Here is a 225744-nt window from a genome sequence, read left to right as displayed (position 1 = left end):
CACTTCCTCACGCGAGGCGACGTCACCGGGTGACAGGCCCCGGAGCCCCGCCCCAGAGCCCGTCGTGCACTGCTGCGGCGCGCTTCCTTCCTCCCCCCGCCTCCGCGGCAGCGCGGCATGCTGGGAGCACCCTCCCCGGAAGCGGGAGGGCTGAGCGGAAGCGGAAGGGCGGGAGGCGAGCAGGAAGTGGAGCCCGCCGGGCGAGGTGGAGCGGCCGCGGCCGTTACCCCTCCGGGCGGCGGCTCCTCCGCCACGGGCTGGGCGGGGACCCGTAACAGCCCGGTTTCTTCCCCCGCCTGCGGGGCTGTAACTGCTGGTTGCACCAGCGCTGCCCGCCTTCTCGAGAGTAGTCGCGTAAGCCGGAGCTTGTATGACGAGCCGTGTGCTTTGTCACAACTTCCTGGGCACAGGCTCGAGGGAGAGAGGGGGGTACCGTCCCCGGCCTGCCCTTAGCCAGGCGGAAGGCGATTCCTGGGAGCTCTTCAGGCACTAGGGAGGCCGACGTAATGGCTGTCGGCAAGGGGTGGCGCCCAGCCTTGCCATCTCTAAGCCCTGTGCCCCCCTTCAGTCTGTCAAGCTCATAAGGCAAATTTTTTACATCGCAGTAAGTCACCTTCTTCTCGGAAAAGAGTAAAGGAAAGTGGCTGATTTTGTCTGCCTTGTCTTGACCTCTAACGTTTTCCAAAGAACACTGAGGAGCCTGCTCTAAAGAACCCAAACCTGTCGCAGTCTAAAAGCATTTTCAATGCTATGGGAAGATAGAAGAAAAAGACAAAGGAGTACCTGCAAGCATGCAAGGCAGAAAAATATTTATGTCTAGTATACTACCTAACATACACTATAAATACACTACTTAATTTGAGGAACGAAATCTCAACGCCGCTGCATCCTGGACTCAAAAGTCTCCAGCTTGTTAAAAGCGTTCACAAATGCGAAGGCTCACATAGCACCTGCAGGCAGGACTAAGAAATGACTGGAGCTCAGAGGAACATACTCCCAGGTTGGAGCGCTTTTATCACTTAATTGCTAGAAGGAAGGTGCTGTAAATGGACATAAAGCAGATACAGCTGTTCTCATCTTCAGGTTAAACTGCATCCACCTGTGGTAAGGTGAAAAGTGCAGTACCTCGAAAGAATTTTCTTTGCTTAGTATTCATTTCCTCTCTTCCTGTCTGGCCTTTGATTTGTTTCTTGGCCCATTTTATGGCAACTTAAGTCTGTTTTGTAGGTTTTTAGCTGCATTAAGTCTGCCTTTCTCTTCTTTAACAGGCCAAAACGAATTAAATCCAGGTGTATTCAAGTAGCATCAAATTTGTCTTTCTGGGATATGAGTTTATGTTTTGTAAAAATTACTGAAGTAGCTTGATTCTATGCTGTTATTAAAACTGATTATTTTATATTCTGCAAGGAAAGGTTCCAAGAGGCAGCTAAGCTTTTAATAAATAATTCTTACTGATTATAATGGCCTGGCAGTTGGAGAAGACTAGGAGGGATGCAAGGAAGAACTGGAACTGCCAGTGGTTTAGATTATAATTCTGTCCCCTCTGGTCATAAAATACTTAGTCCAGTAAGGGGGTGCTAATAAGTAACCCATGACTTCATGTAAAGAAGGGTTCTCAAAAAACCTCAAATGTTAATAATTCAGAGGGTAGTTAAATAATTTTTTGAGAAGTTTCATTAAAATGATACATCCAGTGAGCAAATTACAGAAAAGTACTAAGACTGTAAAATGTATTTTGATCATATAGTTACATGCTTTAAGTACAATTGCACAAGTTTTTCAAAAGGTACAAGTCAGGAAGGCCCTAAGTTCATTAATGATTAACAAAATACTAGCTGTTGTTCAAAATGTACATACAACATCCTTCAAAGATAAAGAGAACCACACAGACCATGATTTATGATTTTTAAAGGCAATTTATAAGTTAAGAGATGACTGCCAGCTTCTCCGGAAGATAGTTCTGGTATTTTTCCTGCTGTAATTGATGTAAGAGTTCTCTGCCTGTCTGTGGACAGATGAACAATTCATCTGCATATAAGAGGAAGCTTAAAAAAGGGAAATTTGTGAAGAGGGCATGGGCTCATGGACAAGTCACTAGCATAGGCACTAGCTACCAAGTTACAGCTTTTAGTGACAAGAATTGAAATTACCACAGGTAAAATACCTCTTTTAAGCCTGACAAGATGACAATACTCTGAATTCATTAATTTATTATTATGACGGAAACATTTGTTAGCACTTCCAAAGATGGTAACAACCCAAATGATGGCATTAATTAATTTCAGTGACTGTTATGGGATGTTTATGGTCCAGTTTATAAATTAGTAGGCATTATTCAGCATACAACAGTAGTGGCTACAAAGTTAAACTCCTATCATTGAAGAATTACAGAGTTTTAATTGAGAACTCAAACCTTACCCTAAGCAGACATTTGTAGACCTAAAGTGGACTTCATAAAAGTAAGGTAGCATAAATAACACTAAAAAACACTTTTGTAAGTGATACAAAAGAAAGTGGTGGTTTGTGGAAAACTAAAAGTAGTGCACTTTCTACTTCTGACTGTCAGAGAGATAAGTGAAGACAGGATCCAAGACCAGAGAAGCCAGATACAGTTTGATTTATGCATAGCAAAACTGGTTTATCTGCTTACTCTACTTACATTAACATAGCTACATAGCAGTTACAAGATCATAAATTGATGATTTTTATACTGGGAATTGTTTTCTTCTGACATAAATTCCAGCCTCTGCTGAGGGTATCTTGAGTGGATACAGTAAGACCCATCCTCTTGCAGTTCAGTCTTTAAAAGTTGGGTAAAGCTTGTCCATGATAAACAAACTGTTAGTGTTTTGAAGATGTTATCTTTAGCTATTTTAGGACACAAAGTGTCCTTTTTCTGTTAAAATATAAATATTACAGTGCATACATTTTTCTTTAGCATTATTTGTATCCCTGGCGAATTTACAAGTTTTCTGTAGAGGTTTGTGGTGTTTGGGGTTTTTCTGTTGTTTTCAAAGTACAGGCCTATAATGTGTTTCTTTCTTTGGGGCAGGTTCCTTGATCAGTCCCGTTCTCAGACGATCTGCTGAGGATCAGCAGTGCACACAAACACCGCTTTCCAGCCACATCAAACCAGCTCCAATGTATGGAGTTGTAGCTTCAGTGCATATCAGCTCAAGTACTCGACTTAAATCCCTAGTTTTTGTAATTATGATGCAGTGTTCTGAACTTTTGCCAAAAGAGTTTAAAAATATACTTGGGCAGATAGTGATTACAAACAGAAACCTTGAAAACAAAAATTTTTCTATTCTATTTTTCAGTTTTTACACTAGCCTTGTGATTTTTTTTTTAATGCCTACAGTTGATGTTCTACATATTGTAGAATGAATGGTAGCTGCTTCCGTATCTTTTTTTTATTTTTAATCCTAATCTTTCTGTTAGTCTTCCCATAATTTAACTTTCGAGATGATTTGTTGCTAAACTTACATATTGGCCTTACACTCAGGGAGAGTAGAGTCAAGTTCAAGCTATTTTAAAGACTAAGCAAATAAAGTATACAGATTTCTATTGCAAAAGTAAAGTTGTTCTTATTCTTTATGAACAACAAATAGTCCTGACTGGAAAAACTGTCACACTTTTGATGCTGTCTGTATTCCACAGAAAACTAGAGTGGGTTTAACCAAATAAGAACCATTGAAAATCCACATACTATGCACATATGGTACATTTTTTTATACCCTTTTCCTAATAAAATTCGTATTCTGCTACATAGACAATATAAGCCCCATGCAGAGTCCCACAAGTTAGGCACATGAGCCTATTTTGAGGATAAAATTGCAGAATTTGTGCCTAAATTGTGAAATATTTACTTACCAGTAAGGCTGAGAACAGAGGCTACGGGACAGAGAAGACTCTGTACACCTTATAAAATGATACTACTTCCCTCCTGGCTCCCTCCCAAGCTTTGCCTACATGAAAAACATTCTACCTGTCTGGTGGAATTGTCTAAAACAGGAGTTAAGCATTTTGAGATCTGAAATTGCTTCTCTAACCCTTTGAGCAGGCCAAATCCACAAGCCTAACGTGTCAGAGGTGACGTTCCCTGTGGCCCTGCATTCCATTTCTGCATGTCCCTGTCACCAGGCCCACTAATTGGAATTAGAGACCTGATATAACAGAGAGGAAGTGCATGCAGTGGGAGCCTGATTTTGCACATATATCTGCATAAATGCATTCTAAGTACAGTTTTACTAGAATGGGGGAAAAGGGATCCTGGGACACTCCTTCCTCCATCTGCTCTTCACTAACGCTGGCTGGCAGCCTCCCCTGAAGTCAATTGCTGTTTCCTATATAAGCCTTACTGACGTCCAGGTGCCGGACTGAAGTGTGGTGCTTCACGAAGGGTGAAACACTGAGGACAGAGCCAAGCAACTTGATGATTATGACCAGACTGAAGCCTAGTGCCTGAACTGGTTTGTATTCTTTCTGCTTATGGTAATCGGCCTTAAAGGCCGATCTCGTTAGCTCCTGTACGCAACCCTTAATTTATGGACGTGTCCTCCCTACATTGTATTTCAATACCAAAACACAGATGCATGCTGCCATCCAAACCTAAAGGCAGGTGCTCAAAAGTGTGTGGGAAGAGTAACTTCAGAGGGACTCTTCGATAAGGGTGGGGAAACAGAAGCAAATACAGGGAAGCAATGAAGAAAGACAAGGACATGATGAAAATGGGCCCTGAGAGAGCATGGCGATGAGAAGAGCTAGGAGGGGATGCACCTCCTCTAGGCTGAACAGAGGCTGAAGAAGAGGGGACTGGAGGTGCGAGTGGACATCCTCACTTTCCCTTGTTCTTTGGTTCCTTTTGCACTGGCAACTGTGCAGGTCACTTGTAAACAGGATTGCATCAGGGAACTCCAGCACCCATTCTTCATTTCTGGTTTACTGCTTGAGTCAATAGAAACAGCGCTGTGTTTGCTACATATTTGTGTTAGCCAACCTAAATTTTAGATCACCCTCACCTTTGTATTGAAATGGATTGATTTTATAAAACTCCACTGCAGTTTCATTAGTTTCACGCTTTGGAACCCAAATATAGCCTCAATTCCTTTGCTTTTTTTAAACCTAAAACTTAACACATTTCTAATAAAAACATGCTACCCAACAATTCTACAAGAGCAGAAGTAATGTTGTGATACAGCAATAGGTGTGAGACTACCAACGTACAAAAATCCATGTCAAGGGAGATGATTAAACACTACCATGTTTACATACATTGTATTTAGCCAAAAAGTAATAAGCTAGAGTTTAGTACAGAGAGTGAACCACATTGTAAATTGAAACTCAATTAACATCAAGATTATCTGGAATCTATAAGCCTAGCTCTTGTCAAAGCATAATCATTTTTAATTATAAGAAAAATTTGAATACTGTACACAAATAATATTTTAGTCATGAAGACATAAAGTAGGTTCATAGCTCACAGGAGTATGCTGATGCAATAAACTATATATTGCATCAGAATTTCAATACAAAGCATTTAGCCAGTGTGCCTGGACTGATATGACAAGCAGCCCATAGTCCTGATCCTGCAGATCAGCTGAGCTTCAGCAGATAATCAATGTGAAAGGTCAAGGTATTTATAAGTCTGTATTACTTCATATAAACAGAGTTTTATCTACAGACTGTGAATGTAATTTGAAAAAGAAACAAAAAATTAACACACCTGTGAATATCATATTAAGCAGTAAAACTATCACTGTTACTAGCACACATGTACGGTGGCATGGTTTGTGAAAATTGTAGAGCTATAGTAAAGTAAATCTCCACTATGTTGACTGTACTGCTTAAACTATTCTCAAAGGGTCTACGATCAACTAGCTCTATTTGAAGGCTTGAACTGGTGAATTAGCAAAGGCTGTGCAGTCTGCATTCTTGTGTGTTACAGCATTATTATTATTATTAAAAATCACCCCCATTATTTTCTTACCGCAGGTAGCTGCTGTTACTGGTGGGATACTGGTGATGGTGATAATGTTCAGGCTGGCTGTGCCAGAAAAGCATTTTGGGATGAGATGAAGCATTGTGCTCAGCTAAGAGATGGTCGCTGCAGTGATGGGAGAGAGGAAAGAGAAAACAAATACACACGTTCAGATTAAAGCTGCAGTTGGGTTCCTCTCACCTTTACATTTAGCTGCTGCCAGCAAGTTTGCCAGTGTCACTCTCTCCAGAAGAGACAGGTAGCTGAAGCCTTGGCTGGTCCCCACCTACTCTCCTGCTCCCTGAACTTACTGCGCTGTTAGCTGCTGCCCAGCTGCAAGGCTTTATTACTAGCTGATGCGACATCAAGCGCAGCTCAGACCTCACCAGCATCCCTGTTGATCTCCTCCCCTTCCTCCACACTGTCAGAGTGTCACCAAGCAAAACTGCGTGTTACAGTGGCAAGAGAAAGAGCAATTTCACAGCACTTCTGCCTCAGAGAGGCATACAGCTCCCTCTTTACACAGTCCACTCAGGGTACTTGAACACTATAACCTGCATAGGCACGACTGACTGAAGAGAAAAAGAAAAAAGGTGGAATATACAGTGACCTCTTTAAGGAAAGCAAGATGCCTTCTCAGTAGTGTTTAGACTGTATCCCTTTTGCCTGTTCATTCTGTACATGTTCAAGTGGCAGGCTACTACAGAGTACAACTTTATTGTTACCTTCTTGCCATTAAAAAAGATTTAAAAAAAACCTAATGAAGACACTGTCAAACTGCAGGAAAAATATTTACTCCAACACCCACCCACACCACCCCTCACACACACACTTTAGGGAAAAATCATACTTGGATGCAAACCAGCTGCTTGGTGCACTCATGTCTCAGTGCTATTTGCTTGCCTGGGTTTGCAGCCAGGATTGTAGTGTCTACTTTAAAACACACAAAATAGTACTAGTTGATCCTGCTAAGACCTTGACACTCAGAAATGAAAGGGGGCACACATCCAAAAACCTCATCTGAAAATAGTTACCTGCAGAGGGCACCCATACTGCTTGAAATAGGAAGGACTACTGACAAATAGTAGTAGGTTTTTTGTTTGTGGGTTTGTTTGGTTTTTTTTTTAAATACCACCCACACACAAGCACACATTGCTTGTTCCCTGCAGTTCATTCTATAGACAGATACTTTTAAAAGGTATTGCAATATTGTGACAACACACAGGCTATGAAAATCAGAATATCAAAGAGCAAGGTTCTGGAAAACTAAAAGGAATTATTTCTTATTAGAGTGATAGTAATATGCAGCAGTCAAAAAAAACTTCAAATAAACAACATTGTTGATTGGGTTTTTTCATAGCATGAGGCAGTTCTCCCTTAACTTACCATTCTTATTCAACATCAAGCAACACAAACAAAAAGCAAAGGCCAGAATAATAATAGAAGAGGAATTGTAAGTATGGGAAGAGAAGGAAACTCCCATAAGTGACACTGTCCAGAAAAGCAGACAAGAATTGGGACTGCTAGTTTAGTGATTCTAAGAGACTATTCTCTTCCAAGAGGCACCTAGGTACCTCAAGGAGGGCTGTCATAACACAGACCTGCTTGAGTACACAAATTGATCCTTTCTCCAGCAAGGATGAGAGCTAGAGGAGGCTTTTCAAGGTTAGTTTTTCTCTTACATGTCTCTCTGTAACTGCATACTCTTAATAAGCACCCTCCTAGCAGATGTAAAGGGCTGCATAAGTCCCAGTGATCACTGCTGCATTTTTTTAACAATTAAAAGTAATTTGATTTCAGTGACTGGAAAAAGCATGTGTATCCTGCTATCCAGTTTGCTCCATCTACTGGCAAGTCCAGCCCTAGATTTAGGCAAAGGCGTTAAATGTGTACAGCGCGTTGTATTTGGAAGCCCCATTTCCCTTTGCGCTGATTCTTCTCAACAAAAGGGCTACACATCCTCAAACCACTTTCACAATCTTCCCTTGGGGCTGCCATGAGCTTCCCACATAGAAGGTCGGCATCTGTTTTGTTCTGTGACTTGTATTTCTAGTAAATGGAAAGAGTAAAACCACAGATTCCCCTTAACTTGAAGAGCTTTCAGTCCCTAGCACAGAATGGCTCCCACCTCTATGTGTATCCCACAGAGCTCATGTGGATTTAAATTATCAGGCACTTCCACCCCTCCCCCCCAAAGTAGCCTGTTGCTTTTGACAGATGCTGGTTTGTCAGAATGCAGGTGGGAACACTGCAGTTTTGATCAGTCTTTTTTTTGTGAAGTCCAAGAGAGAACTTGTGAGCAAAAGCAATTGAGATTCCCAGACTAATCAGTAGCCTATTTTATTTTATATATATATATACACACACATACATCTTCATATGTATACTAAAAAACTGCACTCCTATTTTTCATCTTTAGCACAGTAGACTTTGTTACTAGCCCTTTTAGAATTAATTTTGATATTTTTGGATAACACCAACACAACATATCTGAAGTCTTAGATTTGTTCTTATGTCAAGACAGACAACTTGCTGTCATTGAAAATAACCACCCCAGGGGAGCCCAGGCAAGCAGTTGCAGATTAGGCTACTGGCCTGGGTTTACCCCATATGTTTTGAGTGTGGATAGTGAGCAAGAGCTGTTAGGCCTAGGTACTTTAGTTCTCTGATTTCAGTCCTCTCTGTCATTAACTTGCCCAGCTGTTAATAAAGCTTTGACTCTACCGACCACATGAGTAGGCCATAATAAAACACAGGAGCATCACAGCAAATGTGCCCATTCAGTCTGTTACCTTCATTTGATTTTTCAAGTATTATGCTTAGGCAGACTAAAAATAACTGAGTCATTGGTTATATCCAAAAAGCTACTGCCTCAAAGAGATCAGGTGTTCATTAGTAGAGGAGGGTGAAATGATGAAGGCTATTCTGATCTCAGTTTCTAAGTACCTGCTGCTTATAAAAGGCAGAAGTTCAAGGCCTGTGTTATGGGAACCCCTCATGGTATGCAAACTATTTCAAACCTGAGAGCGTGGCCACAAAAGCTGCCGCTACAAACCATCATATTCCACTGCGACCACTGTTCCTGATGGTGTAAGACAAGAAAGCAGAGCCAAATCTTGTGGACTTCCATGCAAAAGCACTGTGGAAGAGGAAAATTTGCCTCTTTTTTTTTTCCCTCGAAGGGTTGACAAAATGCTTGACTTATCACTCCTAGAAGCTTTGAGTTCCTTGTATGGAAAGTACTAGACAGAACATGTAGGAAAGATGTTGTTATTCAAACTGAAATTAAGCACTACCAAAAAAAAAAAAAAAAAAAAAAAATCACTGTGTCTTTTCTTTCTTCTCTTTACAGTCTTGCATTTGGACTGATCTTTGTTCCAAACAGCATATGGGTAAAACTTCAAGTACAGTATAGCTTAGTTTTTTAAATCAGGATAAACTTCCCAGGTTATATTTAATTCTGGTATTTTGCCTCATGAAGCACTATATATTCCCCACACCCACACCTGCTGCCCTTGACTAACCTCTAGACATAAAGGTATGTGGTTACCCGGTCTTGCAAGTTTGGGGACAAATAAGGTGAGTTTTTTACCTTGTACTGTTTATTGTTAAGGGGCTATTTTTGTTTCTTGCTTTATGATCTGCCCAGTAAGTACTAAAACAGATCTCAGCAAAGGAGCATTGTATACACAAACAACAAGACATTATTTATTTAAAACATCTCTTGCTCTAAGGCTTGTGTATGGCATGCAAAGTCCAACCTGAAATTTAAGGTGGGGAGGCTAATGTTTTGCTAATGGGTGGATCTGCACTGAAGTTAAGTACTTTAGCATATGGTGCCTGAAAACTTTAATTGTTGGATTTTTCCATGAGCAGCATCCAAAATTATGAGGCCTCCTAAGGCATCATTCAATTTGCTAATCTTTTTTTAGAGTGATCCGACTCCTCACTTTATTTTCTGATTGCCCTTCTGACAACTACAACAAATGACCTTAAATATTGGTATTGTAACTGGTTGCGTACACAGAATGTCATCTTTGCTCTTTGTTTTTAGCAAGTAAAAATTATTCTACAGACAACACCACAAGGAAAAACTCAATCAGGTACCATGTATGACATTGTAAATTCAGTATATATTCTGAAAAGTTTATTTAAAGGAAGTTTTTGCTGTCCAGTGATGATTTGTAGTTGTGCTTAACATACTAGGTCAGTTTAAAATCAGAAGACAGGTTTATATTTATGCAGGAGCAATCCCTACGTAGTTCAGCCCCAAAAGAGAGTACAGAAGAGAAAGTATTGTTATTTTGATGTGTCCTATTTGGTTTTTGGACTCTTTTTTGTTGTGTAACAGCTGCTGCCAAATGCAGGGTACCTTTGGAATGAAAACACCCGTCAAACCAGGCATCAGTGACCCTGTTCACCTAAATCACTACGTAACAGTGAGGTATTCAGGTCTAGATGATACTCCCTGCTTGGATGGGCTATGAATCCATCATACATATATGTGAAAGGTGCTGAAACATATTTCTAGTCCCTCTTTCTATGCACTTTTGAATACACAACCTGTCTGTCTCTCCTACATGCATTGTTAGTGGGAGTGTATTCATTGCCATGACTATAATGAACTTAAACACTGAAAGGTAACAATCACAAGCAAGAACAACTTCTGCATGTGGTCCATTGCTGCACTGACTTGCAGTTCTCCACACATCTCCTGACGCATCAAGAGTTGACCCAGCCCAGTCCTATTGCCATGTCTGGTCATCTGAAGGTGACAAGCGTATGCAATCACTGCTAACAGTCAGTCTGTCAACAGCAATGCACTGTGTCTGTTTAGTGCAGTAAAGTATAAGCAGCAATGCCTGCATATTCTCCATGTCCACCTCCCACCTTTATTCTGGATTGCTGGATGGTTTTAGACATCCTAATCTGGGCCTGCTTAATGTGAAGCACTGTAAGGACTGCTGCATTTACCAGTCCTTCCTCTGTGATACAGAAGTCGTCTTGAGAAGCAGGGCTGCCAACAAAAATAAAGGGGAAATGGGAAAAGACATAAAGAACGTTTTTGGCAGACCTCCTAAATTCCAGTAGAAATCCTAGGACACTAACAGCACAGAGACAAGGCAACACATCACGGGGTATCTGACCCGAACAGCGCTCTGCTTGATGCATAACAGTGCTGAGCACACTAAATACTTCAACAGCTCTTTCTGATCGCTTTGATGAAATACATTAGGTATGTAGCAGACCCTGTGCTTGGGCTTGCTTCAGTGTCTCCTTGATATGAGGCACTCTGAGAACTAACTTTATACATAGAGAACTATGGATTGCTTCCAACGCTCAAGTGTCAGTTTACAAACAGCATAGGTTTGGCTTTTTCTGAAGGATGCAGGGTATGCTCCTTTCCTCATGGGATCTATCCCCTAAAAAAAGTCTGAAAGTCTCCATTGCAGGGTGTTCCTGCTCTGTAGTCTATTCCTTCATAGTCACCTTCCTCACATAAGTAAGGTGCTGAGGTATGAACTGAGGAATAAATGTCCTACTGACTTAACATCTTGAGAGATGGAGGTATGGTAGGTATTACCTTTGCTTTCTTCTGTTTCTTCTGCTGCCTTTTAGGAAGACTTTAAGGCCTGCAAAGGAACCTATCATACAGAGATCATTTGTAGGCATAAAGAGATTTAGACAGCAACACTGCCCAGAGAAAATTTTGATTTAACCCATCACATCATACCCAAATCAAGACTTAAGTTAGCAGGTTTTTATGGCTGTGGCAAAGGATGGAGTCCATTTTTTTTTTGTAGAAGATTCAGAAGTCTGTAAAGGTGGACAAGTTCAAGTGTTCGTTATTGTCCTGGTTTCGGCTAGGACAGAGTTAATTTTCTTCCTAGTAGCTGGTATAGTGCTGTGTTTTGGATTTAGTAGGAAAAGACTGTTGATAACACACTGATGTTTTTAGTTGTTGCTAAGTAGTGTTTATACTAAGTCAAGGATTTTTCAGCTTCTCGTGCCCAGGCAGCAAGAAGGCTGGAGGGGCACAAGAAGCTGGGAGGGGACACCGCCAGGACAGCTGACCCAAACTGGCCAAAGAGCTATTCCATACCATATGACATCATGCCCAGTATATAAACTGGGGGAGTTAACTGGGAGGGGGGATCGCGGCTCGGGAACTAACTGGGCATCGGTCAACAAGTGGTGAGCAATTGCATTGTGCACCACTTGCTTTGTATAGTTTAATTCTTTTAGTATTGCTATTGTCATATTATTATTATCATTATCATTGTTTTTCATTCCTTTCTGTCCTATTAAACTGTCTTTATCTCAACTCACGAGGTTTTTTTTCCTGATTCTCTCCCCCATCCCAGGGGTGGGGGGGCAGTGAGCGAGCAGCTGCGTGGTGCTTAGTTGCCGGCTGGGGTTAAACCATGACAGTTATTTTGCTATTCTATGCTGGCTGTGCACCTATTTGGTAGCCTAAAAATCAGTATTTGGATTCCCAGACTGCTGCGGCAATGTAGGCGTCCTGCATGTTCTGACACAGAAAAGACAGCTCAGTTCCTTCTCATTCCTAATGGACAGAGTCCCTTTTACCTGAGGCTCTGAGGCAGCTTTGGTACCTGCCAGGTCCAACATTTTCTAGCATTGGGCTGTCTTGGCTTTGTGGACAAAATCCTCCAACATCAGTGCTTTCCTCTTAATTCCCAATGCAGAAAGCAAGACATTCTGTATTCCAAGAAAATCCCCTTCCTAAAAACATTACAAACCACATGGGATTTTTAAGGTTTTTAAGAACAAGAGCTACAACTTAACAGGGTGTTAAATTAAGTATATACACCATGTCTCTCTCCTCACATTCTGTAACAACCCTGTTGTTTTCCACTTCCTAACAGGGCAAAAATCTCCTCTCTTACATGGTTCAAGAAGCAGTGGCTCATTAACAGACTTCTGAGAAAGGGCAGCCTCCGATGACACCAGCAGTTACTTCTAAGTAAGGTTTTAAAAAGTTTCATCTGACAATTTCTGAACAATCGGGCAACATCCAATTAAGATTTCTCCTCTTAGGCAAATACAGGCTATATAAATAGTGATGCATGAAAACTCCTTAGGGAGAACAGGTAATTTTGTCTGGGTAAAATAGTTCAATTGATTAGTTGGCCAACATGGCCACAGCTGTCATCTGAAAGATCAAAAACTGTATCAAACCCCTCAGAAATTCTCTACATAAAATACAACCATCTATAATGACATTTAGTATGGTGTAAAAATGTTTTATCCACATCAGTTTAAGTTGTGCTGAAAGGACAAAAAATAACAGGCCAGAAATTACTATTTTACCAGATTAAAGGCTTTCTGGACTTGTATACCATTACAGTTACATTTCAAGTGTATTATTTCAGATTAGCAGATAGATTAATCAAGCATTTTAAAACATGCTAATCTGCAATTCTAATTGAAACAGACACATCCAGTTCCCCTACAGGCTCGCACTTCAGCTGTTTAAACCAAGCTGAAATCACAGTTTCCTTGTCTTCCCTGGTATTTTAACATGAGCTACATATGCTCAGGCTAAACAAACTGTGCTAAGAAATGTTTTTTTATCCCACCCCCTTCCCCCCCGCCCATACAGGCAGACCCTCAAAGCCCAGGACAGACGGTTGTTCACTTTTGCCAGCGTCTCTGGCAGAAGTTTCTGATCCCAGGGTACTGCTGGAGGACCAGTCCGAGATTGTTCCCCAATCTGATTTGTCTGGAATAGAGCAGGGGAGCTCCCGGGAGGTACTCTGTTGGCTCTGCCATGGGCAGAGATGAATAGAAGGTGAAGGAATATCTAGCCAGTCTAGCTGACTTTTGAGAATGTCTGTCTACTGCATAACTTAAATCTACATGTTTTTACTGGTATATACCTTCCTTGGATAGACAGGTACTACCTTTGAATCTAGCCTGACATATAGTTAACAGCACTGACTTCAGTACTGATTTTAGTACGAGTTTATAGAGGTCCAAAGATTTGTATCGGTGGACAATAGCACAATCTAGGGAAGGCAGCACACCTAAATGGAAAACCTGTAAAACTTTGATGCCCAAGATAAAGTTTGGTTACCTTTCTACCTACTGCCAGTGGTAACAAGTCTGGATATCAAACAGTTATATGCAGGTATGTTGCTTTTTCCACTGAAGAGAGGTATCTTCCATGTTTCACTATCCATCATTTTTTCCAATCTTACTCCCTCAAAATACGCTTCATTAGGATCACTTATATCTACCTAAATTTCATTGTTACAGAATTTTTATATTTTATAGAAATCATACAGTATTCAAAACTGCTTGCAAAATACCATTTCAAAGTTTCCAAGAGTTACTGTTAAACAGCAATTTACAAACATAGTTGTGATTCTGTCCCAGCAGAAATCACCTATTAGCAAACTTTCCTCAGTAGGGAACTTCTCAGTAAATCCACTTATTATCCTAAAATCCTATCAGCAAATGAAGAAACTTCTTTAACTGGGATAATCCAAGCTGCACAGCTTGGGAACCCTGAGGTCTTAAAATATACTTAAATATACAAACATATACACAATATAGAAAAACAGTAAATGAAGTTTGATTTTTTCACTTGTCAGACTAGCACAACTAGTTTCTCAAACTTCCCACATTACTGAAAATCTTTCATGTTTTAACAAAAAGAAAGAAAAATTTTAATCTGTTTAAGAGAACATTTATAATATATGAAGCATATTAAGTATGTGCTTGTAAAGATTTGGACGACTTAATTACAAAATGTAGGAGGGAAAATGTAAGAAGTTTTCTTTAGAGAATGTAATATGAATATTGACTTTCATCTTACCTGGAAGTAGACTGCAACTGCAAAACTGATCAGTTTACAGTTTCAATTGGGAGAAAACATCAGTTTTCTTTCTCCAGATAATCCTCCAGTTCCCAAACTGCCCAATTATCCTCATAATATTTATGTTTATTGTGTTCTATGTTTGTGTTTGCTAAGTCCCAACCTGACACAGTGTAAGTTACCACAACCAGCTGAACCATTCTCACTAGCCTATCATAGGGAGTAACTGTAGCGTAATTCAACAGATTTATTCCTCAAGATTATTTTCTCTTTTATGATTGCTTTCAAAGGGACAATATGTCATATTCAGAATTTGAATTCTTTTGCTGAAAATTAAACTGTGAGCAGTTTGGGCCTGAATTCTCAACAGGCATATGTTTGTGAATTTATTCAAATGTTGAAACATTGATAGAAACTACTAAGAATACGTAAGTGTTTCAGGATACAAATGTTTGTTCTTTTGGCTCTCGGACTCAGACCACAAATAATAAACACAACTCAATCTGTTCCAACCTTTATCTTCAAAAAAAACCCAAGCAACCCAACTCAGGAAAATTTACATGATCAGCTCTCCTTTCAATTCACATTTACTATCCCAATTTCCTTGCTAAGGCTTCAGCTGAACATAACGTGTTACTCAAAATTCTTAAGCAAATTAAGCAACTGACATCCAAGTCCGAGACATCCAAGATATGCATTTCCTATCCTGATTCTGCATGTAGCTCTTTCCTTCTTCCTCTTTTAAGCCCAAACCCAACCTTTACGAATTACATTTCAGTATTCAAATGATTGCAGTGACCTATCTTTACAGAGTATTAGAAACAACATAAAGAAACCATTTCTGAAAGAACAGCAACTTATAATTGTCCTCATGTTTCCCAGATCTTTCTGCTAATCCATTAGAGAAACCACCTCCAGCAGGAACATAAGGCATGACTAATCACTGCTCGAATTCAACTGAGCTAATGTCTATTTATAATATAGGAAATGAAGGCAAAAAGCAATGCAGTGAATCTGATAACTGGCTGCAGTGGAAATAATTTTGTTGCAAATTCTTACATTCTGATGGCTCCATGTAATATAAACAGATTCTATCCACTATAGCAGCCCCATCTTTGTTGGAAACAGAACTAGTTATATCATAAGTAAAATATTCATTTAAATATATTGCATTTAGGTTTTTAATACATGGGATATCCACACTTAAAACATTTAAAGATGGCTTAGAAGCAAAACTGATGGACAAACTTTGTGTAAATATCTTCCTCCTCCCCTACCTGGAGCAAAATTTTTCAGTCGTATAGGGGATAAAAACCATTTTTTTTCTCACCAACTTTTGTTTACACATAAAAAAATTAGGTTCATCCAGAATACATACTGTATGTATCAATAACTTATTTTTTCAGTATGAAATAGCATCTTCAAAAAGATGACAAACAGCAGTCATCTTGAAATGATCCTCTGAAAATAAATATTACCTGTAGAAAAAGCAGGAATAACATATGGGACTATTAAGCTTAGAATCTGTGCAATTTTTTTTTTAAGTGACCTTTTGTATAATCAAAATGTAAACTACAAGATTGTAGACTGAAAAATATTTTTGAAATATTAAAAAAATAAAATGCAAACAATGTATAATGTACAAATAAATGAAATAGTAAACAAGAAACCTGCCTAGGTGAAGGAAACTGGGTGTTCATAAAGATTCTATTCAATTTCCAAAAAACATTTTTGTCTAGCATACTATATTCACAGCATGTTCTCAAATGCCAAGTCAGATTTAGTAACAAGAGTATATAAAGAAACATCATTTGGACACACAAAACATGAAGATAAAATTTTTTTTAACCAATGTTGTATCAATCACATTTATCATTTTTCTTATGCCATGTGATCAAATAAAACAGAAAACCAGAATGTATACATTGCTAATTTTTTAAGTAATGTTATGTACATTTTATTGCCAGTATATGCACAATGGTAAGCATAGAACTATAAATACACAATGTAATTAAACAGTAGAAAACAACAAGGATGTTACACGTAACAAAGGAAAGAAAGAGGAGATACTATTTTCTTGATGTAGCTGCTAAAAAGGGCTAGCGGCGAGTTATGACAGTCTTGGTTTTAAGTCTTTACACATATTTCTACAACTTTTCCTCCAAATAAATCTCTGCAACGGCATTGCTTCTTTAACAACCACATCTTAGCTCTTTCTATTGCATTCACTTCAAACTAAAGTGAAAACAACCTTTCATGTAACTACAAGCATCTGACTTAATTTTTATTCAGTTTTGCTTTTCAGGGTTCCTAGCAAGTGTATAAGTAGTTTCTTATGATATTTGGCTGCAATGTTGAAGAATAGAGTTTTGAATACACACTAAGTGATAATTTGGGAAAAAAAAAAAAAAAAGATTTTTTTGTAGATAGTTCTTCCACCGGGTGCTATATGCAGCAGCTCAGTCAAAAATTAGTCACCCTGAAGAGGTAGAGAGAATTTTAGCCTAGCATAGATCATCATCCTTGGCACCGTTATTTTCTCTCTTATCAGGATACACTTCCTACAACTAGACAACATCACAGTCAAAGGGAAAAAACTCAGGAGAAAAAAAAAGTTCCACCATTCCTGGGAAGGACACTGTTTCATCCCAGTTCTCAGTTAACTAGCTTGCTGCTTATATCCAAAACCAAAAAAAAAAGAAAAAAGAAAAAAAGAAAAAAGAAAAAGACAACATTTAGGGACACATTTACTTGATCTTTGTTCTCTTTCCATTATCAAGTTCATAAATACAAAGAACCATTATTCACAATAAACTAACTCTTTTTCAAAAATGGAAAAACAAACCCTGGAAACATTTCCACACCTTAATCCAGATGGGTCTTGAGGATGCTATTCAAGAAAACCATGCAAATAATTTGGTGCAGCTTTCCCAACTCATCCAAAATATATATATTCTTTTTTTTTAAATTAAAAGGTGGCAAGATCCATAGCATTTGTGACTATTCCCCCTCCCCCCCCATTTAAATTCAGTGCAGAAAATCTTGGTGCTTTTAGGAAGGTAACGAATAAATAGTTTTCTGCACTGTTGTCATAAAATCCCATGTGAGTTACAATACAAGACTACTTGTTCCAGCAATTAGGTTGAGAGGAAACATTCTAGTGATAAAGATAAATACATACTGAGCATGCTTGGGCAGAGCACTCCATTCTGAAGCATCCTGCTTGAAGAACGAAAGGTGACAAGGATGGTTCACGTCCATCAAGTGACCATTAACTCTGCTGCTAAAAAGCAGACTGCCACACTATCACCAGGTCGGCAATGCTACCCTGAAAGGGCTGTCTTCCACATTAAGAGGTACTGGTTGTACCAGTCCTCTACTGCGCACACTAAAGTCTTATTTATGCAACAAACATACAACCAATGAACAATATCACTTTTACAGAACTGGATCAATCCAGCTTTTTTTTTTTTATAGGCATATTTCTCAATCTCCAGAATATCCCAAACAAGCTGTAAATAAGATGATGAACCACCACCACAGTGAACGAGTCTCACTGCAGTTCAGACTAGTTCAGCCTTGTTTCACATCACTTCTTGTTTCTAGCGAAGGACATGATACTCAAACAAAATAGCAATAAAAAAGTAATGTTATCTGCAGCTGAATAAAAGCAACAGAATTTGTATTTTAACTTCTGAAGCTCAAAGCATACCTTTTTAATTAGCATTAAAAAAAAAATCTTTTTTTTAATACAATAACACTGGCAAAAGTTAATGGGAAGACACAGAGGATTGCGAACAGGATAACTGATGGATTAGATTATTTTTAAATTTTATTCTGCTTTGATCAACTGATGTTAATACTGTTTTTCCTTGGATTTGGAATAATTCTATTGCAACAGTCACATGCAGGCTGAGGACAGCCGTTGGTTAAAGAAAAAAACCAAACCAAAACAAAAAACAAACAACAAGAGAAAGGGAAAAAAACAAGAAAAAAGTTCCAAAAGTTGTATGTAAGAATTTTCCTTTCACTGAAGAGGGCCTTGCCCTTGCTTTAGGAGACCTGGTTAACTCTTGTCAGCTTCATTAGCTTTGTCCAGACATATCTGCCGTTGTATCCCCTGGTCCAGAGCCTGTTTGTGCACGTTTGATGTAAAGGTTCAATAATTTCATCTGCAAATTTAAGCCAGAAATTCACTTTGTTTAGTATTTGCAAACTGTACGGACTACAGGAATGCTACAACAAAGGAGACATTAAACCATTTTCTCTTCCCCAAAACCCAAACTGTATTTTACACAGTTGATTCAAAGGTAACATACTTGCCAATGAAAACATCAAACAGCAAAATTTGTCACAAGGAAACTGCTCAAACTTCTTTAAGGATGTAAAGAAGAGAATTATCTAAGGTAGCTAGATTAAGATAGATGGAATATTTTCCTCAAATTACAATGCTGTTCTAAATAAGATAGGGTTTTTTTTTTTCTTTTAAGTTAATGTTGAGGTTTTAAGCCTCTAGTTAAGAGTTGTGATGCTGGTACTTACTAAAGCTTCCAATACTGTCTAGAATCACAGTCAACACAATCACTACCAGAGAGTACTTTTAAGATACAACTGTCTTATTCAAAGATACACAAAAGTAAGTGTCCTGTTTTATTCCCAAGGACAGAGAGATTCACGATTAACATACAGCTGTTTGCATGCAAAAAACTGTATGTAAGAGACATCAATAAAATATAAAATAAAATATAAAAATATCCTGAACCAAAAAGGACCACAGACCGATTACTATTATTATTATTTCAAATTGTAGTTACTGAAAGGACTGATGAAAGCAAAATTACAAGGAGGGAGAATAAATAAAACTGCTGTATGTAACATCTACATATTACATTTATTGCTTTCCAATCAGAACTTGCATGAAAAACAAGACAAGAAGTACTGATAGGAAAAGCCATGCTGAATGTAGCCATTATCACTACTACTGGGGACACAACCAGTAACTAAATCCATTAAACAGCAGTAAGAAACATACTTTAGTATTTATCTTAATGCTAAAGTTCATACACTTGCATAAAGATCTATGGATTTTCAGTTTTGAACATTTTATGATGAAGTTATATTAATTCTCAGAGGGTTTCAGTAACCCTCATATTCTCATCCAAGTATATACTTTTATGAAACTTTCTGGCAATTGCAACCAAAATGCAAATGCATACAGGCAATTATAAACCAAGATTTCTTTAAATGGTATCTTTTACTTACTTTACTGCCAGTGAGTTGACTGAGATGTGGTTTTAGTTCATCACCAATTACTGCATGAATGGCTACAAGGCAGAAAACACATGCCTTACGAACACTGCTCTCTGAATTATCATAACCCTAGAAAGCAATAAAATTAACATTAATACCTTATCAGTTAATGATTAAAAGCTTCAGAAAGCTATTTACTTATTTACTATAATAAATACATTGAAGTCTACAGTAAATTAAATCTAGTGTAGCCCAATGAAGCATTCCAACAAAAAAACAAACATGCAAATACAGAGCATGCACTTAAAAAGCAGGCTGCTTATTAATCACCATTGATAATCATTTTCCAGACTGAAATTAAAACCCACACAATCCTGTTCGTAAGTTACACTGAAAACAGAGCTGCTGTCATGCAACAGGTGAGTACGTAAGAGAAATTGTTCTAGATTATACAGATATTTACTTAAAGCAGAAGACCACTCAATTTAGAGCTTCCTTCCTCTGAAAGAAGTATTCTCTGAACAGCTAAAGATTCTTTTGTTAACTCCCATCTCGTTCCTTAATGATTTTTGTTTCTTTTGCCACTCTGCTAGTACCCCATGCCTGGCTGTCTCACTCATTCCCCCTTCTCAGACGGCCCCTTCTCTGCCTCTGCCTTCCTGCAGATGTATGATTGGATCACACCCATTAAAGACAGAAATCTGCAGAATGCAGCTTGCAAACTTTGAAAAGTCTTTATCCATCACGTGCAAATTAATGTATCCTGGCTCTTGATAAGGTGGGAAAGAATTTATTTTTAAAGACAAAGGAAGAGAAACCTCTGATATCCTTCTCGTTTTATTAAACTTTCCCCAATCAACTCTTCTTTCCTCTTGCCTCCCCCAAATCCCAAGTAATAAAACCCTACAATTATACACAAATACAACATGGACAATTTCAGACCAAATGATTACAACTTGGAAAAAGATACAAACAAGAAAAAACTGTCTTATAACTAAAAGTATCTACCAAGCGTAACTATAACCAGTACTTTATATCCTACCGAGATTTCCTTTGGGTCCTAACCACAGTTATAATTTAGCTACCTGCCAATCAAAGAGTTTGTTCCCACTGTGAGTTATTTTGGGTCAAAGCAGCCATCAGCTATCAGACAAATAAAATCCTTCATGAAAGCCAGGTGATAATATTTTTAAAAAGTCTTTGCAATTCTTATATATACAGTTTCTTTTTTTGTTTGTTTTCTCCCCCCCCCGCTTCTCTCCTTACCTGTATTAGACCTGGCACAATCTCTGGTAAAAGCTGAGTAAGGGTTTCTTTAGATACTCTTTCTATGACTTTCGTCTGCATTTTGATTGCAGCCAGATTAATGGGGTAATCTGCAGTTTGGATAATTGGACAAAGAACTTTGATGCACTGATCTGGGCTAATGGAAGTGGCCAGCATGGAAGCAGCTTCTTCAGCAGATCTCACCACCTATTGAAAGAATAAGTAAGAGACATGGAAAAAATGATTTATAAGAGACTGTTACTATGGTCTGTTATCTGGCAGTAATGGTCTTGAGCATAAAAATTTCCTACCAAGAGCTCTACAATACTGTTGAAATATGCGAATGAAGAGCCCTCTGAAAATCTGGTTACAAGATTCCAACTGTTGGACATACTTTCCTAAAAACAAGACTCTTCCCAATATTCTGTGGCTAATCTATGTCTTCGGCAATATGCGTATCAGTTTTTCAAACCTGCTTGTTGAATCGGATCTGAAATTTCTCTATTCTGCAATACCTTCCAACTACATATTGAAATATCACCACCTTTGTAAATCTGTAATTTCTTGTGTTGTCATTTGTTATTGCTTGTTAGGTCAGTGATCACTGAGAAGACATGTTTTCACACTCATCTCAAAAACATGTTTAATGACATGCCTAGATTGCTACTTCTGGAAGTCAATCTAGCTGTTCTTCCTCCCCTCTACGTTTGAAAGAAACTATGACAAGAGAGCACTTTAAGCCTGAAGAATATGCAGAACAAGCAGAACAAGAGTAATTAGGTAGGAAGTCAACTGGTAGAGAAGCTCAGGATACAACATGGGCACAACAGAGAAATATTGACATCTGACCTTCATATTAGTGCAGCTGTGGCATATGCTATCTAACAAGACAAATGGCTGTACATAATCAGCGGTTTGTACATCAATGATGTACAAAAACCTACATAATTGTTTCTCTCCATCCTCATCCCCTTACTTTCTCACTCGTATACACAAAACCAAGAGAGAGAAAAAGCACAGTAACAGAGAAGGAAAGATGGGGACAAGACACTGTAATAAATACAGTATATGAAACAAAGCAAGAGGGTGCAGGGAAAAGAGAAATGAGTATCAGATGAGTGACAAAAGTCATTGGTATGGGAGGAACTGCAGTCAAACTTCAAAACCTGGAACTCCACAGTAAGTTCCATATGGAGTAAACACCCTTGCATGGGGAGGGCAGGGAGAAGATGTACTCATTTACTAATAAACCTGGATTCTTTCCATAGCATCAGTGACACTGATGTGAACTGTTTAATATCGGGGTGGTTACTGTATTTGTGTTTCTTGTATCTACATGCATTATCCTTTATTGTGTATACGTCCATCACACATACTTCTGGGCAAGATTAGTTATCCTTCTACTTCTGAGTCTCCTCACTATTCTCGGCCACAACCAACTCTTCCCTTTGATATGCTCCTGTGCGTTCTCCCCTAACATTCAAAGCCATGCTCTCGAATGGTACAGAGCTGGCTAAAAATGGAAAGGGTTTGCAATTCCTTGCCATGTTCAGTCCCATCTCTCAACCATGAACCTTAATGAAATCCAAAAGCTTGTTATAGAGCTCCAGGACACCTATATCTGGCTTAAGGTGTCATACAAGGAAAAAAACCCCTTCAGTTGCTCCTTGAAGACCTATAATGATACATCGTTGGTTACTATGTCCTCTTGGACAGCACCCAAGGCAATTGTTACTAGGGCTGACATTAAGCATTTGAGAGCTTATAAAACTGCAGTTCTTTTTTTCTTGCATACCTGTGTTAACTAATAACAGCTGAATGCTTGATTGTTAAACAAATTGCTTCCTCAGTAAGATCTGACTAATTTCTCAAACATTTTTTGGACAGCTGTTTCATTTTGTAATAATTTGTCATAACCTCAAACAAATATAATAACTGATTACTAACCTCCTTATGAGGATCCTTATGTGCTTCTAATGTCTTCATGATTGTGAGCTCTGCGTAATTCTTAAACCTTGCTGGCTGGTTTCTTAGAATCTCTCTTAGAACTTTCAATGCCAAAGCTCGAATTGCATGCTAAAGATTTAATATTAAAATAAATGAGTTATGTATCTTTAAACAGACATACATTTTAACATCTGTTCAGCAGCTAGAAGAGTCTTTGATAATGGAAAAATATCAGAGTATGCTTTACGCATATATACAGTATGAACCTAGCCTTAACAAATAAAGCCAGGAAAAAGTCTTCAGTTTCTCACTCTTCTCGATCTCTCTTTTTGCAGATAATTCAGGTGGCATATGATAAATATTTTGCTAACCTAATTGAGTTATCTACGCTACCCACAAGTTAAGTTGCAAACAATTTTATTCTTCACAAGTGCTGATAAAACCTTTAGCATCACATCATGCAAATACATTTTTAAAAATTTTTTCCAAGTTATTATTTTTAACTATTTATCAAATATTTTTATTAAATATTTATTACAAAAAACAAGTATTAGTGTCTTTTTGATCCTCAGTAATTTCAGAAACATGGCCCTCGTAGAGAACAATTACATAGAGCTCAGTCTCTTTACAATGAGCATTACTATATGTTAGAAATACATTTTTAAATGCTTTGCCACACATGATATTTTGATATTCTAGATTCCACCAGCGGCTATTAACAGATACGCTTTGAATCCCAGTGAAAAATGTTTCATTTAATCTATCGTGTGGGAATCAACAAATAAGAATACTTGAGAAGGTAAGTATTACTGATGCCCTTTTCACCATCAGGGCATTCAGACTTCATGACACTTTTGTATTTCCATAGTTTTTTGTTTTTCAAGACTAACTGGAATTTGTGTCCTTCCTACAACCCATACAAATTTCAAAGATACTGAAAGTAAACAATGTGCTTTGTTAACGTTCTTAACTGGATTAATCTGAATTTACCTCTTTATCTCCAAGTGTTTCAAGCAGCAAAAGTAGTATTGTTTTGAAGTGCTCATCCCAAACACCGAAAGACTCTTCCTGAGTTAACTTCATGAGCTCGTACAGGGCAGCCTTTCTTTCCTCCACTCTCTCATTATGGTTTGATAACTCTTTCAGTAACTCTGCAACCAGATCAGAATGGTCCATGGGAGGCTCTGTCAAAAAGGAATACACAAACACAGTTATCGGATCTTTGCAAATAAATATTAGTGCCTGCTGTACAACTGAAGGATATTTTCTAGGATGGCCAGCTGGCTTTCTAGCATGCTTTTATTTTTTTCCTCAAATTTGTCTGCAAAAATCGCAATTTGGCTAATACATTTTCAGTGCAGCCAACGCTGCTGAACAAGCTTACAATCACCAAAAAAACTCCTACAACGACACTGCAAAAAACCCCTGCAAGCTTGTTTACTGCAAGAGTCTTTATGCTTGCAATACCCAAAGTGATAAGTACTCTGCATCCTTTCAAATCTGACCTACACACAAAGTGCTACCTTTCCCATACAACCCTTCCATCCAAGATGATAAATCTGCCTTTTCTCCGTTAGTACTACAGAATTGCTTAGACTTTGTAAGCCACGGTTCCACAGCAATAGCTAGGCTGTTAACACAAACAGGGAAAAAAAAATGCTCAAGAATGGTGCTTGGTAGAAGATAGCCGAAATAGAAGCAAACCAAGGCCGTTAGTCCCACAGAGATTCCCGATAGCGGTCATTACGAGATGGCTCTGGATTTTAGTTTTGATTAGAGAGGATTCCATGATGATGGAAAAACACATTAGTAACAGGACCCATATTTGTAAACACTGGACTGCAAATGGAGGTCTGCAAACAGTCAAGAAACTTAAAAATGGTCTTAATGAAAATTAAGCATCAAGTTGTTGCCTTTATTCCATCATCAAGGCCCATTTAGCCTTTAAGAAAGAAAAGCATATGGCTTCCATCTTTGCACTGAGACTTTTGGATAAATTAACAGAAACACGTTTTTCTGGAAGAAGGTTGAAAGTATTGGCATAAAGTGCAAATGTTTCTGCATTGCATCTTTCCTAAAATTATTCCATTTATTAACACATGAAATACATTCTCCATAACAAATTTATTAGGTCATATACTGAGAAACAGCAGCCCTTGAACATCTTATATTACTGTATGCAATATTGTAACTTATAAATGCTGTACAAAGCACCTGTACAAAGAAACAAGTAAAAGCTGAATACTACATATCAAGTATCTTAAAATCACACATCAGTTACCTTAAAAATCACACTGTTTTTGAACCCAACATTCCTATTTGCATTCTGTTTTGCATGAATAATCAGGAACATGAGCACCTGAAAGCAGAATTTTTTTTTTTCTGCAAGCACTTCTACTGCCTCTATATTAATGCACGCTTTGCAGACTCTCTAAATGGATCATTAATGTTTGCCTAAAGGACAGACTGAAATTGCATTAGGCAAGTTATTAATTAGTACAGATGAGCAGAATGGACAATCACTTCTACAGAAGCAAGATCATTACCTTTATTACCAGAACTATTACACTTGTTCTACCAAACTGAGGATTACAGCTATAGTAAACCCTATTCTGGAGAATGCATATTGTCACATAATTAGTAAAACTACCCATATCTGTTTGAATAAAGTTATTTTCACTGTGTAAGTATCAGAATGAAAGAAGTGGCAACTTGAACATATGGAGGGAAGGGGTAAAGACAGGAGAAGGCAGCAGCCATGTCCATGCAGGAATAAGGGGAGGAAAGAAACTCCGTTAGTGGAGGAAATAGCTGGAATTCCTGAAAAACCTGAAGACAACCAAGAGGGATGTGCCTTCACAGCCTGTATTTTCCATTCCTTTCTATGACTTAGCATCCAGTGTTTCATTTCCAAACATTCTCCAGATAAGAATGGAGAAGTGTAAAAGAAGTCATATTCAAAGTCTACTCTAAAAATTTCTTTTTCAGAAAGAAAATGAAACACAAATAAGAAGGAGCTGATGCAACTCCTTCATTTGAATGAATTAAAATATGCATTAGAGATAGAAATATCTGATGAAGAACAGATCTTCTCAAACCAACCAAATAATATCCTTTTGACAGGATAAACAGTGTAGGGGTTAAAAGAGAACATGTAGATATGTGCTGAATTTAGTAAAGATTTTCCTACTGTCACCCATAGCATCTTAATACAGACGCTATGCAAACATGGTGGCCAAAAAAGCCAATGAAGTGGGTGCAAAACTCGATGAATCACTTGCAGGGTAACTGGACTATAAATGGCTTTCTATTAATCTAGGAGGACACAAGTGATGTCCCTGCTCAGGTCTGTGCAGAGCCTGATTCTGTTTGATGCTTTTGTTAACGTTATCGAAGGAATATGGAGACCGCTTACAAAATCTGCAGATGAAATCAACTTAAGAGCAGTTGCAAATATTCTGGAGAACAGGATAAAAATTGAAAGTTATCATGATAAATCAGAGGAATGGTCTGAAAAAAGATGGTAACTGTAAGGCAAGACACAGAAGCAGAAATCTTAAGCCCATATACAAAGTGGCAGGTAAAAAGGAAGACGTTTGGAAAACACAATCCATGGAAGTAAGCTGAAATAAATAAGCTTCTTTGGAGAGGAACACTGTTTTTCAACCAGAGACTGTGGACTGCTTTTAAGGAGTCTGGAAGTTACTTAGAAAGCCAGGTTTCCCTATGCTTCGGATAAAGAGCATCTCCCCTGGAAAAAACAACTGCAAGAGGTTGGAAGATTTAGGCTGTTACTATGAAAACCTTTTTACTGTAAGAGAGGCAAAACACTCAAACGGCCATGTGGGGTACACTGTGGCATCTTCTCCACTGGAAATTTTCAACTGTTAGACAAACGATCTGCAGAATACACGTTCGTGCCTCAGCGCTGTTGACAGGACTATATGAGCAGCTAAGGTTTTCTCATCTAGCCCTGTATTTCCACATCTTTCTGCCAGTAACACAAGAGGATAGCTGGGAGTCCAGTAAAAACAGGACTTTGTGTCATGAACAGGCAGCAATTCTGTGGAGTTTCTGAAAATTAAAATCTAAGGTCCAATGAGCGCTTCAGGTTTATGGGAAAAGCATGCAACTCCTAACTGAGGAACTGTAGGCACAAAGTATTTTGCCGAGTGTATCTTTTTTTCATGCAGACTTTTTCAAAGTTATCTTAGATGAAATTCTAAAAGTAACACACAAATGACAGAATGCACATGGTATAACTAAATACTGATGGTGAACACAGGAATGAATGCAAGTACTTTGTTAAGATCCATTAAAGAGCAGACTTAAATAATTCATTGCACTACTCCTCCAGCCAGGACAAACTAATACTGGATGGGGATGCTTCACTCCAGCCAGTCATGAGTTTTTACAAAACCAGAACATGCTGGCACAGCACAGATTGCGTTTGGTTTAATGCAATATCCAGAAATATGTTGTCAGAAGGTATAAAGAGGCTCATCCCATGTAAAACAGGATCCCAGTAATACAGAATCTCAGTCATAAGCTGGCTCTGTATGTGGATGGCAAAGGTATTTAATTATTGATATTTACATGACATGATTTGTAAAAATTTGCTTTCCCTTCAATCTTTTTCAGCAGATAATAATTGGCCATATGCTGCTTCATTAAACAGAAGAGAAAACAAAGAGAAATGCACCTTACTTGGATTTGGTTTTAATTTAATGTAAACTTAAAGCTAACTTATAGAATAGTTGAATAGAACACCATGTCAGAAAATAGCTTTGTTTTTCAACAGTTTCTATAACACATCTTTGCTGGATGACAGAAGCAAAACAGTCAGAAGGGGGAAAATTCATTTGCCTCTCACTATTAAGAAATTTGTTTACTTAAAAGCTGATTTTGATCTGTAACTGAATATGAAATATCAACAACAATGAATACCAGATTACGAAAACCACCTACTACTTTTTAAAATAGTGATAGCAGTGATACTTTGGAACCTTCCCAACATTTAGATATAAAAAGTTACCCAAAGATATACTGAGAAATATTAAAAAGAAGCTCTAGAAGCCTACAAAACAACAGCCCAAGTTCCCAGATTTACATGGGCTAAATGAACCACCTTCCTGGTAAAAGCTGGTTTGTTTTGGGTGTTGGGTTTTTTTTTTGTTTGGTTTTTTTTGTTGTGTTTTTTTTTTTAAAGAATGTTTAGTCAATAGAAAATGCCAATGTCATGTTTCAAATACAAATACATTACTAACAAAATACTTAATCTTTCACCTAATTCCCAAACTGGTTTGATCCAGTTTTACTTCCTTGCTGTAAATATTCCGCCCCCCCCTTGGATTTCAATCATAAAGCAATCTGATAAGTAGATTTATATTGACAATACTGCTACAGGATGTGCTACCAGAATTACACAATATAGTTCAGTATTTATCTCATTTTTACCCTTAATCTCTACAAATACCAGGCAATCCAACTATGTCACTCAAAAGGATTACTAACAAATAAACTAATTTGAAATACAGTATTTGTAAAAACCTCTCAAAGAAGCGGTAATGGTGATACATATAGTGCTAATAATAAATTCAGAAACTGAACTAAAAGATGGGAAATCTCACCGTTTTTCTTCTAACACAGAATGCAATCTGAAGCTTACCATCAGGAAATTGCTCTGCATCATCATCAAACATGGCTTCTTTCAAAGCAGATTTATTAAATGAACTGATACCATCAGAATAATTGTACGGGTTATAATCTCGTGAACGTGGTGAAGAGTGGGGAGGCATTGTGTTGAGTAATGATGTTTTGTTATCAAGAGCTGTTCGGCCTGTATCGCTCAGACCACCTCCTGCTCGTAGGTCTACTATTCCAGAAGCACTGCAAATCTGCAGGAAAAGAAATATCATACGACCATATGAAATACACACTTACACATTTCAATTAACTACATTACTAATTCATCTATGTAGCAAAAACTTAAAAATTTCAAAAAGTTTACAAATTTCAAACTAGCCTTCAAGTAAGAAGTCTTAGAAACAGTTCCCTAAACTTTGCTTTCCTTCAAAAAAAAAAAAGTGTACATAGCCCCAAAAAATTCATGAACTAGAAACAACTGTCAGTGTTTTACCACAGAATTTTGATGCTAAGTAATTAAAAACATGTTTAAGCATATACATACTTGGCAAGATCAACAAATCTGAAAGCCACAGTTCCATAGAAACAGAAGTTTAAAACACTGCATGTAGCACTGAAAAACCCACAGGTTTTGTACAGAATAAAATAAAACCTTTGGAAAAACATATATTAAGGTGCAGACCTCTCAAAAACTGAACCTCAGCCGTTTTGCAAGATAATCTATTTTTAAATTGCTAACATTTTAAATAAACTAACAGCTAGTGCTACTTCGAATTAGCATTTACGTTTCCAAAATGTGGTTGAAGACTAGGAAGATATTTTTCTAAAGCTCTGAAGTAATTTAGGAGAAACGTCCCATTTCAAAAGTCATAACATATAAACCTACTGAAAAAGATGCTTTATCATCTGTAATCAGTCTTTGGCTTGGTTTGCCGATACCAAGATGCACTGAGTTTAAATACTCACCGAATCGCCATCATCTTTTTTGGAATCTCGTTTTACAGGCTCATTCATATCTTCCTGACTACGAAAACTGAAATTCTGAATGGCTTCAGTGACTCCACGAAGAGAGCTGTAAATATCTTCAGAATTCATATTTTCAGTGTCATAGTCAAATGCACTGTGGGCCATGGAGAAGGATATAGGAATTAAGATGGATTTATTTTGTGATCCCGTATTTTTAAATAACATTAGCATCAAACTACAGAGACTCAAGAAATATTAATAAAATTATTATTTTTTTTCTTGAAACACAGTAAGGAAGAAAGCTGGCTCTCCACATAACAAAATTGTATTATGGTACATCTTAGTAAGCGTACTGCCGCTGACAGAGAAAGCACTGGGAGTAGTCAGCTAAGGGAAAGGCTGCATTATGTAGCAGCATCTGCCTGAAGAAACAAAGTTCTTTTGCTCTGTTTTACTCTTATGAATATGAAACAACTGGGGTTTTTACACCATTCTCTCTTTCTGACAAAAGTGCCAAAGTAAGGAGGACTGATAAAACTCAACAGTTTTCACAGCAAGTTGATTGCTAAAAGCAAAATTACAAAGTCCACTTCGCTGGCAACATCGGTACCAAAAAATTAAAGACCAGAACATTTATGAACTACTACTTTTTTTGGTCTCCTCAATATTAAGTCTGGTTTGATGACCCAGCTGACCTATTCTAACATTTGCTAGAGATGAACACTTCCGTTCCTTCTCTTGCTAATCCATTTGCACTGCAAGGTGCACAGCCCTTCCCACCTCAGGCCAGCCCTGGCACTTGTCAGACCCTTCGGGGAGGCTAAGCACTTCACTGTACTGTCCTTCTGTGGAGGGAGGGGGATTATTTTTCAGCATCTGTTGCTTTGTGCAAAATTCGCTCCATGCTTTCACTGTTGGGGTTACAATTTTGGATAAACATGTAATGAAACCTTAGATGCTGAACTGTAGCAACACCGGCCTACATTACCTTGGTGACAAAGTGTTCTGTGATGTATTGGTTGGGGAAGTGAGAGGACTTGACCAACTTGCTGGGGAGCGTGGAGTAGGTCTTGTTAAAGGACTTCCCATTGATCCCTGGAGAAAGAGAGGTGAGAAGAGATACTCTAGTAGGACTTCAGCTTACTTTTTAACTTATTATGTATTTATTTTCTAGTGCACAGAAACATTTAAAGAGCTTCTATTTAATTTCTTGAATTGGCTAACCAATTACTAGTAACTTCAATCACGTATAACTTTGAAATGAGTAAAGGAAAAAAACTACTCTTAAAAAGCACATTCAAACTTAAGTCACTTAGAAGCAACATAGACTTAGTATCATTCTCTGGAAGAAAAAGAAAAGGCGTTCCATAAAGAGTGATATCTGCTACCAAGACAGACTTCTACATAGGATTTGGGTTGCCTCCCCTCCTCTACCAACCTTCTTGCTCTTACAAATAACTCTACCGACACAGACTTACGTTCAAATCACCAGTAACTTCAGAAAGAATAGTAAGAGAGGTGTAGATACCTGACCACTGTTGCCCGTATTCCGGAGATGATTATGGAGAAGCTTTGTGGCTCCATCCTGAAATGTTTTTGGTAAAGCACCCAATAGCATTGTAAACTCTGGAGTGTTGAGTTCAAAAAGGGAAATCAGCACTGACTGTGCAGCCTAGAAGAAGAAAATACAGATTGAAGACATTAATTTGAGTTTCTAAAGTAGTTTTATCAGCAAAAGGTGCTACAATGAGTGGTAATCACAAAACATGACTTAAGTCTTGATCAAGCTTGAATAAAGACGTTAACAGATGTGAACAAAAGCAATTCGTATTTGCCGGTAAACTGGAAGTTCAGACATCGATAAATCCAGGCACACAACAATGAGCTTACACTTTAAACGATCATTTTAACAAGCAGTCTTTCAGAAACGTGCTCCTCAACCCCCCCAACCCCAAATCCCTACTTACTAAAAAAAAGGAATACTGAAGGAATTTGCAAAATGGCTTTTAAAGGGTTTGTCAAGTTGAATAAATTTAAAGAGAGGTATGGAACACACCAGGCAGGAACAAGCCTGCAATTCCTTCTCCTGAGTTCTGCAAGTGATAATTACAGATGATGAATAATCAACACAGTAGCTTGAAAAGGAACAGTTATTGCTTTAGAAATTAAAAAAACCCCAACAAACAGATACCCTAATTTGGAATGAGACAGTCTTGATTTTGAGTTGTGATCACAGCACTTGATGTTCTTTATAACTCATCCTACAGCCAAACTAGTTAGTTAACCTTCCCACCCCTTCCCACCCTGCTTCCTTTATCTTTTTAAAAGATAGGCAAACATCATGAGGAATAATTTAGCTGACTACACATTCTAAAGATGAAAACTGTTAAGTATTGGATTTTGTAGTCTACTGGATGTCATCTCCCACACCCTCAATTTTAATAGCTCATCTTTAACATCATCCTCATTCTACAGCATGTTTTACTATATATATTTTTTTTATCTGAATCAAAAATCAGAGCTCTTTACTGACAAAGCAACACAGTAAGTTACACAATGGTTGGGTTCCCTCTAGTAAAGGAATGTTGACTGCATGACTTAGTAATGTTTGTACAGTTTGATGAATATTCACTGGATAGGCTAACAAACCTGTCAACATAGCAACTAAACTAACACATGCAATGAAGGGCCAGAGATTAAGCTCTCCAGAATTGTTTAATAGTTTCTTTGTAGTACAAAACTCTGATTCTAAGATTAACCAACTATGTCTAGTTTATACAGCTCACCATCAAGGTCTGCCATGCACTGGAGAGAACCAGTGCCTCATGCTAGACTGAATGATAGGCGGCTTGCTTAAGCAGCAATATACTTCAAGCAAGTAGTTTAGAAAATTCTTTTAGACATTTATTTCCCTCCTTTTGCTTCCAGAGCAATGAACTGTAGCATTTTTTAATTAAAAGTGGAAAGCCAAGGTATGAGCACACATACCAGCACACATCTCAGTATTAAGTTTAATGACAAAAATACTAGCATGTTAGATTGCCACAAATTATCTTTGCACACTCGTGACTGGCTGTTTTCTTTAACTTTTATTCCCTTCTCCCTCTGACAGCCTTCCCTTCAAGTGAACACCCTGAATGCCCTCTACAATCTGTCTTTAATGTTTCTCTTTTCCTTGTTATTTCTTATGGTCAGTCTTTTATATAAAGCAAAACCAAAACAAATCCAGCAACCGAGCAAATGCTTGGGAATTACCACTTTCCTTTTTCTGTCCTGCTACCCAAGTCTCCACTCCATAACACTGTGTCTACTTAAGCTGCCAATAAAATAACACAATAGACAGTCCAGGGTCATATTAGGAAAGAAAACGATACCATCAAGTCTGCCCAAAATGAAGCTCAAGCTAAAGTATCAAGATTGATATTGACTCACAGATGGTTTTCAACTATGCAATTATCCATTTTCTCTCTCTCTTCTTTGGGGGGGGGGGGGGGGAAGGCATTTTAGAGTATTTAGAGGTTTTTCTTCTCCTTAGCATAAGCTCTCTCTTGAGATTTAAGTCCAGTCATACAGATAACATCTTTAAAAGTCTACAATAAGGATTAGAAATTTTTTTTTTTGTTTTGGTCTTAGAAGAACTCTAAGAAGATTCTAATTCTTTCCAGAAGAGTTCTAATCTTAGAATTTTACCTTCCAGAAAGAAGTCCCAAGTCACTGAACTGTACTAGGAGTGCCCAATTTCAGACTAATAAAATAAAAAGGATTTTTCATAATACTTAGTACTAGAGATGTTTTTACTGAAAAAAAACCCCAAACCCAAACCCATCAATTACACAGAAATGCACTTGGCAAAAGCTTTTAAAGAAATCATACCAAATGCTATAAGCTTATTAAAATAAATAAAATGAAAAAGTCTGTGATAGCAGGCTGTGAAGCCTGTTAAGAGAACGAACCACTTTATACAATCAGAATAACTCTTTTGACTACTTATTGGTGAAATTTTATTTTCAAGAGTTATTAAAGGCTTTTCGCAGTTAGTTGCCTCTAACAGCTGTGTTATGGAAAGAAAAAATAAAATGAGAAAACTTCATATAATTAAGGTGTTCCAGATGATTAAACTCACTGGCAATTCTTTCCATGATTCAGTTACTTATTGACATAAAAATGCTTATTAGAGATATGAACCATCAGATAAGACAGCTTGCCACGTGTCTTAGTACTAAAACTTTACTGATTTAGAAGATAGTGCTGCTTCAATTCTCCTCCTGTTTTATGGTCTTACATATGTCACTAGAACATGGTACTAGGCAAGAAAAGTCCATAGGATATAATCTATTACTGCTTTCTCATACTCATGAAATTATGTAAGAAGTGACAGAAACATTATCTCCAATATAAACTCTCTTATGGTTTTTTATTACATATTACAAACATTCCAGATACCAAGCAGTTGTCAAAGTTATTTTTATTTTTGTTCTCTTCACATTACACACTTTGTGAGACAGCTCCCCCTATTTTGTCTCAATTCTCTCCCATGAAACATCCCTCCTAAAGAAAGGAAGTTTTGGTACTGTTGCCAGAAATGATGAAGTTGCCAAAACTCAAACTTAATTGACAATAGCAATGGAAACCTAAACAAATGAATTGTTGCAACTCTTCAAACTGCAGAAATAAACAGAAAAAAAGAAACAGAAGAGTTAGTTCTCTGTGTCAAAGATACTTGCACTTATGAGCCATAAAGTAAATATGTTTATTTACCATTCCAAAAGTGTTACCATGCTGATAATTGCAGCTAAGACTGAACGGCTGGTGACAATCAGAACAACAAAACTCCATTCCATCAAACTGCAAACAAAACTCAAAGATTTTTGCTTTCTATAATTGGAAGGACTATTTATAAACTCTTTCCAAAGACTGCATTAGTACATTTCTCATGGTTATTCCATAACCCTGGTGTATCTACGTAGCTCACAAATATTCATTTTCACTTCACAACAGTTATGTGGAAAATGGAGTTTTGCACTGGAACTGCAGCATTACAAGAACAAACTTTGATACTAACTTATTAAAGCACAAACTTTCTTTTGTCAAAGGGTCAACAGTTATTTACCTATCTTTTGTTAAATACAAAGGATTCGAGAAAATCCAACAGAGATTGAATGAAGTTTGCTACCAAACTTACCATTCCTGTTATGGGTGCACTATTAGTATCACAGAGGGTGGTCTCTGAAGTAATATTAAAACTGTATAGAAAATGCCCACTGAAGAGATTTTAATACCAGATAGTGCTTGAACCAAAGTTATTCCTTGTATTGTGAAAGAGAATCTCAACATATTAACATACATGAAAATACAACCCTAACGGAGAGTTTCAAGATGTGTTAATTTTAAATTTTTACTTCAATATTCTTAAACATATAATTTTTGGCAAAGTTTTACTTCATCCCTTCTGATACTTTATACAGAAAAAATAGGTGTGTGTGCTGAGAAGGGTATAAAAGTATCTTTTCTCTATGAAAGAGTAAATTTGTTTTTAAAGAACAATAATTTTTTTTTGTTATGCAAGAAATATTAGCTTCTCTAATTTGCCAAGATACTTGGAATGTACTGCAATTCTAAGCACACATTAACAAACATACCTTCCTAACATCTGAGCTTTTAGGTTCTGTGGTCCAGGTGATGATTCGAGACACTGCTAACCTAGTTTCACTTGAATTTACAAAGTCTCCTGGATCCATCTGTTGCGCAAGAGTCTCTATGTATTTAAGGATTGCAACTTTGACCTGCAAAGAGAAACAGAGTCAGGTGGACAATAAAAATGGTGTGCTGCCAGAACAAGTGTGCTCACAGAGTAGAATGTTCATTCCCTAAAATAAAGGTTTTTTTCCCAACTAAACATCTTTTCAGCACTGATATAAAACTCTATACAATAAATCAATTTACAAATGGATATAACATTTCAAGAAGGGAGTTATTCCACAGAAATCCAAATATTAATAGAAATCTTAGATTTCACTGGTAGTAAAAGATACACAAATCATTGCATAGACAGAAGCTTATATTTAACAAAAAGAAAACCAAAGTACTCAGAATATTTAAGAATAATCAGGATTTTAAAGAATTATTCAGAATTATTAGGAACTTTTTTCAAGTACTAAAATGAAAAATGAACATCATCTGAGGAACCAATAATCAGTTCCTATTAGTTCCTACTATGTAGTTAACACTCAGCATTCTTTTACAAAACAGCAGAGTTGACCAGTCACTATCTTTGGGGATAAGCCACATGAATCTTCCCATTAAATACTAAAAAGGTATGGAATAGAATTTCTACAAAAGACTTAGAAGGGGTCACGTGCACACTTTTCCTTTGAAGATATTTAGAAGACAGAGACATGGATTTACCAGGAGGATATAAAAGCTGCTTTATTCCTTCATTTATCTGAGCATCGTTCTCCTACTCCACTAACTCCCTCTACTCCCTATGCAGAATATCTGTTTTATACACCCCAGACTGCAGCCTCTCTCTAGTTTCTCCAAAATCGCACCCCTGCACAGCTTTGGGCAAAGGGCTATTATGCCTGTATCTCCCTTAAATATTTATCTCCTCAACTCCTGCTGCCCCAGAGATGTGTCACACAACCTGTCAACAAAAGTGGTGAATATTTATTTAGGCCACCTATTTGACTTAGCTGCTTTTATTTCCACTAATAATCATAGTGAATCAGAAACACCTACCAGGAAGGAGACACCTATGTCCATCATAACCATAAAGAGTTCTGGGTGTATTTTTAATTGTTCATGGCTTGTAGTACAACTGTTCTGAGCAAAGCTATTTAGAAATTTCCCTTGGTCATGAAAACTTGCAAGCTATTAAAAACTCAAGATACAGTAAGTGACACACACATTAGCGATAGCTGATACATGTAGATTAATAATGAATACTTCACTTTCACAGCAGCTATTAAAGCTCAACTTCTCTGAAGTTATACAACAAGCAACAGCTGGAGGCTTTCATCTTATGCAGATCAATATCAACAAATGCAGTAAAACCCACACTATTTGCTAGATTCTTTCCAAGGAAAAAAACCCCACAAACATCTCCGCAGCAAAAAACCTTAGGCTACATAGTTTTCCAAATACGAAGTAATAGTTAGAACTTCTAGATTACCAAGTGAAACCATTATGACAGCACTATGTTTCACTGTTCACGATTTAAATATATATAATATCACACCTTAAAAAAAATTACTGTTAAGAACTGTAACACTTGGAACATCCAGAGGCATTTCTCCCAATGAAAAAATTCTGGAGTACTGTATCTGAGAGAGCAGTATTATTTAGTGTTTAAACTACTCCCACAGAGTAAAGTGCACAGAATTCTGGAAAGATGGAGGCTCTCAGGAGACAGAAGAGCACTGAACAGAAGATGAATGGAGAGAGTTCTCACTAATAAAGCTTTTCACAGTGAGACAGATACCCAAAGCTAAGTTTGACAGCTATTTTGAAAGACAGTGTTTTTCACTAATTGCTTTTGAGAGAAGAAATTCTGGAAGGAGTACCTTTCTATGCTTAAATATAATGAGACAGTATTATTATGGATTAAAAAACCCCACCCTGAAGTAAACTCTGTAATAGCAGCAAATCTACTTATGATGTATTTTTGTCACTATTTCCAGTAAGTATGCACACAGTTGAGATTTAGAAATAAAAGGTCTAAACATAGCCCTCTTCAACAGTCCAGTTAATCTCTCTGAGAGAGGTTATAAACAATTTTTGACTGCAATGAAAGCAGCTCCAGGAATTCTTAGAATGAATATTGCCGTTAATCTGAAACCACTGTGTATGAAGTTGTTTAATACTGTCTTGACTTTCTTTGTACTCTTCTAGGTTGAATTTATTGTACTTTTGCTGGACTATATACACTGAGACATTTTTCCTGTACAGCATAAAACACAGACATTTTGTTTAAGAATAGCACTGCTGTAGTAAGTGAGCTGAAATATATATCAAGCCACAATTAGCACTATTACAAGAAAAAGATTAGACATAAATGGAACTAAAGTGCTTCATAAACATCTTTCACAGATAATGAAATGACAAATTCTGGCACAACAATATGTGCAACTACCTCCAGAGATTCAGGAAATACTGTAAGGATGCTACACAGTCAGTGCCAGAAGGCAAATTGTTTTCCTGACCTGTGAAAAATTTGAGGTTTACAGAGTTTCATTTGCTGCATCAGGGTAAGATAAAAGAAACATTTCATGTAACAGGAAAAAAGAAAAAAGGAGAGAGGAATGTAGAGAAACTGCTTTACTTAAACCAGAAAAAGTCCATCTCTTACAGTGCTTTCCTGGGATGCAAGAGACTCTACTCTACCTTACTCAGACTGAATACAAGCATTCACACAAAGTGACTTTCAGATTGCCACATCCCAGGTGTCTGTCCCTAAGTTACTGGATACTTAGGAGTGACTGCCTCTGCCATTATTTTAACCAAATGACTAAAATATACACTAAAGATGAACTTTCAACGGCGCTCTCATCTCTGTGAAAGTGTCATTGGTTGCCTGGGCTTTTTTAAATCCAGAAATTTTAATATGGACTTAGGGAAAAAGAATACAAATCTCTGATCAACTGTGGCAAAAACCTTTGTCAACAAATCAGTATTTTCAAAGGAAAGAAGGGTTCAGAAACTTGTAATGAACTTTGGTCACAATGCTTAAATCAATTCCTCACTGCATGTAAGCCATTTGATATTCAACCTGAAAAAAATGAAAGTGATGATTTGAAGTGTTTTTCAGGACAACACCCATCCTTTGGAAAGCATATGTTCTGCATCCGTGAAAATAAGCTTAACAGATTATATCCCATCTAGAAATTTGACTCCTATGCCCATCCATATATTTGACCAAAATAAATACATGTATCTGGCACCTCTGAACTGTGTTTCAGCAGTTCACCACACCTACATGTAAAATTACAGGAGAAGAAAGTAAGATAGATACAGCACAATACACTGTGCTGCATCCTCCATGGATTAGGTCAGTAGAATTATATCTTCTCTATGTTTGGTCCTCTTACTGGCTAGCTATCCAAATCCACCTCTGTGGCCACTCTAAAAGCTTGACTTTTATTGTCCAAGACTTAGCTGTGTTTCTAAGTGTAAGAATGACAATGACAGTTTACTCTAAAGGACCACGATTATTTACTCCTACCACATGAAAACCAGACGGAAAAGTCATTTGTAGAAGGGAATCCTTCCACAGAGCAAAATTCTGATCTATCATCCCTTCTTATATCTGACGATCTTAAAGGATGCTGAAAATCCTTTCTCTGATTTTTCCTGTCACAGTGAATGCTGTTTTTCAGTATATCTAGTGCAAAAGCACACTCTGCAACACAATAATAATTTCTCAGATTAAGAACAAAAGCTGAAGACTTCAAGAAATGGAGTAGTGTCCTAAGATTATCAATTAATCTGTTAGACATCTGGGTGCACTGAGGATGGGATTTAGACAAAATATTCAGGAACGTGGATATTAAATAGATACTTCTGCAGTTTATGTTCAATAACTTTACTGTCTGGATCCTGAAGTCGTAGTAACCTCATAACGATGGAAGTAGGGGGTAGATACCACTTTCTTCTGAAAAAAGCTTACCTTCTCTTAAACAGTTACATACTTTACTGTCCCAAAAATTCATTTTAAATACTCTTGATTTTATTTCAAACTAACAGGTGTTCTTCTACGGAGGTAGTTTTTAATCGACATCTTAATTTCAGATGTGTCTCTCAAATACTGGAAGCTATTTTCAGAACATCTTCCCATTAACTGTTTCAGACTTCTTAATTCCTTCTAGGTCGCATAGTGAATATTCTTGAACTTAGCCCCAAATCAGCCTAGTAGGAGTCCATGTCTCATTCCAAATCTACTCTCAATTTTGAAACATGATCAATATGTATTTACCAGCTATACTACTGTATGGAAAAAAAGAACATCTCAACCATCAAATTCACCTTCCTGGGGAGGAAAACCAAGTAAAACAAAACCAAGTCCAATTTGTTCCAAGGATTTATTTAAACAACAAACTGATTTTTACTACCTCATTTGCTGTCTTCAATAAATGACAGCAGTCCCTTTTTAACACAGCTCTACGAAGCAACAGTGGTCAACGTATCAACTGTCCTCAAAATCTTAAAAATGTAAGTTTTACTGTATTGTAGACAAAAAAGGCATATTCATGTAACTTTAGGTTCAACATAACTTGGGAAAAGTCATAGTCTTGTGCAGTATCAAACTATGTAAAAATATTTCGTGCAGGATAGAGCAGAAAATGCCAGTTATCATATGCTTGTTATTTCCCCATTTACATCACTTGTAAATCTTCCAAGGACTTGATGCATTTATCCTAAAACCAACTCTTTGGAACTGTAAATGTACTACAGAATACTTTTTTACTTTTCAGTTTTACTGGCAGGTCTACCGACTACAGATTCTTATGTAAAAATGTGTGCAATTATAAAGCTACACACTGCTTTCAGAGAAGTAAGTATACCACAAAGGGAGCTGATTTTTAATATAGTAACTCGAGTTCATATTAATATTAAAATAGTTTAAATTCATTTAAGACCTATCAGGCTGAACACAGGAAAAAAATATGTATGAACTAGGAAAACACGACTGGGAAATCACAAACATAAAATTAGAAAAGACTTGATAGAGTGAGTTTGCATAACCAGCTTGATGTTAGGCGGCCACATTTTTGTTGCTCATTTTTACTGTACTGTGGTTTTATTAGATCTCTCTTGCAGCAAACATTTTCATACTAGTGAAATGTTTAAAATTTAACATCTGCATGCTTAAAGTTTCTTGCAAAGGTTAGTAGCAGCATACGAATGCATTCAAATAAAAATTATTGGAAACACTGTAAGAGTTTGACATAGGGTTAAGATTAAAGACAATAATTCAGACAAAAACCTTTGAGCTCCAAAAAGAGCGAAGCTGGTCCTGTAGTGCTGGCTTGACTGTCTGAAAGTTTACAAAAACAAAATCCACTAATTGAAAACCTTTTTCTTTTTTTTTTAAAAACAAAACAAAAATAACAATCCAAATTCAAATATTAAGACAAGCAAATGTCTATCAATGAAGATTTTTGTTTGCAATGCAAGCCTGAGAATTCTTACCTTCAGGCTAGGTGTTTGGGTCTGGTCAACAGTAAATCTCATTAAAATACTGAACTGGAGGTCATTTGGAAAAGATTCTCTGTAAAACAAACAAATCAAATCGTGTTATGTGAAATTTTCTTTTAATACCTGTTGAGAGGCACTAAATAAGCCCTCACTCTTTTCAGTAAAGAAAAGCTTTAGTACTTCTAAAAGAAAAAAATTTCTACCAGTTTTGTTGATATTGTATGTGACTTGCAGAAACATTCACCTAACACGTAAAGGACAAAATTTTAAAAATTCCTGCTTTGAAGCAATTATAGCTAGAATAGATAATGCAAGTAACAAGGAATGATATAATAGTGATAAGGTAGAATTCTGATTCTAAATCTATGCAATCCTCAAATTAATATGCAGTAGTATTGCTAAAGGTATATACCACATCCCTCCTGCACACTTCTCTGAACCATACTGTTCCACTCTGGGCTGCCTCCGCTCTCCCATGTTGCACACTCCGGGTATGACCCTCAAAGGCTCTGCTTGCAGCAGCAAAAAAGAGGTGTAGCAGATCATACTCCCTTTCCCCCCGCAACATACACCATACCCTTCCCCAGATTTCACAGCAGATCTGCCACATGAATAGCTTCAGCAGAGGCCTAGACTGCTTAGACTATCTCGTACTTCAGAGAACGGACAATGAGAAGTAGGTCCCAGAACCCCTCCAACGCTACTTAAAAATTTAGCCTTCATTTGGAAATAAAACTGGCCAGGGATGGGCAGCTCTGATGGCCCCCAAAATCATAGAAGATCATTTTGGAATCAGGCTGTTAGTGAAGTTTGGGGAGAGCGGAGGGAAGACAGAAAGCAAATCCTTTATTGCCATAACTCCTTAAAAGCCTGCTGACACTGAGAGATGAATATTGCAACAATATTTTTATATCAAAATACAGAAGTTCAAACACAAGCACTGCATCACTGAACACAAGGCAAGACAACAAACATACGTGGCTTAGATGCATATTTTAGAATCAGATAAGTAGTATCATATTAATTGTTCATCATTAAGGTCTCAAACCCTTTCAACTAAGAGTCATTTAGGAAACCAAAACGCTTAAGCAGCAAGGTTTACTGAAGTTTCACGATCTGTTACTAGCTCTGCATTTTTCCAAGAATCTCACACTAAAAAAAACCCAAAAACTTGGAAGTAGCATGAGGGTTTGGATTTTTTTTAGTGTTGTTTTTTTAATTTTTTTTTTTTAAGAACTCATTACCTTGTAACATCAAGTGCCTTCTGAACTTTTGCTTGTACAGACCCAAGCAAATCAGCACCCATTTTTTTCAACAGCTGTGTCAGCAGTACAAACAGCCAGTCCTGCAGATCTTCTTTATGGACCTGGATGAAGTCCACCAGTGTCTCCAAAAACATACTGAACACCTAAAAGGCAGAAGAAGATGGAAAGAGGGTAGGATGGGGCAAAAGAGGAAACGACACTGACATATGCTGAACTTACAAAGAAAGAAGAAAGCAGTAAGGGAATCGGAGGCAGAGAAAGGCAGTGTTTTGCAGCCAAGCAGGAAAAAAAAAAAGAAAAAAGAAATCTTTCTTGCTTTTTCATTGGATTTTGATACAAGAGTACATTGGAAATGTTAGCTGACTTCTGTAGAAGTTTGACAATTAGGTATTCCATGCAGTTTCGTCAAGAAAAGAAATGGTTACTGTGATGGCTGGCGCAACCTCAATTTTTTCAGTAAAACTTAATTTGTTACCCTTTCAAGCTTTGTCATTAAGTTGATTTGACATATTCCTTGAAGACTACAAAACCACTTTCTCTCTAAAACCAAAAAAGCTGCTATAACTCTTTAGCAAAATATTCATTGTAAATATCTGCATTACTAAATACTGCAAAATCATGAAAGCTGGCCAATTCCTTTACATAAAATATTTGTGGAACAGAACAAGACTCTCCTGCTATTGCAGGTATCCAAACACAAAATTATTCACCAGAGTATGGAAAAAAGCCACGATACATTTCAGATTGGCATGTGTTTAAAACACAGAAGTACTTTTGTCTTTTCAAAAAGATGTTACCCATTGTGTTCTTTTCAACAAATAATGCTGAATACAATAAATACAAATAATGTTGAAAAGACTGCATTCAGTAAAAAAAAAAAGACGTATATTATTGTATTTATAGTAACCTCAGCAATCAGACCAGGAAAAAGGGCTTTTTGGAGGGAAGGGGTAAAGCAAGGCATGACAAATAGGTAACTTCGTTTAAACAGCCTTTTTAGTATCTCACTGATTTTATGTTTTTTCAAGACTTAAGGTGAAATCAGGATGTATATGCCCTATACCAGTGTGGCCCATGGGTTTCCCATTTCTCTGATAAGAAAAAAAACGGGTGTTTGGGCTGAAAGTGCTACCTTCACAACTGATACGTACTCCAGCTCCAGCACGTAGCTGGGCACAGAAGCAGAAGTATTGCTATGACGTAAAGAGGGCTGGACAGATATTGCCTCCTGAGTATTTATGACATGGGTACAAGGTTGGAAATAGCTGCTGCAGAGGAAGGGCTGGAACTCCACATCCTCCTGCGGCTGACCTGGCTTGTCATAAGGCCAAATTCTGCTGCTGTCTGTGAGAGTGGATGATCCCAAACTGTGATCATACCTCACACGGCTGCAGAAACCAGCCCACGGAAGTGCGCTTTCTTCCACAGCACTGATCAAGTACGGAGGAGCTGGTGCACGCTGCTGCATGCCTTCATCGCTGAGGAAATTAGATCTCTTTTCATGTTGATAATCAAGCCAGGGTAAGCAAATTCACACCATAAAGTGAAAAAATCCATACATGTATCTTTAAAAGAAGTGCCTCAAAATTTACATTAGAAATGAAAAATAAATTCAGATTCTTTTTGCCAAGAAAGGTTGGACCAGATGATCCTGGAGGTCCCTTCCAACCTGGGATTCTACGATTCTTTCAGGATCTAATAAAGATCAGGGAGAATCTTTTAATAGACATCTTAAATACTGAAAAGCTGTGTTAGAAACAAAACAATACAAATCCTACTCAACATAAAGCCCATCAGGATGAGCTACTTTAATTAACTTCCCTTTTGCGGCAAACCGCATTGAAAACTGTAAAAAAAAAAATAAAAAATTGCTAATTCCTCTGCTATCTGTCTAGATTTGTATTCAAGTCTGAGGTTTAAAAATTACCCTCCCAGTAGTGGGAAGACATTTCTATGCTCGGAATTGGAAATGTCTTCTGTATTCAGCTGAACTGAAATAACATACCACTTTGTGGACGCACAAGCAGTGGGCATGATTATAAGACCTGGGCAAAACCAAACCAAAAAGTACTTTCTGTATTATAATATGACAGTCTTTGGATTTCACAGCCCTAAAATTAGGGAAAAATATATTGGACTTAGGCAAGCAACAAAAAAATTCCGGTGCTATAAAGATTACACTGGGGGTCTTACAATTGTATTTAAAACCCTTCAAATTAAACTATACAGGTCAGCAGAATTTAAAAACTGTACCCGTTTCTTCGAGTTTGCAGACACTGACACACGTCTCTTTCATTAAAATGTGCAAGCTGAACAAACTGGTTACAACCTCTTATTTGATGGAGTCATGTGGACTTCTTATGGCACTTTAAACATGTAAAGTGGTTTAAATTGAAATAATTATGAAGTGAATTATGAATCACTATGGTGAAAGTACTCTAAAGATCCTGTGCCAATGTTTTAGCTGTTAAAAATACACATAACTGAGGACTCAATTTTGTTTTCAAGCTTTGTTTGAATTTAGGTTTACCACAGTGAATGTCTGGAAAAAACTCAAACGAGTCATTTTGTTGTATTTAAAAAAATTATGAATCATACCATTTTGTCTTAGGCCAAAGCATGAAGAATTTAAGGCAGCTGTAAGAGCATTTAAGGTAAAGGATGAGTTTGGAATGGAAAATGGAACTCAACCACCTGTGTGTTGAACAATGTATGTGGGTACTGTGATTTCTGCAGTTTCCGTTTTTATGATGTAAATTAAAATTCTGAAATCAAGCATCTAAAGTTGAAGTTTTTAATAATTTGATAGTGGAAAAAATAAACAGATATGAAAATAATTATAAGTGATCTACATTTAAAGTGAATTATTTCAGATGTGCCAACCACCACAATATAAAGCAGGAATGCATAACCAAACAATGTCAGTTAATTAGTAGATAAAGCACATCTCGAAACTTTACCACACAGTTTACATAATTGTATATAGCATTTTATGATTGCAAAAGGCTTGACACTGCATGAACTCTTTGGGGAAGAAAAATAGAGAAAAAGGGTTAATTGCACATTCATGCAAGTAAGGTTAGGTTTCCAACAAATATTGAACCAACTTACTCTCTAAAGAGAGTTCCAACACAGGGGACAGCATGCAAAACAAAACAAAAACAAAAACAAAACAAAAAAACAACAAAAAAGGGAAAAAGATAAAAACACACAAATTAGTGGCCATCAATACGAAGTTCCTGTACGGAATATAAAACAAAACAAAACAAAAAAGGTATTTGAAAACTTTTATGATAAACTTAGTAATTTTATTGGGATATCCAATGTATTTTAAAAGTAAGCACTTGGCATGTCCTTCAAATCATTCTCCCATTTTCTCCTCCAAATATTACTCTCTTTTTCTAAGCAATTCCCTACATCCAGCTATCATGTTAAAGTAAACCTTTAAAAAAAAACCCCAAAAAAGTGATGACAGAATAATTCCTACAGACACTTGAAAAGAGTCTAAGATGAGATTTGTGTAGCCATATGTGTGTGACAACAAATTCACAGCTCATGAACTCTTAATACTTAAAGGATCCTCCTGATAATATATTGGTAACTATTAATAGTTTTGCAACACCAAAACCAGGCAAGGTTTCAGTGACTGGAACGGGTGTACCACACGTGCTATAACACAGGCCAAATTTTCAAAATCAAAGCAACGTTATTTTATGTCAGAATGCCCAGTAAACAACAATCAACTAGAACAATGCAATGTAACATTCCTAAAGGCTTAATGAAAAGATAAAATGCTCTTCTGACACATACAACTAAGTCTTGGAACATTTTCATTATCCTTCCCTGGCTCCCCCGCTACAAAAAAAATCTCCAGGGTAGTTCTGATACATGCATAACTGCAATATTAATTAACAAAAGAACAAGCAAAATTAAACCAAGCTGCTATTCACAATTTTGTCATTACTTCATTTAAAAACCAGTAATACTTCAACATTTAATTTTCTTTCCTCTCCTCTGACTTAACTGTTCTTTTTATGGAATGTTTTCTTCAGTTTCTCTTTAACTGCTTGGCTTTAGTCTTTTCTTCTGGATTTCTGCAGTATGTGAGCAACTTTAACATCACGTTGCTGTGTGCAATGCCAGTTTCTTCCAAAATACATGGTGTCACAGATAGCAGCTAAGTCACTTTTTCCAGCAGGAAAAATGAGGAGGATAGATGAACACTAAGTTAACCTGTCAAGACTTCGCATCACTCTGAATTTAATTTTCTATTGCAGCAATAAGGAAGACCTAAAAATATGTTAAATGTATTGTGTAATCAAAGTCGTTTTTCAGAATTCTGTTGGGAAAAGCCAATACTTCTGAAATAACTACTTTGCTCTGAGTTTTTCTGGGTTATGTGATACTCAATATAAAAGAGAAAGGTTTCTTCCAAACAAGCCTATAATTCAACAAAATATGAAGTTAAATGTTTTTTACATGATACTATTAGAACTTTATTAAGCTCCTTACTTACCTGCAGTCCTTTTGCTATGGGAAATTACTGCATATATGAAGTTGTACTAGTAACCCACCTCCCACAAAAATTGTAAAAATACTATCAAGCGAAGTAACTCAGTTAAAAAGATTTTAATGGTCTTAGAAAACAGAAGCGTTATTCTCCTTGTTATATCATCCATACTGGGTCTTTACCTCAGTAAAAGTGAATAAAACATCCCATTTTCTTTTATACCGAAGTATAGTCTCCACCTTACTTATTGAATACTAACAATGATGTAAAAATTATTCAACAGTCTCAACTGCCAGCCCTATCTATGAAATTCGAGGAAGACATCATAAGCTATGATAATACAAAATACGCTGGAAAATAAATAAGTACACATTCATCAGACTCATCATGTACGATTTAGTCAGACCACTTTCTTTATGATTTAAATTACTGCACCAGAGCCTTTTGTTTCTAATTGAGAGAAAACCATCACTCATGTTGACGTGGCCTCTGTAAACAACATGACTTCTTAAAAATACTTTAAAATATTTTGAGCACAAACTGAACTACTTCAGTGCATTTTAGATGAAACTAACCTTATTTCAATTATCCTGCAAAAAAGGCGGAAAATTAGCTTGTTCAAAATTGCAAATTAAATGGATTGAAATCTGATACCATTAAGTGCTTATAGAGCACAGTTTGTCAAATTTTTACATGTGCAAATATCGCTTACATATTTTACCGCAACTGGTTTTCTATTAATGTATGTTTTCAAACATTTACTGAAAGTAAGAAAAACCTAAACATACCTTACTGTGAGGATCAGCAAACATTCTTGTGAAGATTTCACACAACCTTTTCAACTCAACACGACTGTCAAAGTGACAACAATACATTAGTCAACTCCCCTGCTAGTACTACCAAAACACTAATGCATAGCAATCTAGTAAACGAAGTAGAGAAAAGCATTTTAAGACATGGATAAAAATGTAATAGATTTTGTCTATAATGAAACTTTCAACCTAAAAATATCTCTTTAAACTAATTCATATATTACACCATTCCCGACTATTTTAACAGAGCAGATCATGAAAAAGGTATTCTTAATAGCTAGTAGTAAACAGTTTCTTCTGAATAAATACCCAATAAATAAATAATAAAAAATAAATTATAAGATAAATAAATAAAAATAAAGGCCTTCCATCAATACTAAATGCAAGCACTTTGGGAATCTTTTGTATTGCAAGAATTCTCTTGATTTTAAATCCCATTTCTTAAACGGAGCTTTTTAAACAGATGCTATACACTAGTGGCCAGAAGTGACAATAGCTTCTTCATTCCTTCCCCCATCTCTCACAGACACACACCCCCTGCTTTCCCTCTCCCCAACTTTCTGTATTCTTCAGAACATTAGCCTCCTTTCCTACTTCCCTTGCCTCCCTTCAACTCTGAAATAAAATGTTTTTCTATTAACATGTCTTCTTACCTTAAAGTTCTCTGGTTCTTTAATAAGTTTTGCAGGCCTAGAAGGCCTTCTTTTCTCTCTGACCAGTTGGAGCTGGCACAGCGATTTAGGACTTCAGCCACATCTTCTGTCTGTCTCATATATGTTGGTATGCTTCCATTCCTAGAGCTATAGGACCTTTCTGAACAGGCACTTGATGCATCACTGTTGGCATCATCATCTGAGTACATCCCATAGGACTCGTATCTTCTTCGTACAGGCTTCTTCTATGGTACAGAAACACCCCACATTAGTACTGATTTTCAAAGAGATAGTATACATACCCATAACCAGTAGAAAGACCAACAGTTCAAATAATTGGTGACACCCCTATTCCCTGCAGTGACAAATGGCTCCAACTTTTCAGCGGGTCAAACCAAGTTAATAAAAATATTTTAAAGAAGTATGGCTTGCGTAGTATTCCAAAATAAAAACAAAGCAAATGCAGAGAAGACATACGTTTGATGAAACGTTCAACTTAAAGTTTACTTGCAAAAATCCATAAAATTGCATGATAGGGTGACACAAAGACTGTGTTGAAAGTTAGTTATTTCACTTAATAGCTTTATATATGTTACAGAATATAAGAATCAGGTCTAAACCCACGTATTCTGTAATTTTAACTTACTTTGTATCAAGCATGTTAATAGCAAAATATTAAACTACTGAAGAAGGAAAATAGTTTCTATACCTTAGTCCGTATGTCTCCTAAGAGCTGTTAGCAGTAAATTATTGAAAAGAAACAGAAATTGAGAACAGGAAGGTAAGGCATAGCAGCATTGTGACTATTAAACTACCTGCCACTGGAAAACACATAGTCTTATTGCAAATTTTATTCCTAGCTCTCTGTATCTGATTAGCATATCATGCATTGCCAAGAAGTAGTTTGCTAAGCTTCCATTTCCAGGGAAATATTACATATCATCTGCTGGTTGGTCACAAAGACTTCTCTGTCAAAATCTTTGTGTCTTGTGCAGTGATATTTGAGCATGAAGACTTAACACATGCAGTCAATTGCTATCTAAGTATGAAACCTTCATTTAAACTTTATTTTCCCAACAACTTCTCCATCTCTGTTTAACTTCATTTCAATATCTAAATTTTGTCATTGCAACAACTACTACAGCAGTCAATGTCCTATTAAAAAAAAAAATTAATTACATAATGCAAAATCCCAAATCCCCTAAAAACAAAAGCAAGCCAACAAAACACAACATGCCAAAGGCCAGAGGAAAAAAAAGAAAAAAAAAAAAGGCTATTTATCCTAAAAGGAAAAACACACACCTCTGCAAAATAACTCTGCCATTCAAATTCTGGAGTTGAAGCTAGTAGTTAAAAATTCGGTTTCATTACATACTCAAAGAAGCAGTAGTATAAAGTGATTGTTTTCCCCTCAATTACCATTGCCATTTGCACAGGGTTCTCATTTTTTTGACTACGGAATAACTTAAAGGATATCACAATACAAACTAGTCAATATATCATGTAACAAGCAAGCTTACTGTCAACAGAACAAGCATACACACATGTGTAAGAGAACAAAGGAAGGGAAAAATCACAAAGGCATTAGTATTTTTGAAAAGGGTCTCCATAAGTAAAAAAAATTTTTTTTTAAAGATATAGAATCTGAAATGCCAAGGACTGTGCTAAAGTAAAAGGTATAAAAATATGTAAAGATCACCATATAGCTGCATTTCATGCATCTTATATTCAAACCAGATCTTAGCCAGAAGACTGATACCCCTTTGGCTTGAGCAGTATTATAACCGGCCAAGTATTTTTCATACCATAAAACTAGTAATACAATCCAGAATATTTTTGATTTTTATATTACATCTGTCAGGACTCTACATTCTACCTTTTAAAAACACTGTTCTGAGGCAGGGCTTCAGTCTATGGTAAAACAAGAAGGGTGTTCATAACTCGTGTTAAAAAAAGCCATTTGTACAGGACAACCTGTATATTTAGAGCATGGCAGGCAACTGGGCATGGAAATACTACAATAATAAAATGTTACTGTTCTTGATCCTTCTTTGTAATGACAGATTCTAGCTAAAATATACCAACTAATTTTCCTCTAACATTTCTAGAAGCATCATGCTATATTTTGGATCCAGGTAATACAAACCAGTTTCTATGAACAAACTTTATTGCTTCAACAAAGCAGGACACATTCGAGCCTCAAGAGCAGTCATTGGAAGCATGAGTTTCTCCTCAATTTATATTCTTACTACATACTTTGCCCAGCTGAATCTGAATAAGCTATGAAGCTGCTAAAAGTAGTAAAGATACTCTTCACGTAGCACCAGCATGGATAAATCTATAGCACAGGCTTTCAAAATTACAGCCAGAAACTTTTCATGTTCCATGGACTATTTTTCTATTGTTTCCTATTCCAAAATCCAGACTGACTTCCAGTTTACTAGTACTCCCCATCAACGCTGAAAACTTTTTGCAAGTATACAATATGAGAAAGGGGAAAAACCACTCAATCTCACCATGACCTCTTAGGTAAGATTTTACAGATATCCTGATCTCTATGCCAGTGAAGGCACACAAATTTTAAACTAATGTACCAAGATGAAAGTATTAACCAAGGAATCAATAATTGCCAGACTAAGAACATGACAGAGTTCTTCAGATTTTTTCCTTTGAAATTTTGTTTCTCTCTATCCAGTCATATCTGGCTATAATTAAATTTTTTAGAGTCTAATTTGTAGTTTTTTACTAATGTTCCAAATAATCTTTTTGTTAAAACAGAGTAATAACAAATTCCTTAAAGCATTCTGGTAACTAGATAACAGGTACTTACAAATATTTAATGATATGCAAATAGTATACAATACCTGATAAAAATGTATCTGATTCATAGCATCAGTATTTTAAATTAATTGAAGATTTCAGCTTGCTGATGTAAATGTCAGAATAGCAAAATACATGATGCATTCAGTTTGGCTAACTGGGGCAGGGAGGTAGAGGAGCCAAACCCACCCCTTTTAAAGAACAGGAAAGGTTAAGCAAGTGAATTGCATAACCAGTTTTAAATTCAGCATAACATTTTGAAAACAAAAGAAAACAAAACCTAAACTTATGAAACGCTGCCTGTGAAGCCATCAGTTTATCTCTTCAGCATCTCACATGTTGTGAGACAGAACAACTTTAAATGGAACCCAGGCTTATGATAAGCAGAGTGCTTTAGCTGTCATCGTTCCCAGCTCTGACAAGCCTTCAACCTATCCAGAAGTTTGTCTGGCTGTTGTGGGAAACTCCTGGTTAGTGCTACCTGCTCAAGTGGCTCCTTGGGCCATTCCAACAGAACAGTTCGATACTATTTTCTGTCTGCCATGGAAAAATGCACATTTCTCAAAAGTTAAGACTTCTGTAGGGAACAAAAATTCCAATACTTTGTAGCTCTAGCAATTCAGTTTTTCTTTTTTCCCCACCTAGAAGCCAATAAAATAATGAATGACAAGTTCTTTTGCATACTTTGATGTATAGGTACCAAACATTTAAGAGTCTGTATCTGACACAAGATAAGTGCGAGATTCTTACCAAAGCATCTGCTACTGCCTCTTCCACGTCAGAACCTGTGTTCAGAACTCGCATAGCACTAACTGATGACGACAATCTACTCGACTGACTAATTCCAAAGCCAGTACCTGTTATAACAACAACAAAAATGAATATAAAGAAATCAGTCAGAATAGCAACATGGGACATTAATACCACACTCACTTAAAAAAACCCAAGCAGAAGAAAAGCATTTGCTTAACATTTCTAATAAATTATGTAGTGGCTAAAACATTGGTTATTTTCATTCTGAAGTCTTTAGTGGTACAGCAAAAAGTAAGAAATGAAGTAAAAAATCAGAGTCATATACAAACATTCTATTCCAATATCACAGGAAAAAAAAAAACCACAAAACAATGGTTTTAACTGAATGAATCTTTCATTTTTTTTAAATTAATGTCTTCTTCATTTTGGGTTTTTGTTTTCATTTAAAAAGAAAGTAAATACAATAGGAAGGCTATTGAGAGTGCTGATTAGAAAACTACATGCATAAAGAATGCTCTACAAATACTGAAAAATGGAAAACTAAAAAAAGTTCTTCTGCAAGTAAAAATAAAATGATTGTTAAGGAAGAAAAGGATTAACATTGGAGGGTTGGGGTGGAGACGAAATCTAGCAACACACACATCTATCTGGATTATTATAACCACAAAACTCAAATTAATATAAATAATGCTTTTTAAAACTGAACTATGAGAATAACCAAGTGGGTGGGAAAAAAAAAAATCCAGGATGACTGCACAGATGACAGCAAAGTGTACTCATCCTTCACCTGTAGCCCCATAAACATCAGGAGTGTAGAGGGCACCAGTGGATCTGGAGTGATGCCTGGAAGCTGCAATAACAGGATCATATAAACCCTACCTATTACCATGGAATCAAAGTGCTGCAATAGTTGCTTAGGTGAACAAGAGAACATTTATCAAAAAGATTCAGCTATAGCACAAGAAACTGAGTATTACACAGAAGGAAAAAGCTTCAGAGAAGTTCTTTGATTATATAGAATATGTTTATATAAAATTATATAGGTTTATGTACCCTGGACATTTCATGCACAATTTTTCTTAATTTAAAAGATTAAGAGCAGATTAAAAGCAAGTATATTTAAGTTCAAAGAAGAAAAAATGCGTAGACACACATGCGCACACACGCACACAGAATCCTCAGAAATATCTAAAAAGTTCCACTGACACTGGTCTTCCATTGTAGACTTAACTCAATTCTATGTGCTCAAGTCAGAGCGAGAGCTCACGTACCAAACATTATTTGCAAAAAGTGACTACTGCACAAACTTACTGTGTTAGCAGCTGACAATTTGTATAAGCTTGAGTTCTTGACTACGTGCAGATAAGTCAACCTCAGTTAAAACTCACCACTATGTAGATGAAAGTTAAAATTATTCAATTTTAATTAGAAGTTTAAAATAATTTAATGCAATTAATATTTCACATTGGTATTGTTTTCTTTAAATAAATAAAATGTGAAATTGAAACATTTATGTTAGTTACTGTAGCTCGTTAAGGTTCTTTAAAGTTATGGGAAGTGGGAACCAAAGATCCTTAAGGACTTCTGAATAAAACTGAGTACCCTCCTCCTCCTGGCACTTGTATAAAACTGGTCTTTTAGAGATTCTAAAAAAGTTGACTCACCATTGCTAATATTTTCATTCTTAAACCAAGTAATTTTAAATTCAACGTGTTTTTAAACAATTCATCTTCTTTCTTCAGTTCACTTAAGTTAGAATTTTACAGTCATATAAATGAAACTGGTTTTGACAATTTTAACTTGAATTCAAATGTCTACCCACAGTGACATAAAACCCAGATATAATCTTATGATTTAATAAATAACTGTAAATACAAATATTTTACACTTTTTGGATACATAAAGTAGTATAAATAGAAATCAGGAACCAAATGAATCATCCTTTACTCTGATTAACATAGACAATTTAAAAGTCTCATTTCAATCAAATAACCCTGACACAGACCAAATCACATTTGGGGAAGCACACCTCTTTTAACCTGAGTGAACTCCAAAATGATCCTAAGTCCTGTAAAGGTCCCAGAAACAACATTATGTTTTTTCCATGTAAAGTTCTCTACTCCTTACATAAGGTACAGCAATGTATTTTATTTCAAACTAAACCTGCATGAAGTTGTTTAGCTAGGGAATTTTATTTTGCAACTAATGCTTTGTGGAATACTTGGTTCTTTAGAAAGTATGTCTCAGCACGGAAAAGGAGACAGAACAGAGGATGTCAAAACATAGGCATGAAGGCTGATAGAGCTTTAAATACAGGCAATAACAGGATAAACTTTTCTATTGCTTTCCATCAGCAAGCCCTGAAAATTAAAGGTACAATTAAAAATTCAAACTCTAGGTATATAATTGAAGACGATCCTGCCCCCATATACATTTGAAATATGCTGGACAAGTTTTTAAGACAGTGGAAGGAAGCACTATATTGGATCAAATTACCTCATTCCAAAGCATATTTTCCAAGAATATTCTTTGTACCCCTCAAATTGCAGAAATTGTGCAAGTATTTACTTTTGTTGTTTCATTTTTAAAAAGATGAATCAAAATAAGATTTTAAATGGACTCAAAATAACAATTTCTTAGCTAAAATATGGAAGTTATACTAGTCTGATATTTAATATTAACTATACGTAATACAGAAATAGGCACTTCCATATAAATTACAAATCACTTGCTTCTCAGAGTGGCTGTTATCTCCCAGTTTACAATCTTATACTGAAATGTGAGATTACACAAACACTTTATACCAATGTATACAGAGAAGCAATTATGTAGTATTTGGGTCATTTTATGCCCCCAAAGGCTCAGCATTTGTAAACAAAAATTTCTGTGCTGAGAATCAGACACTATACAAATTACGTTCCCCACTCCAACCCCATGTAGAACTGTCTCTAGCTACAAACACAGAGCTGAATTTGCCTTAGTTCATCTTCCACTTCTACCCTTGAAAAACACTAAATTTAATATTTTTGATAGAAGTTAATAGCATCCCGTAAGACAAAACTGGTCCAACAAAACACTGAATGACGTTCAAAATCATTCAAATAAGTCATACCAGAAGGAATCCTAGGAATCCTCATTTATGCCAGGTATAGCTGCCTTTTTTTTTTTTTTTAAACACCACTGGATTCCTATACATGCTACTTTGCATTCTCTGTGCTATCAGACAATTCAACCTATTGTATTTGTATAGGTACTTGTTTTGATATCTGAATACAAAAAATGAAACTCCATCAATAAAAATAAAACCTCAAGTAGCATCCGTGCCCATGACCCATCTTATGGTATTAGTTGAACACAGATTTCTTAAGATAACAAGCATTTGACCAAATATAAAGTGTAAATCAGTTCTTGCATGCATGCAATTGAAGTCAAGCTGTAAGGTAGCAAAAGAAGCACAAAAAAAAATCTGGAAAATATTCTCATTTTTAAAAGAAAAGAAGATATGTGTGTACTACACCACAGTCTGCCAGCTGAGTTTTAGTAAAAGATACAAGTTTACTAATGGAACCTGCATAATGTCTACTTTTAATTTAATTTCCCAATTAAACAGCATCTGGGCAAATTCGCATTAGTTATTGAAACAGCTTTCATCCAATTAATCTGTACTTTCCCAATAAAACTATGGCTGACAGGAACCATACTGCCTTAACAGACCACAATACACTTCCAATGCTAATTAGGAGCACAGGCGGGTGCCTCACTTTGAGATAGAAACCAGAGATTTACTATTTTCAGAGTATGTTTAACAGCTAGTATTACAAAGTCCTTAACTGTAAGCTACACTTGAACGAACAAAAGAAGAGGGATACATACTGAAGCCTAACTCAGACAAAGACAACACCAAAAAAGATCAGTTTCAGATACAATCTTATAGAGACAGTTTTGTATTACCGATCAAAAAAAAAAAAAAAAGCCAACAAAAACCCCCCCAAAACTAAAAAAAAACCCCACCCAACCCAATATGTAAAAAGACTTTCATCAAAATTTACTACCAACTTCATAGTAACCTTGACAAGGACACACGGAGACGAGAAGCTTCCCTAATCCTTAACCAACAACATGTTAAAATAACTATAAGCTAATGTTCCTATGCCTTATTGACATTTCAGAAACAGACAACAGCTTGACATTCTTGCAAAATCTTTTAAGTGTCAGGCCAATAAACTGAAATACTAAGTGAAAACTAAACTTTTGCTTATAGCAGCTCTAGAAATGAGGACTGAACGTAGCTATGCATGTGTGAATGTTAGAAGTTATCAATTCCTCTTCTTCCCTATGTAACAACAGCTGCTACTTCAATCTTTTATCACTTGTTCTACACAGATTAAAAGTAAACTTCAGAACTGTACTTTGTTCATCTACCTGTATAAGGACTTTGCTACTTGCCCTGTTCATTTTCAGAAAATGGAAAACAGCCTCAGAATATAGTTCTGCTTCAGCAGATTGGTCCCTTATCTGCACCATCATATTTACTTGCTTTAATAGCAAAAAGGTGAATTTTTTTTCACATAATACAGTGATGAAAATATAGCTAAGGAGACATAAAATGAAGCGTATTTTTTTCTTATACACCAAAATGATTCATTGACTAGGGAGCAATTTTGAGTAATAGCAGACCCTAGCTGTTGATGCAGGGAAAGGCGGACAATGACAGCCATACTATATTCTTTGCTCTAGCTGGTCAGTGAGAAATGGATTATCTAACTGCACCCAAGCAATGAGTGCTACAATAAAAAGAGAAACACATAATTTCAAAAAACTTTCCAAAAGCAGAATTGCCCTTTCAAAAAAAGTATCTAGATGCTGCGTTTCACACACCTTTCCAGACTTGGTATTTAAGATAAGACTAACACTAGCAAAGCGTTTATTTTTCAAGTGTGCAACCCATTCACACATTGGTCAATTCTCCATTGAAGTAAGTGGTGAGTGAGCCAAAGGAAGGGAAAATAATGGTGGCCGGCTACAAGCTAAATGAAGGAGGCATGGATTCGTTAGGTGCAAATAATGAAGGGCAAAGACAGCCATGCACAACAAGGGGCTCTGAGTACTTACCAAGGGGTGGAAAAGAGCGGACAGGGCTTGTGTCCCTGCTACTTTCACGGCTGGCCTCCCGACTGCAGCCCTGACTCACACTAGGCCGAGGAATGCGGCTGCCTCGTGCTAGTATGATTCAGGGTACAGACAAACAGCAGCACAGAAGGGAGAAGACATAAGAAAAGTTGCAGTTTTAATGCAATTCTGTTTTGCAGTAAGATCAAAGACGTATTTCTAAGAAAAGACACTGACGATTATGTTGTATTGTAAGTCATAACTGTTTCCACACACTTTCTTGATTGTGCTGGATTACACTAAGTGTAGCCAGTTCAATGAAATTATTTCTTTGCACAGCTAAAAATGGGGATTTACCAACTCTTTACAGAATGGTTGAAAAACCTCTTGAAAAGGACGGAAACAAGCAACGAAAAATATGAAGAGAGTATTGATTCAGAATTTGTGCTCAAGATCAAGTTAATCGACAGTAACGCAAATGAAAAAAACCACAGCTTTCTAAAGAAGGAAAAAAAAAAAAGTTACTCCAGCTAAGGTAAAAATCAAAATACAAAACAAAGAACAGCAGCAATGCCATTAAAATCAACTGATATTTTTCAATAATATTGTTTGTAATAAAGTGTCATCGGGTTATACCATGAGGTTTAAGAAGTATGACATTCATTTTTGTATCACACAAGTATACACATGCACGCATACATATGCAGAAGACACACAAAAGTAATGAAGAAAATAATCTTTTCAAAATGGTATCACACTTTCATTCAATGGATGTGGGTATTTTGGGGGTGGGGATAAGTAGTGAAGTGAAAGAGAAGGAAGACAGGGAGGTGAAGAAAGGAACAACTGCATTCTGACAGAAAAAGAACTAAAGTTTCAGCTTCAATTTAAAACTGTCTTGTATATCAAAGACTAGCCTCAGAAAACAGGTACATTTTAGATTTTTATCAATATGTATTCTAATTTTATCATCCACCTATAACTAAACACAAGCTGTAGATACCCAGCACTTAAAGTAAGAAGGGCTATAAAGAAACCAAAAGTTATTCAGTGATTCTTACCTACTGACAATCTAGAAGGACTAGCTTCTCTACTACATCCCTGACTTCGTGGGATTTTGCTTCGTTTTTGTGCAGTTGCAGGATTCACTAACACTCTCTGAACTCCTGTGTTCATAGTGGAAAGTGTGGTTGTTGTCAAAACTCTTCCAGGAGACCCAGATCTACTGCCAGCTGAAGGCGAAATGAATAAATATAAGTAACAGCATAGAAAATAAACCACCGTGGTTAAAAAGAAAAAAAAAGCTTAAAGTTAGTAGGAAAGTGGTGGTAGATTGAAATGATCTGGAAAACTTACAAGGTAAAAATGTGAAATAGAAAACCCTGGTTCAAGTTCTTATAGCACTACATACAAAGTAGATAAAATTATCAATGCAAGGAAGCATTGGCATGATATTTAGCACTGTATACACTCAAGAAACCATAAATAACATTTCCAGTCTTCATCAACAGTTCCAATGTCCCTAACATGAACATTGGTGTGTTCATTTTTTTTAAGCCACATGGTCTCACTGATCACATTTTCTATTAAAAAAAGAAAAAAAAAAGAAAAGAACTGCTGGAAAGCTAAAGGGAGCAACTTTAAACTAGTGATTTCATAGTTATCCCAACTCTTCAATACAACCAATGTTATAATAAAATAACGTTATTTTCCTAACATTTAATCTCTTCTCCCTTGCTTTTAAAAGCATGGGGTCTTCAAGCACTACTCTCTGAGAAGTTAAATAAAATGTCACTGAAGACAATTAAAATACTCCTGTTCATTTCTGTGGAGGTTACCCCACAAATTCAAAGAAAATCTTCAGTGAGTTTTAAACAAGCTAAAAAATTGATCAAGACATATTTAAGAGTCTTATATTTTTATTAATCAAAACTGTACATTACAAAGTGCTATAAATGTTCATTTCAACACACTGTACTCACTACCAGAAACTGGTCACTGATCCCTAATTTTGATATTTCAGTTACAGAAAATTAAGTTCTAAGCCCTAACAAAGAATCTATTCTTCTCTAGTTATAACCAATTTATACCACCAGTTGACATAAATACGTTGTTTCCAGTTGCAGAATTCAAGAAGTCTGATCAAATAAAAAGCAAAACATAATTTTAACCAAAGGTTAATTACATATAGATACAAACCTTTCATTAATCTTTCAAAAATAATCAGGTAACTGTATGACCACAGCTACGCTATCAGATCTATAGATTTAACATGCAACATCTCAAGTGAGTTTCATGGGTTACTTTTTATGAGGCACATTTTAAAAAGATACAAGTTGATTAAAGCTGGACTATATGGGAAAAGAAACAAAATCTGAAACAAAATAGAACATATGCTGAGTGGAAGGGAGAAAACTGAAACAATGTACCATGCATATACTTTCAGATTCATTGTTTGAATTCAAACTTGAAATGATTATTTAGCAAAATCCCTTTTCCAAACTATGGACCTATTCAGCAGAAATGATAAATAAAATATTACACAACCTGGAAAAAACAAGCATAACTTCTATAGCAAAAAAAGAATAAGCAAATCTATAAAATTGCTGTGGTCTGCAAAAATTAAGGGTTTGGCAGTTTCTTCATGTCAGGGCATTTCAGCTTAGACCTGATACTACTACGCCTTCTTCCTAGACTCCAATATTTTATATCTCTTTAAAACAATGAAAATATTGTAAAAGTTTTCACTGTGCCGGAGACTTTTAGAAGATTTTCTTCAACAGGTCATAAACCTGAGAAACTTACTCTTCTCAGAATATACAGAAGAAATGCAACCTCTCATTCTAATAGTTTATTTATCTTTCTATTGTCTGATCTGCAAAGTGTACCCCTATAGAGTAAATAAACCAAATGAAGCTTAATATCCTGAAAATACTATGCTAATAACAGCATTGGCATACTGTTGTCAGTACTACCACCAGTAGCAGATCTAAGTGAACTGAACGATGAAAGAAGGATTATTAAAACAGTATTCCAAAATGACAAAAACCTCCCATCTCTACTGCCTTCTAAATAAAGATTACATCCAATTAGGTAGTGCAGCATATGGAAAAAAGTGAGCCAGAATTTCTGCTGAATAGGGTCCATAAATGAGATATGTCAAACAGGTGATCAAACAATGATGTATACACAAATTCTGTAGACTCTTACCACCAATGGGGTTAGCAGACTGTGATCCTGAACAAGTGTAAAGGCAGGATTAGGGTAGGGGTTTATAATCCATGAAGAGGGAGGGAGCAGAGCAGATTAAAAAATGGATGGCAAATGGAAATAAGAAAGCTTTAGTCATTTCACACAGGAAAAAAAGCCACAAGGGGGTTATGCTAAAGCAGTGCTTTTAAGTAGCTTCCACAGTTGAAGAACTAAACTCAGATGCTATATATGTACAAAGCAGATGAAGCAAAGCTGCACAAGCAAATTACAATTCTTCAGCTTTCTAATCAACAACTGGACAATACTGAAGAATTAAATTTCAATTAAACATGAAACTGTAGCCTTCATATTACTTTAAAAGAACATCACATTGCCAAAAAGGTCCAAGAAGTTCAACAGCTGAACAAAAATTACACGCAAGGCCAAAACTTTTTTTTTTTTTTTGAGACAGACAGTAAAGGAACTGAGCTGCAGGTGCAGTGGATGACAAAAAAACAAACAAACAAAAAAATCACAATGGCACAACTGAAAAGACTTGCATAGAATTTCAGGTTTTCCTCTTTAAAATTAATCTGAAGTATAAAAGTAAGAATTTGTTTCCATTCAGAAATTTAATTCTTTTTCTCTGAATGAAGATTGTAATGTAATTTTAGCACATCTTGCTGAATTACCTGACAACGAAACAGGAAGGGAGAGAAAAGAAATAGAGCAATTTTTTTCCATAGATAAGAATAAAATAATGACCTATAGATTGTATATGCATTTATTTTATGTTACAATTTAAAAATAGAAGAGGAACAGTAAAGGGCTTCTAAAACCCTAAAAAAGGATCTTTTGTAAAAGCATTCAAATTTGCAAGTCTTTCATAAAATGATTTTGAACAGAAGTGTTAAATAGTTGTAATCCTAAATTTACAAAAGCATCTGTGTTACAGTGGCTTTTAAAACATAAAAGCTTAACTCTAATATGAAGCCATTTTCCCACTATAAGCTGGGGAACTAAAACAATCTCCTGCATGGAAACATCAAGCATCTTGCTCCCCACAATGCTGTGAAAATTTTCAGTCACATAAAGAAGCATCACCCAAATAGCTGGCATACAGTGCCTGACAATTTCTCCTTCGCTTGTCCATTTGTATTTGCCCTGTTTATCTTCCTCAAAACATCTCAGAATTCTTGTTCTCCCCCACTGACATGTTATAATGAGCTATCTGAAGCCATCAGTTCTGAACAGAAGTAGTAATAAAAGGCTGTAAAGATGCATTCATGCATTTCATTTTCACACATCACCACATGTAGACAAATCTAGTTATTTCAATATCAATTCAACTTATTTCTTTAGACATTAATACTGTGCAAAAATGAATTCTCTTGGAAAAAAACTGTCACTATTAGTAAAAAGAAACTGAAAAAGCTTCAGTTTGTTTCCCTGAATATAGTCAGTTTAATTAATAGTGTATGACAACGATCATCACAAAAGTCTTACATCACTACCTAAATTTAACCCCTCCCCCAAACAGTTTATCAAACACCTTAACTTTTTAAGAATTTACCAAATCTCTTCAAAGTACAAAGGTATTTTCAAAAAGCTTATTTCAGAACTTTCCTAATACTAATGACGAGTGTTATAGATACTGCTTACACCTTTTCATAAAGGGCAAATGTGATTTGACGGGACTGTTACCTCCCCCTTAAATTATTAATCCAAATATTCATTGTTTATGATACAGTGTAGTTATCTTGACACTGAAAAATGTAAACCAAGTTGTGCACAACTTTTGTCACAGCCAAGAACTAGACTTTATTTTCAAGCTCTTATCCCACAAACACTTGGGATTAGAGCACTGTCAAAGCAAAAAATTACTTAAGAGAATTTCTGTTATTGGATTTTATTATTTATCAGTTCAGATTTTTTGAAAGTTTTATTTCACAAAACCTGCAAGCATTGGATCAGGTTTGATCCAACTGTATTTGTTGGAAAATGAAGTAAAGCAAAACTGGATGGGAAGTACTCTAACAGGAAAAAAACCTCCAAAACTCTTTTACCTGCTTTTTTAACCTCTAAAGTCATTCTATTTATGATAAACGCAGTCATTGCTATGAAGACAAGTGTTTCTGCCATTAAACACAGAATTAAGGGCTTTTATTAAAAGAAAGTGGATATGGTTACTGATAGCAAAATAATTGTACCGGAAAATTCAAAACCTGTATAATTTACTGGGTTTATAACACTAGACCTGACAAACTATAGGACTGGTCAGTTTATTTTAATTTTATTGTTAATTTGTCTTCCTTTATTAATTTCATTGCATTTCACTTAATTAGACAAAGATGAGAATCTGAGAACACTACTGAGCTTAGTCAGAAGATGTCTGTTGGAGACATCAGATGTGTGAACAAATTGCTGTAGGTCAGCCAGTGCCAAAGAATGTGAGGTAATCAGGTCTTTTTAGCTAATGACAGAGTGCTCGGCTAGATCGGAAATTTTGCATTTGCTTTGGTTTCTAAACACACATAGAAAATTACTGTGGATAAGCTGACATACAGTAAATTGCTTGTTTTAGCTTATATTGAATCAAAGGGTTAAGTAACTGATTATAAAGTTAGGGTTTAGTATTTTTACTCCAAAGAAGAGTTAAGTAAAGGTAACAGCTGTAATACAAAAAAAGGAGTATATATCCAAGAGCTAGAGTAGTGTCTAGCTTAAAAGGAAAACAGGTATTTCTGGCTGAAAAATAAGACTTTTTGAACAATGAAAAATTAGGTTTTGCAGGTAACACTGAGGACACCATTCAGCCTACCCATTCTTCTCTATTACTCATCCATGTGTCATATGTAACTGACAGAAGTTTACTGGTGTTTCACGTTGGGGAAGTCAGAAAGGGGGGGAAAAGAATGTTGAGAAGTTATAATTGAAGACAGAATTTAAGGGTAGATTTCATTTTCTGTTACATTACCTAATTTAATTGGCAAACTAAGACCTAACCTAGTATTTCGTCCAGAGAAAAACAACATGAATTAGAAAAGCATGCAAATACCACTGACCCAAAACACTGAAAAAAATACCTTCATTTTTGTCTGGCGATGATGAACCTAAGGCACAGAACAACAACTCAGTATGTAGCTTTTTTTTTAAATTAACTTTGACTGTAGCCATTGGTCAATGAATATATGCTTAAGCATTTGGCCTCTTTATCAGGTATAACTGACAAACAGAAAATACATACGCTGAGACTGTGACACCACTTTGGTTCTACTCCGTCCTCTGGAATCTGTTTTAGAATTTCCAATACCAACAGAAGGCGTTGAAAGCTTTGTTCGTACACGACCTATAAAAGAAAAATGGCATTAAATCAGTTTTTCACAGTAATGTAGAAGGTAAACCATCAGTAGCATTTACTAATATTTTGTTAAGTTTCTGTAGATAAAGAAGCATAACGTAACTCAACTGGTGAAAATTTGCTTGGGATAATTAGTAGAAATTTGAACACCTTGAAGGACTTAATAGTTGAGGAATCAAAATACTCTCTGATGCTACATGTTTCAGTAAACAATTTACACATTATCATTTAAACACCTTGAACTAGCTAGCTAGTTCTTGCTTCCTACATAAATAGGCTGATTATATTAAAAAAAGAGAAGTTTATTAAATATAACAGGCAATGCATACGCTAATGTTGCTGTATCAGGTACAGTCTTCTCATGATTACTTGCGGTTGTAATTTTACTTTTGCTGTTGTAAAACTACAAAAATTACATTGACTTTTTTGAATAGGGTTCTGAGGTTGCTTCCTAACTTCACTCCTCTTTTTAGAAATCTAAATACTAGCTTTCTTATTATTGAAGATTCTACTGTTTTCCTGGCCACAGTCATATAGACTTCTACAGGATTTCCCAAGCCTTTTACAGCATTTTGCAAAGACTATGTACACTTAAGTACTTCTCAGTGACCACATGATACAAGGAAATACTACTCTCCTCAACAGATAGAAGAACTGAGTAAGAGACAGATTAAACTGAGTATCTACAACTAAAACAATAGATTCACTTCTCTCTAGAATGCCAAACCAAACCTTTCTGCATTATTAGCCATGTTCCTTATAACATCCAAAGTATACGATGAAATTACAAAAGAAAGGAAGACCCCAGTTGGATGAATTATAGGTAACTGAAAGATTATTCATAAAAGAAAATAGTAGAGTTATGTACTACATTTCCTAAGCCAACCTCTCAAACAACAGAAAAATGAAACAAAAACCAAAACCATGCCAACCATAATTCTTGTAAGTTGCAAGAACAAAACCCAAAAAGCTTGTATAGTGTGGATCTAGCTCAACAAGTAATCCACTTTTAAAAACAGCATAATTAAAATATTTTATAGACATGTAGAGTCAGTATTTGACCCAGAAGAATTAGGTACACAGACTGTTATTTAGTTCTAGCCTCTTTAGGCTTTCCACAGCAGAATTTGGAGACCAACCAAGTTAATATTATTCATCCAAGTAGAGGGAATAGCCATAGATGAGAGTCTATAGGAAGAGAACCAGGATAAAGGAGGTTATTCACTAAACTATTAGAAAACAATATGCTAGCAAGAACGGTTAGATTAACTGGTCCAAACTCTACTAGTTATCCCCGTGCAATGGCAATGTTTTCCCACTGAGTGCTGTGAGACTGCAAGACATGTAACTGCGTTCAGAATTTGGCCCAAAAACTTAGGAATACAGAGTGCCACTATTTCGATACTACGTTAAATTATCACTTGGAACCTGGTTCAATTTTATCAAAGTAAAAAAACCAGTTTGTATTTGTGAGGCAAATGAACTGTTAACTCACTTGGAATCTCTACATCCATTCACTAATGACAGGTTTAAATGTTAATAGCGTATTGAAAATGAATTCCCAAGTCTCAAGAGAGATGAGTAATAGTAGCACCTGCTTCCCAGAGCATGAACACATCTGATGAAATATTCTGTGACAAGATTCGCTTTAAAAAAGATGCAAAATTATAAAGCTCCTATATTTTCACACTAAAAATGTTAAGCAATGACACTTCTACTGCAGATGAGTACTTGAGAATTAAAATAAAAGCAAAAGAATTTTAAAAGTACTACATGACAACCAAGTATTAGATGCATAAGCTATCTTGAGTTATGAACCTCCACAAAGCCCCAGAAAGACCACATTCGACTTTTAAAGCTTAATTTGTATCAATGAAAATATGAAGCTGAAAATATTAGCTATTCTAACAAAATATTTTCTTACCATCTTCAGAAGCTGTTCCTAAACAGAAAAAATAATAAAATACATGATATTCCAAACAATACTGTGTCTCTCCAATTCCTTTTTGAGATTAATCTTATGAATCTTGACAAATTTTATCAAGAGGTCTAAAGCTTTTGTGTTGCAACTCCATTATTGAACTGAAGCAAAATTATCAAGAAACATCCACACTATACTGTTAGTGATTTACAAGAACACAATATATACCACTGCCTTCCAAACTCGTTACAAAACCACAAAAAAGAAAAAAATACATCTATAAGTCAACAAAATGACATGTACAGATCAAAACAGACATTAAAAATATTTTAGTGCAAGCTCTTCTGAAAATATAAAACATACTACTATAAATTATCTCAGAGAAAAACGCAAGGACAGTGTTTCCCACACTGGACAGCGATAATTTGATAGGAACTGCCAGCAAGGAGGATTTCTCTGAATTTAATCCATGATTACTCTGAAGATCTACATGCACAAGATCAAGTTTTGCTCAGAGAAGTGGAAGTAATATGAGCTTGCTGAAACCAGACCACACTTGAACAAGTATGCCAAGCTTAACAAGGCTTGATTATGACAAAATGAGTAGGAAATCTTTTGACTGACATCAGTACCTAGGAATTGATGGGAAGCTATCTAAACAGCAGTCCCTCCTCTCTAAGTTTCTTTGAAACAAATCTGCTTATAGAATAAAATACATATTAGTAGTGTTAAAAATGTTAAATGCCTAAAAAAAAAAAAATCAAAGGGTATTTCCATTTTTGTTTTCACTCTCTGCCATTTCTGCCTTGTAAGAGAACTACAATGATTAAAATGTCTGTTAGTGCCTTTGGCTAGCCTGAACTTAACTTTCTCAGCAAATCTAGCTATGGCTTTCTCATATTATACTATCTTCAAGGCACTATTTTTAAAAACTCCCTCTAAGAAATTAATTCAGTGTAAATTTCAATGCTTCTTCACAAAAATCAGTTACAGTAATATGTATGTAGGAGTGCCTCAAAGTTTTCCAGAACCAATTTGCCAGTCTGTATAAAAAAACCCAAACCCTAAGCCACCCCCCCAAAATCCAACGTTCTTCCAGAGCTGAATCTGGGAAGGCAGGTTCTATGCAACACCTAGTCAGGCTAACAGCTAGCTGCTCCTAAAAGGGGTGGTTCTGCTTCTCCTTCCTCTCCACCCTTGTGCTACCATCCAGTTTGGATGGCTAAAGGCTCACTGTCAGCTCCAAAAGCTAAATAACAGAGTACTATTCACTTTTGTATTATGAAATCAGTTTTCTGGAGTTTTTTCACCTACTGTGATTGATAATGGAGTATTACAAGGCACTAGTGAAAGAAGTGGTAAAAACATGTGGCCAAGATTAGTGGGAAAAGGAAAAACAATTAGTTCCTCCTGGTGGCGGTTAGATCAGAGCAGCTATATCATACAACTACAGCTGGGGAGCTAAGCTGTGTTCATCCTGTCTCACACATCGTCCCTACAGATATCCTCTACAAAAAAACAATGTTACTCTGATTAATTGTGTAGCACTTCCTCTACTATTTTTAAACAGATGTGTGGGACACCATTAGTTGTGACTACTGGTCTAAACAAAAGAAAAAGCCTGTACACATGGCCCTGAGAACCTTTATTGCTGGTGACAATGTGCAAAAGCTCAAGATTAAGTGTTCAGCACAGACAGTTATAAATAAATCCTATTATATGCAACATAAGGAAATTTGATATGGAAATAAGCCAGACAGACACTACTACTCTGTACAAACCCCCCTCATTTTATTAAAGTAGGCTTGCCATCTACAATACTCAAAAATGGCTCAAATTCTTCCAAAAAGTATCTCTCATGAAACTGATTATCTGTGCTTTAAAATGATTCAGGATTCTAGGTTTTAGAGATCTACCTTCTTACTGTTTTCATTTCTATGAAAAATATTGCCTGCTTTGCTTCCAGTAACCTACTCATTCTTCGAAACATGTACTGTTAATAAACACATGCGACAAGAATTATTAAGTAAGTAGCAAACATAACTGACTTGTTAAGTGTTCCCCAGCAATAAATTAGAACTAGAATTATCAGGCATCAAGCTGGGACTCTGTCACTTTATTATAGGGGAAGCATTACTTACACCTGAAACAGACAACCACTATGAGAAGTCTGATTCTCAACTGCTTTGCAGTTAGGATAAAAGTACATGACAACTCCCTTCATGTGTTTAATACAGTCAATTAAGAAAAAGTAAGTGCTAAAACTTAGCTGGAATACTTGGTAAGCTATTTTACCAGGTAGGTCTTCTTAACAAACAATTCTTTAATAGAATTACATTGTATTACAGGATTTACAGGCACTTAAAGTTATGTAGCTAGACTAGATTTTGATAGAGTACTTTTGAAAGAGAAGATTTTAGTGTTTTGTTTTGTTTTTTTTTTTTAAATCCTTAATAATGCGGTCAAGCATCTTCTGGTCTCCTATTGCTGTTCTGCCAAGAAGTAAAAAAATTTGACTTTATAGGTAAAACTATGAAACACGATGGAACTAGAGCTAGTTAAAAAAAACATGTATTGATTACAGAATTGCTCTGTAATAAATAGAGCTTTTTTAAAAAAACAGGAGTAACTTCCAATTTCTGATAAAGTTTCTGTTGCTGATACAGACCAATCATCAAAATCATTGACAAATACAGCAATAACATAACACATATATTAAGACATCAAGATTACATAGGGGTTAATGAAAACGGCATAGTATTTTGTTAACGAACAAATATATTAAACATCAATAATTTTACATAAAAGACACTTCATTAAATATTTAATAGAATTAGAGGACAGACTAAACAATTTCTTACCATCCATCTTGTCAGAAGTATCCTCTTTGTTGAAAAAGCAGGCAAAGAAACATGGAAAACTTAGTGTGTTAGAATAAAGGTGTTCACAGCAGAGTCATAAAACATTAATTAAGGAAAATACATTAATATTAAATACAGCAGACATGTTTATCTACTTCATGCATGTATAAGCTACCTTAAGTAAAGTTGGTTTCTCTCAGTCCAAGGTACAAAATTACAGAACAGGGTACAAGTACCCTGCACAGGGATGTTGACTCTCTCCATATTACCCAGATTTGAGCAAACTCTTACAGTAAAATATTTATAAACTGTTTCATGCTTGGTGTTAACAGTTACTGCAGCATTGGTACATATTTGTATTATTACTGAACCACAGTATTTCTATTTCTTACAAAATTTGCTAATGAGCATGAAGCCCCACCTGGGGTAAGGGACAGGAGGGAAAAAGACATCACAATAAAGACAGACAATAAATGGGAGAAAGTTCCACTCTGGATTAAAAAGCATTAAAGATTTACCAGTTCAGCTGGAAGGTAGTGCACACATATTCTGACAGTAACAATCAAAATTAAAATATGTAGCATGAGACATATATAATTACAGCTCAAGTCTCCTCAAAAAGGACATTAATACTTAAGGATGTCGAAAACAGTCAACATTTAGAATAACTAAAGTAGAGAACATCCTCATGCTTTTAGAACAGTCTTTAAAAAAAACAAACATACATAAATAAGCAAGCAAAAGTTCTTCTATTAATAATAAAAAGGGAACAGACAGGTGGAGACAATTATAGATTACTATGCTCATGAACTTGGGGTCCTCCGAGGCTCTAAATTTGGCAGCTGTTTAAGCAAAAGGTGGATGTTTCTCTGTAAGTAAGGGTGAAAATGAAAATAAATTCAAGCTCCAGAGGAGACAATGTTGTTATTTTGGTATTGACCGCAACACCTGAGAAGATGTGGAAAGCATTATGGAAATACAGTAACATTTTCTAAGTATTTTAGTACCATGGTCAGCATTATCTTGACCAATTCTGTCATTTAAGTTGCCATATTTGGATTTAGTATAAACAACCCCCTTAAAATGAACAGAGGGGAGAAATTTACAAATTAGCCCATTTTCTGAAACATGGTACTTGCTTGGATTCATACTCCATTCATTTTAAGGTTACCTTTTGAAAACTAAGAGCAAACAATATTTTGAGGTGGGTTCCATGGTTAATCCATAGCCAAACACACAACAGTCACACTCTCTACACAGGTAAGAGGGGACAGGTATGTGTCATTTAAATTACTTTATCACTATTAAAAAACTGTTAGGAGAATGAGCCAAGATCATTCAAGCAGTACTGCTTTTGTGTGGCTGTAAACAAACCCTGGTCTCCTTGACTATCACTGCCCTGATACCATCTGTAATGAGATTTGACTTTACTATACATTGCTAGTATCACATTATTTTGCCATTTCAAACCACCATTGTATTCTTCTCCACAAGTGATTGCATCTGCTAGCAAGGCAAGCTTTCCAGCTACTCAAGTCCTTCAAAAGAATATGACCTGGACTTACTGCCTATTTATTCCTCTCCCCCATCCCCACTCACCAAATCTATAAACTACAAAAGAGAATAAGCTATTTCTTTATTTCTGTTATTTTCCTGCATAAAACCACCACTATTTACTTCTCTGAAAACCTGTGTGCCCTTCTCAACCCTTGCTTACAAAATTCTGGGCATTAATCACATATTGCTTAAAATGTTCTGAAAGCAAACCAATACTCCAATCGAGCTAATTTTCTGTGAAACTTGTAAGACCAAAGTAGTCCCTTCATTTCAGCAGCATGAAGACGACAGATTAAGAGAGAGATTTCTCTCTTTGTTTTCCGTTTGACATTTTTTTCCTTCTACCACCATGCTCTGTGTCACTTTTACTTCTCACAACAGCTGAACTCCAGCTTTGTCTGAGATTCAGAGTAAGTCCTGTTGCACACCAAAACACACCAGGCAATACTCTGATCTTGGAGAATAGTGATCCCACCTATTTCAGGCTTTTAGGCATTAAGTTAGGAGGAACTGAAAATTCCTCAAGCAATAACCACAAGCGTATCTCCTCAACCAAGCAAACTAAGCAGCTTAACTTTGGTGTCCACCTGCTACCCAGCAGGTTCTCTGATTCCCCCACTGTGGGCACTAGAGGGAGCCCACACCTGAAATCACTATTTCAAGTAGGAAATATTCCTTTCAGTCAGCATTGCTCACACTCATAAACCTATTCCCAAAATCAATGGTGTTCAAACCATTTCAAGTAGGCCCTGATGACAAAGGAATCAACTAATTTAAAATAGTTTTTAACTTAAATTTTAATTTAAAAAAGCAGAACCAAAAACTTTCAAAACCATAGCCTAAGTATATCCTAACTTCTCCCCAAACACAAAGTAAATCAGAAGAACTATATAGTTTCTCTGCCTCTCTTGTGATCATCTTCAGCAATACTGACATGAAGACGTGCCTCCTTGGTGATCTAGCTGGCATATAAGCTGAGAAGAAAAAACTAACAGTTCTGTGAACACTAAACCTCACTTCCCTCATTGCTACCCCTACAGTATGGATAACCTAAAAAGAACAAAAACATGTCCATATTCCTTTACCCTCCCTACTTAGTGGAGGTTCTAGCATCTACCACCACCACCACTATCAAATACTCTTCCGCACTCTTATCATTTGTAGCACTTTCTATGTCTAACAGCAAGTATTCCTATCAGTGAAGACTGTCACCTAGATAAAAACATACCCATAGTTCCATCAACATACTTAGGAAGAAATCTGTGAAATCAATGTTGTGTATTATTGTGTAAAACACTGTTGTATTACATGAAGAAGCCACCACCTACTGCCAGGATGTGTCTCTAGCACTGTTGTAAAATAGTCAGCTAAAGAGCTGAGAAAAACGGAAAATCAAGAGTCCTAACTCTCATTTCGCTATTACTTCTAGAAACAAAAAAGCCATGATCACCATCTGCTCTTAAGTGAAGGTACTGCTCCTTCCAATACTTAATATTAATTCGAGATTAACATGTTTGAAGAGCATAGTATGGATACATTCTTTGCATTGGCATTCTTCCAGCACAAGAAAAATAAAACATCTAGCAAAGTTGGTAACTTACTTCAGAACACCCGCTCTTTTGCAATACTCCAATACTACTAAAAATGACGACAATTTTTCAAATGTAGAAGTATTTTCCCGTAACTTTTTGATCAAAAGCCTCAAAAAATATTTCACAGTATTGTAAAGATGTTTCCCTTACCTAGTGAAGCGTAAGATCCCGGAGGTAGACCAGCTGCTGACAAGCGCCCAGCTCCAGCTGTCTGTCCAGCAGCATGGCGGGCCTTTGCACCTGCAGCAGCATTAACATCAATGTCGCTGCGAGACCTTTGCAGAGTTCCTGGACTTGGAACGCTCTTGCTGCTGCCTGAAACTAAGGGGGGGTGGAAATCAAGTTAGGAAATTAGTTGATAATGAATAAAATTAACTATATTTAAAAGGTTAACATTTTCTACTACTGCAGCATACCTGCAAAAAGTACAGAAAGTGATATAAAAAAGTGTAAGTCAAGTTAATATTAAACAAAGTATTATTGAGGTTAAGAAGCAAACTAGACCTGCTGTTGCCACGAAATTCAGATAAAGAACAGTTTATTTTACAGTAGTATTTATCTTCATTCAGCATAAAATTTTAGCATTACTTAATACAAACTATGTGCTCCCACCCTAGTACAGATTACATAATTCTGAACATTTATGTGATTTATTACATTATTGAATGCTTCGCAAACATAAGGATATTCGCAGTATTCCTTGTCATACTGAGGGAAGATAATATTCCCACACTTCAGCTAAGACAAAGCCACAGGCAAGCTGAATGCATACCTTGAATTGCTTTAGAGTCTAATCTTCTGTAAAGTATTTTTATATTCACCTCCTATTATTTACTGAATATTAACCATTCACTCAGTTAATTTTAACCATCAATTTATGTCTTCAAAACTTGACTCCCCCTTAACAGTTTCAGTATCCAGAAAACAAGCACTCTCAATTACTGGCCATTTGTAAAAAGGGGTTCAATGATTTACGTTGCAAGAGTTACAAAAATATTATGTGAAAAGAGAATGAAACACTCAATTCTGAAAACTCAAGACAAAATTAAACTCTTTGAATTACAAATCTGTGGTTTTGTTTTTTGTTTTTTTTATGAAGAGCAGCAGCTACATGGGAATAGATGAAAGGTACCATGAGTCCTTCATTTCCAATTGCCATAAGCCTAATAATCATGAATAGACCATAGAATAATGTTTTGTTTCTTTGAGAGTGATTGTTCCATGACAAAACTCCAAGACAGATGATCAATTAATAGTACCAATACATAGCAAATAATGTCTTATACTTGCAACAACTGAAAATACATAAAATGTGAAGTGACTATGCGGCAATCTTAGCTCCAGGTGCAGTTTGTAGTGACACATACTATTATTCAACTTGGAAACAGGGTAAATGCTTAAGACAGTAAAATTTTAAGCTGCATTTAAAACTTTTAAATTCAAAGAACATAAAGAACAATTACTATATTTCAACCACCCTACCTCTGCCTGCAAGGCTTGCTGGGCTGGCTGCAGACCACTTAGAAGACAGAGGCCGACTGGAAGAAAAAAAAAAAGTCAATAAACCTAGTAAATCGCATGTATCAGCTCCAAAAGGCAACAATACAAGAGAGAAAAATAGTCTTCTGTTCTTTTCTTCCCTTCAACCTTCTCAGCATATTTTAGATAAACACATTAAATACAGAATGATAAGGAAAATACAATCATCTTATCTTTTGTGTTTTATAAAATTACATCTTCATCACACAGCGTTAATCCTTTGGTTACCAATAGGCACACTTTGCTAACACAAAGTTCATGCATTCCAGACTTGGTCACCGAAACATTTAAGGTGGTCAGTACAAGGTTTTAACCACAGGGCTGATCTTATAAATCAGCTGTCAAACAAAAATAGCGGGAGCTACACAAAAAGCTTGATTTATGAAAGAAATTATGTGGTGTCTGCAGTAACAAGGTAAACAAGTGTACAATTCATAAGCCTCCTCCAGTCCTGTATCTCCCAAGAATCAAGTTACAAATTAAAAAGGAAAATGCTGGAACTTCCAATCAGCCAGACTGAATTTCCCCTGTTTGAATGTTAGAGGCTCCCACAATTTATAAAATGAGAAAAATCCCATGTCTTTTCCTCTATGTTTTCTCTCCATTTCCCTTTACTCTTACTGCAAGAATGAGTAGTTTGCTGAAGCAAAATCTTTCTGTCTACTCAAGTTTAACTGTGAGCCCTTCCTTCTGCCTGGTTCAGAAGGGCAAAATGCAGTCAGAGGGAGCAGGGAAAAGCACAAGACTAGCAGAAGAAAGCATGATACTTTATTTATTGATTCTTATCTAGCCATGTGAATATTTATCTGACTGGGAAGGTTTGTATTTGCTGAAATAATTGACTATTTCATCAATAGTCAAATTACAACCTGAGCCTAGAGTCTCAGCTTTAGTAAAAATAATCCCCCTCTAATTTTACCAAAAAGCAGAGAGAAAAGAGATGCTTCATACTGTGTATTTATCTGAGATATTAGCTCAGGTGCTCAATGATAATATAGAGGTCAGCACTGTTACCTAACTTCTCACAAAAGATCATGTATTTGCAGCTTATTATGAATAATACCTGCTTTTCTGACATTAATAACTACTGTTTTGGAGGTATTTTGGTGCAAGTAAGTTGAGGAGGCAGAGGAAGAGCTCCTCTGTGCATCCTGACCTTACAAGTTGCTCCAAAACAGAAGGCCCAGACAACTGTCACAATCTATTGCAAATGACATTTCATTTAAGCAGTTTCATATAGGTAGGCACAAGCCACCACATTTCTCTCATTCCACCATCTTCTTTAAAACCATTTTTGATCAATGACCTGTAAAAGCTGTAAGTTCAGAGGGTTGAAAGTCATGGAGGATCAGACTCTTAGGAAAATCATACCCATATTTCCTAAGTTAATCTATACAGGGAGAACTCAACACCTATATTAGAAGCCAGAAATACAATTTTGGGTAACACAGGGAAAATAACATGCATCTAAATGCAAAATTAGTGAAAAATCAACTAAAATTTAATTAATTTCCAGTATCATGATCTCTTCTGTTCATCTCTTTACTCCTCCCTTTCTGTACTGTAGTACTTACGTATCTTGCGATACAGAAAGTAACACTTGAGGATTTAAGAGTATTTTAAGATTCTAATTTCTCTGTAATTTAGTTTTTTAACATTTTATTACTAGTAACTCATTAACAGCACTTTGATTTTCAGACAGGGAATGTAGATTAATTTAAACAAGAGTAATTAATCTTTGAATAAACATTTGTCTGTGCAAAATGAAGTGTTAGCAATAGCCTACATTACAGACAATTATTTTTAAAATGTTTTTTATAATTACAAGTATCATAGGACAGATAAGATAAGCCTCTGGTATTTAAGGCAGCAGCCAAAAAACAGAGAAAAAAATTAACTTCCAATATGCTGGAAGCAGTCTTTGCTTTCAAGTCAAAAGTGAGCAGACAAGTTCTCTGGCTTTGGAAATGAAGCATCTGAATTGAAATCTTAACAGGTTTAAATACTTTGAGGAAGCTTTCTAGAATTTAAAGGAAAAAATCACCACATACTACTACCGCTATTTTACATTTCTACTAAAAAGCCAGTAGATTTCTTTTGCTACTGGTACCTAAGCAAACTTTAATCTATTCAGCTCAAGATTGTCTATACCTTTTAATACACCACCGACTGTCTATACCTTTTAATACACCACCAACTGCAGCACAGACCCACCCTCTAGTAATTAGCATAGCTGCAAAATACTGCTAATACATATTCAAAACTGTGAAGACAGGAAAAAAGATCTCCAATCTGAATGAATCTCGCTGTCAATGTCTCTTTCTCACACTTCCCAGTGAAAAGGGATAAAAAAAAGGAGTAACACCATTATTTCTTTCCTAGACTTATTCATTGCACCAGAATGCTGGACATCAATACGTGAACCTTGAAGATATTTTGGTGTAACAGAGACTGTTAAGGAATAAATATATGAATAAGGACAGCCTGCTAAAATCCATTAATGACTGCCCTTACTTTTCACCTTGCTGGGGTAATATTGTCATACAGCAAAACACAATAAAAGATTTTTTTACTAAAAAAAATTAAAAGTGACGAAATACAATTGCAGCTTTTCTGTACACCACAGAAGTCTGGCTCATTTGCTTTTGAGAAGCAGTTTTTGTTTGTTTATAGGCTCAGAAACAGTTAAGTGACCCTTACTTGAGGCTCTCCTGTGAGCTGGAGGATGACCTATCTGACTGAGGGAGAGATGCTATACTGCCAGAATTCTTCAAGTAGGTCTGGAGGCTTCTTTGATAGGGCGGCTCAAGAGAATTGTACAGAGTCTCGGCTTCACTAGGAAAGTGATTTCTAAGACCCAGATAAGCCCTGCAAAATAAGAGAATAACCGCATGTAATCGCTCTGTATTTTCTTCAAAGTGTGGAGTCAGGAAGTAAAGATTACAGAATGAACCAGGGATGGGAGGGAAAAGAACTCAGACTGAAAATATGTAATGCATACAATATACAATGCATATGCTCATCAAATCATAAAAGAAAACAGCTACATTGACTGAATTAATCTTTTCAAAATAACTTAAGTCTATCCTCTGAAATTCTCACATTTACTTACCAATTCTGTGGGGAAGCAAGAGAAATTTCTTTCTGGCCCACTCACTAGTCAAAGTGCTGCAGTTGTTTAATGACTTAATTAAGGGTGGGGGAGAGGGAGAATGATTATGCAGCACTATCAACCTTTATGACTCCTGTTTCAGTAGAATCCTCAAATGCTGCACGACGGTATTAATTGCCTCAACTTTCAGAACATCTTTTGCAAAAGAAACTAGATATTAATTCAGGACTCCAAGAACAGAAACATCAATTTTCAACTTAACTTGTGTCCGTAGTTAGCCGCTCACCTCCGATTAGAACCTTCTATTACTCATATAAAACATACAATTTTTCAGAGCAAAATGTAGTCAAAACTCACTTTCTTGCCTCCACTCTTGCTTCTGCATCAGCATCATGAATGCCCTTCTTGATTGTTTCAACCAAGACAGCTGCGTGCCTAGAAGAAAGACATTCTTCATGCTATTTTGCTACTCCAAATTCTATTTTAAGTAGTGAAGTTTTACACTTTAATTAACATTTCTCTAAGTAAAAAACAGCTGAGATAGTAGTTCTTTCTAAGATATGAAGTAAGCAAATGCTTAAGAACACTGATAACATAATTGTACCTTCTGTGAAGGTTTAGGTAAGCTTCCTCCTTCAATCTAAAAGAATTATAATCTACTTTTCAGACATACATCTACCTATCACACTTAAAAAGTTATTTAAAAATACCTTTTTTAGACACCTACTTTCCTGAAATGGAAAAACTATTTCCCCTACTATATTAATAGTAAGAAAAAGGAAAAAGTGAAGATTAGTAAGCTTGCTTTCCTGGAAATTCACCTCTGAAAGCTTTCGGTGTGCGAGTTCTAAACCTCAACACATGCTCAAAGAACAGCAAAGCGCCCATCAGAACAACCCAAAATTGTGATGATAAACAGATTTTAATTCAAGACATGTTTGGAGTTTCGGGTTTGTGGTGTTCGGGGTTTTTTTGGGGGGGGCGGGGGGGCGTGTTTTGGTTTTGTTTTTTGTTTTTTTTTTTAAAATACACACATACACACTCTGACATAAATCAAGTGATCTCCCCATGCTCCCTTTCTCAGGAGCACCTTGAGGGGTTGAAAGGTGACTATGGAGTTGGATGAGCTCCTCAGAGCCTTCTCTGGAGGCCCTGTAGTCCCTTTGCTCTTACTCTGTGCTTACAGTATACATTCTGCAGAGCTGATGCATGTACTATTTTCCTATCTACCCGGAGAAGCTACAGTGTGCTCTTAATCATTACCAGAAAAAGTCCTCCAGTCTAATCCCACTTGCCCTCTTTTATGGCAAACACACAGATTTCCTCCTTTCAGGAGAAAAGACGGATGCTTACCTGTGCATCTCTGCTGCACAGGATACATGATATAAATGAAACTCTGAGAAAGCATGGTATGCATTGCTCACATGTGGTATAGGAGAAGAGGCAGAGGGTAAGGAGAGGAGGCAACAAAAAGTCAAGGTGGGAGCATACAGCTCTCCTTCTCCCTGGCACTTGAATGAGCCACATGACCTGCTGTGCCAGAAAGATTGTCTATGCTAGGAAGGTTGGCCAACACTGAACAACATAATCCAATTAAAGGATTCAATGAAAAGATTTCTGTCTGAAAATTCGTTAGCAGTTTATTCTTGGGGGAAAAGTATACTGGCCCATACCTTTCCAACGAATGTGTTTGCCACTCTTGTAACAACAGGTCTAAAAATTCAAAGGAGCGCCTAAAAAGACAACAAAAAGTTATAATTAATACTCATTTCTCTAATGTGCCTGCAGAATAAACAGTAACTTTACTGTTTCCCCCGAGGGAAACAAATACATAAAATAAAAGTACGTTTATCTGTCAAATAAGGACATTGGTCGCCTTATTGTAAAGTTAAAATATTCTGTATAGAAAGCAAACATGCAGGCTAACTAATCCTAAACTTCAAAAAAATAGATGTGGTTCAATTAACCATCTGTTGCTCAAGTCATGTTACTACACATGCTACATTAGTTTTATTAACCCCAAAATAACAGACAATAGAGTTTAAAAATTGTACACACTGTAAAATCTTCAAATTAAAAAAAAATCAATACTTTAAAAATTCAGCTATTAAGTCACAAGATAATATTTCTATGGCAGTGTACTTGTGCCCCAAACACTACTCCCATCCTTTCATCTGTCATTACTGAATATGTAGCACAAAGGAAAACATGAGACCATTAGTACAGGGCTCTGCATATAGAAAGCACTCCTCAAGATTTGCTGGCACTGTACAAACTAAGTTATGTAACTGTATTCATTATTAATTCGGAATTCTTGACAATTTAGCAGACAGCCATTAGCAAAAGGCATGCTTTAAAATATGTCTGAAGCTAGATCCTGGTCAACAAATCAAACCGACACAGATTAGGAAGGTGTAGATAACAAGTCTTCAAAAAGGTAGTGGACTCTATTGCCTGGTACTATTACTTTTTCTAGTTACGTTGCATCTTTGACCTGTTCTGGAGAGGTAGATTTCATTTTTATTCTGCCCAAATCCTTTGGACACCTACAAGGCATGGCAAGAAACCCTGAAAGGCTTTTCATTATTATAACCGATCTAGTTTTTCTTTGTCTTTCCAAAGGAATGAAGTCAGTATGAAAACAATGCAATTTTGGCCACCTTCACTGATGCTCACTGGATTGTGAGCTGCAGTACCAAAGCCACCTACAGCCTAAATGTTCCTCAGCAGAGCCGTGGTAAGTGGAGGCACTGAAGCCCTGTGGATTGTTTTGCAGTCAAACCAGACGTTAGGACAGGTCAGTATAATCTGCGTTGAGATAATACTTGCTTTGGATGCAGAGACAGCTTAAACTCAGAGCAAATAGTTTAGATGCTCAAGCTATTTCTTGCATACACATAGCTGTATCACTTTCAGGGCTAGGTGGGTCCAGAAACAGCATTAATTGCTTTAGAGAGCTTCTGTGCAGAAAATGACGCTCTGTCAGAAACCAATTAATTTTGTCAAGAGCCAATCCAAGTGTTCAGGTGTCATGTTCTTGGAAAAAGCAACATGCTGAAGATGCACCTCAGCTGTTAAACATGAAAACACATTGACCTACCACGTCCTATCTAAGGTAGCAACCACTGTCTCAACGCCACGATCCTCAGCATGGTAGGTTTATTATTTTGGGCACAGTATCAGACAGCCTAGCCTCATGCATTCAAACCGCACTGCACAAAAGTTACAAAGCCCTCGTGGCATCAAGAGAGCAAGGTGCTGGTACACACTGCATGCAGTACACTGTAGTGCTTCGACAAGAGCTAACCTCACTAGGCCTGTCAGGTCTGGCCCTAGCAGTAACTAATAGGCTCAGGCTGGTTCTTCGCAAAGACATGCATATCTGTTTCACGCTCTCCCAATGCCTCTCAATACCTATGTTGCTTATTCTCATTAGACTGAGCAACACAGATTTAACTACAGCTGTTTTTTTTTTTCCTTCTGGTTTTAAATCAGAAGGTACTTTTTCCAACAAGTGTTAGGAACATTTTAAATTAGAATAAATTCTGCAGAAGGATACAGCGTACATCCCCCAATATGGCAGAAAGTACAATTCCTCAACACGATTCGACGTAACTTTGCTGAAATTCATTTTTGTAGTTTACTGGATAACACAGTTTCATGTATTCAGAGTTAATGGCCATAAATCTTCAAATCTGTTTATTTTCGACATATGGCCATCACATTTAAAAAAGCAACAGCTTTAATAATTTGCTATTTATAATGTACTCACCTTCTAACTGCAACTGATTTTGAGGTACAGTTGCTTGTTATTAAAGGTATGAGTCGTGGCACATGAGTATGCTAAAAGAAAAAAAAAGGACAAAGTAATTAATGACAAAAGCATGCCTGAGTTTGTACTGTACTAATTAAGTCAAACAGAATTAGCAACATAATAAAAATTGCAATCATTTAAGATAGCAATCATTTAAGAGACTGCTGCTAGCATGTCAATTGATTAAACCTATTTTTTTCCAAGAGGTCAAGCAAAAAGCACTTCCAATGCCATCAACAATCACATCATGATATGCAATATTTAGCTGTCAGAAGTCATATATGAAGGCTCAAATGTAAATGTCTCCTCAAAGGAGTTGTAAGCTGATGTGATTTTAGTTTTGCCACAGAAAAAAAAAAAGCAATAGACGTAGCAGTCTCAAAAATCAGAGTTAAGGAGCAGAAAGTAAATCAATCAATCTGGAACTATGGGCTTTCTTTTAGGGATCAATATGATTAGTGCTACAAAGACTGAATTCCTTTTAATGCAAAATATCTCAATAAAATAATAAAAGCATTGACATGTAATATAAGCAAGCTTATGTATATAATCTATATGGAAACACCTAACATCCTCATGGGAAAAGGAAACTCTTGAACTACCATTTAAAGTGGCTAAGATAAACTACATTAAATCCAAATGCAATACTTTAATTCAGAATTAAAGCAGCCTTACTTCAGCTTATCTTAACTAACTGTAGACACAAAATATTACCATTTTAATTCCAAGTAAGAGTAACATGGTTCAACAAATCCATTTTCAGTTCCCTTCTTTATTCCTTTCTTGATTAAATACATAAGATAACTTCTAAAACAGTCCCCAATACAGTCTGAAACTGTAGGCTATAAAAAACTGCTTAAAAAGTACAGTACTGAACAATTCTTAGTATCTCATGTATCATACTTTCTCCTTAGGTTATTGCTGCAGGATATAAACACACAGATCACCAAAAAAGCAGAGAGATAATTATCAGCTCTCAGAGTACTGCCAACTTCAGAATTAGGAGGAAATTAATCCAAAAATCTGGAAGAGACTAACAGTTGCATTTGTTCATATTGATACACTTTTAAACAGGGTTTTAGGGGTTTTGTTTGTGTTTTGCAGTTTTCAAATTGAAAAGTGGCATATGACTGCCAGAAAGGGAACAATAAGCAATATCAAGGGAAAAAATAAAACGTTTTTACAGATGGAGAAACCTGTATGTTCCAAGTCTTTGGAGCTATTGACATTGTAATTTCTAGAAAATGTTTTGCAAAGGAATCAAGGCCTCAGGCTTGCTTTCATTTGGCTTTAAGACTGCACATTTCATCTGTTACCCCTTTGAAGCCGTAATGATACATGCTTCCTCCCAACCCACCTTGCAGCTCAATTGCCCAACCTGAATCCCACCTCCCTCTGGAAAAGATTTTCTGCCACCATGCCATCTCATTATGACAACCCCCCACCCCCACTCTTTTTTTTTTAAATTGGTTTCCTGATTTCCTAAAAGTCAAGAAAGAGGAATCAGACTACAGTATAAGAACTATCTAGAGAAGAAATATGAAATCCAATAAAGGCGCAAAGATGAGATGGAGCTCTTCAGGATCACTGGTATAATACAGTCTTCCCTCTTTTTACGTAGACTCATTCTCACAGCAATTAAGATACTAAAGCACCAGGATCTGAACTGGCTGCCAGTGGATTCTGGTAGGAGTTTTTGAGCAAAAGGCTGACTCCAAAAGATGTAATGGCTTGGGCTCTAAATATTCAACTGATCACACACTCCCAGACCAACTCTCATTTAGTCCAAAGGACAGATGTCCAAAGGAGCGTGTGCACTTCGTTGACTGGTATTTATTTCACTCTTTTTCCACTGAAACCTGAATTTTCTCTCAGAACAGCTTGCATAGGTCATTTATTGGTTGCGTATTTGAACACTATGGATAGGATTTTCTTGCTTCTATGCCTCCAATCTAGTATGTTAAATTACAACTAGGAATAACAGAAGTTTAAACAAAATCAGGGCAGCTATAGCCAATGTGTAGGCTTGTCTCCAACTGAACTGAACCAATAAAGCCAATTTAATATAATTGGTGAGTTTTTATTTCATGCTGCTTTTCTGATGCTTGATTTGGCTCCTGTAAACAACAAGACAGGGTTAGTTTCTTACATGCCTCAGCTCGTCTAATACTACTGCAAATGGTATTCTTCTCTTACAACTTTAATCATCCTGTGTAAGGTGTATTCCTTCACACTTAACTCTGTGCCATTAGCCATCTCGCAGTACATTGTAAGAGTCTGGGGAAAAAATGCCAATGGATCTTAGCCCAAGTGCTGATGCAAAGGTAATGCAGAAGTCTCAGAGCATATTCTCAGAGGCATGGGTAGGCAGAATAAGTACAGATTCCAAAACATACTGAGGATGGCAATAAAAGGTGTGAGTGATTAAACCACTTAGGTTTCCCACAACTTACAAAATTAAAACCACGGATGAGATCATAGTGAATAGCCGTAAGTGCCTAGCATTAAGAACACCACAGCTTTTAATGTAGAAACTACAGGCAACCTCCCACTTTTATTTGAAACACAAAAATATCAGTACAAGTCCCAAAAATCTAGCTAAATATCTTGCCTCAGACACCAGTCAGTAGCAGACGCTTAAGGAACAGACAATAAAAAAACCAGCTAGTGTACAGCATTCCCCTCTTCTATATGCTATAGCTTTAAGGACTCAGCTTATAAAGTTCTTAGAAAGAGCCACTACCTGAATATTCCCAGCAAGCAAAGTGAGAGAGGAACACCTACCCGAATAATGAATCTAATGGCTGCGCACCCAGAAGTTGCCATCACTTTGGCGCTGTTGGGAACCAGATTAAAAAGAGTAGGCACAATAGCTTCAGCGCCATGATCAAACTTGTTTCCCAGAACAGTTGAAAGATGACTATTTAGGAAAAAGAAGTAAAACTTGTTAACAAAAATTAATTTCTTAGTCTTAAAATAACAAACTTCACAGTATGTTCTAAAGATTCATCTTTCCAAACAACCGAATTTCTTAATTTCATGATTTCCAAGTCCTTGTATCATTAGAAATGCAGGGTTTGTGGAATACTGTTGTTACTTAGCAGACACATTAAGAGGCTGAACACTAATAACTTTATTTTGTAATGAAAAACAAATACCACAATTTGAAAGGCTAGAATTCTCATGTCCACATAAAATATCATAGTATTTCTGCTTTTTAATACACTTTGAGAGTATATAAATCTAAAATCTTATGGAAATGATGGAGATTTTTTTTTCCTTTTGAATGCAGGCAAAACTACTGAATTTATCATAATTAGCCAACCAAAAAATTTTACTCCCTTGTTTATTAAAGGTTATGGTTTCAATTTTAACAAATATACAAACACATAAAACACACAGTAATTTAACTGTCCAATGGTGAGAACACATCTTCCATGCAGAGAGACTATATAAAAAAAATTTGCAGTCAGCAGCAAATGACACATCAAATATACCTAAGTTTTAGAGATCAAGAAAAATTCCAGGCTTTTAGGCCTGGATGAGGACATTTACACAGTACTTTTACACTACTCCCGACTTCATGTTAGGAAAGGTTAGCATTATTTTCTCAAAGCCTCAATTTCCCTGGCAAGGACACCTGTATGCTCCAACAGGTCCTCATGGCCTGTTCAATCAGGAGACCAGAATAGCAAGGGTGAACTCTGGGGCATATCTGTTCCAGATGACCACTGAAAATCAGTGGTTACATTAATGCCTTTCCAGAGGAAAATAAGCCATGGAAAACATGGAAGTGGGAAAGACTGCTCTGGTGTAAAAATAAGGCTTGAATTTAATGAGAGTCCCCAAGATGGTAAGGGTGAAGATCTTATTTCTGTTTAGCCATGGCTTCTAAAACTATCATGGACATGAAAGATATTACCTCAGCAGAATGTACAATGTTCAAACCACTATAGGGCAGCTCACTTTGTTATTACAAGTAGTCACAGTAAAGTCCTGTGCCAATCACCCAAGCATAAGTGCTCCTAAGACTAGCCCCCAATATTACAGTAGTACTTACAGTAGTTTGTATTAACTTGCACTCAGTACTCAGTGTAATGATGGTAACTTGCTCTTCACATACAATCTGTTACAGGATTATCAACAATGTGTATCACCTAACCAAATCCCTTTAAAAGTTTCTTTTTCTCTACAGCTTCAGATGCTGACTTGACTCTTTATCAGTCATAGTGTGCAGCAGTCCAGCAAGATAATCTTTCCTGCAACACTGATAAAGCATCTTTAAGTCAAATTCATACTAAAATCTAGCAATGTACACAAATGCACATAAACAATACTTACGCTACAGTAATGCATGCTTCTCTAACCACCTGCGATCTGAGATCCTTGGCCGACAGCTTGAAAGCACCATCCAACAACCGTAAATGCTGGAAAAATCCATCATACTGCGCAGCTCCAGCAACAAGCAATGACCGAACTTTCTTCAGCTAAAAAATTTAAGGCATTTAGTTTAGGACACTACCAATATGCATTTCAAAATAAAAAAGTAACAACTTCATTGCAAAAATGTACGTAGGCATGTCTTTAAAGCAAAGCATCATTTTGAAATAAATGGAAGTAATTTAGAACACTGTAAAAAAAGTCTATTACTTAAATTCTAGAGCTAAAAAGTCTCACGTCCCAGTCTACAAATATACAAATACATAATTCTGTTCACATACCTGTTTCCATACACTAAGATGCCAAAAACCTGACAAAAAAATATAAATGCTACATAGACACAAACACTTTAATCCTGCAAGTGAAACTTATCATAGCCACACATAAGAGGTACTAATGCTAGCAGTTTACCTGGAGAATATATAATTTTGCATAAATGCCAGCTGAAGCATACCTGATGGCTTTTAGAAAAGCTTCCACTTAAATGTCAGCAAAAATGTATTTCAGCCTTTTTAAAATACTTGCTCAAACTTATTTGGTATACAGAAATTCAAGGTTTAAAAATTAAAATGAAAATTTCTTCAATTATCTGGAGCGTAATTACTTTAAGAAAAAACATTTTCAAATATCTGGCTGCCTGTGTGTATTGGGTTTGCGTGGCAAGGTTTTGGTAGCGGGGGGGGCTACAGGGGTGGCTTCTGTGAGAAGCTGCTAGAAGCTTCCCCTGTGTCCGATAAAGTCAATGCCAGTCGGCTCCAAGACGGACCCGCCGATGGCGAAGGCCCAGCCCATCAGCAACAGTGGTAGGGCCTCTGGGATAACATATTTAAGAAAGGGAAAAAAGTTACTGTGCAGCAACAATTGCAGCTGGAGAGAGGAGTGAGAGTGTGTGACAAACAACGCTGCAGACACCAAGGTCAGTGAAGAAGGAGGGGGAGGAGGTGCTCCAGGCACCGGAGCAGAGATTCCCCTGCAGCCCGTGGTGAAGACCATGGTGAGGCAGGCTGTCCCCCTGCAGCCCATGGAGGTTAATGGCGGAGCAGATATCCACCTGCAGCCCATGGAGAACCCCATGCCGGAGCAGGTGGATGCCCGAAGAACGCCATGACCCCGTGGGAAGCCCGCGCTGGAGCAGGCTCCTGGCAGGACCTGTGGACCCATGGAGAGAGGAGCCCACGCTGAAGCAGGTTTGCTGGCAGGACTTGTGACCCCGCAGGGGACTCACGCTGGAGCAGTCTGTTCCTGAAGGACTGCACCCCGTGGATGGGACCCATGCTGGAGCAGTCTGCTCCTGAAGGACTGCACTCCATGGGAGGGACCCCACGCTGGAGCAGTTGGTGAAGGACTGTCTCCCGTGGGAGGGACCCCACGCTGGAGCAGGGGAAGAGTGTGAGTCCTCCTCCCCCTGAGGAGGAAGGAGCGGCAGAAACGACGTGTGATGAACTGACCCAAACCCCCATTCCCCGTCCCCCTGTGCCGCTCAGGGGCGGAGGAGGTAGAGAATTTGGGAGTAAAGTTAAGCCTGGGAAGAAGGGAGGGGTGGGGGGGAAGGTGTTTTTAAGATTTGGTTTTATTTCTCATTATCCTACTCTGATTTGACTGGTAATAAATTAATTTTTTTTCCTCAAGTCGAGTCTGTGTTGCCTGTGACAGTAATTGCTGAGTGATCTCCCTCTCCTTATCTCGACCCCTGAGCCTTTCGTTCTATTTTCTCTCTCCTGTCCAGCTGAGGAGGGGGAGTGATAGAGCAGCTTTGGTGGGCACCTGGTGTCCAGCCAGGGTCAACCCACCACACTGTGCTTTATGAAATACACCCACCCAAACCTGAAACCAGATAAAAAGTTTACCGCATTAGTTCGTTGATCCCAATCATGTTTGTCATCTGAGAGAATTTCCCTGATTTTGTTCAACGTTTCTTCAAGTTCTCGACTAGAATAGATCTGAAGTATTAAAAAAAAATCAGAAAATTTATATTGTTAATATCCCACGTAACCTGATGAAGGAAAATAGCTTGAGAAGACTGAAAATACAGTTATAATTCTGAAAATCTTGCCCCAAAAGTTCCAGAGAACTGTATAAGAGGTATAAATGGGCATTTAAGGCAAATCTTTGAGAATATGACCAAGTAGTGAATATTCATTAAAAGAAAAGCTGAACAATCAACATTTTCCTCAAAATTTCACCTTTCACCTTTGTGATGAGCTAATCATATCCAGAATTTCATTGACTCAATTTAAAAAAAAAAAAAAAAAAATTCACTATGAGCAGAGGTTTTAGATAATCTGCTGCAATATTATTGCAATTCAATTTCATTTTCATACTCACTATTATAATGAAACTCAACCAACAGATTTTAACGCGACGTAACTCTTTTGGGGCAGGGACTCTCTTCCGCATTACAAGAGTGCATGGCTCTGTGAGGACCTAACTGGGCTGCTAGTCAACACTAAAATAAAAATTTGTCTGAAAAAATACATTAAAAGCTTTAATAGCTTCTACATGTATTATTCCTCCAAGCCTATCATTTATTAACTTATGTAGCCAGTAAATAAATGCAAGGAGTAGCCTCCAGTCAGAGTTCTTGCTACACAGTAACTCCAGCAAAACTGAAGCCTGACCAATCTAATCAAGCATCAGTCGCTATTTAGTAATACATGAATTGATAACTGGACACATACAACAGTGGATTTCTAAAGAAGAAAAAAAAACCCAACTAGTCATGAAAATATATTATTTATGTCAGAAAAAAAACGACTTCCCTTCTGTTCTCCTGGACATAAGCCACAGGATGCTCTTTTCTGCCTCCACTGCATATGCAAAATTTAAAGGTTTTATTTTCCCCAGATTGAGAACAAGTTGAAGAGGATATGAAGCAAATTACTAACCAGAAACTTGATCTGGCCAGAGTTTTTTCAAAAACATATTTTCAGCTAAAGATTTCCAATTTTTTGGATCAAAAGTTGTTTACATAAAAACATCGGGCAAAACTCAGTTGCCCATACACAGGCATCTGGTGCCATCTGAGACACATCCAAGACATCCACATGGGGCTGGCAGATATGATTCAGGACTTTAAGGAAACTCATACCCCTCTAGAGTGAAAGCTGGAGGCCAGCATGATAACTTACATAGCACCTAAATAGTGGTGCCTGATGCTCCCTCATTATTTATTTAGGACATAATTTTTGTATGTGCAAGAGCACAGAGCATGCAGAGGAAACAAGGACCAGTGGTTACGACACCTTGCTTTGCAAGAATTGCTAAAGAGCTTTGACACTGGTCTCTTGAACACACTGTTCTGCGTGTATATATGCATCTTTTATTTTATTGTAAAAACATTTAGGAACGTCTTTCTTCTGTTCTACAGTTAAACTAAACATGTATTTTCTACAAAGTATCTTATTTTCCTGGGTAATGTGAAATTACTACAAGAGTTATTCCAAATACAGTCTAGTTTTCCAATTTCCTGAGCATATCAAATGAATTCAACTTACAGTAGATATGGGACCTTGACTCTGTTGACATCTACTTTTGTTCCAATGCTTTAACAGAACATGGTTATGGAGGCCTCTATATTTCATGCTGGAATACTGAGGAGGTGGAAAATATCCACGCTCTAAAATACCTGCATATCGGGTTTGTAGGATAAACAGGGTAGTAATCACTTCAGAAACAGATGAATTAGTACACCCAGGCCAGCTTCACTATCATGCGGAAAGTAGTTTCTGAATATGCTTTACCAACAAAATTTAAATTTTTATTACCACACAGTTGTGTAGGCTTTTCCAGGGTACACTGTGGAAGCAGCTTTACAGTTTTATACAGCGACACGACTGCATCCATAAAAAATAAAAAGCTATTCCTCATGATTACTGTTTTCTTCTTCATTAGAAGTCAATAAACATCTGATACATAATTTAAAAAGAGTAAATGATTTAATGAAAACAGCGGGTCCAAATGTAACAGACTTTGTACTCCACTGCCCACAAAATTGAACATGAGTTTTGTATCACCATTTAATACACTTGTATATACTTGCAGCGTATACTTGTTACGCAACACTAATTTACTCTAACACTAATTCTACAGGTACCGTACTATTAAGAATAAATATTACATGTGTCTCGGTAAGCATTTTTATCAAATTAAATTTCCATTATCAAAGAAAATTCTTATTTTCCTTTTAAAAGTGGAAGGGAGTAGTCACTGGTTAATGAAAGATGCAATTTCATATTATGGTGACCCTAATGCCATCAGAATTCATGACATGATTCAATCTCCTCAGGCTCCCCCTTTACCATCACCCACATTGCCCTGTCTCCTTCCCAATTCAGGGCTTTAACATACAAAAAGCTAATTCTACCAGAGGAAAGGCAAAAATTTCGCTGCCAACTCAGCAGCCTGTGCCAACTTATCACAAAGAAGTGAACTGCAACAAGGGAAGCAGGATCATGCCTTTTGGTGGCAGCTAACTGAGATCTGTTTAGTGCACATTCGAAACAGGCTGAGGTTCTGGTCAAGGTACAAATACTTTTTGTAAGCTGTCTCATTAAGTAGATCCTGAAAAATAGGACACTTTTTGTTGTCAGCCTACGTGTTACCAGACACCATTTGCTGTAGTTACTGCCACAGGATTAAAACATGCTAGGCAATAGAGAAACACAGAAGCAACATGTACAATGGGTTTATGTCCGCCCTACTTGCATGCCTAGGCAAAGAATTTAATTTTTTCTTTAATTACCTGGCACAAACAGAGTTGGATCTATGCAATTTCTGCTATTCAAATTGGCATTGTAATGAGGAATTTAGTAAATGGCATAATTTTATCTTGTCATGAAATTAAATCTGTAATTCCACTGAAAAATCCCAAATTGTCAAGGTTGTCCAAACCTACATTAGTTTCAGAAGAATAAAAGGTAATATTTTAATAATTTCTTTTCTCCCTGCCCTTGATTAATTATACTTTTAGAACGCCAAGATGAAATTCTGTGTTCAGTCAATGACATAATACGTTTTTTTGTTCATAAGTACCCACATCAGACTTTTATAAAAACAACTAAATTTGTTTTGAAACAAATTTTAGCTATTAATGGGAGTTACTCCTAATAACCTGAACACAGAATTTTCTTCAATTTAAGCAAAGGCAAATAAACAAAGTTGTAAAAACATTATGGTTGTAATCTTAAATATGAAGGCACAATCCTCTCACCACAGTACTTCTTTTTGGCATACAGATCCATCAGACTATATCTCAAAATCACCCACCTTCTTCATAAACTGCTGTTATCCATTAGAGGGCAACACACACACACGCATCATTAAAGGTAAGTGCAACATCAAAGACAGAAAAATTAAAAGCTCAAACACAAATAAGAGGAGTAACTATACAGATGGAAGGTATTTCCAACATGGGGATTACAAACCAGGCATGAGTAAACAATATGATATTCTTAAAAAAATTAATGATGAGCAGTCATTGGAACAGGTTACTGGAAAGGCAGATCTACCATTGGAGGCTTTTAAGAATGAGTTAAACATATAGACACCGTAAGTAACCTCAATTTACTAGACTAATCCAGATGCACTTAATCTTGATTGAGAATTGGATCCGTTTTTCTGTAATATAGTTCCCTTCCTTACTTTCAATGAAGCCAGTACTGAAACCCACAAATGTAATGAAAACAGAAAGACACAGGAATGGGCCCAATAATGTACAAACAACTCCCTCTCCCCATTCTGTCTAACAAGTTTCCTTTGCTTTTAGAATAACTTGGCAAATTACAGGTCATAAACATTCTTTCTTCACAGGGTCTAGTACAGAAACTTCTCTGTTCCTTAGTAATTAACATAGTCTCAGAACACGGGATCTGCCTTTTTTTGGAGAGACCAGACGTTGTACACAACCAGAAGCATAAACTTGGACAGCAGAAAGTCATTATTCCTAAGTATACTAAAAAAATTCCACTTTTTTTTTTTCCCCCCGCCTGGTCAGCAGATCTTTCTTACATCCTCATCCATGAAACAAACAGGCTACTTTGGGGTCAGTTACACATTTCTCCCCTACCTCCTCACCTCAACTTGGGTGAGATTAGTAAAGGTAAGTGTGTCTTTCTGCTCCACCTCTTGCAGTTTAGGAATGACCTACCTTCCCAGGTCATCCAGCAGTCAGACAGAAAATCACATGTGCTGGTCACTGACATACAGTTACCCTACTTTTGTTCTTGCAGTTATTAACCAACTTAAGCAATTAGAGAACTCTGCTTGGGACTGCAAAATACTAAGGCACTGAACTACAAGCAGCACATTTTCTGTGCTGTGGAATATGGCTCTGTTCAACGTAATGGGGATAAATAGTATTAAGAGCTCCATGTTTTTGCCCTCCAAAGAATTCTTAACACAGTTTGGAGAGGCAAAGAAACATAAAGCTCTTACAGTGCAAGACAAAGATTTCCTTGATGTGACAGGGATCATGGAGTGTTCCTTCATAAAAGCAGACAGTATTTCTGCCTACAGAAGGAGATCTAACAAATAACTACACTATCATCTTGGGAAATAAAAATAGAACAAAAGTATGTATCAAGAAAAGGGAGTCATACAAAACTCTTCTTGTGTTTGGGAACTATGGCTTACTGAGTTTTTGGTTGCCTTCCACACCTCAGCTGCTCAAGGAAAACTTATTCAAAATAGGTCTAGGAAGATATAAGCATGTTAAATGACTCAACTGTGTGAAAATACCAAATACATACAATTCCCACACTTAAAGAATACAAATTAAAAGCTGATCTTTCAACTAAGAACTCAGAATCCAACAGGTTCATTAGTATTCAAATAAGGCACTAGATTTCTTTTTTTGAAGTATTGCTAGAGATGAGGACATGTATGCCAGACACACATCATTACAATTCAGGCACATTTGAAAACACATTCTTGCTTTTTTAATTATTTGCCTGTACTATTATTACTTGATTATCCCTTGAAATTGCAGTCCTAGATTTTCCAAACATTATTAAGAAATCTTTTTCTTATTAAAATTAAAATATACCATTATTTTCAGTAGCTCCCTGGAAAAGATTAAGAAAAGCAATAATGGATTTTAGCTGAAACACAATGTGATAATAATTTAGCAGGACAGTAAAGAAAAGGTGGGGTTTTTGGTAACTAGAAAAAGTAAAGAGCTTTCCATGGAGACTGTAAATTCAGAAAGAAGGAAAAGTAATGACACTTGCTTAGAAGACTGTAAAATTACAGAAGTTTTAAAAGTAGGCTAACACACACTATCGCAAATAGCGTATTTCTGAAAACAAACTTGAGTATACACAGCATCTTACCTGTACAGTAGGAACATCTGTAAATGCCTTAATAAAATCATCCTCATCCACAGCTCCAGCTCCTCCTTCTTTAGAGGAACCTAAATAAATGTAAAATACTGTTAAACAGTATGCAATGTACGTCAAGGCTTTCAAACTGACATAAGCATCTTTCACAATACCTATCTTCAAACATTTAATATAACTTATAAAAATCCTGAACATTCATCCTGTGTAAAATTCCAAGACCTTGAACTCTGATTTCACCATAACAAAAAAGTTAAACAATTTTTTTCAAAAATGAACAATTCTGAGCAGTTTCCAATTTGACAAAGTTAATGATTTTATTATTTTTAGTTTTGTGTTTAATTGGAAATATGTTCAGTATAACAATCTTCTAGTAGCTGTTTGCATAGAATTCTGAGACCTGCACCCTGATAATACAAATGTTCCCAAACAAAGCATAGAATTTCAAATTATTTACCAAAACAAGAGTTATTTGTCATTAAATGGAATTCCTCAGGATGAATTTTCACCTTAACACATGTACCACAAGCAATCAGCCCTAGAAGTTTGGGGGTTGGGGTTTTGGGGGGGTTGTTTTGGGGTTTTTTTTAATCTTACATAGTAGTCCTACATGATTCATTTACCTTGTGCTTCCCAGTATTCTCATGAGGAGCTAAGAAGTGTGAGGTGCATTTCTCAGCCTCAAAGCTCCAAGAACTTCAACAAAGAAAGCAAGGACATGGTGAAGGGAATTTGCGTTGGAGAAAAATCTGAACTCACTGATTGGCGGCCTCCTTCTCAGAGCGCTCACCCCCATGGGTGTTCCACTGTGGGGCTCCACGATTGTATCACCTAGAGGAAGCTCCCAAGAACCTTCCAGACACATTACTAAAAAACTGTCATATCAAAAATGTTTTCTCTCCAAAATCTTCCATGACAGCCATGCAAGTAGTAAGGCAGTTACTTCTGTGCAAGGTAAATGATGGAACTATTCTCACATAACAGGCAAAGATGTCCTAAATCCCAAGCAAAAGGATCAGGGAAGAATACTAATAGGTAACTTGCTGGTTTCACACTGGCATATGGTTGCCAAATTTCATGAAAATCTTGGGTAGAAACTAAGGCAACTCTAAAAAGGAAAATAAATTGAAAACTGTCTGGATTTCACTTTCTTGCAAACACTAGGGTTACCAAGAAAGCCCTTTTAAAGGATTGAACTCAAGTTTTCTATCAAATCAAAGAAAAAGGTCATCAGGTCCAGGCTGCGCTACAAGCCTAAAACTCCTAAGATGAAGCTTGGCAGAATCCTTAAGTATCCTCAATAATCGAATCAGGCAGATAATACGTCAAGACAGGTTAACTGCATGGAGCTAATCAGTCCAGTAGAACACCTCTTGAGAGAAAAAAAAAAAAAAATCTCTTACAGCAAATGAACACTCAGGAACAAGGGTCTTGTCTCAACTCTTTCAGAGTGAGGCCAACAGGACAGATGACAGAATGTCCTCCCTAACTTGCAGAGCACAGCTGAAACAGAGGCATCAGGCAGAGAAGACATGTATTTTACTAACTACAGAACAAATAAAAATCATAAGGAAAAAGCAGTTAAGGCTGAGTGGTCAACTAAATCAAAAAGCTATAACTTCTTGACAAATCAAAGTCTTGGTGGCTGTACTCCTAGAAAATGTTTCATGGTTTACAGTCCCTGATCTCCTATTTATAGTGCAGGGAATTATGTCTGCTGTGTTTGTATACTTGTGCAGTCTGGAAACATGAGGGTCCACTACTACTACAAATTTGATGGCAAACTTATTACATCTCAACGCCTCTATGCAGAACAAGATCTCTTGCATGCCTTTGTGGCTGCTTAATGTAAAAACACCAAAGTGGTATATAGCAAAATTTGGACATGGTGCCTGCAGTATGATATAGGAACATCTAACAGATTTTGACAGCCTTAGCTCAAGGATGTTGTAAAGAGATGCTGTACATAACACTTCTACATGTGTATCTCCAACACCATCTGTCATAATTGCCAATGGCAGCCAGCAGGGAAAGAAGAAAGTATAACTGCTGATTATTCTTCTCCCTCCAGACAACAGAGGGAACAAGTCCTTCCACAAAGTGAATGAGTACCTGACCGGCTAAGAAAAGGAAGAGGGAAAGATCCCGTTTACACCCAGAACACACCCTTTGCCACACAAACTTGTACAGCTCCTAAAAGGGAGTATGCCCTGGTCAGAGCAGAATTTTGTGGAGAGAAACCTTGCAAAGAAATAATTTGGCATAGGGGCACCATGCTAAACTAGGTGGTACAAACAGTCGTCTGGATGCTCAATTCATAACCTCATTTGTCCCTCCAAAAACACTCCAACATTTAAGAAAGTCTCATAGTACCAAAATAATCACAGTCAATAGGCAGTACATACTCAGGAAAAGTAAATGGGAAAGAAAGTTTAAGTAGCCAAAAAGTTACCAGAAAACCTAATTTTCAAAAGGTTAAAACATAGTTTTCATATAGTCAAAGAACTTATTTAAAATGTTTAAAATTATATAAACAACAGTTCATAAAAGGTTTGTTATCAAAATTGGTTCAGTCAAACCTAACCCATCGTGTTAGTCACAACACAGTAAACCTCTACAAAGCTCATACATGTTTCTTTTCAACCTGATAAAATATGAAGACTACAATGATCCTGTGACACTAGAGGCAAAAAAACCCTCTGCAATTAACAGTTTATACAAGTCCTGTATTATTTTTCAGTTACATAAATACTCAAACACCACTGTTAAAGTAGGGGAAAAAAGTACTTTGCATTCCCATCGATTACTTACCAATTTTCTGCCAATTTTATTACCAAGGGAATAAACAGAGAAATCAAATATTAAAAACTGACACATACAGGCCATGAACATAAAAACATAGAAAATGTCTGGATTTCAAGTATTCTTAGGGCACTCCTGTACACTATAAAGTAGAGATTAAAAGGGGATGAAGTTGCCTTTGCTAAATAAGTAATGTTATTGTCTTTAGTCTGCCTTAAAATATCACACTTAAAATCAGAAAATTGCATGGACTACATTACAAATTTTCTAGCACCTTAACATCATTCAATAAGAGAACAGCCTTTACCTAAGGAATAACAACTTCTGACTTTAAAGAGAGAAAGAGGAGGGACTGATTACTATTTAAAAACCATTTGACATAGCCCAGGGACACGGCATTTCCCACCTTCTCTAGTCTCAACAACTAGTTCACTACTGCTTTTAAAATTAATATTCCCAGGAAACTGTTTGATTGCCTCTTTGCCTGGTAATAGAAAAGGTTACGTGTTTTTTGGCAGGTGACAGTTCAAAAAAGTTATCTCTAAAAGCACATTCACTAATATTTCACTAATCTTTCTCCTCCTCTACTGCATGATCACATATGCATACCAAAATAAAGTGCGAAGTAACCGTCTTCTCTTTATATTGTATACAAGTCAAAGTCTATACTGCAAGAAGAGGAAAAATATTGTTCAACCTTTCCCTTCTTTTCCCGATCTCTTGGTATGTTTACCGATTCACTCAGTCACTGTTTCTGTAGACACTAAGCAAAAAATGACAGAACTCAACCCACTGTTCCCTAATTCAGGAGAAAGTCTTCGACTATGCTAATAAGATACATAATAGTCACATACATGTAGATGCCTTCAAAGAACTTCTCACGCTTTTGTAAGGCTTGACTTTCCTCCACAAAAGCAAGAGCAGAGCTTTACAAAATTCTCATTTCAGACAGTATTGCCTTCAGACTCAAAATTGACATAACTGACAGAGCATGCATATTTTGATAAACTGTTTTGTTGTTGTTGCTTACCTTCTCAGACCAAGATGCGATTATAAATTTCTTAGAAGTATCCCTCTCAAGTGTTAATGCCTTCCACTGAATAATGCATGTTCTTAACTTTATCCACAGAACACATGATCCTTTAAGTGCCCAGCAGATAACTAAAATCCAGAGCCTCATCAACCGGCTTTTTCTTAAATGAGTGCAATTTACATTACTTTTGGACTCAGTCCACTGAATCCAACTGGGCCTCCCTCAGCTGAGACCCAGAAGACAAATGCAGCTGAAGAAGAGGGAGAAATGTTTTTTGTGTGGATTGTTATCTACATTATTTGTTATTTTTCATTCATAACCCTTACATATTCTTATTCTTCAAGCACCCTGGTTAGACAGACTCACAGAGAGACTTGGAAGCCTAAGTTGCACTTCAGGAAGCTGGTGAGAATCTACTGAACGTAACAAATAAACTTGCTATAGAAATAAATTACAGCAGCTTAAGCACCTCGAAGTTTTACAGGGTCTTTGTTTTTTTAACTTAAGTTTGATGTGTCTGGGGATGGAGAAAAAGGAAACAAATCCCTCACTTCCTGCAGACTACTAAGAGAGATGACATCTTCATAAGTTAAATTTAAGGATTTCAAACATTTTGAGGCCCTAGGTCTTTTTTTGAAGAAAGTTTTTTCCAGTCCCAAGGCTTTGAGTTCAGCATTGTGAACAGCTCAACACCAGGAAGTGTACTGGATGCAAGTGAAGAAATTACCCAGTCTTTTGCAGCATCAGTCTTCTCACCCAGGAATTAATTCCTGCGGTTGAGTTCTTCCCCTATTCCAACTGAAACATTTGAAATCTTTCCATCATATCATGATGACTTTGGACTGCTCACTTGCTCTACCACCTTGATGCTCTCCCCATGAGTATCTACAAAGCTATACATCATGGGATGACAAAACAACAGGACAACACTATATGGGAGAAGAAAGAAGTCGTGAGAGTGATACTGGACTGGTATTTTTGTTTTGAAACAAAGAACTGTTTAATCCAAGCATACAAGCACTGGTCTAGAAATGTGTTTTGTAGCATGTCTTTACTAGTCTGATTCAGTTTCTTCTACTTCTGTGGGTCTTTTGACAAAAATTTCAGAACAAAAATTTCCCTGTGAAAAAAGGGAATTTCAAAACTAGTACAGAAACTTAGGAGTAACACAAAATCTAAAACTTTGTTTCACTTTTTGTTCTTAAATGCTTTTCTCAAAACACTTCCCTAAAAAATTCATAACTGTTTTCTAATACAACATGCATCACAAATTAAACGTTAGTAAACTTTGAAAAGGGTACTGTTATACAAACATCTATCCCTCAGAAATCTCTAATTGCATACAATAACAGTATCTTACTGAGCAACACATCTAAAGAAAGATGATGTGGATTACAATTTTTTTCTGAAAGAAACAAAAAACACCCAAAACCGTAAAGCTACACCTACATCTTAACTAATTCAAAAGCTTCAATTCTTATCTATCAGAGACTGAAGCAGAAGATGCAGATCATTCTGGATTTAAAAAAAAAAAAAAAAAAAGAAAAAGAGAAAAAAAGTACTGTTACCCTTTTGGTTTTGTAGGATAATAAACAATCAGCTGCAAATTAGGAACTGACAGCAGCTCAGTGTAGGATAAGTGGACAGGATAAGCTCAAGTACTTACTCAGCTTTTCGTATAATAGGTTAACCAGCAACTCCCACTCACTCCTACTGACCTCCCTCCTTCTAGCACTAGTACAGCTGAATAGTAAATCACAATGGGGAGTGGCTAAGCTGAGAATAAAATAAACTGGCCAAGAAGAATAGTTTCAATGAGCAAGTTCCCTGGTGTGCTTCACTGCAGAGCCATATAAACACCATGCTAGCACAATCCAATGGATGACTCAGGATACAAATGAGTTAGTGGAGTCAGGGAAGGAAACTACTCCGGGCAGCTTAACCAGTACAGCTGCTGAAAGCCTAAGTGTAGGCTGAAGGGAGTAGAGCAATACTCAAACAAAATGAACTCAAGTAAGGACAAGTGCAAAGGCAACCTAGTGGAATAGGCAGCCTATCTCACTAAACACAAAGGTGGAAAAAAAAAATCTAAAGCAAGTGCTGATACAAAAAAAAAAAAGGCATCCACACAAGCTACAAATAAATTAACAGATTACAGCAATCAATTTTTGGAACCCCTATCAACGACAAAGACACAAAACCTAATTGTGAACAGAATTCTTTAGCACAGTACTTGCAATGGACAGACAGTGCTCAATAACCAAATTCTGTTTCCAGCCCTAGTGGACAGATGTTGCAAAGGTCATATTTAATTCTTTCTTTGAATACACGTGCTGCTGTTTGTTAGTCTCTGAAACTGGCATTTTTCCTGAATCTTCTGTAGCTCTCAGTCTTCGCAAAAATCTACTTGTTTATCCTTGGTCAGCCCTTATTACTATTTGATAAAACTGACAGCTTACTTTTAAAATGGTATCTGTTGGGGGGTGGGGGAGGACGTTACCAGTGCTTCATGATCTAAATTACCACCTCTGAGATGGCAAGGGTGAATTTTAAGACGATGATTCTGATAAAGCCCTCTGTATAGCCTGAATCTTTTTATCTTTCCAGGTATCGTAAGATTACTGCTATAGTTAATAGAACAGTCCAGAATAACGTCTTTTCGTATGCACTCTTCACAATTTTGCTTCTGTAAAACATGAACCAAATGTTTGGAAGAGCAGCTGAAGATTGAGAATCTCTGAAAATTCCCTTCACGTTTTAAATTACTGGGTCATCTAAAGCAATTTGATATACTGTATATGCATACCTTGACAAATTAACAGAATACAGGAAACATTGGTGATCTTACCTTAATTCTATCAATGTTCTAAATGCTCTTATTTCCACGTTTGAAAGACTGATCTTTGGATTTTAATTGAAAAACTTGAATAAAAACCTCCCATAAGACAAGTAAAGAACTATTCTTCAGTCTCAAATATCTGGATAAAGCACAAAGGTGTTCTTTCATCAGGTGACTAAGAGTCACTTGGTATAGATGCCTTCAGATTGCCTGCTTAAGTTAGGAAAACATTTGAGAGCAACAAAGCAGCAGCACTTGCTCCAGTAAAAAACACTTTGATCCACATTAGACAAGGTGGTTTTTTGTAAACAAGGTAGATTTATTTTTAGATAGTTACACTGGTAAATCCTCTAAGATGGATATAATTACACTAATTTAAATAAAATTATGTTAGTGTAATAACTTGTACCAAGTTCTACTCACAGCATAAATTGTACCAGCCAATGCATAATTGTTCTGGTGTAACTGTTAGCATCGCTTACTGGCTTTGCTATACAAGTTAAGAAACAGATCACGCTGCTAACTGCCACAGTTCTGCCAATAAAACTTGGGGGAAGACCAAACCATGAAAAGCTGTAGTGATCTTAGTTTAGACAAAAATTTTCATCAACAGAATTCCAGCTGCCTTGTGTCCATTTTCTGAGAAAAAAACCTGCATCTGGAAAAAAATAACTCCTCATCCTCAAAAACCTCTCTATTATTACAACCTTGTCTATATTCCTAGTGCTTTTTCAAGCACATGCCTTGCCTACCAGAGAAACCTCACAAATAAAACTTAGGAAACCACTGGGAGATTACCTTATTGGGTTTCTCGACACATCTGTCTGATGATAGTTATTACCTGTATATAGGAGATAGAGGAGGGGGGAGAAGAACAGCAGAAGGAACATGTACCAGTCTCTTAAGCCATTGCAGTTCATCATTTATTAACTTAAGCTAAAACGCCTTTGACTTAAGCTGAACTGCCTTTGACAAAGACACTGGGAAGACAATTAGGATCAGTAAACCTACTCAGTTGTTCCAACACAAGGCACCAGAGTTTTCTGAAATAAGTTTCAGAAATAAAATATATTTTTAAATCAGATATAACACTAAAAGCAAATAAGCCATATTTTTTTTGGCAGAACCTTAACTGACAAAGCCTTCATGTTGTTTTAAACCAGCTTAAAAGACAATTCAAGTTATAACCAAGTGACTTAGCAGAGTAGAAACACCTTCACTAGGAAGTCCACTTTAAGGAAACTGACAGATGAATTCTGTCATGTTCAGCCCCAGTGACTGACATGCATTCTAAACTGACCTGTCCACCTCAGCTCCTCCAATGCCAAACATCACTGTCCCTGAGGCACCCAGAAAGTCATTCAAGCTGAAAGAGCTGCACAAACTGAACAAAATAGCAAAATATCTTCAAATACCTTCATAAAACCTTCTATTCCTTAATCTTCCTACATTAGAAACTTGGCGGGCATGGTTAGAGAGCTTCTCCAGAGATCCCACCTGTATCACGACTGCTTCATTAAAACATTCTTCCTACATGCCAGAGACATTGCACATGAACAGAAGTTTCCACCCAGCAAGTGAGTCTGCTATCTCTGAGGACCGAGATGCTAAGCAGATCTCTCCATACAATTACTCACCCCAGGAAAGAACATGAGCAGGAGAGACAAGAAGAAATTAGGAGTGAGCTATGCTTACAAGGAAGAAGGTGGTGCAAGGTGTTCCAACTATTAGGATAGCACATCTCAATCCTTGAGGTGTGCCACATTAGTCAGGAGCAAATACAGGACTCGTGTACTAAGAGGAAACACAAAATAATTCTTATGTGGACTGAAGAGACTGAACATCACTGCACCAGCATGCATACCTTAAAATCTGGAGATGCTCTTGAGAATGAAAATTCCTTTGGAATTGTGTATTGAACATTACATTCTCTGAGAAATTTAGTCAGTAGTATTTGAAGCTGATTCCTAATACTGAATGCACAGTTTCAACAACTTTAGTCTCAATTCCTATGTAGCACAGTTTCACAAGTATAAAAGATTAATAATACTACCTCTTATTTTCACAGGCATGCTATGGCGATCAGTTCAATTCACAAGCATTTGTGAAGCACACAGAAAATATGACAACTATACAACAAAGAAATTAACAGTGTTTTACTTAGTATGAGGTTTGGACAGCATACATTAGATAAGACCAAACCCTGGGTGTGCAGAAAAACAAGCAGTTCCATGAGCAGCAAAAATACAGATACCTGATTTCTTTTAGGCTTATCTCACTGTTGATTAATGTCTGTTTCTACTCAACTGGGAGCTCATACAGTCATCTTTCAACTCATGCACAATGTTTGTGCTCACACAGTAATCTTTCAAAGCACTCATGTATTTCTTTTCTCTACTGGCACTCATTTTTCACAAATACTTAAAAGAACATACCTTTGAGACCCTGGCTCATTCGTCTAGTTTCAACACGTGAGTTTTAAAGTTATGCTAATTTTATGAGCATGACAGCATTAGTCTTATTTTCAGTTTTTAATACAGCTTTCTAATAATCTAATATTTACATTTTAATTTGTTCCTCGTTTTATACCTGAATAAGGAAAATTGCACTAATTATTTTACATTACAGAAATTACTAAGAAAAACCAGGAAAACAAACAGTTCATTTGTATCATCTATAATTTGTGTTGCAAAACAGACTGGTTCGGGATACTGTGATTTTTTGGAGTTGTTGTGGTGTAACAGTTTCAGAAAAATAGTGTTTTCATTACTGTTGTCACTTCTCTTCAACTGTGCATTCTTTTCTGAAATAATTTAAACAGATACTGTATTAAGAACAATTAGAACTAATATCGCCTGTCATCGCAAACTACACAATTACAGTTTTTACATGTTTTAGACAACACATTTTTATCTTTTACTTCTAAAAGTCCACTAGTGCAAGACAGAAGGTCAAAGTGATTTGATTTTAATGTATTGTTTTTCTCTCATATTTTTAAGGACATTTCATTTATTTGTTGCAAGTAATATTTGCACCTTTGGTGAACATTCTCTACTCAAATTATAAAAATAATTTGCATCTTATGCTTCTACATTCCCTGCCTCTCTATTTGAAAGCATATACAATTATACAAAGAAATGAAACAGTTTTTTTAAAGACAATTCTCCCCCCTGCCCTACCAAGAGGAATCACACCTGCTACTTTGCAAAGCAGCAATGCAGAAATGTTTTGGAATGGTTGTCTTTGCTTGCTCTGTAACACAGCCACAGTCCATATGGACTCAAAGCGGCAGAGTCAGCTGATTTCAGCCCAGCTTCCTCCCCTCTCCTTCCTCTTCTTCCTTCTGGATTCACCCATACGAAAATATACACAAATTGCTTCCCCTTCTTACTGCTTGAATAAAATCAGTATTCAATGTTAGCAAACTAAACAAGGGGTGGGTTGTGTTCCTTAATTCTCATCACTGCCTGGTACTACCATGATTGCTAGTAAGTTGTTTGGGACTAGAACACACGGTAGAGATGTCAAAAGAAGGTTACACAGTTTGGTGAGCTCTTATCTCCAGACCTCTTAATTTCTGCTCCAGTGTTACTCTTTTCCTATTTTATCCATTTATAAGCTGACTTCTAGGCTACAAGCCTTTTGAGAGAAGACTATCAGATACAGTATCATGCTTATACCAATGTAATAAATCCTACAATCTAACTGAAGCTTCTAGAAATTAGTGCAAAATAAACTAAAGTAGTATGAATTATCTGCCAACTGTCCTTGGGTGACGCACAGAAAACAGAGAGACTAACGAACAGTAATTATGAATACATATATATGTTCTCTGAAGGTATATGTGTATGTGTGTGTACACATATATATCTATAATTTATCATGTTTATTTATTTTCATTCAGATTCCTCATTAAAATTGATTTTCCAATCCAACTGCTGAGGCTAGCTGCAAAGGAAATATCTGCTAGAGGAATGGAAACCTCAGTGACTAAACAAGAATTTGTAATGGCCAAGGAGAACAGACCACTGATCATGTGCAAGGAAACCCTCTCGGGAACTGCTGCTCAGTGGAGTAAACAACAACAACAACAACAAAATCCAACAACTCTCCAAGAACCTGGAAAGTTGGAAGTCCTCCTACTTCTCTGAACTCTGGGTTAGGTTAAAATAGCAGCAGTTCACTACTGCAGGATTGTAACCCAGCGATTCCATGGGTAAGGATCTCTCAGGATGCAAGTTAACTGACATTCACTGTGGGGACAAGGAAGCAAACAGGCATTCTGTAACAAATCCTCTGATTCAGATTCTGATACCCAAGGCTGACCTCAAAGGCTGCTCAGAAAGACGAAAAGGCTGATTTCAGCTGGGATCTTGCAGAAAAATCCTTGAATTTCACAACAACCTGGAAACCAAAAAGGGAAGCAAGTGCCACAACTGTCAGTGATGCTTTGCTGACCAAGATTATCACAGAGCAGTTTTATGTCATACAAAGGGCCAATACAGAACAATGAAGAAAAAAAATAAATCCTAGTTTATTTTACATGACAAATACAGCACTTTGGAAATCACCTAATGAGGGCTGAACAAATAATAGAGGAAAGACTCCTAACTTATTGTCTGCAGAACTCAAAAGTTAAAAAAAACCCCTTGGGCATTGATTACTATGAAGCTTTTTTTTGTGCAAGTAAACACAGAACAAGATGTCTTCATGAGTCTGAAGACAACCGATACAGCAAGCATGAGTTAACCCTGTTTCAAGTCCATTCACTAACAATTTGTATTTACAGTCCCATAATTATCGAAGCCTTTTTAACAAAAACGTTTTTTAACTACAGTATATAGTTCTAATGAGGTTAACTTCACCTGGCAAAGATTTCAGAAGGCAAGTATCTATTTTTCAGTACCATATTTGTTTTATGCAGAGCCTTTCCATTTAAACTGTTTCCTACTAAAGCCTCTAAACTTAAAAATGCCTTCTGCTAGGAAATGGAGCCAAAAAAAGCAAATCAGTACCATTTTAATACTTCTCAAAGAGCTGTACTGCTATTATTGAGAAGGAAAAAAAAGCACTACAATGCTGATAGAACACACTGTAGACAAATACACAAACTAAACTTAAATTTCCTAAAGTTGAGAATAGCTTCCTGCAGTTAAGAAAAACACGTACAGTGTTATTATAGTTCTCTCAGCCTTCTTTTGCCAGAACTGTTCACCTGGTTCACCCAAGTTTTCCTGTTACTTGCTTTCTACCTAATAGGAGATATTTTTAATGTCTTTTCAGCAATCATCAAACTTTAGGGGGCTTTTTTTTTTTAACTTTAAGAATTAAGACCGTTCTAAAACTGAGGGTTATTTCAAGTAATGCCAGCATCAAATCCCAAACTGGTACAGTTGCAGTCTTCATTGAGGACCAGATCCTTTGAACAGTTTAAGAAAAGGAGGCAACATCACAACTTCTATGTTGGAAAAAAAATGCTTTTTGCATGCACACAATTTTTTAATAGGAAAAAAAAAACCCTGTATGTCTTTGGGGTTTCACTTCATATTCTTCGCAATTGGCATCAACAACATTCTTACTCCAAAATATCTTTTTAAACAGCTGTTACAATCATTCTGACATTTAAATGAATGACATCCCCTTTGCTGGTTTGTTACTGGATGATTCATCCTAAAGCAACATAGGTTGTTTCAAAAAGTGTAACAACATTATTAAACAGTAAGCAATGTATAATAACGCTAGCAGGCCAGCACAGTATACATTTAAAAAAGCCAACGAACCATAGGTAAAAATACATGATACAGTATCTTCCTGCTGAAAACAACTACAAAAAGTAGAAAGTCCACCTTGTTTCAAATTACAACACAATACAATAATGTTCCAGCCCTACAGAGGTTCTCATAAAACATACAACAGAAAGTTAATACAAACTTTCATCATGATTGGGTTTCATCAGCAAGTTTTTCTTCCAAATGCCACATGGCTCTATTGAAGTATCACCATTCCTACATTTAATCCATTTTAAAGACTACTGACTTAAATTGACATTTTGGGAAAAGAAAGGAGGCCACTCTTCTTGCTGAAGTACAGACTGAAGTTTCCTACTAACATCTAGATTACATAAAGCTTCTGAATAGTATACAAGTGAACAATTCCCTAGAAGACTTGGAACAGAGATCTCACATTTGCAAGAGAACTTGCCAAAGACCTGTAAGAGATCTTGAACAGCACAGGGACAAGAATATAGCTCACCTGGCAAACATACTCAAGTCTTTTACTACTGTAAATTATGGTGACCCTTACAATCAAAAAGCTGCTTGCCATACTGCCAAGAAAGAGCCCGTGAGTATCCATTTCTGGAAGGGCAGAACACACACGGTGCACATTCTCAGTAAGAAGGCCTTAGTGCAGAGGGGTATTTCCAGAGGCTCTGCCACTTGAATGAAGAGCTGAAAGCAAGTGTGTCAGAAGTAAGCAGATCAGCTGTGTGTTTCCTGGCAAAGGACTAACTCAGGGAAGTGCACTGACCATGGAATAAGAAATATGCCAAACAAAGCACTGTCCCATTAAGTTGAAGACCTACCACTTCTCATTCATCGCAAGCAAGAAGGTCAGTGTCTGAACACCTCCAAGCAGTGAAGTCAGATTAGAAACAGCCTGCTGGATTTCTTACTCTCAGGGCTGAGAGTACACCACTGAGGCTGCCTGCTCTGATACTTTTCTGGCAAGCTGTCTTCTACAGGCTTAATCACACCTGTCAGCAAATGCACAAGTTCTACAGGCTGTCCCATCCCTACCGCTGACAGGAAAAGATCTTGCACAGTCATTCTCAGCACAAGGAGAGAGAATTCCAGCCCAATTAGGACATTGCTAATGCTAATGTACATACCGGTTTCACCTGCCTTCCTGGACAATGACTTTGCATTTCCAGTGCCACCAAAGTGCATTTCCTACATTAAATGGAAAGTGCCCAACACAGTGAAAAAAAATCTCTTCTTGCATATTGGATGGGTCCTTTCATTTGAACTGAGTATCTGGTCAGTGGTGGAATTACCCATTTCTTTAATAAGAAACATCTCCATGGAGTATATAATGAAAAGCCAAGCACACATACATCTGAGGTATAATTCAGCAGATATCAGCATAAAAGAAAGCAAGCAGCATGGCTAAGAGGTTTAATTTTCTTAGCCTCAAGACAGGATAGCCTCCACTCTCTTTCGGAACCAGGAAAAAGCTGTACTTTCTTTATTGTCATCTACAGCTGATAGGAAAAGACATCTTTCTAAAGCAATATCCTAGGAAAAGGATCTCTGGAATGTAAAAGGCAGTTTAAATGAATGGAACTTGCAGTAATCTCAGCCTACGCTCAACCAAATTTCTACCTGCACTAGCAATTCTGCCTGGTCACAGAAGCCTGAAGAGAAGAAACTGCAGCGAAGGACTGCTTCAGCTGCAGGTCACTGACATGACTTTGGAAATTTTTGTGAAAAGGAAAGAAAAAGCAACACAGTTCATGGAGCTGCTGCTACTTCTTCCTCCAAGGCTGAACTGCAACTTCTTAGTATGTATACACGTATATATGAGAGTCAGAGAAAACTTAGGCAAGCAGGACCAACAGGTGGCAGAACCATGAGGTGAGCAGTTATGAGCGTGAAATACCTGTAGCCAGTGCTTATTAGGGAAAGGTGAGAAATGACATGCCCACTGATTGCAGGCTTGGAATGCAGTGGTCAGCAGAAGGATTTGGGACTGCAGGATATAGCAGAGCCTTAATAAATCAGCAAGAGCAGACAACTTCCAGAACCACAGATTTGCTCCAGAAAGATGGCAATTTTGAGACCGGAGAAAAATCCCAGGTGTCCTTTAGGCACCTGCAAAGCAGACCCTACAGAAAGCAGATGCGAAAGAGCATCAAGGTTTGTTTGCAGCCATAGAGATCCATGAAGTCTCAAGATAAGCAGAATAGGATGCCCTAACTGGACTCTTCAAAGACCATGGTCCTCTGTGGAATAAAGCTCTCTAAACCCAGCATTTTGTCCTGTAATGACAGTGTGCTTCTAGACACTTGCCCTGTTCATGTACACTTCTCTGGTAGTCATTCCTGACTACTGTCAGATGGGACAGTGGACTATATAGACCTCTTGTCTGACCTGGTATTATTGCTTGTATGAATAATGTTATGGGAAACTCCTCACTTCTGGGAGAGACTATGACTTGATTGACTTGTTTAAGAAATACATTTGGCATCTACACTAATGTTCTTTATTAGGCTAGGAGATGCAGGATTTGTAAATACTATGCAGAAGGGTGAGGCACTCTTAGATAGCACAGACATTTAACATTGCTATCTGCTAGCAAGCTTGTTACTAGACAGAACTAGTTTAAACACTGGTAACCTCAAAAGAAAGTATGGAAATGGAGAAAAACATTGAAAGATATAAATAATGGGCAGCAGGAGTAAAATGAAGACAAATACTAGCTGCTAAAAACTAAAACAGCGATAATAGCCTTGCTGATCAATGGTGACATATGGAAAATGCGAAAAAGAAAAGATTGAGGGTCAGCTCAAGGAAAACTTGAAGGGAAAAAAAAAAAAACATCAAGGAAGAATTAAACTAGGAAGCGTGCAGTTATATGTAATGAAAGAAATCCGTGCACAAGCAGATTAATAGACCTGTAAAAGTTTCTCCCTGGTAGACAGCAAGAGAAAAAAAGTAGAGGTAGTCGAGAACAACTGAAGACTGGAAGACAAATTTCCACCTTCTAGCCATTTGGTAAAGAACACAAGGCATAACATCTTTCCTACAAAATACTGAGGCAAAAGTTCTCCATGGTCAAGCACCTGAGCAGTCTGCACAACCATGCCATAGATGCACATACAGACAAGCATTCAAAGAACAGTTTTATAAGTATTAGAAAGGCCAGCCAAACGTTTAATCCTAAATTTTCAAAATTCTGACTACAGACATACTGCCAGAATAAAAAAAGAGAGGAAACAGATGCACATGTGAACACGCCTCAGTATTTTCCAGAGTTGAAAGGACACAGTATAAAGCAAGGAATGACCAAAGTCCTCTGTTTTTGGCATGCTTAAATTTTGTCCTTATTCCATGTGTTTTTTCATTTTAATTTTTTGAAGTTTGGCAATATAGGAAAAGGAGGGAAAAGAATGTAATAACTTTTGGTTTTTTAATCTCCTTTACTATTGAATTTTTAGATAAACTGAAAAATCAGTCAAGTGGTTATTCTGTTCTTATTTCCCTTCCCTTCCTCTCTTATATCCATGTTTTTACTGCACAGCATGTAAAGTGAAAGTCTAGGTGTAAAAACAATTTTACATTAAAAACATCTATATTTAATAAATTATTATTAAAAGAAGCACATACTGAAAGAAACAGGAATCCTGAGCATTCAGTTCTGGTACTATGTCTTGCATGCAAAAACCACCACGCTTCAGGTTAAAGGAGATGATATTATTATTACTTATTTGTGTAATAATAATAAATACTGAGTCAATTTCAAGAGATAACTTCCTTTAGGAAGTCTTTTAGGTGGTACTTTCTGATTCATACTGCTATCAATTTTGAGTTATACTATGGCAGTGTTGATCCCGCCCTATGGGAATCTTTTCAATTTATTAGGAATTCTGAAGATCACATTAGAAAAACAATAAATTGTCAAAACATTAGCTATATCTTAGTAACGTGAAAATACTTAAGGCAGCTTATTTGGCATGTGTATCTTCTTTCAAATTTTATCTTTGCTTTGCAGTTCACGTAAGGGAATGTTACATGAATAGGAACATCAAAAAATTACTTCCTCTTACAAAAAATCCCTTACTGAAAGAATCACTTATTCATAAAAAAGCCATACCTGAAGCATGGCATATTTCCACTTAATTATGTATTTTTCTGAATGTGTACATGAACCGTCAAAAAAATCTGTCACTTCTTTAGCAGTAAACAGCTGCTTTTGTTAGATTACCCCCGCCCTGAAAAAATGCGGATTTCCTTGTTCAAAGATTATAATTAGTAAGCATCATCATTATACTGCTTTGATGTCTACCATGCAAAAAAATCCTGGCAAGGCTTTTGGCCCTCATTTTTTATCTTTCACAACCAATTTCACAATACTCTGACAGTTTAAGGAACAATAATAAAAGTCATTCAGGTGTAATATACACCTCTGTTGAGGTATATGGTTGATGGCTAGGCCCTTCTAGCCATGTGAAACACTGCAGACCTACAGTAAAAATTTCATCTACACAGACCTACTACAGAATTTCACAGTATATTTATATATACAGTAAGTGAGGTGTGGATTCTATCAGACACCCCCATATATTCCTTTCACCAACACAACTGCTATCTCCAGATGTTAATTTTATTTATAACGAGAGGCCTTTATAAGCTAAATGCACATTCACAAAAACAGACAGACATGCACACACCTTTACATGTGAATAATTACGTAAAACAGGGTCCCTTACTGTTCTCAGCTCTGCAAAAATACTGCAGTCATGAATTAAACATCACCTTCCAAAGTTCTCTGTTTTGTGCCTGCTCTGGCAAGGTTTCTGGGAACACTGATTAGAATCTGAATAGCTTTACATTACCTCCAACCTTAGGCCCACCAGCTGATCCTGGCTTTCTTGCACTGTTTGAAGGATTTCCTGGCTTTTTAGGTGCCGGAACCTTGAAGGCTGAAGCAGCTGATGATGGCCTATTTCCATCCACTGACTCTTCATCATCAAAGCTTTTGTCTAGAAAAGGATACATTAAATAAAAATACAACTATTAGAATGGATGTATATTTATTTCCTAATCAACTGTTTTGCTTCACATTTCACAGAAATTCACAAAATGCATAAATAAAAACAAATATTTATGACTTTGTCCTCTGTCTCTGACCTAGGAATAAAATGACAATGAGAAATAAACAGCGTTTTCTACACCTTAAGTTCTTATAAAATATTATTTTGCCTTCATAATTAACCACTGTAAAACTGAGCATAAAAATGAATCCTACACATTCATTCCCACAAAGGGAAAATATCTTTGCACACATTGAATATTTTTTCCCATTTCTGAATATTTTCCCTAAAAGAAAGCCCTTAATACAATTTTTATCATTCCAGTCTACCAAAGACAAATGCTTCTCCCTTTTCTTCTTTTACTCATGCATGCATTTTCTGCTACACATCCTCCCACAATGTGTCTAACCAGCACTCCCTGTCTCTTTCCTTCCACCCAGATTTTTCAACTTACAATCACAGATCCTCTTGCAGATCAGCCGCCTCATTCCTCTGATAGCTCTTCAATCCCCTCACCCTAGGACGGACCCAGCACCTCACATGGCCACACGCAGTAAATTCTCAATACTAATCAAAGATTCTATCAAAAACTGCTCGCAAACACCCTAGATCCACCACTGAGATTTGTGCCGGCATCTTTCTCTCCCTTCCCCGCACTAGGTGCCGCACAACCAATGAGCTGCAAGGTGACATCATCTTCTGGGAGCCACCGCCAGAGGAAAAGGTGAAAATTCTCCATGCAAATAAATTCATTTCCACACACAGTATTTGCCACTATTCCAATCCTTCATTAAAAAAAATCAGACAGGCAGACAATACTCCGGGGTTTGCGCTCCTCTTTCCTATAATTTCAGGTTTGTGTATTTCAAGAAAGAAATGCATCTCTAGTGACTAAATAAAATAGTCTCAATACAAAATATTTAGCCTTCAAAAAAAAAAACCCCAAACCCCAACATATTCCAACAGTAGAACGTAACAGTTTCTCAATCCACTCAGAGAAGAAGGATTTATCTATAAGTTTGAGCACAGAAAACGTATCAGCCTATGGTTCCTATAATAAATAAAATGGGCGAGGCCAAGACACAGCTGCACTACAGTAATGGAAGACCAATTTAGCATATTACCTGCTCTAAAACCTGCCATTTCTAAAAAAAAATAAAATTAATTGCAAAGCCTTATCATCTCTGGAATGGTGACTATTTACCCTTTGCTTATTCAGAACTTGCTCCCAGTGAAATGTCAACTATATTTAATAATACAGCCTCCCAAAGGAAGGCAGCTTTCATTAAAAGGGTAAAGCAAGGTTTTGTCCAACAGCATTTGCAGCACCATCAAATGTTAGAACACCCTGCATTTAACATGTCCGAGATCACTGCTGCTATAGTTAGTACATTTTTCTAGCATTAGCGAAAAGCTGTGTGTTGCACTAACAAATCTTCATGATTAAAGAAGAAACAAACCACCACAAGAAATACCTGGATGTATATTGACAATTTTCACTAACATTATTTCCCTCTCTCCTACAAACACTGATTTTTAAGGGAATCTTGCTAAGAATAATTGTGTTTGGATATGTAAACTCTCAGAATCAGGGAAAAGGCATCAGCCTTCCCCCCCACTAGCCTGTGTGTTGCCATGGAAACAGCACTCCCGCTCAGCATACGGGCTCAGGCAGAATACATTTTGATTCCTGCTGCTTTTACTCTTAGTATCTTAAATAGAACCAGACATCAAGATTTTTGAACAGGGAAAACCACTAATCCAAATGCCAGATTAAGTGCAATGAACTAAACACTATAACAGAAGTGTAAATAGTAATGGTTAATATCTAGGATACCTGCAACATTACAGGTAATTTTAAAATAGCATTAAGAAATATCTTGTAGATTTTTAAACAGCATGAACAGATCAACATTGACACATGAATATGCTATCATAAAAACTGATTAAAAGTGAAAACATGCTTTTCAAATAAAAATGGTTTTGTTGCTGTGTTTTTAAATTTGATAACAAAACAGGCTAGACTTTCATGTTACTATCCAGCAGCACTACAATGCAGCATTGATACGCAAATATTGCACAAGAAGCCTTTGAAAAAATAAAGTTATGTGCAGTACAATCTTAAAAATAGTAAGTGAGCATTTGCTCATTTATGCAAAACCTCCTAATCAAGAAAAACCTAAACAACCCCAAACAACAGCGTACTTTGGGAACCAAAGGCTCAGATAAATTTATTTTATTGTTACCAAGCTATTCATTATAAAGGAGCATTGAAGATGGAGAATTTTAGAAGTTACTGCTCAACCCCAAAATGCACAAATAGCATTTCAGAAAAATGCAAATGCAAACATTTCCAGCTACTGACATGTTGTGTAAATTATAGTACGATATATTAAACAATGGTCTTGGTAATACTGTCAAATTACTTTGCCTAGTTAAACTATTTTTTTCATACAATTAAAACATTGTTAACACTGGATTAAAAGCCTACACTATGAAATAGCTTCATACAGTTTCTTTGTCCACATAAAAGGTAGCTTTTAAAATAAATACTTTTTTTTTTTTAAACGCATAAGTGGTTTTGAGAGACATAGAACTGATCTTAACCACTGATACATGGGTGTTCTTAACTGGACTTTGCAGGATTTATGTTAAAATAAATTAAAAATTACAGTACAGTCACTAAAAGTGTTGCAAAATTATAGCACAGTACCATAAATGTATAAAATTAATGGGTGAAAAGGGTCTGTTTTAATTCTATTAAGGCTAAAGTGATAATGCAGCTGAGTTTCTTTTGTTGTGGGGTGGTTTGTTTGTTTGTTTTTAAATAAACATGAGCAGGAAAAATTTGCACTGTCTTTTGCAGAAACCAGAGATCTTCCCCACCCTTTTGGGCCTTAACACTTTTATTTCCCTAGGCTTTAACAACAACATAAACCCAAGCAATCTTTAGGGACATTCCATTTTCAGAAAGATGCTTAATAGTGTTTCTGAAGATCTGAAATCTGAAGTCTGTATTTATAGCAGTTAATGAAACAAAAGCATTATATGCGCTTCCCGTATGATGTGCTTTCCATGTGCTCTCACTCACATGCAATGATACACTTGTTTGTAGCTCTTATAAAAGCATTTCCATATACTTCAGCATACAGAACCCCAGCTCAAGGCTTAACTGACTCCACACAGTATAATCAAGGTGCAGTTCTGCTGAAGCCAGCTGAGCCAAACTTCTTTACTATGTGCCTTTGGTTAGCCAATGGACCAGGGCTGCAGCTACTGACTGCCAACATGCACAGCATGATGACGGTTGTACTGTCAGTATCCAACTGTAACTGTAATGCTAGTTTCATGTAGTCTGCAAACAAAATTAATTTCTACAACAGAAGTCATAAAAGCCTGAATATAACTGATATTTCAAAATAAAACTATCTGAAAACACTTTTTCATTCTAGAATGGCTAGATAATTTTCATTCTAGTTAATTTTAAAGGCCAAACACTTTCAGTGTATCAAATTTTACATGTGCAAATACACCTGACAGCTGAGAAAGCACTATCCAAACAGCATTTTACAACAAAGCTCTAAGCTACTAAAAAACATGAATAAAAGGCTGTATGAATTGCTAGGCACGTACAGAACATCTTAAATGAAAAACACAACTAATGAAAGACACTGAACCTCAGTGAAATCTCACAAGACTGTTCTTGTACTCAGTATCTGCATTTTAAATCACAATGGGTAAGAAGAGTTTTGGAGGTAAGCACACCCCACAGAGAAAAGCTTGCAATCTAGTATTGCCAAAAGCTCCTGAAGAAACCTGATGAGAAGCAAATGTTCTCACTCTGGTACAAGTTCTCTTCCAGATGAAGAGCTTCAAAGCAGAAAAAAAAAAAAAGAAAATTCAAGAAAAGGTTGTTCTTATATTCAGAAAGCTAGAAACACACGATCCAACTTCCAAGCATTAGAATTTTTCTCTTCTAATAGAGGAAAGAGATCTGTACTGCAGAGGAGTGTTCTGTAGGTACTATGCAGCAAGTGAATTGGTATCAGTGAACTGCTGTGCATTTCTACAAAACGTTTCAGAGGAGTCAAAGGAATGTTTCTAGTAAAACACCCACCAAACCAACCTGCGTGACACATCAGACCCTAGAGTTTACCACACTTTCAAAACTTGGGGTTTACCAAAGTAATTCTAAGATTAAATCCAGACACGTTTGTTCTATTAGAAACACGGACCAAAACTCTGACCCATTGCAAAGGTTTAAATACTAAAATTCTGAAGAAACAAACTATGCAAATTGAACTAAAAATAACTAAAAGATATGTGATATGTTTGCGCCTTGTAGCATTACACTTGGGGGCCAGATTACAAATATGTAGTATCTATTTTTTTAAGTATTCATAGATATCAAAGGATAAGCATTCACAATCAAACTTGATACTCAAAGAACATTCTAGTACTCCCAATGCTAAAAAACTTCTAAACAACCTATTTACTGTGATTTCGCTATAGAGCAATAAGGGTAATTACAGATGTATCCAGAGAATCTAAAACTTTTCATATCTAGAGAGAAAAGTATTTTATTTTTAAAGAAAATTAAATTAAAGTATATTTATTGTTACTGCAACTCAAGCCTTTACCTTAGCTGGTCTTAAGATTCATAGAATTAATGTGATACTTAATATGTAACATTTTGTAAGTCACAGTCAATAATAGAAGAAAGAAATATAGTATCATTTCACGGCTGTAGAAATAGAAGATCTATGTTCCACTTGTGCTACTCAGAAGCAGCCAAGCAGAAGTTAACTGATCTTAAAGCAGATCCTCAAGTAACACCAGAGAGGGAAAAAAACCTGGATCCCCTGCAGTAACACTGAACTAAAGCTGGCCATAAAGGCCAATCTCGATACTGTATATCAATATCGACATCTTGCATATCTAACACTACTAGGGTTGTAAATACCAACTTGCAGTATTTTACAGTAGATTGACAGTAGTCAAACCAAAGAAGATAGTATCTTTAATAAAACTGCTTTCAAACTTTGACTTTTGTTAAAAATGTGCCCTTCCTATATCCATTTTCCTTTCAAGTATTGCAAACAGATACTAAATGTTTTTGAACTACTGCTAACAGTTCCTCTTCCACACCACAAACTGTTTATAACGACATGATTGCAAAATCTTGCTGGAGCAAAACAATGGCAAGTAGATGAACTCCTTACATTTCCTAAGTCACTCCCACATCCTGTGCCTACCAAGACACCAACTGCCAGTCTCCCTTCAGTGATTTACAAACATAGACTGCATCAATTACTTGGAACATCTGGGACTGGATCATTAGCTCAATTCCAGATGAACGGGTACAGCCTACAACAATTTCTGTCAAGCATGAAAATGAAGCCGCAAGCACTACAGATGCATCAGGTTAGTTGATTCTTCTAATCCATACTTCAAGCCAATGCCCCACATCATTTAGTGAGCACTTTATCCCTTACACATCAGGCATTCCACACAGCCCGAGAATCTGTTTGTCCTGACACAAAGGACAGGATTCACTTGCCTAAGCACAGTCATCTAAAACCAGTTTAGGCAGTCCTGGGTATCCTCTCTGGCCGCCAGCTGACATTCCAGAAGGGCAGAGATCTCTTGCGGGTCTCGTGTCAGGCTTGTTAGCTCTGTGTGGCTAGTGTGGATACAGCAAGGCACCTCAAGTGGCACTAGACGCCTATGTCTGGGCAGCTGAATCGCACCTAAGATGCCTTAGATCTACCGTAAAGGCGTAATTCCTGGGCACTCTCCCTGTGCCACAGGAGGTAGAGGGATCTTGAACCACTAGGACACAAATTCTCAAAAACAAAAATCTGCTTCCCACAAGGATGGAGCATGGCTCTTCAGAAGGTGAGAGAGTGTAGTGACACAAGTAACAAGAGGCCACTTACTGATTCATTTAACTTTACTTCATGGTACCTCCTCTGTTTCTCTTTGCATTCCTGAAGGAGGCAACTGTACCTATGATTCAGTGCTGGCAAACGGTTCTCGTGTTCTGTGCAACATATTCTGATGCTCAACAGCAAAATCTCAAACTCTTAACAAAAGAGACTCCTATTTTCAATGGTTCACCTTTAAAATATTCTGTAACTCAACAGGTAGCCTTTGCTCAGTAGGCCTGGTTTCATTACTGTCTTCATTACCTAGGCTCCTGAAGTTATTTCATTTCTTTCTTCACAAATTTCCTTTGCTTGTACATCAAGTATCTACTCTCGATAGCACCAGTATTTTCTTCAGTCAATCTAATGACCTATTTTGAAATAAATGTTTTATATTAAACACATTATATTTAGAATCCACTATCCATTAGTTACAATAATACGACTAGCATTATCGATGTATTTGAGTTCAGAAAAGTGAGAAAAAAGGACCATCATTTTAGTATCTATAGCTAAGTCAATCAAACAATTGATATCCATTGAGGAAGAAACCATTTGTGGCATTTCCAATACTTAATTCATTCACACAGAAACACTTGAAGAGTTTAATGATTTGATTTTTCAAACTATCAATTACATGACAGCAAAGGTAAGAGAGGCAGACTTAAGGACCATGTTCTTTCACCTTTAACATATATCATGTGTATATGTGATAGCAAAGGGCCATGGGATATGTATCACATAATATCAATAAGAAGTTTTACAAACAGTGAGCTTGAATTGTCATTTACTGTTAGAGGCTGACAGTGACAAATTTACTTCTATCATCAGTGAAATTAGTAGCAAACGCTCGCATTACTTTTTAGTGTGGCCAATTTCTGTGTGTTAAACTCAATTTGTACGTTGAAAATGTAAAACGGCAAGGCAGATTTACAAATAAAACATAGGTCCTAAAAGCAGAAAGTGTAATATGAACACACAGCAGGTAACATACACAGAGTTTTATTTTTCTAAATTTACTTTAAATCCCTGTAGTTCAGGAATTAGAAAATAATATCAATCTCTGAACACGAAAACGTGCACACCACAGCACAGAATAAAAGGGGTTGTTAATGGTCTTTGAGCTTACTGACCAACCCGTTCTCTGCCTCACATATTCAGAAGTGGAGATTAAGAAATTATGGCAAATTATCTTTAATTTACTCTCAATGCTGCAACTTCACTGTAGGTGACAAAACCTGTGGTTTTAAGAGGATAGACTCTCCTCAAACTGGACTTCTTACAAGAAGCTAAAAAAACTCATATCAGATCTGGAAAATCTGAACTGTCTGATATATAGCTAGGCAGCTTTAGTAGCTGCCATTTCTCCTCTTCTTTTGTGAGAACATCATCCAATCCCAAAATAATACATACTGACTGCTTCCCTCAGTGTTTCTAAATAGTTTGCAAAAAATCAACTCAACACGGCAAAGAGATTTTAGACAAAAACAATCTACACAGAAATGCTTTTGACCTTTAAGTTCAATAGCAAACCTCATATTGTATAACTTGATTGACCAAAGGACTTTTATCAGGTCAACACACAGAACAATCCATAATGATAAAAGGTATTTCATCAAATATAAATCTACTTATGTTAATTGTTTAGGTGACCATGGAATATCACGGAGCTCTTGACATTTGATGAAAGTAAAAATATCTAATTTGAAGAAAGTAAGCTTCTTCTGCAGGCTGTTAAGAGCTTTGTTCTACATCTTCATCCCCTCTCATCTTTCCTCAGGCTCCAACTATCCATAATTTTAAGGGCTTTTACGTGTTTCTCAGTTGAAGATGAGACGTTTCACATCAACTGAATACATGCAAAGCTGTACCAGTGAAATTTTAAACCAGTAACCATGAAAATCTTGTTGCCTATACTCCATATAGCTGTGAAACTCCTTTGAGTTTTAAACTGTAGTTACTTCTTATAAGAATCTACAGGCATAGCTGGTTTTCAAAAGGTTCTTTCAAGTTAAGCACTGCTCTTGCCTGCTGTCACTACAAAAGCGTCTTTTGATGAAGGAGTTGGGAAAGGAAAGAATGCACAAAACCCAAAACACAATTCTTTAAAACTAAGGTACTTTTATAAATACAATATACAGGGTGGAATTTCTGATTCAGGTGAATACTACAGCAGAACCTTCACCTCTGAAGGCATTTCAGACACCCGAAATCATTCAATTACAGCTTACTTGCTCATCAGTATTTACTACAGTAAGACTTTATTAAAAATAACATACAATAGTAAGGAAAAACTCCTCGTATTTAATAGATAACAAAGGAAAAAATTAACCCTGCAAGGCAAACATCCAATTAGTCATGTGAAAGAGTCTTACAACATCTGTCAAAGAAAATCCTTACTAGATTTCAAATTTCTCTTGGCAATTTAACACGTATTTCAAAATGCACCTTTTTTAAAAAAAATAAAACACCTGTAATATTAGCAGTAGTCTAGAATAATCAAAGATGTTTGAAAACAAATAAGGATATCAACTGAAACACCAAAGGGTTTTTTTTTTTTTTATGTAACTTGTTCTTAAAAACAAATGGAAACAGACTCCAAAAGCAACCAACACCTCTGGATGCCAGATTAAACATATCTGGAAATCTTTTTAGTGGACTGGTGTTTCACGTTTAATGAAAACAACAACCACCACCACCACGCCCCACAAGTTCCCCAGAACTAAACACCAAAAATTCCTTGACACTTTAAAAACGTCATTTAGAAAGAGGAAGACAAAACTTACTTGTAGTTATTATTCTAGAATATAAAAAATCAAGTGCAGTTATCACTCTAGAATCTATGCTGGTTTTAAGAAAATAACTGTGTTTGTCATATGTTTGCAGCTTTGTTTTTTAAGTAAGAAATACTCCAAGTTCCATACTACTTCCTTGAATTTGTTTTTTTTATTCACATCAGTGTTGAACCTTGCTGTATTCATCCGTTCTCTGAGTAGAAACTGTATCTTTTCATATAGCCCTTGGCTTGTTTACACATTCCCTCCCTCTCCCACTCAGTTGTTTCACTGTCCCACTGTTCTTTTACTGCTATTAGCAACGGTACGTGCACTTGATAGACAAAACACTACTCAGAATCTATGTTAATCACTGGGAGTAGCGTATGACCTTACCACAAAAAGAAGCTTTGCACTGGTTTGGTTCAGAACAGCAATCGAATTCCAACTCATGGTATCTGTCCTTTCTCTCTCCGGCACAGTGAGTAAAGCCATTTCCCAAACCAAGGTGCCCACCAACTGCTAATAATGGAAGAGGAGGGGTGCGGACCAATTACAGGGAAAGGAGCCAGTGCAGGCACAGTCAGCATGTTAAAAAAAACAGGCCCAAAGAACAGAAAAGGGAACAAGTGATGCATTTCTATTCCCCAGAAAAAACTTCTGCTACTATCTATAATTTTTTTTTTCCCCAGGAAACAGCTCTGAATGGTACAAAGCACCACAGTTACACCCTGCCCAATTTCTAGGCCAGTGTAGTAATTACTTTATTACCATCATTCACAGGGCTCTGTTGGTTTAAAAAGCCTCCTCCCTCCTACCAGAGGAAAGGAAAATCAGAAATACATGTCAGAAATGCATATGCTCTACAATTATATATACATATTTTAAATCAAGCTAATGTCTCAATCACTATAGCCTCTGCACCTTTAATATGTCCAATCTTTTTTTCAGTCAAAAGTAAAACATTAAAGCTGTACAGCACCCAGATTTTACAGAAACTACTAATCAGATTAAAGACTTAGGAAGACAGCCTTCCCTCAGAAGAACATCAGGGAATGGAAGATAATTGTTCTTGTGCTCTAGGACCATGCATACATTAATAAAAGTACTTTGAAAGAAGACAAAACCCATGATTTGATATGCATATGTAGTAAGATGTAAGGATAATTCCTATTCATAAACCAGTCACATATGCTTTATCATCTGAAATCTGACAAGTGCTTAAAGTCATGAAACGTCATTACATTGTATGCCATTTAAATAAAAATCCACTAATAAAGAGGTAGATTTCTCTCATTCATTATATGATTCAAAATAGCATACTTAGTATATACTAGTGCAAAAAATGTGTGCACCAAATATGTCCTCTTACAAAGCTGATTATATGCTTTTAGATAGCCCTCAAATACCTTATGTCTGGTACTGCAATATGTTTAGTACATCTTAAGAAAACCTACGTCTAATCTTCCCTTTGTGGCCCCTCAGTTTCAGGCAGATAATTTTGTCCCTATTCTAATTACCTTGTTCAGCTGGGAGCAAGACAGTCCCTTACCTATGAAATAACAAAGTAGTATAGCACAGACTGACAACAAGGTGAGAAAGCACTGATGGAAGCTGCTGAATTACAAACCCTGAAGAGAACGCACAACGCGATGTGCCATGCTGCAATTCTGTTGGCAACCTCCTAAACACCCTAATCTGGTTATCAACGGATAAGGGCAGAAATGCATTATCCTCTCCAAGGAACAAGAAATCCAGAGCAAGGAACGGTTCCTGACTGGTTTTCCTTAGCAGCCTCAGAACACAACTTGCAGGTCAAACACAGACCTTCATTCACACAAGTATGTGAAATGCCTCTAAGACAGAGATAGTGCATGCTTTCCCACTGGCACGCATTCAGTACAGCAGAAGTAACAGTTCAATTGTTTGCTGGGCCACAAACACAGTACTATTTTTTTCCCCTCTACATTCTTCCAACAAAAGACTGGAGAGCTTGAGACAGTTAACTTTGGGGCAAACAGAAAATCTGGCTCTTCCCTTTAATCTTTACTTGAGAAATCAGATTAAGATGCAACTGTTAAGCACCACGTTTTATTTACATTTCTGCTTGTGCTCAAGAGAACTGAAAAAAATGCCAAATGGTTATAATAAGCCAGTGTCTTGCATTCAAGATAAAATGTTGAAATTATCACCTCTATGTAGGATTTCCAAACATACTCTTGCAATTTTGTAACATATCTGTCCTGATTAAGTGAGCAAACCAAATAAAATAAATTAAAAAAATCTGTTGTGCAGATACTTCAGAGAACACCTTCCAGAAAATCAGCAGTCTCACAAATAGTAAGTTAAACATACATACTGGCCACAACAAAGTGACATTTTGTCAAGAAAAGACATTTCTCAAAGGCTACAGAATCACTAACCTTAAAACAGGTTGTTTCTTCTATGTTGCATATATTAGGAGGATCTACAGGATATTTGCAAAACAAAAGACCATGGCAAAACCTACATTAAATTCAGAAAAAAGATCAAAAAGTTTTCTTAGTAGTAACTAAGGTTTTGTTTTCCCTAGCAGTTTCATAACACAACGTCAGAAGACTGAATTCCTTATAAATGTGGTAAGCAGTAGTTTTAAGAGAGACCAACAGCTACATAATCATCCTACACAGTTAATTGTATCTGGCATTATTGCTCAAAGCTCCTACACAGAATGTCAGCTGACTGCCTGAACAGTACTTTGTTCTTGGTGCCTTTGTTAATGACGAATTAAATTATACAGAAGAGAGCTCCACAACCACCCTCACTTTATAAACCTCAACCATTACAGAACTACAAAAATCCTATGGCTTTGCCTAGGGAATACAGTTATTTCTTAACATGTTACAATTTGCATCCTTAATCTGCAAGTTACCACAATCCATGTTTACACCATGAAGAACTGTGTTGCTTCACAGGAAGGAAACAAAGACGAAGAAAAACATTCCTAGAAAAAATTCTCAACAAGAAAGAGCTTACTACATGTTCAGTTCTACAAAGACCATGACTTCCCTTCCATTTTGCAGATGACAAACAAAAATACAAACATCAGAGAACTGCCCACATTTTTTTAAACCATACAGTCCAGCCTTAATTTCACTGCTCTGGTCACACTGATTATCTCTTTCAGACTCTAACATATCAAAGAACTACGTGAAAAACATACATTTCAGGACGCTTTAAGAAAGAGGGTCTTCCTCAGGACTCTTACTACTGATGGTTTAGCAAATTCAGACAAAAGATTCACCTTAATCTAAGTACATGATATTCATAAGACCATCTTCCTTAATGTTATTTAAAACTATATACATAATCATTTGTAAAAGCACAGCCCTCCTACTACATTCCTAAACTTGCTGCAAGTCAAATGAACACTTCTCAAGTTTCTCTGAAAATAATAATGCATATATAGAAAGTCATCAAGTTATTAAGCTCAAAAAACCTGGCTGTCATGCAAAACCAAAAGATGTGATAAAGATAAAACATATGTCCAGTTTTTAATCAAAACACAACAATATAGTCTGTATTGCTTTACTGACCTACTTTCCATTGGTTTGTGTAACAATACACTGTGCAGTGAAGGAAACGTAGTAACATCCCATGTCTTTATTAAATATATATTCCTAGCCCTAGAAGCAAGGCACTTCTTTTATGGCTACACTGAATTACATTTCTTCACCAAACAGCACAGATTAACATACGCTTGTTCACAAAGCAGTATAGTAAATTCAGTCTTATCTTACAGAGCTGGCTAACACAAGTAACACTGAGACAAGAGGGGTAAGCAGAACGCCAACATAAAAATGCGGAGTGGAAACTGCCAGCGTTCTAAATAATTACGGTCACGGACCATCCCAGAAATCCACGCAGGGTTAAAATTTAAGAAAGGACCAGAGCTGCCACGCTCAGTGCCCAAGGCACCCTCCAGTTGCACGTACCATCCGCAAGCGACGGGCTCGGGCGGAAGCTAACTACATCAGGATAAGATGTCAACCTGCCATACAGGAGACTTAACACACTTAATACAGTCAAACCTTGCTTTGGGAGGCGCAAGAAGAGGAGCGGAGCCCGGCGGCCCGCCTTCCCCCTCACCGGAGGGCATCGCCCGGCCCCGGCGGGCCCCTCCAGCCACCGAGCGCCCTGACCGACCTGCGCGCCTCGCCGGCGATACGCCACCGCTCCCCGGGCAGCCCCGCGCTTCCACCGGGCTACGAACAACCCCCCACGTCCGCAGACACACACCCACCCCGGCCCCCCAGCCGCCGGACGGGGCAGCGCCGGCCCCCAGAGGCGCGCACTCACCGTCCCCCACAGCCATCATGCCGCGGCGGTGCCGCGGAAGGGCAGGCGCGGCGGGTGCCGGCTCCCTGCCGCAACAGCCGCCGCCTCGCTTCAAAATAGCAGTCCCGCCTCCCGCGGGAACCCCCTCCGAGCCGCCGCGCCTCCCGCCACCGCGCCTGGCCCGGCCCCGTCCCACCGGGGACTTTTACTGCGCCCCTCCCCACGCCCGCCCCCGCCGCGGCGGTCACGTGCCTCGCGGGGTCCCGTCCCCCCGTCCCCCCCCCCCCCCCCCCCCCCCCCGCCAGGCCCTTCCGCCCCACCGCCGGGCAGCGGCCGTCCCCGCCGTCCCGGCCCCAGCAACGAAGGGAAGCGGAGGCCCACCCGGAACGCCCGTGAGGCGAAATTTCACCCGTGAGGTGAAGTTTTCCGCCGCGGAAAACAAACGATGCGAGAGCCTTACTGCTTTCTGCGCAGCTGCCTTCATGAGGACAGGCATTCCACAGAAAAGAAATCCATCAAAAAATACAATAAATAAAATAAAAACAAAACCACAGGGAGCAGAAGGCAGCTCGCTGAAGAAAGGTGCTCTTTGACGACAGTATTTGGAAATCCCCTCAAAACTTTAAGAGAAACAGCTTTTTAAAGCATGCATGCAACAGATGCTGGAGAGCATTTTGTAGTGGTACAGAAATTATAATGAAAACCTACCCAAAACCTGAACTTCTGTTTACAGTTTATGCCCAAATCAATGCTTTAAGTGACATACTGAAGGTAGGTAGACTGCAATCCAATAGTGATTTAAAAAAAAAAAAAAAAAAAGGTAGTTCCAATTTACTTCATCTTGCCTAAGGAAAAGTTTAAAACGCAGACGGACACACAACCGTAACACACTGAGCCGGGCAGTGCTTGTAAACCACACATTTTCAGGAGCCGGGGCACAGTTCCCCGTAGTAATAATTAAAAACTCATGCAAGTTCCTTAAAAACCAGTGGAAGCATCAGCCTGCTGAGGCCCTTTACTTCCAAATAGGCTTAAACTGACCGTTATGCTTCACTGGTCAGTAAATTTTCCTATTTACAATTATAAGCCGGCAAGAATAACAGCTGTAATTTAAAATAATGAGGCTACATTCGGACCATTTGCATTAGGCAAACAAAAGAAATACATGTAGCTCAAAACCCTATAAAATAATCATGGCAGCTATCACCAGTTTCCGTATTTCCCAAACTACATACATTCATACTGTGCCACACTGGTGAGCTCTGTCAGAGTATGTCGTCATTGTCTCCATAGTAACTCTATTTCCAAAAAGAAAACAGCAAAGGGAAATAAAAAACAAGAGCGTAATGTGGAAAAACAGATACACACTTGCACTATGGATTTTTATTTGCCCCCCCCTTTTTTTTAGGAGAACATATACCTCGACCGCATCTTTATCACCCATAACACAGCTCCCCCACAACCGTGATACTAACCTCACTGTATCCTACCTGTCACATTTTATGTTTGTAAAGCTAACACTATGAGGCATACCATTAAAATGGGAAAATTGCACGGGTTGAATAGAGGTGCACAATTTATATTCAGCTCAAATCATCCTGTCTGCTGAATGAAGCAAAGTAAAGAGCTCAATATTATTATTTTCCCTACTTTTCTTTTAATTCCCTGTCTCAAAATTTACACTACTACCCCATATAGGAGTCTGTTTAAATTCTCTTAGAGAAAACAGTATTTACAAATCTCAGGCAGCAGAAACAAGTGCTTTTGCAGCTTTGAGATTGGCTGTGAGTTCTGTTTCCATAGAAATGAACATTCATTTGCTGAAAAATGGGGAGGTGCTTTAAAGAACCTTCTCCAGTTTGCAGGGATACCTACATTTCTAGGGGAGTGAAAGGGCAAAACTAGCAGCACGCGTAAGATTTTGCTTAACAGGCAAACATCCTGATACGATTCTCGTAATATGCAACATCATTATGAATGTAAACAAACCTCAAGGTTTTCATAGCAGCTAATTCAGTCACATAATTCACATTTAAAGAAATTACGTCTGTTTTTACTATCCACATCTGAGGGCAAGATGGGGGAAGGGGGGAAATAAAGAAATCAAAGGTCAGTTGCAGATGCAAGTTAGCAGTGTGGTATTATTTAAGCCTGTAAGTCATCCTCATCAAGCAAAAGCACTAAGACTCTTGCCCAGTCCCCTCGTTAGACATGGTGCCTTCTCATCTGTTGGCTTTTGAAACTCCTTGCTACATCCTGCCCCAATTATTCCATCCATACTTGTTTCAATATGGTTTTCACCTCATCTACCCTCCAAGAGAATCTGTCAGTCTCTAACGGTAACTCGTTGCCGCCCTCCTCTTTACAGTTTCATCAGGGATCAGAATCAATAAAGGAAGATGGTAATGCAAGACTAAAAGGACTGTTCATGCCAGGTCCACTCTAACACAGTCACAGGGATAACAAGATATTAAATCCACCAGTGTGCATAAGATTGCAGGTACGATATCTTTTCCTCTCCTCCCTGTGTTTCTCCCACATACCTAAGCATACCAATACAGTGTTTTTAAAACCTGTCATATGTTTAATCATGTTAGTACAAACGTTTTTTTTTAAATATGTATTTGTTTTGATTATTAAAATACTATGGAAAACATTCTTGTATTCCGATTGTTTAAAGGTGCAAGTTTTGAGGTTTTTATTCTTTTCTTTTTTTTTTCCCTCATAAGTACTTGCTGAATAAAGAGACTAAACAACTGATATTAGTATTATTTGATAAAAGAATCCTAAGTCACATCTCTGGATTCTCAGAAACTAGGTCAACACAACAAAGATTTACTACCACAGCAGTGTCACTCAGGACTATGAAGAAGCTGACATCTTCCACAGTTGTATTAGCAAGCCCTTCCCTATCCATCACACACTGAAGAGAACCCTCATCAGTACAGTTAACTTATTTGGGAAAGTAACTCAATCTGGCAAAAAGCCATTCCTTTTGCTGGTAAAAAGGCTCACTACAGAGCTGCACCAGTCTAATTATATTAAAGCCTGTTGAACAGTTTTTTGCCGCCCCCCTTGGAAACATAACCCTATTCTCCCCTACCTTCCCAAACCCTACTCCAAAATATCCAAAGCACTAAAAAGATCCTTGACACTGTAACAGATTTATTTAGACATTAAAATTTGGCCTTTATCCAGAGATGTTTGATAAAGCTCCTAAAAGAAAAGTTGGTAACAAGGCTACAGGAATTCAACAGTCACCTTCAATCTACACGTGCAAGTAGTAAATACAAATTGTCCTTCAGAGAATAATGAAGGACAAAGCCAAGATAAAGCACTAACAATGGAAGAGTATCTTTTCAATAACACTAAAAAATTGTCTAGATGGATGCAACAGATAAACTAGGTTCAAGCAAAAGTACTGAAACCAACATATTAGAGGGATTCTGTCTCTACGGTACCAAAACAGAATCACAGTAACTTTTGCATAGAAATTGCCACCTACAAGACAAAATAAATGGTTTATACTGCTGTAGATCAGCATTAATATCTGCATTTTACAGATCAGATAAAAATGGCTTAAAGAAAAATAAACTTAATCAACTCTTTTAAAATAGACAAAAAGCTTAGAAGTGCTATGTAAACTAGTCCAGCAATGTTGTATTTATATTTTCACATATAAATTATTTCAATGCATTTATATTCCCTCATGTAACTTTCTCCATTCTTCTGAGAACTACCAGCAGAAAAAAAATACATGTAAAATGCATCTTTGAACCTCTCAAACCTATGCAGCAGTATTAACTTGAAATGCAAAAGGTAATGCTTTACCCTTCCACAATGAGTAAATTTACAATCTAACAGAACATTTATGTAAACATTTTGCCCCAACTTAATGTTTTCTTTTGAGTTTTTTTTATATTAATCCTTACAAATCTATTTCTGTATTCTTCAAGTGTTCAAGAATAGCAATGTTTTATTTCAAAGCAGAATTCAGCATACAAACTCTTACTACCTCAAAGAAAAGGTTGTAAAAACACGTTCCTTTGAATCTAGTCTCTTCTGTTTTCACACTAACAAGAAAAGTGTGAGAATATTTAAAATGAAAAGCTATATTTGAGTACATTAACAAAACATATGCATTCCTGCAAATATTTCTACGCTTGCATAGTTACACTTTTTAGATCTAGCACAGCCTCCTTTTCAGTCAGCAGTTGCTTTGAAAGGAAAATGAACATCAGAAAACCCTCTCCTATAAAACAAGATTTACTGATTCCTTGCAGGAGACAGACAATGAAGCTTTCAAAAACAACTATATTAAAGCCACTGCCACAACACCTCCCTTGTTGTGCTGTTATGTAACAGTTTTTTTCCTTATAGTTTTAAGTAAGAAAGAATGATGGTTTTGCTCTTTCATACTATAAAATACTACATCAAGAATGTAGTAGGAAGCAACAAGGATTCTCTGCACAACAGGTTTTCTTTTCATGAAATACACCAAAAATAAAGAGCTCAAACTCAGTAAAGATAAAGTCTTAACTTCAACATTTAAGTGTCTTTGAATGCTGCAGTCACCTATTTCTATAATTTAAAACTCCATGTATTATAATCATTATTCATCATTTTAACTGAGAAGAAATCAAATACATCCATCACTAAATCACCATTTTCTTTTAGAAACAAACTGTAAGATACGATAAAGGTTCACCTGATCTTTTTTCCCATGCATGAATACTTTGCAGCATTCTTGTATCCTCTACTGAGCACACATGTAACTTGTTAAAGATTCAGTGCTTGTTTCCATGCAGTTTCAACACCTCTTCCAACTGTATTCTGACTGCAGTCCAGCAAATGCTTTCAGTAATAAGTTTGTTTCACGGTCTCATTTTCTTAGTATTTACATATGTTTCTAGTCATCCATCTCACATTGATAATGCTAGTATTTAAATATTTATCTTGTATTAATCTGAAGCTGATTATAAATATATGATCTTTCATACTCACCACTGATGCTACTTAAAATCATATTTCCAGAGTTTCTTACTTCATCAAATTTTGCAAAGATTGTTTGCAACCTGTAAAGAACAACAACAACAAAATATTTTTACATCTCTGAAATCCCTCAGGTTACTGATAAAAACAGAAATCAGTTTATTATCATATATAAAGCAGTAATACAGAATATACAAGGGATTAAGAGTATCAAGAAACAATTCTGAAAGGACTCCTCCTTAAGTTAGTTGAGCATCTTCACACAAATGCACAGAAAACTAAGTCAACTTAGCAAAGAACAAAACTGAGCATCGTTATTAGCGTGATTAAAAATAACTAAAATTCTAAAGTTCAGGTTCAGTAACAGTATATATTGGCTTCAGATGACTGTGATATTAACTCTATACACAACACTGAAAGGCAAAAATTTTAACTATGGAATGTTCATGTAGGAAAAATATAGGGATTACTATTTAATTTGTTCTGAGACAATTACTAGTTTTCCTCAAAATTTTTGTTCCTCAAAATTTCTTCAGTTTTGTTATGAAAATACTTTTGTAGTAGTTGGCACTTCCACAGCAAAAAAACCAGAAATACTTTTTTCTAAACTTAAGGTACACTAAACACTTTAGTTATGTTTAACACACACCACTGATTTAAACTCTCACAATAGAAAATACACTGCAAGTGCTTAGCTACATGTAAATAGGAAAAAAACCAAAAACAAAAAAAACCCCAAAACCTCTAGATTTGCAACCTAGTCCCACAAAGTAGAAAATGCTATTCAAGCAAGAAAGCTGGCAAAACACTTAAACAGCCATTTCTCATCACTTCTGCAGAAAACTCAGTAAAAGCAGTGGAAGTATCTCTCAGAAAAAATGAGACCCACACACTAGCACTAGGTTTGTAACACACTGTTCAGCTGCAAACAATTGAGAACATTTTCTTACGTTTCTCCAAAGACTTTTCTGCATTTTAGACTACTCAATATCTAACATGCACATGAATTTTTAGCTACAAGACTAGCAGGACTGAATCCTGACCTTAAATGCACAGAGTTAGGAACTACAAATCACATGATAGTCTGCAACTCTCCAAACAGGTCACTGCAGCTGCATTACCAGTACTAGAGACTATATTACCCAATTCAAAATTTGCTAAAAGAGCAAATACTGAAAGGCTCTGTTTACAACTCACAATCTAAACTATTTTAAGACAAACCAAGAAAAATGGATAAGAACAGTGCTTGGGTATGAAAATTCTCACAATACATAAAGGAGCAAAGTCAAGGACACACAAAGATTTAATTTCAACATTTCCTTATGCACACACCTTATGCACTTTTACTCAATGATCCATGTAGAAAGGCTGTGCACTCTCACTACACAGTCTACTTTGTCTGACACACTGCATATCCCTTTCATTCACTGGTACCTCATTTATCTAATAATGGAGAACGTGATAAAGTCATGAAATGCAGCCAGACAACAGTATAAAAAGCCTGAGCCTTTCCCCCCACTTTCCAAATTGTGCATTGTTTTTACTTTCCAAATACTTCAAAGCAATCTGCTACAGATCTAATTTGTCCTGGACTTAACAGGCCCACAACAAGAAGTACCTGGATTTAGCTGAGAATTCCACAAAAAGGCCTACCCTACTGCAAGCATCTAAAAAACCAAAACCAAACCACCCCTTAATCGTGTAAGTCAATAACCCATAACGCAAACCAGCAGTTACTCTACCATCTCAACTTATCTCAAAACTATATGTAGCTCAGTAGTAGTTTGCCTAATCTTCCTCTAACACATTTGTCAGTCTTTTCTCTGGAACCTGTTATCCTCTCCCTTCTGCGCCACCATTGCATTTACAACCATTGTAGCCACAGCAAAACGTCTCAAAGGGCAGCAACTCACAAATGTCAGACTACACTGCTTTAATATTAAACCTGTCTTTTAATGAAAAGGTCAATTTGTAAACCAAAGGCAATTTACACCAAAATGGTTTTTTTGCACTTAGACTTGAAAAAGTAAACCTACAGTTATTATATGAAATGCTTTTCGGGTACTAGCATTTACTAATGACACATGGAATCCCATAAACATTCTATATGCTTTCAAACATACCAAGTGAAAAGTTCACCCAAGAATCAATACACATAGTAATGCATTATGCCATCTTGCTTTCATAAAAGGAAGTTAATGCATTTGCTATGTATGTACCATAGGAAGTATTTTTACTGTTTACCAGTGATTGCGAGTTCCCCTCAACACTGCTGGATTCCATACTAAACACTGCATTAACAGCTCACCTAGTTAATGAGGAAGACTTAACACTACATCTGAAAGGCTGAAACTGTTATCCTGAGAGAAACTGAACATGAAGACTAGAAAGATTAATAGATTTCCTTTAAAATTTCACTTTAATTTTTATATCCTGTTAAGCTGACGTTATGCATTTGGCACACATATTTTAGAGAATTCAAAAGAAAAAAATATTTCCTGCTCTTTTGAACTTAGTTTTCAAAAATGCTTTCCTGAGCGTTTCAAACAGAAGAGAAAAATGAAATGCCTACTTATAAATACATTATAATAATACACACATTGCCTCTCACTGGGCAAAATAGCTGATAAAGTACTATGGACATTAAAAAATGTGTTTGTCAGCACTGGATGCTATGTAGTCAGTGGTGGAGGCTGGAGAACAACACAGTACTGCCACTCCTAAAGCTTTCAAAGCATGTCTTCATGACCAGAGCCCACTCTATAATATTTTGTCATAATTACAAAAAAAAAGGGGGGGGGGGGGGGCAGTAAAACACAGCTGACAAAATGGTCAAGTACTACTGTAGGTCCCATCCTCTCTTTAGTACAGCTTACAGGAACTGTAACTACTACTTTGCAAAGACATTCACAACAAGTTTCTTCCTCCCTCTCCGCCCACTCAGCTCTTCATGCTACCACCTTCCCATATTTCTTCACACAGCCACAGGCAGCAAGGCAGTATGGGCTAAGGTCTCTAAAATTATTGCAACCATGATCAATTTAAGAATGTTTACAGGAGTTCAGCTCCTGGCAAAAGAGAGCCTGGCCAAGAGGAATCAAAGAAGGTTTACAGAGCTGGGCGAAGACTGGTTTCACCGTCATCAGCAATGAGGAACGTTCTTTGAGAAGAGCAGCATTATTACTCCTTTATCTCATATCTGCAAGCCCAAGCCTGGATATGACATGCATAATCAATCAGTGAAGTAATCAGTCAATAGAAATACTATGTCACCAGTGAATAGAAATATTATCTTCTTTCTCCAAAAAGGCACAGACAGGTCTTCTGCAACTTCACATATGGAAGGAAAAATCCCCATTGATGAAAAACACATGTTCAGGACAGAAGGCCACTTCTGCATGGGCTGGATGACTGTTGCTGTCTCAGTGAATGAATGAATGTATGAGGTTGTAGCACTTTAAATGGGGGCTCCTGGCAACCTACTAAACCCTCTCCTACGGCAGGTGACAGGTCTCTTATCACAGGATTAACATATTATGGTGGTTATGTTCAATGAGAGGAATACATACCCTTCTAAGACACAGCTTGAGCTGACATGCATGCACATGGAAACGTAGATGCTAGCAAAGAACGTGCACTACACTTCTAGACTGAAAAGCCATTATTTGTGACCATGCTTGATGGAGTTCAACTATTTGCATGTCAGGCAGAGGGGGATACCTGAAAGTTTGGACCTTGTGATGAAGAGGCAAAAAGCACCACTCCCCTGTCAATAACAGGAGGAAAAAGAAAAAGAAAGGGTGGTAACTAGTCTGTTCATGTCCAAAGTGAGTGTAAAGCAGGAAATGGCCCATATGAAACCTTGCACTTATTTCCCCTTACTTCCCCCTTGCAAAAAAAAAAAAAAAAAAAAAATCTTGCACAGACATGTATCCACATCTGGACACACAGATGGACCTCATCTACAACACGAACTAGACAGATAAGTAGAATGTGCATACCACATAAAATGTGGTATTCAGAAATGCATACTGCAAAATGCTTTAACATTTCGGGATATGAAGTTGTGGCCCTAGACATAAGAACTAAACAAATAACTGGTTTTATACATTTATGTTTCTCAAGTAACAGTGGGAAAAGTTGTCAGATGACTTCCTGAAAGATCTTAAAAAGCTTTTAACACTCAGACTAAGCAACTGCTATCCAGAGCCACATATACTATTTCCATTCAGGGAAGATCAGCCACACAGATTCCATACTGTAACAAATTCAATTTGGCCCATATAGAACAAAAGCGGTTCACTATTCTTGGCTCACAGAACAAGAAATATAACATCAACTTCCAGTATTCACAAATGTATTAACACTAATACTTACAGGCCCGATACCAAAGACTGTCAAACCTCTTTGGCAGCAACTTTAACAAAAGGGAAAACAACATCCAACTTTCCAGCCACTGACTTGATACTGATTTTTCAGAAAAAGGAATGTGCTTCAGGCAAAAAGCACGATATTATTCTGAGATTTCTAAGTTGAAAAATAACAAAAAGAGGAACTCACTGATTTTATATATAAACAAACTCACAAATTAATCTCTGTAAAGAATAAAAATGCACTGAAGAAAAGTACAGTATTAGCAAGTAGAGTTGAAAGAGTAAAGTAAGATCCCATCTTCTTTATTGACTACCTAGACTCCAACAGGTCCAATAACCTTCTCTAGAAAATCCAGTATTTTCCACAAAGGCAAACCTACCAGGTGCAGATTACAAAACCTTTTAAACCTACTATTATTAAATGACTAACTACATTTGGCTTTATATAGACACAACATGTATATACCATTTGCATATTTAAGGAAGTTGAACAATTTCTGAAAACAATGCCTGATTAACTTTCCTGCCTTCCTTTCAGCAGACATGAGCTCTTATTTCAGTGCTTTAGGGCAGAGTGCATTCAAGCAGCAACACACAGATCTCTAATGTGTAATTTGTTATGTAAACTAAACAAGCCTACATTCTATTAAATCACGTGTGCACCAAATACTGAAGTAATAGGGTTTTCTGCTAATATGTATCTTTACACACAATTTTTAATGCACTGTCATACAGTGAAGGAGCTGCAGTGCAGTTCTTTAAGGCTGAACTCAACAACTGAAAGCAGCCGTGTCTGAACTACAGATTATCCGTAATACTTAAAACCCTTAAAACCTACCTAGAGACACAAATATGAACACAGATTCCCCTCAGAACAATGATAAGATGATACTCTACATCGAAGGTTTTTTTTCCACAGATCATAGCTCCTGCGTAACCACATGAAAATTTTAATGCATCTAAGCGAAGGGAAAACTTCTGACAGGGACTGGGGAAGAAACATCTTAAATTAGGTCTGCCTCTGAAGGAACAACAGTCTGAGCTACCATAGAGCTAATCTGTCTTTCCTGAGCTTTGTCAACCGCCTTGTTACTTGTGTGAAGGAGTAAGAAGAGACTACAGGAACTCTGCTTTCTGTCAGTGATGGATGGGACAGAGACTAGTAGCCTCATGCTCAACTGAAGTAAATCGTAACTCCTCCCTTCATCCCAACCTGAAAACTACTGCGGAGGACACAGCACCGAGACTCAGCTCATGTATTATTTTACACTAGCCTTGACTGTCAGGTGCAAAAGTGTTGAGATTCAGTGGCAACAACCCCTTTAACATGCACCAAGTAGAGCCTTGCTTCTTTATGTAAATACAAAGGGTACAACTATGCTTGCTTTCAGATCAGGGGGAATTTTGTATTCAACTGATTCAGACAGCAGAAATAACAATTTGGCACCTACTGCAACTAAATTAGAAGCTGTTGATTGCCCCGAGGATACAAAGCTCCTATGGTGTTTAATCCTGTTTGGATCCCAAGATTTACTCAGTTTGTATCACATGGAAATGTGAACAGGATGCGTGCTGAACCTAAACTTATGGTCAGACCCAGCATTCATAGTAAAAACAAAGCCTGTTGTCATCTGCACTCTTTTGCTCTTATTCTCTGTTCCAAAAGATGTCCAAGACCCTATCTTAATGCAAGAAGGATCTTCTCCCGTATGTTCCAATTATCTGCTACAAAACTCAATTTTTGGAATGGTAGTAATAATACGGCTTAAACTTCTGTGGTAACCATATAATCTCTTAATAGTCTAAAATTGTGACAGCCATTAAATAGAAGAGAATGTGTACAACTTCCCATTCCCATAGGCAGGGTAACCTTTTGTGCAAACAGGCCGAACTCTGCCTGGAATGTGAAACAATAAATTCAACACCATTCTCCTATGATATTTTGATACCCTATAGATCATCATTAAAAACTAGGGCTAACAGTTTTTTAGAAGGGTCTGATGAGGCACAGTATCCATTCCGATATTCTCTCTGACACCATGTAGTAGATATATTCAGCTTTATCAAAATCAAGAAGCGAGATGAAGACTCAGAGTAAAGTTGTATGTTAATTGATAAGGGGTTAACACATTTTAAAAAGTGTAAATTGTTTTAATAAGGAATTTGAAAGATTTTATTGTATAAATAGTCTTTGCCACTAAGTACAATTTCAAGCTCTGTCTAGCTGTCTTAATTAAACAAATCCTTACCAAGGTAGCAACAAAACAATGGCTACTTTTATTTCATATAAACTAATCTACACACAACACAGACCAGCCTTTAAAGATCGGAATTGCTTTTCAGAAAGAGAAAGGACCAATGAAGTACACATTTTCAAAACTTCCTTGCACCTTTTGGCAAGAAACATCCAGTGTCCTGTGATGGCATGTGTAACAGTTAGACCAGTGAACACTCCTTCTGAATACTTCTTTCTCATTGAACCCCAGAATTGCAACTTCAGAATTGGGAAGTAGTTATTTTGAAAAGCACCTCTCTCTCATCTAACTGTAGCCCATAAGCAAACATCTAGGGTGGAAAGGATTGGTCTGATGTAATTAGCAAGAAGCAAGGAAGGACAATTTTTCCGTTGTAACTATCTTCAAGAAAGTAGTAGCTTTTTGATTTGCCATACTTTCATTGCACACTCACACACATACACACACACTTGTTCTCTCTCACACATGCACAATACATGAAAAGTATTGATTTAAATGCTTCAGTTGAGACTCTTCTACACTGAGGCTAAAGAGCAACTCTAGAATAAGGAATAAGATGTATATATTCAAGTATTTTCTCATTATTTCCCCACTGCACTCAGTATATATTTGCTTAATTTTGAAATATTTTTCTACTACTGTCCAGCTCTCAGCTTCTTTTAAAGTCAGGGGATTTTAACCGGTGAATGTAAGGCTGCTTTTCATCATTCATCTGTATGCCTCTTCCAAGCAGAAAAGACAACAGCAAAAGAAAGTCAGGAACACTAGTAACCTCACCATGGAAGCAAAACTAACTAGGAAATAAAATAAAAATTGTAATAATTTTAAACCAAAGTTTTTAGTGAGTTTAAAGTTCTGATAAAAAACAGTAACACAGAACAGCTCAGGATTACAAAATCAAAACAGCTAACTCACCTTCCAGGAGGAATTCCTCTCTTCGTAAGATCTATTCGTACTTTCTCTCCCACATGTCTATAAACCTCTACAATGGCTAGTATGGCAGCATCTCTCACCTGTGAACACAGTTTAAATTGTTAATTTCAGGGTTACAGAAATCAAAACAACATTTGCTAACAACCCACTAAGCTTCCAGTTTCTATCGACCTCCATGCCAACTCATTTCACAGAACAGTTGAAACTGTGAGGATGGAAGGGAAAGGAAATACAACTGTTATTTCAAGATGGTATTTGTTCCAAGTTAGAGCATCTCCAGATGGTAAATGAAAAATCCTAGAAATCACAGCTCTAGAGGGAATTTCTGGGATTGACATAAGAATAATATTTGTGGAAAAAATGTGCTTTATTTAGGCCTCTGCCACAGTAGGGAATACTTTCAAAAGTTAGTCCCTGAACTCAGTCTTGACACTTCATCTTGCTTTCATCTGTTTCTACATGCAGCGAGGCCCTTCTGGAAAACTAAGGACCTGACTGCCCACAAGAGTGGGCCAAAGCGATCAGCATTTTGTTTACTTTCTTCAACAGGAATTACGTGGCATCACGTAAGCACAAGAAAGGGAGTAAGACAAGATAGGGGAAGGGGAAAGAACAGTTAAAGCAAGGAGACAGAGTGCCTCTTTAAAAATTTTAAAACATAGTCATCATAATGAAAACTGCCAAAAATGCATGTTAGTAAATGCCATTATTCTCTATAAAGCATTACTGGAATGACTTTAGCATTGTTCTTTGTAACAGTTCGAACTAAACCCACAATTGCTCTATCAAGATATGAACAACATCTTTAGTAATGATCAACAAACAAGACAAATTAACAGATTTTCTCTAGACTAGAACAATGCTACACTATACAGAGGAGACAAGGACTTTGCTGCACCCAGAAAATAAGCACAAAGACCTATCCTGTTTATTTGCCCATCTCCTACCAATGCTACCTTCTTCCTTACTGTATTCTTAGTCTTTTCTCTCAGACACAACTTCAGATAAATCAAGAGAGATCTTATCCATTTCCATTTGAAGGTTTTCTGAAGTTCATATGTCACCGTTATGAACTACATCTTCATTTTCACCGCAGATGTTTTTGCTTAATTAACTGATTTTAACTACAGTCCTTGCACATGTTCAAATGTCATTTGGGTTCCATTTAGGAAATTATTACACATGATAATGTTATCTTTAGCAAATTTGGCAGACTATTACAGGTCTCATGTAGGGGCTCCTTCTGGAGGCAATTCTTCCTGTCAATATTTCTTTTTTCTTCTCTTTCAACATGTTCTATAAGAAACAACTATTTTCAGCAGTGACTATTTTCAACCTCTGAAGACAAAGCTAAAGGGGTCAGTATATCGCAACGCTGCTGCCTTTGCAACTCTACTTTCATCTTCCAATGGATGGACTGATTCAGAAGAAAATGGGTTTATTGTTTCTCATGGTAGAAAATAATGATCTGTTGTACACAAGCAAGCCTATCGGCTTTTCTTAAATGCCTACATTTATTTTGCTTTCATTCCTCTGTCAAAGTATAGTTGTTGAAGCACCGGTAAGTAATGAAATCCTTACCTGACTATTCGAGTCACCAAACGCGGTACACAGATGTGGTACCAACTTGCTGAGGATTAATGGTTGTGCACCATAACTAAAAAAAAAAAAATTAAAAAATAAGTTAAATGTATTTTTTTACAGAAAAACAGAAAATACTTCATGCAGAAGTGAACTTTTAGCTTAGTATTGATAAAATACAAACTTACATCAATCAAGCTCCGTCTCTTTCTTACTAGTCCTTTGTCTACTTTTAAATAAGACAAAAATGCTATACCTTTAGTCTTTCTTTCAGAAAGCTCACAAGTTAAGTTGTTTGATTTTTCCCATTTATTAATTTAATTGAATCAGACTTCCTAAAGTATTAGGTTCAGAGAAAAATGACATTCAGAAGAAGGATAGAACTGTTACGTCTCCATAGAAACAAAAAGCTTACATGTTTAACGTAGCAATAAGACACAAACACACTCCTTCTCGGGATCGGTAATTCTTGTGTTTAAAACCAACAGCAAGGCGTTCCCAAATGTACTATAAAAACAGAAATAATTGTCTTTGATTACCAGAAGCACAATACAATGTAATTCTAGCCATATTTTATAATTACATTCATAACAGTTGCAAAAACAAAAAAATAAACCAGAAGACAGGTCCACTGGAAAAGTAAAGGTACTTCTCAGATAAAATTAAGTTATAAAATGCACAGTATGGAACACAACACAGATTATTCCTATGCAAAAAACAATTTCTAAAAAACATCCTTCAGAAACCTAGCTGAGTATTTTTATTGTTTGAGAAACAGCTCTTAAAAACATACAGAATTGTTAGTTAACACACACAAAACAAACACTAACATCACAAACTACTGACTCAAGCAGAAGTTGCTATATTCTTTTTGCTTCATATTCTGTTTCCCTGATGACATTTCCTCTCATCCATTTTAGCTCGTCCTTATCCATACTCCTGCTGTCCACTTCTCCCCTACTTTTGCTTTAAATTTATTTCTTCATTTTTTCGATTATTTCTTGCCCATTCATTCTAATTCCTTTGCTTCCATTTTTGTTCTGCTTTCGTTTCTCCTTTTGTGCTGGTGCCGCTTCCTGTAGTACGATTCTCTGGCTCACTAAGCCCTCATTTACCTTCTGGCGCGCTCGTTTTTCAGCGCCTGCCTTCAGTCTCTCCCTCCCCAAGTTTTATCTTTTTACCCCTCCATCTCCTTGTCGTTCCCTAGCTGTGCGTTACGGCGTAAAAAGCGTAAACGTGAAGCTTACGAGACTGGGGATTCTCAGTGGTATCGCGGAGCAGATGCACCGACTCAAACTGCAACTCCCCCAGCTGCAGCGCTGCCATTACAGCCTCCGCCAGCCGGCGAGCATCCGCGGGGAGCGTTGCCTAGCGATGGCTGCACACGGGCAATAGCACATTTTGCAGCCTGGGCACCACCCTCATTCCTACCCTCCCCCCCCCCACCCCCCCCACCCCCCTCCCCGAGGTGGTGCAAACGCAGCGTATGACGATTCCATGCAAATCTGCTAAAATGTATTAGATACAAATTATTGCAACCGTATTCGGCTTTCCAAAAAAAAAACCCCAAAACCCCAAACAAAACCAAAAACCACTCACAAACAGCTACTGATCAACAAAGACAGCGTCAGAGCAAGGAATACTGCTTCCTCTTTATTAATGATGTAGCACACTTCATAGCAGATGTAAAATTTTCCAATTAGAGCCTTGCTTGATCATTTTGTCCCATCTGTGGTTTCTTGTTTGTTTGTTTTATACTTCATTACGTTTAGAGAAAACAAACCTTAGACAAGCAGGATATGGCTTGCCAAAACTGCACAGCTTAACAACAAAGAACAGGATTTTACAGAAGAAAACATCCTTCCAATTAACCCACTGTCCTGGACAAACATGGGAAAAAGGAAGTCGCCTTGCTAGGTGTACAAAAATACAGGTAGAGAGGGAACTGTACAGTACTGAAACAAACAAAGCAGACTGAAAAGAAATTTAGTCTTTCACTAAATTAACCCTACTTTAAGAACTGAATTCTTCTAAACAGAAAATTCAAATGGCTGCTTAGAAATTTCAACTCTCACAACTTGCTAGCAACAGTTGGCGTCAACCTCCCTTTGTCCCATTCATGCATTTAAACCACCTATATTCTTATTCTTATGCTTTCCTACCCACAACCAGCTACATCTAGTTCTTGCTCATAAAAAAAACCCAACCCAAACAAACAAAAAACCCAAACACATCTGAAACAAGAAAAGGGAATTGACAACAGGACAAATTAAATATTCAACAACACACTAGAACAGACAAGATGAGTTGATTGGAAAGAAACTTACAGGATTTATCCCCCCAAAATTATTCCACTCAGCTCTTCCAAAGGGATGTTGCTCTGCAGCAAAGGAAGCCTAGAACTCTGTTTTTCAGTGTTGGAGGCACAGAAAAGACTTCCCTGTTTTGGTCCCTGCTGTGAGGATGATTGATGCTTTTCATCCAATTTTTTAATGAATCATAAGCTGTCCTGAGAGCAGACAACTGAAGCCAGGTTTCTCCCGCTTTAGGGGAGTTACCAGAAGAGCCATACCTTCTCTTACTTACACATGCTGTGCCTTGGACCCCATGAACCTTGTCTTATTTCTGACACTGTGAGTAAGCTTCAAAGGGGATGGAAGCTTCCTTCCATCACCTCAGCGTAGAGTGTAACAACTCTTCAGAAACTGAAAGATGGACCAGTAATCTGAAACTCTTTCACGATGAGGGCCTACCATGGAGCAATCATCACCACATTCTTTATCAGCAATTGTTCAAATGAAGGTGTCTCCAAGATGCTCTGCTGTGCACTTATCCAAATGCTATTACTGTAGAGGTAGTTGTACTTTCAGGTCTGCATGTCAGGTACTTGGGAGCATCTTGGGCACAGGAACATGTCACTCATTAACTACTTGCACTTAGGCATGAAAAAATGCTGCCATGTCTCTTTCTCAATTAATACAATCAAAACTAGATCTCGTGAAAAGGTAAAGGCATGTCTTTGTGGATGACACTACTAGACTTTGATGCTTAAATCCCAGTCAGATCTGTGACCAAATGATGTGAGGAAATGCCTCATATTGGAAGGGAGACAAATATGTTTCTATAGTTGCCTAACATGCTACCTGTTTTTCCTATCAGGCAAACAAAGCAATTGAGAACAATTTTCTCCCTGCAGATCAAGTCTGCAAAATCTTATTCCCTGCGCACAAACATTCAAACCTGTATCTATGAATAAACAAAACCAGGAATTAGCACGCTAAAGAACCTAATTTTCGTTCACAAAAAGTAAGACGTTCCCTATTAACTTCTGCACTTAAGACTCAGAAACAGATTTTCTTCAGAAATTAAAAACTCAAATAATAAGTTCCTACTGACAACCAGGGTCCCCAGAGTTCCAAATAACATCAATACTCAAACAATATAATCCTGTTGAACAATCCTACGTTTTTCAGACTCACAGAGTAGAAATACAAGATTTAGCATTTGGAAACCACATAATGCTAAGAACTGTAAAAAGGTTTGCTTAACTTAAACTTCAACCTAAGACAAGAAGTCAGAGGTCAATTTATCCCCACCTCCGTTTGTCCAAGGTTCACACAGCATGTTTGTCATACATCTAGAAAGCCAGATTTTCTAAGTTAGAATGCATCATCTCAACTGCAGGACTACTCCTACATGTTCAAGTACAAAGCTAATTTTAAAATAAATTCGGAGCTAAATAAACTTATTTATTCTTGTTATGCAAACTCCAACCCAGGAGGATGCTTCCAACATGCTTTAATTAACAAAGTCCTGCCACATGACATGAAAATATCTACTCAGAATTAAGCTACGATACACAAAAACTGCAGAATTGCACTGTGCCAGATTTTTGTCTTTAGCTGAACAATGCATCAGTGTCAATCCATTAAGAATATCTTTAACATTTACACCATTAACAGTCGCCATAACATTGTGACATATTCAAAGTCAAGCTCATGCATAAGTCATAAGCTCACTGGAGGCCTACATCTGAATCTACATTAAGTAATCATACCATGGGTGGTGCTGCTTCGTCCATCAATTTCAATATAAGATTCTGTGCTTGCTCTCGAACTTGGTCTTTGGCATCTCCCATACGATCTATCAAAGGCAGGAGAACTACAGGAGAGGGAAAAAAAAAAGAAAAAAGATTAAACACCTAATGAAGATTTTCTAATACTTAAGGATATTTCCTGAAACAGATTTAAGATACATCTCATTCAAAAATAAAAGCTGATTTTAAATTCGTCAAAATATTTTAAAGTCTCAAATGTATTTCTGAGTATGTTACAAGACTAACAACAAATGCATTGGACTGAAATTGAAGAAAATAGTATCTTCCAACAGGCTAAAAAGAAAGATTGATTCCCATCTTAAAAACTGTATGAATGACTTCAATTTAATCGTCAAAAAGTATGCCAGTAGCTTCTGAATGTCTGGCTTTTCTGAAAAATAATGCTAGGCCTGGTGAGTAGGAAAGAATTGGGATAGGAAAAAAGGACTATTTTAAAATCAGTGGGATTTTGCTGTTTAATTACAAAAATTTTAAAAGTTTTAAATCCTGTTCACACAGTGTATCTTCTGGGAACTCGGCCTTACTTCAGTAAAAGTATCGGTAAAAGTTACTATTTTAAAACAAGTGTCCTCAAATAATATTTAACTAAAATTGCATGATAGCTGATGATTTCACATCCTAAAAATCAGAACTCACTCAAAATGAAAGGACTTGCCAATTCTTTTTGCTTGCTTATCCAGAGAGAAGTTTATAACTACATCTGATAAATTAATGTTACAATTTTTAGGAAAGTTATCTGAACGAACACTTAGATCAGCATTGTACAAGACATCCTGCTATACTGGTTCCCAGTCCTCCATCTGGGGCCTACACACATGCTTTGTGAGATTCTTACCGCCAGTCCTTTCGGTACCAGTTCTTCAAAACGAGGGGTGACGACACTGAATGCGCCACCTTCCCTCAGGAAGTACAACTAACATGGAATTGGCGGAGGTGTCATCTCCCGTGGGACAGTGCTTTTAAAGTTAGTATAAGCATGCAAAACACCACCTAGAAAAAGCAGTGTCACATGCTAACGGTAACATTTACCTGTCAACAGCTCAACCTTCTGCATTAGCTTTTGTTTCTGATCTGATCCACAGTTTTCTAAGAGCTGCAAGTATCTGTCACGTAACCTAGGTGGAACTTATTCAACACAGACCACAATACCCACCCAGCCCATCTTTAGCTACCATTGTCAAGTTTTTGCGTTTTTCATCTATCTTCTCTTCCCTTTCTCCTCTGAATAAATTATTACAGGTACTTTCATTTTACAGTTTGAAGATAAGCGTTTCAGGTTTTTCGGTTTGGGTTTGTTGTTGTTGTTTTGTTGGTGTGGGGTGTTGGTTTTTTGTTTTGGTTTGGTTTTTTGAGGGGTGTTTTTGTTTTGTTTGGTGGTTTGGTTTTGGTCTTTTTTCCATTTTGTAAGCACAGAAGAAACATCCAGAACTCAAGAAGTGATTTCTGGGAGTACACAGCTGACCCCTCCCGTAAACTTCCAATCACTCATATACTTACTGATTACATCTTTCTTCCCAACTGTACTTTTTATGACTATTTTCAGCACTTCTAAACTGACCTTTTACCCGTACCATACGTTACTGGTGAGGTCTACTACATTAATCTGACTTGGGCAGCTGAAGGCAACTCTAGCTTTACAGAGAGGGAAACAAACACAGCCACTGAGAAGCTGTTCCAGCAGAGGGAAACACAGCGAGTGCTAGTCCTGCGGGAACACGGCTCCTTTGTGACTAATTAGCACACTGAGTCAGTTGACGGAGCTGCAGATACCAGGGCTCCGCTCAAATCACTAAGGCAAGCACAGAGAACAGCTACTGGAAGCCGCTGAACAGAGATGAGGTCACCGAGTTAAACTAAGCTGTGACACAGCCTGCAGATTTCAGTGCACATAGCTACTGAACACGCCAGCCTTTGTCACTCGCGGAGCTCTGACAGAGGGACAAACTGCTGTGGGAGCTGTTAAAGGGCCCAAATATCTGCAGGCTTGACTTTTTTCCCCCTAAATGTCAAGTTTCTGTAGGACCCCATATAAGGCATGATATATTCTGGCTGCATAAGACAAATTAAATTAGGCTGTTGAATGCTGGCAACCACCAGCTGGTTTTCAGTTTGGTAGTTCATCTTTTCTGTCAGAATAAGCTCCAATAGGAAATTATTTGAAGTTGGTTGCCCATTGATGAAGTTTCAGAACGCTCAACCAGAAGATCTCCACCAAACATATTTCAATTTGAATTCCTAATGCCTTCATCACTTTTTCTCCAAATGTTAGACACATCTAGGAACAGCTATAGTGAAAAATAGCTGAATTGTGTTAGTTGTCCTTTCTATGAAAGAGTGGGAAACACATCTCCCTACCTAAAAATTCTGACAACATTTGAGACACTCAGGTCCATCCCAGCATCCTGTTGTGCTGATCACCCTTCTCTTTTCCCTACTCCAAGCCTCCTGGCCTCCCCTTGCTCCTCTCTAGTCCTGCCCAGCCGAAATCACAGTGCACAAGAAACTTTGAGTTCTCATAAGAAACCTCACCTAAGCCCAAAGCAGCAATTACAGCTGGGCGTCAGAGATGACAGTACAACACAGGCTTTTGCTCTACATCACGATAAGCCAGTGCTGTCACTAGAAAGCAGCAGCTTTGCCTACTCACTACCCCAACCACTGTTCCCCCCTCACAGCCCATATCACCGCTTGTACTAGTATTTGTCTGCTTACAATGTGAACTGAAGACATACTCAGACATTCAAGATGATACACACATGTCAATCAAAAGCACAAGCTAAGAGGTATGTTGCAACTGAGCCAACAGGAACAGCCTGTGGAGGTTTTGGCACCTTAGGAAGTATCTACTGGGTGTCTGTGCACTAAGATTTTACAAAAAGATTTTTACCTTGGCCGGCTTTAGGCAGGTTTCCATCCCTACCAGGAACAGCTGAAGTCATACTTGGAATACAAGGGCACCCTTTAGCAAAAATCAAGTCTCTGCTTTAGAAGATTAAAGCACTACTACATCCCAAAGAACGGATGACCACAAAATACATTGCTAAGAACAATGCTTCCCCCCCGCCCCCAACTTCATTCCAAATACAACTGAACAATCATTTTGGCTGATACTTTTCCTTTAAGTTTTATATGCTTTCTCATCAGCATTATCAAACTAGCGTCCTTCTTTATGCTGCAGTGCAAATATATGCATTTGGTCGTTTCTGGCATCAGTCTGCAAACTAAACAATCTCAAATAGATGTTGGAGTTAAATGAAAGGTGAGGAAGGAGAAGTAGGACCATGCATGAAGGCAGTATTCAAAGTGGTAGTCTCCTAACAAGTTACCCAGTGAAGTACGTAATTTGTTCACATTCAGTATGGATTCACACATTCCTACTGTTTTATATTAACCTTATCTGTCTTACTTCCTCTGTTGCCTAGTTTCTTTAACTATTTCAAAGGGATTTTGGAAAACCTAATAACATATGACAACTTTCTTCCTTTTATTTATTTCTGCTGATATGCAGAGAAACATTACACTAAATTTAGGGGACACTGATTCCCTTTGCAGTTGCTGGTTATTTTTTGCAGAGCCAAGGAGCACTATATCCCATTCAATTTGCCTTTTCGACAGATGTTAGCATACTGTCAAAGTTTCCTATCACTACCAGCCACTCCTGAGTTTTTACCGTTCGGATTTCTACGTTGTTACACCACGATTTTACAGGTTTTGGTTACTGAAGAACACTTAGAAGTGTTAGTAAAAATATTTTACAGCACACATTAATTCTACCAGATCTACATCAAACTGACCTGCTATTTATATCTGAGCTGCTATTTATGTCTTTTTCCTTTCTATTACATCCCTAACAGAGCTTATTATCCCATTGGTTTCTTTTCCAGTGTTTGTCTTCCTTCTCTTGGCTCAGTAAAGCTAAATAAATTTTCATCTATACAAATTCACATAATCATTTTATCACCACTAGTTGGACAGTAGATGCAAGAGTTAAGGCCAAAACCAGCCTGGAGAGTCAGAGTACAGCCTTGAGAGATTAAATATTTATTTCCTCTACCAGGACTGAAGATTATAAACAAGTAAATCACAGAAGGCAGTGCCTAGAATGGCACCCAATATATTTTTAAAAATCCTGAGCAGCTTAACTGTATGGCCCCCTGCAGCAAAGAATGTCACAGGTAGCACAAACAATTTCCTTTTGTTAAACTTTAACAAGAGTTCCTTCTGTTATGACACAAATATGGAGCTTTTCAGTTTGTCTTACTGTTCACAGCTCCCTCTCTATTCCTCCTCTCCTGACCACTTATACCTGCTCTAAGTGCCCATTTTATGTATGCCCTCTCACGCCAACCCATTTTGATGAACCAACTTTAGATAGTCCATGTCTGCTCTACTGCAAAGACTTACAGAAAAGCATTAAGCAAATAAGCATCTTTACCAAGGAAACAACATCAGTGTTGGCAAAAATTCTGTTACTAAAAAGTCTAACTTCTTGTCTTAGACATTAAAAGAAAAGGCTTTGAGGACAGGGATAGATGTAACCTAGGCAGCAGTATCTTTCTAGTTTTCTCAGAAACCTTGCCAGCTCAGGCAACAGCATTAAACAGCTGCCATTAGAAAGGAGGGAGGGAAACAGCTGCCTCTGCAATTAGAGCAATCTCTGTTCTTCTGGGTAAGATGCACAGGAGAGAAAGGAATCCCACAGAGGCTCCTACAGGGCCAGCAGTAGGGCCGGTCTGACAGACCCACATGGCCAAGGGCTACTTCTAAGCAAAGAATCATTAGCAGGCTTGTAGAGAGGGCCTCACTGCTCCCCTCCTCAAGATAAAGTCCAGTCCACAGTAAGTTTCATCAAAAGCCGTCTCAGACATTAATGTGCTTCTTTGGGTCTCTCCAGGAGCCAACTAAGAAAAGCATTAATGGGATTAATGAGATATACTCTTCATCACCAGTAGTGGAGGGAAAAAAAACAAACACTTTTTTTTTTTTTTTTTATATGATACATCCATGAATCTATCGGGGTCTCAGTCTCAGGAAACATGAGAAGAGAGCCTTCAAGTCCAAAGAGTTTCAAGAGGTGTATTAGACCAGTAAGAAAACCAGAAGGTAGAGAACAAATGTTCATGTCACCTTCTGAAATTTTTTGGCTCTAGGCTAGGTTTTTACAGAATTAGGATTAATTAGAACCAAACAGAAACCAAGGAAGGCTAGGATTTCTCTACTCTTATTTAATGGCACTGCATTTCTAGGTGTCATACAGTGAAGTGTCCACAGACAGCAAGCACATGGTACTCTAAATCACAGCCTATCACTCAACTATGAATCACTTCAGGTAAAATTCATTCCTACTACTAATAAATTCCAGTGCTAGCCATCCAGGACGTAAAAAGCTTTAAAAGGCTGTACAGATTTTTATTCATTTTTTTTTTTTACTAAAGCTTTAGAGAATCTGTCACCAAGATGAAAAAAGTCACAGCTTAAATCAGCTGTGACCATTAGCTATGATCATTAACTATAGAGGGAACCAAAGAAAATTTAAGGATTTTCTGAGATGTTGCAGGAAATTCCTCTTTTTGTTAGATTTGAAAATATAAAAGCAACTCAAAATATCTATTCTGAAAAAAAAAAACCCAAAACCAGAGTCTCCTCTAAAAGCCTTTTCGAAAAAGTCTGAAATAGTCAGCATTTCATTGTTTAAGAAAATCCTACAACACATATCTAGCACAGCTTTTCCTGAGGTCAAGAAGCAATAAAATGAAAAGGCAATATCAGACGAAACACCTGACTTGCATTTAGATGCAACAAGGTATCTTTGAGACAAGACTTCTCTCACATAAATAGAAAAGCTTGCTTTACATTATCTGAGCAATTCAATTTCTTGAATTATTTGATTTAATTTCAAAGTTTTCTCTAACATCTGAGGTTGGCCATACTTCAAGCAAAGACATGGGCCAGATGATCCTGAATGTCCCTTCCAACCTAAATTATTCCAGGTTTTATGTTTAGGTGTTCTGCAAGCATTTGTAATCTGGAATCCTACAACACACAGTACCATTAGTCTCAACATCTAAATAAAATTAATAAAAATGAAAAATAAGAATAAAAATCAGTCAGTCCCTAAAACCTGAAGATCCAATATTTTTCAACATGCTATATATCCATGGTAGTTCATGCTAAAACAGTTCTTGGTTTTCATGGTGTTGAGGAAAGCATTTCTCCATACATCATTAAAACCACTGATTGAAGAGTCACATCTTGATTAAACTGTGCTTTTAAGTCTTTTCCATCCAAAAATTTCAATCATTAAGCAGGAGAAAAAGCAAAAATTAAGAACTTGGGTGTCGCTTATCTAAAGGCAGTCTTACTCAAACAAATATTTCCAAATTCTTGTACCAAATGCTTTTAATCCAAATTCACTCAAAAAATTAATGCACATTGCAAGTCCTTACAACTGATTTAAAATAAATCAGGCAACATACTTGCATGCTTAATTATGACAATAAATTTGAAAGAGCATTTAAATTATTCTGAAGAGTCTAATTTAAAGGTTCTTCCATCACTTCTAGAAGCCACCTGGGAAAGAATTTAAACACTTCAAATTGGTTTCACATCTTAGTATATGGCATTACAACTATCTTTCAAAATTATTTTTGCCCACTGGTTTCTTTTTACAGTAAGAAGAATTTGAAACTGCTGTTACACATATACACACATCTACATATGGGGGGTTTGTGTGTAAAATGTATATCTATATTCAGACTTAAACATATGTACATATATAAATATAACGTGTATTTGGTCTTTTTTAAGTGTCAAGTATCTTTCCTTTAATTTGCAGATAACTAAAATATATTTTGCAACATCTTGTAAGGTTGTATGTGAAAGTGAATGACAATATAATTATATCATAGACTAATGGACAGTTCAATATATGCAGAGAAATATGTTATAACACCACATTAAAACTGAAATAGATTCCATATACCTTTATTATACTTTTTCTTTTCCCATTCCTTTGACAATAACAAGAAGGCAAAATAACATTCACTCATTTTAGAAAACGAAACTACAAGTATGATTAGAGATTTTTCCCAGAAACTCTATCATCCAGTCACAATTGCCCATAATTCTAATATTCTCTTTTATTTCTGATACATAATATTTTAATAATTAATGCCATCACCTGGGAAAAGAGATTGTGACAGGGTAATTAGGTACTCTTACATAATCTCTTTTAATCACAGAACAGGCAGTAGTTTTAAATACTGAAAGATCTAACACTCAAACACTCCTTCATCTGCTTTATTTTTTCCAGAATATAGCCACATAGTCTTATGAACTAACACATACCCTGATATTTATTGCTTGCAAAGTATTTTCAAGCATCTTCACTGGAAGTACTAAAAAAGAGATTCCAAATTTGTGTGTCCAAGTTCCCAGAACACTGAGGCCAGCTGCAGAGAGCGTGCAATGTGTTTAATCATAAAAGGGTAACAACTTGGAAGAAAGTTACTGCAACATTAGATTGTTGCCTAGGAAACTGAATTAAGTCTCTTATCAGGCATTATATTTCAATACAAAGATCACTAACATGCTCTTCAGAATATTGGAAAGCATCTGTCCTACAACTATTGTATTGATTTTGCCCAAATCTAATTTACGGCATATATGTAGGCTGTAAAGATGGAAATAATAATAAAGCATTCGTGTTTTTTACGTCTTAGCAAAAAGCTCGTAATGCTTATGGGGGTGAATATCCAGTCACATTAGTTATTTTTCTCTGCACTTAAAGAAATCTATCCCCGTCATAATTGAACAGGAAATTAAACAGAGGGGGACAAAAAAATGTTTTGCCATGTTATAGTTGAGTAATACACTATTATACTTCCATCATTTACTGAATTCTGAATCATGAATAAAAACATCTCAGGGTCACCAAAATGTAATGCTCTTGAAGACAAAAATACATTTAAGGTTCCAGGTATTTTATGACAAAATACAGCTATAAAAGTGAAACTTCACCTAGAAAATAGGATTTATTGTATTTTTAAAAAGGCAGAAGACAGAGGAGGTAGGTATTTTACATATACATCTTCCTTCGCTATATTTATGGTGCAATCCTGATCTTCAGCAAGAATGCAAGTACCTACAATAACTTACTGCAATAAACGAGAAGTTAACTATATTTTGAATATTTCAAAGTAATAATTAAATTGCCTGGAAAAGTTCTATTATGCTTGCCTTCGAAAAATAATATACTCGTATTTATTTGACCAAAACATAAGAAAGTAAATGCCTACCATAAAAAAATACTACTAAGACTTCCTGTGGGGCTGCAACAACCTCGTTACTTAGTTGAAGTATTTTGCTCCAAATTTCCCAACATTTTCAGGCTTGATACCATGATCTTTATTTTCTCCTCATATCACCTTTATGAACTACAAATTTGCAACACATGATTAACCACCTTATTAACTATGTTCACATCAAACAATGACCTAACTGGACATAAACAAGATAAAAAAAAAAATGCTAAAATGGCAGTTTGCATAGAATAGTTGATTCTTCTCAAATGCATAACTATGGAAACTTTGTAGAAGTTTCAGAGGGGAATGAAAAAAGCTTATTTTTTCCTACTTCTAAGCAATTTTCATCCTCCAGATGTAACAAAGAGGTTACATCTAAAACCTGCACTAAAAGTACTCCCACAGCATTCTCCTGGAGAAACTGGCTGCTCATGGCTTGGATGGGCATACTCTTCGCTAGGTTAAAAACTGGCTGGATGGCCGGGCTGAAAGAGTTGCGGTGAATGGAGTTAAATCCAGTTGGCGGCCGGTCACAAGTGGTGTTCCCCAGGCCCTGCACTTGGGTCACAACAACCCCATGCAATGCTACAGGCTTGGGGAAGAGTGGCTGGAAAGCTGCCTGCTGGAAAAGGACCTGGGGGTGTTGGTCGACAGCTGGCTGAATATGAGCCAGCAGTGTGCCCAGGTGGCCAAGGCGGCCAATAGCATCCTGGCTTGTATCGGAAACAGTGTGGCCAGCAGGACTAGGGAAGTGATTTTTGTCCCCCTGTACTCAGCACTCGTGAGGCCGCACCTCGAATAATGTGTTCAGTTTTGGGCCCCTCACTACAAGAAAGACATTGAGGTGCTGGAGCGTGTCCAAAGAAGGGCAACAAAGCTGGTGAAGGGTCTAGAGCACAAGTCCTATGAGGAGTGGCTGAGGGAACTGGGGTGGTTTAGCCTGGAGAAAAGGAGGCTCAGGGGAGACCTTATCGCTCTCTACAACTACCTGAAAGGAGGTTGTAGTGAGATGGGTGTCAGTCTCTTTTCCCAAGTAACAAGCAATAGGACAAGAGGAAATGGCCTCAACTTGCACCAGGGGAGTTTTAGATTGGATATTAGTTAAAATTTCTTCACCAAAAGGGTTGACAAGCATTGGAACATTAAAAGATGTGTAGATGTGGCACATAGGGAAATGGTTTAGTGGTGGACTTGGCAGTGTTAGGTTTACAGCTGGACTCAATGATCTTAAAGGTCTTTTCCAACCCAAATGATTCAATGATTTTACTTTCTTCTGGCATCTGTAAAGAACTCACTATAGAGTTAGTACATACAAAGTCAGCTATGGCATAGAAGAGACAATGTAGCTTTTATAAAAAGAAGTGGTACCTCACAAACTTGTAAGAGCTCTCTGCAGAACAGCTGTGCAAAAGGTAAACTCAGCTAACAGAGTGCAGTTGGATTTTCACATAGTTCTCAAGAGGGGTCTTATAGGAAGGAAGGTACCATAATGATAAAGGCATGGAGGAAGAGACACCACCCTGGACAGTGGACTCTAAATCCACCATCACTGCACAGGAAACAGGTTGTTACAGTAGACAGTCTCGTGAATATATTAGGTCAATTTTCAGGAAGCAGTGATGTAACAAAGAAATAGATCATCGATAATTACAGAAGTAATAGATGACATAATAAAACCAAGCAGAATGACGTCACTATAAACATATGTTGCATCTGTGCTGTTATGGCTTTCTCAACTCAAAAGCACTACAACAGAAAGGCACTGAAAGGGGAAACAAGAACAATAAAAAGTGTGGAACCATGTGTATACAAGAAACAATTAGACCGGGACTCTTACCTGGGGCGGGGAGGGAGGAAGGATAGCAAAGGAGAGGCACAGAAGAGATCCATAAAATGAAGACTGGCAGTCAAGAAGATAAGAAATGATGGCTCACCTCTCTAACACAAGATCTAGCAATGATCAAGTTATCACGCAGCCAGTACAAAACAGGAGTTTTGCATAGTGAAGCATTACTACAGAACACTGTAGAAGCCAAAGGTCTATGGGTTCAAAAAGTAACCAGATAAAGCTGTAGGAAAACAGGGTGACAGAGCAGACACTGAAGATACCATCTGTCTCAGCTGGCTCTAAACTGCAAGACTGCTGACAGCTAGGGGGTCATACTGAAGGAGTTATCACTGCGTGTTTGTCCTATCCTTTCTTCTCAGGCGTCTGCAAATGGATCACTGTCAGACACGAATCTTTGGTCTGACTTACTGGAGTCATTCTCAGATTATGTTAGAAGCCAAATCTGCAGAGTCAACAGAACATGATTTGGGAAACTTTTAAGTTTTGTTGAAGGAAGCAGTTCTCTTGCTCACCAGTGTGCTTTTAATTACTCTCATAAACCCCCAACTATCCACACTCCCAGACATTTACAATAAAGTTTTTGTATTACTGTTCCACTGACAAAAACTGAAAATGATCCAAATCTTGTTATAAGACTTGGAGAGACAGCTACGAACTCAAGAGAATTCATACTATAAATCACTCTTTCTAAAAGTAATCTAAAGTAAAGATTGTTTTCTGCCTTTACTGAGACTAACATTTCAGTGTCTGTTAAAGCTTATATAAAAGCTGATCATGCACAACAGTGACTTGCATATTCAGCATAATGCACTCTACAGGTCTTGATTCTGGAGATGCTCAGAAGACCAATTTCAGTTGAAGGCACTACTCAGCTTTTCTAAAAAGTAATTCTGGAATATACAGCTTCAGATGTCTACTGATGTTACATATGTTCGATGGTCACCCAGTGCCAGTACTCCTCTTTTTTTTTTTTTTTTTTTTTTTAAAATATAAATGCTACTGAGTACTGGAATTTAAATCTTTAATTTGCTCATAATCTCAAACTACTCAAATACTGGGACAAAAAAATAGTGTTTTCAAATTATTCTCAAATAGTTCACACTAAAAAAACCCAGAAGGAATGAAAAAAGCTTTCCAACCTTTCATAAAGTTGCTGTAATTTTAAGTTCTACACATCACTAAAATATAAATCAAAACAGAGTAAAACTCTGAAGCCTAGCACTGTTTGTAGCTACAAATGGAGACTATTCAGAAATCAATATTCTGCATAGCACAATACGCCTCCAGTTCCCTTACACTGCTCCAATACAAAACTAACCAGCCAAAGAAAAACTCTCTGCAACAAAACAGATTTAATTCTGTAGCACTCTACTGCAGTAGTTCTACAGCATCCTGAAACATGCTTCCAATTAATTTAGTTAGTAACTCGTCATAAACTATACTTTGTACTACTAAACTTTCAAATTTTGCTGATTTCTTAACTCTTAAATACAAAAGTAGACACATAAAGAAGAGGAAGCTTAACATTTTGATAGACAATTTGAGAGAGCTAGGGATGTAGGAACAAGATGCAAGATAATTCACACAAATTTTGAAAAAGGACATTAGCTAGAAACTTCTGATAAAAATAGCCAGTGATACAACACCAGTGTTAATGCCCTAGTATCACTATCTCTTTTCAAGGACAGCAGCAAAATGAGCTGAGCAGCATAGTTTGCTTGTACCTCCCAGAACAACTGTTTCATACTTAGGCACACGTAGATCCATTAATTTGAAATTCATTCGAGTAAACATTTCACACAAGAATAACAGTTAGTACTTGTTTTCATCCCATAAAAAGTTTACACTACTAAAAACTACAGTCCAGTTATCTAACAGGAGGTGGACCATATAGTCCAGTGAGACCACAGGCTTCAGCAGACATAAGGCTCTCATTAAAGTGATCTGCAAATAAAACCTTCAATCTTTAACACAAGTTAAAGGTAACATTTATGTTCCAATGTAATTTTTAGATGACTCTCTTGGGGAGTGGTAAGCAAGTAGATAGCATGGGAGTGGTAAGCAACTATATAGCATGAAACTAATTACTGAAAAGATATTCCTGGAAACTTTTAACAAGTTCCAACCACCACCTAGAAATCAGTGATTGCATGACAAATGAATATTTACAAGTTAATATAAAATTATTTAAATTCCAACAACAGCAATAAGATGCCTACCAATATATTATAATTAGCTCAGAAAGCTTTCAACATGTTCCACTTCAGCTGCTGGGGGGGGGGGGGGGAAGTGTCTTTTACTTTTTGGTCTTAAGAAGAAGAAAGTTATATTTCACTTACCGGTTCCTATATAGGATTTAAAGCGTCCTGATAGTCTGTCAACAAAGGCACCTAAAACATCTAATCCCAGTAATGCTACCTGTTAAAACAAAAGCATTAGATATACAAAACAGATCACTAAAGAATTCTTTAGAATATATTTTAAAGAAATTAGACATATATATGCAAGCATGCTGAAAGACTGTATCTTAACCTAAAGATAAATTAAAGTTCCAATTAGAGAGCTGATAATTCCTTCAAAGCTTTCATTAAGACAAAGTTATCAGAATATGTTTGGAATGGAACAAGTAAATTTACATATACCAGAGCAGTTCAGATTTTTCAGTACTTGTCTTAAAACTGAAAGAAAATATTAGAAATCCAATGTTTTAGTATTTTCAACTACAAATTATTAAAATTCAAATTAATAATTATGAGGACTAAGGAGCTGGAAGAAGCTCTTTTTTTTTTTTCCCCTCTGTAGATCACCTGTTAGGACTGCAGTTCTGTCCCTCATTTTCTTTAAAAGATGACTCTAGAAGTCTAACTTACTATTAACTGAAAATCAAAATTCCTTTGAAACAGGTACTAGTAAGGCTTTAGGCCTTACTTCCTTTACCAGGTTTCTGAGCTGCTGAAAGAAACAAACCAGAATGCCTTAACAAAAACAGCAACAACAAAAAAAAGGGGGGGGCGGGGGGGTATGTACAGTTACCAGGCTTAGAAAAAGCAAACAACTTAAAATGCAAAACTAATTAAGCCCCCAAACATAACTACTAATACAGACTGGAAAAAAACATGGTTTAAACAGTTTCCCAGATGCTAAGAGCTTACTTCAATCTGGCTACTTAGCTCATCCACTAAGGTCACTACATCGTTTTCCAAACTCCCAAAAGAAAACAACTGAGAGAAGCTAATACTGTCTTCCATAGCGGTTCAGACCCACACCATTTGTCCACCTGCTTGTTAGGCCAGGGAAGTTTTATTTCTCTTCATTTGCTCTTGTTAAAAAAAAAAAAAAAAACCAAACCATCAGAAAACAAAAGGAAGTTCAAAATACTACTGGGATTGTGAGGAAGTTCCCATCTATGAACAGAAACTAGATGAGAGGACAATATCTGCTAATATAGAAACAAAAACACGATCAGAAATGATAAACTGATTTTTTTTTCCCCCTTAACTATCCTGCACACTGTTCCAAGACTTCATTCTTAACTTCCTATAATAGTTCATTATGAGCACTAGAACCTGCATTTTCACATCTTGTAGTTAACTCAATTTGCTGCCCATGAAGGTGCACATGCCAAAGGAAGGACCTCCTGAAGCTTGGGCATTCATAACAGTTTCTCCTCCTCTTTATTTTCTAGTAAGACACACACTGCAAATTTTTCCCCACAAAGACACGAGCAGAATTACTCCCCTCTATTAGCTATTTATTTTCATAAAACTTGGAACCACATTTTCTTGGACAACTCTGTTTCTTTAAGATCCTTATCTGTCACAATTGTACACACTAGACAACAGGCCAAAAAAATTTGACCGGAGATGAATGTGAATACACACGGCCCACACACACAGGATCACGTGAGCCTTGTTTCCACAGGAACCTAGACAAATAAGGTCCCCATAAAATCTAGATCTGAAGCAACTGCATAATTAAGCAGATTTTAATAAATACAGTATTAGTACAATAGATCTCCGTTTAAACAGGAGGTACAAAACTTAGTTCCAAGTTAGTACAACTTACTTGGAAATTCACACAATTTTATTACATACTAAAACAGAGAACAGCAAATATAATTGGATGGCATCATTGGCTTAAATTAATATATTGCCAACAAGTGACTGCATCTACGTCTTGTAATGAGAAAACAGAATACTATAATTGATAACTTACTTAGACAAACAATTTAAGTCAGCTTTTACGGTAATGTCAAGGCTTCCCAAAAGCTCTTTCCTTTAATGTTCTTTTCCAGATTGTCAAACTATATGAGACTCGAGACAAAATCTGCATCTAAAAAGTGATGCCTGAAAGAACAGGGTAAGATATGGGACTAACCCTGGCTTTAAGAAATGCATAAGTAACGAACACTGCTATGAAATTCTCGTCTCTAACAGCTACTAAACAAGAACCTTTACAGATAAGAGGAAAAGGAACAGGTTACTATGGTCTTAAAGGAGCAATCCTCTACCTACAACATGATGGTTATTCTTTAGCTCATACAAAGTCCTCTGTGGTCTGCAACTTTGAAAAGATAACAGGTATGAAATGTCATGATATCTGCAGAGTGAGAAAGTATGATGTGACCTGAGGCTGGAAGTAATGGGAAACTGCTCTAGCTACAAAATTGGCTCTCATTCCACATTTCAAAACAAGTCAGCTGAAGCATACCACTACAGAGTATACCAAATAAACGAGCTCTTACTGTTTTTGTAAATAGGTCTTAACATTTCTCTGCTTTGATCCACAATGTTCTGAGTTTCAGCATCTCCTGGTAGGTATAATCTGTGCGGTATCCAAGCAGCCCTTTGGAAGGAGTCCTTAACAATTGATATGGGGTCACATGAGCAGCATTCAAAAAAAAAAAATTAAAAAAAATCACAAGTCGAGGCAGAACTGATCTGCAACAAAAAGGTTCCAAGCTCTCAGACACTGTATGGGACCACATGGCTCTCCACTATCAACGGAAAAACCTCTCACCAGCATCATGGCTCTTTCCCCACCAGCTTCAATGAGGGATATATTTCTTCTGGGATTAAAATCATTGGATCTGTTTCTTACTCTGCATTCATCAAGCCTTTTGCCTGCTGCCTAGAAAGAGCTTTTGTATGTTGAGACTGATTCATCAGCTCATTATTGTTTGATGCATTTAAACACTGCTTTTGAGGTTCACAGTGGAAAAGAAATTTAGGCTTATTTGAACTGGAGTTGGTTAGTTGTTGAGCTACTCTTTAACAAGCCAGTGTTCAGAATCATCCTTGACTTCTCAGATCGCAACAAAATTGCCAACCCAACTGAGACACATTTTATCTGTTCCGGAAAGGACCAGACTCTCTAGTGAAATCAAGATGTTCCAACCAAAATGCTACTATGAATTGAGCCAGTGATTAGGAATTGAGCCTATTTCTTGCTCTGCAGCTTGTTCCTTTTCCAGCTCTCCTTCTACATACTCTTTCCAGCACTGCCACTGCTCTTCTGTGGGCAACTTCTAGGCATCTAAGTCTTTGCTAGGAAAAGAAATACTGTTCTTCAAACCATACCTGGTTAACCATGCATGCTTACTATTATTCTCACTGTGATTCTGTAATTTCCCATCCCTGTGGGGGGAATTTCCCTAGCTGTGGGGGACAGCTAGGGGCAGGAGACTGCCAGGAAAACATCTCTAGTTACATAAGTTGCCAAATGACCTTAATATGAATGTCCTTGGATTTGGTCATAGGATCTCTGAACTGTATATGGAAATACGGATTCTGCAGATCACAATCTCCAAACTAGTCATGAGAATCTAATGGGGGAATTATGGAGGTCACTATCTGGAACTCTGAAAGAATGAAGTTAAGGCATTGGACTTCCTGTCACCATGGGGACAGCTGTGGTATCACTAACAATCAACTGACAAACACAAAACAGCATGCCAAACAACTACACCCTGCAAGAACAAGCATTGTTCCAGCACTGCAATGCTGGAACAAGATATATGCAAGAACATCATGAGATTTTTGTTTGTTTGTTTTAAGTATTGTCAGCCAAGCCCGAAGGTGTACTTTCTCAATTCTGAAATAATCTCAAGCACCTTGCAAGTAGCTAAACATGAAACAAAAACATGTATGTATGTGCATTCTCTTCTGCTGCACTTCTTGAAGTTTCTTATTCCTAGTTCTCTTTACTCATCTCCCTCAATCCCCTTCTCTCCCATTTCACAGGACACTCAATCATTTTTTGCTCCCCGCTCCACTTCTCTCCACATCGCCCCACTTCACTGAGATCTACCCATATTCCATTCCCTCCCTTAACCCAAAAGCTTGCAGATACCAAAAACTGCCCCTGGCTCCATGGGTAGAAGGAAGCTTCCATTTTCCTGGGTCATTTCTTCAACCCAGGTGGTTCTTCAGTCCCAGCCAGGTCATCTTCAGGCTCCATTCTCCCTTGTACAAGAAAATGCATTGCTGCAATCCTCCCACTCAGCATGAGTTGGGCAGCTGCCTCTGCTGACAGCAGCCAAAATTGTAGTCCCAGCTGCTGTAGCTACCACACACGTCATCTATACTTTAGATATTTTAGCTGACAAGAAAGCATTACTTCCATTCTCTTGCTTCTTTCATCTTCAAGGGTACAAATGACACACTTTCAAAGATGTATACAATCTTTTTTCTTTTTTTTTTTTTAATGTATATCACATCACTTCACATTGCAAGGAGAGAGAGGAGTTACTGGCAATCTAACATAAAGTCTTCAAGCTCAACAATTTGAGTCGCAAGTTCTGTAGCAAATGCAGAGCCTCCTCTATCTAAAAATGCAAGTTTACTGACTTCAAAGCAATGTTTTGCAACTATAATTTGGACTATAAGCTAAGATTCTCCTGAGAGTATCAAATATTTGCTACTGTTAAAACTACACATCAGCTGCAACCCTCACTGTCTCAAAAGGGGTATAGACTACCAAACTTCTTATGATAATCTTCCCTTCATTATGCTTCTGTGATGGCCAACCGCAAATCATTTCAGCATCGCAGTGCAAGTAACCACACTACCAGAGGGTGAATGAATCACCCGTATTTATCCAGAGACTGATGAGTGTAGTTCAGGACTGAAAAGGCTTGGTTTCTTCGGAGGTTCTTCTCAACAGGCATAGTTCCGGGAGGTCCTTGTTATTTTGACCTCTCCAGTATAGCAGCCAAAACAAGCAAGCATAGTGCTGTCATAAAAATTTTAAAGCTTATTTAAAAAAAAAAAAAAAAAAAAACAAAACTGTTTTACTGCCCTTTCCCCATGATGGGAACTGTAACATTCCTCTCCCCCCCCGCATTAATTAAGAAACATTTACCCAATTTTGAAGAACATATTACTGTAACACTCAAAATGGTTACTGGAAAAATGTTTACAACCTTCCATTATTTCAAAATCTCTCATGATCTTCAGACTGAAAGTGTGATCTCCAAATTGTTCTGTATTCTGTGGACAATACAGTGATCAGTATTCTAAAATGTGTTATGTACTGCCTCCAGTTTGATCCATTACAGGAGTATCTACAGTTTGCCTCACATGTACATTAAATGTTCCTCCCTTGACCATTGCCATACATTTTTCATAGACATTGTTGCAAGGACAGTGAGCATAAACCAAAAGTATATGATACAGCAACACCTGACATTTTAAGCCATTTTCTTTTTGAGATTGTCTAGCTTAAACTTTATGTGCTGCAGTGGAAAAAGTTTGAAGACAGAGCCTCTTCAAAAGCAGGACTCAGTGGGAAGGCAATGAGATGTATGGTATTTCTCTTTGGACTATATAATTTAAAAAAAAAGAAAAAAAAGAAAAAAAAAATTTTTCCCCCCAAAGGAAACTGCACTTGAAAGCCTTTCTAAGCATGTTGATGGAGCAAAACAAAGAAACACTTTATTTTAAGACTTAGTACTTCCAAAAGAATATAATTCTTTTCATGCCCAAGGTCTCTTTTTTTCTTTCCCATTTCCTCGAATTTAAATTGTATTAAACATACAGTGACTCCCATTCTCTGCTACTTACTCCTACCCCTGCACCAGCTCCTCTGCTGAGGAGACAAGTATTCATGCAGCTGAATAGTAACCCACTTTAGGAAATCAGTCCAACAAATGAACAAGAGAAAGCATCTTCTCAGCCAGCTCTCTTCCCTGAGCCCGTTTACTGTGCAGCCTCACAAGCACTCGCATCAGAGCAATGAAGGCACAACGCACCATCACAATTCAGCAGCCAGGGAAACAAACTGCTTAAATCAGCAATGCTGCTAAAAACACATGTTGACTGCTGTGAATTCTATTCTGAAGGATGTACCTCTCCTCTTGCACACTGCACAGAGCTTGGAAAGTGTCTCTATTCACATCCAAATCAATCAAACTTCAAGCTAAAAGGGATGGCCCTGTTCTCCCTCTTGACTTGCAGGCACATTTGATCTGGTGCACTTAAATCTCCTGTAGCATCAGTCAAATCAGCTTGTTGAAACACTGGAAAATGAATTCAACATCAACAAAAAGTTAATTGCCTCAAGAACAACAGTGAGAATGCCTGGCCACAGGAGAAGCAGAGCTGCTATTTCAACAGGGACTACAGCTAGGCTGGGTTACACAAACTGAAGCTGCAAAACAATTGAGAACTGTCAATTCCACCTCTGGAGGAGATGCCTGAGAGTTTGAGACAATATATTCCACATTCCTAATTAAAGGCTGGACAAAATTATTTTTAATTAAAGTTCAAATAATAAAAACTTCTTGCAAGTTTCCCTTGTCTTCTGGAGATCTGCTTGATTATTTGGCTAACATTCAATAGTTTATTTAACATTCTATGAACAAAACATAAATAATACATGAAAAAATAGTAATTACTCAAGAAAGAATCGAATCATTGAGCCTGAAAACTAAAACTGGATTCATACATGGACAGGTCGAACGACATTCTCATTACATAGAAATAAGGGAAGTAGCTCCCACATAGCCAAGATGAAACAAACAACTTGAAGAAAGGAATAATGAAATTCAGCAAAGACCTCAAAGTCAAACATTTCTCCTCCAACAAAGACATTTAAATTACCACTATTTGCTAACAAAGACTAAGGAAATACCAGCATCTATACAGCAACTGAAAAATAAAGGTTGAGGTGGGTCCTCTTTTATTCCACTTTTCTGTCCAGCAGGTTACAGTCCTACAACTCACTACAGCATTTGCCTTTTGTGTAGCATATATTGGCTTGTGTTCAACTTCAGATCCAAAATAACCCACGCATTTTCTTCCTAAGGACTGCTACTTAATCACATGCCCCACATCCTGCATTTGTGTGTTCAATTATTCTTACTGAAATGTAGGACTTCACATTTTTATTTCTGAACTTTCCTTTTTTTTCAGATATCAGTATCTCCATTTCGTTCAAATAATTTTAAATTCTAGCTTCCACCTCACACACTTACATGCAGTCAACAAAGTTATAACTGCTGCTCTCTCTTTGCAAGGACTTCAGACAAATGTCCTGACTACTCGTCTTAACTATTTGCAAAATTACAGTTCAAATCTTCCCTTCCTTTCTGGAAACTGAAAGCTCCTCCTGCTGGCCTTTTGTTGAACTAAAGGCAAACCAAAATAAATACTTGCCAAACCAAGGAAATACAAAAATGCAACAATAACATTACTGGTATTTTAGTATATTTCAATATTTCCTGTTGAGACAAACAAAGCTAAGAAAAATCTCACTCTACAGGAAGCATAGAATAAAAGATAACTCCAAGGATTTGCCTTGAAAAAAAAAAACCAAACCAAAAAACCCAGATTATCCACACTATCAGAAACAGACAGTGTGAAATCCAATTTTTTCTTTGCATGGCAAACAATCTGCTGCTCTGACAGAAAAACAGCAATTATTAATTATTTTCCTACAGCAGTTGAGGAATAAAACAAGCTAAAAATATCGAGTACAAAGGTAAGAAATCCAAAGACAACTCACAGTCACAAACATTACTAATTACTCTTCTCACATAAAACTACCTTGAGAAACTACCAGAATTTTAGTCACAGGATTTTATTACTTCTGATCAGCTGTGATTTGCATAAAGAACCAAAAGGTGGCTTTATTGCTCAAAAAATAAATTTTATGAGGGTAACTATTCAATTTTGGTGGGCTTAAAAAAAACCACAACATGCTAACAGCCAAGAGTAGACTTGCAAAGCTCTACTTGAAAAGTAGTATTTCTGCATCTTGTAATATAATCTTGTAATTATTTCAAGTGACTATTGAGTTGTGCTGGTTTTGGCTGGGGTAGAGTTTGTTTTCTTCATAGTAGCTAGTATGGGCCTGTGGTTTGGATTTGTGCTGGAAAAGAGTGTTGATAATACAGGGATGGTTTCGTTATTGCTGAGCAGTGCTTACACAGTGCTTACACAGAGTCAAGGCCTTTTCTGCTTCTCACACCACCCCACCAGCGAGTAGGCTGGGGGGGCACAAGAAGCTGGGAGGGGACACAGACAGGACAGCTGACCCCAGCTGACCAAAGGGATATTCCATACCATATGACATCATGCTCAGCATATAAAGCTGGGGGAAGAAGAAGGAGGGGGGGATGTTCGGAGTGATGGCGTTTGTCTTCCCAAGTAACCGTTACATGTGATGGAGCCCTGCTTTCCTGGAGATGGCTGAACACCTCCCTGCCCATGGGAAGTAGTGAATGAATTCCTTGTTTCGCTTTGCTTGTGCGTGCAGCTTTTGCTTTACCTATTAAGCTGTCTTTATCTCAACCCACAAGTTCTCTCACTTTTACTCTTCCAATTCTTTCCCCCATCCCACTGGGGGGGAGTGAGCGAGTGGCTGTGTAGTGCTTAGTTGCTGGCTAGGGTTAAATCACGACATGAGTACAAGAGAGACATAAGAGATGTGTTAATTAAAACTCATGTATACATAGATGAACATCCAGGTTAACGCAGTAAAGCCAGCAAATACCTATCAGCAGTGATACCCTCAGAATGGGGAATTAATTTACTGCTTGAAGTTCACCTGAGAGTCTGAACACAAACATTAGCACTGTTCCAATTTTCTGAGATTGCCAAATATTTCAGAGTTTGAGGAGAACAAATACCAGCAGAATAATACCATCACCCAACTCTTAATACTTTGCATCCAACTTACCTACTCCTTAAAAAGATTTCAGAATTCACTGCCCTTATTTTTTTTCTCCACTATTCCTCACAGCCTTGGGAAAACAGTCGGGGGGGGGGGGGGGAACAAAAAAAAAAAAAAACACCCAAAAAAAACCCCCAAAAACCACCACACAAAAACCCCACCCAAACCAAAGCTCTATATTGTAGGAGGAGAGAGGTCAGTCCCAACCAATATGAAATAAACCTGATCACGGTATCAGGACACCAAGCAAACAGTTTTCAGCTCAGTGAGCAACTCTTTCATTCTAATGAGATCCAAAAATAAAAGCTTAAATTATGCACATCATCTGGGTACTCCCTGATGTTACAAAGTTTTCAACAGTTTTTGGAAGCTAATTTATCACTGACTGCATAAACATTGTAACTGAAGTCCCCATAATACACCATTAAGGTTAGCCTTTAAAGATGACTCATCACTCTCTCTAGGTCACTCCCCATGTTCTGCAACCAACTTTCACTAGAACTCCGTATCATTTGCAGATGAGTCAACACATTCTTAATCCCACCTTTCTGATTTATCAGTAACTCAAACTGGTAATTGCGTTTTCCACTTCAATGAGTTAGATGAACTCAAAAATTTTCCTATCTGCTTTCTTAGTTTGGAACAGCCAGATTGTTTATTAAACAACTATAAATAGCTGCAAACTTCAGAAAAGCAAAATTACTATTTAGATGGCCAAAATCTTTTTGACACAAGTTAATTCAACCTTGCTGATAACAAGTCCATACTTGCTTACTGAACACCTGTTCTCTTTTTCCCCACTCGTTATCAAGTCCGCCAGGTCAACCCTCCTATTCCCTCCAGATCCCTTCCCTTCTGGTTATGTCAGGCAGAAACTTTCTAGGGTGGCATTTCATAGAAAGTTTTCTCTTCTCAGGCACAGCATAGAGTGGAGCCTAGAGCTCCCAGATCATGCATCTTCTCTTTCAGTATGGTCAGCAGATTGCACTGCATGCAATAACTGAGTTTTCACACGAAAGGAAAGATACGGCACACCCAGGGCAAGTTACAGTAGTTATTCCCTCATTATCCATACCAGTCACCTACAGTAGAAATAATGCTCCCCCTCAAAACTTCCTCCAGTATTCTCCACTTGTCACTCCAATTCATCTAGCTCAGCAGTTCTGATAAATAAGCCAGTCACCAGCCATTATCACTGCTCAATTAAACAGCCATGTCAACAGGGAGGGATTAATTACTTTGGGACTTTGAAGACCTGCAAGACCTTTAGCAAGATACAAGAAGAAAGAGACGATAAGCAGAATTGTCTAAGTGCTCTACATAGCCATTCCTCAGCAGAGGAAAGGGTAACCAACAAATTATTAAAAATAGAGTAATCAAAAATAAAGATTACTCTAATATTTTTCGTGAGAATACATGTATGTGGTACTCATTACTTTATGATATCATTCAGGCCCTGAGTTTAATAACAAACTCAGATCTAACATTTAAACATGTAACACCTATGCTTGTATAAGATAAAATACACAAGATGCAAACCACAGTTTTCCAGAATATTTTTAATTTTCATTTTGAAGAAGCAGATGCTGGCAGTCACCACCACCATCACAGCCAGGAACACTGGAACTGATCATGAGCAAAACATCCAAGATCTTGTGCTGCTGCAGTTAATATAATGTATGTAACATGCTTTGAAATAGAACACTGTATGTATAAAGAGTCACCTAAGTGGACATAGAGAAGAGGTAACAATATTTTAATTATTATGCAAGCTGTTTTTAAAACTCTTAGAATTTGTAATACTCTTAACCTCATCTTGCATGACAGGCTTGTGATCTGGAGTACTGCATATTCCTCATTCGTCCTACAGTCCTAACAGCCAAGGAGTTCTGTCACCTTACATCAAGAGCAAGCAGAATGTCTTGCGTTATGAAAAATACATCTTGAAAAGCAAATTTCAAGTATTAATGCCCAATTTTGTCAATTTAAAAATGCAGGAAGAAACTTTTACATTACCCTGTTGAGATAAGTAAGTATCTAGTCCCCTTTACACAAAAGGGTATGCTTAAAGACCTGTCTAGGTTTCACAGTAATCAATTATGACCAACAACTGCCCTCAGACGAGGAATTTAAAGGCAAATAAATTATACTCGTCCAACATACATTATTTCCTCAAGCTAACCTGACCTTTAATGACAAATATGCTTCCAAAAAAAATAAATCATACACGCAAATACAGTTAAGCCTTATTATTTTCAGACCTCAAACTCAGAACTGCTATGTGCAAGCACTGGCAAGTACACAGCACTGTAAAGTCACCCGGAGAAAAAAAATACCCATTTCATGAACATACTGCCCTTACAAGTTACGCCTACGCCTGCCTCCTAAGTCTAAGCAAATAGAAAAAAATTACAATAACCTCACTACACTAAGTTCAAAGGCCCGAAGTGCAAGTCAATCATCTCACAAGGCAAGACAGCGAGGTAAGGGAATAAGCGCAGAGGGAAGGGCGGATCTCGCTCGGCTAACAGACCCGAGCTCAGCATCGCAGACCGACACCGCCACCCGACGACGGGAGCGCAGCCCTGTCCCAGCCGTACACAGCACACACCAAAAAAAAAAAAAAAAAAAAAATTAAAAAAAAAAATCGCTAATGCGAATACGATTGTCCTTGGTCATAAAAGTACGTCGTCAATCGTGTTATCGGCTGACCAACGCCAGAAAAATTCACAAATGTTACAAGAGAGGTGTGCAGGAGTAATCACTGTCTTCCTGCAGCTCAGCCTAATACGCATGGAGAAGAAAAAAAAAAAAGGCGAAACGTGAGTCATCATTGGACTGCTATAAAGATACTATATAACTTCCCACGTACAGGAAAGTCACCTAAAGACGATATAAACAACTTTAAACTTACAATGGGAACTCCAAGAAGCAAATTATTCATTAAATCGTATAGAACACACACGCTGTAATACAAACCGGGTGAAACAGCACTCTTTACGGCCTACAGAAAATAATGGCAATCCCACGAAACATTATACCCAAGTACAGAGACCATGGATGGGAGTGGTAGTAAAAAAAAAAGAAAAAAAAAGAAAAAAATCACCACCTATCTTGTTTCAGAATAAGAAACAGAACCCGAGTACATAAAATAGTTGTGTGGGGTTTTTTTAATATTACGTACAAAAACGTTTAACCAACAATAAAAGCAAAACAAAAAAAACCATTACTGCTTCTTTTAGGACAGAGGAATAGAAACAAGAAAATGTTAACCGACCGCTCCCAAAATTTCTGACTTTCCCTTTGTGGAGGGAGGGATAAAAACTGGTATAAACGCAGTTTTATTTCTGCTCGTATCTGATTTAAAAGTAATCCGGAGCTCTGTACCTCCCTACCATGACGAATCATGGTCTTCCTGTACCAAGCCTCGCCGACCAGCCTCACCTTAAAATTACTAGAGTTGACCCATCCTGTTAATTCGTCGATCACTTTGTCAAGGCGTTGCTGGTCCTGCTCCACATCGGGGGACCTCGCCGGGTCGCTCAGGTACTCCAGCAGCTCCTGGCCGACCTGCATCCTGCGGCCCACGTCCTTCTGCTGTACCTGGTCGCAGAAATAATCCATACCGGCAGGCTCCATCCTCGGCCGCTGCGGAAAAGTTTTTTCGGAGACGAGCCGACCGGCTTCAGGGTCGGAAGCGCGGCCAGGGCAGGGCGGGCGGCAGGGGGAGGGAAACGCCCGGCGAGGCGGCGATCCCCGGCAGGGCCGCTGCCCTCATGAAGCCTCTCCTCGCCCTCTCCGCCCCGGCTCCGCGCCCGGCGCCTCCATGCGCACACGCACCGCACGCCGCCGCCAGGGGCACGGGCGGCTTCCTCCGGCCTCCTCCCCGAGCCTGCCCGCAAGGTGAAGCCTGAAGTAGGAAGGGAAGACGAGGGCGCACGCAAGGCTGGCAGGCTGCGGCGGCCCGGCGGGCGGAGGGGTCGGCGGGAGCCGCCTCCTCAGGCTCAGGGGCTTTCCAGGCGCCTCCGCGTCGTCCTAGGGGATCCCGGCAGGGCTCCTTGCCGCCGCCCCTCCTCCCCCCCTCCGCCGGGGGAAGGGAAATTCAGAGCGAGAACAATCGTTAAAGCTCGCCCTGCGGGGCGGAGGGGGCTGGCAGGCACCTCCGCGGGGGGGGGGGGGGGGGGGGGGGAGGGGGGCGGGCAGCCGTGGGCAGAGGGGGGTCCCCGCGGGAGCAGCCGCCGCCGCCGCCTCTCGCTCTCTCCTCCCGCCCGCGGGCGCCGAGGAGCGATCCCCGGGCCGCCTCTCACCGCCGCGGGCACCGGCCCGTCCTCCCACGGACGCAGCAGCGGCAAGGCCGGGGCGGACCTCTCATGCTCGCCCGCGGGGCAGCTTCGAAACTTCGCCCCGGCGAGGCGAGTCTCAGCGCCGCTCGCTCCCCTTCACCCGTCGGCCCCCACCGCGGGCTGGATCGGGCGAGCCCCCACGGAGCCGCTCACGCTGCACCGCGCCTTCCTCCGCCCGCCTGCGGCGCCGCCTCCGTCCCGTGGAAGTTGCGTTCCCCCCCCCCCCGCCGCGGGCCGCCCCGGCCGGCGCCAGCTAGACTGGGCGTGGCTCTCGACGGCCCCGCCCCGCCCCGCCCCCCCGCCGCGTCTCCCCTTTCCCCAGCCTCCCGCCCAGATGGCCCGCCCCGCGCTGCGGCGCGCGCGCGCGCGCGATCCCGAGAGCGCTCCGCGGGCCCCGTGCGGGTTGTGTCGTGTGGCAGGAGGCGCATGCGCTGCTTGCCCGCAGAGGGGAGGTCGGTGCGCGGCCCGTCCCCGCGGTGCCAGCCGGTGCCCTGGGGGGCAGGCGGCGGCGGGTGAGGAGGAGGAGGAGGAGGAGGAGGAGGAAGAAGAAGAGGAAGTGTTGAGAAACGGGAAGCAGTGCGAAGGGTTCTGGGGCGCCCTCCTCCACCCCCGTCTCGGCTCGCTCGCGGAAGGACGGGAGTGCGGGCTCGCGGCGGTGATACTGAGGAGGCTGCGCTGGGGGGGGGGCCGGTTTCTCCCCTCTCCTCCAGCCCGAGGCGGGCGGCCCGGTCTGTTGGGCGGTCGGCGGCGGCGCTGAGGGGAGGTGGGCGAGGAGCCGCTGCGGAGGAGTACCCCGGGCTGGCTCCTGCGCCTCGCCGTGCTCTTCCCTTCCTCCCCCACGCAGGGTCTAGGTAGCCGGGTGCCTCAGCGCGGCAGCTGCCTGCCTTTCTTTGCCGCGGCGAAGGGGAGAGGGAAGGAAGCCGTGTGAGAATGAACAGCGCGGGAAGCAGAGCTCTGTGGGACGGTAAAACTGCGGAGAGGGAAATGAAGCTGCTGCCTTTCCAGCGCGGTCCCGACTTTGTCAAGCGGTGCCCTGCAGCCTCTTTCACCCTACCCTTTACCCTGGTTTAAGGTGGAGAGACCCCCGAGGAGCCAACTCGGTACACAGGGTGCTGTTAACTGCAGCATAGCTAACCCACATGCAGACTACCAGGAATTGACTTTATTTAAAACAGAGACCCTTTAGTGCAGGGACTGTGACTTGTGGTGGTGTTTCAGGGTCAGTTTAAACTGGTCCAAATCCCCTTGATGTTAGAAAGGGGAAAGGTGGTCCTGTCCTGCTCCCTCCCTCCACTTTGTCCTAGCAGTGTGTTTGCGTGGCCTCCCAGGCCTCTGAAAGTACGACTGTGGTTTTCACATGCAGGGAAAGGAAAGGAGAGGTCACTTTCCCCTTATCTCACGCCCAAGCTGCTCTGCTTGGGCCTGGTCTTGTCCCCTGTGCCGGGTCCTGCACTCACTGACCACTTAGGGTTGATTTAATGGGCTAAATGGCAGAGTTAGTATCAGTGAGTTGAGCTGGCTCACAGGTCCTAAGGGCAGAAGCACAGGACTCAGGAGATGGGAAGTGTAACATCCCCTGTCAATGGCAGTGGACAGTGATGTTGGCCTGCTGTCCCTCTGATACTGGGAGGATTCATGTTACGGTAAACTGCAAGCTGCTGTTGATACAGGCGGTCCTTTTCTTCCCCTGCTGTCATGTATACAATCCTTCCCTTTCTTACACCAGAGCTGGTGTTTATTTGACTTCATGTAAACAATTCAGGGAGATAATTTTTTTCTTTATTTTTCTCCCTTTTTTTTTTCCCACAGAATTAGCTTTTTGCTGATTCAGATTCCTAAATTGCCTCACTCTGGGGTTAAGCAAGTGCCAGAGTTGGAGCAGGGAAAGCAGAAGCAGACAGCCAGAAGCTAGATGGGGGAGATGAGGGCTGGTGGGACCTCTTTCAATGATAGCCATTGTGTCATGGAAGCTCAACAGTTTCAAGACAGCACAGTCTGTCTGTCTCGCCTCATTAGTCCTAACACTGGGTAAGGGTGAGTCTGCAGGAAAGTGAGATACTCCCTTCATTTGGCTGCAGGATTTAGACAGGTATAAACTGACTGAGGAACCACGCCTGCAAATTGCAGTTTCACAGCAGTGTAAACGAAACTAAATTGGTGCTACAGTGGTCCTACTTGCCTGCTTCTCTCAAATCCCATTTTCAGGAATTCTGCACTTCCTTTCTGTCCCGTACGCTGACATCTGTGTGACCTTGCAGAGGGCTAGTTCAGGGAATTGATCTGGCAAAAAAAGAGATCTCCGTCCACAGGCATAGCAGAAGGCAAGACCACAAGCAGCCTTTTGTTGATTTTGGTGTGATGTGGCAAATTCGGGATCCCGTGCTTGATCGGGCCCTAGGCATTACAATAATGAAGATGATTAAAAAGATTATAGATGCCTTTAAAACAGAAATGTATGTATTGTACTTTGAGCTTATTATAATTTTACAAAAAGATTATGAACTGCTCATTGTGTTTTCACAATGGATTTCCCTGTGCACATATAAAGAACTGTAATTTTGGATGGAGCTGAATAGTTCTTGTCCTGTGTGTGCAGTGCCATTTACAAAGACAGATTATGAAAACTTGGTATGGAGTTACTAATTGTTTTTATTGAAAATGGGACTCGAGCTGGAAATGGAAAAATAAATATCAGAAAAATAAAACTGCATTGTTATATTTTTCCAGTGCACTAGAATCTGATTTACTGGTGGTGTAAGTTTAAAAAGTAAATTTCTTGCTGTGAAAGTTTTAAAAGTAACTTGATCTACTAAGATGGGCTAAATAGAAAAGAACTGAGTAGATGATACTGGATTCTTGGAGTATCAAGAACTGTAAACAGTTTCAGTCCACCAAACTTTCTGAAAAAAAAGCAAGTAATTTAAAATTCACCTTTCAGTATAGTCCAAGTTAATGTCAATCTCTTAAGACAGAAAATCCTAAGCAAAAAGAGGGGGTAAAGCTCATGGCACTAGCTTTTCTGAATTTCTCTTGATTCAAAGCAAATATACTGATTAGGTAATCTAATTGCTGTGAATAGCATTGAAGCTGGGGAGAAGGGTAAAGTATAATAAGATACACACTTGAAATGTTGAAACTATTTTGTCAACCCAAAGACGACATCACAAAGCTATGTTAAGGGCAAAAAGCCATGCTGGGATATGTGGCTTTTTTTTTTTTTTTTTCCATTTCATGTAATAAGTGTTTTCTTAGAAAACACAGGAGAAAATAATTGCCTCGCTGTAAAATCAGAGGATTAGACTACTGTATTTCATCCTGTTACTACCTGCCATGACTAGTGCCTTTATACTGTATGGACATTGATATAACCCTAAAAAATTGGTAGCCTTTTTATCGCTGAGGTGTTCTGATAAGATCAAGGCAATTTCCTTTGAAATCCTAGCACTGAAAAGAATTATCTTTTTGTGGGATCAATAAGCGTGGGTTGATTTTTTTCCTCTGAAAATGGATACCATTTTGATTTGGCAAATAAAGCTTCTGGATACTCATCTCTTTTTTTTAGCAAGGCAGGAGTAGCACTCTTAACGTGGAATCTACAGCAGTCCCCCAGCTTGGACAAAGGACATGGTTTTGTTGTTAGATGTTCTCACAAAGTCCTAGTGGACTTTATACCTAGGGATGTGGGCTAGGCTCCAAAAAGAAGGCATTTGCATTCAAGCCGAAGATCTTTTAAAGCCTCTTACTCTCAGTTAAGGAGATTGCTTCCTTTGGAATGCAGTCGTCTTTTTGATATGCAAGCATGTGAGCGTAAATCCACTACTCTTGTGTATTTGTACAATGCATAATATTTTGTAGAGCAATTAAGCCCCGTAATTGAATGCAGAATCAAAATTTCCTTCAGTCTTCTCAATATGACTTGCTAGCAACCAGAATGATTACAGCAGGAGCTGAGGTAAACGACACTAATCCAGTGAGGCGCATTTCCAACCTGAATTGCACACCAAACCTGTTTCTACGCCCCCATCCCATACCAGTGCGCTGCACCACTATCACATGTAACGTCCTGTTCTGAAAACGGCGAGAATTACACAGAGAAACAGGCTGGGGAGGGAGGATGCCGTGCTTTTCATTCCTTTGGCTGATAAGAAAGCGCGTACTGTGTTTCAGGCTCTGTTTCTACCCTCTGTCCTTTCCTAGCAGTAGCTTTAACAGGCTGAAACCTCGTGCAACCCAGTTTTCGATCTTCTGTAGCGGGCCTGTCAGTCATTCCAGCGGAAAAGTTACTTCCACAGACTGACTTCCCCTTCTGAAAAAGCCTTCCTATACAGAAGATGTAATCCCATCACGGAAAGAACCGTAAAAATCTCTTAAAACCCCTCTGATTAAAAGGTCTCTTTATCACAAATAGCAAGCGCAGGCCATAATAATAAAAATAGAGTGAATTTAACATGACTCACTCAGAAATTTCCCGTAAATTACACTTGACGTAGCCTAAGTTGACACTGAAGAAATCTATGAGAAAGTTGTCCTTACATGCCTGTCGGATTCCTCAACAGCCGGGACGGCACTTCTACATCATGTTCCACCCTGGGGTGGCTTGAAGCAGATGTTCAGATTGCGTCTTGGATGTGGTGTCCTTCAATCGTATACCACCTCCTTTTAATGTATTCTGGAATAACCATAGGCTTTTATTTGTTTATACATTGGAGATCAGTACATCGAGGTTTTTCTTAATACTGTCAGGAGGTAAAATACTGTCATATTGTGCTATTTTAAGCAGAAATGTGGCATTTTTTGTTATCTGTGTTGAACAGGTATTTATTTTACATCTTTTCTTACATTGCTTGTAAAAGGATGATGTGTATCTTTTCAAGCTGAATTTATGACTGTTGATAACTTTAAAGAATCGTTTGAATTCCTCCCTCTGAGATTAATATCAGAATAATGAAGTAATAAACGTCTTCTGAATATAAATCAATCAATTCACGAAGGAAAGTTCTGATGATGTTGCAATATATGTACCAAGCTAGTTGAAGTATTGCCCATTTTTCTCACAAGGCCTTAAAGATGAAATTAGACGTAACTGTATTAAAAATGTGCTCAGTGAACTCTGCTACATTTTGGCTTGTGCCATGGATGTTTTTGAAATTACACATTTAATATAGATCGCTTTCATATGCTTGTTTGTAACGCAGTCAGAAGTTGAAACTAGTAGTCTGGTATTTTTCTTGTATGTACTGAGTCAATTTGATTACAGAAATGGGGTGTGAGAGGGGTCAGACTGATGCCCAGTTACTGGATTACTCCAAGGCATTAATTTGTTCCTTATTGTCAAATATGTTTCAACATGTAGATACTGCAATTAAATAATTCATCCTGATAAATCTTTAATGATTCATTTGCTAATTTTCTTGATACATGTGATACAGAGAAGGAAGAACAAATGAAAGACTGTGGGTAATGAAAAATAGTAATAACAGATCAAGAAAATAGTGTCAGAATTAACGTGTAAGTGGCCACTTTTATCATTTTAGTCTATCATGTCTTCTATAATTACTCAAAGCACTGCTACATAACTTAGTATCCTTTATGTCATTTTTGTACAGTGGCAGAAATGTTTGTTTCTAATGGTAGAAGTATTTGACTGTGGTGTGTCAAGAGAATGATTGCATCTGTTTTGTGCAGCAGGTTAGTTTGCTAGACCTTGATCAATTATGCTTTTCTATCTTTCAGTTTCTGTGATGGAATATGATATGCCAGTGTTCTGTGTAAAACCTTTGTATAATGTTGCTGTATAATGATTTTGTGTCATGCTGGAAAAATTTGGGATGCAATAGTTCAACATAATAGTTCATCAATACAAGATTTTCTAAATTGTTAAACTTAAGAAATTGATTAAACTTCTGGTTAAAATGCCTATGAGAACTACTTTGATATAGATGCAGTTAGCTTTGTATTGTCATGCTACTGTTTGTAACAGCAGTATGAAAGAACTAGAAAAGGATCCAAAATACTTGATTGATCTGACCTGAAAAGTAAAAACTAGTGAGCACACAGTGTACTGCGTAGCAATATCAAGGGACGAATAGCTGGGTGTATTTTGGCCTTGGACTGGCAAAATCTCTGTGCTTGCAAAACAACTCATGGCTTTTTTTGTTATCTGCAGGAAGCTTGCAAGACAGTGAATGCACTGAAGAATGTGAAAAACCATCCAGAACGGTATACGTCTCATTACATAAAAACAACTTTCCAAACCAGGCAGTGTGTTGATATTCATCCTAGTAACACTAGTGTAGTGGCAGACTCTGCCCGCGTTTACACAAAGCAACCCACTTCTCACTGCATGGGAATTAGAAGGGAAAGGGAAAAACATGTATGATCTGATTTGTTGGTCTCTGGTTTGGCTTGCTTTTTTTTCTGTAATGCAAACCCTGCTATAAATAGGACCAGATTCAGCAGTCATTTATTACGTGAGTAACTCCTACGTTACCAGTATTGATCAAGAAAGGTTTTCTCAGGTAAGAAGAAGCTACAGGATTCTTCCTCAAAAAGAGAGAAAGTTTTCCTTACAAACATATAGTTTAATGCATACATAAAGTTACAGACAGATAGTTTAAAATGCCGTTTTTCATAAAGAATTGTATGCATTTACATTTTGGGATTAAGCTGACTGAATTTTTTGGCTGTTGCCTAATTTTGACGTCCTTTTCCTCTGTAGTTTGAAAAAAAAAACTTGTCTGGCTGCTTGAGAGCTCCCTCTCGTGGTACACTTTTCTGGAAGATCTTTGCAAGTATTCCCGTCCAAAGGCATGTAGTTGAAACTTTACCTACCGTATCTATTACTGATAACGCTGTGCAGCAAAAGAAAGAAGCCAAGCTAGCAGTTGTTGCAGATCCTATTTTTTGCTTGGCTGCCCACGCTTCTCACAGAGAAACCTACTGGTTTGGTATGGATGTAAATATTAATTGGTATTTGGGGGGAATTTCTGTAAATGACTATGCATATGAAAAAAATCTAAGTATTCATTTGTGTTCTAGGAAAAAAAAAAGTCATGGATGATTTTATTTTTTACCCTGAAAAGAAGAAATTACTGTCCTTGTCTAGAATAGTTTAGAATCTCTTGTATCTGGGTTGGTGCTGCTGAACGTGCAGTTTAAAGCAGACTGTACTTACTACAGCCGTCAGCAGCTTTGACCAAATACCCACTATTATGGGTCTATGCTCTACGAGGGTGTGTTTTTACTAAATTGCTTTGCAGTTCAGAACCATTGCCCACTGTGTGCAGGAGGAGTACCTTGTTTGGAAAAACAGGTTCAGATGTTCTCCTCACTGCCTGCCCGCCCCCCCCCCCCCCCCCCCCCCCCCCCCCCCCCCCCCCCCCCCCCCCCCCCCCCCGCCAAGTCTTGACCTCCTGTGCCTCACCTGGGAAAAGGTGTGCATCTGCAGTGTCAGGGACTAAAGCAGCAGCCACAAATCCCACAAAGCTCTTGCACAATGTGATGGAGTCATTGCAACCGGCTCTGTCTCTCCTGTGAGAGAGGCTGAGTCACGCTTTTTGGTACCTCTGCACCAGCCGATACAAGGGAGTGTGAAGGTTGCTTCTAAGAATACAGAGGGTGGACCAAGTCTCCCTGTTTTGCTATGGTTAAAGTGATGACCTGTCCAGATCTCCCAAGCTAGCTTGAATTATACCATTTTAGAATGAAAATTGAAATGAGATAATAGCTATAAATACAGCTCTGAAAATAATAGCACTGTAAATCAAGTAGAATAGTGGGAAAAGTAAGGTAGATTATGGGGGAAGACAGTAAGGTTGGTTTTGTGTATATGTATCTTGTGGGTTCTGAAGTGGACTGTTTAAATTAAATGTAGTTGAATTCATAGTGCTTGAGTGATAGCTCAGATAGATCAACAGATCTATCAGATTTTAATGATAGCTGAGATAGATCAACAGGTAGCTCACTCTGTCAAGAAAATAAAGCATTTAGTCACATATAGTTATCTAACTGGGAAACAAGTAACAAAACCACATGAATTCAAGCTACTCCAATTCAGGCAGTTCTTGAAAACTAAGGTTGGATTCAGATCCTATGGCTCTGACCAGTGTCAGGGATTGGGCTTGCTATTTTGCTTTTTTTTATTTGCAGGAAGAGGTTGAGGTACTGATGTGATGTGTACTGATGGGATCTTTCAAAGAAAGCATGTGGAAACAATAATTAATTGAAGTAATAAAAATGAGTAAAAGCTTCTTATAATTAAAATGTAATATAATTGTCAGAACTTAAATGATAAATTGTTATATAAACATATGCACAAATGTAATTAAAAACCCAACCTGTTTCAAAGAATTATTCAGAACAACTTCTAACTTTTCTTTGGTATTTATTGAACACATGTAGATCTTCAGTTTACTTCCCAACAAATTCTATAGCCACTAATTTATTTGATGTTTGCAGATGCCTTTTGACACATATATATAAGGAATTTGATATTCATTTTCCCTAATCCATAAAGTTGCAGTTAGGACTTTCATAAAACAACGTTTAGGTGCCAGTTTAGCAGTATTTTAATAAAAATTTTAGGTACTTCACAATTTCTACATTCTAGAATGGAAATGGTTACAGAAGTGAACGTACAGATTTGATACACAGGCACTTCGAACAGACAAAATTTCTTAGAGTCAAATTATGAATAGGGTTTTTGTTTCCCTTTTGGACCCTCTATCTTTCCACTGAGAGAACTCACTTATCCACATCGCAGGTCTGGGGGACTATTTCACTATAGACAAATCAAGAAAAATACGTCACAATATAGGCAATAATACAACTTTTTTCCTATAAAATCCCAAGTAATATCATGCAAATTTGTGGCAGCAGAAGTGGACTCTTTTTAATCTGCTTTTAACTGAGTAACCATAGTGTCTGTGATGCCTCAATTATGAATTCCCTTTTTTTTTAATATTGTATGACTCATAGTAGAAACATTCTTGTATGCATTGCCAGCGTTTAAAGACAATAACCAGCCTATTTAGAAATAAATTCCTATTGAAATAAAAATTTCTGCATATGGGTATTTCTGCATACAAACGTATCCTGTGCTATGGATTTTCTAGAACATAATGCCCAGTGCGTAAGTGAGCAAGCGTGTCAGTGCGCAAAGTGACGACAGATGCAAAGCCCTACCCCCAGCACGGTACACAGCTGTCTTCGCAGTGGTTGTCTGAACCTTCCTCTGCATCCACTCTAACGGATGTCATGACAGACACTCATAGGAAATCAAGAATGTATAAAAGTGAGAGTGACTAGCTAAACACATTCTATAACCAGAGTTTAAGTTCGTTCAGTTTAGATACCTGCTTATGTTAAACATGTTGGCTGATTTTAAACTAGTTCAAATGCCAGTCTATAGCCTGATCCTTTTGGAAGGAAAAGACTGTACAACCTCAGCTAAAATAATATCAATTCAGTGACCAGTAGCTTGTTCTGTTTAATAAAGCAGCATTCTTCATTCTTAGGTCCCAACAATGTAACTTTTATTCACGGATCCTGGTATCGAGCAGATGTTCTTCTAGGTTCACATTGGATCCTGTGAACCGCATGGGGATCACTGCAGCGAGGACTGCAGCCGGAGCAGGCTGCTCCGTAAGGGGAGGCAAGCCACCAGCCGAGGGTGACAACAAGGCAAGCCGGGGCAGGGGCCTCACTGTGCCCCGTGCCGGAGCAAGGCGAGTGGAGCGGTCCCCTGGCAGTGCCCGGGGTCAGCCAGAAGCCCGGTGGCTGCCAGACAGGTCTGCAGTCACAAGGCAGGTCCCAGGTCAAGCCAGGTGTCTGACTCAGTGAGGTACATGACTTGGGCGCAGGCACAGCCGCAAAGTACCTCAGGCAGGGGCCCAGGGTGAGAGCTGGAGCTTAAATGCAGTTCCCAAGCGAAGGGGGGAGGCCTCCAGCGGGGCTTCTCACAGCTCTTTCTCACCCACCAGCTTTTCAGAGCCATCTGATCCAAGGTTACACAGCTACACCACATCAGCGCTGGCCTCCAGCACAGGCAGTCAGACCTCTGCTGGGGGACTGCACCCAGGGTCCTCATACTGTGGATTTAATGGTATATTTGTGGTCTCTGATTTGTTGGTTGCAATTAAAATAAACTAATTTCTTACCTCCATATATGCTCTCTAATTTTCTGAAGTGTGAAAATACATACTTTTTTATGTGTATGAGAATGGCAGTGTTCTTCTGTCTTACACGCTTTAAACATCTGGTACTGAATGTAGGAGAACTTGTATCCCACTTCTGTCACAAAGCTACGTGGTAAAGGAGGCGTAAGAGCAGTAGAACCAGTCCATCTGAACTACAGATTTAAATTTGAGATGGACCTGAATGACAACATTTAAAATTTCAACATCGAGTTTGATTTTCCACCCACAGTTCACTTTTATTCATCTCTGTGGTTTTGCTGTGGACCATTATAAGTCTAAGGACTACTTTCAAAACTTCAGCTGTAGACTTGGGTTGAGATTCAGAAATCCAGAAATCCAGAAAATTCTGTTATGATGAGGCTTAATGCCAGTCCTTACCTAAGCACAACCTCCCTTGAGTGCAGTGAGTGTTGGTTAAGTATGAACTTCTGAAGTATGCCCAAAAATAGGAATGAAGCACATCTTGGCAATGTCTACAATTCCTCATATTTATGAAAGCAATCCTGGGGCATGATGACATTTTCAAAACTAGCATCCTGTTATATGTATTTTTGGAAAAAAAATTGAGACATACTTCAACAGAGGATAAGAATGTATTATTCTCCCAATGTCATTTTTCTGAAGTATGTATGATGAAAGGAAAGTCCTTCCCGACCATCCATTTTATTTCTTCAAGCAAACACTCCAATCAACCTGATTTTGCTAACTGAGAAGACTTTGACAGAAGTTGCAACATTCCTGGCATTTTGTAGCACTACTTTCTTTTCCCTGGGATCCTGGCAGTTTCACAAGGACTGTGCTCTCTGGGTTTCACTGGGACAGATTAGACTGGCAACATTTTCCTTCTTCGATGCAATGTAAGCGATATCTTGATGCTGCTTCCAGAAATGCTAACTTGAGCCTAGAGCATGAAGCAGATACGCTGGCTATGTCTACGCTGCATTTGAGGTTACTCTATCTATGTTCACACTGCAGACTGCAGGGTGCTTCCAGGCTATTACAGGGATGTCCATACATAGGGATACACTACAGTTACGTCAGAAAAAGAAATCAGACCTTTTGGCTTTGAAAGCATTTTTGAGTGCATATTTGTGCAACCGTATGTGTTTAAAGATGTGGGTTTGTGCAAACCAAAAGCTGCCTCCAAGGCACCATTTCAGGAAGCATGGTATTTGTATGGTTATGTGACCATATTCCAGGCCAGGCCAGGCATTTTATTCAAGGAGTGTTATTCAATACCAAATACTTTTGCTGTTCTTAGTAGCATAAGTTGTAGCCAGAGTCTGTCACAGTCATCTCCACAGAGTCTTGCTAGGCAGTGCTTAGCGTCCCAGGGTTTGGTGTTCAGCTGGCATTGCTGGAGGAAGGTCTGCAGCTGCAGGTGAAAGCCAAAGTGAAAACATAGGTACCGCTGCTGTGGCTGTGCTTGTCTACTACCAACATTGGTTTTTGCTTGTCATTGTAGGTGCAAGGCAGACTCTGGCTCCAACAGTCACCAAGCGCCTAGCCCTTCTGGAGCTGGAGTGTGGTGTGATGTCCTCTCCTGTGCCTTCTTGGTGTGATGGTGTAGTCAGCCTAGCAAACAAGACGGCTGAATATCCCACCTGTGCTGCAGAATATCTGAAGAAGCACGTCACAGGTGAAGGTAAGCGCTGGTGGTGCAGGATGTGGTGTGGCCCTGCGGTTGTCCTAGCAGCAGTGCTTGAGAGCAGATCAGCCCAGACCCCTTCATTGCACGTACTGTGGACACGTGAGGAGGATCCTCTGCTAGCTTAACTAGGTTACTCTCTCAGTGCCTCAGAGTGTGCATAAATAGTTGACAGTGGACAGTCAGGGTTTCTGGCCTCAGGCAGAGTACAGTCTAATAAGGCAATACAGCTGAGATCACAGAACCTGTATCATAAAACACAGTTTTAAGTATACTCTGTACCTTCCATGCCAAGACATGATCATTACATGAAAATTCAAGAACATAATTATCACAAAAAGTTTTCCTGAGCTATAATTGCATCCAGTAGTCCATGTAAACAAGCACCTAATCCAAAGAATATTTTTCCACAGAGGCACACCCCATCAAAAGATAATGCAAACTGTATCTCACAGAACTGGGCAATGGCTATGTAATCATTGCTTGAATCCAGACAGCCTTTATCAGCTTGAAAATGTGTCTATAATCTCTCTTCATAAGCATATAGATCTCAGCAGGTGTTTTGCCTGAAGGGTTGTACAGCAGCGGGCCTTCTGAGAGTAATCAAGCCAAAACTCATCATATGGTTTCAGTATAAAACTGTTACTGATATTTTAAATATTTCCAGCTTTAATTAAGTACGTTTAGCTACCATTACTCACTCCTATTTAATGTACCACCATTATAGTTTAATTGCAGATTGACTTTCTTTCCATAACCACTAACTAGCAGTTGGTTTTATGAGCCCTGTTTTTCTCCCACTGTGATAGAAGTCCATTATACAATAAAATCTGACTTAATTTCAGATGCATTCTGGTCACTGTGTTTTATTTCATATGTCAGTAGTCATAAAGTAGAAAGCTGATCCTGCAACAAGGAGAAAATCCAATATTAAATTAATACATAATAGCTTTGTACAGTGTAATCTTTTGACACCAAGAGATGAATTTTGTCAGCACGGCATTTGCAGTTGGTAGTAGATTCAAGAGATATGCTACTCCTCTCAGGAAATAAGTTAAAAGCATGGCATGAATATTATTACTTTTAGCTTTATCTGGTGGCTAGAAAAAATGAGCTCCCTATCACTACTATCAGTATCCCCTATTTATTTAGGCAGTGCTGAGGGTAAGAGTCAAAACGTGATTTACATGGCAATTGTTTTTAAAAGTTTTTTCATTCCCTTCTACAAGTGAATTTTTAAGATAGAAGGGAAAAAGTGCATTTGGTTCCTTGATGGTAACAATGTTATGGGTTGTACAGTATGGCATGACAGCTACCTCTGTGCTGTAATACAGAGCTAATTGGCTTGGGGAAAGCGCTTCTAGAGGCTTCTGCTTTCAGAAGTAGTTCTGGTGGGGCGACATCAGGAATCTCTGCACTGTGCTTTAGATAAGTAACCTTGTACATTTCCATCTGTCTTCATCTGTTAGCTCTTTACAATTGTATGTTGCTTCAGACAGCATTTTTTTATTTGCTTGTAAAGTAATTCATGCAGTTGTGTTCCTCCTCTGCAGTGCAGTAATATTGACAACATTAGAAAATTGAGACAATATGTCAGACAGCTTAGTTCCTTTCAGGTGTAGTGCAGAGCAGAAAGCAAATGCAAGAAATACGTATTTATCTCCATTCTGAAGTTGCCACAGGCCAGTTTGGTCTCTGGAAAAATTCCAGCTACCCTAAGAGTTGCCGTAACTTGTACCATAATTGCTATGTTTCCCATAGGACTTTTCAGCACTATGCATGACAAGTACTAAAGAACATCTCAGCCACACCTCAGACTGCTTTCATGCTGGCTTGCACACAGAAAGATCTTTAGCAAACACTACCAGACTGGTAATTTCTTCATTTTTTTGAGAAGACCTCTTCTGGTACAGGTGTTCTTGGGAATGTGAAGAGACATAAAAGGGGAGAGACAGGGACAGCTAATGGCCACAATATGTTGACGAATTCTACTAAAACAGAAATCCCTGGTTCTTCTCCTGGGCCTGGCATGAGAGTTCTTCTGGCAAATAACTTCTCTGGTATATTAGAGATAGGTCTATTAATATATAATTGCTTCAATTATTGTCTAACTTAATTAACATTTACAATGTTCCTAAATCTTTGCAATGCAAATCCTTGCATGCACCTATAGTTATTTACTAGATATTACGGCAAATAAAACCACACTCCCTATGTTCCCCATTGAACATGTAAAAGCCCTAAAAATTTTGCACTCAACTTAATCAGGACACCCTGAGCTTGATGCTTTTTCACAAGTATTCTGAGTCACCACCTCAGCTTGCCATAATTGCCCACAGTCCTCCATTCTTTACATTTCCTAAAGAGTCACCATTCTTAATTCCTCTCTTTCCCTGCGTATAATCTGGCAAATATGCCATTCTCAAACATGGTTTATTATTCCCTGTGAGTATATGAGAAAACAGGAGGGGAAATGAGTTGGAGAAAACTTTTTGTTTGTCAGTGATGAGATACAGTGTTGGCACGCTGTCACAGCCCAAGAGTGCAAATGACTGGGTACAACTATAGGACTTCTGAAAAAAATTTCTGGTGAGCCTTAAGTTTTCATCTTTAATTTTTATCTTTGCTCTTAATAAATAATACATCACAAGTAAAATTTCCCATCTCTCACTGAGCTGTTTTTTGGGCATGTATTTTGATGTGCATGTATTTAGACCCTATATGAGTTTTATACAAATGGAGACGGTTACCGTTGAATCACTGCATACATTTCTGGCCAATAAAACAGAACATTTAAATAATTAGCATACAAACACTAGGAACGTTGAATGAAAAGTTATATTGAATCATCTACATAGTAAAGAAAAAATTCTTCAGCTGCTTCATCCTTGAAAATAGGTACCTCACTAGTCACTGATAAACTGCCATGCCAAGCAGGTAATACTGGTAAGATCAAAATGGAAAAAATGACAGTCATGAGGTGGAACAAAACATGCCATGGGAAAATGAACTGACCTGCTATGATGACTCACATCTAGCTAACCAATCCGAAGCACATTCTTTGAACCCTGTGAAAAGTGGAGGAAGCAGATGCTAGAAACAAATGTAGACATACGGGTACAGAAAGGATACACAAAAACACAAGCCTGAAAGTGGACAGACACATGCACATCTGGTGTTATCAGAGTTACAGAAGCATGAAGGATTCTATCGGTAAAGAAGCGGTTAGTCTTTGCTTTTTACTTTGTGAAATTCACTTGCTGTCCTAGAGTGATTCCAAGGACAATTTAATGTCAGTTATGCCTAGTCATTGTCAAACTCCTAGCTAAGTAGTTTGTAGGCAGTGCCAGCTGATTGCAAAAGCGACCGCTGATAAGCCTGTCAATGCTTGCATGGAGAATGGATAGTAATTAAGCATTCATTTAAACATAATATTTGAAGCAGGAATATACCATCTCGTGTTCCTTGAAATATCTTATTTGTGTATGTCAACATCTCTGTATCTGAAAGGAGAGGAAACGGTGTTAAGCTGCTAGGCATACTAGTTTGAAAGGAACGCGACATTACTGTTTACACCAGTCAGTGTGAATGGAAGAAATGTTGCATACACAAATCAGCTGAATGTCTGATTCTGCAGAAAAAAATATCAGTTAAGAAAATGGATTTTTTTCCCCCTAAAAGTAACTCATTACAAAAATTTCAGTCTGTGTATATCACAGTAAGAACTTCCTGGAACTTCAGAGGGAACGTCAGGCAGAGCAACCTGAGAATTCATGAAGTAAGTATTAGGGATAATATCCTGAGCTTGTAGAACATAATTTGCATGCTAAATTCCTTACAGTAACATTTTAGGTACTGGCATTAGTCAAGCCATGTCCAGATACTTCATGCCAGGATGAATCATGTATGACAAATAGTGCACTGAAATCTGCCCTAATTTATATAACTTTTGCAAAGGTGTCGACTGAAGTGCAGTCTCATAACACAAACTGGCTCATCCAGTGTCTCTCAAACTCTCCCCTTTAATGTCTGAGTCAGACTCTGTGATGTCCTATGGATGTCCTACCACAATTAGAAGCAATTTGAGCCACAGTTATCGCCTTTGATTAAAAAAAAAATAAATTAGAAAAAGGCATGTATTGTAAAAATGTCCTTGATCAAATCATCTTCTCCTTCCCTTTTTGTGCAAAAGCGCACTGTTAATGCTGGATTTTGTTGCCTGCTTGCACCACATACGTTCACATACAGCCAGGAGAATGATGAAATAGAAGATTAAACCACATTTTTTGCATCTCACTTTTTGCAGACTGTGGCAGTGCAAGTTTGTCTATCATTTCTCCTTTGAACTGCAAAGCAAGCATTTTTAGGAGGAATCCTCTGGCAGTGTTGTCGGCAAATCCTGTCGCCATTTCTTTATCCCCAAATTTTTGTGGTTGGACCAAACTTTGCAAAAAAGCTGCCTGTACTGGCATTTGTTACATTATGTAACAGAGAAACTTTGTCCTGATTCATTATGTTTGGAATGTGTGAGATAAAAAGCTTATATAATGGACAAGTTTAACAGCAGGACGAGGATCTTCACTGCTTTCAGAAGTGGATTCCCTATTTTGTTATTAGAGGTGGCTCTTTGTAAGCCCATCAGTATGTGTGTTAAGGAGATGTTTTGAATTGGGAAAAGTCATAAACCGCTCCCTGCATGGACCATGGAACAACCCTGATCTCGGGATCTTCGATCTTTTGTTTGATCTTTCCATTTTTTGTCAGGTCTCAGACTGTTGTGCACCAGAGTGGGTTGTTTCCAGAGAATAAGTACCACAGCTGTTCTTCTTGGACTGCGCTCCTGGGGAACGATTCATTCAATTCCCACACTAGAAGGAGAAATCTTGAATTTAAATCAGCTTTTAAATCAGGTCCTTGCTTTCCTCCTTAGATGCCTGTCATCCCCCTTGGACCTAAAATTAGGCCTTGACCCCTGCTGTCGTCTCCTAATACCGCTCCAGCAGTGTGATTCTGCTCTGTCCAGCACGTAACGGCAAATTCTTCCCCCTGACTGTAAGATGCTTTTCCAGAATAGATTCCGTCTACACAGTGACAATGGCAATATGCACAGATGGGAATACGGAGGATCGGCCCATACGAGCATGCTCAAAAGTATGTCTGGCTTTCGATTCACCTTGGTTCAAAACCCCTCAATGTCACTTTACTGAGCAGGCGGAGCACAGTGTCTCATTGTTTATCTGAATTAGTGAGTAGGTGGCAAATAACCTAGCAACGAGGGAAGAGCTGAACTGCACATTTGGGCAGCCCCTGCTTCAGGCACACGAGTAGAGGCACATGCCCCCAGTCAAAGGACAGATGCTTCCCGCCTCACACAGGAGCAACAAGCTTGTCTCTGTTGGGGCACATGTACGCAGCCCACAAGAGGGACAAAGTTTATTACTGTCTTCTCAAAAAACAAGACTGCTTTGTGCAGTGAAGGAGTTCTAGATATTTGAACTGCGACTTGCTACAGGCTCTTCTCCACCTGAAATGCTGAAAATAAAATACTTCACTGTCAACAGAGAGCATTGCTTAGTGGTGTAAACCTCTCACTTGCCATAAAAAGAGTCCGTTGAATGACAGAACTGAATTTCAGCAGTGTTTTTTAGTGAAATTTACCAAGTGAAGGTATTTCTGTCAGGATCGGATTTACCGTCCTGCTTGTTCCATGTAGCGAGAAGTGATCTCTCTATACTAGCAAGCATTATGCTCTGTAATGACTGACTACCTAATTCCCTACTTCGATCCAGACCTATTTCAAGCTATGTAAAATTATTTCTATTTGAATATTTTGTAGGATATTTCAGGATAAGAAACACTCCAAATAGAAAATACTACTGAAATAAATGCTAAGTCAATGATGACTTATAAAGGATCTTCCTCAATTAACCAGATTTAATTTCTTTCATATCTTCAATGTAATAAACCTAGTAGCCTTCAAAGTATACATGGAGTTTTCTAGTCAAGCCTTGTAATTGTAATGTAATAAGTAGGAAAAGGTATTTTTCTTGCATTGAAGATACAGGGAAAACCAATATAAAATTTAATTACATATTGTAAAATACCAACAAAGGACAAATATTAATTTCTGCTTCTTTGAAGGCTACTCTGTCCTTTGGTGCAAAAAGTATTTGGATCGAATTGGTGACATATTTGGACAAAATTCTTTATAAAATGTGAAATACAATGCTTTAAATAAAGAAAGCAATGTTTTAAAGTGCATAAAATAAAGCCGTTGCTTTAGGTATACGCCGTATTGCAATAATTACGAGATTCAAAGTTACCCAGTTACCTTTCATCTATTTTGTTAGTTTCCATTATTGATATATTTGCATTATTTAGTAATACAGAATTTAAGTGAAAACTTTCTGACTTTCAAATCTCAAAGGGTAGCTTAATCAGCCAAGCTTGTAAGAGCAATTCGTAAAATAAAAACTCTTCTCTCTTCTGGAATGAATAAAGAATCACATACATAAGTTTCAGTTGTTTATTATTCTAAAATTAGAATCAGTAAAAACACAGCATAGTTAGGGGATGGATATATTGCAAAACACTTGTGTTTCAAGGTCATTAATCCTTTCTTCTTTTAACTTTTAATTAAAGGTGTAATAATATTAGAACACTACCCATCTCCTGTTGGGGCTTCTGAAATCTTATGACAGTTCAAGGAAATGTTCATAGCACGAATAAGTGCAGTGTAAGGCAAAATTTAGTCCATTATCACAAAAAGCAGACGTTTGATTTTTCATCTGCTTTTAATGCAATATGACAGGTACTTTGTTTTCCATTCCTAAGGGTAAAAATTATTTAAAACTCCATAATTTATATATGTAAAGTAGAAGTAATGATTTACGAACATCAATGGTTCAACACTGAACAAAGGTAGAACAAACCTTTTCCTTCTTTCAACAAACTTTCAGAAGAAGGCTCTGAACTTTTTTCAAACTGCACACCATAAACATTGCACCAAAATGTGTCAATAACAGAGTTTTCATGCCAAAATCTAAGTCAAATACTCATGCATGACTTTGGATTTTTCAGAAACTTATACACAAGGTTGGATTCAGTAAATAGCTGTGCGATCTGCCCAGGATTAAATGACAATGATATTCTCTATTACATCCATCTCTTCTTATGCATAGTTGCCCCATAACTAATAGACGGGAAACAGGGTGCAAATTTATATCCTCACAAACACTCTCATTCAGAGTAGAAGTGGCCATTTTGGGGGCTGCTAGTCACCTGACTTGTATCAGTATATCTATAGCACCGCACATTTATGCTTTGCTTTGTATCAGGATAATTACCTATGTAAACATTGCCTCTTTTTAAGTAGGGAGTGTGTATCTGGAGGCAGAATGTGACTGTACCCTAATAGACGGTGTACAGGACTATGGTAATATAGCTAAATAGCAAGCAGTTTTATTCAATGCATTGTAAAAAAGCATTTTATATGTTTGTATTTATACATCTTGCACTAATACTGACCTTCAGCTTTTGGGAAACATGTTTTAGTAGCCTCTCAGCTATTTCTTACTGAACTGAAAGTTGCTGCTGTCTTATACGAGCTGTTCTGCTTTGTAAATCTTCTAGAACCACAGTGATATGAATAGTATAAGCAGTAAAAATAATAACATTTTAAAAATCTTATCAATCCTTTCGAGTAGGACATAATTTTACCACAGATTTTTAATAGGACATATGAAAATACGTTAGCAATGCTTTTGGTGCTTATTACGAAGACTTACTACTACAAACCGTGATGTGGGACAGTGAAGAGCTGTTTCCTCCTGTTAATGTGGTGTATTTGAGTAACAAGCACAGGCACTATCATTATGTGATAATTGGCCTAATAGCTAATATTCTTGTAATCATTTATGAAAAATATTGCACTAATGCTGGTTGGATTCCCTGTTTGCTCTGCTCTAGTCCATCTGCAATGCAGCAGGTAAAATTATTTACCTAGGTCAACAATTTCCAGGCCTTCCATAATCTCTCTCTCTCTCACATCTCATCTAAGTTCGTATTACCTCACCTCTATCTTCTCTTTAGCCTTCTCTGACCCCCACTTCTGCTCCTGCTTGCCATTTAGTTCATCTACAAGGTTCTTTTCTGTGCCACTAGCTATGCATGTGATGCCCTTCTTATTCTAGACCATTCTGCCAGCACCCTCTCCTCCAGCAAAAATCAGACATAGTCACCATCCTTATTTAGCTTGTGGCTGAAAGGCAACTTTGTTGTAATTACCACTATACACAAGTGTCTACCCCAAGTAAGTGTACTGACTGTATTGATTTAGACCTGTTTTCCCCCTTGTCCAGCCTCTCATTTCTTCATCGTGACCTGTATCACATCTGGAATTTAGACTGAAGATGTGTTTTTCTTACTTAGCATTGGAACAGCAGGAGGATGGTATATCGAGCATTCTTGTGAATGTGGCTCTACAAGCACAAAGATAAGCATGGCCCCTGCCCAGCTGAGTTTGCTATCAATGTATCTTCTGGTTCAGGTCCTCACCTATGAGAAATATAAAACTCAATTAAAACTGAGGAAAATAGGATTAATAGTTCCTCTAAATTTTGAAACAAAAGGTAAAGGAGTGTCAAATTTGAAGGAAATGGTAGGAATTCTTCCTCGTGCTTTTGATTATGGGCTGTTAGGGAGAAAATTCATTCATAGGTCAAGAATTTTACATTTTCTTCTAAATGGGCAGTAGGACTAGATGGGTTATTTAGATCCAATCAGAGCTTCTTCTGACATACCACTTGTTTTCTGCATTCCCTCATTTTGGCAACTGATGATAATCACTCCTGAAACTCATGGTCAAAAGATAACAGTGATAAATGATTTGGTCTTACCCTACGTCACCAAAAGATTATGTTAGGAGTATCAAAATGGCATTGGATCTGAGTGATTAAATGAAGCTTTAGGCAAGAGGACGATCAGATTTAATGAAGTGAACAATTAGGTCCCTTATCACTTCCTTTTGCTAATTTTTGATTTGTTTAGTATAGCATCTGTATGCCAATTAGTGCTATTGGTACAGGGCAACTCATGCTATGGATAAAGCAGCATGATCAAAATCTACAGAATAAAATACAGCAAATGCAGAATAAAATACAGCAAATGCAGAATAAAATCTTGCATGCATGAAATATCTGTATACAGAATTTGTGAACAGAAAGAAAGCATAAAACAGAACATCAGAGTTTAGTGAAAAGTTTTCTGTCTAAAAATTGTAGACAAAAAACATGAAGCATGCAGAAAAGCCAGTTTGCATATTGAAAGCAAATCTAACTTTTAGAAATGCTTTTGCAAAACTGCAGTGCTCTACATATACATAATGGTGGTTTAGGAAAAAGAGGAAGACTGGGGACATCTAATGATCTGTCTATACTAAAATTAAATATATCAGTGAACTTGGTAATGCTTAAATATGGCTAGAACTTGTTTATGCTGCTTTACTTCAAACATTTTAGGGAAAACCTGTTTTAAAGTGGTTCCCTTAGATACTATCATAAATTTGTTGAAGAAGGAAGTATGGTCTGTTGTTTAAAGCACAGGACTCTGAGTCAGAAGATGTAGATTATGCCCCCTGCACTGATAACTACTATGTGGCTTCCTGATCCCTATATTGGGAAATAGTACTTAACTAGTCAGAGGTAACAAGAAGACAAGTCATTACTGCTTATAATATTATAATTGTAATAATCAGAACCAAGCCTTCAGAGTACTGATGTATTAAGAAATCTGTGGGAAAGAAGCAAATCACCTGTACGTTTGAAGTTCTGGTAACTTGTTCTAAGACAAAGTGAAATTTCTGTGCTGTGTTGGTGGACGGTTTAGGAATGCAAAGTGTCAGTTGTTACATTTGTTAAGCAACAGCCATCTAAAGGTCACCATGGCTCCAAAGTAGAACTATGATCTCATAGCTGCAGTTTTTGCCCTTCCCTGTTCACACCCTTTCCGTGTTTACGACTGTTATGCTGGAAGGTATTGATGGCTTCCATCTTCCATATATAGACAGCCATGTATCTTGTAATGATGCTTAGGCTAACTATACCCCACAAGGTCTTGATGTTGGAAACAAAGGGAGGCAACTGCCCAGCTGACTATATCTTAAGACTGATCAGAATCTAAGCTTGTGAGGGTGGAGGTTTTCCCTGGGACAGGAAAGTGCAGTCAGTGCAAGGCTGACTCAGGCTAAGAGACCAAATGCTTGCAAGTGTATGTGGGCAGTAACACCTGGGAAAAAAAAAAGCAGTGAGGAACTCACATACCCAGATACGAGTAAGGCAGGACAGCTTACTTTCTGTATTCATTGTATGATAAAAATCCTTTTTTTTTAAAATGTAAAATTAAGTCAACTTCTATTTGGTTTTGATTGAGCTATGAGAAATTGAGCTGGGTGTTTACTCAGCACAGGGAGGCAGGAGTGCACCGAGGAACTGTTAACATATATATTCACTTTTTGTGAATACAGCCAAGGTTTGCAACAGAAGCAACCCGGCAAGGCTCTGAGCGCTAACCACTTGGGCCTCACCGAAGGTGACTGGAAGCAGCAGAATGAGGGCAACTCCATCGTCTCCTTCCCTAAGCCTGTGCGCAGCTGCTGTTGCCACAGCATCTGTGGATTGTATACAGGGATGGTTAATACTGGAGGAGCTGCCCCTCCCAGCGGCGACAGGAGCAGTTAAGACTGATTTCCCAGGCTTCACCCTTTTCCTCTTATGCCACCACTTTAGACGTTGATCAGATGACAATGAAGATAGGTCTACTTAGTATAGTACACTTTCAGTAGGAAGGGATCATCGGCTTTGCTTTACAGCAAAACTCGTGGTACAACATGAGACCAAACCCTTTTACATGATTTTAAAAGACTTTTACCACTCCTTTTTATGGTATCATCACCTCGGGGCTTATGCAATAAGAAAATAGCAGGCTTACAGCCTTAGCTGTCTGGAATAAGTGGCAGAATAAAGGGAGAAATGAGAAGATGGGTTGACTATTCCTTTTCGGTCTTCAGACAAGCCAGCCTTGCAGATTGCCTGTTTTGCCTATTTGAGCTATGCTGGGCTGAGTCAGCAGAAAGCAAGCGTGATGTGGATGACAGATCCGTAATTAGAGCAACTGTGCCTTTTACTGCCTATAGAGACACTTCAACATTTGCCACGGCTAAGTAACGTTTTACTTTATTTAAAATATCGACTCTTACGGTGGGTTGAGCATGGGGCCCTTTGCTCTCCTCTAACGCGTTACAAGCCTGACATCTCACTGACGTTCCAGAAGCCACTACTTTTACCGGCGTGTCACAGCTTATGTTACCGGCTAACAAAGTTTCCCTTACCACAGCTGAGCTCCGCGGTCACGTCTTTCGCTAAACAGCGCTTCTCCAGAGGCAGCACTCGAGCTCTCTGCCTGCCTCGGGCTCCAAACGCCCCCCGCCCCGCCCTGCCCTCCCCTCCTCCAGCACCCACCCGCGCCGCCGGGCCCGCTCCCCTCGGTGAAAACGCGCGGCTCCCACCGGCTGTGCCGACCCTTCAACACCCGGGGCGGGTTATTTGAGCAGCACGGTGCTCTCCCCCCCCCCGGCAGCCGTCCCGGAGCGCCGCGGCGGAGCCGGGTGCTCCCCTCAAGCCGCGACGGCACCTCCCCGAGGCAGCAACAGCCGCGCTGAGGCTGCGCGAGGGAAGCGGGGGGTGGGGACACCGCGCGGGGCGGGCGCGCGTGACGGCGCTGCGTTGGGTGCGCGCGACGATCCCGGAAGCGCGGGGGTACGGCCGCGGCTGGAGCAGGCGGTGAGGCAGCGGGCGGCGGGCCGGGGCCGCTCGGAGAGGCAAGGGAGCGCGAAGCGGCGGTGACGGCGGCGGCTGCCCGCCCCCCCGCGCCGCGGCCATGACGAACTTCATCTCGGTGCAGCTGAAGAAGGCCTCGGAGGTGGACTTGGCCAAGCCGCTGAGCAAGTTCATTCAGCAGAGCTACCCGGGCGGCGACGCCCAGGCCGAGCACTGTCGCGCCGCCGAGGAGCTCAGCAAGCTCCGCAAGAGCGCGCTCGGCCGCCCGCTCGACAAGCACGAGAGCGCGCTCGAGACCCTCCTCAGGTAGGGGCGGGAGGGCCGGGCCGGCGCAGGCCCCTCAGCGGCCTGCTGCGCCGGACTTAGTCCCCCCCTCTCCGCCATCCCTCCCCTCTCCTCCCGCTTCCGGCGGGGCGGGCGCGGACCTCCCCCTCCCCAGGTGCCCTGCGCGGCTGAGGGGCCCCGGTGGCAGCTCCGGGCCTAGGCCCGGGGCGCGGCGGAGCCGGACCCAGGTGCGGGCGGGCCCAGGTGTGGGCGGCCGGCGGGGGGCGGGGCGGGCGGTCCGTCGGGAGGAGGCGGCCGGGGCTGCCGGGCCGGCTCCGGCGGCTTGTGCGTTGCGTGCCCGCCTCCCCGCCGCGGGCCTGCATCTGGGGCAGGCGCCCCAGCGCTCGGGTGTCTTGCAGCATCCTGGGCTCCCCCACTCTCACCGGGCGGCTCGGGTGTTGGGCGTCGTGGGGTGTCGTATGATGACAGCGCAGGGCCGGCGGTGCGGCAGGCTCGCGGGGGAGGCATAGGGAGGAGGCCTTGTCCCGATCAACTTCCCCTTCCGAGTGTTTGTAAGGTGCCAGTCGCGGTTGGATCTAGGTGGAAATGACAGACTATTTTGCCTCTCAGAAGAGGGCAGGTGTGTCTTTTGTTTCAGCGTTACGTTTTGCTGTTACAGCTGACAGCTTTCTTTTCAGTTTGTTTTGGTTTTTTTTTTTTTTACTGTCATGTTTTCCTTCTGTTTTCTGTGTTTAGCAGCTTCTTAGTGTATTTGCAAAGTCACATCCTTATTTTCTACTTAACATGCTTAGTTTGCTACCAGAAAGTTTACTGGTGCCTCTGTTGTGCTGGAATTATCATAGATTAGATGAGCAAAACATTAATCTCTGCCTTCTGCCTGGTAAACTGCATAAAGCCTGCTTTAGGACTAACTGCTCCATCATCTACAAAAGCACTTGCTCTTTCCTATCTCTCTAGAACATTTATGGATTGCAGTATTGATTTACTGTGGTAATCGGGTTGTTCTGTTTCTTTATGTTGGAAATATTGTGAGCCCATTTATTTGTAGCTCATCTACTCACTGAGGTCGCTGTGATTCATTCACTACATTAATACTAAGTACATGCTTCTATTTGCAAAGCTGAGATCAGAGATTTGCAGTACCAGAATATGAGTTTTTACATAGTGGCAGCAAGGTTTTTTTGGGTGTTGGGTTTTTTTTGGTTGTTTTTTTTTTTAAAGAAGGAAAAAAGATAGAGGGATTTTCTAGTATAGGGAGAAATGATACTTGAAGACATGACACATTTCTGTAATATCATGAACAAGTGTAAATACATTTGATGTTCACTAGAATTTCTTATTTATAAACTTAAAAAAATGAAGAGGAATGGAAAAGAAACAAGTGACTTATCAAAAAGAAGTTAAGATTTGTAAAATGAGTTACTGGGTTTTTTTGAGCTTATCAATCCTTCACTGGGTGTTTGGGCTATAAAAGCTATGACTGTACTGATGATGGTTTACAGTATCTTTGTAGTTTCCTGTTCTATTCCTGTTTATTACTGTGTATGCTTTTGAAGGTACTGCTGTGTATGCCTTTTGAAGGTCAGGGAAATAACAAGCATCTATGAACTGGAGGAGGGACTCTGCTAGCCAAATTGAAAGGCATATTATTATCTTCCCTTGAATGCTGGAATTGAGCTTCTGTTTCTGATGGTGCCAATCAAGTTAGTCATTAGTTTCTATCTGAAATCCCTGTTTGGCCCAGCCACATCATATGACTTCATCCTATCTAACAGCTCTACACCGCCAAAAGAAGGCGGCCCTCTCTTCGGTTCTGGTCCTTCTCTTAGGCCATTTCTGGAAGGCAAAAGGTGTACATGCCTTTCTGACAGGTGAGCAACTTGAGTTAATTCAGTGGAAGGTCAGATGAACATCAGAGCTGGTGCAAAAGAGGATAAAAGTACTGAAAGCCTGAAAGCCAAGGGGCTGAGCGGGACCTTCCCCTTGTTAGTGTCAGCAGGTCATTAAATTAATTCAAGCCATAGTATGCAACTTCACCTCAGGTTTTCTCTCTAAATAATGAAGGGAAACCACTTGCAATTGCATAATTACCAGTTTTCCTTTTGAGTCAATTCCATGTGCAGTGATCTGTTCTCTCTGCTGTTGATCAGTGATCAGCAGATGACTTCAGCTGGCCCAGGTGCTGTTGCAGTAGTCAGCAGGTGTTGAATGTGGCTCTGCACCGGTGCCACCTTATGTGTGAACATGAAGTGATATCCCTGCCACACAGAAGCACCTCTCATAAAACACTTGAATTTTAAATTGTATCGTTTGAGAATATTTGTTTCCTTTACAGTGGAAGTGAGATAAGATGAAGGTCTGAATTAACTGTAAATTAGAGAAAATAAAACAATCAGATGCATGTTTTTCCTTATCTCTAACAAATTATGAGTGGTTTGTCCCTGTCTGACCACTTATATTCACTACAGTTGCTGGAAAATAAGTTTGTTCGTATTCTGTGAGAATGTTCTGTTAATATTCTGTAAGGCGCAGTTACTGTAAAAAGTCAGACTGTCTGCACACCCAGAAGTTTGAGGTATCCAGCTGAGCTTATGATTGAAAGAGCACAAGCATCTGAGTGCCTTGCATTTCCTCTGAAAATTCCCTTACCTCTCCAACTTACAGTGCTTGCCTGTTGCTATTTAAGAGTTGTATTCAGTCTTATGTTTAAGTAACAGTTTTAGCAAGATGTTTGTTAAAGTTGGAGTTTAAAACTGGTTTGTTAGTGAAGTAAGGTTGGAAGAGCTAATTACAATGTGGATACCCTTTGCATACATTTACTTCTTTGTGGCTTTTTATAGACCATAATACCTAGTAGAGCATTGTAGACCATTTAAGTGTTAAGAAATAAGGGCTTAATCTTCTGCTAATTAATCTAGGATTTGCCCACGGTTTTGTAATCTTTAGAAGCCTTGTTTTGCTGAGTACTTACAGAAGAATTTTTTCTTTATGGAAGAAATGAACTCAGTTGCAGCCCCATTTCCTAGGTAAACACTGACCAGTAAAGCTTTAAAAGTGCGCAGTGCGCTGTTGTTCGACTGATGAACTGAACGCAAATGCTTCTCTTGGAGAAGTATTTGAGATACACTGTGCCTCTTTTCACTGGGTAACTGAGAAAGACCTCAGCCTGCTTCCAAGCTTTCTTTGTTTTGTGAGAACCTGAGTGCTCTGAAGGTGACGTAGGTGAGCTTGGTACAGATGTTTCCCCTTAAATTCTGCCATAGCAGATTTGATTTAGTGGTGTTTTTGTTTTTTCTTCTGAGTATAATTATAGCTTCAAGGGGTCCTTGGTTCCTCTCTTAATATTAAAGATAGCCTGGACTTCATTTCCGTTTTCTGGAGGGATGGGGTGGTGGTGTGAATTTAATTGGTTTAATTTTGCTAACAACTCTTGCAGTTTTTTAAAAAAGAAGGGGGGTGGGTGGGTGGGAAGAGGGGGGGAGTACATGGTTTTATGTTGAATGGTCAAATTCTCTGAGGGATAAAAGTTTCAATTCTGGTTTCCAGCTGTGAGTTCACGACTCCAGTTCTTATCTAGAAGAGCGAAGGCAGATCTTGGTCTCTTATGTTCTTTTGAAGGAGATTTTTCTTTATGATTCTTTGAAGGAGGAACAGGATTTGAGGTTCTTAATGCAATACATATATTTTAATTAAATTCTAATTTAAACCTAGACTCCCAACTCATTTGACTGCTGTAACTAATTTTTACTAGCATTTAGGAGTGTGTAATGCCTGTTTTGGCGAAAGATTGCGGTGCTTCAAGAACTAGATCTGTGTTGCTGGCATCTGCCCTCCCTTTCATTGCTGTGGTTGGAACTCAGGCAGTTGATATGTTTGCATGGCTTTCTATAGTTCATTACTCTGGCACAGCCAAACACACAACGCTGATCTATGTTGCGTGGCAACTTCTGTTCTTTGTGTCTTGATAGTTAGATTACTGTAAATTTTGTTTTAAATAACACCTTTATGTTTACCCTCGTCCTTCAATGTGTAACTGACTTGTGCATCAGATGTCGCCTTTCCTTTGATATTTATTTTCTTTGTACTACTAGTTTTATGCTGTTCTGTGGTTAACATCTTCATTTACCATTTCTAGTGTATACATACCATTGTATATGTTTAGCTACTGCTAAGCGAAACTAAATGATTTTACATTTTTTCTGCAGAGTTTTAAAGAGCCCTTAAATCTTGAGTAGAATTTCAAGTTCTCTAATAAAAAGACATGACACCACATGCTCAAAATAGTAAAGAAAACAGTAACATAAGTTCTGAACTTGTTTAAAACCAACCAAACAAAAAGCCCTGTGTTGTTGATATTCATTGATGTTAAATGCAGCAATGTGCATATTTTGGGAGGAACATACACCTCCTTGGCTTACTTTCTTTTCCTTTGTGGTTCTGTTGACATACAAAGAATAGTCTGTTTACAAACAGCCAACACTCAGGCGCACCCGACTGCACAAGGACATTTAACAAGCTTTGCTTCTTGACTTTACCCTCATGGCAGATGAGGACAGGGTAATCGTGGAACGTGGGAAGACAACTTGGCTTTATTGGTGGCTTTTGGTTAACAAATTAAATTCAGGCAGGAGGAGACAGCATGGGAAGAAGTCTCGTTTTCTTTGTGGTACTACGTGAAAACGACTATGTTGAGACCAGCCGAAGGCAGTGAAGGAAGTACATTTAAATATATCAGTTGAAGTGATCTTCAGTGCTAGTATTGAACTAATTTTTGTACTGCTTTTGTTAATCTGTATTAGTGAAACCGATTAGGTTAGGAAATGGGAGGGGGGGAAGTGTGATGGTGTGATAAATCAGGCCGAACTTAAACCGATGAGAGAGCATCGACATGCAAAGCTGAATTTCTTTAACTACAAAAGGGATGCTGTTCTGTGCTTAAAAAAAATTGTGTTATTTAACTGTTGCTTCATTTCAAGTGGCATGTGCTTTCAAGGTATGACCATCAAATGAAAGATGAAGAAAACAGACAAATGAAAATCTTTTACAAAAAATAAATATACATTCTCTTAAAGCCAGTACCTTTCATGTGCTAGCTTCATAAATGTTGGAAGATATTCGTTACTGTACTATCACATAGTTTAAAATTATCAGACTCTGTTATTGCAAATATTTTAGTTCTTTCTGAAAAACACCTTTGATTTATAAAGTTAAGTCTCTCAATGGAGGTATATTTGAAATCTCACTTCCTAATGGCTGCTCTTGTACTAGCAACCTAAATGCTGAAGTATGGCAAGGTAGAATACAGATTCATAGATTTGTGTAGACAGAAAAATTGTCATTAGCTTTAAAATCCACATTAAGGTTTGTTTTTTGTGTTGGTTTGGTTTTTTTTTTTACTATACCTTTCACATAATTGGTAAGTTGTTAAAAGTAAAAATTAATCTTGATTAAACTGCTGTCACAGTAGACATATGCAGACTTTTTTTTTTTTTTTTAATTTTAAAACCTTAGGAGCAATTTCTTTCAACTCAGTTATTAGTGGACGTCCTGCTGGGTTACTGTTGTGGATTACTGTAGCTTCCGATATGGCTTAGTATATTGTGTCTTAAATTGCAGTGGCTCAGTTGAAGCCAGAAACCTGTAGTATTAAATACATTGGCAGATATAATTCACTGAAAAATATGCTAACACTATTTTTATTGTTGTACATGACTTTTAAAAATGCTTCTTGAATTTTTAAACAAACATTTATTGCCTGCAGAACATAGGCTTTGTACATCTGCTTCATGTCTAGCTCAATAGTGATTAATATTTAATAATGTAATGTAAGGAAACAGGAACAACGTTAACCCTGTTTCACAGACTGTGAAACTCATTACTACGAGGTATTTTGGATATTGGGAATATAAATTGTTAAAAAAAGAATTTGACCAATATAATGTTGGGTGAATGCCTACATGGCAAGTGCTACAGGAAGAGTATAGGAGACAGGCTTCACATGTTATGTGTTCTCAGCAGTTGACAGTTTAAAGGTTTTCTGTTCTGCATCCAGCCTGTCATGTTTAATTAGTGGTGCAGGTGTAGGGTACAACTCAGGAAAACTTTGAATTGCTTAACTGTTGCCTGGATAGATTGTGTGAGGGACTATGCTATACTTGCTATATTATCTTTCTGGCATTCTTTCCTAAACGTCTTCCACTGTGAGTAGACAAAATATTGGCACAGACAAACTTCTGGTTTTAATTCAGTGTGACTGCTACAATATATGCTAATGAAAACTAAGCTTACAACTAAAGAATTTTATCAAGGATTAGGCTCTCCAATTGATACTGTGCAAGGCAAATGGCATCTGTTTCAAAGACATTGAAGTTTAAACAGATGAGTCAGAAATTATAGGGGAGTGGGATATAATATTCAGATCAAGAGAGTGCAGTGTAGCTTGTTAATGTTATGTTAAATGCTGTACTTAATTTACTTTTGCGGCATGCCTTAGTGTCTAATGTACTCTTTGTCTTCCTGTATGTATACAGGGACTCCTTTGCACGACATTCTTTTCTAATCCACCCTCCATCAGAAAGTGGAATGGGTCAGCTTCGTCTGTGATACTCTTCTACTTCTGACTGAGATAAGGTTTCCACATTATCTGTGGACTACCTCCTATGGAACTTGTTCCACTACTGAAAAAATCCCTTTAGGCAGAATTTATGTCTGTCCTGCAAATCCTCCATAGTTACAAATGAGCTTCACAAGTTATTTGCGTGTGGGATTTTTGGGGCATTTTTTATGTGCCAGTGTAAGAAACAAAACTCTTAATTTGATTTATCTAATAGCTGTTTCTTCCTTTTTTTTTTTTTTGTAGATACTATGATCAGCTGTGTTCAATTGAACCAAAGTTTCCATTCTCTGAAAATCAGGTAAGAAGACTTATCAAACCATTGAACTGAATCATGGCACCTATGATGTATGACTTCCAAGCCTGTACCTAATCCACTAAACAGTACTTCTCTCGGGCAAGGCATTTAATCTCTTTGAGCCTTATTTTCCTAATCTCTGTTTATTTTCTAGTAGGTGTTCACATATAGTCTATACTGAAACTTCACCTCTAGTGGCCATAATTGCCTTTGTTTTACAGATTCAGAAATGTTTTGACTTAGACCGCAGTGACCACTAGCCAAGGTCAGAAAGAGTTGTGCTGTGCCGATTCCTCTTCAACTCTCGTTTTTCCAAGAAGTCTCTTTCACACTATGTTCTCAAGGCTTTTTAAAACACAGTTTCTATGGGAAAACCTTTAGTAACGGATGGAGTATGATCTTTGGTTTTTGAAGTAGAACAGATGTTTCATTCACAACAGCTAACAGAATAAGCCACTTGAGAGCTTACCACTTTATTCCTGCCTCTTCATCTACAAATGACGTAATTTTTATATAGAGATGGTGTTCATTAAGTTTTTTTTTTTCCTACTGTATTTCTTCAGAATCCTGTCTCTAAGAAGAAATTCAGCTTTACTCCTGCCTATTGAAGTCTTCCTCAGGTGGAGACTGGAATAGATCTTTAGGCCTCTGTATTTTGGTGGAAAAAGATGTAGGTTTTCTTTGGATGTGTTTACAAATAGGACAGAATTTACACTTCTTTCCTTATCAAATATTTAAATGGTAGTGTTATGATTAAAAGAAAAAGTTTCTTTCAGACTTACAGGTTGCAATTAAGGGAATAGTTTTAATGCAGTTCAAAATGATTTGAGTTTTGCGTGTAGCTGCGTTCACTTGTAGCCAAGAACTGCTCTTTGGTTTTTAGTGTGCAAGTGTTTTGATATGGTGATCTGCAAACCCTGAGAGATGGAAAACTGGAAAACTTTAAGAGCAAGTTCTGCAGATCTGTGAACTGTTCCATCAAAGGGAAGAAGTAGTCAGTGGAAGCAGCAGTGAACAGCTGGGGACCAGAACTTCCTGAACTAGCATTGCTGCTAGAGGAAAATACATTATCAAACAGTACTGTGCTCTTTCTGAAGTTATTCTCCCCAACCGCTTTAAAACAAGGAATTTTGCTATCTCTTCTGGTTTGATACCAGTTGCCTACAACTAGTTTGATCAGCTGAATAAGGAATCAAATTGTGGAACTTCAAAGCAGATTCTGTGAAGTATTTGCATTGTCTATGAAATAAATGCTGGAAGTGTAATATAAACCACACTGTTTTTACCTGCATTCTCTTTCCTGAGTGCATTTCCTGATAATGCTGCTATTGAATTCACTCATAGAAATGAGTTAATTTTGGTATTACAAAACAGCTCAAAATATGCTAGTAATTTGGAACAGTGGAAACTGCCTGGTTGGGTGGTTTCCTTTAACTGTGACTATACCAGACAGTCAGACTTCTTGGGAGAGGAATATCTTGATTTGGAAATAAATTTCTGTCACTCAGAGTATGAGCAGAGCTGAAAGATTATTTTGAGAATTTCTGTCTTGTCTGCTTGAAATGTTTTGAGCAAACTAATAGGAAGGAAAAAGGTAGAATAAAATTTTTTAAATAACTCTTGATGATTTCCTGAAAGTTCCAGAATGTTTGTAATGTTACAAGTGAATTACATGTTTTACGCAATTAGAATATAAAAGGATAAATATGTGAATTTGGGATATTTTCTGAAGGTTTCATATTTAATTTTAGAGATAAAGATATTTCTTTTTCACAACTTTCAGGTCTGTGTGACATTTACATGGAAAGATGCTTTTGATAAAGGATCACTTTTTGGAGGATCTGCCAAACTGGGTATGTGAGTGTACTGAAAGTGCAAGTATTAATGATATTATATTTTGAGAATATTTTTATATAGCTGAATTATTAATAGTCTTTCTAGTATTCTCAACATAGCTTTCAAATTAGTTCAACTATATTGGTAACAGATTAATCACTTCAACATTGGTAATGAATAAATAGGCACCATGCAAACAATTTCTATAAAATTGAGATTTAATATTAGTTTTCCAGAGACACAAATAGACGTGCAGTCTGATAACAGTTGTGCTGTCTGCTCCTCAGACTTTTTCTGGGAGCAACCTCAACTGACATGAGTCAAAATTGTTCAAGTTAATGTTAAGTTTCAGTAGTAGGTTTTTTGGTAATCCAGCTCTTACTATTCTAAATGAATAAAATTCTCATGAGATGTGCTTGTGAGTGAGTCCCTTCCAGAAGGCAGCAAGTGATGGTAGCTGGCTTCAGTAACCTAGTCCGATATCACATTTTGTTCAAGAGAATAGAAGGATCTCTCCATGTCCTGAAATGATTCTCCTATCACTTCTTCTTAAAATATTTTCATACAGATTTGAACACTTGGAAAGAAAAAAAAAAATTGTATTTTTTTCCTGCAAACATAAGGACTTCTGAGTCTATGATTCGTTTTAGTCATATAGGGACAATTCTGCACTGCAAATTCAGGATCACTAAATGGATTTGGAACACTTGCCAATAGAGAAACTAAGACTAAATCCTTTTGAGTTAAGTGAGGAGCTGTTCAGTCATGCGTCTTCATTCTTTGGTGTTTCTATTTATACCTAAGTGTTCATCATGACTAGCATTGCAAGATGACCATTGCAATTTTGAAGCTCCAGACAAAGCTTGAAAAAAATGTTAGAATACTTATTCTCTTTTTAGGTTTTTTAAAGTTTTTGTGTCCTTTATATAGTTCTCTGTTAGCAACTATTGAAAGTCGTTGCAGTTTTCCATATACTGAATACACCTGCTAAAGTTGTGCTTGTGTGAACTATATGTGTAACAACACACTGCATTCCTATGCGTAAGCAGGTGGTGTACACCTTTCCTTGCTTTATTTTATAACTGTTCAAAGAAGTCCTTCTGGATAATTTGAGACCTTCCTGAAGATGCTGTGGTTTTTTCTCAGAATTTGGTTGGTTCTGTCTTCTTTGGGGCTAGCATTTCATGATGATTGAACCTGTTTTATATTAAAGTTTGGAATATTTAATTATGACTTAAACATAGTCTGTGAATCGCCAGAGATTTATAATAATTGTGAGGAAGAAAAATCAGTAATCATAACATTGATGATTACCCTGAGAATTTGAATAGATGTGATGCTACAGCAGCTTGAGAAAGCTTGCTTGTCTGCAGGTTAATTATATACTAGTCTAAATAATCTGTGAGGCAGATGGCCTGAGATTTATGCAACAGTCCATGTGAAATATCAAAGAAGTTCTTAACTGAGATGTAGGTAATGCTAAGTTAACAAGCAGTGGAATAAATTTTATTTTAAAACTTTAAAGCAGATCTTAGTGGAAAGAAATTAACAAAAGGAGTCTTTTAGTATATATCTTTACAGTGCTGTGTCGCAGATTATCCAGATGCTGCTCTCCAGATTAACTATAGCATGTATGTATCTCTTTATTTCAGATCAGAATTAGCAGTGGGGTTTCTCAGTATAAAGCAAAGTTTTCAGTTACTGAGGGAACAAAATTTCTGTTGACTTCTAAGAGGAGGCAATCCTGTCTCCAGATGAAAATTCAGTGTAAAACTCCTTTGACTTCCATGGGGCCAAGATGCAGGGTTGTGACTTGAGAGTTCTGGCTCTCGCTGTGGTGACAAACTGTTTTCTTCCCGTCTTCCCCTGAATCCCAAGTCTGTATCACGGGGGTAGCTGACAGATACTGTGGCTGCTTGAAAAGTGACCCAGTTCACAGCATAGCATGTAATCTGAAATATGTTGGCTTAAGTTAATAGGTAGAGCTATAAACAGATGAGTCTGAGGAAAATCTATATTGCTAAACAGCTGTTCTCGCTGTAGTAAATCACACTTGAGATGCAGTCCAGAGTATTAAGTAATTCTGCATATAAAGTAATTTTGCACTTCAGAAACTTTAAAGCCATCTTTTCTTTCCTTTCCTGTGTTTGTGTTAATCTTTTGAATGATGTTTAAGTTGTACATGATCTTTTTAGAAAAATTCTGGAAAATAAATGACAGAAGAGAGGTGATCTAGATAAATGACTATTATCTTGATGAAATACAGTGACTGTAACTCACTTTTCACTCAGGGAAACAAAATGGGAAAAATGGCATGTCAGATTTATGGCTGCTTGTCTGAAAATTTAGTGCAGGTCAGGGAGTGCTAACATAAAACTTCATAGAGATGTTAGATAAATATGTAGCTGTATAAGGAGGCTGGATGTTAGTGAAATGAAACAAATGTGCCTCTTCAGTACCTTCATGTTTTAAGGATAACTTAGAAGTTGTACCTGGGTTTGTGAAATTGAAAATTCACTAGTTGAGTTTTCTGTATTCTCCAAGAGGAGTGTCTAGACACTTTTTAACGGTAATAGGAAGCTAATATCTGCAGTCTTTGGATTTTCCAGTGCTTGCATATGGCCAATAACCTTTCGAAAGCAATTAATAGATTCAAAATGGTTCTGGTTCAGGTGTTACTGTTTCTAGAAGTGTGGGCTCCATCCTCTGGGACTATGAAGTATTACAGGAGTTGAGTCTGGACAGGCTACACTGCTGTCTAGTGAGCACAGGTTTTAATTAAGTAAATCCTTAGCTGTTTCAGTACATGTATAACCAAGATATTTGTCAGCATTTTCAGTCTGAAACAATAGCTTTGAGAGGTGAAAAATTCCCTGCATTTCAATAGATAGTAAGACAGAGCATGTAAAAATCTTTGGCCTCAATGAGAGGCGTTAATCTTGCATTCAAGATACAGTAAGAGCATGTAATTGGGCAGTTATTGCAAAGTGGTTGGAAGTTCATATTTCAGATTATCCTTCAGTAATGTGTGTGTTTCTGTATCTTCAGGAGCCAAAAAGTTGCACTCTAGTTAGAAAGACTTTCAAATTATTTTGTGTATTGTGTAGATTTTCATACTACTGCTTCTATACTTTATGCCACTCTATAGTTCTTCACATGGAAACATTTTGTGGAAGTATTAAATTAGACTATGTAAAGCCTTCAGAATGAAGACGACTTTGAAAGTTCAGTATGATTGTTATTTTTTCTTTGGCTTGAAACTGTTGCTATCTTTAAGTACATATATTAGTAGTGTTGGCCTCATCTGTAAGGGCATGTATGTACCTCATCAGTATGGGTAACTGTCTGTCTTGATTGCAGCTCTGGCAAGTTTGGGGTATGAGAAGACCTGTGTTTTGTTCAACTGTGGAGCATTGGCAAGCCAGATTGCAGCAGAACAGAATCTAGATAACGATGAAGGACTAAAAGCTGCAGCTAAGCACTATCAGGTACAGAGGCTCCCTGCTTATGCTTAGGAATTCAGAATTATTAATCTTAGAACATCAAATAAGTATCTCTCAATTTTAAAGCTATATATACACATACATAAATATATATACATATTTTCACCCTCTGAATTGCAAAAGTGGATTGGCTAAGTACCTGGTCTTCGCTCATATTTATTTACCAGCTTTGAAGGATTTAATTCCATACAGTTCCCCATACCCCTTCCCCCAAGCCTGTTGGTAACTAATAACCTTCAGCTTAAGATTTAATAATTTCAGCTAGTATAAATTTTAGTTTTAACAAGTTATACAGTAATAAATTCTTTCTTCTTTGTGGAATGCATTAAAATTTCCATGTTCTTATGCCGTTAGGTGTAGCCAATATACTTTTACTTATAGTCCGTCTTGATAAATGTCTCGGTGTAAGTGCCTTCAAGAACAAGAAGTCACAAGGAATTGTTTTCAATGGCTAAACAATAAATGGGAGACCATAACCAAAAAAGCTGTATTTTGTTTTGAAATTGTTATATGTATTATATTTGTAAGAGAAAAAAATCTGTTTGGAAACATGAATGATAATACATTATTTTGTTTTACTTAGTTTGCGAGTGGTGCTTTCCAACACATTAAAGACACGGTTTTGTCAGCCTTGAATCGAGAACCTACAGTGGACATCTCTCCAGACACAGTTGGAACTCTCAGTCTTATTATGTTGGCTCAAGCCCAAGAAGTCTTTTTTTTGAAAGCTACAAGAGGTGTATCTTAATTTTCGGCTTGTATATTTATGTGCTCATTACAGTTTCCACAAAAACCTACAAGTGTTTTAAGTTATTAAGAGCTTGTAAAGTGCCTTTCAGAAGTTTTTATTTTTGCCTTTACTGATTTCCCTCACCCCCCTTGCAGGTCATTAAACACAAACTACAGATGCCACTTAAGAATTTGTCTAAGGTTCACCTGACAGTGCAGTTGTCCCATTTGCCTTTCTTTTTATGTCCAAAAGCATTAGTCTTCATCTTTACAAAGGATTTTGCTGGTTTAATTTTTTTCCTTTTCCCCCTTGAGAACAAAAGACATTCTCTAAAAGAACTGAGAGTACTAGAAATGGTCCATAGGGATTTTACCACTACTCCCCTCCTCCTCTGTCTGGGGAATGATTTAATGAGAATTTAGAAAGAAAGATATGACTGTGCTAGGAAACAAAGGAAATTTCCTAAGAGTTTAGGGGAAACAAATTCTGTTTGCTCCTATTTTTAAGAGAGGAACTCTTTGACCCAGTCTAACTTTGGGAATGCCCCGTTTACCTCGGAAAGTGAAATTCTGCAGGTAGAACAAAGAATTGTGTCCCTAACTGTTAAAGGCTGATTGTGAAATACTGATTCAGAGGCTGCATGTTTTAATGCAACTATTAGAGAACATATGCTTCAAAGAATTTTCCTGTGGAACAGTACTGTCTTCGGTACAAGATCTCTTACTCTTTGCTATTCTGCTCTTCTCTCTGTATTTACAAGACGTTGTGCATCTAGAAATTCCAGATATCTAAAAGTAGAACTAAGGACATAGAAGTCACGTGTGATTGCTCACAAACTCCTCTCTCCCCATGTTGTTTGGAATACAGTGGAGGAAGACAGGGGTTATCTTAACTGGGATGTTTCTTCCCTTCACAGGGAAGATCCCTGAAAATTCTTGTAGCCTTACTGCCTTTAGGAGAATCTCAATGAGAAACTATTGTCCTTCAGCCACCTGATAAATTATGTTTATGTTCTTTATTGTGCTGGTAGCAGTATTTTAGTCTGTGGCTATTTGGACAATGCTTTGGAATAAATTTGTGTAACAAATGCCTGAAACTTTTCTTCAGAGCAGGATCAGATGCTTACTGCATTTTGCCCGGGAGATAGATCTTTCTGTCACCTTCTTGATTTGTTCTTATTCAAAACGTGAAAAAGATAAAGCAAGGCTGATCTAAAATCCACATGTGCCCAGTGAACTGAAGATTTTTGTGGCTACTTCCAAGAGCACAAGTCTGCCAGTGTTAGAAGGACAGTAAGGTTAATAATCATCTGACTATGGAGGCTGTAGATTTTGCCAGATGTAGAGGTTCGTTTCCCTGGCAGGAAAGACATTTTGGGAAGAATCATGTTTGACAACATGATTAACTTCAGAAACCTATTTTTCAAGTGGAAACGCTTCAAAGTTTGATCTCAAAACTCAAATTTAGCTTCTTGCTTTATTTACTTTCCTTGCAATTTTCTGTTTTTTCTCTCATGTGAGACAGTCCATTTAGCAGCTTACCAGCTGATAATGTTATTTCTGATAGAACTGAGTTTATTCATGAGTTGAAAGAAAGCAAAAGTGTTTGGCAAAAACCAAATTGGTCAGTCAAATCTAACTCCACTACATAACTACAGATCAATTCTTTAATTTCTGAGCCTTTCTTAATGTTTTTTTAAGTGTCTTTAAGTCTGCATGTGTTTGCTATTCCATCTCAAGGCTTGCAATATTTTAAAGGTATGTGAGTAAAAACTAAAGCTTCTGATGGTGAAAGATCTATTTCGAGCTGCCTGCATGGGCAAATGAGTCTCCTCTAACATTTCCTTTGTACTTAATATGACAATATTTTTTTCTTTCTTTTCCTGGAGCTCAGGCTCTATGAAGGAAGATGCAACTACCACACACTAGGTGGGGCTAGAAGGACAGTCTATTTAGATTTTATTTGTTTTGGTTTTATTAAATATTTTGTTTCTGTCCAGTCCACTTTCTAGCAAAGAAGTTGCTAGATCTCATAAGCTCCTTTCTCTCCACATGTCATCTAAATCCTGTTCCACAGTGAAAAGATCTTTCTGGCATACCTTAAATGCATTTACCTCATAGAAGGTAAATACATTACATCATAGCTCATGCCTGAAGTGTTGTAGATAGATGTGTGAATATGCTGGAATAAGCAGACCACTTGGGAATTCTCTTGATTTAATTTTGGCAATTAAGCATACTCTGCAGACTTCCTAATCTCCCCATACCCTCCACTCATGCTTATTAATCTGGCAGTACATAAAAATCGCCTGAATCAGAGGATACTTGTTTGTAAGGGCAGCTATTTAGAGTGGACAGCCAATGTTTGCATTGATTGCCTGCCTTCTCTTGGAAGGCTGAATTGCTAGTGCAGGCCAGAATTGATTATAGAAGGAGATAAAGATAGATGCAGTATGTTCCTATTTTAACAGTTTTGGCTTCAGGAACAGGGTGAGGACGTGAGGCAGTGAATACCGCTGCCACTAGGCACATGCAGCTCTGATATGAAGTAGTGGATACCACTTGGAGGAACTGTGGTTATTTATGGCTAGGAATGGCTTACTCACTGTAAGCTGACAGTGGTGTGGGCTGCCATGGAAAGGACCAGTCCCTTCTCTTCTGTTGCACTTCTGCAAATTTTTGAGAGTCCTGACGTGGAATTGGGTTAGATCCTGCTGAAAATTAACTGTTTTTTGCTAACTAGATTTCAGCTAAATTCTTTGACTATGGCTGCACAAATTCTTGTGCTGGCACAAGGGAAGGGCTGGGAACAAGCTGACAGAGTTAGAGTGGGACTGCAGCTTTTATTGGCAGCCTGCCATTGGTCCGAGGTAAAGCGTCACTCTTAATCCTCCATAAATGCCAGCAGCTGCCAAAAGATTTCTTGTACAACTGACTGAACCTTCAGTGTCATGATTGAAGTAGAAAATCTGGAAATTGCTGCTGGATGTCAAGAGAGAAGAATGGGATACCACCTTTGAGCTATAATGTAAAGCTGTACCCTTAGAATGCACTTGTTGCTGTTTGAAGATGAAGTAATTTACCTGTTCACTTATAAAAACTAATGATAATCATAATTGTTCTTTGTTTTTTTCTCCCCCTCCCCCCAGATAAAATGAAAGATGGTATCATAGCTAAACTAGCTAATCAAGCTGCAGATTACTATGGTGATGCTTACAAACAATGTCAATATAAAGATACTTTGCCCAAGGTTAGTAACTGTCATGGAAATAATCTGGGATCTGCTGTTATTGTGAATAACTGTTACAGTTTACAATGTACTTGATGAAATACATTTAAAACGTATCCTCAAGAAAAGCTGACGTATTGCTACATTTAAGGGAAATGAACCTGTAATTTGAAAAACAGTGAAGAATCTAGGGGGCAAAAGATAGTGTGGTTTTTTTAAATAAGTAAAATCTTATTACATGAAGTGTGTTTACTTGCAACACATTTCACTTAAAGTGAACTTGAAATGTTTATGATAGTATTTAGGGATTACTTCTTTCTTAATGCCTTACTAAATCTGTTTTTCAAACTAATACTTTCTAATGGGGCTTAATTGTCTTCTAGTCTCAATGTTTTCATGTGAAATTTGCTCTCATGTCGACAGCATGAATATAGTGGTACTGTTCACTTACCTGTTAATGAAAAACATGACTGTAAGTCAGTGTGTGTCCTCTGTCCTTCTACCTGCCTTCTCCTCTTCCTCCACCCCAAAACAATCTTGATACTTGTAAATTATTTCAGTTTAGTGTTGACTGTTCATGTGAGTGCTGTTGGTTTTGGAAGATGCAGAAGGATCTTTTTTCATGCTCTATGAATATGTACTGTATAACAAGTACTTTAAAAATGAGCAGGTTTTCAGTGTATCAAATGTATCAGTTATGTTCAAATCATAAAATAGTAGAAAACCTTTTGTGCAGCGTTATAAATGTAAAGGTTGGATAAGATTTACTTACTTCTGATGTTGTTGGACTCTTGAAATTTGTATCTAGCTAAGTAGGAGATTGTCTTCCATAGTGCTTTTTTTTTTTGTGAATGTCCCTGGGAAGCATCCCTTGTTGCTAATTTGCAGTTATTTTTCATTCATTAATAGTTTCAAAACTCTAAAATAACTATTCCAGCTTGCAGTTTTCTTGTTACAGATAAAATGTGAAATATACTAGATTTACTAAAAATACACTAGAAAACTTACTAAAAATACTTTTACTGGTGATAAATGGAAGTGATTGATGTCTGGTTCTATAACTTAATATGCAATCTTAGTCAAATAATTGCCAAAGTATTTACTAAAGGCGCCTTTATTCCCTCTGGGGTTAAAAAATCAGGTAATTTTTTTTTCCCCTCTGGTTTCTAATGCAGAATAGAATCTTGATAATGATAGGAACTGTATGGGTAAGGGCTACTGTACTAAAGTAAAAGTATGCATTTTTATTCTTCAGCAATATATTACACAAATGCCTTTGTAGGCCAGTCAGTGACTTTTTTTATATACTTTTGAAAAAAAATGTTTTTTAAAGTTAAATTGATATCTTGCTTGGCTGCAACTTGATAGATTCTTTTATGTATGCACGTATTTCCTCTCACGCATTCTGTGGCATTTTATAGATTGGGCCAATTTCTCACTTAAGTGTTATGTTTACGATGGATTTCTGAGAGGCAATGAGATATAATAAAGCCATTGCTTTGTCTTTTGTTGTTGTGGACCTTTAAGCCATAGATATGCTCCCTGTTCCCGTTGCACAGTAATCAGTCAAGTGATTATCTGAAAGAACATAATAAGATTTGCTGGTTCTGTGAGTTAACACCAGCTCTGAGAACAGTTACATGTTTAGGAGTGTGAAATAGAGGTTGACTTGATGCGTCAGACTCCAGTTGCAAGGGCTCCCAGACAGCCAGCTTTTTCTTCCAAATTTACCCCTTTTTTTTTTTTTTTTTTTTTTTTTTTTTTTAAAATCTCTGTGAGGGCAGCAAGTTTGCACAAATGTGAAGAAGCAGGTCTCTATATACTGAGGTCTTTAAAACATCACTCTGGTTTTCCAGTGCTCCTTGATTTAAGAAATAAAACAGTAACGCTAAATCCTTGATCAAAGACCATGCCTATACTGTGGCTGCAGCATAATGTTTTCTTCATGTCTTGGTTGGTACTCCTGCAAAGATAAGTGCATTTATATAAAAGTCTAAAAATGACTTTTAAATCTTTTAAATTGCTTTCCATGTTGATAGTTATTGGTCCTCTTTATTTGTTCTTTGCTTTCATAATTTTAGAGTTACTTTCTTGATAGGCTTGCTGCTGTTTTAGGTGTAATTGCTTTGTTAAAAAAAAACCAAAACACCACAACAAAACAAAACTGTCTTCCCCCCTTCCCCTTCTTTTAAGAACACTTTGTCTTGGCTTTGTCTTGGGGGCATTTGGGTGTGTTCTTGCAACTATCCTTTCTAATATATGCATGCATTTCTAATCTTCGAAGTAAATGTTACGACTTCATGGCTTGAATTTAAATTGTAGTTCATCTAAAGTAATGGACACTAAGAATTTCGCAACAACAGGTTGAAAAAGAAAGACTGGATTCAATCCATGCAAAGTCACGTGGTCTCTGACATTTACCTCTAATGTTTTAACCTATCTAAACCATTAATTGGGTGATTCTAATTTCCTTTTCTTCTTCCTTTTTCTTCCTGCATCCCATGTTGTCTGTGGTGGTTAATGTGGTTGGACTTTCCCCTGGTCAGTATTTTTATTTCCAGGAGGTGTTTCCTGTTCTGGCTGCAAAGCACTGCATTATGCAGGCCAATGCAGAATATCATCAATCTATCCTGGCAAAACAGCAGAAGAAATTTGGTGAAGAAATTGGGAGGTTGCAGGTGCGTAACTTTTTTTCTTCTCTGAAAAATATGGGAAAATGTTAAATCCTGAAAAGCTAGCTTAGAGTTCTAAAATTCAAATTACTAAGAATGAAACATATTCAAAAATTACAGAGCATGTTTATTACGAATCAAATTATTAGCAGCTGCAAAGATGAGAGGTATCTCTGTAGCTCTTATAAAGATGTATTTTAGTGATTTTTGAGCAGTTTGATACTGCTTGACAAGTTAAGCGTGTATCTTTACGTTTGCATAGGCTTCTTATCTCAGTATAGCTAATATAACAGATTTGTTAATAAATTTTCCGAAGTAATGTTATTAAAAAAACCCCCAAAACATTAAAATTCTGCCTGGTCTATACCTACCTCCTTTCCTATGATCCTGATTTAAATCTTAATCATTTTTGAAAAATGTACAGTTGTATTTTTAGTCTTTATAGTTTTTTTTGCCTCTATATCTGCTTTCTAGAGGGACTCAGATATAGGTGTTGTAATGAGTAAGGTCTTCTCATGTTTCAAGTAAGGTAGGGAAAAAAATGACTAAAAATAAATACTTTCTTCAACTCCCCTGGTCCTTGGGGGGTGGAGAAAAAGTGCCACTTCGACTGACTTTGTAGGATCCATGTGCAGTATCTATTTATTGATACGCAGAAGAGTTGAGAGACTTACATAAGACTATCATGTTGACATTTTGAAAGTTACTGTTATGCATTTATTGACTTGGAGTAGGATGGAGCTTGAAACTTTTTTTTGGTATGCTTGCATGACAATGAAGTGCCTGTATGAACTTCTAACAGCAAGTTGTTATGACTACATTACTAGGTGATAAATGAAGGTGTATCTGGTGTTTATTTTTGAGTTTTAAATCTGCCCAGCAGACCTCCTTTTCTAGGACTCTACTGTAAAAGAATATTAATGTTGGGGTTTTTTTGGTTTTTTTTTTTTTTTTTTAGTGCTCACCCTTGACAGATCTGGCTATATCAAATTTACTATCATTGTTAAGTTGTATAGTAAATTAGCTTGTGTTCATGATTTTTCTTCATGTTGTGTTACAGGAAGTATCCCTTCATGCTGAGTAGTTAAAGTTTTGGTGTGGTTTTTTTTTTAAATTTTTTTTTAGTGAAGCCTGAGGGGAAATACTCCATTATTACTTATTTTAGCACTGTTTCATGAATAGCATGTAGTCAGAAGTTAGTCCTCTGTCTTCTTGTTTAATACATTTAGTAAGATGAAACTTAAATCCTGTTCTCCATAGTTATTAAAATACTGCTTCCATAATTAATCTAAATTATAGGTTTAGTATCCTTTTTGATGAGTTTTTGAGAAATGCAGTTGCTATAAAGTAATACTCTCTTTTTATTTCCCTTTTTAAAAGCTAGAACAAAGATGGATTAAATTGAGGGGCGGGGGAAGATGAATGTGAATTCTTCCAAATTAAAGTATATATGCATACCCCTGTTTCTTCTCTCATTTTCTGTTTCTGGCAAATGCTAGTTAGACTGTAGTATTGTATCAAACCAAAACTACTGTTGTGTGATTTACAGCATAATGGAAAGTGGCAAAAAATCTCAGCAAATTTCAAATATGCTTCACTAGTGTAGCTCAGGTTCCACTTCACAATCCCAAGAAGTTTGAGTTTTTGAATTGTGAGTTTATGTAAACCTCATCTGACATAGCTTCTTAGTATTTTGTTTTTACACATTCACAACACAAATTTCATCAGGATTGAATGGATACAGTCAAAGGATGATGTTTTGTTTTGCATTTCTCCTGCAGTAAATGCAATGTAGGAAAACCAGATACTTCAGGGTTGCATCTAGGCTGAGCAGACAGAAGTGAAGAGACAGCAGACCTTGTATTTTATTTTAACTTGCAGTAGGATTCCAGCATAATTTTTGTAGCCTCTGAGCTCAAGGTTAGATGGGTGTTAGTGGCAGATGTGAAAAGCAGGACTCTGGCCTCTTCATGAATGTGAGCAAGATTTGAGACACAATTTGCAATACCTGCAAAAACAAGCTGTGGGTTTCATGAAACACCATGAAAGTGACATGGTAGCATTTTTTTCCTTTTGTGAATGGGTGTTTGAAGCGTTATTGCCTCTAACTCATGATCACTTCTTTTGGATTTTGGGGAGTCATAGTGAAGCTATTGTGAGATATTACCTTGGTTACCTTTTTTTTGGTTGGTTTTTTTTTTCCCCAGTGAACTATTTTTATGAGTAAAATCTCCTTTTTCCTTTTTGATACATAAAGGGGGAGAATATTTTCTTAAGGAAATAATAATATTGATCATATGTGTTGGTAATAGTTACTTGGCTAACTGGGAAGCTCATCTGTTTTCCTAAGTATATATGACAGGGAGAAAGAAAAGTTATAATTTTAACTGTATTTTAATTTTTTTTTTTTAGCATGCAGCAGACTTGGTGAAAACAGTGGCATCTCGTTATGATGAATATATAAATGTTAAAGATCTGGTTGACAAAATCAACCGTGCGCTTACAGCTGCCAAAAAAGACAATGACTTCATTTACCATGACCGGGTTCCTGACCTGAAAGATTTGGAGTCCATTGGAAAAGCCAGTCTTGTGAAGTCTACTCCAGTTGTTGTTCCTCTCAGTCAGAAATTCACTGGTAAGCGAAGTGTGTGGAGCGCACAGGGTAATTGTTACCTTGTGAAACTCATGGCCACCAAAGTTCATTTGTACCATGAAAAAGTAAATGTTTACTTTTGAATTGTATTAAGTATACAGCAGTGTTTTTGAAAGTGCCATTTGTCTTTTCCATTTTGTTGTTCTACTACTTGATGATAAAAAGTACTGGAAGAATAAACCACAGGTTGAAAATCATTATCTGCAATGTGCCCTTCTCATAAAGATTTTCTCAGATTTTTCTCAGCAACTGTGTTTTCTGTATTAAACCAACCTTTTTAATTTCAGAAGGAACACTAATATAAGGGAAAAGTATCAAATTGTACAATCTTAACTAACGTAGTTACTGGCCTTCCATAAAGCTGAAAAACTTCAGTTTGTTGGCTGTACAGGAGAGTTCTGAAAAATGATCCTCTCTTCCCTTTCTCCTTCCTTTAAAAAAGCAGAATTAGAAATGAAGCCGTAAGGAAAATCTGATTTGTAATCCTACAATTGTTTTAAATACAATGCCTTTAAATGATTTCTAAATCAATTTCAGTCTTAGAAACTGAAATCTAATCTAAAGACCTGTAGAAATAGTTGTGGGTTTTTTTTTTCTGAGACATCTTGGGGAGTGGGGGAGAGTATCTTAAACTGTTTAGATCAGTCTCTGTAGTACAACCTGTACAAAAGAGCTGTGAAGATGTTTGTATCCTTTTACCTTCACAGTGCAACTTGAATAATGTATACTACTTTAATTGCAGACCTGTTTGAGAAGATGGTTCCATTGCAAGTTCAGCAATCTGTGAGTGTTTATAACCAGAGAAAGGCAGATCTAGTAAACAGGTTAATAGCCCAGATGAGAGAAGCCACAAATCTGGCAAATGGGTAAGTATGCCTTCTTGTTAAATTTATCAAGAGGAGTTATGGAATAGCCTATAAACACTGGTTGCCTTGCAGCCTGCAGACATCCAGATTACAGCAGGAGTTTTTTATTACTGTATGGTAGGCTGGCAAACGTAAGTCATAGCAGGGGTATTTAGAACTACTTTTCTGCAGATGTTAAGATTGAAAGCATATTAAGAACAAATGGGATTTATTTTTCTTAAATCTTTCCTCATTTTTTTAGGGGTCTGACACTCGCCCAGAAAAGTTGCAGTTCCATTAATCTAGAGGGATTTTCACGTTCTGATGGTTAGCTTGATTATATCAGTGACTCAATACATGATATTTTTTCCCCCAAAATTTTGTTCTTTAAAATAAATAATAAAAAAAATATATCAAGCTGAAAGATAGGAATGTAACTCAAGGCAGTTGGTTCTTTATTTAGCAGATAGTTACTACTGAAAATGTTTGCCATATTTTGTAAGTGCTAGAAGACTAGGATTTGTTTAGCTTTTAAGAGCTTTGAAACTTATTTTTGGTGAGGTATACACTAGGAATAAGTTTAGAGTTTTCAGTTTGAAATTTCTGTTCAGGAGTACATTATACTCTGTTTCCATTATAATTGACTGTGTGATTGTTTGTTTGGATAACAGTGTTATTTACAGGATAAAACCATCTACAAACAAGTTGCTATTTAACATGTTGACTTTTTCAGTGTGTTGGCTTCCCTCAATCTTCCTGCTGCTATCGAAGATGTGTCTGGTGATACTGTTCCTCAGTCTATTTTGAACAAGTCTAAGTCTGTGATAGAACAGGGAGGAATTCAGACTGTTGATCAGCTGATCAAAGATCTGCCTGAACTGCTACAAAGGAACAAAGAAATTTTAGATGAAGTAAGCTCAGCAACTGCTAATACTAAAACATGCTTAAAAAACACCACCACTGAACTTTTTCTCTTTAAATGGCAATAGAAAAAGTGCATGATTATCCAAAATGCTTGTAACTTTAATAGCACTTTAAAAATATGCCATTGAAGTGTTTAGTCCATACAAAAACTGTGCTGTCACATGTGGATGTTCCCTTACAAGTATTTTGTTTTTAAAATTGTTGGGGGGGAGGAAAGCATTCTAAAGAAATCTGGGTGATTTGTGCCTTTCATGCCTGTTTTTTTGATTTGCCAATTTAAATTTATAAAGGATGTATAAGCATTCTTTGTATTTTCTACACTAGCTGTATATTTTGTAGCTATTCCATGTTTAGAATGGCCTATAACGCATGTAACATTTTACTCTTGTAGTCACTAAGATTATTAGATGAAGAAGAAACTACAGACAATGACCTGCGAACAAAATTCAAAGAACGCTGGCAGAGAACGCCATCCAACGAACTCTATAAGCCTTTAAGGGCAGGTAAAGTTCATGTTTCATGCTTTGGATTCTGGGGATGCTCTAAAAATGTCAATTCTCATCGTGTAAATTAAAGTAGTTTTTGATGCTCTGATACTATCTTTAAAGATACAAATTTCAGTTTATGAGAGGTTATGCCAAAATATCCTTATTGCAGTCGGCACCATTATTTGGAGTTGAGAGATGATGTGATAGCAGAGAATTTGCTGCTGCTTTTGCACCCCTGGAGCGCACATGCATGCTAAAGTTTCAGAAAGCATATGTAATGGCAAATGGCTGCCCTCGTAAGAATCTGGTTGCAATTACCTTGTAAATACTTTAGTGTATTTTTCTTTTTATATTAACTTTTTTTTTGTGTTTCCCATCAAGATGTTCTTTTTTTTTTCTCTGATTTGGTGGGTTGGGTTGGTTCCCCCCCCCCCAGCAGTTAGTCAGACTACTTAGGGCCATCACTATAGCATGTTTTCTGTGTGCTTAATATGTGTTGTTTTGAAGCTAATAAGGGACTGATACCACTGCCTTAGTTTGGCAAAGTTACAGGGGTTTAAGTCTGGGGAGTAGCTCAAACCAATGTTCATTCATATACTTTTGTATGCTTCTCTGGAGGATTAATATAGGTGCCTAGTTTATGCACTATTTAAAACATAACGTAGGAGCTTAAGTTTTATTTGTAAGTCTTAATAACTTCATAATGTGCAGGCTCATAAAAATGTATGAAGACTTGCTGAAACGCTTGAAAACTGCTCTGGTGCAAGACTTGGATAAAATAAGTTTTGAAATGATATATAAACACCCTTTTTTTTTTTTCCCCCTCCCACCACCAGAGGGAGCCAATTACCATAATATTTTGAATAAAGCTGTGCAAGCAGATGGCCAAGTTAAAGAGCGTTATCAGTCTCACCGGGATACAATTGCGCTTCTGTGTAAGCCAGAGTCAGAACTCAATGCAGCCATTCCTTCTGCCAACCCAGCAAAAACATTACAAGGAAATGAGGTAAAGCGTTGAAATTTGTCTCTATTTTGAATAGAAGTGCTATTCATCTAACAAAGTAAACTTACATGAATTGGTGTGAAAGCTGATCCTTAGCTGCTCTTGTTTCTGTCACAATTGATACAAGAGGTAACTGACTGTGGTGGGCTGACCCTGGCTAGATGCCAGGTGCCCACCAAAGCCGCTCTATCACTCCCCCTCCTCAGCTGGACAGGAGAGAGAAAATAGAACGAAAGGCTCAGGGGTCGAGATAAGGAGAGGGAGATCACTCAGCAATTACTGTCACAGGCAACACAGACTCGACTTGAGGAAAAAAAATTAATTTATTACCAGTCAAATCAGAGTAGGATAATGAGAAATAAAACCAAATCTTAAAAACACCTTCCCCCCCACCCCTCCCTTCTTCCCAGGCTTAACTTTACTCCCAAATTCTCTACCTCCTCCGCCCCTGAGCGGCACAGGGGGACGGGGAATGGGGGTTTGGGTCAGTTCATCACACGTCGTTTCTGCCGCTCCTTCCTCCTCAGGGGGAGGAGGACTCACACTCTTCCCCTGCTCCAGCGTGGGGTCCCTCCCACGGGAGACAGTCCTTCACCAACTGCTCCAGCATGGGTCCCATCCACGGGGTGCAGTCCTTCAGGAACAGACTGCTCCAGCGTGGGTCCCCCGCGGGGTCACAAGTCCTGCCAGCAAACCTGCTCCAGCGTGGGCTCCTCTCTCCACGGGGCCACAGGTGCTGTCAGGAGCCTCCTCCAGTGCGGGCTTCCCACGGGGTCACAGCGTCCTTCGGGCATCCGCCTGCTCCGGCGTGGGGTCCTCCACGGGCTGCAGGTGGATATCTGCTCCACCGTGGACCTCCATGGGCTGCAGGGGGACAGCCTGCCTCACCATGGTCTTCACCACGGGCTGCAGGGGAATCTCTCTGCTCCGGCGCCTGGAGCACCTCCTCCCCCTCCTTCTTCACTGACCTTGGTGTCTGCAGAGTTGTTTCTGTCACATCTTCTCACTTCTCTCTCTGGCTGTAATTGCTGCTGAGCAGCAACTTTTTCCCCTTCTTAAATATGTTATCACAGAGGCGCTACCACTGTTACTGATTGGCTCGGCCTTGGCCATCGGCAGGTCCATCTTGGAGCCAACTGGCATTGGCTCTATTGGACATAGGGGAAGCTTCTAGCAGCTTCTCGCAGAAGCCACCCCTATAGCCCCACCCCACCCCCCGCTACCAAAACCTTGCCGCACAAACCCAATACACTGACAATTGGAAAATAAGTTGTCTTTTTGTTTAAAATCTGCTTGAGTATATTTTGTTACACTTAGTGTGAGCAGGTTCAATCGCCACAGACAGCAAGACTGGTTGACTACTATAAAAGGAGCAATCCTTGATGAATATTTTTGTTATGTAGGATGGTGGGGTGTAGTGCTCAGGTTCTTGGGACAATTAGGCAATGTAAAAGACATAGCCCAGTATTTTAAAGTATTAGGCAATTACACCAACTTGCTTTCCAAGAAAGTCATGGCTCATCTACAGCAATATGAGTATTTTTCTCATAGGAGTGATTTGAAGTCAGTGTTTTTGACTGCCATTTTTAGAATATCCTATTGGAACGTATGTGATCAGTTTTAAAAAAAATAGATTTAAAAATCTTTATAGCAATTCAGTTTTATTAGTGGAAGCAAATCTTTAGAGGAGAATATAGCTTGAGAAATGCTTGAAGATCTTTGTTGCATTGCATCAGTGAGGAGTGCAAGATGAAAACAAGTAATAGAGTATAGGTCTGCAATAGTTCCTCTAAACATGGTAACTTATGACCATTTTTATTGTCTAGGTTGTTAATGTCTTAAGAACTTTGCTGGCCAATCTGGATGAAGTTAAGAAGGAGAGAGAACAACTGGAAAATGACCTGAAATCTGTAAATTTTGACATGACAAGCAAATTCCTGACTGCACTTGCGCAGGATGGTGCTATAAATGAGGAGGCTATCTCTGAGGCTGAGTTGGACAGAATTTATGGAAGTTACACACAGAAAGTGCAAGAGTCCCTAAAAAAGCAGGAAGAACTTCTCAAAAACATTCAGGTACAACACGTTGTATGTCTTCCTTGCTCTTAAACTAAGGAGTAACGTTTCCTCTACCTCTCCAGTGCTTTAAAACTCTTGCTTTCTGCTCTGTTTTGCTTCTTACTCTGTCATAGGCTAGTTGATACTCCTTTTACTCCTCTCATTACTGAAAAATACGGGGTGTTTTTTTTGTTTACTGGAAAGAAATGTGAATTTTTAGCAGACTCTCCCAGAGCTCCAGTGTAAATTCTCTTGGACCTTTTCTTGGCCCAGTTCTGCAGATGGCTTTGCCCTTGAAAGAAGCTTAACTGGTGTTTTAAGTTTTTTGGATTTGTTTTGGTTTTCCCCCTCCTCCCATCTTAATGCTTCTTTCTGCGATAACTGGAGACCTGTCCTTACTGTCTACCAGAAGACATTTTGGGTCTCTGAAGTACATTTTGGTTTATTCCTAATTGCTATTTACAATGTGCTTGACTTCCAGCATGTGCAAAGCTCATCAAAGTAAAAATTGATGAGAATTTCCCAAAGTTTATTTATAAATTCAGCCTTAATTTGTCAGTAACACTAGAGACAGGTACTTGAAACATCTGGCAAAAGAGGAAGTCTTAGTGCTTGGACAAGTGACAGTAGTGGCCTGAGTAATGATGGGCCCTATTTGTGCACAAGATTACTTGCAACTTCTGACTGCAGCTTGGATTGCAAGAATAAGAGACTTTTCCAAAAGGGAAAAAATTGTTTCTAAATGCCCATATGGCCCATGTTTATCAAGGTTTTTATATTCAGACACCTTTTAACATAATATACTTTTAAAATCATGATGGATATTATTTTGATGTTTGAATGTCCTGGAGTTCAAGTTTGGCTGCTTCTGGCAGCTGAAGTAGTCTTTTTAAGTTTGCTTGTTTGTTTATTTTCCCAAAATAAATGAGATGTAGGTGATCCTTCTGTAAGTTTTCCACTTCCCTGTCCTTTTAATAGCTTGCCAATGTCAACCAAATTTGAGGTAGCACTTCTTAAAAATACTAACTTTCAGTATGATTTTATGAATATCAATGGAGGGTAGTACAGGAGAGCGCCTAATTAGTATAGCCTCTGAAAGCGAGTCTGCAGTATGAGCTTGAGAATTAGCTGAAGGCAGCCCACAACAGAACAGATAATTAGCTGATACTTACTGCCAGTGAGTTAATACATGTATAGTTCTGAAATAGCCACTGCACTTGACAGATAGCAAGTATCAGGAAGTACAGTGTGTGGATGAAAGGTGAGGAAAGGCAGGTATCGGGAAAAGGGGGTAGAAGCAATGAGTAAGAGGAAAAAACCAAAACATACAGAATCTTACATGGAATTAGCTTGTATTATTTTCACTGCTTATTTTTTCCCTTCTTTTAAGAATGCACATCAGGATTTTTCAAAGATGAAACAATCGAACAACGAATCTAATTTAAGAGAAGAAGTTTTGAAGAACTTAGCTGTAGCAAACGACAACTTTGTGGAACTTGTAGCCAATTTAAGAGAAGGTACAAAGGTATGGTAACGCTTAAAGGATTGAAAGAACAGGGGGTTTTCTATTTATTTACACAATGAGATGTGAATCAAAACTCATAATAAACTTTGCAGACATGCTAGATGAGAGGTACATTTTTGAGGATTTTACTACTGAAGTGAGGACAGCGAGTTGCTCGAATTTTGATTTTGACAGCTGTGAAACACTTTGTTCCTATCTGAAAAGTAAACTTTTCTGAGCATTGCTTTATATTAAAATAGGAAAAGTTGTTAATTACAGCTGAGTAACTAATGCTGAAGTACCCAGATGAGAGCCATTTTATCTGAGGAATTCTTTCATCTGTTCTCCCATGGTATTTAATCACCTTATCAAATTTGTGTTTTATATACTGCATATGTGCATATGTTTTATCACTGCATATGTGAGGAAAGATGAGGAGGGCTTTATTTAGCTTGCTTTTTTTGATCTAGGCTTCTGGAAGGTGTCTTACTGCTTCTGTATTAAGTACTTTTAGCTGGTTTATAGATAGCTCACTAGAGGAAAAAAGAAGATAAAACTCTGAAATGTCTATACAAATGAAATACATGGAACTGACCGAAGGCAGTAAAATTATTTATTTTTTAAAGGATGATTTCTTCTTTTAGTTAATCACCAGAAGGGATCTAGTTTTGTTCTGGTTTTAATACATTTTCTAGTTGTCTTAAACTATTTCTATATTTATACACACACACACATACACATATAAAACCTTCCACAAAATTGTATGATATTACAGAGATGGACAACAGCTGACTAATATTTGTTTTTGAAAAGCAGAATAAAATGCACTAGCAAACTTTACTGGAATGACAGGTTCTGGGCACTGTAATAATACAACACCTATAACTGGATCAATATGTAGAAATATGCTAGCATAGAGTCTGAAAGTATTGATTGAGCATGTTGGTTTTTTGTTTTTCTTCACTAGTTTTACAATGAGCTGACAGAAATCCTGCTGAAATTCCAAAACAAATGCAGTGATATTGTCTTTGCTCGCAAGACTGAAAGAGATGAACTGCTCAAGTAAGATTTCAATGTTTTGTTTAAGCGTTGTAGAAACAGTTGAAGTATTTATCAGAAATTAATCTTTGGGGACATGTTTATTATGGTACTTGATGAAATGAGAGAGAGAGAATAGGTGTGTTAAGACTATCACCTCTTCTTTGCCTTAATACTGACCCCACTCTCCCCTCCCCTGAAAAACTAGGAAAGTGATAGGAGAAATAAATGGAAAAATCTACTTTGAAGTCTGCTCTGCTGTTCGTATATACAGTTCAGCATGAATCTGTTTCATCTTATCATGATTTGACTCTCAGTTCTTTTCAGCATGCATTTGTTAATTATTTTATTCTTTCCTTTGAGGAACTTCTGATTTCTGCATCTTGCTCCTGCTGTCATTTTGGTTTGAGAAATTAGATAAATGCTTCAGCATATGATTGCCTTCCATGTGCCCAGTGTGGTGGGGGGAAAAAATGTCGGTATTTCACCTCTGCTCCATAGTCTGATCTGGTCTGATATGTTATCATTGTTTACATATGTGGGTTGCCTACACTGCTGGGGAGAGAAGCAGATTTTGTCCTTCGTGTGAAGTAAAGTGTCTGATGTTGTCGTGCCCCACGTGATCAGGCTAGTATAGTATGCTTCAGCCATGATTTTTAGGCTCTCCCCTTAAGAGGAAAGCATAACTGAAAAGGCTTGCCTTTTAATCGGTATTCTTTAGCAAAGCACGTAGCCCTTTATAAAAAGGGCTAGTTGTTACTAAAGTTTCAGTTGGTGAAACTGCAGTTGTTCTGTGCGCGTACCATGTTGTGAATGGGATGCTCAGCCCTCGAATTTTATCTTTCCTAACTTCATCCTTTGTAGAACCGTTCTTTTTCAGTTGGGGATTGTGCTTGTAAATCTTACTAACTGTATACCACCCCTTCCAGCTATCTTCCACTTCCTACATTCATGCAGTTTGGAACCTGTAGGCTGTCTAACCGAGGCTTAGGTCTGAATATCTCACATCTCTAATATGTTAATGTTCAGTGTTAAAGCTGTAGGTTTAGTGTTGATATAACATTCAGCTGAATCTTACCATGCTATCTTTTACTGCCTCATGTGTTAACTGTTTGCTGACATGAAACCCTGTCAAGGTTAGGGGCAATGATCAGATTTGGGATATTTGTAGTATACGTCTACAAAATGTATTTCTCAGCGCGCCCAATCCACAGTTTGAGTGAATAAAATGTGTGTTTTGCCCCTTCCTCCTGCCCTGCCCCCACCCCCCACCCCCCCCAATATTGACTGTGGGCTGCATCTTCTCTTAGTGAAAATAAATTTGTTTAGATGGTTTCTCATTTAGAACTAGAGATTTCTCCCCCCCCCCAATGATTGCCCATTGGAGGATCAGTTTTAATAGTATTTTACATTTCATGTTTAATGTGTTCCGTCACTTTGTGGTCAAAATATACTTCACTCTGAATGGTACCACTGTTCTGTAAGCCATTGGTCTTTGCAGTGTGATTTTAAGAAGAAAATTGTTACTTCCATCCCTTATGTCATTTTCTAAGATGTTAAGTTTTGGGTTTGTTACTTTCAGTATAATACAGTGTTGAATAATTACTCCACTATCTGCAAGAAATAGTTTGAGATATACATAAGCATATGTAACAGAGCATCAAGACAGTATTTCCAGCTTTTTCTCCATCATTCCTTTTTACTGCAGAGGTAACTGCGAGGACAGTTTTCTTGGAGTTTTTGTTTCAGTCGTGTTTTTTCTACCAAGTTTCTGCAAAAGTTGCCAGTTTTTTGTTCTCCTTTGGAGCTCACCTTTGCATGCTATATAATAGGAGCTTGTAGTATGTTGCTAACTAGACTGTATACCTTTGTCAGTCTCCCCTGTCTTCTGTTTCAGAATGCCAAGTATCAAGTTCTAGCTGTTACGTATTGCTCACCTATCATTTTTACACAAAATTGTCTGAAATTTTAAATGCTTCCTAAACTCTTTCTGAAGAATCTGCCCAATCTCAAATATTGAATCTTTGCATTGAGAAATGAACTACATTCCTCTGAATATGTAACTCAGAACTGCTTCCTTGGAGTTTTCATGACAAGCTGACTGTAAAATTATGCTGTTTAATGACAGCTTGTAGTACAACATGACACCAAAGCCTCCTAGTATCTTACCAAGAGTAATTCCAATGCTAGAGGTAACAGAATAGAGAACTTTAAAGCTCATGTGCTGAGCCATTCAGATTTTTGCCAGGGTTTTTTGATAGTTATGCTTACCCAGATATAAATGATACTGTGGACTATCTAGTGGACTTTTTTTTTGGTGGTTTTTTTTTTTACAGTTCTGTTAGATATATGGTATTTGCATGCAATATTATTTAATTTAGGGTAATCTCCAAGCAATACGACATTGCTTTTCTTCTGTATTGCTTCTCTTTACATGTCAAAGTTACTGAAACTTACTTTTATCCTTTTCAATAGCCTTGAGGTTTCCTTAGATTCTCAAGAAAGCTTCCAAGTTGCTAAATGTTCTGACTATTCTATAATTTCTGATCCCAAAGCTTTTGGCTAGTTCAGTGATCTATACCCATTATTGAGTTGGAACATAAAGACATTATTAGAAAATAAATGTAACAGTTAATCAGAGGGTTGGCTAGAGGATTGTTTCTGTGGAAGTGATTTGGACTCCAAATTTAGTTTGAGCTAGCTCAGTGATCATGCCTTAAATACTACATTTACTCTGTTGCATCTTTTTAGCTTAGCTTGCTGAACTGTGTAACAAACAATTCTTAAACTAAGCTGTATGTTTGCTTGTTTGTTTTTAATAGAGATTTGCAGCAAAGCATTGCTAGGGAACCCAGTGCTCCCTCTATTCCTCTGCCTACATATCAGACCACATCAGCCGGAGGAAGTAAGCCTGCTGCATCGTCAACTCCTACTCCAGCACCCAGAACCATGGTGGTAAATATATGCTAAGGACTTAATGGGTTGAAAATAGAAGGTCCATACTTTGGAACTCCAAACTGATCTGTAATTTGTGTATATCACTCCTTAATAAATTGGTGTATTTGGAAATGTGTTGAAGTGAAATAGAGGGCAAAGTCTAAAGACTTTGCAGAGAGGTGTATTATGTACTATTGGTGTTCGTAACGTACAGGTTTGAAATGGAAAGCTTATTGCTTTTTAGATGCTTCGCACTATTATCTGTATAGACTAAATATAGAATGTCCATTTAAAATAAAAATCAAAATCAACTAATCATATAACCACAGCTTTTGATTCCAAGAATTCCAGAAAGAGGCTCTAGCTTAATTCACTTTCTCTTGTTAGGGGACTAAACCACAGCCACCAGCACGGCCACCACCACCAGTGATTTCTGCAGCAAGCAGTTCCTCTTCTGCATCAGCACCCTCTGGAACAGCTGCAGCTCCTGCTGCTGCTCCTGCTCCTACTCCAGGAGCCAGTGCACCTGCAGCAAGCACTGCACCTTCACAGGCACAGGGACCTCCTTACCCAACTTATCCAGGTTACCCAGGGTAAGCTATGGGAGTACTTAAGCAGTACTTTGTTGTCCTGTTATCTACAAGCACTTGTTTGTTCCATGTGACATTTTAAAATCAGTTATTGAAGATGTGTTTAGTGTTTGAGGCAAGATGATTTTTTTAGTTTTAATCATGTGATTCTTGTTGGAATCATTTCTTGGTACCATTTGTGGGAGGGTTCATTTTAAGTTCTTGTAGTTTGGCTTTTTTAAAGGAGAAGGGAGATAGGACTGCAGTTCCTTAACTGTGGTTTGTGGACTATTGCCAGCCCTTGCATAATCAGTTGGTGGTGTTTATCTCAAAAGTGTTGGCATATCTCATTTTTCAGATCTTGGTATCTTGCTAAAGATGATGAAAAATACAGAAAAAATTCCAGTTGAGTAGTGTGCTTTCTTCTGATGCTTTTTTCCATCTTTCTGGAGTCATCACGAGGAATTGAAGGCAGCTGTTCTCTTCTTCAGTAGCAGGCTCAGCAAATGTTAAAATATGTACAATGATATTAAACATAAGAGAATCAATTTAGATCAGTTCTAGTTCCAGCAAGTTGCCTTTAGTCCACCTTCTGTCTGCATTTCTGTTCCACACGTTATAATTTTTTTCATGTTTGATCCTTGAAAGTTACCACGCTTTCTGCTGCACAAAACGGAAAATGAAAGGAAAGCATTCGCGGTGATTGCATGTCTTTTTGTATCTATTAATGAGTTGTTATTTGCAAATTAACATCATCAGTGTTTTACAACTAAAGTATGCTTTTTCCTCCCCCACCTCACAGGTATTGCCAGATGCCAATGCCAATGGGCTATAATCCATACATGTATGGTCAATATAATCTGCCATATGCACCCTCACCTGTGTATCAAAACCCTGGACAAGCACCATATCCGGCACCTCAACAACCTGGATACCCTTTTCCTCAACAGCCTTATTACCCTCAGCAATAATGTATCTGCAAAGCAGCTCTGCTTGTTAAAATTTGGGAGAAATTGGCAATAAGCATACTAAAACTTTTAGCTTCAGTTAATGTACCATACTGAACTGTATGCAGTCTATAACTCCTGTTTATGGTTAACTGCTCAAAAATGTCTAGATCAGTTTTTGATTACACTAAACACTTTGAAAGATCTGCTGCAGTGGTTTAGACTGTAGACTAATGCCAGAATTAGAGCCTAATTCAGTGGTCTGGAACTGTACACTATATGTTGGCTAGACCAAAATATTTCTTTGCAAAAATCCTATAAGTAACAAATGGATTCAGATGAGAAAAATGAAGCAGTGTGTGCACTGGGTGTGATATATTCTACGGAACCATATAGCATTTCCTTCTATACTCTACTGGTTTGTATTTTTTTGAGTTTAGTTAAAATATGCTATTTTGTCTAATAATCAAGGCCTTGTAAATCATCAGTAAAAAAGAATAAATTACTTAAGAATGGTTTAAACACTTGGCATTCTCATTACCATAAAAATGAGTTTTTTTTGTGTATCTGGATTCTTTCATTTGTCCCTTGACTTGCATAACATAAAGGTAACTTCTCAAGTGTTTAGACTTACAACTGAATGTCCATCTCTCTTCTTTGATTCTGTATTTTTGTGACAGAATCTATAATTAACCATTTAAATGTTGGTAGATGAAGTCGTGCAGGTAGAATTTTCCTATAACTTTGAAATGTATTGAACTAAAATATGTTCATTACCGTTTTAAAAGAATGGTTACTCTCATCTCCAGAATACTACTTAAAAGAAGGGAGATGAGGGTCCCTGTTGCAGGACCAGTGGCTGGTTGGTCTAACCCATGTTTTCCAAAGAAATGTTGATCAGAAATGTGTTATGGCTGAAAATAGGGCAACTATTGATTGTTGGAGCTTTTCAGATTATGTTTTTAAATGATTGCTTTTTTCCCTTGAAAAAATTCATGTATTCCCTCAGGGAGCTTGTTATCAGTGGAGAAACTTTTTTTTGTGTGTGGGGGCAAAATATATTATCTTTTAAATTAAAGCACATTGAATGTTTACTTTCTGGATCCATCTTCTCAAGGGTTTAATAACCTTGCACTACATTTTGCATTAAATAGTGAGGAATATAAATCTGTGGTCAATGGCGTCTACCAAATATTTACTAACCGTCTTTCAGTCTTTTTTTCTCTTTTTTTTTTTAAACATGCTTGTCTAGTGAGGGACTCTCCATTCCTTTAGCCCTTGACATGAGTTACTTGCTTCTGTGGGACAGTTAATTTCCTGAGTGCTTCATAGAAGATGTTATGGCCTTACAGAATAGCTATCACAATACCTATGTTAAATGTTACTGCTTTGTTTTTCTATTTAAGTGCCTGATTAAAATATTGAGGTGTATTTTAATGTAGGGGTTTAGAGGGTGCCAGTTATTGTAGCATCTGGGTGGAAACCTCACTGGATCTTGAATACTCTTCCTCATAAAGAAAGCAGCACACATATCCATATGAGCTCCTTTCTTTCTGTCTCAAGTTCTTCTTGCTGTGAGATCACTCCGATTACTTTGTGAAGACTACTTGTCTGTAATACTCCCTGACCCCCATAGAAAATGCAGATCAAAAGGTAAAAATAAGCATCCCTCATAGAACATAAGTATCTAATTCTAAACAAATTTATTAACCCTGTAGAAGCTCAGCGATGTTGGGGAACAGGATGAAGTAAGGGAATACAGCACTGTAGAT

The 225744-nt window shown here is 37.9% G+C and overlaps 2 protein-coding genes across 38 annotated transcripts; one reads left to right on the top strand and one right to left on the bottom strand.

Moving 5' to 3' along the window:
* Positions 1–16652: 16652 nt before the first annotated feature.
* On the bottom strand, positions 16653–165800 carry CLASP2 (cytoplasmic linker associated protein 2). 35 transcript variants are annotated; one of them, XM_050891751.1, is made up of 42 exons: positions 165266–165800; positions 152986–153064; positions 140435–140538; positions 136793–136884; positions 136378–136453; positions 134779–134876; positions 127248–127318; positions 109028–109174; positions 91733–91812; positions 86252–86344; positions 84306–84451; positions 82749–82884; positions 79923–79993; positions 77824–77883; positions 76508–76585; positions 75739–75906; positions 72982–73037; positions 71650–71820; positions 68351–68374; positions 65493–65510; positions 63455–63556; positions 63294–63320; positions 60226–60252; positions 58077–58247; positions 57019–57126; positions 52694–52756; positions 51904–52010; positions 49043–49066; positions 48334–48578; positions 47657–47720; positions 42338–42501; positions 41088–41166; positions 35540–35683; positions 31429–31572; positions 30889–30995; positions 29901–30054; positions 28957–29185; positions 24279–24472; positions 23289–23417; positions 21342–21548; positions 20088–20204; positions 16653–18997 (listed from the first exon to the last, which is right to left on the bottom strand). In XM_050891751.1, the coding sequence occupies exons 1-42, from the start codon at positions 165458–165460 to the stop codon at positions 18911–18913; spliced, it is 4656 nt and encodes a 1551-aa protein (XP_050747708.1). In that variant the 5' UTR covers positions 165461–165800; the 3' UTR covers positions 16653–18910. The 35 variants fall into 35 exon arrangements, with proteins under 35 accessions (XP_050747708.1, XP_050747714.1, XP_050747725.1 ...); XM_050891757.1 differs by lacking the exons at positions 60226–60252; positions 63294–63320 and adding an exon at positions 101607–101609; XM_050891768.1 differs by lacking the exons at positions 52694–52756; positions 60226–60252; positions 63294–63320 and adding exons at positions 45751–45753; positions 101607–101609.
* Positions 165801–189863: 24063 nt separating this feature from the next.
* Positions 189864–225073, top strand: PDCD6IP (programmed cell death 6 interacting protein). Of its 3 annotated transcripts, none has more exons than XM_050890789.1 (18): positions 189864–190148; positions 196987–197041; positions 198822–198891; positions 202235–202362; positions 202961–203114; positions 206256–206356; positions 208897–209013; positions 211420–211642; positions 212403–212526; positions 213239–213416; positions 213821–213932; positions 214754–214923; positions 216747–216995; positions 218368–218502; positions 219449–219543; positions 222342–222471; positions 222844–223049; positions 223828–225073. In XM_050890789.1, exons 1-18 carry the CDS (start codon positions 189943–189945, stop codon positions 223994–223996), a joined length of 2622 nt encoding a protein of 873 aa, XP_050746746.1. In that variant the 5' UTR covers positions 189864–189942; the 3' UTR covers positions 223997–225073. The 3 variants fall into 3 exon arrangements, with proteins under 3 accessions (XP_050746746.1, XP_050746744.1, XP_050746745.1); XM_050890787.1 differs by having other exon boundaries at positions 222342–222474; XM_050890788.1 differs by having other exon boundaries at positions 208882–209013; positions 222342–222474.
* The last annotated feature ends 671 nt before the right edge of the window (positions 225074–225744 follow it).

The sequence above is a fragment of the Gymnogyps californianus genome, chromosome 2 (genome assembly GCF_018139145.2).
Source record: "Gymnogyps californianus isolate 813 chromosome 2, ASM1813914v2, whole genome shotgun sequence".
Taxonomy (NCBI): domain Eukaryota; kingdom Metazoa; phylum Chordata; class Aves; order Accipitriformes; family Cathartidae; genus Gymnogyps; species Gymnogyps californianus.
The sequence above is the reverse complement of the archived record's forward strand: the minus strand, read 5'-3'. Positions and strand labels throughout refer to the sequence as shown.

Bases quoted from the DNA above. Each gene is read 5' to 3' on its own strand.
- CLASP2 (XM_050891751.1), bottom strand. From the start codon at position 165,460: ATGGAGCCTGCCGGTATGGATTATTTCTGCGACCAGGTACAGCAGAAG. The intron at 140,539-152,985 runs GTAAGTGAAATA...CCTCTCCTGTAG, and splicing joins TAAATCCTATATAGGAACCG to TTCTCCTGCCTTTGATAGAT. The intron at 73,038-75,738 runs GTAAGGGTCACT...TTTTTCTTCCAG, and splicing joins AGCTCACAGGAGAGCCTCAA to TCGGCCTCTGTCTTCTAAGT.
- PDCD6IP (XM_050890788.1), top strand. From the start codon at position 189,943: ATGACGAACTTCATCTCGGTGCAGCTGAAGAAGGCCTCGGAGGTGGAC. The intron at 198,892-202,234 runs GTATGTGAGTGT...TCTTGATTGCAG, and splicing joins TGGAGGATCTGCCAAACTGG to CTCTGGCAAGTTTGGGGTAT. The intron at 209,014-211,419 runs GTGCGTAACTTT...TTTTTTTTTTAG, and splicing joins AAGAAATTGGGAGGTTGCAG to CATGCAGCAGACTTGGTGAA.